At 42.4% G+C, this 256,291-nt stretch overlaps 9 protein-coding genes, 2 long non-coding RNA genes and 4 other non-coding genes across 19 annotated transcripts; 8 read left to right on the top strand and 7 right to left on the bottom strand.

Annotated features, from left to right (window-relative positions):
* The first annotated feature begins 7,867 nt into the window (after positions 1 to 7,867).
* Positions 7,868 to 33,303, top strand: LOC112848006 (uncharacterized). Its single transcript, XM_025910725.1, has 6 exons — positions 7,868 to 8,260; positions 11,254 to 11,316; positions 14,875 to 14,937; positions 15,858 to 15,989; positions 16,093 to 16,167; positions 33,224 to 33,303. The coding sequence occupies exons 1-6, from the start codon at positions 8,056 to 8,058 to the stop codon at positions 33,301 to 33,303; spliced, it is 618 nt and encodes a 205-aa protein (XP_025766510.1). The 5' UTR covers positions 7,868 to 8,055.
* An 11,315-nt stretch (positions 33,304 to 44,618) lies between these two features.
* LOC100698649 (complement C1q tumor necrosis factor-related protein 3) lies at positions 44,619 to 60,325 on the bottom strand. 2 transcript variants are annotated; one of them, XM_003460174.5, is made up of 4 exons: positions 60,058 to 60,306; positions 46,930 to 47,013; positions 45,659 to 45,790; positions 44,619 to 45,555 (listed from the first exon to the last, which is right to left on the bottom strand). In XM_003460174.5, the coding sequence occupies exons 1-4, from the start codon at positions 60,266 to 60,268 to the stop codon at positions 45,278 to 45,280; spliced, it is 705 nt and encodes a 234-aa protein (XP_003460222.2). In that variant the 5' UTR covers positions 60,269 to 60,306; the 3' UTR covers positions 44,619 to 45,277. The 2 variants fall into 2 exon arrangements, with proteins under 2 accessions (XP_003460222.2, XP_025766428.1); XM_025910643.1 differs by lacking the exons at positions 44,619 to 45,555; positions 45,659 to 45,790; positions 46,930 to 47,013 and adding exons at positions 56,370 to 56,982; positions 58,767 to 58,916; positions 59,620 to 59,780 and having other exon boundaries at positions 60,058 to 60,325.
* A 36,063-nt stretch (positions 60,326 to 96,388) lies between these two features.
* On the top strand, positions 96,389 to 101,867 carry LOC109203839 (uncharacterized). Its single transcript, XR_002063495.2, has 2 exons — positions 96,389 to 97,192; positions 100,199 to 101,867. It is a non-coding gene; the product is annotated as an uncharacterized LOC109203839 (long non-coding RNA).
* Positions 101,868 to 114,366: 12,499 nt separating this feature from the next.
* On the bottom strand, positions 114,367 to 128,842 carry LOC100694827 (complement C1q tumor necrosis factor-related protein 3). Its single transcript, XM_005463814.4, has 3 exons — positions 128,312 to 128,842; positions 115,388 to 115,519; positions 114,367 to 115,287 (listed from the first exon to the last, which is right to left on the bottom strand). The coding sequence occupies exons 1-3, from the start codon at positions 128,511 to 128,513 to the stop codon at positions 115,010 to 115,012; spliced, it is 612 nt and encodes a 203-aa protein (XP_005463871.1). The 5' UTR covers positions 128,514 to 128,842; the 3' UTR covers positions 114,367 to 115,009.
* Positions 128,843 to 130,982: 2,140 nt separating this feature from the next.
* On the bottom strand, positions 130,983 to 153,252 carry st6gal1 (ST6 beta-galactosamide alpha-2,6-sialyltranferase 1). The gene is given in 10 exon segments (XM_005463812.4): positions 130,983 to 135,199; positions 137,856 to 138,030; positions 139,692 to 139,793; positions 140,987 to 141,084; positions 142,184 to 142,448; positions 142,661 to 142,869; positions 142,872 to 143,022; positions 143,807 to 144,013; positions 152,309 to 152,393; positions 152,963 to 153,252. Coding segments are annotated over 9 exon segments (1,485 nt in total). The 5' UTR covers positions 152,321 to 152,393; positions 152,963 to 153,252; the 3' UTR covers positions 130,983 to 134,933.
* Positions 143,910 to 146,395, top strand: LOC112847978 (uncharacterized). Its single transcript, XR_003221827.1, has 2 exons — positions 143,910 to 144,033; positions 145,907 to 146,395. It is a non-coding gene; the product is annotated as an uncharacterized LOC112847978 (long non-coding RNA).
* Positions 153,253 to 154,940: 1,688 nt separating the features above from the next.
* trnae-cuc (transfer RNA glutamic acid (anticodon CUC)) lies at positions 154,941 to 155,012 on the bottom strand. Its single transcript has one exon. It is a non-coding gene; the product is annotated as a tRNA-Glu (tRNA).
* A 429-nt stretch (positions 155,013 to 155,441) lies between these two features.
* Positions 155,442 to 155,513, top strand: trnaw-cca (transfer RNA tryptophan (anticodon CCA)). The gene has a single exon. It is a non-coding gene; the product is annotated as a tRNA-Trp (tRNA).
* Positions 155,514 to 156,577: 1,064 nt separating this feature from the next.
* On the bottom strand, positions 156,578 to 166,219 carry ncf1 (neutrophil cytosolic factor 1). The gene is made up of 11 exons (XM_019363632.1): positions 166,113 to 166,219; positions 165,836 to 165,916; positions 165,659 to 165,734; positions 163,923 to 164,091; positions 163,783 to 163,841; positions 163,158 to 163,280; positions 161,158 to 161,265; positions 160,949 to 161,066; positions 160,367 to 160,465; positions 159,485 to 159,660; positions 156,578 to 157,740 (listed from the first exon to the last, which is right to left on the bottom strand). Exons 1-11 carry the CDS (start codon positions 166,182 to 166,184, stop codon positions 157,577 to 157,579), a joined length of 1,245 nt encoding a protein of 414 aa, XP_019219177.1. The 5' UTR covers positions 166,185 to 166,219; the 3' UTR covers positions 156,578 to 157,576.
* Positions 166,220 to 167,617: 1,398 nt separating this feature from the next.
* On the top strand, positions 167,618 to 167,690 carry trnav-cac (transfer RNA valine (anticodon CAC)). The gene has a single exon. It is a non-coding gene; the product is annotated as a tRNA-Val (tRNA).
* A 1,464-nt stretch (positions 167,691 to 169,154) lies between these two features.
* On the bottom strand, positions 169,155 to 169,227 carry trnav-aac (transfer RNA valine (anticodon AAC)). The gene has a single exon. It is a non-coding gene; the product is annotated as a tRNA-Val (tRNA).
* A 17,373-nt stretch (positions 169,228 to 186,600) lies between these two features.
* LOC109203838 (uncharacterized) lies at positions 186,601 to 193,874 on the bottom strand. The gene is made up of 6 exons (XM_019363647.2): positions 192,747 to 193,874; positions 192,517 to 192,579; positions 191,556 to 191,618; positions 190,683 to 190,757; positions 188,445 to 188,576; positions 186,601 to 188,341 (listed from the first exon to the last, which is right to left on the bottom strand). Exons 1-6 carry the CDS (start codon positions 192,952 to 192,954, stop codon positions 188,064 to 188,066), a joined length of 819 nt encoding a protein of 272 aa, XP_019219192.1. The 5' UTR covers positions 192,955 to 193,874; the 3' UTR covers positions 186,601 to 188,063.
* Positions 193,875 to 202,243: 8,369 nt separating this feature from the next.
* On the top strand, positions 202,244 to 208,153 carry LOC100694291 (multimerin-2). The gene is made up of 6 exons (XM_019363644.2): positions 202,244 to 202,740; positions 202,911 to 202,976; positions 203,871 to 203,933; positions 204,732 to 204,806; positions 206,917 to 207,048; positions 207,152 to 208,153. The coding sequence occupies exons 1-6, from the start codon at positions 202,530 to 202,532 to the stop codon at positions 207,427 to 207,429; spliced, it is 825 nt and encodes a 274-aa protein (XP_019219189.1). The 5' UTR covers positions 202,244 to 202,529; the 3' UTR covers positions 207,430 to 208,153.
* Positions 208,154 to 215,488: 7,335 nt separating this feature from the next.
* Positions 215,489 to 234,790, top strand: LOC112847975 (complement C1q tumor necrosis factor-related protein 3). 4 transcript variants are annotated; one of them, XR_003221822.1, is made up of 5 exons: positions 215,489 to 216,273; positions 216,551 to 216,641; positions 229,956 to 230,087; positions 233,596 to 233,791; positions 234,261 to 234,790. XR_003221822.1 is itself a non-coding variant. In XM_025910645.1 (5 exons), the coding sequence occupies exons 1-5, from the start codon at positions 216,123 to 216,125 to the stop codon at positions 234,286 to 234,288; spliced, it is 492 nt and encodes a 163-aa protein (XP_025766430.1). In that variant the 5' UTR covers positions 215,503 to 216,122; the 3' UTR covers positions 234,289 to 234,790. The 4 variants fall into 4 exon arrangements, 2 of the variants coding, with proteins under 2 accessions (XP_025766430.1, XP_025766429.1); XM_025910645.1 differs by having other exon boundaries at positions 215,503 to 216,273; positions 216,551 to 216,622; positions 233,596 to 233,704; XR_003221821.1 differs by having other exon boundaries at positions 215,506 to 216,273; positions 216,551 to 216,622.
* A 3,789-nt stretch (positions 234,791 to 238,579) lies between these two features.
* LOC102079384 (uncharacterized) lies at positions 238,580 to 250,848 on the top strand. Its single transcript, XM_005463810.3, has 2 exons — positions 238,580 to 239,549; positions 247,001 to 250,848. The coding sequence occupies exon 2, from the start codon at positions 247,159 to 247,161 to the stop codon at positions 249,829 to 249,831; it is 2,673 nt and encodes an 890-aa protein (XP_005463867.1). The 5' UTR covers positions 238,580 to 239,549; positions 247,001 to 247,158; the 3' UTR covers positions 249,832 to 250,848.
* The last annotated feature ends 5,443 nt before the right edge of the window (positions 250,849 to 256,291 follow it).

The following is a 256,291-nucleotide window of genomic DNA, read 5'->3' as shown; positions in this document are numbered from 1 at the left end:
CGGTGGCTGCCTCGGGTCTCTCCTCCTCCTGCCTCCCCTTTCTCTCCTCCACCTGCTGGCCTCCACCACTTGCTAATGTTACTGAATCTGTGGAAGCTCCGCCATGGCCAACACCAAACAACTGAGTTATTTTTACACACCGACCAGCATTTGGCCAATCCACCACCTTTCATTGTTTATACTGTTACAAAGAGAAAAAAAAAGTCATCGGGCCACCGGTACGCCCGATGGCCAGTCCAGCTATGGTCATGCCATCAGTTAACCCTTCGCGTGCCAAATGTGGCACTCGTGCCTTGGGTTGCCGACCCCTGGTCTAGACTTATTCAAACGGCACATAAATTTGTACTTAGTTCTTTAGTAATGCACGAAACATTGGGACGTTTCTCGTGAAAAAACATTTGACTTGCAGATGTCCATCTTGGAAGTTTAAGGAAAATTCCTCCTCAGTTGTAGCGACCACAATAAAACTCTTTTTACGATTAAAAGCAAAATCATACTGGGCACCATAACTAGCACAAACACTAACCAGCACTGTAAGGAAACAAAATGACCAAATGCTCAGTGTACATTAAATGATAAACAAGAAGATTACCCAGCATACACCCAGTTTTACATTCATTTAACTTGACAGCTGCTGATAATGGGTCTAAACCACCAGCTTGGAGGCATCCTTTTAATGGCAGGTTGTACTTTTTCAGGTTGAATAGTCACACTGTGGTGGATTTTTGTATGATATGTATAACTATGTAACTATATACTCTATATATCTATGTGCACTGAACATATATATTTTAACTTTCATGTAGAGTCTTAAGCACAAGACATTTTTGCTTCACCGTGGTTTATTAAGTTCGTACAGTAACAGGGCAGTTAATGTAGGGGGAGAGAGGGAGAGTTCTCCTGAATAATTTACTCTCTGGTAACTATCCTTCCCTAATACACACTCAACGTCTTTTTAATGCAGCACAACCAAAACAGTAACATTGTAACAGAGATCCTGAACACATCACAATAAAATATCATACGATATAAACACACACACACACACACTTTGAACCCACACTGAAGTGTTTTTATATATGAGAAACCATGTAACCTATGTATTATATGTTATAAGATTGTGCCACTTGCTGTATAAGATTTAATAATTAGGATTAATGTGCGACCTTTGACCGTGTCATGACCTACTGCGATAAGCCAGAGCAAGGGGTACTCAGAGTCCTGACTGGCCTTTGGCCAAGACCTTGGCCGCTACCTGACCCCAGCAGCTGTGTTGGGCGTGTGGGAAAGTTACCCAGCAGCAGGGGGCGGGGATACTGGTCCCTATATTAGGGGACCAGAGGACACCCCCAGAGCTCTTTTTCCTCCTGCTGCTGCTACCTGTCCGTCTCTGTGTTGCTCTGCTGTCTGTGCTTAAGGCTGTACACCCCGGGGTTTTGCTTTGCTTGCTTTCTGCTATGTAATTTTCTTGCTAAATGTCTGTATGTATTTTTCTTGCTGTTCATATGATTCAGTGTATTAAACTCTGTTCCAAGAATTCTACTCTTTTACAGAGCATCTTTTTGAGTGTCTTGATTTTAATTGGATTTGGATCTCCACATCGTTGGTGGGAGAAGGTTATCAGGATGGCTTCAAAATTTGCGACCACAGCACCATTATTGAAACCAATATCAGATAAATTAAATCTTTCACTCTTTACACTTTTAAGAAGTTTGCTGTAATATTTTCTCCATATTTCAGCAACATTCTTATTGCCAATAACCCCATTAATAGCTGATGGCAATAACACCTTACTACTGTTAGTAAACTTTATTTCTTCCCAAACCCATACACCTTATTGTAGCTGCCGTCATAGGCAACTCTCGCATTTAAGATCATTTTATTGGAGTTAAGGTTGAAACAATTAGTAGTTGAAATATTAAGAAATAATAAATAAACAATAATTCATGTTTAAACATTTATATGTTTAAATGTGTTATTTGTGCTAACTGTGCAATTAGATAGGAACCTTTTCTATATTTCCGTTTGTTGTTGCTAAGAGGGCATTTTTGTTGGCTGACACACTCAGCAAGCTAATTAAGAGACGAGCCACGAGGTTTGCACGTCTACAGAAAGTTGTAAAAGAGTGCCTTTTTGGACCTCCCCACGACGTAAAGATTTTATTCCCTTTGAGTGAGGCCAATGAGGTAAATGTTTTATTTTGTTTATTATCGTTGTATGTAAATACGCTAGTGTTGGGTGATATTTCAGTGCAATTACCGCAGTGTGAAGTGTAATGTGTATTTTATTGATCCTTTTGTTGGAATTTTTCGTCATATATAATCCTTAAGGACTTTATTAAGACTCGAGGGGAGTAACACTTATTGTGCTGAAACTTTGTTGCTATAAAATTTGCCCTCATTATCCGCTCATTACTTTTAATGAAATGGTCAGTGTTCTTAAATTTGGCCATAACAGGTGTGACTGATCGGATTTGACCTGCAGGGCTACTCGGGCTTTTTCATATTAGGGTGAGCAGGAAAGACACTTGGAAATTAAAGCAGCCACATGAACTACATCTGACCTCTGTGTTATCTACTGTAAAACTCAGAGGACCAGAGATGAAGACTTTTCTTTTTATCAGAGAGCCGAACCAGACTTCCTGTATCAGGGTGCTGCAGATCTACAACAACAAACATCAGTCAGTTTGTCAAAGCTCCAGAAGTATGAGGGAATACAGTGTCATCAGTTCCCGTCACTCGTGTTTTCTGTACTCACAAAACTGGACTTTGACTTTTTGCCCAAGGCTAATTGTGCCATTTAGATCGAAAGTTTAAAGTGTTCACAGGGAGCAGTGACAGCCTGATGACTGTGTTGTTAAAATGATCCATTAAATAGACCTGCTATGAGTCTGGACCCGTTAAAGAAGGATCAGTCACAAGGACTTTTTTCCTATAAGCTGGATTAATTTTATGTTAATGGACATTGAAGATTAATAACACTTTGATATGAAGCATTGCAAGGTTAGGGTGAGGTTGTTTTAACAATCTGGATCGAGGTACAGATGAAAACTATCACAACATTTTCTACATGTTACAAACTGTTGCTCTGCAGTCATCCAGCTTCTATATAAAGTACAGTGAGAGGTTTGCTTCAGTGTCTGAGTGTAATCAGCTTCACTTTAAGATCTAAGAAATGGTTCAACACAATAAAAGCTTGTTATCATGTAGCTGAAGATTAAAAAGACTGTTTCTCTCTCACATAGTAAACAGTAGATCACTGTTGTAGATGAGATGGTGAATTTCAAATGTTTGTGTTTGTTTGCAAACACTCTTGGCAAATAAAATTACGTTGAAACCAAGCACACCATTGTTTTTCTTGTGACGTTACCAATAAGTTTGATGTGTCACATGGCCCTCTTCCTATTGAAAAAACAAAAGTTGTATCCAAGATGGCCGACTTCTAAATGGCCACCATGGTCACCACCCATCTTGAGGAGTTTGCCCCCTCACATATACTAATGTGCCACAAACAGGACTTTAATATCACCAACCATTCCCATTTTATTACGGTGTATCCATATAAATGGCCCACCCTGTAGATGACAAAATGCAAGAGAGAAACACAATAGTGTTGAGCTTTTCAAAGCTTCTGACATCTTGGCTTGAGCTGAACTAAACTGTGAGTGTGTTTAAACTTCTACAAAGGAAAGAGGTGTACTTGATTTATAAGAACTTCATGACTGTTAATGCAAAAAGAATCATTTTATCCCAATGATCTTGTGTTCATGAGTGATGGAAGTCAACAATCATAACTGAGATTAACATGTGATCATGTATCCAGTCCTAAGCTGCACTGTGGGCTCTGCATCCTGCAACACTCTGAACATCGTCAGCATCATCCTCATCAGTGTGCATGTGTCTAAATGTCAGTAGGCGTCTGAGAGGTGATGCCTGTGGATAAAGTTTTGGAGCTAGATGCAGCTTGCCTTCTTGGACAGCTGTGTGGCTGCTCCCTCTGTGCACGTCCTGCACCTCGATGCTCAGCAGGATAGAACCACCAAACAGAAATGCATCAGAGCTGGAGGATGGGGACAGACTTGTGTGTGATGAGAACTGCTCAGCAGGTGGACGAAACATGAGACAAAGAAGCTTTGAACCCCAAAGTAAAACTCATTTCTTTTGGAGGAAGAGGATGACCTAGCAGGGAACAAGATTTGGCGATCAGGTGAGTAAAGATTGTGTGTATGTACACTGGTGTGGACAGAAGTCTGTGTGGTGCTTTAGGAGCATTTAGAAAAACTTGTGATCACATCAACCTTAGTTCTTTTACTTTGCCTGTTGATGAAGAGAAACTGACCTGATTTAATGTGGAAGTGTGAAGTGAAGGTAAAACATCTGTGATCAGTGTTGCATGGATGGGTTCTAACAGACATGTTGATGGTTTAGATGAAGTTGTTGAAGTCAGCTCAGATCAAACAGAGAAGAAGTCTAAATAAAGATGTGCAGTTTGTAAAGCTTCTGTCAGGGCTCTGTGTGGGGGCAGGTCGAGATGTGGATCCAAGTGCAGGACTCAGAGACGGAAATGTAACTGAAAACCTCAGCTTTATTGCTGGCACCAAACAAAACAGAAACCAAACATGAAACAAACTGGAACACACAGGCAGGATCTGATGGTACGACACGACACTGAGCACAGGAAAACACAGGGCTAATATACACAGGGTGGTAATCAGGGAATGGGCAACAGGAGGGAGAAATTGGACTACAGTAATGAGACAGGGGAGCAGTAGAACTGAACACACTCACATGAGACAGACCTTCACAATAAAACAGGAAACCACTAAACAAAGATGAAGACTGATAGGCAGACAGAATATAACACATGGAACTTGAACTATGCAAAACATGAGACAATGTAAAAGAATCAAAATACAATCCAAAATTAAACCAAGACACGAGAAACTCAAAATACTGGGTCAAAACTGACCCAGAACTGTGACAGTACCCCCCCTCCAAGGGCTGGCTCCCGACAGCCCAAACAAAAACAACAAAACAGAAAACAAGGAGCATCAGTCCAGATCAGTCCATAAACAAGAAAACAGTCCAACAAAAAACTAGATGCATCACGAGTCCACGAGAGAGTTCAGGGGCTCGACCCGAAGGTAGACAGCGCGGGGCCAAAACAGTTCAGGGGGCTGGCCGTGCGGACAGCAGCGGCGGCAGGGACGCAGGCGAAGCGAATTAGGAGGCTGGCCACGCGGAAGGCAGCGGCGGCGGCAAGAGAGCAGGTCTGGAGGCCGCCCTCGACGCCCAACTAGAGGTCTGGAGGCCGGCCGCGAAGCAGGCAGCGGCGGCGGCGAGAGAGCAGGTCTGGAGGTCTGGAAGGTGGCTGTCAAAGGCGAGGTGGTACAAGCCAAGCTTGAGCTGATGGTGTAGCAACCGCAGGACCGGGCGAGGATGAAGACACCGAGGCAGGACCGACAGTAGCGGAACCTGACGGCAGGTGGATGGTGGATGTGATGTGACTGAGCTAATCCTCCTGAGCCTTCTGAACAGAAAAACTGCTGGACGGGCTCACCTGAGCCTCCAGGGGACACAGGAACGGGTGCCGGCACCAGCTGAACACCAGCCCCTCCCATCCGAGGAACTGAAATGGGTGGAGGGGAACGCTGGGCCCGAGCTACCGTGGGAGCAGGAACAGGAGGAAAGAGAAGCTCAGGAAAGGCCTCAAAATGCACAATATTGCCAACTGGGTCTGGGCATATAGTCTTTGCAGAGTCGGCAACCTCAGAAACATCCAACTGGGACACAGAACAGTCCCTAGGAGGAGCCACAGTCTTAAAAGATTGTAGAGAGGGGCAACAATAGTCCTTAAATGTCCTTGGGGAGGAGACAGCCTCTTCCTTCAGAGAGCCTAAGTTACAGCCTGCAATCTCCGTCCCTACCAACTGCCTGTGCCCTTGCTGAAAAGTACATGGCTGAAAGGCTGGCTTAGAAACATTATCCACCTCCCTTTCAGCTGACTTGAAACAGAACTTGCAGCCTCCGGAAATTTCACAGCAGTCCGAATATTTCTCCCCCCAGATTTACGTAAATTAGTCTTAGTCATTTTAACACTGAGTTTAGATTGTGCAGAATGAAAACAGGTTCTTAAATCCTCAGAGCAGGGGTTCACAGGGTTAACACAGACTCAACTACCTCCAAGTTAGCAGATTTACTTGCATGGCAGGTAGTCTTCAGAGTCTTAGGGGTGGATTTATTGTTTGTTACATTCATGAGTTCAGGAGTAGGATGAGAAAAAAACAGTCTTTGTTGCTCACCACTGCTGATTGTCTAGAGGAAGCGGAGCGATGGCTGCGTGAGGGTAGCTCACTCTGGGAAGAGGGAGGTAAGCCAGACTGCGAATCCTCCTGCAGACCGGACCGAAAGTCTTTCGGTGGGCCGGGCTGGGACGAAGAAGCGGGAAGTTTGTGTAGCTCCGAACATGGAAGCCCCAAAAACAAAGCAAAGGATTGCAGCGGAGTAAGCCCAGTGTCTCCTCCTGCAGGGCCTGAATTCTGAGAGCACCAGAAAACTGAGGAGCTGCTGCCATCGAGAGAGAGCGCTTGTCCCCTCGCATCCCTGACGGAACAGCTGATGGAACGGCGGTAGCCATCGTGGTTTGGAAGCTGTGGGGCCCACCCAGAGCCAAACGAGACCCATCGAAGGGTGACTCGTGTTCCCAGGCACACCTAGCCTCCTGCGTCTCCCTCTCCTTGAGGAAGGTAGAAACTGCGGGTCACCGATACCATACGGAGTCCGCTGGAGCCATTACTGGTCGCGTCGTTCTGTCAGGGCTTTGTGTGCGGGCAGGTTGAGATTTGGATCCAAGTGCAGGACTCAGAGACGGAAATGTAACTGAAAACCTCAGCTTTATTGCTGTCACCAAACAAAACAGAAACCAAACATGAAAACACAAACTGAACCACACAGGCAGGATCTGATAGTACGGCGCAACACCAAGCACAGGAAAACACAGGGCTAATATACACAGGGTGGTAATCAGGGAATGGGCAACAGGAGGGAGACACAGCTGGGAGAAATTGGACTAATGAGACAGGGGAGCAGTAAAACTGAACACACTCACATGAGACACAGACCTTCACAATAAAACAGGAAACAAGAAACCACTAAACAAAGACAAAGACTGATAGGCAGACAGAATATAACACATGGAACTTGAACTATGCAAAACATGAGACACAAACAAAGAGCAAATCCTAAAACATGAATAAACAGAAACCGATACTTCTCATAATGGTCAACAATGTAAAAGAATCAAAATACAAAATTAAACCAAGACACGAGAAACTCAAAATACTGGGTCAAAACTGACCCAGAACTGTGACAGCTGCTGTCCTTGATGATTCATCTGTGACAGTTTGAAGGATGTTCATAACATCATTACTGCTGAGAACTAAAGGAATAAAACAGAGAATCCAACACAGCTCAGAGTGCTGAGTTTGTCTGTTTCTCATTGATAACAGGATGTAGTCCCAGATGTACAGAGGACTGAATTAGTGGAAGTTCATAAAGATCATTTAAATTCTATTATTAGATGTCACGTGATCTCCTTTTAATCTTGTATCTATAAGTCATAAATATTACATAAATAATTAGGTCATTTGTCTCTTTGTTAGCCTGAGGGTTTTTTGTAATTAATTTATTGTTAATCAGTCATGATAATAAATAATCCTAGATATATCTAAAATGATTTTTGTTGATTAATCCATGTTTCCAGTTTAAAGTTTCCTCTGAATAGAAATCCCTTCACGGAGATCATATTTGCTCTCATTTACAATGAACACGTGTTGACCTGATTTCCTCATTGATAGTTAGTTGTTGTTTTCCTTGTAGTCTGTCTTGAAGTCATAAAGATTATATTAGTCACTGATTTACTAGAATTACTTTATGCCCTCAGTTATCATAGGCTTACTGAATCTAATGAAACAGTGACCTCCCCTTTGTACTGTGTAATATAAAAGTCAGTCAGGTTTGCAGATGACACAGATACTGTTGAGTTTTCACTGACAGAATGGAGATCATGGTGTTTTTCTCGCTGTTGCTTCTGGTCTGCTCTGTTTCCACAAATAAGTCAGAGGCAGATAATGAAATTCTTGACCAGCAGATTTCAAACCAACAACCCTGTCCACAGGACATCCATGCTGTGCTCAGAGAGATGGCAGTCTCACTGGCTGAACAGAAAGTGAGGATGGCATTCCTGGAAAAAGAGAATCGAGGTACAGTATCATGTCAGGTCGTGAGAGAGGTAACAGCATCAGGAATAGGGATGGGTATTGATAAGATTTTCACGATTCCGATTCCTTTTTCGATTCTGTTTAACGATTCGATTCTTTATCGATTCTTTTAAAAAAAGGAGAACACTAAGGTCGATTAGCTTAGAACTTTGTTTTATATCTTCTCTTTGAACAAGATAGAAATTTAGGAGTAACATGGCCTTACAAACCCAACAGTGAGATCTTAAGAGATCCACAGCCTACGGCTCTTCAATGGGGTGTCACAGGGTCCCCAGGAAAAAAAATTGTAAATGTAAATTAATAAAATAAATATTCTTCTGTAGCAATAACAAAGTATAACATAAATTATTCTGTAGCAATTACACAAGAATATCCAGTAATGTCCCTGCCTACAATTAAACACATTCACTTACCGAAAATCGGGGCAAATGGGTGCAATCCTTTGACCACAAACTTAGTCACTGCTCGGTGACATTTGTCTATCCTGGCCTGAAAGGAGACGCTACCGGTAGACTGCAGCGAGAACTGCCAGCCAGACTCTGTCTGTCTCATCATGGTCACCTAAATGCACAGTAATGGCAGGTTTTGTAATAAGGCAGATCGTGCTAACATAATATGCACTGTTAGCTGATTATTTACCTGCCGCATTAACGGGAGAGGACGTGCAAACGTTACCGCTGCTGCTGGGTTGAGATTCACGAGTCTGGAGCGGAATTAAAAACACGACATTCATTTAAGGTTATCGCGTGTTTTGTGAGCAAATGCTTTTGCATATTCGTAGTGTTTCCTCCTTTAAATGAAATATCTACTTTGCAAGTATTGCAAGTTGCCCCGTTGTCATCCGTTCTCGTAAAGTATAACCAAACTTTTGAGCGTTTGAGCCGCTTATGCGCCCTGCCAGGTAAATGATGCTCCGCAACGTGGTGACGTCATTCGGGGCGACTGGAATCGATAAGGGAATCGTTTGCAAAAATGGCAAACGATTCCAAGGAATTGAAACAGTGGGAACCGGTTCTCAACAAGAACCGGTTTTCGATACCCATCCCTAATCAGGAAACCTTCATATGATCCACTTTTGTGTTACAGAGATATCAATGTCGCTTGATCAAAATTCAGAATGACAGAAATGAGGAATGAAAAACATTCTTTTAAAGTCTTTTGTAAAGTGTTGTTGGGTTTCTTGAAAGGTTCTTTATAAAGTTATTAGTATTATAATTAATATTAGAAGATTATTACCATGGATGTAAATGGTAGAATGCAACATTTTAAAACAAACATTAGACACAGTTTGTGTGAGAAGTGAAGTAGGAAGTCACTAAAGCAAGTGTAAGCTTCATCAATGATGCTGCTTTACAGTGGAAAATTATGTCTCTGTCACGGCTAATGGAAGGTATGGACTCAGGCGCGGAGCTCTGGGTTGAAGCAGACAGTGCGTTTATTTACAGTACTTGAAATACAGTCTTTAAACAACGTGATATCCAACAATGTCCTTTCTCTCAATTCCCAAAAGTGGTGAAGGTGAGTTTCCCCGTGAAGTCTGTGTGCACTCCTTCCGTGTGAGTTCCTCCTCCCGAAAACACCAGTGAATCCTTTCTCTCCACTCCTCCGTCCCGTACTTCTCCACCTGAGAGACGAGCAAACACAACAGCGGATAAGAAGGCTTTCCTTGCTATGCGGGTTACAAGATCACAAGCACACTTAGCTACCGAGTTCCGAGTACAATCCAGCGTCGACTGCCGTCTGGACACACCGTTAAATACCTTCGCTTTGTGAGGAATAGTGATGTGGCGGTTGCGAACAAAATGGCTCTTAGAGCCGGATCTTTGACGTGAACGACACGAGCCGGCTCCTTATCGCGAGCCGTGTTTTTTTTTTCTTTCTCTCACCCCCCCTCTCTCTCTCTCGCACTTTTTTTTCCTGCTTCACTCCGCACGCAAGCCTTGTGCTTTGCGCTGGGCAGAGGGGGGAGGGGCGGTAGTTACACTCGCAGTAGCACAGGAACAGAGCGGGAGGGAGAGAGAGAGAGACAGAGAGCCAGGGACAACAACGTCACATTAGAAAGGTATAGTAATCATCCACAACTATTTTCAGTTGCAGATGATAAAGGATTCAGAAAGTTTATTCATGCAGGCCCATATGACAGAGAATGTGCATCTTCTTTTAGTTTTCATATTTTAATTAATATTTAATTGTGTTGTGGTTTGCAGTGTTTTGTGTTCATTTTAAATTTGTTTAAAAGGAAAAAGCTGAAAATTTAAATAGTTAAAAGTTGAACTGTGACTAGTTGGTTTTTGTATTATATGATTTATTTATTACATTTTATGTGGAGTGAATAAATAAAAGTGTATTTACGGTGGCCCCTAGAGGCAAAGCACGTACAAACTCCAAAACACGTAAAAACAGAACATTTTTTTTGTGTGTGAAGTTTTCTGTGTCAGCTTGTCATGTTAAGTCTTCCTGTATTTGTCTGTCATGTTTCATGTCCAAGTTTTCTTTGTTTGTGTGTGTTTCCGCTCAGTTAGTGTCAGATCGTCTGTTATCCTCACTACACATTTCATAGGTTTGCCTCATTGTTTCACTGTTTCCTAGTTTACTCAGTGTTCATAGTTTTTTATAGTTTTTTCACTGAGTGTCACAGCCCTTTGTCATAGTCTCCTTAATTTCCCTAGTTTCATGTTTTTCTTGTGCCATCATCTACAATAAAGGCTCGCTTTATTTTTGAAACTTTGTTTGGTCTCACCGTGTCTGCATCTGGGTCTACCTCGTTTTCATACCGGCGTACCCCGCCGTGACAGTCAGTGCTGTTTGAAGTGAGATTTATATTCCCATAAATATTTTTCATCCATGTACAATTTTAGTTGGACAGACTGGTTGTCTGCTGTGCTGTCTTGTGAAACTGAATGTCTTTTAAAAATATTTGTTTTCAGCAATTAATAATGCAGTGAAATAAAAAAAAATATTTTCATTTATTTCAGATCAGGCAGCAAAGCTGGAGAGTCAGAAGATTGAGACTGACCAGCTGAAGCTTCAGTCAAAAGGTATTGTGTGGAAATCTAATGATGTATATATAAATGTTAGAATACTCTTGACATATTCGCATTTATATAAATAAACGTCTGACCTTAAATCGGAAGTTAAATTGACCAGATTAGTATTTATGTGTGAAATTCTTAATGTGAGACACTGAAACTAAAACCTGCTCTGATCAGCTCAACATCATGAGCTGACTGGAATGTGTTACAGTTACAGACAAAGTGTTTGAAGACACAACGCTACTCAGTGTGCTGAGTAGTGCCCATGTTACTGAGCCTACCTCAAAATATGAGCGCGACATCACTGAAGCATATCAGCTCAGACGAATTAGCAAGGTCTGTGTTGGGTGTTGAGGAACTAGAACTGATGAGAAGTGGGCTACTGGACCAAGACATACTTGGAGAGGTTATATACAACACATGTGGGAACTAGGTAACAGATGTTTGTAGCAGCTACACACTGAACTTCAGCATGTAACTGTAGAAGTATTTAGGAGTTATATTTCTTTAATTGTTCACTTAATGGTTGAATATTATTTCACTAGCTGGGACCACATCCTCTGTAACGATGGGCAATGAGGGATGAGGAAGTGTGAAATGGTGCTGCGGTTTTGGGAAGGCCTCGAAGGGGACTGGCGATGGCTCTCGGGCTGGGCAGATCCCCATGTGTTTTGGCTTTTATAGCCTGAGGCCGGAGGGGGCGTGAAGGAGGAGTGGTCCCGCTCCTGAAATTCAGATGATATCTCCACTACTATGGATGTAAATGGTAGAATACACCATTTTAAATATACATTAGACACAGTTTGTGTGAGAAGTGAAGTAGGAAGTCAGTAAAGCAGGCGTAAGCTCCATCGATGCTGCTTCTTTACAGTGGCAAAATGATGTCAGTTCTGCCTAAAGCCAGATTTATAGACCTGCAGATATTTCCATCCATGTACACTTTTACTTGGAAGAAATGTTGAAACATTAAAGATACAAAAAAATAAAGCATGAAAAACGCAGTGACCGCAGTGGACACTTTTCACTGTTTTCAACACTCGGTTTGACTTCAGCTCTTTGTAAGTTATAACTTCGTTCTGCTTCATGGCTCACAGACCAACAACAACACAGGAGTGACCCACAGACCAGTTCTAACACATACTGTGTACACTGCCTCCATCTGACAGCAGAGCTCACTGCATGCAGACGGGCCCCTGGACTGGACAGTGAGCGCGCTCTCTCTGTTCCAACGTAAAATCAGCTGTAACCTCCACCCACACAGTAGATATACGTCAGCAATACGTCGCTGTGCTGTAATCACTGTTTGCTGAAGGATGCTGTTCAATAAATAAAGCAGGAGTTTCAAGTCACTGCAGGATTCCCAAACATCCTGGGAGCAACTGATGCAGCACTTGTACTGTTAAACCCTCCATCTGAAACTGAGCATGTTTTCTGTATCAGGAAGCACAAAAACTCAGTAATCTGCAAATCCACAAACATTATAATCAAAGTTGTGTCAAAATATCCAGGGTCTATTCATGATGTCTTTGTTTCCTGGAATAAAAGACTTGTAGGTAAGTCGAGAGTGTCCTCCTGATGATCAGGATTTAATTGTGATGATCATCCAACTCTGTTGAAGGTGACTGTGCTCATCCTTCCTCCCATGGATCATGACACTGACCACACCACCAGAGCAGCACTAGAGATAAAAACATGTGAATCACTGTGTGCTGTCAGTAAGATTTTCTTTGTTTTGTGTTTTTCTCAAAACAAGAAGCAAAGCTGGAGAGTCAGAAGACCGAGATCGATCAGCTGAAGCTGGGTCAGAAGGGATGATCAGATTTTTGACTAATGTTCAAATTTATTCAGTCCAGGGAATCAATAACCTCGACCACGGTTACCTGTTCAGGTACAAACGACTGTTCAGTCACGGGTGTTTCATCCACAGGACCTCCAACAGTCTCCTTAACTTTGTGTGTCTGAGATCATGTCACCTTTTTTACATTTCTTCAGTGGAGCGCTCTTTCACACCCGCTGCATTCACCCTTTCTAAAACAGACTCACAAACAGCTCTCTGACAGCCAGACTGAATATTCAGATTTTGGAGAACATCATGAAACATTTTCATCGGTCAACTAGGACCTCCAGCTGAGAGTGTATGATCTGTGTTTATACACAGATTCAAATCTGAAAAGTCAGATTTGAATCTAATCTGAACATTTAGTGTAGTGACTTTAATTTACAAGAAAAAACACTTTGAGGAAACTGTTGTTGTGATTTTTGCACTATATCAATAACATTGAAGTGAATGACTCCACTCTACACCAGTACAAAGTTTTATGAGAATCTAAACTTCTTGAGCTGTCGTGTTTACAGACACAAAGAATGACATGCACACAAACACATCCAAAAATATAACCTCCTTTGTGGAGGTAATAAACTGACTGCACCAGTGTTCAGAAAACAGAGCAATCCACCTAAAACTAACCAAACCTGTTAGTGCTGTTTCACCATTACACTCACAGATTGTTTTAGCAAATCTGGGCCTCATTTCTGTGAACATTTGAAGCTGTATTTGTGCTGTAGCACCACCTGCAGACAGAAGCCAGCAACCTCTACTCAACTGTTGGGTAATTATGTGTGTATGAACTATGCTACATAATCAGGACTCAAACCCACACCCCTGTAGCCATTTGGCACATGGGTCACTACAGCTGCATGGTTACAGCCATCATCAATCCTTTGATTGCTTAACTGAGTAAAAAGGTTCTACATGAGTTTGAGTCCATATGGGTGTCATGTTAAATAAGTGAGCAGACAAGTGGTGTGGTTACAGCCATCTTTTACATACAGTCTATGGGCACCCAGCACCAGTAGGAGGTGTGGTCCTGTGGCTCTGCAGTTGTTAGGATGCCTGGGTCGTTGACCCAGGGTTTTTGAGTTTATTATATTATTTATCATTTCTAGTCTTTGGGTTTCTTAGAGTTCTGTCTTATGGTTTATGTCTCTGTGTTCTATAGTTGCTCTGTCTCCCCTGTCGGCTGTATCCCCTTGTTAAGTTTGCGTCTCTGTGTTATGTTTCCTGTTTTACTTTGAAAGTCCGTGTTTCATGTTAGTGTATCTTGTTTTGCTTTCTTTGTCTCGTTAGTCCTGACTTGCCCCAGCTGTGTTTCCCTCCTGTTGCCCATTCCCTGATTGCTCCATCTATGTATTTAAGCCCTGTGTTTCAGTTTGTCATTGTCGTGATCTACCGTTTACTATGCTGTGTGTTTCTGTCTGCTTGCCTGAGTTTATTTTGCACTCTGGAAGTTTGTTACTTTGAGTTCAGCATTAAAGCTGTTTTTGAGTTCACGTCTGTCTCCGTAGTCTGCACTTTGGGTCCTCCTTACCACCACTCCTGCCTGCACACAGCCTTAACCTAACAGCAGTGTGTGAGGTGGAGGATGAGGGGACGTGGAGGAGACCACTGATCAGTGTAGCATGAACAGAATGAGAGTCTGTTAGTTTCTTACTAACAGATAAAAACATGTGAATCACTGTGTGCTGTGATTTCTGAGATTTCTTTTATTTTGCACTTTTTTTCAGAACAAGTAGCAAAGCTGGAAAGTCAGAAAACTGAGATCGACCAGCTGAAGCACGAATTACAAGGTATTGTGTCAGCATCTGATCATTTCTATAGAAACGTTGAAATATCTTACACATTTTCACATTTTTATAAGTAATGTTTGATCCTAAATATTAAATTTACCAGTTTAGTATATATGTTTGAATGTCTTAATGTTAGACACTGAAACTCAAACCTGCTCTGATCAGCTCAACATCACGAGCTGACTGGAATGTGTTACAGTTAAAGACAAAGTGTTTGAAGACACAACGCTACTCAAACTCATTTCTGTGAACATTTGAAGCTGTATTTGTGCTGAGGCGCCACCTGCAGACAGAAACCAACAAACTCTGGAGCCTCAACTTATGTCAGTGATATAATTCTGTCCACAAGGTAGCGCTACTGTGTTTGAATATCTTTACTTCATTCACAGGGGCAACTTTAGTACCAACAATGTTTTTATTTCTTCCACATGATATCTGAGGGGAAAAGAGCGAGTAGAGGATTAGTGTGATTGTTATCTGTGATTAACAGAGGTGTTGTTTACAGGTGTATCCCCACTCTGTGCAGGTCATTAAAGTGAAAGCACTCTTTAAGCTTCAGAACACACATTAAGTTCATTACTGGATCTAATTTACTGAATGACATTAAACTGAGTTCATGTTTGTCTGAAGCACAAACCAAGATGCAACTAAAACACTGAATAACACAGTTTGTTGTCTTGCCAGAAGCTACAAAATAACTTCCTGTCTGATCTAAAGGACGAGTTTGGGATCCTCAAAAATAGATTCAATCAAATTTCAGTTTCCAATCACAGAATCTGATTCCTTCTGTGACAATGAAACACTTTCAGCTGTCAAACATTTCTTTCATTGGAGATTAAAGTTTTTGTCATGGTCACTTTATTGGGAAGAGTCTAACTCTAAAACACAAAGTTTAAAATAATGACATTTGTCTCTCTCAGTCCAACAGGTGGCTTTCTCAGTCGGTCTCCTCGATCAAGGTGGTGGAGTTACTGGACCCTTTGACACAGAGATTACTCTGATCTTCAAACGTGTTGTCACAAACATTGGAAATGCCTACAACAAACACACAGGTAATAACACTGAATGTCACTTCTCAGCTATGTTGATGTCAGGCTGATGTTCCAGATGTTCTAACAGCTGATTTTCCATTTAACAAAAACAAATGTCCCACAGGTATTTTCACTGCACCAGTGAGAGGAGTCTACCACTTTGTCTGGACCATATTTGGATATGGAGACATTGCTGCAGGTGCTTATGTTCAGGAATGGAGAGAAGATTTTTCTTGCATATGAACATCCAGCAACTGGTTTTGTGAGTGCCTCTAATGGAGCCTCACTGCTTCTAGAGGTTGGAGATCAGGTGTTTTTACGTCTATTGGCTGGTAGAAGGATATATGACGAACAAGAAAATTTTAACACCTTCACTGGTCATCTGATTTTCACCATGTGAGAGGTGTGACAGCTCCAACACTTCCTGTTTGGACTGTCCTGAGTGGGTGGAGCTTAGACATGTTTAGAAGTAAAACAGGAAGTAAATCACCTGCTGGAATCAGTTTCTTGCTCTCTCTCTCTCTCTGGTTGGTTCTAGTTTTGTGTTTATTTGTTTCTACTTCTCCTCTGATTCTACTGACTCAGATAATTTACTTCTTCTTCTTATCATTGATTCAAATAAATCCAGTTAAATGCTCAGTGATTCTCTTCTCTTTGTCCTTTCTTTGAGTCGGCTCTTCATAAAGTGCTGCTCCTCCATCAGGTCATGACTATTTTCTATAAGTTAAACTGCATTATTCTTTATTGGCTCCACTGTCCTGTGTTGGTCAGTCTGTTATTTTGGTGACTGCTGGCCCACATGTTTGCTTTTAACTGGAGTCTTTCCTGTTAAGTTGAGCAAAATCCAACAGTTCCTCTTTTTTCTCTTCTTTGATAATCATGCAGGTATTTTTCTTAAACACTTAGTCAGATTAAATTTAACATCTGTTATCATGATAAAAATGTAAACAGCTGATTTAGTTTGATATAAAAATGTGTGTCAGTGCTGTGGAGGAATTTCTAGAAGCTGAAATGTTTCCTTATTTTTCATCTGAGTCCAGATCCAGACACAGATAACTGACTGTAAACTTGCTCCCATTCAATTCTTTAGTTTCAAAATAAAAGCATAATTGAACTAACACTGATTTCTTTGTGTTTCATACATAGAACATTGACATATGAAGTGAGATTAGTGGTTTAGCGAGCTATGTTGAGCTCAAACTCAGAGTTTTTCTGGCTAAATCACCATGGTAACGTCTGCTGAACACATAACTGGTCAGGAGCTGATTATGTTCTGAGCTTTGGCTTAAAATCTTGTGGAAGCTTTATAGTGTTTCTCAGCTGCTTTGGAAATGGTGTCACCACATTTAGAAAATCCTGCAGAATTAGGTGTTCAGAATGAGAGGATCTGTTTGGATGGAGAGAACGTTCAGAGGCCGACGTGATCGATTGGGCTTTCCTGATTATGTTCTGCATGAGAGATACAGATTCTAAGCAGGGACAGAGAGAGTTTGAACAGCCTAGATCTCTTATGAAAGTCTGTGTGTTCAGAGCATGAATTAAAGAAGATGATAGAGGTTAATGGAATATAATACCACACCAGCTTTATTTATAAAGCACTTTAACGTAAAACTGGGTGTATCACCCACGTTTACTGATGATTAATATAATCTAGAGGACATCATACAAAAAAAATAATCACTTTTGAAAAATATGAAACTTCCTCCCGATTTTGAGAAAGTAAATTCACATCAAGGTCAGACTGTGCAGAGCTCAGAACTGTGTATCAGAAACACAGGCTTTGTTTTTGCTGCTCCGACATGTTAAAAGTACTGAGAGTGATAACTTCTATCAGCAGTCACATCATCAATAAACACCAGTGACCCAGTTCCACTGGCAGCCATACACACCAGTGCCATAACACTGACTCTACCATGTTTGACAGATGATGTGGTATACTTCATGTCATGAGCTCTTTCTTTCCTCTTCCCATTATTGTGGTACAAATTCTTTTTCATTTCCTCTGTCCAAATAATTATTTTTTCTGTACTGGAATCAACCTGTATTTCATTGGAATAAACAGGGAACAGGCCTCACCTGCCCATTAAACTGTTGTCCATCAGTCGTCCTATTACTTCTGAGTATCTGAATGTGGGGACTTTAAAAATGGCTGTAATTCCTAAAGATTTAATGCACTAACTTAAAGAGAAGTCAGCACTTCATCACATCTTGATAGTTTGTTTTTTGGGCATGTAAATCTTTCTCACTTTGATTTTGTCATGGTTCGTGAGGCAAACGGTGTGGGAATAGCAGTGAGAGGACCCAAGCACAGACACACTGAGATGAGGTCGGTATAAACAAAAGGTGAGCCTTTAGTATTTAACTGAACAAAAACACTGCAAAGCAAAAGGTGAGAGAGGAACTGAGAGAAACTAACAAAAACGTACACTGGGAAAAGCTGAGCAAAAGAACATGAAGAACATTAAAAACATTACCAAAAACCTGAAATTGGGAACTGGAACATGTAAATCTTTATCACTTTAATTTTCTGTTTTACAGATACTGTCTTCATAAAATCTTTACTAAATTAACCTTAAATCTTTTATTAAATGTCTTATTCCAGACTCATGAAAAGGAAAAATACACATTTAGTTGTTAAGTCTACAAACTGGTGTATATTCAGTGATAATATATAGCTGCAGATTTAAACATTTCCAGTGAATGTACAGGAGCAGCTACATATTTAGTTTTTTTACTGTATTTTATTATGTGTGTTTGTGTGTCTGTTTAAATATTAACTTCCATTCCCTGATAAGCAGCTGCTGGGTGAGATCTGTATGAATGTCCAGGCTATCGGAGAGTACAGCTCACTCCTCTCCACATCAGCAGAGACTGATACTCCTGACAGTCCGGACTCTCACCCACATCTGGTCATGCAGCAACAAGGAAACAACACAGAATATAAAGCAAAACATTATAAAGGGAGACATTTGAAGCTGAAAGATTTGAAACATTGTCAGTTTTCCTGCAGTGCAACTCAGGTCGGAATAAATGACACTCGAGTTTTAATGGTAAGTTGATTTTAAAGGAAAATCAATGTTTACCATGTTGAAGTAATTCTGATGATATTACTAGATGTGTTGTGATACAAGTAAAGAATAAGTTGTGTAAATGTGAACACACGATTGTGTTGAGATGTATGGATCGGCTGCGGTCCACCTGATAAGTTAATACTGGGTAAACTGAGACAATAAACTGTTTTTAAATCTTCACTGGCTGCAGTGAGATACGTGTGCTGAAGATTACTGGACCCGGCGAGGTCCATATGATGAAGTTCTTGGGGAGATAAATGACAGAAACAGTTTCTGAATTTTGAGGAGAATTCTGAAGCACTGAGGTTGAATTTTCTCTGTGCTTGGTGCGCTGTGTGGACTTATATCAGAGTTATAAGTCCAAAGGTTATGACCTGGAGGTCATTCATGGTGTTTAAAGAAGAACAGGAACTAGAAAAGGATATTTAATGTCATATTTTGTGTAAATTGAGGAAAACTCACCACATGTGTTCACCTTTTTTCATTTAAAGGGACACAGACACTAACACACACACACAGTTCTTGGGTGTGAGTTACTTCCTCTTTTAATTTTAAACTGCAACACATGTTCATTGAACTAGAATTTCAGCAGTGAATGAGACAGGATTTAGATTAGGGCTAGTTAAAGATAAAGATGACTTTTATTAGTCCCACAGCTGGGAAATTTGTTTTGGTTACAGCAAAAGTGCAAAGTTATGCAGCAGAAATTAGAAAACACTGGAATGCAATAAGATAAAGTAGAATAGAATAATATATACAATAGAATAAAATAGAATACCAATACTATATACAGCTGAGTAAGAAAATACAAAATACAACTTTGTCAAAGAAAGAATTGCACATATAGCAGTCTTAGTCTTAGTATGAGGGTTCTGGTAAAAGTACTAGTTCTGGTAAAGTAAAAGATTATGCTCAAAGTTTTATGCCCTGGAGGCCAAGAGTCGTGTGTAGAGAAGAACATGACTTAGAAACGGACATTTAAGGTCACATTTTGTCTAAGATGGGGAGAATTGTCCCATATGTGTTTATTTCTCTTCTTTTTAAGAGGACAGACGCACTGAGTGTTGTCTACTTGCTCTTTCTGATTCTAAGCAAGCATGTTTGATAAAATACTCTTAGGAAAGCGTATTTTGAGTGCTTCTAAGTGTGTGAATGTTGTGAGTACTTGATTTGAATGATTCTGTGTGATTTGTACAAAATAATAAATAAGTAATAATAACTCATAGGAGAGTGCGTGAATAGAGGAGGCCTGAGAGAGTGTGTGTGCGTCAAACAGGAAGTCTGATTATAGCTGGGGAGAGACGTTGCAGCATGAAAACAGAGGAATTAGAGACTGAATGTCTTAAGAAAAAGTAATAAAATATATTAATTACATGTTTTAGAAAAAGAGAGACTGAGAAAATAAATACATGAACTAACAATTACATTAATGAATAGAAAACACACATACACAAATTGTTACCGGTGAAATGTTGGGAATAATCAGAAGTGAGATAGCTTAATATACTGATGAAATGAAGAAAGCAGCTTACACTCCTTTGATTTCCAGAGTCAGTGTGTCCCCTCCCCTCATAGCACCCGTGCCCACTTGGCCCCCGTATCAGGCGAGCATGGAAGGCTGGACAGCCCATGAAGGGTAAGATCCCACCTCGAAACCCTGGGACAACCTAAGGCAAGGCGCAGTCACGATTGCTTGAACCTAGGTCCCTAAGTGAGCTTGGACTCACTGGAGGAGACGGGACTTCAAGGGTAAAGCCGCTGGGGCAGAGGGGGAAATGTCATTAACAATGACGAGTGATGAGCCAAAGAGGGGAGACACTCACTGTCTTTCAGGGTGAATTGTTCCCTGAACCTGAAAATCAAGCTCTAACTTCTGGCTGAGGACAAAGAATGTTGTTATTTAAGGAGGGAGATCAAATTTGGGAAAGAGAAAAACTGACTGTTTAAGTGGAACCTTGTGAGGGAGTCTGAAAAAACCACGAAAAGAAACATATACACAATCACACACACAAATAGAAAATGCGTTAACCTTAGAATACAAAAGAGCTCATGAAGATCAGATAGCAGGTTTAGCATAGGAGTCTGTTTATCATGTTGTCCAACTCGCTTAGTGTGTAGTAAGTTTTCAGAAGAGAAAATTTAGAATTTAGTGATGATGGTGTGCAAGTTGTGTGGTGTTTAACCCTAGAACACTATCGCCGGGTGATTTATACCCGAGAAAATACATTTACATGATTTCTCCCTCCTCCAGCTGTAAACGTGTCGAGGAGCATGTGCCTTCACCATGGAAGTCTCAAATGTCCCAGAAATGGGTGGACCAAAGACCAGCTTTCCAGAGTCATTATTTTGTTTTAGGAGGTTTATTTTTCATTTTGTTAGACATGGCACAGTTGAAAGTAAAAGAAGACCACTCTAATTTGTCATGTGTTGTCATATTTTGATATATTTGATTACTTTTCATTGGTTATATTATATCAGGTAAAAATCACCCGGCACTAGTGATCGTGTTACTATTTATTTATTTATTTATTTATTTATTTTTTTTGTCTGTCCCATTTGGTTCTTTAGCCGTCAGAATTGTTGTCTGAAGACCAACAAGGATACCAAATGGATTTATTTTGCCAAATGGATCATCATGGCATTGCCGTATTGGTCCATTTGATCAAACTTAGTTATTTTTATTTATTTTATTTTCAGTTGTTACAGATGGGACAGACATGACTGGGGGATAGGAAAGGGAGAAAGAAAGAGAGGAAGGAAAAGAAAAACAGAAGGGAAAAGGGACAGTGAGAAAGGGCACTTACAAAGACAAAGAGGGAGAAAAAAAAGAGAAAAAAAAAAAAAATCTCCTGGATCACCTGTTGAGAGAAAAGGAGAAGACAAGCAAAAAAAAAAAAAACAAAGCAACATACTAAACACAACACCATCACGTTAATCTAGCTAAGTGTGAACAGCAGTAAATACTAAATATTGAAAGTTGTTGTGCAGCACACAGGACAGACAGCGCACAATGTGCTTTGAAGTAGCAGCTACGAAAAGTGTAGTTTGTCTACGAACAGTGAACACCCGTGTGTACACCTGTGTGGATCAACGCGCTTGTATACAAAAGGTTTCCCCATGTAACGGTCTGCTAGAGGGTGTGGAGGCCCATACCCCCGTCCCCCAGGGCATGAAGCAGGCATGGAGGAGATCCAGGCTCCAGACATCCAGAGGCCCCAGAGTGCGAGAGCCCAAGGAGGACCACCGGAGGGGCATCCGTGCCACCTTCCTGGGAAGGGCTGAGGGATCCCCAGACGAGGGGGTCACCCAGCAGCCACGGAGCAGAAGCCAGAGGGGGCTGCACCGGCGTGCCCGCCGGCTCTGCCGGCAGCCAGCTGTGCCAGAGTGAACCGAGTTGCAGGCCCCGAGGCCGGAGGCCCGAGGGCCCCTTTGCTCCGGAAGAGGCCTGACCGAGCGACAGGCATCAGGCCCCGCCAATTAGCCACCGGGAGTGAGCTGGTGCATACCTGAGCGCCCAGCCCCGGACACCAAGAACCACCAATGCACCAACCCCTGAGGGCATCAGTTACCAGCAGGGAGTGTGGTGAGGGGAGATAGGCCTCCACACTTGGAGGGCCTGGGAGTACCCAGGGAGGTGGAGTCTAAGACCCGACCTGACATATAGACACAGACAAACAGGCACACACAGACATAAACATGCTTTCCCACCCTCATGCACACATATACAAACACTCAGCACTCACCCAACGTAGGGACAGACATACATAGACATGTACACACAATCATACTCCCCAAACATACTCTATGCCCCGGGTCCAGGTGCCCTCGCCCCCAGAGGGGGAAACGGCACCCAGACCCAAGATATGTGACCCTTTCCCCCGGGGTGTAGGTCGTGTTACTATTTATAGCGATAATGTTCTAGGGTTAACGAGATTTTCTGTGTATTGAGCAGGTGAGGTGATGTTAGTTGACCTGAGAGTGTCAGGACCCTGAAGAACTTGTGGCAAAATGTTCTGTGTTTAAGATTGTTGAGGTTGTTGTTGTAGTGATGGGTTACTTCTATCGGTTAGATTTGTGTTGTTTTCTTATTTTAATAGAGGGAGTTTTATCAAACATGCACATGTCGAAGGGGGTCCATCATTTTTGTAACAGTGCACTTAGAAAAACCTGTCAGGTGATTTTGTTTTGTGTTTTGATGAGCTAATAATCAGCTCTCTTCTTCTCATTTTTGTTCTAAGCAGGCCTGCAAAAGAGTGAATAACAGCGCTGACAAAAGTCTCAGGACAACAAAGATAAGGTGACCTTTTCCAGATTACAATGGGCAGAGGAGAAGGCTAAGTCTCTGTCTAAAAGGATTGCCGCGAGCCAATCCAGTCCAAAAGCAGAAAGAACTATTTTCCTAAAAACAAAATAAAACAAATGAATGAGCGCATGTTGCTGAGAGTGAAGACTCTGATTATTTGCGAGGGAGTCCACACTATCAGCAAGACCTGATGTTAATGCATGTGAGTGAATGTGTGTAAATGGATGGTGACTGGACGGACGAGGCAGACCATAGGTTGGACCGACTGGACACTGAGATAAAGACGGGACTAAGGTTAGACACATGACTGATGACTGTTCTGTTTTAAGTTTCCTTTCTTATAACACAGGTCGGATCACAAGTGGGGAAAAACTGAGTATGAAATGTGAAGTTCTGGTTAACACACAGGTTTTTGTTTCTAGGAAGTTCCAAGGATGCAGGCTGGGGATGGAGCCAAGAAAAGATTTGACATAATGATTAATTTGATTTCATTCCTTAAACACAGGTTTGAAGGGCCGGAGCATATATACCTAATATGATAGGACTAACCTTTTTCTTTTAATCTCCTAAGCTCGAGTGAAGGATTTTGAGTTTGTAACACATAAGATGTGTCACAAAAGGGGGGGGGTTACAGGATTTAAGGTTTAATTTGAAAGGGGTTTTAGGATCGTTTTATGACGTTTGGGGTTTTTGATAATTTAGTATAGAAATTGTTTTGTGGTTCTTTTTGATCTGTTTCTATGCTCAGATGGTGATGGTTTATATCTTACCCTGGGCGTGTTTAATAAAACTAAAAGTGTTGCTCACACACATGAAGGGCATGGAGATTAAGTAAAGTTAATATAAAGGACAGAGCCCAGAACATGATATGGTGAAACAACTTTGAATGATTAAAGGAACCTTAGATGAACACAGTAGATTAGTGAGGTGTAGCAGAGAGAGGCTTTTTGTTTTCTATCCTTTACAGGAGAAGATTTCAGGACCACAGCGACCACAGGGGGGCGAGAATCCTGGAAGCCCCAGACCGAACGGAACCAACCAGAGAAAGGAGAAGAACAGAGCACAAAGACACTTAGTTGTTTATATTACAAAGAAGATCAAAAGCTTGTTAGACACAGGTTATAATGGAAGCATAAAAGGGATGAGAGGAACTTTACATAACATAGAAATCCTGCAACAATTCGTAAATTGCCCAAACACAGTGTTCAGACCGGATATGCGCTACCCGTTAAAGGGGGCGAAGAAATCAGGCCTAAGTTTGAAAAATGAAATGGGTTAACTCGATAGAGGATGTTTCCAAAGGTCGAGAAAATAATGTAGGACCTTTTACCAGGAGAAAGCTAATTGTATCTTTTACACTTTATAGTGTGCACTGAGGGAAGTCAGGAATAGTTTAAATTAGGATTGAAAAAATTAAACTAGGTGAAAAGGGGTGTAGCAAGTAGATTTAGGGCAGCTCACAGCCTGGCGTAAACGCAAGGTGCCGTCACACAGCTTAAGTTATTTGTTTGATTTATTTTTATGACAAAATAATAAGGAAACATTGAAAACATACAACCCGTTGAGGAGACAGATAGGGTTGGGGAATTGAAAGGTTTTGTTTGTTTAGCATAATCTCTTTTGTTATATTTTAGCTTTAACAGGGAACATGCCTCTCTGGAGCTTCTCTCCTGATGCTACCCTGCCAAAGACCCTTATCCATAGAGACTATGTCAGCTCCCAAACAGACAACAACAAACCAAACCTAGCAATAAACAACTTAAACATCAATAGTAACAAAGCAAGAACAATACAGAATCCACATCTGAACCGAAGAATAAAACAGTGAAATGTGGATTATTAAATATTAGGTCTCTCACCCCCGGAAGATGATTGAATAAAGAAAGACAGGTACTTATGTATGTCAGCATAAGGTGGAGTCCAACAGAAGCAAGGCACCCTACATGCGCACAGCATGCAGCAGGGGTTGCCAAAATAATGTAGAAAACAGCACATGTAGTGAGAGAACACCCACTAAAAGTTCTGATTACACATAGTGTGGTGGCATATGTGAACTCGCAGGCGTTCACTATGACATCATTAGCACAACAGAGACTGAGTAAAGTTTTAGATGCTCCAAATCTGACATTTCAGAATCAGAATCAGAATCAGAATCGTGTTTATTGGCCAAGTATATGTGCAGACAAATACAAGGAATTTGGTTCCGGTAGATGGTGGCTCTCGAGCACAGCAATGTAAATCTCACACACACACACACACACACACACACACACACACACACACACACACACACACTTATCTATATATACATTACACATGCATACACATACATACACAAAGCTGTGTAAACCAACTATAAATAACTAATCTAAACGTATATACATAAAATACAGAAATGAAATGAGGTGGAATGAATACTACAGAATGTACATAAGGTGCAGTTGCAGTCTGGCAGTGGGAGCAGTGTGACAGTTCAACTGTTTAGAAGGGAGATGGCGAGGGGAAAGAAACTGTTCCTGTGTCGGGTGGTCCTGGTCTGCAGGCTTCTGTACCGTCTGCCAGAGGGCAGCAGATCAAAAAGTCTGTGTCCAGGGTGTGAGGGGTCTGTGATGATTTTCCCTGCCCGTTTCCTGGTTCTTGAGAGGTACAGATCCTGGATGGAGGGCAGGGGGGCGCCGATGATCCTTTCTGCTGCCCGTACAGTCCACTGCAGTCTGCACCTGTCCTGTTTAGTGGCTGCACCATACCAGACTGTGATGGAGGAGCACAGGACAGACTCAATGACTGCAGTGTAGAACTGGATCAGCAGCTCCTGTGGAAGACTGTACTTCCCCAGTTGTCTCAGGAAGTACATCCTCTGCTGGGTCTTTTTGAGGATGGAGTTGATGTTGGTCTCCCACTTCAGATCCTGGGAGATGGTGGTACCCAGGAACTTGAAGATCTCCACAGTCGACACAGGGCTGTCTGATATGGTGAGGGGGGGCAGAGTTGAGGGATGTCTCCTGAAGTCCACTGTCATCTCTACAGTTTTAAGAATGTTCAGCTCCAGATTGTGCTGACTGCACCAGAGTACCAGCCGCTCAACTTCCTGCCGGTATGCAGACTCATCACCATCCTGAATGAGGCCAATGACGGTGGTGTCATCTGCAAACTTTAGGAGTTTTACAGCTGAGTTCTTGGAGGTGCAGTCATTAGTGTAGAGGGAGAACAGTAGTGGTGAGAGGACACATCCTTGAGGGGCACCAATACTGAGGGACCGAGTTTCAGAGGTGATCTCCCCCACCCTCACTTGTTGCTTTCTGTCTGTCAGGAAGCTGGTGATCCACTGACAGGTAGCTGGAGACACGCTGAGCTGGGAGAGTTTGGAAGAGAGAAGTTCAGGCACGATGGTGTTAAAAGCTGAACTAAAGTCCACAAACAGGATCCTGGCATAGGTTCCCGGGCGGTCGAGGTGTTGCAGGATGTAATGCAGCCCCATATTCACTGCATCATCCACCGACCTGTTTGCCCGGTAGGCAAACTGCAGAGGGTCCAGCTGGTGGCCTGTAATGTCCTTCAGATGGGCTAACACCAGTCGTTCGAAGGATTTCATGACCACAGACGTCAAGGCAACAGGTCTGTAGTCATTCAGTCCTGTGATGGTGGGTTTCTTGGGAACAGGGATGATGGTGGAGCGTTTGAAGCAGGAGGGAACTTCACACAGTTCCAGGGATCTGTTGAAGATGTGAGTAAAGATGGGAGCCAGCTGTTCAGCACAGGTCTTGAGGCAGGAGGGTGAGACACCGTCTGGTCCGGGGGCTTTCCTGGGCTTCTGTTTCTGAAATAGTCGGCTCACATCCTCAGTGTGTATTCTGAGTTTCAGGGAGGAGGGAAGGGGGGTGAGAGGTGTGATGGAGGTCGTTGAGTCTGGATTGGAGAGGGTGATGGTCGTCGTTGAGTCTGAAATGGGGAGGGTGGTGGTGGTCGTTGGGTCTGGATTGGGGAGGGTGGGGGTGGTCGTTGGGTCTGGATTGGGGAGGGTGGGGGTGGTCGTTGAGACTGGATTGGGGAGGGGGAGGGGGAGGGGGAGGAATCAATATGGCAGATTTAATGGGATCAGGAGAACCTCATGATTGTACTAAGAAAGTAGAAGTTGAAGGGAAAGTCAGGGAAGATTTAAAAGCAGAACCTATCCCTGGAGCTGAGGATTGGTTCATAGATGGCTGCTGTCATCGTGATGAAGAAGGATCGAAAGCAGGCTATGCTATAGTCTGCAAACAAGGAACTGAATTTGAGCCCACGAGGAACTCCAGCAGTGGAAGGAGCCACGCTGGACTGGTCCTTATGAGGTCGTTGCCAGAACAACTACAGCAGGTCAACTAAAAGGGAAAGGCGATACCTGGTATCATTGGTCGCAGTGTGCACCAGCACATGAGAGTTTGGTAGAGGAAAACTCCTCTACACCCAACACAGGTGGTAACGAGCAGAGGCAAAATAAATACTCTCACCTGTGCAACGGGCCAACCAGTAGTCCACCTGGGAGGCCGAAGAAAGAAGAGGAGCAGCTTAGAAGGTCACCACGCCAGCAGAAAGGAGCGGTGACAAGTTGAGGACTCCACAAAAGCAGGGGAGTTTCATTCCAGGATACAAAGTTTATATAACATGATGCAAACACACGAATCAGAGACACGTAATGAGAAAACTGATTAGAATGTTCCTTACAACTACATGTTTATTGTATGCAATGATATTAACTATGGCTGTGTTGTTTATTGTCTATATTTTGCAGGGCACTCCGGACCACTTGTCTGAACACGGAGGCCAGTCCAGCCCAGCACTTCCTGAGACTGTAGTTGCTAAAACGGGATCGGTAAAAAAGACAAAAGCGCGAGGTGTCAGGTAAAGGTGATGAGTGTCTCAGCATGAATAATGGCATAGAGTTGAATTATGTTAAAGGGTCTACCAGCTCATTCACATTTGATTTGTGTGACGTCATTAAGTGTACAGGAGCTAGTAGTAGCTGGAGAGCGTATGATGTATGGGTCTGCAATGACCCTATGATATGCTTAGGGTAAATTTAGTTGATGCAAAGTCTAAGCCGCTCGCAGAAAGCTTAATCACCATTCTGACTGATCAGATGGTAACTTCGGGAACAGTAGCTCAAAAGGAACAGGAACCAAAAGGGAGAGTACTTCTGACAACAGATTACTTTAGACTGAAGCCTAAGGATTTGATTGAGCGCGCCACGGGTTTCAAGGACAGTAACCTCTGGCTTGATTGGATGGCTCAAAATGCTAGAGAACAACATGTATCTGACTGTGTTGCCTGTGCTTCACCTAGGCCACGTTTGTTTATAGAGCCCGCACCATTGCATTAGAGGATGAGTGGGGCTATGATTGTATGTTACAGTTAACTAGAAGTGCAGTGACTACTGGCAACTGTACTTTGTTGTCCAGACTTTTCCCTGCCGTTTCAAAGCAGACAGCAGTGGGATCATTTATGCCAAAACAAGATAACTACACATGTTTTAAGTTTTCTACAGATAATGAAAAGTACAAGGTGGGAGAGATCGACCCAACTTGGTGTGCTGTCACACTCACGGGACGAACCACCAACAATGTAAGCGACTCTAGCACGATAATTGGAACATGGTCAAGAAGTGGGCTCTATTATCACTGTGGGGAAAATACTCTGTTAGTTCGTGTTCCTATGGGAAGCGTAGGGACATGTGCGATGGTGCGATTGGGAGCTCCGCTCATGCTTATTGGGAATCAGGTAAAGGCTATTCCACAACACAACACACGTACCTTAGCCGCCAGAGGTAAGAGACATATTTTGGCCAAAAGAGGGACCCAGGGTACACATGCATATGACCCTAGGTTAAACTCTCCGACCTGGATAGACTCTATTGGAGTGCCCAGGAGAGTTCCAGATGAGTACAAGCTGGTAAATCCGATAGTGGTAGGATTTGAAAGTGTATTTCTTTGGGTGACACCTAATAAGAATGTTGATCGCATTAACTATGTTCATTGCAATCTGCTGAGACTCTCTAACCTAACCAGGGATGCCATGATGGGGTTCGCAGAACAATTGGGTCCGAGTTTGCTGAGGGGAAATCGAACGGCCCTTAACATGAGAAGGGAGGCGGGTGCGCCATATTCGGAGACATGTGCTGCACTTTTATCCCTAATAATACTGCCCCAGATGGCTCAGTAACCCGAGCTCTGGAGGGCTTGAAAACTTTGTCTAAAACTATGCATGAACACTCAGGTATCGAAAATCTGCTGGCGTCCTGGATGACATCTGTGTTTGGACAATGGAAAGGTGTGGCTATGTCAGTGATGTTTTCTTTGACTGTACTTTTGGGAATACTGGTCATCGCTAGTTGTTGTATCATTCCTTGTGTCAGAGGATTGTTGGTAAAAGTAATGGCGAGGGTTCCTAACCCTGGCTGGGTTGAGGGCATCTACCAGATGAACTTAGAACCCATAGAGTGGGCCAGGGAGTGATACAACATGAAGTGTGGTGACATTCCTTGTTGGAATGTCAAAAGAGGGAATGTTGGGATTTAGAGATTCTTTTATTGCTGCCATATACTCTGCCTTATGATAAATGCATTAATAACATGTTCTACAGTATTATTTTATCAGTAATATTGTTTACAGGGTTCATATTGCATTGAATATGTTTGTCATCACATTCATTCTATTCACAGGTTGAGTTCATTCTATACACAATGCATAACTGTGCTTGTTTAGAGTTGATGTTCTATCCAAGAGGGTTTTAAGCTTCACTGGTGAGAGTGTCCAGGTGATACATGTTGAGGGAAGATGAGAACATAGCAGGTTAATTGCATGCATGCTTACAATACACATAAATCTAGTAGCAGGCCTGAGCGAAGGCCCAAGTGTCTTCTGCTTCTTATTTGAGACCTGCGCCAATTCAGTCTACTTAGTGATTGAGGACGAGGGTCCATTATTAGCCCTTAGAGGCCCTGAAGCTTGACGTTATTACCTTAAAAGGCAAGTGTTATCAAAAAGAGAAGTTATATGTCTGTTCATAGTTATTAGAGATGTACAAGATGTACCCTTGTCTGTAAACAATGACTGGACATAATGTATTTTTGACCTGTATTGACGTGTATGTGGGGGTGTGATCCTCTATGCTATAAAACCAGAACTCAGTGTATTTTTGTCAGAGCAAATAAGCCATATGCTGATGGTTGTTCTCCGTTGTCAATAAACTCATCGTTTGATTGCACTTTTCTGGTGCCTCCGTCGTTTGTTGTCTGGTCTACAGTTGATCGATCTCGCTTCAGTATTCATAGTCTATAAACCCTCTTTAATTCTACTAAATCTTGATCTAAAACCAATACACCTTTATGTCACGCTCACACTTCTAAATAGAGCCCTTTCAGACATCAGGAATCATCCCATACACTGCCTTTTCTCTCAAACTTCCACTTGTTCACTCACTCTACTATGAACCTTTGTAGTGTTATTATTACTTATTTTTTATTATTTTTGTACAAATCACACCCAATCACCCAAAACCTACTACTCACAGCATTCACACAGTTAAAATCACTCAAAATAAGCTTTCATACGAGTATTTCAGACATGCTTTTCATAATCAGAAAGAGCAAGTCAAAGAAGAACAACTGAAACCTCTAATCATTCTCACAGCACACACATAAACTGGAGAAAAAACTAAAACACACCGGCATCAGTAGTAACCTCAAGTTACTACTGAAAGATATATAGTGGTCACTTACTATACATCCACAGTAATGAATTCAAACTCTATTTATACAATTGTAGTGACTATTGTTAGCAACATTTGCAAACAATCTTGATGCATTCTCAATCATCCAGGAAAGTAAATCTCCAAAAGTTGAATCTGTTCATCTGGACGTAGCGTTTTGTGGGAGAAACGTTTCGTCACTCATCCAAGTGACTTCTTCAGTCTCAGCTGACTGCAGGTTTCCCCAAACCTTATAAACAGTACATTTGCATAATGACTGAAACCCACCCACTGAAGGAACAATGGGCTGTGAGGTCAGTTCCTTAATCATAATTATGCAAATTCCCATGACCATTGATCAACAATCACTGACTGTTGGAGGAAATCTCCCAAATAGAAGGCTGCCAAAGTAAAACAGAGACACAGTGAGACAATATAATCAATCACATGTACATGGGGTGAACGTCTCTAATGAGAGTCACACCAGTACTCTTCTTTATTGCAGGTTATATAGGCATGTAGGTTACTCAACAGGGCGGAGGCAGTCTCCGCCTGTTCCCAGAATATAGATTACAAATGTATATCTTGCTAAAGAACATAGATTGCTTAACAGACAAATGCATATCTTGCTAAAACGTTCAGTTCATACTATACTAAACATCTGCTTTCCGTTCCTCTTTACACAGGAACTTGTCTTCACAGGCATATGATAAGCATAGGCAAAGCTTCATGTTTATCAGGGTGAATCGTCATTCAGAGTTTACACAATCACAGGATATCATTCAGAGGTTTACACAGTTACAAGCAAAGCATATTTGAATAACAAACAAAATCTTTTCACACTGACCAAAACCCACTGATCAAAGAACACTGATCAATGGCCATGAGTACCATTCACAGAGAGTTGGGGAATGGCTGCAATCACAGCATTGTAAGATGGTTCCTTCAGTGGGCTGGTTTCAGTCATTATGCAAATGTACTGTTTATAAGGTTTGGGGAAACCTGCAGTCAGCTGAGACTGAAGAAGTCACTTGGATGAGTGACGAAACGTTTCTCCCACAAAACGCTACGTCCAGATGAACAGATTCAACTTTTGGAGATTTGCAAACAATAGTTATAAAGCTCAATAACACTCTAAACCGAAAGCAACAATCTCCATGCGCGTCACCGCTCCTCATTAGCTTGGTAGTGTCCACATATTTAATTCAGCTTCTCAATCTTGTAGCTTCAGCTGTTGTATACAGGGTTTGGCTCATTAGTTGTTAGTATAGGTTTGCTCTTCATCTTAACAAAGTCTCATCTAAGATGACAGGTTTACAAGCAGGTCAAGTGTCTCTATGCACCTGATTAGATTTGGTATTTTCCTTATTTTCTTCATCTCATATATCATTGTACTGAGTTTGAGCAAACCTTAAGCTTGAATCAGACTACTTTTAACAATCATCCACCTCACATCAGAACTGACTGAGGTGCCTCTTCTTATTAATAGTATGTCATTATTAATGTTATCATTGTATTGTTTCTCCTTTTTTATAACAGCAACAGTATATTATAATACACTACTTCACTACTAATATACAATAGTTTATTATTTTATATTTTATTATGTATCCATCACGGGTCTGTGTGAATCTGCAGCTTCACACCTTCCCAAGCTGGAGACATTTGCTTTCCTTGGCTGAACAATAACACAGCCATAATATACCTCATGCATCTCCCTTTCTTATTTGATATATTTTCGTGTGAATCATCTGGTTTCATGCATTCTATTCATTCTAGGCACGGTCGTCATGCCAACTATGTTTCATTGTTAATACCAGTTTACAGGTTGTTATCCTTCCTATTATCAGTTTGAATACCCTAAAGATAAGCTCTAATTTAATTTAACCTTTTGTTTATTCCACTTTATTCCTCTTTCCATGCTTTAAAATATTACAACTCTTGTGTATGCTTTGTTTTCTTTTTAGCATCCTTTTCAGTATTTATTTCTGCTTGGAGGGTTTCTTGTCACGGTCTGGCATGGCGGACCGTGGGGATATGGGGAATGAGGAGGACCCAGTCGCGGTGCTCTGTGTATAAACAGTGCGTTTATTTACAGTGAATGGAATAATGACAATAAATCCCCTGTGATTTCCCCTGACTCCCGTGTCGTGTCTCAGTGCCCTCCGCTCCCGTGTCTCAGCACTCCGCGTGCTGGCTGCTGTCTGGTGCTCCACACTTCTCCTGGGGACACAAATAGAGGCAGCCGTCAGGACACATACAACCGCGGGCATACACACACACTAACTAAACTGGAAAACTAACGTGGAGTCTAACGCAATTATCCCGCGTCGGTGGGAGCTCCAAGACTCTCTTAAGTAGCTCCCCCGACGAGGCCTGATCAGCAGCAGGTGTGTGGCTTCGGGTGTGGTCAATCCCCTAGCAGGGCCACACCCACCAGGCCTGAAGGCGCCTATAAACGAGTGCTCAGACACACAGCCACCCAAACACACACATATGTACAAGCATAGAGAAGGGGAAGCAACACCAAAAATACATAATAATATAACAGGGCCATGACTGCCCAGGGGTCCTGGGTCGCCCAGTCCCAGGACCCTGACATTTCTTTTAATTTAGTCAATGCGGAGGGGCTACATTTTCCCTCCCACGTGGGACATATAGTTTTCTTTTGGATTTCTCCATCTACATGCACTAATTTGTCCGGCGCCTGGACATTTTCTCTAACCACTGCTCGTCAGCAGTGAGTTTTGAAGCTTCGTTACCCATTTTAATCCTTTACAACTACACAACTGCGGCACCTTCTCTGGCACGAGAATCGAGAGAGGTAGTTGACACGGCCTTCTACTTTCAAGCTATTCTTGAAAGCGGTGTCACCTTTACGTGATGAAACACGACCTGTTTCTCTTTTCACCAGTACTTGGGTGGCCAACAGTAAACAAATTAGTGGAATAGTTCAGCCTCCTTATTGTGCTGTAAAATCAACTTATTCCACCAACAAAAATAAAGCAATAAATACCTTTATTCGCGCGCTACCTTTACCCACTACGGGGGAGCTACCAGTCCCAGACGAGCTCTATTTTATTTTAAAATGCTACCAGCCCCTCTCGGGCGAGCCTCCTATGATTTTTCGCAACGTGTTTCAGAGTGTCAATATTCACCTGTTTGCTGATTAATTGCCGGGTTGTCAGGTCCCCCTCATCGACCCCCACCGTCGTGGACCACTTTTAAGAACGCTGGCCAGAACACGAATTTCACGCTTCTGGTCTTTATCCTGTACCTGGACAGGAGCTGTCGACAGACTTCAGCGCGGGCTTCCCACGACATCAGGACTAGATGAGGTTTTCCTGTGGGGTCACACAAAAGTGTTATGTCCCATCCGGCTCGAAGGACCAAGAAATGTCAGGAGTTTTCCTGCAGTGCAACTCAGGTCGGAATAAATGACACTCAGACAGGTTTGCTGGTTTAATGTGCATACGGGTGAGAACTCAGCGGAGACTCGCACCCTGGAACAGTTGTCAGGCTTTATTTATACTTCAAGCATATTTGTGTAGCATGTTGTGAAGAGATTTTTTAGGATTTTGGGATTTTTATTATGTTATGCTTAAAAGTACGTTTCATTATCTAAATGTGTTTGCTCTTTTCAGTATTCAGCTTAAACTCTGCAACTCTGTGCAGACTCCTAAATGGGGAAGTTACACAGGAAGCCTGCAGATCTATTTTCTCTCTTCCTGTATGTGCTCTCTGAATAAAGACTCTTTCTTTTTATTGCACAGTGCGAGTCTCCCTGAGTCTCGACCGTGTACACGTTAAACCTGTCTGAGCGTTTTATTCTGACCTGAGTTGCATAACAGGAAAACTCCTGACATTTCTTGGTCCTTCGAGCCGGATGAGACACAGCATTTTTGTGAGATCCCACAGGAAAGCCTCACCGAGTCCTGACGCCGTGAGAAGCCCACGCTGAAGTCTGTCGACAGCTCCTCTCTAGGTAGAGGATATAAAGTCCAGAGACGTGACATTCGGGTTCTGGCCAGCGTTTTTATAAGTGGTCCACGGCGGTGGGGGTCGATGAGGTAGACCTGAGAGACCGGCAGCAACCAGGTGAATATTAACACTCAGACACCTCGCGTAAAACGTCTAGGCTCGGCTCGCCCAGAGGGGTTGGTAGCATTCCTAAAAGTAAACGCTCGCCTGAAAAAGGGGCTAGAAGCTATTTTAGGGGGATTTCTAAATGTAAACGCTCGCCTGAAAAAGGGGCTAGAAGCTATTTTAGATAAACCTGGTCCATAAGACGTAGTACGCGTTGAAAAGGTATTGTTGTTGTTTTATTTTTGTTGGTGGAATAAGTTGATTTTACAGCACAATAAGGAGGCTGAACTATTCCACTGTTTTGTTTGCTGTTGGCCACCCAAGTACTGGTGAAAAGAGAGAAACAGGTCGTGTTGACACCGCTTTCAAGAATAGCTTGAAAGTAGAAGGCCGTGTCAACTACCTCTCTCGATTCTCGTGCCAGAGAAGGTGCCGCAGTTGTGTAGCTGTAAATCATTAAAATAAAATTAAGAGGATTAAAATGGGTAACTCACTGCTGACGAGCAGTGGTTAGGAAAGAAATGTCCAGGTGCCGGACAAATTAGTGCATATAGATGGAGAAATCCAAAGGAAACTAAATGTCCCACGTGGGAGGGAAAATGCATTGGCTAAATTATAAGAAACCCTCCAAGCAGAAATAAATATTGAAAAGGAAGCTAAAAAGAAAACAAAGAGTACACAAGAGCTGTAATATTTTAAAGCATGGAAAGTGGAATGAAGTGGAATAAACAAAAGGTTAAATTAAGGTTAACTTAAATTAAAGCAAAGCTTATCTAGTGATAAGCATGATAATAGGAGATAATAGGAAGGTTAACAACCTGTAAACTGGTATTAACAATGAAACAAAATTGGGAAGACAACCAAGCTGAATGAATAGAATGCGTGAAACCAGATAATTCACACGAAAATATATCAAATAAAAAAGAGAGATGCATAAGGCATATTAAGGCTGTGTCATTGTTCAACCAAGGAAAATGTCTCCAGCTTGGGAAGGTGTGATTTGCAGATTCACACAGACCCGTGATGGATACATAATAAAATATAAACTAATATACTATTGTATATTAGTAGTAAAGTAGTGAAGTAGTGTATTGTAATATACTATTGCTGTTACAAAAAAGGAAAAACAATACAATGATAACACTAATAATGACATACAGTCAGTTATGATATGAGGTGAATGATTGTTAAAAGTAGTCTGATTCAAGCTCAAGGTTTGCTCAAACTCAGTACAATGATGTGATATGAGATGAAGAAAATAAGGAATTAACTACACTAATCAGGTGCATAGAGACACTTGACCTGCTCGTAAACCTGTCATCTTAGATGAGACTTCGTTAGGATGAAGAGCAAACCTATACTAACAACTAATGAGAAGCTGAATTAAATATGTGGTCACTACCAAGCTAATGAGGAGCGGTGACGCGCATGGAGATGCTGGTTTTGTTCACTACAATTGTATAAATAGAGTTTGAATTCATTACTGTGGATGTACAGTGAGTGACCTCTATATATCTTGAAAAGCATGTCTGAAATACTCGTATGAAAGCCTATTTTGAGTGATTTTAACTGTGTAAATGCTGTGAGTAGTAGGTTTTGAGTGATTGGGTGTGATTTGTACAAAAATAATAAAACATAAGTAATAATAACACTACAAAGGTTCATAGTGGAAGTGGAAGTTTTGAGTTTTGAGAGAAAAGGCAGTGTGTGTGATGATTCCTGATGTCTGAAAGAGCTCAATTTAAAAGTGTGTGTGAAATAAGGTGTTTCGTTTTTAGATCAAGATTTAGTAGAATTAAAGAGGTTTTATAGACTATGAATACAAAGAGAAACAAAAGAGTTCGATTAGTCTGCAGAAACAGGAAATATGTGTGCCTGTGGTGTGTCAAGACAGCCCACAGAGAGAAACAGAACTCTATGAATAGACTCTATGAATAGAATGAATAGACAACACATACTCAAATTGTTATATGTGAAATTATTTCTGGAAAGGGTCAGAGGAGATAATTTGAACTTAGAACTCAGTGATATGATGCATGAATTATTATGGCAATAAACACTTGCAATGAAGAAAGCAGCTTACACTCAATTAATATGAACGCAAAGCCTTGATGCCATAGGCAATTTGTTTTTGTTTTTGTTTGTTTGTTTTGTAAGTTTGGAAAACAAATTTGTGATCATACTTGTGGATCACAGTGACATATAATGATTAGGCACATGATTTAACAATGACGAGTTTTAGAGCTGTGAGCTATGAGCTATAAGCAATGCAAAGTTTTTCCTAACTTAAAAGTTTGAAATATGTAAGATGTATGAATTCTTTGAGAAATAGGAATTGCCTACAATGCCTTAAGTCAAAATGTAGTGTTGCATCTACAAAGAAGAAAGCGGAAGAAGCATTCAGTAACTTGAAGCTGGTTTCAGTGATGTTTTTGTAGACGGTTCAGCCTAGGACGAAACTGTGTAGGCTATGCAGTAACCACAGCAGATAGAGTTGTAGAAGCAAAACCGTTGACATCCTCACACACGCAGGCCAAGATATAAATATATACACTGACAGACAGTATGTTTTTTCAGCTGTGCAACACTTTGAGATCTTCTAAAGACACTATTAGAAGTAATTATATTGCCAAAACGGTTAGCATTTTGTAAATGTGCTGCACACCAGAAAGGCTGCTCAGAGGTCACTAAAGGCAATAACTTGGCAGACCAAAGCCGCAAAAGCAGCAGCACAACAAACTATAGACACATTAATGTCTGACTCCTCAATGCAAATACCACTTGATGTGCTTATAAACGAACAGAAAGCCGCACCAACTAGAGAACAAAAGAAGTGGTTAAAATGTGGAGCACAGCTAGAAAGTGGTTTGATGACTCGTAATAGCAAACCAAAGTCCCTACACATATCAGCAGCATTATTGTCAGCAGGAGGGGGGGTAGGAGTGGTAGATAAAATCTCAGAAATTTGTCGGAACATGCATGATTTGCCAAAAACATAATGCACATAATGCACACCACCTCATCCTTTTCATACAATCCACATGAGTTTTATTGAGCTAAATGAATGCCAAGGCTCAGAATACGCTCTAGTGATCATAGACGTGATCTCAAAATGGCCAGAAATCTATCCAGTAAAAAAGCAGACGCCATCTCAGTAGCAAAATGTTTGTGCAACCATTTTATTTCAATATATGGCATCCCCACTCTGATAAGATCAGACAATGGGACACATATTGTTAATGAAGTAATCAGTAAGGTCTCTGAAGCACTAGGAAATAAAACAGAGACTGAGAAAATGCATGGAAGAAACAGGGAGACCATGGCCTGAGTGTATAGGCCTGGTAAAAATGTGGATGAGACTGACACAAAGTTCTCAGAAACTCACACCTTTTGAAATCATTCAAGTGAACCTATAGATAAACCTATAGATAAGTCAATAAGAGAAACTACACTAGCCGAATGGATGACTAAATTACTTGAAAATAAAGAGATTGTTCTAAACAACTCTCCAGTATCTTGCAGGTTGAAACCAGGTGATCGGATCCTGATCAAAGTACTCCAAAGGAAAAATTGGAGTTCACCAAGGTGGGAAGGTCCACCTACTGCCTGCAAAATAGCAGAAAGACCGTCCTGGATCCATCAAAGCCACTGCAAAAAAGTGAGTGACAACCTAAACGTTTAGACGCCGACACCCCTAACTCCTGTATGGTGATCTATTGGTGGAGGGAGGGCTGATCGGGTATACCCCACCTTCTTCTTCTTGTCAGTAGTCTACTCATCAGAGGTCACAGGTGTGTCTGGTCATCATGAAGACACTCGTCCTCCTAGTGGCTAATGTTGCACTCCTGGTGAGTTTCTTAACACTCACCCGAAAGAAAGAAGATGAACAACGCATGGTATCGATATATACATGACATCACACCCAGAAAAGACTGCTATGTTTGCACCTATATGCCCCCAACGACACAATACGCCCCCTTGTATGCGAAGGGAATGGACATAATTCAAGCAAAGTGTGCCGCAAGCTACGCCAGCCGTGGGCATCAATTCCAGGGAATCGTGGTCAACCATGAGGAACCTCTCCAGATAGGACTACGAAACGGCACATGTGACGAATGGTTCTGGGTTGACCTGAAAGTGAAGCACAGAAGTAAGGCTAAATCATTCCCAGTCTTTCTTGAAAACAATGGGAATTTGAGCCACAGCCTATGCTACCGCCAAGAAAACGGATCCACGCCAATGGGAAACACCACCAACTGCAAAGCAGTACAGACACACGCTCCTGGAGGGCCCGTGAAGAGCAGCAACATCTCAAATGGCACCTTCTGGGTGCAAGGGATGGCCTGGGATATCCTTCCTGGGAATTGGACAGGTCAGTGCGCTCCCATTTTCATATCTGACCACACTTTCAAGATAACCATGGACGCCACGTCAACTTCAACGTCAACAACAAGGAAAAGGCGAAGCACCCCAGACCTCAAGCAGCATGATTCCATATGGGGTTCCGATGTCCCAGGGGAATTTAAATTTTGGACTGAAAGACAAAAGGTTCTGAATGCTTCATGTAAAATCGACGATGAACAGGATCAGGAGATTGATGCTCTGCGCATTGCAGTAATGCAACACAGGGTAGCATTGGACATGATTCTCGCCGAGAAAGGAGAAAGGTGTCCTCTTTAGCAACACATGCTGCACATACATTCCAGATAATGTGCACTCATCGAACATGACTGATGCCCTGAAAACACTCAGACAACTTCGGGATGCACAACAACGAGACTATGCCGCAAACACAGAAGACTGGCTTACGTGGCTTTTAAGCCGCTCTTGGAAGTCCCTGCTGATTAAAGGACTTGTTTTTGTTGGTGTTATAATACTGTTATTGTGTCTTTACACTTCATGTGTCATACCTTGTTTGTCAATTCATGCTTGCATCACCCTGTCACAGGATGAAGAAGGTCATAATGAGATAGACACTTGGATATAACATACTCACGAAACCCACTGTTTTATGATGTCTTGGCTAAAATTGTTACCATAGACTGATACAATAAGCTATGAACTGTACATATACATATGTACAACAGGAGGGAATGTGAAGAGATTTTTTAGGATTTTGGGATTTTTATTTAGGACACATGTCCTTCTCAGAGACGTACAGGAAGAGATAAAATAGAACTGTGCTGTGTGCAGGCTTCCTGTTGAACAGAGCGTAACTTCTCTATTTAAGCTGAATACTAAAAGAGCAAACACATCTAGATAATGAAATGTACTTTTAAGCATAACATAATAAAAATCCTAAAATCCTAATAAAATCCCTTAACAAACATGAAGCTCGAGATACTCATTTGTACAGGAAATACCTCACACAAGGAAACATCCCTCCGTAACTCGGACCTGGGCAGTTTTCACCAAAGATTCACGTGTCTCATCTGAAACATCACCAGTGATGGGAATAACGGCGTTTTAAGTAACAGCGTGACTAACGGCGTTACTTTTTTCAGTAACCAGTAACTCATTACTATTCCTATCGTTACAACGCCGTTACCGTTACTAACAAGAAAATGTGGTGCAGTTGCGTTACTATTTTTCAACAAACAGATGGTTGAAGCTGTGTTCGGCTTACAGCATCTTATATCAGTTGCACAGAAGTAGTTGTCTATGTAAGTAATCTGGGCGCTATTGACCAAGCATCATTTAGGCCGCCTGGACATATTTGGTAATTTTGGTTGCAAAAGGGCTAAAAATCATATTATAAGGGAATTCTTTTGCCCCTTTTTTCAGAATAACCTCAGCTTTCAATATCTGGCAGTCATTTTATATTACTGTATTGTTGTGACAATGAAACAACAAGTGGAAAAAAATAAAAATCGGACTCTGTTTTTTCAGATTTATAGCTAAGTGGAAACTGATATTCAACAGGAACAAAATGTAACACAACATCAACTTTAAATATGAACTATACTAAATATGTACAATAAGGTTTTTGGGCCTAGGTCACTCAGTTTTTTAAATATCCAGGCCTTTTGGGGGCGTTGCCACTTCTCCACACCCGTCACTCTGCTTCGTGAGTCATCAATTCTTACATGTGATTGGACCGTCGCAGCTCGTGCTTCCTAATGATGCACCATAAAGCTTGTTTTCTCGTCTTTTAGTCATCGTTTGAAATGTCTCTCTTGCCCAAATGGTCGAGGAGTTACGCTAGTGCGAAGCGCACCTAAGTCCCCAACCCGGAGTGGGCATTCCACCCTTTTCCGGCTGATAACCATGGCCTGAGATTTGGAGGTGCTGATCCTCATTCCCGACGCTTCACTCTCGGCTGCAAACTGTTCCAGTGCGAGCTTGAGGCCATCACCCGATGAAGCGAACAGAACCACATCATCCGCAAAAAGCAGAGATGAGATTCTGAGACCACCTAGTTGAAAGCCCTCCGCCACTTGGCTGCACCTAGAAATCCTGTCCATAAAAGTTATGAACAGAATCGGTGACAAAGGGCAGCCCTGGCAGAGCCCATCACCCACCGGGAACGAGTCCGACTTATTGCCGGCTATGCGAATTGTGAAGAGTAGAAATATTTTACTGCTATTATTTGCTGCTATTTTTATGATCATTATTACTATTTCATTAATTATAAATATTGATATTGCATTCAGATGTTTAAACATATTGGCACCCAATTAAGCTTTTATTACAGGTCCAAGAAGAACCACTTTAAACTGTTGAGTTGAATCTATAATTCTAAATGCTTTTCAATGCTCCTATAATCTTAAATGTTTCTGTGTAGACTGCAGGGACAGGAAATATACTCTGTGCAAAAGGAGACAGGAAAAGCCATGCTTTGCAAAAGTGAAACTGAAAGCAGAGTCTGAGTGCAAGCTAAGAGCAGGTTATTTTATTATGCATTTATATCTTTGGATTAAGCTTTTAGTAGAGGCTCTTGATTAAAACATTTATTCAACATATTATATATATAGTTCCAGTTAGGTTATTACATGTAAGGATGAGCCTCTGTTCTGGTGAAAGGTCAGAAGTGCAACGGGTGAGTTGAGAGAGCATTTAAGGACGAGACACACATACACACACATAGTTTCATTTGTGTACGTGCTGGCCTTCTGTCTGGTGGAAAGGTTACAAGGTTTAGCTGATGAAGTGAAGGGTGAAATAAAGGGCAGCAGAAGCTGACACACACATACACATATAGGGAGTGCAGCATTATTAGGCAAATGAGTATTTTGTCCACATCATCCTCTTCATGCATGTTGTCTTACTCCAAGCTGTATAGGCTCGAAAGCCTACTACCAATTAAGCATATTAGGTGATGTGCATCTCTGTAATGAGAAGGGGTGTGGTCTAATGACATCAACACCTTATATCAGGTGTGCATAATTATTAGGCAACTTCCTTTCCTTTGGCAAAATGGGTCAAAAGAAGGACTTGACAGGCTCAGAAAAGTCAAAAATAGTGAGCTATCTTGCAGAGGGATGCAGCAGTCTTAAAATTGCAAAGCTTCTGAAGCGTGATCATCGAACAATCAAGCGTTTCATTCAAAATAGTCAACAGGGTCGCAAGAAGCGTGTGGAAAAACCAAGGCGCAAAATAACTGCCCATGAACTGGGAAAAGTCAAGCGTGCAGCTTCCAAGATGCCACTTGCCACCAGTTTGGCCATATTTCAGAGCTGCAACATCACTGGAGTGCCCAAAAGCACAAGGTGTGCAATACTCAGAGACATGGCCAAGGTAAGAAAGGCTGAAAGACGACCACCACTGAACAAGACACACAAGCTGAAACGTCAAGACTGGGCCAAGAAATATCTCAAGACTGATTTTTCTAAGGTTTTATGGACTGATGAAATGAGAGTGAGTCTTGATGGGCCAGATGGATGGGCCCGTGGCTGGATTGGTAAAGGGCAGAGAGCTCCAGTCCGACTCAGACGCCAGCAAGGTGGAGGTGGAGTAGTGGTTTGGGCTGGTATCATCAAAGATGAGCTTGTGGGGCCTTTTCGGGTTGAGGATGGAGTCAAGCTCAACTCCCAGTCCTACTGCCAGTTTCTGGAAGACACCTTCTTCAAGCAGTGGTACAGGAAGAAGTCTGCAACCTTCAAGAAAAACATGATTTTCATGCAGGACAATGCTCCATCACACGCGTCCAAGTACTCCACAGCGTGGCTGGCAAGAAAGGGTATAAAAGAAGAAAAACTAATGACATGGCCTCCTTGTTCACCTGATCTGAACCCCATTGAGAACCTGTGGTCCATCATCAAATGTGAGATTTACAAGGAGGGAAAACAGTACACCTCTCTGAACAGTGTCTGGGAGGCTGTGGTTGCTGCTGCACGCAATGTTGATGGTGAACAGATCAAAACACTGACAGAATCCATGGATGGCAGGCTTTTGAGTGTCCTTGCAAAGAAAGGTGGCTATAGTGGTCGCTGATTTGTTTTTGTTTTGTTTTTGAATGTCAGAAATGTATGTTTGTGAATGTGGAGATGTTATATTGGTTTCACTGGTAAAAATAAATAATTGAAATGGGTATATATTTGTTTTTAAGTTGCCTAATAATTATGCACAGTAATAGTCACCTGCACACACAGATATCCCCCTAAAATAGCTAAAACTAAAAACAAACTAAAAACTACTTCCAAAAACATTCAGCTTTGATATTAATGAGTTTTTTTGGGTTCATTGAGAACATGGTTGTTGTTCAATAATAAAATTATTCCTCAAAAATACAACTTGCCTAATAATTCTGCACTCCCTGTATCTGAGCCAGCAGCAGGCAGCTCCTTCTCCACCTCCTCTCGCCTCACCTGTGTCCTCCTCCTTCCTCTTAAAAAGGATTCTTATTCCCACTGTTGAAATGTTGTTTCAGTGGTGACTGTGCCCGTGATAACAGTGATAAACAGATGCATGAATACACCTGCCCTTTGATAAACAATTCTTTTAAGAGATCCAGGCTGTTCAAACTGTCTCTCTCTCCCCCTCCCTGCTTAGAATCTGTATCTCTCATGCAGAACATCATCAGGAAAGCCCAATCGATCACATCGACCTCTGAACGTTCTCTCCATCCGAACAGATCCTCTCATTCTGAACACCTAAATCTGCAGGATTTTCTAAATGTGGTGACACCATTTCCAAAGCAGCTGAGAAACAGAAGAAGCTTCCACAAGATTTTAAGCCAAAGCTCAGAACATAATCAGCTCCTGACCAGGTTCAGCAGACATTACCATGGTGATTTAGCCAGAAAAACTGAGTTTGAGCTCGAGGTAGCTCACTAAACCACTAATCTCACATCATAGGTCACCCCTCAGGTGTCACTTTACCTGTGATAGTAACTCCCAGCATGTGTAGGTTTGATCTGCGCTATATATGAAACACATATAAAGAAATCAACAGCATTGTTTCAACAATACTTTTATTTTTTGAAACTAAAGAATAGAAAGAAATGAACCCGAGTAAGTTTACAGTCAGTTATCTGTGTCTGGATTTGGATTCAGATGAAAAATAAGGAAACATTTCAGCTTCTAGAAATTCCTCCACAGCACTGACACACATTTTTATATCAAACTAAATCAGCTGTTTACATTTTTATCATGATAGTCAGATTAAGTTTAACATCTGTTAAGTGTTTAAGAAAAATACCTGCATGATTATCAAAGAAGAGAAAAAAGAGGAACTGTTGGATTTTGCTCAACTTAACAGGAAAAACTCCAGTTAAAAGCAAACATGTGGGCCAGCAGTCACCAAAATAACAGACTGACCAACACAGGACAGTGGAGCCAATAAAGAATAATGCAGTTTACCAACTTATAGAAAATAGTCATGACCTAATGCAGGAGCAGCACTTTATGAAGAGCCGACACAAAGAAAGGACAAAGAGAAGAGAATCACTGAGCATTTAAATGGATTTATTTGAATCAAAGATAAGAAGAGGAAGTAAATTATCTGAGTCAGTAGAATCAGAGGAGAAGTAGAAACAAATAAACACAAAACTAGAACCAACCAGAAAGAGAGAGAGAGCAAGAAACTGATTCCAGCAGGTGATTTACTTCCTGTTTTACTACTAAAAATGTCCAAGCTCCACCCACACAGGACAGTCCAAACAGGAAGTGTTGGAGCTGTCACACCTCTCACATGGTGAAAATCAGATGACCACTGAAGGTTGTATGATGGTTTTCACTGTCATATACCCTTGAATTAGCCCAGAGACGCACAGACACCTGATCTCCAACCTCTAGAAGCAGTGAGGCTGCATTAGAGGCGCTCACACCACCAGTTGGTTGATGTTCATATACAATAAAAATGTTCTCTCCATTCCTGAACAACACAACACCTGCAGCAATGTTTCCATGTTCATATAAACTCCAGTCAAAGTGGTAGACTCCTCTCACTGGTGCAGTGAAAATACCTGTGGGACATTTGTTTTTGTTAAATGGAAAATCAGCTGTTAGAACATCTGGAACATCAGCCTGACATCAACATAGCTGAGAAGTGACATTCAGTGATATTACCTGTTTGTGGGTTGTAGGCATTTCCAATGTTTGTGACAACATGTTTGAAGATCAGAGTAATCTGAGTGTTAAAGGGTCCAGTATGTCCATTACCGTGATCCAGCAGAGAGGCTGAGAAAGCCACCTGTTTGACTGAGAGAGAGACAAATGTCATTATTTTAAACTTTGTGTTTTAGAGTTAGACTCTTCCCAATAAAGTGACCATGACAAAAACTTTAATCTCCAATGAAAGAAATGTTTGACAGCTGAAAGTGTTTCATTGTCACAGAAGGAATCAGATTCTGTGATTGGAAACTGAAATTTGATTGAATCTATTTTTGAGGATCCCAAACTCGTCCTTTAGATCAGACAGGAAGTTATTTTGTAGCTTCTGGCAAGACAACAAACTGTGTTACTCAGTGTTTTAGTTGCATCTTGGTTTGTGCTTCAGACAAACATGAACTCAGTTTAATGTCATTCAGTAAATTAGATCCAGTAATGAACTTAATGTGTGTTCTGAAGCTTAAAGCTTAAAGAGTGATGTTGTGCTGATCGAAGAAGTTTTTAGTGTTAGTGTCTTAAATTCAGACATCCAAGCATAAACAATAATCTGGTTTAATTTTGGATTTAAGGTCAAACATTAAGTTAGTGGTGAAGGCTCTACACTACCATGCCGGCCACAGTTGGTGATAACCGCAGAGTGTGCATTGGTTAGAAAGTGCTCCCCATGCTCCTCAAGGCTTAATGCAGACAAAGAATGGTGACACAGTTGACGGGTTTACTGCACTTTAATGCAGCACAAAGAATATGTGCATGCGTGATTCAGAAAAATCTGAAAAAATACAAGATTTTCATTAAAAACTCAGTTATAACAAATCAAGATGCAACAGCATGAGCTAGCTACTATATGTCAACTTACCGGCTATATCCAACGTACAGCTAATGTAGCAGGCTAGCATGACACAACATCCTCCTCACAATAATATACCGCACTTTAAAGTTTGCCATATACTGAAAAGTCGTTTACAGCCTGCACGCCTTAATGAACAGTTGGACGCACACACAGGGACACAAGCAGCAATGTGATGAAGCCCTGAACCAAGAGTCTACAGCATGGCTCAACTGGTTATAACAGCTCCAAGTGCACTAAATACAGTCCGTGACTGCCCCCTTGTGGGCAGGCTGGCAAAAAATCATGTCCCATTACATTTTCAGAACAATTACATAAATGTTAAAAAGTGTCAAATACAGAAATAGTTCCACATTTCCATTTTCAGATTCCCACACAGTACCTTGCAGCTGCTCCTTCAGCTGGTCGATCTCGGTCTTCTGACTCTGTAGTTCAGTTTTCTGGGTCTCCAACTTTGCTTCTTGTTCTGAGAAAAATGTAAAAGAAAAGAAACTCATTGGCAGCACACAGTGATTAATTTGTTTTTATTTGTAAGTAAGAAAGTGACTGTGACTCTCATTCTATTCATGCTACACTGAGTGGTGGTCTCCTCCATGTCCCCTCATCCTCCACCTCACACACTGCAGAGCCACAGGGCCACACCTCCTACAGGTGGCAGGTCCACTCTGTATATCCCTCTCTCCTTCACTTAGGCATGAACCATAGACTGTATGTAAAAGATGGTCACTAAAGGTCACTCAGCTGGCAATTGATATAGTTAAAGACTAGAAGAGTGATCTGGGTTTGAATCTGCCTGTGTGTCATTTCCTGTCTTCTCTCGACTGTTCCTCCGATAAAGAATAAAAATGCCTGAGGGAAACAAAAAAGGTTTAAAAACGAATTCATACACCATATCTATATCTTGGAACTCGTACTTCATTCCTCTTGGGATATTCTCAGCTGAAAAACATTCAAACACCTGTATGATGTAACATCATGTAGTCCACAGACTGAATACTGACACAAACATGTGTTCACTGAAATTTTGATGTCATGTTGAAGAAATGAAACATTGTTCAAATTGTTGCCCCCATGAATGAATTAAATATATTCAACCACATTAATGTTGTTGTTTCAAGTCAAACGAATGCACGGCTGCTTTACCCTGTCTTCTTGTGTCTGTGATACAGCGTACATCCTCTTTAGGTGTAACCATCGATATAACGTCACACACATATAAATATATATGACATTTATACATATACAGTACTGTGCAAAAGTTTTAGGCAGGTGAGGAAAAAATCCTGTAAACAAAGAATGCTTTCAAAAATGGAAGTGTTCATCATTTATTTTCAGCAATCAATAAATGCAGTGAATGAACAAAAGAGAAATCTAAATCAAATCAATATTTGGTGTGACCACTCTTTGACTTCAAAACAGCATCAATTCTTCTAGGAACGCCCGCACACAGTTTTTGAAGGAACTCGGCTGGTAGGTTGTTTCAAACATCTTGGAGAACTAACCACAGATCTTCTGTGGATGTAGGCTTCCTCACATCCTTTTGTCTCTTCATGTAATCCCAGACACACTCGATGATGTTGAGATCATGGCCTCTGTGGTTCTTGTTCTTCTTTAGGCTGAAGATAGTTCTTAATGACTTTGGCTGTGTGTTTGGGGTCATTGTTCTGCTGCAGGATACATTTGGGGCCAATAAACAATCATTTACATTTCTGAAAGCATTCTTTTTTTGCAGCATTTTTTCACACCTGCCTAAAACTTTTGCACAGTACTGTATATGACATTTATACATATGGGTGACATTTTGTGCCAGTTGTCTTTCTGACCATCTTTCTGCATCATCTCTTCAGCGTCCTTGCACTTATTGCTTACGCTAATTTTCTCTCAAAGTTTAAAAGTGTGTTGTAAAGGGGCACCGGAGCAGAGGCAGCGGGTCACTGTTTGCTGAACTTAAAGCAGGGAAGACGGTGTATGGCAGACTTTTCTGTGGAGTTTTGGACCCTGGCTGAAGAGACTGACCTTATTAAACAATGTTGGTGATGAACTCAACACCGAATTAGTAATGAGAGAACTGCCCAAAACCCTGTCGGAAGTGATAACATTATGTGTGAAAGTAGATGAACATATGAGGGCGCGTCACCGAGCCGGCAACTACGGTTCCCAGAGGCCCATGGGACGAGCGCAGACAGCCTCCAGCGGAAGCGGAGATGGCGATCAGGACGCGGATCGCGGCGACAAGCATGAGCAACCAATGCAGATCAGACGCTCCCAAATCTCCCCGGAGGAACGAGCCTGCAGATGGAGGGCCGTCGAGTGCTTTTACTGCGGCCGCAAGGGCCATATCGCCATTGTCCGTCCAGCACGGCCAAAAGATCACGCCCGCCGGTAGAGAGGAGGGTACGGGTGGGCGAGGTCTCCTATTCACATTCTCCTCATGCTAGCTGCTAAAGTGACTGTCCACTCTGTCTCCCACTCCCTTCAGGCGCTGATTGACTCCGGGGTGGAGCAGAGCTTCATGGACGCTTCCCTGGCTCTCAAACTTAAAGTTAACACACAAGCATTGCCCCACTCTTTGCAGGTCACCGCTTTAAATGGTCAGCGTCTTCCCAATATAACTCACATTACTGAACCCGTGTCCCTAACCCTATCTGGTAATCACACTGAAACATTACAGTTTTTTGTTTTTCAAGCTCCTCTCACACCCCTGGGTGTTATCTGATAAAAGATAAAAGCCTTCGGCCATGCATTGATTTCTGGGGTCTCAATAACATCACCATTAAGAATAAATACCCACTGCCACTCTTATTCTCCGCTTCTGAACTCCTGCAGGGGGCGACCATTTTCACTAAGCTCGATCTGCGAAATGCTTACCACTTAGTCAGGATAAGAGAGGGAGACGAGTGGAAAACAGCCTTCAACACGCACCTGGGCCATTTTGAATATCTGGTCATGCCGTTTGGACTAACTAATGCTCCCGCTGTTTTTCAGGGTCTAGTCAATGATATGCTCCGAGACTTCATCAATCGTTTTGTGTTTGTATACCTTGACGACATTCTCATCTTCTCACGCTCTCTCTGATCATGTCAGACAACTCCTGCAACGCCTCCTGGAGAATCGCCTGTTTGTTAAAGGACAGAAATGCGAGTTTCATGTGAGTACTGTGTCATTCTTGGGCTACATCGTTGAACGGGGCCATTTAAGAGCCGATCCTGCTAAAGTACAAGCAGTCTTGGACTGGCCCACTCCACCTAATTGTAAGCAGCTTCAATGGTTCCTGGGCTTCGCCAACTTTTATCGAAGGTTCCTTCGTGACTACAGTAAGATTGCTTTGCCGCTAACCCGTTTAACTTCCCCTAAGGTACCTTTCTGCTGGGATGATCGAGCTCGGGAAGCCTTCACGCAGCTAAAGAAACGTTTTGCTTCGGCTCCCATCCTCAGGCAGCCAGATCTTAGTCGGCAGTTTATTGTGGAGGTGGATGCCTCAGATGTAGGAGTTGGAGCCGTTCTCTCCCAGCAACAAGAGGGTAAGCTCCACCTTTGTGCTTACTTTTCCCGTCGTCTCTCTCCCGCAGAGCAGAACTACGATATCGGGGACCGGGAACTGCTGGCAATCAAACTCACCCTGGAGGAGTGGCGCCACTGGCTAGAGGGCGCAACGGAACCCTTCATAGTATGGACAGACCACAAGAACCTCGAATACATCCGGTCGGCTAAACGGCTAAACGCCCTACACGCCAGGTGGGCCCTGTTCTTTACAAGATTCTGCTTCACTATCACCTACAGGCCCGGTTCTCGGAACGTCAAACCCGATGCTCTTTCCCGCCAATTCACTGCCTCAGATGATCAGACCCATGAGTCTCCTATTCTCCCTCCCACATGTGTGATTGGAGCCCTGTCGTGGGAGATCAAGTCCACCATACGGGAGGCCCAGCAGGCGGAACCGGATCCAGGGACTGGTCCTCCTGGATTACTCTTTGTTCCCACGTCTGTTCGGTCATGAGTGCTACAATGGGCCCACGGGGGCAAACTCACCTGTCACCTGGGCATTCATTGCACCATCACCTTCATTCAACGGTTCGCCTGGTGGCCTACACTTGCCAAGGACGTCCAGGAATACATCGCCGCCTGCCCAACCTGTGCCCAGAATAAAACCGTCAATAAGCCCGCTGCCGGCCTTCTTCATCCCCTACCTACGCCAAGCCGCCCATGGTCCCACATTGCTGTTGACTTCGTCACTGGTCTTCCGCCGTCATCAGGTAACACAGTTATCCTCACTATTGTCGATCGCTTTTCTAAAGCCGCCCACTTTGTTGCTCTCCCCAAGCTCCCTACTGCCCTAGAGACCGCCCGGCTTCTGTCAACCCATGTGTTTCGCCTCCACGGGATCCCAGCGGAAATAGTCTCGGACCGGGGTCCACAGTTCACCTCGCGCGTTTGGAAGGAGTTATGCACCTCCTTAGGGGCCCAGGTCAGTCTCTCGTCAGGTTTTCATCGGTCAGGCAGAACGGGCCAACCAAGAACTCAAGGCAGCTCTCCGCTGCTTGGCATCCACTCATCAAACCACCTGGAGTGAGCAACTGACGTGGGTGGAGTACGCCCACAACAGCCTTACCTCGTCAGCCACAGGCGTCTCTCCATTCTATTGCCTCCCTGGGTATCTATTAAACCCTTGTATGGTGTTCGGGTCTGTGAGACCCATGCCATTTATAGAGGCCGTTGCCCCTTTAGGAAGTATATACCATCAAAACCTGCAAAATATGGTATAAGGATATGTACACTTGATTAGAACTGATTTTATTTTTTTAATAACATTTTATTGACAAAAAACGAGAAGCACATTAATTCATAAATGTGATCGAACAAAGGTAAAAGGAAAAAATTAACCATATTTGCTGTTCACATGGCTTGTAATTGGGATAAAGTAAACATCTGTTGAGTAATTTAACATAAAATTGTTTGATAGTGTTAACTGGAAAGCCAAAACTCTAGCGGGTCCACCAGACCCATGAACACTGCACTGTTAGCCTTTGCAGTAATTTCCATAGCTTAGTACTGCAAAATCAACAGTAAAAAACTCTAAAGGATGTTAGCAGATTAGTACTGTAATTTGCATGTAATTGTGGGAAAATTCCATGAGATTACATTATTTTTACGGTAACTCGCCGTACTCATGGAAACAGCTGTAAAATACAGCAAATGTAACAATTGGTGATGTTACTGAGATTATACTATTACACCATCCGGATTTCTGTTGTTTTCTACTGTAGATCTAAGAGTAATTACTTAAATCCTCATTCAGAGTGTATTACCATAAAATGTGATTCACTGTGGAAGTAGTATAACATATAAACTACAGCATAATTTTTAACTTAAGGAGTAAGTTGCAGCCACACTAAAATTTAATTCCTTGAACTGAATGGAACCTCATATATTAATAAATGTATTTGTTAAGTCAAACAATGTGAAACATTAGTAATACTATTAATTAATAGTATACTTGTAAGGTTAGTATTGTGATAGAGTCGCGTATATTTTAATTATACTCTTGTAGACATTATGACATTATGCTAGTACAATTATGGTGAACAAAAAGTACATCTAAAAGTTAATTTCAAGAATACTGTTATGTACTAAAACGGGGGCCAATATAGTCCCAAGAAGCATTATTAGTATACGTACTAGGTAAGGTGTACTTGGGAAATATAATTGAAGTATACTTATTTTTTGTAGTAATGTTTAAAAATGACTTAATTTAGCAGGGTGTTCCTTTTTTCTCTTCTTATTCTTTCTGGACCTTCATTTGTTTTGTATAAGGTGGTTCTTTTTAAGACACCTCTGCCTAACTACAGTGAACTAACCTAATAATATGCTCTGCACATTATCACAGTTTAGCGCGTTGGGTTGTGTTTTTAAAGCAATTGTTACGTTTTTAAAGCTTTTTAATGCGACAGGTGCGATAGCCGACACCACACCTTCACCTGACGTACAACGTGACGTATGACGCACACGTCGGGTATTCACTTTCAAAACAACAATGGGGATAGAAAATATTGCTCGAGTGGTTAATGCTCCTTTCGCTGGTTGCCAACCACCATTAAATAACAACAAGAAGAAAATATTGATCTGCTTCTCTTAGTTTTGCACGTTTAAGCCGCAATTCACACTCAAACAAAGCTGCAAAGCAGGAGAACAACATGACCATCAACTATTCTGTGCCACAGATCCAGTTCGCTGCAGCACAGAGTGATGATGAGACCGTTAACATGTGCAACTTAGAAGTAGTCAGAGGTAACTGGATGTTCAATCGGGTTAAATGCAAGGTTGATTGGATTATATCTGAAGATCGTATGCTATTCGTGATAACTCTGCTAGACTCCAAATTGCTCGTCCATGCGGGAGTATCCCAAAATTAAATGAAACCACTTAACACTTTTCCCCTAAAACGGACTGACATGGGACACATTAAAGTTGGATCGGAACCAGCTAATCAGTCTGAAGGTAAGTGTTTTTTTCACTTATTCGAGAGAAGTCCGAAATGCGTTCTTATTACTGTTTGTTTTGACTTTTAAGCTACCCTACCAGGATATTTTCATTCAAATGCTAAGACAAAACATCAATATCTATGAATATGGAGACTCAAAAGACTAGTTAGGTAATAGTTGCCGATGGATTTATGAGACTTGATAGAAACTTGGACGTTTGCAACAGGTGAATCGGTGAACTACCGAGGTTGCGCCCAAATGGTTAAAGCTGTTAGCTGGTCAGTGTTTTCAGGTGTGCTTGTACTACCTGTACGGTGCGGAGTGCTGACTAAGTCATGTTAAACCCATTAAAGCGTCGAGCTCAAATATCTTTTCGTTTTTGTGCACTGCTCTCTTGTCGGCACACATTTTCTGTTTATTGAAGCCTTTTGTGAATAATTTTGATCATGTAAAAACTGGGAATTGGTCCCTATTGACAATACTCTTATTTTTTGCATTGCATATGTCATTCAGGAAAGGTAATTGGTCACTGAACTTTTTGCAACTGTGTATTTCTAAATTTTGTGGCTTCAGTGCATGCAAATTTATATTGTTCAGTTTGCATGTTAAAAGCCTGCCAAGCACCCCAAGGCTGATTATGCTTGGTAAGAAGTCATTTATGAAATAGAGCTGATTAGACCATATTATAATTTCTGTTTGGCACAGGAGCTTTTCGTGGACACAGGTATCCAGTCTCTGTTTTGTTAGCTCAAATTTCTGTAATTTCCTTTATAAACCAAGGTTGTTGGACATGTGTCTCAGTGAATCCAGCAAAGTAACAATATCAAATTTCACATTACATATTACTGATCAACATAGTAATCTAGCTACACCAACAGCAAAAATACTGAAGTCAATACTGTAAAGTTTAACAGCAGAACAAACTATAAACTCCAAAATCACCATACAGTTGATTCATCTCCGGTAATTTAACTGGGCTGACTCTTTGTTAGGTGTGTTTAATGGGCAGAATAATTCCCAATTATGTACAATTATAATATGTTAAAACGGACTTATGTACATAAGGCCATTAATAATTAACTGTACATAGCTATTTGCTTTATGACTATCTAGACAGTGTGAAGAAGTGAAGTATTGAAATTATTTTATGTTGCATAATGACAACATGTTGCCCCTATACATTTAAGGACAAAGTTCAATGACCGCCACCTGCTGGATGGTGAGTGCAGAGGGGCGTGTAATTGTTGAGCTGGACAAAGAGAACATCTTTGCTGATGCAATGTCAGTCTTCTTTGGTTCATTCTATGTATTGAACCTGGAATACCAGGAGTCAGCGTGTGCAAGGTTTTTTGTAAGGATAAACCCTGAAGAGGGAACAAAATGTACCTCCAAGGTTGGGACAAGCAGAAAGACTGGGACCACTGTGAAGCGAAAGGTTGTTCACATTAACCTTCATGTCACAACTTTCCTCCAGTGGCTTACTGAATTTGAGTGGAGAACTTCAAATTAGGTAACTGTTTTTGCCATTTTTAGTGAATTTCTTGTATAATTTAAGTGACCAATGTGTTGTTACCTGTGTCTCCACAGATGATCCATGGCCCATGCTTTCTGGACATTTACACAAGACGAACAACAATGAAGACAAGCTCTCTTGCCATCTTGCAAGACGCTGTCTCTGTCCAACAGGTTTTTTGAGTGCAACAGTGTTGATTTTTTTCCCTTCTTTTACCCGTTTGTTAAAAATTATTGCAGCTACTTACACTTTAATTGTCACATGTATTGGCTCACCCTACAAATCAATGAACTCAGTCCACAAAGCAAGATCAGGGTTCAGTGCAGGTCAGTCAAGTTCCTTCACACCACACACGCTCATCCATGTCCTTGTGGACCCTGCTTTGTGCATTGATTTGGTGGTGTGAGCCAGTATTTTGGACAAAGTGTATATAAAGGCAGAAGTGTGGGGCTTGATATTATATTTATTACAATTCAGTTTATTTGTATGGTGCCAACAAAATGAATGCCAAGGCACTTCACATTGTAGGTTTAAGACCCTACAAAATATAACTAAGAAAACCCAACACTTGAGCATATGTTGTCTGCCATGATATGGATATGACATAATATCGTTATTGTTTGTACAACCATCTGAGAAAATAACGGATTACATGGTTTAATAAAAACAAGTGCTTCCTCAATGAAAATATGTTTTCAGTTCTTTTCAGTTTTTGATTTTGGAAATGTGTATTTCTGCAGAGGAAAATCAGAACTGAAATAAAAAGTGGTGTAAAGCACATGAATTATATTTTGTGTGTGTGTGTCTATCTATCTATCCATCCAGTTTTTTTGGAACCCTCCAGTCTCTTACAGTATGTTACTGTTAACTGAAATTACGGTAAATTACGACCTGTTAAACAGTAAATGACCGCCTGTTGGGACACGGTATCCTCTAGCAGAGATGAATATTTTTGGTACTGATGATGCGTGATAACGGTAAGTTACTGGTTAATATATTGCAGTTTATTACCTTGCAGCGGGCTTACAGTGACATACCGTGAATAAACGGTAGTATACCAATTTCTTAATCACAGTATGATGTTACTTTGTTGACGTAATTTACGACATAACGACATAACGGTATCTCACTGGCGACAGTGACGCCAGTGAGATACCGTAAAAAAAAGCTACGGTGCGTTACCATAATTTGTCCAAGAGTATTATACCACACCAGCAAAAAACGGTATCATCCTGCAGAACCGTAAGCTACCGTAACACGGCGTCACGGTATGACGCTGGCAACAGTGACGCCAGTATCTTACCGTAAAGTGGCGATGAAAAGTCTAACAGTGTGGCTGAGTAACAAAAATACGAACACCATACAAGGGTTAAAGAGCACGTAAAGCTTCTTTACGTGCTCTTTAATAGATTTTGTTTCCTTGCATCATTAATTTCTCTGAAGATTGCTCCAATATTCCTGTGATAAAAATATTCAGTCTCATAAGAAAACACATAACCATGAATGTTGGTCATTCCCAGGGCCGTTGCTAGCCATTTGGGTGCCCTAAGCACAAATGCTTTATGGTGCCCCCCCGCCACTGAAAAAAAACAAAAAAACATTAATACTTTTGAATTTCTCAGTGGAATTTGTTTAATTAAATAACAACAAACATGACAGTTAAACAAATAAATAAGGTTAAAGGAGGTTAAAAATACTGTTACAAATAAATACTGAAACAAAAATTGAACATTGGAACAAGAACAAAGAGCCTTGCAATAATGTGTAATTTTTTTATAAAAAATAATATATATAATATAATAGTATTATTATTAATATATTTACAAATAGTTTCACAATAGAATTTAAATAAGAAACTTAAATAAGAAAAATAAGAATTTGAACACAAAAGCCACATTCCTTAAGTAACTATGTTAAACATTTTTACAATTAGTTGTCAGAGTATGCCCTAGAGAGGCACACGCCTGCATTTTCTGGTTGCAAAATCAGCTATAAGGTCATCATATGATAGCTTCTGAGCCACGTCACCATTGATGCTGATAACAGCCAGACCACTTAAACGTTCCTGCCCCATTGATGAACGCAGGTACGTTTTAATGAGTTTGAGCTTTGAAAAGCTTCGCTCAGCAGAGGCAACTGTGACAGGCAGGGTCAGTGCAATACGCAGAGCAATCCACAGATTGGGATATACCTCTTGAAGCTGATTGTCATGTAAAAATGACAGCATTTCCAAAGCAGACGTCTGTGGTGGCAGCTGAGGAAGGTTGATGATTTCCTGCATCATCTCAGGTCCATCAATGTCAGCTACTCCCTTATCTGTCAGTGTCTTCTGTACTTCAGTGCAGTGTTTTTTTAAATCCTCCTTGGACATCCCATTCACTTTGCTGAAATCAAGCAGCACTCCATATTTCTCCTTCACTTGATTCATGGTCTCAAACCTCTCCTGTAGGGACATTAAAGCAGAGTCCACAACACAATTGAAAAATGTGACCTCAAGCTTTTTAAGGGCATCATGGAGGGGCTCATCAACAGCTTCATATGCAAACTGCCTTTTTGTGCTCCTGAGCCTTTTCTCCTTCAACTGTGGTTCTATGTTCAGGGCCTCACAGAGTTCTTTGGCAGCTGACACAGCCTCATCAAACCCAGACTGTCTGTATTTAGAGAGGTTACTTTTGGCAGTGTCAATGAGCCTGACAGCAACATCGAGCTGCATGGAGCTGGACTGTAGTAACTTGTTCACCTGGTTTGTGATTGTAAGAAGTTCACACCACACGATGGAGCAAATCAAAAATCGAAATGAGGCTACTTCCTCAGCAAGCACTTGAGCCTCCACCTTTGCGACTGCATCACTTACAGCTTCTCTGGCCTCCAGGAGAGCATCCCTCACTTCTTTTGTCTGACTCCGGACAGCAGTTACACTTTGAAGCCTGCTTTCCCATCTAACGTCACTCCAAGATTTAAGTGTCAATTTCACATGTTTTGTTAAAATGGCCCATCGCTGGGTGGCACTGGAAAAGAAATTGAACAACTTCTGCAAATACCCAAAGTAGCCAGTTGCATCTGGAGAGGACTTGGCAGCATCAGCTATGACCAGATTCATCGTGTGAGCTCCACAAGGCACAAACAATGCTCTCGGGTTTAATTGTAGCAGTCTGGCCTGAACACCTTGCTTCTTCCCCTTCATGTTGGCCCCATTGTCATAGGCCTGTCCTCGACAGTTTTCAAATGGAATGCCAAGCTCCTTCAACTTGTCAAGGACAACATTGGACAGGTTAAGGCCAGTTGTTTGCTCCACATTTATATAGCCAAGAAAGTATTCTTTAATATCTGGTTGTGCTTGGAAACAAACAATGCGTACTATGACTGACATTTGTTCAGTGTGACTCACATCTGGAGTACAGTCAAGAATGATGGAGAAGTATTTTGCCAACTGGATTTGCTTCACAATGGCGCGGAATGTTTCTGAAGAGATAATCTGAATTAGTTCGTTCTGTGTCTCAGGGCTGAGGTAATGTGTGTGGGAACCTTCATCTTTTATGTTGGCCAAGTGATTTGCCATTACAAGGTCATATGTTGCCATAAGCTCTACTTCCTTCAAGAAGTTGCCATTGTCCGGCTCATAAAGACGGTCAGAAGAGCCCCTAAAAGACAAATTTCTGGAAGCCAGTGAGAGAGTTATTGAGAGTAATCGTTTGAGAATCTCTCGCCACTTTTTCCTTTCTGCCTCTAGTAAGGTCAACTCCTGTTGATCTATTGCCATGCTTTTCTTTAGCCGTGTGTCCAGTTCTCTCCACTTAAGCATGCACTGTATGTGGTCTTGGCTACACTCATGACCCCTCAAACGGATGTTGATGTTCGACCAGTCACTGAAGCCCTCTGTACTCAGCTTTATATCCTTCACACTGAAAAGCTTACATGCAAAGCAGAACACAGCATTGTTCTGCGGTGAGTACACTAACCAGCTCCGGTGAACCTTTTCTCCATTGGGAAGAATTTTGAACTTAAGGCTAGTGTGAAATGCTCTTCCATCAGGCCCCTTTGGAAAATTAAAATCAGAGCTGACATTAAAAGGACCTCTCCGCACAATTTCAACACGATCAGCATCTACAATGTGAGCTGGCCAAAGAGCAGGATCGGTTGAAGGGGGCACACATGTCTCCACAGTGTCACTTTCTGATAGTCTCTCAGTGACAGGACTCTCAGTGGTACTTGTGTATGGAACTGTACCTGAACTGGTGGTTGATGGTTCTTGTTCTTCTTGGCTAGGGATTGTTGCAGGGTCTACAATGGCTGGTGGTTGATGTCCAGGGATGGCACTACTACTGGATGGTTCATCCTGTCCTTGAGATCCTCCTTGAACATATTTAAGCATTGACCCTGCATACAAGAGAAAATATTCAGGGATTTTACAGAAATACAATTTTGAATCTACAGTAGGCCTACGAAAAATTGCATTATAAGACTAATAAATTAAGTAAGTCACTGGTACATTTAAAAATTACTAACTATATTTTACATGTATAGATTTTCATAATGGCAAATGGCAATATAAACATGCTGTACATAATTTGATATAAATGCGCAAGTAGGAAATCTATATTACTGGAAGATATAGGTTTCATATTACACTGTAATATGAAACCTATATCTTATTTATGCCGCATAAATAAGATATGCGTCTTTATAGATATCCTGAAATGCAGCAACATACAAAGTAATCTTGTCTAATCTGATAATAATACTTGACTGCATCACTGACCTATCCCAAAGTTAAGGTTAATCAGTAGCATGCATGACGTTAGCCAGCTAGCAACCTGAGGAGGGAAATGCTAGTCTCACGATTGCTAACGTTATCTGAAAACCGTCAATTGAGTGACCATGATGAGTTGCTTTTAGTAGTCCATTCTATATTCATATCCACAACGTAAACAAACTACCCAACATCAATCATTTGCAACATTTGTTAACACAGTATGAACACTGCTAACAGGAGCTATCACAGAGTTGACGGACATGAGCGTGCAAGCAAGGGCTACAATAATGAACTTTTTTTATTATTATTATTTAAACATTGCCTTACCGGCAAGCGACGCCTGAGTTTCATCACGCTTCCTCTTCTTTCTTTTCTCCGCTCCCGACTCCTGTTGCCGTTTCGAGGCCATGTTCAAACAGGTGTTTACCAATACCGAATTGAGGCATTATAGAACAGACCACTGGGAGTGGGGGGGCACCAGGAGGAGACTGGAGACAGGGCACAAAGCAGATTCACCCCTTTTCTCGGGAAAATTGTTTTATGTTGCTTTTGTATTGTTTAACCATATTAATGCATATGATATTTATAGTATTAATATGGTTTACTTTTTTTTTTTTTTACGACCCTGATTTTTTTGGTGCCCTACCGGCCATTTGGTGCCCTACGCAGTGTGCGTTATGTGCGTTTGCGGAGCTACGGCACTGGTCATTCCTGTTTCTGATGTTCTGGATAATTCTGAAGTCACATTGATGTATGAAACTGTACCTTGATTCTCTCTCTGTAGGACAGTGATCCGCTCATTCTGCACAGCCAATGAGGCGGTCAGCTCTCTCAGCACAGCATGGATGTCCTGTGTATTGGATTGTTGGACTGCAGTCTCAGTCTGATCTGCTGAAACAGAGCAGACCAGAAGCAGAATTGGGAAAAACATGATGATCTTCATTCTGTCAGCAGAAACTTGCTGTATAACTGTCATCTGTTAATCTGAGTGTTTTATAACGAGGGGAAAAGAGGCGTGAATGAGGAGCTTACTGCCCTACATGTCCCCTCATCCTCCACCTCACACACTGCAGAGCCACAGGACCACACCTCCTACAGGTGTTGTTGGTGAATGACTCAATAATTAGACTTTGACTGCATGACTGAACAAACTGGGTCATGTAAAACGAGCAGGAAAGAAGAGACATTCTCCTTTGAATTCTCTGCAGTTGACTGTGTGCAAAGAGTTCATGCATTTTGACCATATTTGGACAGGAGGGCGGAGCTAACACTAGCATGGAGCAGCTAGCTTTGTTAGCGTCCATGACCCACTCTGATGTTTAACAGCATTCTGACTTTTCTGATGCAAAAACCAGGAGTAAAAATATTTACTGGAAGGCTGAAAAGTTGATGCCGTACATCTTTTAGAAGAACTCAGTCACTGAAGACCTTTTCACACAGGAAGCAGATATTTATTTTAAAACAGTCATAAACAGATGAAAGAATTTTTAATGTTGGTTCGATCGTGTCGGCTTCAGCTTCACAAACAGAACAAACGTTTGTTTGTTGAGCTTGTTGAAAGAACCAAAGTACAATTTCACAACACGAAGAACTCCAACACACTGACCTCAGCTCCTCTATGGTTACAGGAAATCAGCTGCATGTATTCCTGACACACACACACACACACACACACACACACACACACACACACACACACACAGGATTTGTGACTTGCAGCTTCACTGTTTTCAGATATTTCAGGCCATCACACACTTGATGAGATCCACTTCAATCTCCTAGATTTTGCCCCTTTGGCCTTCACTATGACTCAGATGTAAAACCCTGACTGTTTGTTAGATATAAATGATGTCACAGCTCTGCAGACTGCCACATGTTTACTGTGTCATTTCTCGTAAGTAGAAATTGTGCACACACATGATTCCCATCACTGTTACACAACCACGGGTCTGTGTGTGCAGGAGTGATGGGCACTGTTTACTCTCTGTCACAAACACAAATCACTCAATAAAAAAGTCAGAAAAAGTGAAATGAATTAATTTTCTCTCTTTTTTAAAATGTTTGCTGAACATTTTAGCTGTGAATTCATAAAGAGAGCAAACATTTGTTTGTCAAGCTTGTTAATGTGATCAAAGTAGAGTTTGAAAACACATCAAGAATAAAAGCCAGAGTACGAGCTAACTTCCTCCCGTCACCCCCAACCAGTTACAGCAGATAGTTTCTCCTCCCTGAGTCACGGGTTTCTTATTATTAGAAGGCAGTGATTCTTGAGATAAGGGACAAAACATGTCCGCCAGATAAAACCCAATTTTGGGGTTAAAATTATGCATACAAGTGTTAACCCAACTGACTAAAAGACAAACCAAGGCAATGTTTATACAACAAAAGTATGATTTTGTATTTTTTATACATATATATTTATTTTAAATGATACAATACATTATCAGTACCTTAAAAATCCATTGTCCAGAAGCAGGTGTGATAATATTAAAATACAGAAAAAAAATTCAAAGTAATGTAAATTTAAACATCATGACGTTTACTTAGGCTCTCATCACTAAGTATTTAAGTCAATACCTTATATAATATCAAAATATGATTACATATTTTTAATTGATTAAAATCGTGTCCAGAGTTTTCGTCAACACCATCTGATTTTTTAAAAAGTACAAAAAAATCAGGAATTATTGTGGGTAGCTCACACTCTGAGGACGTCTTTATCACTTCCTGTTTGATACACATGCCATGAGGTCACTGCTGTGATAAGTTTTTTATTTTGATTTCATTTATTGTATGCAATAAATGAAATAAAAATAAAAAACTTTCTGATAAAACTCTGTGTCACCACCATAGTGCGTCAACACCACAGTCGATGAAATGCAAGATTTAATTAATTTTTTTTGTAAAAGAGCTTCATTTAGGGGTTAGGGTTAGATTGTAGAAGCCATAAGTAACTCGTGAAAAACAAGATGGCTTCTGTCAGAAAAATATGTGTTAGGAGAGACAGTAGGGTGTTTTGTCAACACCATCAGGATTTTTGTCTGACGGTGTTGACCCTTTTTCTAATGGTGCTGACAAATGTCACAAAAGTGTGCTCTTCACCAATTATGTTATTTTTATTAATATTTCAGTCATATTACTTACTGTGTATTTTACTGATATTTCTGCTTTACAGATGTGTCAAATATTATCAAATTCTCCTCATCTTGAATCTCATTGTTTATGTATACATTATTAATCCCATAGGAAAATGCTTAGTCCTCTGCATTTAACCCATTCACTCAGTGATGCAGTGGGCAGCTACCAATCCAGGATAGCCGCTGTTCGTTGGATTTGAACGCCCAACCTTCCGATCATGTGGTGAACACTCCATCTACTGAGCTATCTCTGCCCCGAGAGCTGGTCTTTAAGTGATGATGTATGAAACCTGCTTCTGGGTCCAAACTCCTCTTTGTTTATTAAGCCTGTTGTGCTTTTTTTTTTTTTAACATGTTTTAATGCTTTGTATCGTGTTCTGTTTAATCTGAACAAGCCCCTAAAAATAGTCAGTGATCACTGTTGGCCTAACCATCAGAAACCCTTGCATTAACTTTTAACAAGTGGAAAAAAGTTAGCGTTCATTCTCCAGCTTCACTGTGTTTATCTTATGCTAACATAGCTGTGTCGCTAGCGATCACATAGCACATCATTATATACCAGCTCCAAAAGTCACTGCTGTTTAGTTTTCTGTCTTCATTTATGTTGGAATGTAGGTGGAAACCAGCGAGCGAACTTCTAACTCAGCCACACTGATCATTTTATTAAAGATGAAAGAACTTAGACAGTTTGTAACTCTCAGTGATGCCGCAGAGTTCCTTTGACTTTGGGATCTGCAGCGGAGTTTGGACCTGGAAACAGCTAATGACGTCAGACTTAAAAACCGGATAGTATTTCTATTGCTTAATACATAATTGTGTTGTGAATATTCATCCTTAATCTGTATAAATGCATATGGTTCAGAAAAACTATAGTAATTACAAAATGGTACATTTCAGGCTAGAATTGCAAAGGGGAACCTGTCAGTAGAGGAACGGAAGAGAAGGAACAGGGATGATGAAAAAAGGAGAAAAAAATTAACAGCCAGCCTGAGTTGAAGAAAGAGTTTCTCATAAAGGGAAAGATGGAGAAACAGAGTGAAAGAGGGAAAAATAAAGAACATCAGTGATCTGAAAGAAAGAGAAAAAAAGGCAGAAGAGAAGGTTTTGGAAGCACAGAGAGACAAAAGGAGAGAAAGTACAGCAGGATCTAAACACAACCACAGAGAACTTTAGGAATCAAGGAGGAGCAGGCAGCTACTTGCTGGTGAACTATTAAGATGTAGAACTTGACATGTGCAAAAACAGAATTGTCATGATGTGTCTTTGTAATATTACAAAGGTTGTTAAGGTTTAATGGTCATTTTGAAAGAAATAATATCTTGTTTTCTACTAGTGTGTCACCACCGTCAGCACCTTGTCAACTCCATAATATGGAGTTTTGGTTCATTTTTCTCTTTTGGAGAACCACATATTTTCCTCCCTCATGATCTTCCAATAAAAATATGTAATTTTCTCAATAAATGTGTCATTTGCATCCTGCTAAATATGATTGTTTCGTATACAGATTAAATACAAGCTTCTGAAAATATGTATGACTGTAACTCTAATAATAAAAAGCCAAAAAAATCTTACTTTGAAAAGTGGTATAATTAGTTTGAAAACATATGTGCATAAACAATAGATCAGAGAAGCTGCTCACAGTCAAAATAGCTGAGACAACTTAATTTAAAATATTTATTTTTACATTTCTTTGTGTCTGATGGTGTTGACAAAAACCTTGCACTTCTCCAGGAAAAACATAAATTATTAAAAAAAAGATTAGAAAATTAAAACCTGTTTTGTCCCTAATCTCAGGAATCACTGAAGGGATGTTTTTCCTTTGGGGGTTATATGTTTGTTAATGTTCTCTCTGTATTATTGTAGAGTATTGTAGAGTGTACAGTATAAAGCACCTTGAGGCCCCTGAATTAAGCACCGGTTTGTTTGAAGTCTTGAACAAATAAAACAGGAATCCAGAAAAGTTGACAGCAGGTGACACTAAGGAGGGCGGGACAGACAAAGGGAGAAAGAAGAAGACAGGAAGTAAAGACATGACTCCAACACACACATGTTCACAGACATTACTTATTATGTCATCAAGTCTTCAAAGAAACCACCAAAGCTCTCCTCTGCAGCGCTCTGTTCTTCATACTTTACACTCCATTTAAACCAGAGGAGGACAGCAGGGCTCGACATGCTCTACAGTGTATACAGAATGATCACGGCACACTCACTGAGTACTGTTGAACAGAAGGTCGTAGCTTCAGTATCAGCTTTACATTTCACAGATGAAAAAGAGGAACCAGTGCTGGTCCTCAGGATTTCAGTTGTGACATTTGTTATGAGGAAAGTTTAGAAGAGCTGATGTTTCAGGTTCTGGCCTCACACTTCATGTTGCTGCAAACAGCTTCATGGTTTTAACTGCTGAGATGGATTAATCCTCTCAGATGGCTTCTACCTGCACACCTTTAAAGAAGATAAGGAAAGAAACACCTGCACGCTCCTGCAGACCAGCGTATGATCAGCAAACAGATATATTCTAATAAAGTTCTTTAATCAACAGAAAAATATCAGTTGACATTAAAAACATTGAAACAATAAAGTCTGTGGGTGTAAGAAGTGAGCTGTGAAGCACTTTTCCTTTAAACACTGTGAACAGAACTCACAATCACTCACCTCTCCTCAGCAGGAAGTGGCATCCACAGAAAGCCAAAGGTCACAAAAAGAAAAGAAAACCTCCCAGAAATATGAAGACACACAAAAAAATATATGCAATAAGAACAGAGGACGGAGAAAATGTATCATTTTAATACTGCTGTCATACTGTCTGGATCATAATCCCACAAACATTTGTTATTATGGTTCTTATAGTTGATTTGCAGCTGAACGGGTGTTTGAAACGTTGTCAGAAAAGTCCAGCGAAATAAACCCAGATGTCATATTCAGGAGGAATCATAGGGTTTGATCACCAACAGAAGGCATCAAGCAGCAGCTAAAAAACAACAATCATTACTACAGAGGATCCAGATCCAGGATCTGATCCAGTCATGATCTTTGCATTTACATGTTAATGTCTATGTCTATGTCTATGTATCTATATATCTATGTCCATGTCCATGTTGAAAATGTTTTGGCCCAGAATCATAGCTACAAGATGAGCCTGTAATGTTTGGGAAAAGGAGACTTTTCAGATGCTATGAACTCTTTTTACCAGGATTTTTCTTTTTTAAATAGGTTCTTCTTGTTGGTCTTTTTCTTTTTCTTTTTATTCATTTATGTTATTTACTTTATTACTCGACCTAAGGGGCAGGTTGGTAAAAGAGATGAGAAGCGATAAGGAAAGAGAAAGAGGTGCCTGAGAACCGCCCAGTACCCAGCAGATCCACATCGAGTGCCAAAGAGTCGTAAGCCACCCAGGACCAAAGGCCCCAAGGGAGCAGGTCAGCAAGCAAACCAAAACAGCCTCCATGACCATATCCCACAAGGGCGAAGACTCAGCAAGCCACAGGCCCAGTCATAAACACACACCCACAGACACATACTGGCTCAGACACACAAAGAGAAATTGCACAAAGACACACATCCGCCAAAATCAACTCCACGCTTCAAAGTGCGTATCTGGAGAGAAGGTTTGCCTTTTGAGCAGGCACCCCTTTCTCTTTAGACTCACTCAGACTCATGACCTTTGAAAGTTTGCACAAAATTCACTTTTTGAAGTTTTCTCCAGGGAATTTTCACAAAACTCTCAACTTATTCAGGGAACCAATGCTTCTTTCTGCTCCTGTGTGTCACAGATATTAAACAGGTGAAGGTTTTCTGCGTAAACTATGAAATATTGCATCACATTGTTTGCACCAGAAGAACCAACTTGGCAATCGATGCACATCTGCTGCTGCAGATCACACGCAAAGATCACGCTTTTCAACAATCGTGCGCTCTCTTTCTCTCTCACACACACAGTGCAAGCACCACCTCGTTTGCCCCTCTCTTCTTCTACAAGTCAGGTAGTTAAACTACAGCATGACTTAAAGATGTAGAGGTCTGGATGATCTTTGATATCCTGCTTCTAAATTCAGACAAAAGTGAAGTTATTATAAAATCTTAGAAACGTGGTGCTGAACGAGACCCTGACTTTAGATTGCACAGTTTGAATATTAGCTTTGCTTTAACTTGTGTTTTCATTCTGAGTTTTGGATTCATAGTTTTCTTTGTTAAAGTTCAAGTTTTTCCTGTCCTATGTGTCCCATACCCAGTCTGTGTTTCTGTCAGGTCGCCCATGTTTAGTCATTTTTTTAAATCAAGTTTTATCAAGTTTATGTGTTTTAGTCTCAGTGTTAAAGTTTTATTTCCCACGCCAGTCTGACGTAGTTCAGCTGTTTCTTGTTTTACCCAGCTGTGTTTCCCTAATTAGCTTGTGTGTATTTGTTACGCCCCCAGTCTAGGCGGGTGGAGACGCACATAAAGGTTGGAGGAGAGAGAGACAAATACCCGCCCTGGTTCCCAAGCCAAACATCCAAAACCAGTTGTGAGTAAAAAAAGTGATTTTATTAAAGGTGATGAAGCATAGCTCCAGGGTGAACCCAGGCCAAAACAATAAACAAAACCAACTAAATCCCACCAGAGAAAACTAACTAAACCCTATGAAAGAAATAAAACAAACAAATGACAATACTAACCCTCGCTCCCTAACCCGGAAAACAGGAGAAAACTGTTCCAAAGCAAAAGGCGGCTCACCCCTTCTGCTTCAGCCTATAAGTGCCTAAGCACTAAGTTAACACACTAGGAGCTGCTCTCACCGAACACGCTCACACAAATACACAACAAAAGGTATAAGCTGGAAACCAGGGCCAGGACCGCGTCGGCTGTCAAACCGCTTGCTCGCTTCTCTCTCCCCCTCCCCGGAGCTGTCAGAGCGGCTTTTGAACGTGGGCACGTGTTCCACGGGCCAATCAGCGGCTCGCTACTCTTCATTAGAGGATGGACCTGCAAAGAGTCTAAAACACAGTAGAGAGACAGAACAAGACAGCACACAGTGGTCATATGGCCGCAGCCGTAACAGTATTTAAGTCCTCAGTGTTACGGCCCTGGCAGGGCCTCCTCCTGAAGGTGCCTGTGTGGGTGTGTCCTACAATCCCCTATCTGCCTGAGGTGCCACCTCTTTTCTTTTACACAGCTGACTCTCAGTACTTAAAGGGATTTAAGCCCAGGCAATGGTGAGCTCTGGGCCTGAGTGCCATGTGAGTGGTTACAGCTAGTGAGCTGAGTGTTGGTGGTGTTTGCAGCTAGTGAGCTGTATTTTTGTGGTTTTCAGCTAGTGAGCTGCGTGACCGTGTTTGCAGCTAGTGAGCTGCTCTCTTTTTGACTTACTTTTATTTTATTGACCAACACTTGAGTTTTGTTTGTTTTCTTTAAATGGTGATAGCGGCTTGTCCGTCTGTCAGGAGTTTTCCTGTATTGCAACCCAGGTCGGAATAAAACGCTCAGACAGGTTAACGTGTACACGGTCGAGACTCAGGGAGACTCGCACTGTGCAATAAAAAGAAACCGTCTTTATTCAGAGAGCACATACAGGAAGAGAGAAAATAGAACTGCAGGCTTCCTGTGTAACTTCCCCATTTAGGAGTCTGCACAGAGTTGCAGAGTTTAAGCTGAATACTGAAAAGAGCAAACACATTTAGATAATGAAACGTACTTTTAAGCATAACATAATAAAAATCCCAAAATCCTAAAAAATCTCTTCACATTCCCTCCTGTTGTACATATGTATATGTACATAGCAACCACTAACAGTGTATCAGCCTATGGCCACTTGCAGACATCTTTAGCCAAGACATCATAAAATAGTGGGTTTTGTGAGTATGTTATATCCAAGTGTCTATCTCATTATCACCTTCTTCATTCTGTGACAGGGTGATGTAAGCATGAATTGAAGCAGAATAACAGTATTATAACACCAACAAAAACAAGTCCTTTAATCAGCAGGGACTTCCAAGAGCCGTTTAAAAGCCACGTAAGCCAGTCTTCTGTGTTTGCGGCACAGTCTCGTTGTTGTGCATCCCGAAGATGTCTGAGTGTTTTCAGAGCATCAGTCATGTTCGGTGAGTGCACATTATCTGGAATGTATGTGCAACATGTGTTGTTAAAAAGGACACCTTTCTCCTTTCTCAGCGAGAATCATGTGTTGCATTACTGCAATGCACAGAGCATCAATCTCCTGATCCCATTCGTCGTTGAATTTACATGAAGCATTCAGAACCTTTTGTCTTTCAGTCCAAAATTTAAATTCCTCTGGGACATCGGAACCCCATATGGAATCATGCTGCTTGAGGTCTGGGGTGCCTCGTCTTTTCCTTGTTGTTGACGTTGAAGTTGTCGTGGCGTCCATGGTTATCTTGAGAGTGTGGTCAGATATGAAAATGGGAGCGCACTGACCTGTCCAATTCCCAGGAACGATATCCCAGGCCATCCCTTGCACCCAGAAGGTGCCATTTGAGATGTTGCTGCTCTTTACGGGCCCTCCAGGAGCGTGTGTCTGTACTGCTTTGCAGTTGGTGGTGGTGTTTCCCATCGGCGTGGATCCGTTCTCTTGGCGGTAGCATAGGCTGTGGCTCAAATTCCCATGTTTCCAAGAAAGACTGGGAATGATTTAGCCTTACTGTGCTTCACTTTCAGGTCAACCCAGAACCATTCGTCACATGTGCCATTTCGTAGTCCTATCTGGAGAGGTTCCTCATGGTTGACCACGATTCCCTGGAATTGATGCCCACGGCTGGCGTAGCTTGCGGCACACTTTGCCTGAATTATGTCCATTCCCTTCGCATACAAGGTGGCGTATTGTGTCGTTGGGGGCATATAGGTGCAAACATAGCAGTCTTTTCTGGGTGTGCTATCATGTATATATCGATACCATGCGTTGTTCATCTTCTTTCTTTCGGGTGAGTGTTAAGAAACTCACCAGGAGTGCAACAGTAGCCACTAGGAGGACGAGTGTCTTCATGATGACCAGACACACCTGTGACCTCTGATGAGTAGACTACTGGCAAGAAGAAGAAGGCGGGGTATACCCGATCAGCCCTCCCTCCACCAATAGATCACCATACAGGAGTTAGGGGTGTCGGCGTCTAAACGTATTAGGTCGTCACTCACTTTTTTGCAGTGGCTTTGATGGATCCAGGACGGTCTTTCTGCTATTTTGCAGGCAGTAGGTGGACCTTCCCACCTTGGTGAACTCCAATTTTTCCTTTGGAGTACTTTGATCAGGATCCAATCACCTGGTTTCAACCTGCAAGATACTGGAGAGTTGTTTAGAACAATCTCTTTATTTTCAAGTAATTTCAAGTTGTGAGTTTCTGAGAACTTTGTGTCAGTCTCATCCACATTTTTACCAGGCCTATACACTCAGGCCATGGTCTCCCTGTTTCTTCCATGCATTTTCTCAGTCTCTGTTTTATTTCCTAGTGCTTCAGAGACCTTACTGATTACTTCATTAACAATATGTGTCCCATTGTCTGATCTTATCAGAGTGGGGATGCCATATATTGAAATAAAATGGTTGCACAAACATTTTGCTACTGAGATGGCGTCTGCTTTTTTACTGGATAGATTTCTGGCCATTTTGAGATCACGTCTATGATCACTAGAGCGTATTCTGAGCCTTGGCATTCATTTAGCTCAATAAAACTCATGTGGATTGTATGAAAAGGATGAGGTGGTGTGCATTATGTGCATTATGTTTTTGGCAAATCATGCATGTTCCGACAAATTTCTGAGATTTTATCTACCACTCCTACCCCCCCTCCTGCTGACAATAATGCTGCTGATATGTGTAGGGACTTTGGTTTGCTATTACGAGTCATCAAACCACTTTCTAGCTGTGCTCCACATTTTAACCACTTCTTTTGTTCTCTAGTTGGTGCGGCTTTCTGTTCGTTTATAAGCACATCAAGTGGTATTTGCATTGAGGAGTCAGACATTAATGTGTCTATAGTTTGTTGTGCTTCTGCTTTTGCGGCTTTGGTCTGCCAAGTTATTGCCTTCAGTGACCTTTGAACTGTTTTGGCAATATAATTACTTCTAATAGTGTCTTTAGAAGATCTCAAAGTGTTGCACAGCTGAAAATACATACTGTCTGTCAGTGTATATATTTATATCTTGGCCTGCGTGTGTGAGGATGTCAACGGTTTTGCTTCTACAACTCTATCTGCTGTGGTTACTGCATAGCCTACACAGTTTCGTCCTAGGCTGAACCGTCTACAAAAACATCACTGAAACCAGCTTCAAGTTACTGAATGCTTCTTCCGCTTTCTTCTTTGTAGATGCAACACTACATTTTGACTTAAGGCATTGTAGGCAATTCCTATTTCTCAAAGAATTCATACATCTTACATATTTCAAACTTTTAAGTTAGGAAAAACTTTGCATTGCTTATAGCTCATAGCTCACAGCTCTAAAACTCGTCATTGTTAAATCATGTGCCTAATCATTATATGTCACTGTGATCCACAAGTATGATCACAAATTTGTTTTCCAAACTCTCAAAACAAACAAACAAAACAAAAACAAATTGCCTATGGCATCAAGGCTTTGCGTTCATATTAATTGAGTGTAAGCTGCTTTCTTCATTGCAAGTGTTTATTGCCATAAGGTTTAATTCATGCATCATATCACTGAGTTCTAAATTCAAACTATCTCTTATGGTATGTGTTGTCTATTCATTCTATTCATAGAGTCTATTCATAGAGTTCTGTTTCTCTCTGTGGGCTGTCTTGACACACCACAGGCACACATATTTCCTGTTTCTGCAGACTAATCGAACTCTTTTGTTTTTCTTTGTATTCATAGTCTATAAACCCTCTTTAATTCTACTAAATCTTGATCTAAAAATGATACATCTTTTTTTCACACACACTTTTAAATTGAGCTCTTTCAGACATCAGGAATCATCACCTTTTCTCTCAAACTTCCACTCGTTCACTCACTCTACTATGAACCTTTGTAGTGTTATTATTACTAATTCTTTATTATTTTTGTACAAATCACACCCAATCACTCAAAACCTACTACTCACAGCATTTACACAGTTAAAATCACTCAAAATATGCTTTCATACGAGTATTTCAGACATACTTTTCAAGATATATAGAGGTCACTCACTGTACATCCACAGAATTCAAACTCTATTTATACAATTGTAGTGAGCAAAACCAGCATCTCCATGCGTGTCACCGCTCCTCATTAGCTTGGTAGTGTCCACATATTTAATTCAGCTTCTCATTAGTTGTTAGTATAGGTTTGCTCTTCATCCTAACGAAGTCTCATCTAAGATGACAGGTTTACAAGCAGGTCAAGTGTCTCTATGCACCTGATTAGTGTAGTTAATTCCTTATTTTCTTCATCTCATATATCATTGTACTGAGTTTGAGCAAACCTTGAGCTTGAATCAGACTACTTTTAACAATCATTCACCTCATATCATAACTGACTGTATGTCATTATTAGTGTTATCATTGTATTGTTTTTCCTTTTTTATAACAGCAATAGTATATACACTACTTCACTACTTTACTACTAATATACAATAGTATATTAGTTTATATTTTATTATGTATCCATCACGGGTCTGTGTGAATCTGCAAATCACACCTTCCCAAGCTGGAGACATTTTCCTTGGCTGAACAATGACGCAGCCTTAATATGCCTTATGCATCTCTCTTTTTTATTTGATATATTTTGTGTGAATTATCTGGTTTCACGCATTCTATTCATTCAGCTTGGTTGTCTTCCCAATTTTGCTTCATTGTTAATACCAGTTTACAGGTTGTCAACCTTCCTCTTATCTCCTATTATCATGCTTATCACTAGATAAGCTTTGCTTTAATTTAAGTTAACCTTAATTTAACCTTTTGTTTATTCCACTTCATTCCTCTTTCCATGCTTTAAAATATTACAACTCTTGTGTACTCTTTGTTTTCTTTTTAGCTTCCTTTTCAATATTTATTTCTGCTTGGAGGGTTTCTTATAATTTAGTCAATGCATTTTCCCTCCCACGTGGGACATTTAGTTTTCTTTGGATTTCTCCATCTATATGCACTAATTTGTCTGGCTCCTGGACATTTCTTTTCTAACCACTGCTCATCAGCAGTGAGTTACCCATTTTAATCCTCTTAATTTTTTTTAACACTTTACAACTACACAACTGCGGCACCTTCTCTGGCACGAGAATCGAGAGAGGTAGTTGACACGGCCTTCTACTTTCAAGCTATTCTTGAAAGCGGTGTCAACACGACCTGTTTCTCTCTTTTCACCAGTACTTGGGTGGCCAACAGCAAACAAAACAGTGGAATAGTTCAGCCTCCTTATTGTGCTGTAAAATCAACTTATTCCACCAACAAAAATAAAACAACAACAATACCTTTTCAACGCATACTACGTCTTACGGACCAGGTTTATCTAAAATAGCTTCTAGCCCCTTTTTCAGGCGAGCGTTTACTTTTAGGAATGCCCCCCTAAAATAGCTTCTAGCCCCTTTTTCAGGCGAGCGTTTACTTTTAGGAATGCTACCAACCCCTCTGGGCGAGCCGAGCCTAGACGTTTTACGCGAGGTGTCTGAGTGTTAATATTCACCTGGTTGCTGCCGGTCTCTCAGGTCTACCTCATCGACCCCCACCGCCGTGGACCACTTATAAAAACGCTGGCCAGACCCCGAATGTCACGTCTCTGGACTTTATATCCTCTACCTACAGAGGAGCTGTCGACAGACTTCAGCGTGGGCTTCTCACGGCGTCAGGACTCGGTGAGGCTTTCCTGTGGGATCTCACAAAAATGCTGTGTCTCATCCGGCTCGAAGGACCAAGAAATGTCAGGAGTTTTCCTGTATTGCAACCCAGGTCGGAATAAAACGCTCAGACAGGTTAACGTGTACACGGTCGAGACTCAGGGAGACTCGCACTGTGCAATAAAAAGAAACCGTCTTTATTCAGAGAGCACATACAGGAAGAGAGAAAATAGAACTGCAGGCTTCCTGTGTAACTTCCCCATTTAGGAGTCTGCACAGAGTTGCAGAGTTTAAGCTGAATACTGAAAAGAGCAAACACATTTAGATAATGAAACGTACTTTTAAGCATAACATAATAAAAATCCCAAAATCCTAAAAAATCTCTTCACACCGTCTCTTTTAGTTGAGCTACTTTAATAAAACTCTTTAATTTAACCCTTATGCCTTCTTGTCTCCTTTTCTGACCCGGACACTTTTTGTTACTTCCCCCTCACCGCCTAGACTCCTCAGGGGAACGTAACAGAATTGGGGGCTCGTCTGTCTTCGCTGGAGGGTCCGAGGGACCGCTTCAGCATTCCGTCTTCGCTGGAGGGTCCGAGGGGCCGCTTCAGCCATTCGTCTTCGCTGGAGGTCCAAGGACCTGTCCAGCCTTCATTCGTCTCCGCTGGAGGGTCCGAGGGGCCGCTTCAGCCATTCGTCTTCGCTGGAGGGTCCGAGGGACCGCTTCAGCCTTCCGTCTTCGCTGGAGGGTCCGAGGGGCCGCTTCAGCTATTCGTCTTTGCTGGAGGGTCCGAGGGGCCGCTTCAGCCATTCGTCTCCGCTGGAGGGTCCGAGGGGCCTGTCCAGCCTTCATTCGTCTCCGCTGGAGGGTCCGAGGGGCCTGTCCAGCCTTCATTCGTCTTCGCTGGAGGGTCCGAGGGACCGCTTCAGCATTCCGTCTTCGCTGGAGGGTCCGAGGGGCCGCTTCAGCCATTCGTCTTTGCTGGAGGGTCCAAGGGACCTGTCCAGCCTTCATTCGTCTTCGCTGGAGGGTCCGAGGGGCCTGTCCAGCCTTGATTCGTCTCCGCTGGAGGGTCCGAGGGGCCGCTTTAGCCATTCGTCTTCGCTGGAGGGTCCGAGGGACCGCTTCAGCCATTCGTCTTCGCTGGAGGGGCCCGTCCGGCCTTCGTCGCCACCACCTGCGGCTCCCACGCCGTCGCCTGCAGTGCCACCACCTGCGGCTCCCACGCCGTCGCCTGCAGTGCCACCATCTGTTTCGTCGCCTGCAGTGCCACCATCTGTTTCGTCGCCTGCAGCTTTGCCCTCGCCTGGTCCGGCTTCGGCTTCGGCTTCACCGTCGCCTGGTCCGGCTTCGGCTTCAGCTGCGCCTGACCGGCCTGCTCGTCCTGTCCGGCCTGCTCGTCCTGCACGTCCTGTCCGGCCGCTTTCCAGGCCAATGACTGGGCGTCCTCGCCGTCGTGGACGGCCTCCTGATCTGCTCCGTCGCCGCCGGTGCCTCCCGCCCGCCCGGCCTCCTGACCTGCTCCGTCGCCGCTGGTGCCTCCCGCCCGGCCGGCCTCCTGAACTGCCCAGGTTTGGACTTTGGTGCCGTCAGCCTCCGGGCCGGCCCCCTGAACTTTTTTTTGGAACTGTTGTGTGCCTGGTTTTTTTTGGTTGTTTTCTGGGCTCCAGTGTTTTCTGTTTTTGGTCTCTGGGTTGTGTTTGGTTTGTTTTTTGTTAGAAAGTTAGGTAAGTGGATTGTCTTTTGGTTGGTGTTTATTTTGTGTAGGAAATCATAGGGACCAGTAGGGAGTTTTGTTTGTTATTTTTGGCACTGCTCACTGCTGAAGAAAATAAATGGCTGCTTAGCACTTTTAGAAGATATTGTGGTTTGTGTACTTAGTTGGGTGGTGTGTGAGTGGGCCAACTTCTTGTTGCGTTCATACATGCCTAGACAAAGAACGTAACATCAGTTTCCCTTTGATCTTTGTGTAGCCTGGCTAAATCAACCAGCTCAGAACACACATTATCTTTGGGGTTCCTTTTAATTTGAATTATAAAGTAAGTGTTCAGAAGAAAATAAAAAGGTTGTAAAAATAAGGTAATGAAATTGTTACAGATAGTTCTCATCCAGTAACAGCTTTGTGCACTGGTAACCCACTGCTACTGCAGGTTATTATCCCAACTTTTCAGGGCCTGGAACTGAAAAATGTCTAGCGTCAATTTGTAAATGATAGAAGCCTATTCAGAAACAAAACAAACTTAGCATTGCCAAAGTAACTGTAGTGGCTTCTCCTGCTAAAATACAGAGCAAAGATAAAACAGTTAACAATACGCTTTACCTCTTACACACGGAGATATTATAGTACAGGTGTGAACTCAAATACATACAGTGCATTAATCCAGTCCCTCTTCTCAGGTTTTTTTTTTTTTTTCTTTCCCTCTTTCTTTCTCCCCTTTCTTTCCACCAGTCAAGTCTGTCCCGTATTCAGCAAGTGAAAATAAAATAAACAATAAAAGGTGAATCAGATGGACCATTACGGCAAGGCTGGGATGGTCCATTTGGTAAAGCAAATCCGTTGGGCATCTTTCTTCGCCTTTAGACAATAATTCTGATGGCAAAAGAACCAAACGGGACAGGTTAAAAAAAAAAAGAAAAGAAAAAAAAAAAAGAAAAACACAATACAGATCCCTCTGAGATGAACGGCGAAGTCGGTTGCAGCATCTCCTGGTGCCTTAGCTGCTCCACACTTCGTGCTAAAACAGACCACGCAGCGAAAACACTGTGGTTGAGCAGATGACAGAGCTAAAGACTGAACTAGGGGGGACTGCACAGGAGATTGAACTGCTAAGGACGACTGAACAGGTAAAACAGGCGGCTGAGATGCAGACTGTAGTGATGGTTAGAGTGGATGTAGGACAGGTGGTGGTGTTGGTTCCCCTGCGCCCCCAGAACCCAAGTTAACCAGTTGGACGGGCTCACCAGAGCCTCCAGCGAACACCGACACAGGTGCAGGCCCCTGCTGAACCTCAACCACTCCCACCTGAGGAGTGAGTACAGATGCGGAGGTTAGCTGTGTCCTGGCGGGCCTCAACTCGGGGGTCGGCGCAGGTTTTGGCAGCGACTGGGCAGCTGCTGTCCCCAACCGAGAAGCTGATATGGGTTGTTGGGTTCAAAATATTGGGAAGAAAACACAGGAGGACTGCAAGTAACCACAATGGTCCAAAAGATGAATTCAAGCGATGACTTTAATGAAAATCACACGTGTGGGAGACACACCCTGCAGAACATCAAAGGTGGATCTCTCAAACAATAAACAACATAAAGGTTTTATATGGGCAGATTAATACAACGCCCCTTCATGTCTTAAACAGATACAATATTTGCATACGTCAAATCAAACCCACAAAACCCCAGTTAACTTTTGACCCCTTTTTAAAAGAACATTGGCTTCCATCCTTCTCTCGGTGCAGTCCCCGCACCCACAGTCCCCACAAGACAGTTAGACATCCTGTACTCTTATCAAACCATCACCTACACCCACAAAAACTGCAACCTTAGCAAGCATGCTTACCTTTCACCTAAATAAACTCACTTGTATGTCTGTGTACGTGTGGGTGTGTGTGTATGTCTGTGCATATGTTACCCTTGCCTTGCACCCTATGTGACCTCTCTGCTTATGCAACCAGGCTGAAGCCATCCTATGTGTGATGATCTTGGCTTATATGTAAAATATATAAAAAAGGTATTAAACAAATGTCTCAATCTGATACCACTACTTAAAACTTAATAAAAAGGTATACATGAATAAAATAATAAAAGAACAGAATACAAATGTATTGTAAGCATGTGCAATCCTTCAATAACTCAGGTCATCCTCACAGTAGATTGGCTAATCCTAACCAAAAGTTTATAACCCTCAAGAGACGACTTCTTGAGTCACAACTCCTTTAAGGCACAAATGCAATGTGTAAAATAATCATAGGTGCTCCTGCAATAACAAATTATCATATGATTATACTGGCACCTGTACATAAAGTAAATAAAGTAAATAAAAGTGAACTTAAAATGAATGCAAACTTTAAGGTAATATCAATAAATGCATCAATGCAAATGCTTGTTATATGATTATGATGCGATAACAATATCCAAATAATAAAACTGAAAATAGTAAAATGAACTGATAAAAAATGGCAGGAAAATAACATCTCTTTTCTCCACAATTCCCTCTGATGACCTCTGGAAAAACATCCAGAGGTCACCAACACTGGTTGTCGTGTCACTCCTCGACCCACATGCCTCCTTCCATGTTTGTCAATGGCATCATGGACATTGGAGTCACAGCTCCAGGGTCCACTGCCCTCGTAATCACCTTCTCTATCAAACCTCTGACACAAGGAATGAGACAACAGCCACAAGTGACCAGAATAGCCACTAAAACAGATAAAGAAAGCATGACCGAAATTACTAACCCTTTCCACCGTCCGAACACCGAGGTCATCCAGCCCTCCAGCGGATTCTCAATTCCAGAGTCTTCATGCATAGTTTTAGACAGACTCCTCAGACCCTCCAGAGCTCGGGTGACCGAGCCGTCTGGAGCAGTGTTATTCGGGATGAAAGTACAACACTGATCACCGAACATAGCACAAACCCCGCCTTTTTCGGCCAATAACATGTCCAGCGCCATTCTATTTTGCACTCCCATTAAAGAAGTCGGACCCATTTGCTCAGATAGCCCTTCCACTGCGTCTCTGGTAAGGTTAGAGAGTCTCAGCACATTGTAATGGACGTAATTAATTCTGTCTACATTCTTATTTGGGGTCACTGGAAAGAAAGCAGAAATTATGGGAAGATTTTCAAACCCAGCGGCTATTTGATCAGCAAGTTTATACTCATTCGGGACTCCCCTGGGCACCTTTATGGAATCAATCCAGGTAGGTGAATTCATCCTAGGATCATAAGCATGTGTCCCCTCAGCCCCTCGTTTTACCAAAATGTGTCTTTTGCGCCTCAATGTCAATGTGCGTGTGTTGTGCTGTGGAATAGCCTTTAGCTGGTTACCAATTAACGTGAGTGGTGCTCCTAGTCTCACCATTGCACATGTCCCCACACTTCCCAGAGGAACACGAACCAAGAGAGTTTTTTGCCCACAATAATAATACAACCCACTTCTAGCCCATGTCCCAATTAGAGTGGTCGCATCACTTACATTATTTGTGGTTCTCCCCGTCTGGATAACAGAGCACCAGTTTGGGTCAATTTCTCCCAGCTTATATTTTACTCTATCTGTGGAAAACTTAAAACACGTATAGTTATCTTTTCTGGGCATAAATGGTCCTGCTTTGGTATATTTGTCAATCGGTGGGAATAAACTGGACAACACAGTACAGTTGCCAGTACTCACCGCTCCTCTGGTCATTCGCAACATACAGTCATAGCCCCAGTGGTCTTCTGGATGTAAAGGTGCAGGTTCTGTAAACAAACGCGGCCTAGCAGACGCACAAGCTATACAATTGGACACTTCCTGTTCTCTCGCATTTTGAGCCATCCAATCCAGCCAGATATTGCTGTCACTGAACCCTGTGGCACGTTCGATCAACTCCTGAGGTTTTAATCTGGAATAGTCCACTGACAGGACTCGTCTATCCTTTGGTTCCTGCTCCTCTGATACAGCGTCCAACGACCCGCTTTCCCCTTTTCCTGTAACATTGATAACAGCATTTGGTGAATTGTTAGTCCTGTATGTTCCTGCATCTTCTCGAACGAGTTTTATGGGATTTGCCTTACCAAGAAAGTTAACCTTAATTAACCCCTTTGGATCAGTTCCTACAGTTTCTACACCTAAAACTAAATATACAGGGTTTTTACGACGCCAATTTCCCAATGACAAAGTCAATGGATTTTGAGATGAACTATAATCCCTCTGAAGTCTTAGCTCATTCTCTATCCTACTTCTGGCGGCTCCCAATTTTCTCCCGTGTAACCCCTCACCTGGTTCCAGTTCCGGCACCAGCTTTCATAAGGCCGACTTCCCCTTTCGCAATGTGTGTTTACCGCATAATCCCAACAGACCCACACGTTATAGCCTCTCCAGCCACTGCTTGCTCCCTTACAATTTATAACATCACATAAATCAAACGTAAATGCCGTTGTAGAACCATTAACATAATCTAGTTCTAAGCCACCATATGTGCTGAGACACTCGTCCTTTTTACCTGAGACCTCACGCTTTGTTCTCACCCACGGTTTACTTTCACTACTTGGCGTCTCAGTTGGTGTTGGGCTGGAATGACCTCCTCGTTCAGACAGTTTGCTTGGGGCGGTCTGCAAAAAATAAAGCAAAAAACATATGGCCATGATTAGTATCATGACTGACATCAAACATACCACAGAAAGCAACATCTTAATATCTTTTCTCCCCTCACGAGTTTCTGGTTGTTGTGATGGCATCGTGTCAGGCAAATCTTCTAAGGTTTCTAATTCTTGTAATGGCATTATGTAATGCAACTTTTGTGCTTTAGCATAAGACTTCAACTCTCTCTTCTTGTTACAGTATTTTCTCAGCTTATCAGTTCGTTACCACTCCTTTTTTGTGGCGTGGCGATCTTCTCTTCGGCTGCTCTTCTCTCTTCGGCCTCCCAGGTGGACTACTGGTTGGCCCGTTGCACGGCTGAGAGGATTTATTCTGCCTCTTATTTCCAACCGTGTTAGATGGTGCTTGGCCTTCCCCAGCAAGCCCTCGTCTGCCGCTGCGCACTGCGTCCAGTGGAACCAAGTGTCACCTTTCCCTTTCAACTGGACCGCTGTAGCCGTCCGGGCAGTCACCTCAAACGGACCCGTCCAGCGGGCTCCTTCCACTTTCGCTTAATGACCTTCAGCCAGACAGCCTTCGCATCCGGAACCTCTCCTTTCCCCGTGGGTTTCTCACACGCCACCTGTTTTGTGAAACTGGACACAAGTGCTTTCAACTCATTAAAATATTCAGTGTGAGACCTGTTAGTTTTCCTGGGCTGCTCCACCGGGCCTACTGTCCAGGGTGCCGGAAACTGCCTCCCGGTCAGCAGCTCGTAGGGACTATATCCTGTGGACTGATTAACAGAGCAACGTATGGTCATCAAAGCAATCGGCAGGGCTGCAACCCAACTCAGCCCTGTGTGTGTGCAAATCTTCGCTATCTTATTTTCAGATTTAAGTTCATTCTTTCTACTTTCCCTTGAGATTGAGGATGATACACTGTTCCAAATTTGTGCTGAACACCCAACATTTTCTCCACTTCTGCCAAATCTTGGTTTTTAAAATGAGTTCCATTATCTGATCTAATTCTTTTAGGAAACCCATGTCGAGGAATGTAATGATTGATTAAACACTTAATTACACTCTTCGCGTCCTCCTTCTTTGTTGGCCACGCTTCGGGCCAGCCTGTCAAAGCATCTACACACACCAACAAATACCTGACTCCACCAGGACCTACATCAATCATGTCAGTGTAATCAATAACAATCTCTCTCCTGGGCTCTCAGGCACCTGAAACTTACCTGATTCGGGCTTGACCGTTGGCTTGGGATTGTGTACTCCACAAATTAAACACGTCCTGGCCTTTTCCCTTATCATTTCTCTCAGATCAGGATGCCACCAATGACACAGATTCTTCTCCATCTGTGCCACACCCACGTGGGCCAGCCCATGGGCCTCACTTACCTTCTGTTTCGCCATTTTGGCTGTGAGGACGGGACGCCCGTCTGGCCCCGCCACAAGCCACCGTCCTGACAGGCTCCTTTTCTTTGCCACACCCCCTTTTCCTCCGGTGTGGCCTCCTCCTGAGCCTGTCTCACCTCCTCAATCCTGTTGGTGATCACTTCCTCTTCAGCTATCACTTGATCATTTGTCTTGGTCCTTTGTAGCCGGCTGCTTCCTTTGCGGCTTCATCTGCTTTCTGATTTCCTTTTGCCACCATGCTGGTTCCTTGTGAGTGACCCTTGCATTTTACGATGCTTACCTCATCCGGGTCTCCCAAGCCTTTTCCAGTTCCTCCATTTCCTTTTGGTGGCAAATAGGTGCATTGGTTGCTGTTCTGAATCCTGCTCTTTTCCACTGGGCCAATTCCACATGCGCTGCTCCAAACGCATATGCTGAGTCAGTGTAGATGTTCACTCTCCTGTTCTTGGCCAATCTCAGAGCTGAATTAAGGCTATCATTTCAGCTCTCTGGGCTGACTGCTGTCCCTCAATTCTTCCTGCTTCTTTGACCTGATACTCATTTCCTATCCTGCAGACTACAGCGTACCCTGCCTTCATCCTTCTTCATCTCTGTGGCAACATCCATCTGTGAACCAATCTTCGGCTCCAGGTATGGGTTCCGCCTTCAGGTCTTCTCTGATTTTCTCTTCCACCTGAGCTTTTTTGACGCATCGTATGGTTCTCCTGATCCTATTAAATCTGCCATGTTAATGCCTTCATGAGTGAATGTCAAATTTGGGGCGTCTAAGACTTTGCTCAATCTCTGTTGTGCCAGTGATTCATGTAAACGCCTGTGAATTGACATACGCCACTACACTGTGTGTAGTCAGTATTTTTAAGGGGTGCTCTCTCACTACATGTGCTGTTTTCTGAATGATTTTTGCGACCCCTGCTGCATGTTGTGTGCATGTGGGATGCCTTGCTTCTGTTGGATTTAATTTTATGCTGACATACATGAGCACTTGCCTACTTCCCCCTTTTTTCTGAAACAACACACCATTTACAATGCCATTTGTTTCAGAAACATCCAAATAAAATGGTTCATTGTAATCAGGTGTTGCCAAATCAATAGCTCTAGACAAATCCTGTTTCAGTGAAATGAACGCTGTTTCAGTGTCAGGCGTCCAAGGCAACACTGCCTTAAGATTTCGAACGCCAGCTGTCTTAATAAGATCCCTTAAAGGGGCAGTTTTTCCTGCATAGTTTGGGATAAACTGTCTGCTGTAACCTGTCAAGCCAAGAAAAGAAAGCAATTCCTTTACAGTTCTCGGTTTTGGATGTGTCAGAATTTGGTCTCTGTGTGTGTTCATTAACCCCACTGATTTGTGTGCAATCACCCGGCCCAGGAATGTTACCTCTGGTCGAACTAATTGCAGTTTTTCTTTACTTACTTTGAAGCCACATTCTGCCAGTCTGTTCAACACCACCAGAGAAGCTGCCGTACAAGCCGCTGCTGACTGGGCTGCAATTAAGAGATCATCTACATACTGTATTAATGTACAGCCTTCAGGCAATTGACATGGAGACAAGGCCTCTTTCAGCACCTGATTGAAAATGCCTGGAGACAATGCAAAGCCCTGTGGCAGCCGAGTGTATCTAAACTTTCGGCCTCTGTATGTAAATGAGAAAATGTCTCTGAGTGACTCATGCAATGGGAGACAGAAGAATGCATTTGCTAAATCAATACAGGTGAACCATTTTTGATCCCATTTCAGTGCAGTTAAAGCTGTGTATGGGTTTGGCACAGGCACAGTGTCAGTACGCAGTATGGCATTAATTGCTCTCAAATCATGTGCCATACGGTACTTTCCTGTCCCCTGCTTTTCTACTGGCAAAATAGGTGTGTTCCAATGTGCGTATGATGGCTCTAACACTCCTACCTGCAGCAGCCCTTCAATGGTCTCTGCGATCCCTGCCTCCGCTTCTGGTTTGTGTCTATACTGCGGTCTGTTAATCGGTACATCTGACTTGAGCTGGAACAGAACAGGTGAACAAGTAGCCAGACCAACGTCCGTGGGCCCTTTGGACCACAGACTGTCAGGCAGTTTAGACAATTCAGCAACAGCATCAGGATGATCAGTTCTCTCCCTACCATGTGTTCTGGAAATTTCTTTGTGTTCAAGCACTCCTGTGTTGTCACAGACACAATTGATTCGATATATTTTACATTTTTGTGCATAGGAAACATTAGGAATTTGTGTGGACTGCCACCCAGCGTTATCCAGTGCTCGCTTAACCATCAGTCCCAGATCCCTCGCCTCGTGCCCGTCATGGACCGCTAAGGTAATGTGCGGAGCTGAATCCTCTCCCACATTGTACCAAGGCAGTTGTTCATCAGTTAATTTCACAGCCGCGGCGACACCTTCTGGTCCAATATAAATGTTTTTACAATGCACCTTCCAGGTCTGACCCTCAAGCTCAGACTGGAAATGTTCCCGATAGGTGTCATCATCTTCTCTATCATAGAACAGGGTAACATGGAATGGATCTCGTGGCGGGGAATAGACGGCCAGGCTCATTATCCAGGGTTTCCACAGCACGAATTGTCTCAGAATGTCTTCGTCCACTAACCTGCCCCAGTAAATGTCGGCTTTCGGTTGTTCAGAGTCTTGGACTAGATATTGAGTCTTTGAAAGTGATCCCAGGCACGGGAATTCTTTTCCTCCCGGCAGAGCAACTGTCAGTCCATCTGCAGAACACATATTGTAGCTCCCAGTTTCACAAGCAGATCCCTGCCCATGAGGTTTACAGGCACCTGTGGTGACACCACGTATTGGTGTTTCAAAGTCTGTTTTCCCAGCTTGGTCAATGCTGGATCAGTGAGAGGCAGAGTCATTGGAACACCGGAAAAGCCCACCACATCAACCGTGTGACAGGAGAGTGATGTTCTGTCTGGTGTGGCTTTCAATGTTGAGTAAGTTGCTCCAGTGTCCACCAGAAAGGACAATTCTGTCCCCTCCACGGACATCGACAGCATGGGCTCTGCCATTCCCACACTGTCTGCTCTCTCCGGGTTTTGTCAGAACTGCTTGCCCCCCCAGCCCCAGTCGACTACTGGGTACTGAGCAGCTGGTGCCGCATTTGGGTTTGGTGCCTGATGTACTCCCCTGAAACCACCTCTTCCTCTCGGGGGTCCACGTGCCTGGGGTTGGTAGCCTCCCCTTGATAGCTCGGGGTCGGGTTGGGGCAATTTCGAGCCCAGTGTCCTTGTGCTCCACATCTGAAGCAGCCAGTGGTCCAAACTGCGTTGCTGGGATTCCCTGCACTCTGAGCCCTTTGTCCTCCCCTCCAGGATCCACCACGCCCCCTCTGTGATCCCCCGGTTCCCCAATTCCCTGCAGGTTGGCGCTGCCTTGGTGCCTTAGCGGGCCAGCGGTCATCAGGGTAGAGGTTCGGGTCCAAATCCGGCCAATCAGGCACAGGATCAGGCTGTGGGGTTGCCACCATCATTCTCTTGGTGTTCTCCTTAACTTCTTTCTTTTTCTCTCCCGCTTTATCTCTTGCCTCAATCAACTGTAATTTCACCAGTTGCGCCTGAGCCTCCTCCAGCTCCTTCTTTTGTTTGTTCACACTATCCTGTTCGTGCTGCAAGCGATGGGTCACATGTTGCTCCCACTGCACAGAATCTGCCACGGCAAAATCAGGATTCTTCTCTAGGTCAGCTGTGACTTGTTTGGGCAGTCCAGCTAGAACGGCGGCACGAAACCAAGCTCGATGCTCCCCCTCCTGGCCGGGATGTATGCCTGTTTGCGACAGCCACTGCTCCTTTGCTTTTGCTAAAAACTCTCTGGGGGTATCTTTTGGATCCCAAATAATCTTTGGTATTGCTCCAGTGTTGGGTGCTGGATATTTTTCACGAACTGCCTTTGCTATTTCGTTTTGCACTCTGTAATAGGGAACATCATTAGGGTACTCAGTGGTCTTAGCTATCTCCTCTACATCAGACAGACCTCCGCCCACCATACAACGTCCAGCCAGAGCTCTAAAATCTCCAATGGCCAATTCGTCTCCTTCGGTCAGTGCCGCTAACTTCCTTAACCAACTTGCTCCTCCCTCAGTTATTGGTGGGAGCTGGGAAGCCAGGGCTTCCAAATCTCTGACCTTATATGCACGATAAATTGGCTGTTGTTTAGGTCCAACTATTAGGGGCATAACAGATTTTAGCTTAGACTTCCCTTTCCTATGCTTTCCCTGTCCTCCCTGACCTTCTGAGTGGTCAAACATAGACCTCCTTACTCCTCGTGCTCCTACAGTCTCCTCCTTTGTTGGATTTTTTCCCACCGTTCTGTTCCTCAGGCTGATGACTGGACCTGGGTCAGCTTCAGCTTTTTCTCTCATGTCCTCTTCCTCATCACTCTCTTCTTCTGATGATGTCACACAGGCAGCTCTCTCTACCTTTGACATTTCTCTTGCTGTCTTCTGTCTAACCACATCCAGTGTATGCAAAACCTCCAACAGGCCACGTTCGTCCTCATTCATACACCCGTGCACTTGTCCTTCCCATCGTTCCTTCTTCAGTTTGGCCAGGATCCCTGTCCGGACCGGTGCTTCCCGGGCTGGTGTTGGCAATTCCTTGAATTTGGACAATGTGAGTTCGTCTCCTGGTGATGTCATATCCCCCATTGGAGAGGTCAATTCAGTCTGGTTCTCTGGCCTTGACGGTCCTTCCATCGGGTCTTCTTCCTGGGCCACGTCACCACCAGTCAGCGAATGGTGAGGCGAGGACAAGCCTACATCTGCAGCTGAGGCCATTGTCCCTCCCCCATCCATGGGCTGAGTGTCCACCGCGCTAAACCCTTCTTCAGAGGGAAGACTTGGAATTGTCAGGGGTGCACTCACATATTGCACGTCTGCAACTCCCCCCAGGACACGCCTGTTTGACCCTCAGGGCCACGCACGTGTCCTCCTTCAAAAGTCATCATAGGCATGACATATGGTGGTGGTGGGGCACTGGGTGTCATGTGGCCCAGGGATATAATCTTGGGGTGTGAGATTTGTTAGCTTCTTCTGCCTTTGGAGTCAACTTCTTCATCTGGTCCTCTAGTGTCTTATGTTCTTGTTTCAATTGTTTCAAAGACTCCATAATACTTACCATGTCTTCTGTTTTTCCTGTTACATCCTCCTTTTCTTCCTTCATCCAGGAACATGCTGCATTCCACAAGAACAGCCACTTGCAACATTGCGTGTGTTTTGCCTTTAAGTCCCTAATTTCTCCTTTGGCTTTCCGGTTGACTGAACGCCCCTCTGACTCTTTTTCCAGTTGTTTTATTTTCTGCTCACATCTCTCTCCTTCCGCTTTGAGCACTATATTTAGGACTATTTTATCCTCCAATCCTTTCTGTTGGGAAGCAATAAATTTACTTACCTCCGCTTCCATAGCCTGACACTCTTTTTCCACTGATTTGGATGCTCCAAGAGCAGCCAAACGAATGGCTCTCTTGAGCTGTTCAAGCTGCTGCTTAAGAGGCTTATAGCCCCTTTCTCCACTTGATGTCACACTTGGGCTGTCAGCCATTTCCTAAAACACAGACTTACCTCCCCAAATGACGTCACTCGGCTCCTCCTCCCGGGTTACCTCGCTACGTCTGCCTTTCAGTTTCAGAATCAGTCTCACCGCTTTATCAGCCACTATCTCCTCCTCCACCTGCTCAACAACACACAGTTACCCAACCTGTCAGAAACCATCCCCGAGTTAGCAACATTCGCATTAAATCACACTCCTTTATTTTCCACGGTAATTTCATAAAGACACCAGCACTGTATGTTGTCCTGTGTGCACGATGTGATGTAACTCCATTCACAGAGCATCAAATCAGCACAGACTTGCATCAAGGCGCCATCATCCTACATTAATAATAAATAAATACACACCATGCTCTAGAGAAGAGAGCGACACCCCAATTAAACTCAGGCTCATCTAATTCACAATTACACCCATTCAATCACACCCTTTGAAACAACACTCTGCAAAATCTCCTCCATTTCAAACACACCGCTACATCCACACAATCTCACCCACACACTTTCATCACCCATATTATTCATTTAAAATCACCTCACTCCAGAACGTCACAAGCAATCACACGGCCACCATCATGCCATTATATTAAAATCAGACCCACTATCAACAGCCTCAATCATTGAAAGAAGGAAGTTAGCCGCAGAAGAAGGCGCCCATCCCGGGTCGTCTACATTCCCGGCCAACTCAATCAACCCCTGAAATAAAAAGTAACAACGGCTCAAATAAGCATCTAAGTCCTCCGCCTCTACTTCTTCCCATATTGTCAACTCATATGGGTCATCCTCCATCTCTACATGACACACACAGTTAACCTCCACCAAAGACCCTACCACTCGTGTAATTTCAATCTTACAGGATGCCTCTAACAGCATGGTTGGATTTCTATATAATTTTATCCAGCCTAAAATTTTAAATTAAAATAAAATAATCTTTAAGTTTTCCCTAAGCACAAGTCTAGTTCAACCTCTCACAAAGTTGGTCCTACACTGACCCTAACAAGTCCACTTTATTGTGTGCTCATGGATACTCTTATTACTTTATCACTTTAACAATCTGTCACACTTATTAGTGGCTCATTTTTTGCTTAAAGCGTATGTCTGAACTTGATCACAGAGACCGAGCATCATTCAGCACTTCAAGCTGACAAACTCCTGTTTCTCTGTATCAAGACAGCTCATAAATCTTTACCAATTCTCTCCTGATACTGTCCTATAATTTCCTCTACTTAATTTACCGTACACTATAAGTACAGTTTAAACTAGACTTTAAAATTTCAACTAAATTAGGACGTCCTTTTATCTTTATACACTCATTAATTCACAGTAATCAATTAAAATTGTACACGCTCATATAACCTCAGTTAGGCTACAGTTTGCTTCCCTTAAACACACCACATACTATACTAAAATCAACAGATAACGGGGTTAAGTAATATATTTATAAACTTTTAAGCTTTAAAAGGAAACTTAACTCTCATAGCATCAAACATACATTGCTTAAAACCATACTTTGCTTAAATCAAAAACACTTTCAAACTCACACCACAGTTCCTCATCATTTAATCACAGCAGTGAAACAAAACTTCATTCACTTTCCTATAATAAATAAAACCAGCATTTGATTATAAAGAACATTTGCAAAGCATAATTATACATTCAATAACACGCTGAACAAAAAATAAAACTCCTTTGTGCACTCCACAACAGTCACCTCATTTGCATACACCCGCATCATCTAAAAATAACCTCCAGCGCTGCAGCACGCGCTCAGGCTCACCAGCTGATCACAGACAAAATTCTTTTCTTTTACATTATATTACAATGACGTCCAACAATCACAACCACAAATATCAGGCCTGACATTATCAACACCTAAATAATTTTGACAACTTTAAATTAACCGCCCAGCGGACAAACTTCCCGAGTTTTTTGCAACCAATGTCACCGTTTATCGATCCCGGACCGCGGCCTGATTTCTAAATTCTAACACAATTTAAAAGCGTCACTCAACCCAAGCTTCACCTGAAAGTTTTAAGTTGATACTACACGCCTGAAACCCGGTTTCTCTGACCAAAAAAGCGCAATATACTATCCCGGACAGTAAAAAGTGATTCAATCACTTTAGCGTATTTTGGGATGCCCCGTACCCCACAGATTGCCAAACTGGACTAACCCTATTCATTAATAGGTCAGGGTCAAGCGTCCTTGACCAGGAGAGACCGTCACATCTGAGCTCTGCGCTTCCTAAGACTATTCCCTAGTCCCGTCCTAAGATAATTTAATTACTTTGAAAACATCACATAAAATCACACAAGCAATTATATTGATGTTCAAGCCCGGCTTTATATTCAATTGAGACTTGAATGTCACAAACTTTCACCAATTACCTATTATACTAAATTCATTTTATGCAGTCCAACTGCTTTAAATACACTTATTCTCTTTGACCAGTACTATCATTTTCAACGTTTCATTATCATTACTTCAATTTCAGATTTTTCACCAAAGTCAAAACAGACCTTTACCAGTAATTTCAGTGAGCAGACTTTCAATTTACACAGCCCAATTTGACACACTTTGGTTCATAAGATCAACAGGTGGTGCCTACCTTTTGATGTATGCCGGCTTGTCACTCACTGTCACCACTGACCGATGCCTGAGCGCCTGACACCTCGGACCCCTCTCCGTCCTGTACTTCCCCCCCCCCGGACGAGCCTCCAAATGTTGGGTTCAAAATATTGGGAAGAAAACACAGGAGGAATGCAAGTAACCACAATGGTCCAAAAGATGAATTCAAGCGATGACTTTAATGAAAATCACACGTGTGGGAGACACACCCTGCAGAACATCAAAGGTGGATCTCTCAAACAATAAACAACATAAAGGTTTTATATGGGCAGATTAATACAACGCCCCTTCATGTCTTAAACAGATACAATATTTGCATACGTCAAATCAAACCCACAAAACCCCAGTTAACTTTTGACCCCTTTTTAAAAGAACATTGGCTTCCATCCTTCTCTCGGTGCAGTCCCCGCACCCACAGTCCCCACAAGACAGTTAGACATCCTGTACTCTTATCAAACCATCACCTACACCCACAAAAACTGCAACCTTAGCAAGCATGCTTACCTTTCACCTAAATAAACTCACTTGTATGTCTGTGTACGTGTGGGTGTGTGTGTATGTCTGTGCATATGTTACCCTTGCCTTGCACCCTATGTGACCTCTCTGCTTATGCAACCAGGCTGAAGCCATCCTATGTGTGATGATCTTGGCTTATATGTAAAATATATAAAAAAGGTATTAAACAAATGTCTCAATCTGATACCACTACTTAAAACTTAATAAAAAGGTATACATGAATAAAAATAATAAAAGAACAGAATACAAATGTATTGTAAGCATGTGCAATCCTTCAATAACTCAGGTCATCCTCACAGTAGATTGGCTAATCCTAACCAAAAGTTTATAACCCTCAAGAGACGACTTCTTGAGTCACAACTCCTTTAAGGCACAAATGCAATGTGTAAAATAATCATAGGTGCTCCTGCAATAACAAATTATCATATGATTATACTGGCACCTGTACATAAAGTAAATAAAGTAAATAAAAGTGAACTTAAAATGAATGCAAACTTTAAGGTAATATCAATAAATGCATCAATGCAAATGCTTGTTATATGATTATGATGCGATAACAATATCCAAATAATAAAACTGAAAATAGTAAAATGAACTGATAAAAAATGGCAGGAAAAATAACATCTCTTTTCTCCACAGGGTGCAGGGACCAGCAGAGCCTCAGCTGACCCGGAAACCGGAGCAGGGACCAACTGGGCCAAAGCCCCCCTCACCTGGGAAACTGAGACAGGTGCAGGGGAGGGCTGGACCGCAGCTGTGCTAAGAACTTGGGCATACTGTCTCAGCTGAACTCTGGACACGCACACACATACATATACTGATACTGATAAGCACCGACGCATCACCCTCCCTACCCCGGATCCAACGCCACCTGCAACGCTTACCTCCCCTCTGATGTGGACATCGGGTCAGTTGGAGGCGCAGTCGAAGATTGCATTGGTCCCAGATCAGATATACACACTGGAACTCTTTCCCATGTTGCTTGTCTGTGTTTATTGTGCTATGGTGTGTTGATATCTGTGCATTCCTATAATATCCTTTTGTGTTACACATTTCGATGTTTTTTTCCTCGCTACCTAGCCCACAAGCACACAATGCGGCAACTGCACACTGATGGTATGAATACAAAACACATCTGACTTTTGCTTTCTCTGTGCACAAGGTAGGCCATGTCAGTTTGAGCTCATACTTTTGTCATAGATCCGTAAGCATAGAGGGATCCAAATTTCAAGTACTGGTTTTTATTCACACACATCAAAACAAACACAAGTGTTTATTTCCAAGTATAGGATTATTTGCAATCACCATATTGACTATATGGGTTTCTTGGTCTGCAGTGAACATGCTTCCTCTGCCCCCAGCATCTGGTCGTCTAGCAATTCTGTAAAGTAACAATTTCAGTATTTTTACATCTATGCTATTGTTGTGTTTCTCATTAGCATGGCAGTGCTACAAGTCTTAGTGCAAAGTGACTGTACTAACCAACTGTCATTTCAAAATGTCCTTATGATGCTTGCTACAGTGTAGCGGCTTGAGTTAGGCTGAACCCGTTGGCCAGCTTCCCTCAGCGTCACCCCATGGTTGATTACATGGTCAACTATTGTAGCTCTGATGTCATCAGCAATTCTATTTCTTACTCTTCTTACCCTTCCTCTCCCCCCTCCTCTCCCCCCTCCTCGTCCTACTCTTGCTCCTCCTTGTCCTTGTCGTCCTCTTCATCCTACTTCTTCCCTTCCACGTCCTCTTCCTCGGCCTCCTCTACTTCTCACTCTTCCTGCTCCCTCCATTGTACTCCACACACAGAGCTTACCTGTAGCTTATTCATAGTGCTTAGGCTGATTGCAAAGTGAACTAATTATCTAAAAAAGTTTTCACATGTGACAGTGTGCCAGACAGTTGGCAAAATAGTGTAAATAATGGCCATAAATGTGTATAGTTTTGCTAGGAGTGTGTTGAAAATTTGGTAATTGAGTGTAAGCAGTGAGTTGTGTTTAAAGTTCTGCAAAGTGTGTCTTACAAAATGGCAAACTGAGTGCAAAGCAGTGTTTGTGCTTTTAGTTTTGCAAACTCAGTGAGTGGTTTTGCTATAAGTATTAATAGTTTTAGAAATTGTGCTATAAGAATCACAGTTAGGGTTTAAGCATTCAGAAAAAACTGTAATATGATGGCTTGTGTTAACTGTTGGATACGAAAATACCATTTTTACAAAGGTGTGGAGAGTTAAGCAAGGGTTATTCGCTTTTACAAGAAAACTACAATGTTTTGCTGATTGGGTGAAGAGTTTTCTTATTTGTGTGTAGAGTACCTCCGGCGTCCCCGTGTGCGGCAGCCTATTACAGCAGCTCTGCTTATTCTGAGTTTCTTTCTTTCTTATCTTTTTTTCTTCTCGTAATTCTTATAACTAACGTATTAGTAATTAGACTCTGCAACCATGTTCTACCGTTTTGTGTTAGTTCTGGTTGTTTTTCTTAGTTTTTTTCTACTTTTTTCACCCGTGTCTGGGGACCCAGAGCAGGGATCCTTTGTTTACAGTAAGGATCAGCGGTACTGCCGGCGGACAGACTCGACATTCCCAGCGAGCTGAGGAAGAAAAGACGGGGGTGTTGTGCTGGGAAGGAGCGCTGTCGCCCGAGAAGGAGACGTTGTCGACCATCTCTTCCTTCTGTAATTATTGGAAACGTAAGATCTTTGCCCAATAAGATGGATGAGCTCACGTCGCTAACCTGGTCACAGAGGGAGTACCGGCAATGTAGCATCATGATGCTAACGGAGTCCTGGCTAACACCCCTAACTCCGGACACGAGCGTGACACTACCGGGATTCCAGCTGATGCGAGCGGACAGGACGAGAGACAGCGGTAAGAGGAAAGGAGGGGGACTGACAGTGTTTGTGAATGACAGATGGTGTAACCCTGGGCACATCACTGTGAAAGAACAACTCTGCAGCAGAGACATTGAGCTGTTAGCCGTTAGCATGCATCTGTACTACCTGCCCCGGGAATTCTCGCATGTTATCGCGATAACAGCGTATGTCCCCCCCTCGGCCAACGCGGATGCAGCCTGTGACTCTCTCCACTCAGTGGTCAGCAGACTGCAAACACAATCTCCGAGAGCCCTTCTCATAATATCAGGGGACTTTAATCATGTCTCACTGGACTCCACACTGCCCACCTTCAACCAGTATATGACCTGCCCAACCAGAGACAATAAAACACTGGACTTACTGTATACCAATGCTGAAGAGGCATACAGTTCATCACCTCTCCCTCCACTGGGCAGATCTGATCACAACCTGGTGCACCTTGTCCCTGTGTATGTGCCCTTAGTGCACCGGGAGCCACCAGCCACCCGCACAGTGCAGAGATGGTTGGAGGAGAGCGAGGAGGCTCTTAAGGATTGTTTTGAGTCGACTGTGTGGGAGGTGATCTGTGATGACCACGGAGAGGACATCGACAGCCTTACTACATGCATTACTGACTATATTAATTTCTGTGTGGATAACACCGTACCTACCAGGACTGTACGGTGTTTCTCCAACAACAAACCCTGGATTACCCCAGAAATTAAAGCTGTCCTCAAGCAGAAGAGGAGGGCCTTCAAATCCAAAGACAAAGAGGAGTTGAAAAGGGTGCAGAGAGAGCTGAGGGGACTGATAAGGAATGGGAAGGATAGCTACAGGCAGAAGATGGAGAACCAGCTTCAGGAAAATAACGTTGGTGAAGTCTGGAGAAGCCTCAGAACCATCTCAGGCCACAAACATCAGAACTCTCTGCCTGGGAGGGATGTGAGGTGGGCAAATGAACTGAATCATTTCTTCAACAGATTTGATTCAGCCATGAGGCAGTCTCCAACATCGGCTGCAGACTCACCCACCCCCACTGCTGCTGTTCCACCTCTGACACCTCAGACACTTCACACCTCCTCTATTCACCCTGCTCACTCCTCCCACCCCCAACAACAGCATCCAATACACACTCAACACAAGGCTCCAGCCTGTCTCTCTCAACCACCCAGGTTAGGAGGGAACTGAGGAGGATTAATGGCAAGAAGGCAGCGGGCCCAGATGGCATCAGCTCAAGGGTCGTCAGGTCCTGCGCGGACCAACTGTGTGGGGTGATGGAGCACCTCTTCAGCCTGAGCCTGAGGCTGGGGAGAGTCCCACAGCTCTGGAAAACCTCCTGTGTTGTACCAGTGCCAAAGACTTCACGCCCCAAGGACCTCAACAGCTACAGGCTGGTGGCTCTGACATCCCACCTGATGAAGACCCTGGAGCGGCTGGTCCTGGCTCAGCTTCGGCACCTGGTGAGCTCATCACTGGACCCACTTCAGTTTGCCTACCAACCTGGCATTGGAGCGGATGATGCCATCATCCACCTCCTACATCGTTCCCTCGCTCACCTGGAGACCGCTGGGAGCACTGTGAGAATCATGTTCTTCGATTTCTCCAGTGCCTTCAACACTATTCTTCCCACGGTCCTGAAGGACAAGCTGGAGAACTCAGGAGTGGACCATCACCTCACAGCATGGATACTGGACTACCTCACCGACCGACCACAGTATGTGAGGACTCAGGGCTGTGTGTCGGACAGGGTCATCTGCAGTACGGGGGCCCCACAGGGAGCGGTTCTGGCTCCGTTCCTCTTCACCATCTACACTGCAGACTTCTCCCACAACTCCACCCAGTGCTTCCTGCAGAAGTTCTCTGATGACTCTGCAATAGTCGGCCTCATCACTGATGGGGATGACAGGGAGTACAGAGGACTGATCCAAGACTTTGTGGACTGGTGCCAGCTGAACTACCTCCAGATCAATGCCAGTAAAACCAAGGAGCTGGTGGTAGACTTCCGCAGGCACAAGCATCCTCCACTGCAACCACTGAACATCCAAGGTATGGACATTGAGGCTGTGGACAGCTACAGGTACCTTGGTGTTTATCTGAACAACAAACTGGACTGGACTCATAACTCAGACGCCCTCTACAGGAAAGGGCAGAGCAGGCTGTACCTGCTGCGGAGACTCAGGTCGTTTGGAGTGGAGGGCCCACTCCTGAAGACCTTCTATGACTCTGTGGTGGCCTCAGCCATCTTCTATGGTGTGGTCTGCTGGGGTGGCAGCATCTCTGCCGGGGACAGGAAGAGACTGAACAGGCTGATCCGAAGGGCCAGCTCTGTTCTAGGATGCCCTCTGGACCCAGTGGAGGTGGTGAGTGACAGGAGAATGGCGGCTAAGCTGTCATCCCTGTTGGACAACATCAACTGCTTAGCTACACCATACTGTCACCGTCAATTATTATGCTGCTATTCTTACTGTCATTATATTAATGCTGCTATCCTGTATATATTGTACTTACTATTGTTTGTTTTAATGTACCTTTTATATTTTACATTTATATTTATTATTGTATTTTTGCACCAAGGGAGTGGCACTCCAATTTCGTTGTACCCTGTACAATGACAATAAAGGCTATTCTATTCTATTCTATTCTATTCTATTCCCACCACATGCAGGAGACTGTGACAGCACTGAGCAGCTCCTACAGTGGGAGACTGCGGCACCCACGGTGTGGGACGGAGAGATTTCGCAGGTCTTTCCTCCCCACTGCTGTCAGACTCCACAACAAAGACTTTAACTGATCAAACACACACATCCACACATGTGCAATAATACTAAGTGCAATAATCTTTTCTGGCATCGATGTATTTTTACTCAGTTGTATATAGCATTTGTATTCTATTTTGATCTTATTGTATATTTTATTCTATTTTATTCTACTGTATATAGTATTTTATTTTATTCTATTCTGTACAGTTGTGTACGGTATTTATTCTTATTGTATTCTAATTTTTGCTTCATAACTTTTGCACTGTCCACTTCCTGCTATGACAAAACAAATTTCCAACGTGTGGGACTAATAAAGGTGATCATATCTTATCTTATCTTAGTTTTGCAAAAATAGCCAATAGTTACAAAACATGTGCTCAAGCCATCAGAAAAAACTGTAATACAAAAACCTGTTAAGTACTATTTTTTTTTTTTTTTGTTAATCATGACTTCATTGTTTCAATAGTAACCAAGGGTGCAAAAGTGATGGAAAATCAACATCAGAGTTCAGTGATTTAATATCAGAATCTGACATTGTTTCAACATTAACAGTGTTTTAAAATTTGACGTTGAATCAATGTCAGCGTTCAACATTGATTCAATATCAAACCCTGACGTTGTTTCAATATTAAAAAAGGTGCAAGAGTGACGTTAGGTCAATGTCAGATTTCAACGTTGATTCAATAGAATCACCTGATATTGACTAAACATTGTTTCAATGTCTCCTTGCTATCTGGGTATGTACTACGGCAATGACAAACATTTGCATACTCTGTGTGTCCAGCTTGCGCAGAGAAGCAGGAACGATTTGCTGGGCACTGGGCATTCCAATGTCCTCATCTACCCATACAGTGCCGTGTTTTGCCATGTGGCAAAAGAACTGAACTGAGGGACAGAATATTTATTTTTTCTCTTTTTTATCTTTTTTGATTTTTAATTTTTGCTATTTTTACATGAACAGGCAGAGGAGAGAACATGCAAAGCCGGAGAGATCACACATGTGATCTCTTCTGAGCCACAGCTGGACTGGCCATTGGAGTTCCATATTGAGGTGAAAAGGAAGCGATTTGTCCCATACTTCAGATAGAATTAAAAAATAAACACAAAGCTGGAGTTATTCTGTCCTTGCTGCGCAGTTGCATCTACTGCTCACATTCACTCCCCCTTCCTCTCCTGTTATTACTTCAAACATGAAACTGATCAATGATCAGCTGATCGGCTTTTCTGCCTGTTAAGGGATTTTGTGATTTTATGATGTTTTTCCTTTTTGATACATCTTCCTTTTTAATGTTTCATTTACTCAGTTCTCCTTATAATGCTCCATTTACTCATTTACTCATATGCTCCTGTTAAGAAAGGCTTGGAAAGCACATAGTGTTCACATATCTTTATGTTTTGTCTTTGCTTCTTCTCACACACATACACATAGTGTTCACATATCTTTATGTTTTGTCTTTGCTTCTTCTCACACACATACACATGAGCCCCGCAGTATTCGCTGACTCCTGTGAAAGTCTCTTGCAGACACCCTTGGAAACAGGACCCAACTGGCTTCTGTTTTCCTCGAGATAGACAATACACTCACACACACACACACACACACTGTGTCCTATACATGCCCAGATTGTCTGTTAAAGCCTGAAAAAACAGGGAATGTTGCGATGTATAAATAAAGCTGACTGCAAAGCCTCGGTGTGGGTATCGCCCGATCACTCACCCGTGCGCACGTAGTTCTCTGAACAAAACTCTGACTGTTTCTGTATTCTTTCAATGTTTAAAAATGTCTTGCCACTGACATTTAATTGGTCCTTCGAGCCGGATAGTTTATTGATATTATTGTATCATCTAACTATTCACAGACGGAGCCACCAGATCCTGACGTCGTGACTACCTGCACTGCAACCACCGTTTCTAGCGAAGCGAGGAAAAGCCCAGAGTCGTACATTCGCCTACTGGCCAGTGTCTTATACAGGTCCACGACGCCAGGTTCTCGGTGACGCCGGGAAAAAGAACACAGCGCAACATTGAAGGTGAATATAAAGCAGCCAGAAACACTTTGCGTTGAATAATCGATTTTAGTTTGACACTGCTCAAAGTAGAAGGGTCCTGTGTGGACCGAAAAGGAAAAGGACAGACGTGTCCTATGTAATATGCTCGCCCGTGTAAGACGAAACAACCTGCCCTGTGGGGGCCTGTTTCGCAACATAAGTAAGGGTTGGTAGCCAGTATATCTCACGCTCGCCTGCGTAAGACGGATTAACACGCCCTGGGAGGCTTAATCCGCAGCATAAAAACAAAAGGTTGGTAGCCACGCTCGCCTGTGTAAGACGGATTAACACGCCCTGAGAGGCTCAATCCGCAACAAAAATAAAGGTTGGTAGCCAGAGAAGCGAGAGTGTCAAATAAAAATAGGATTTTCTCTAAGCGCGCTAACTGTTTGCTGAATGTTTGTTGAGGAGTAAGTGCTTCATTGAATAGGAGCTCTAGGCTCCTGCACTACTCCTATTGTTTTCCTGTGAGTACTGGATGGTGAGAAAGAGAAAAGGTTGCGCGTCAACGCGTAAAATTAAGTCCGCCCTGAATTTAGTTCAGGGTAGAAGGCTGACTTAATAACCTCCTCTGACTCTAGTACCAGAACGTCTCACAGTGTGTGCTGGCAGTATTAATAAATAAAAGCAAAACAAGGTGTAATGTTTTAAAGCATGGAAAGAGGAATGAAGTGGAATAAACAAAAGGTTAAATTAAATTAGAGCTTAGTTAATGTATTCAAATTGATAATAGAAGGATAGCAACTGGTAAACTGGTATTAATAATGAAATATAGTTGGCAGGACGACCGTGCCTAGAATGGATAGAATGCATGAAACCAGATAACTCACACAAACACATATTAAATGAAATAGAGAGACGCACAAGGTATATTAAGGTTGTGTCATTGTTCAGCCAAAGAAAGTGTGTGAAAAGGAAAATGTCTCCAGCTTGGGAAAGGGTGAGACTGCAGCTCACCCTCAGCCCTTGGTGGACACAAATAAAATATTGTAATATACTATTGCTGTTATATAAAAAGATAATAACATTAATAATGAAATAATATTAAATATGAAGAGGCACCTCAGTCAGTTGTGATGTGAGGTGGATAATTGTTAAAAGTAATCTGTATCAAGCTTAAGGTTTGCTCAAACTCAGTATAATGATATATGAGATGAAGAAAATACCAAATCTAATCAAGTGCATAGAGACGCTTGACCTGCTTGAAAACCTGTCATCCTAGATGAGACATTGTTGAGATATAGAGCACACCTATACTAACAACTAAACACCCTTTATACAACAGCTAAGGCCACACAATTGTGAAGCTGAATTAAATATATGGTCACTGCTAAGCTGATGAGCAGGTTACACATTTTTTAGAGCAGAGGCTGCATAAGAACACATCAGAGGGAGGGAAACAGAGCTATTAAAGCTCAAACATGAAGCTGTCTGTGGGCTCAGTTTTTCCCCCATGCTTCTGATTTGTCTTTGGCAGCAGCCTTTTTGCATCCTGACTCGCGTGTAAAGCGTTCAAGCCATCAGTAACTTGTTTTTGTTTTGTTTTGTTTTGTTGGGTTGAAAAATGAATAAATCAGTTTCAGTTGTATCAGTTTGATGATGATAAGTCCAGAGCCAGCTGAGAGCTGGGTTGTCTGTTTTTTGTTTGAAATGTAATTTTGTGTTTCTCAGCAAGGAACAACTACAATTTCATTTTCTGTTTTTGAGAAAGGAGAATTTAAAATAATAGTAATAATAATAATAATAATAAAACAAAGAGTGAGTGATGTTTTGTTTAAGTGATGAAGACAGCTAATACTGCAAAATACCGTTTAGTGCATGATCTGCGAGCAATAAATGAAATCATCTTATTTATCTTTAAATAAACTCCAATCATGGAGACCTGAAGTCACATGCTTAGGGCACACCCTCTCAGGTGAAGGCAGAAAGCTACACAAACAAAAGAAGAGAAGCCATACAAAATGCGCCACAGCCACAAAACTAAGCATTCACATTTTTTCTGACTCTTTGTGAGCCTGAGTTATGACCTTGGCTCCCTGTTTTTCTGCCTCCACCAAAGGTGGGGGTGACGCTCCCGTGGCATGTGCTCTGTTCTTTTTACTATCACAAAGGAAAAAGGGAGGCCCCTACTCTCTGAACACAATACTCTTTTCATAACTCAGCGTTATGAAATGTCATGAAACAGTGTAACTCACTCACAGTAAATCAGCAGTATAGGATAATACAAACCTATCTAGTGGATCTGGTGATTTTCACATTCTTTCGATTGGGAGGTGTGATGCAGACTGAAACTAAATACTGATTAAACAAGAAGTATGATGTGGCCTACAGCAGTATCATGATTTGCTCATTTTGTTTACAGGTATAATGTGATATAATCTCACAACTACTACAAGCACATTTGCCTTTCTTAGCACAAGCGAGTGAAGGGCAACTGTTAGAGAAATGCCTTGTTTGAGAAAAAGTTAAAATTAACCTGCCGACAAACGCAATGAAAAAACAGCTTACACTCATGAACACGTGAAGATTTTCCAGCAAGGTTAAAGCAGCAAAAAAATTAATATACACCTGTTGTTAAATGATGAAGTTTATCTATTACTAACAAATAAACCCTCTGGGTTGCAGGACAACAATTAAACTTCAAAAAGAAAATAAAGAGACTGGTATGACCAACCAGTGATTAAACAACAATTTTAGTGGTTAAGAGTCAAATTGTGAGACGGAAGGAAAATTCCTTTTTGTGCTTTTAAACATGATCTTAAGAATTTAAATATCTACCTGTGTTGTCCTGTCAACCTGGTGGGTTATCAGTTGATTACATCGTGAGAGGAAAAAAAAAAGAAAAAAAGGGGAAGGCTGACACAGGGCCTGCCCGGTGTTTCTCCCCTCTCTTTGTATCACAGCCAGCACAACATAATTTTCCTGTTCGTACACTTCTGTTTGTTTTTGTTTTGTTTTGTTTTTTCTTCTCTTTATGTTTAAATACAGGCTGCTTTGCTGGCCCTGAAAGCCGAGGCTGACCTGGACTCCTGCTCTCCCCTGTACCACCTTCGACGTGACCCTGACCAAATGCTGCAGCAGCTGGACTTACAAAAACAATTTCCTGCAAATGTCAACAGGGCTGCAGAAAAGCGATCTTATGCAGCGGAGACGGAGAGCGTTAAAACCAAGGCCCGTTTCACTACACGGGGGAAAATTCCCAGACAGCTTCAGCTGACAGAGCTGTGACGAGACGCCTGCCAAGCCGACAACTTATGACAAGTAAGGCCGAGCAAAAGAATGCTGACCTTAACAATTCTGCATTAACACTGTGCAGGACAGGGATGGACCAACACGGCAGCAAAAAGGGCGTGCCAGAGACAGGAGGAGCAACTGAGGTCGAATGGACAAAACACAGAAGAAGATGCAGTTTTCACCTGCGGTGAGCATGGACACTGGAGAAAAGGACTGTCCCAATTGGGGCCAGAACCAGGACAAACTGAACTTTGAACAGCAGCAATGGTGGCAAGCGGACTGAAAAGGAGGAGGGCAGGACCCCAGGGCACGCTTCAGGCTGTGGTTTACCCAGAACACCAGAACAGGAAAGTGATGAACACACACACATCTACATACACCGATTCAGAATGAAGTGAAACACACACATGAACACATGTGCACTCGTTGATAGAGGGAGAAATGGCACACACACACGCTTATGCAATGAAGAATGCTTTGCTCGCAAATGCTTATGCTGATATGCAAAATGCTGCACACAAACATCCCAATACATAATTTTTATGAGAAGCAATTGATTACTTAAAATGTGTTTTATGTCACCCAGAGGATATTTATGTAGATTTAAGGAACAAGGTCTAAAATTGTCTGGTTATGAAAACAATGTCTGTGCGTGAGGTCTGTTTATGGCTCAAGGTCTTGATTGAATTGTCTATTGTGCTACACACTTCGTAAATGAAGTAATATCAAAAGTCTCTGAAGCACTGGGCTTCAGTATAAAACATCACTTCTCATATCCCCCGCAGAGTACCTATTACAAGTGAACCGATAGACAAATCCATAAGAGAAACAACACTAGCAGAATGGATGACAAAACTGTTAGAAAATAAAGAAATAGTTTTGAACAATCAACTGCCAGATGATTCTCTTCCAGTCTCTTCCAGGTTGAAACCAGGAGATTGGATCCTGATAAAAGTGCTCCAGAGGAAAAAGTGGCATTCCCCGAGGTGGGAAGGACCCTACCAACAGCCTGCAAAATTGCTGAACGACCTTCCGGGATTCATCAGAGCCACTGTAAACAAGTGAGTGACAGCCCATAGACACTGAGACGCCAGCACCCCTGCCTGTTAGTGATCTGGGAGGTGGAGAGAGGGCTGTTTGGGTAAATCCCGCCCTTGTTCTTCTCGCCCCTAGTCTACTCACTCACAGGACCAGGTGTGTTCGGTCATCATGAAGACCCTACTCGTTCTGGTGGCCAGTGTCACAATTCTGTTGGGACTGCTGTCGCTGATTTCAGAAGAAGAAGGACAAGATTGACACATGACGCAATACATCCAGACGACATGACACAAGATCACAACCACCCATGGATGAACAATGCCTGGTACCGTTATGTGTACAACTCCACAAGAGACAGAAACTATTACATCTGTTCGCACATGCCTCTTAATGCAAAACACCTGATAATGTGCATTCCACCAACTTGTCTGACACACTGAACACGCTACGTCAGCTCAGACGAGTACAGCAGCAAGATTACACGCAAAACACAGAGGACTGGCTCACATGGCTGCTTAGCGGGTCATGGAAGTCATTACTCACAAAAGGACTAACATTCGTTGGAATGCTCCTTATGTTACTTTGCTTATTTTCCACATGTGTACTGCCTTGTATTCGGAGTATGATAAGCAAAATGTTTACTGTAAGAGTGCAAGCTTACATTGCATTATCTCAAGTTGAACAAGCTCGAGAAGAGGTACAAGTGGAAGAAGATGATTTTTTAAGCACTAAACTGTGTGAACCCAATAAAGTTGATCATGTACGTTTTCACAAAATGATACTCTAGTTGACAATGCTTCTGCAAGTGACTAGTAGTTGAGGTACATAAATATATATGAACAACAGCAGGGAATGTTAAGGGATTTTGTGATTTTATGATGTTTTTCCTTTTTGATACATCTTCCTTTTTAATGTTTCATTTACTCAGTTCTCCTTATAATGCTCCATTTACTCATTTACTCATATGCTCCTGTTAAGAAAGGCTTGGAAAGCACATAGTGTTCACATATCTTTATGTTTTGTCTTTGCTTCTTCTCACACACATACACATGAGCCCCGCAGTATTCGCTGACTCCTGTGAAAGTCTCTTGCAGACACCCTTGGAAACAGGACCCAACTGGCTTCTGTTTTCCTCGAGATAGACAATACACTCACACACACACACACACACACTGTGTCCTATACATGCCCAGATTGTCTGTTAAAGCCTGAAAAAACAGGGAATGTTGCGATGTATAAATAAAGCTGACTGCAAAGCCTCGGTGTGGGTATCGCCCGATCACTCACCCGTGCGCACGTAGTTCTCTGAACAAAACTCTGACTGTTTCTGTATTCTTTCAATGTTTAAAAATGTCTTGCCACTGACACTGCCGCAAGTCCCGTCTTTCTTGTTTGCTTATCACCCACTTTGCGCTAGAAAGAGGAGAGCAGCGGATAAACAACAGCAGCACGTTTAAGTGTGATAAGCTGTTGTTAGAATGTATTTAATATTACTTTCTAGTATCAGCTGACGTTTGCTGATATCCGTTTGGATATGTGGTGAGAGGGAAACATGAAGATGAAACCAGGAGATGTCCTTACTAAATCATCAGAGCTGAGCAGGTGATGGAGAAACAGGTTTACCTTTTAGGTGACATGAATGAGTTGAAGGGACGTTATGAACTGTTTCTGAGAGACAAATAAGTCTAATATACCCGAGTAAGCTATAGTACTTTTTCCTTTGGGAAGGTACCATCTGTGCAGTCTGCAATTCTGTTGAAGAAAGATGTTGAATCTATTTAATTATTGTAGAAAAATAATTGATTTCTGTGCATTTGTTTTACACTTGTGTAACGCAGGACCAAGGTGCCTGACTGCAGCTTCATAGATAATGACCAATCAGAAGTAGTTTCGACTATGGAGCCTGAGTGTGTGAATAAAACACAGGAAACCAAAATAGAGTTCAAGAAATATATATATTATGTATGTTATGAGAAATATATAGACAGCTGTACAAAAAAATAAAAAAAATATATGCATATATATCACAAACAAAAATAATGTTGACAATACAAAACAGCTTATTAGGTTCCAAAAGGAGGTGGGATGAGGTTTAGTCCAGTATAAGATCACTTTAGTTTCATTGACCTGTGATAGGTCATGTGTCAACAGTTTATTTTAGTCCAGAGGTTCGCAAGTCCTACCGCAATGCAGCGGTGGTCGGGTGGCTCGCCATCCCGCGCTGATCAGGGCTGATCGTGGGGGGGGAAAAAAATCCCTGACCGTTGAGTCGATTGTAAGGTGGTGTAAAGATGAATGAATCGGCCGGGTTATTGCACACTGTCAACTAGTATGTAGTGTATAATTTGTATAATTTGCAGAAAACAGAACTTAACCCATGCAGAAAGGTCTGAACAGTCTTTAACAGAGGCTTACCAGGCTAGATGTACTGCAGCTGATCAGGAGGATTCCTGACGCGGGTTGAGTGCCTCAAGGGTGGCTCTGTTTCAGGACTCAGAGGCTCTGATTCAGTAGGTGAGCGTTGTGACAAATTATTTCTGGATGCGTCTGGAGTAACTTGATCAGAAGATAGACTTTCTTCATCGTGAGAAGTTTCTGCAAGATCAACTGGCTCACGTTCCTCACAAGAACTCTGTCTCCAACATTCAGCTGTGACGCAGTGACATTTTTATCAAATCTGTTTTTGTTACGTTTCATCACCTTTTCTGAGTTTTCGATGGCCAGCCTGTAACTTTCTTCCAGGTGGGACTTTAGTTTTTCCACATATTGTGTGTGGGATGGTGATCCTTCTTTGGCAAAGGGTAGTCCAAAGGCTAAGTCCACCGGTAAGCGAGGTTGGCGGCCAAACATAAGCTCATATGGTGAGAAGCCTGTAACATCATTTCTTGTGCAATTGTATGCATGCACCAGGGGCTTTACGAAATCTTTCCAATGAGATTTCTGTTGAGCTGTCAGTGTTCAGACCGAGATTTGCGTCTCATGCATCTTTCGCAGTGTCTTATTTTATTAACCACATCACTAGTCATCTTAGGCCAATAAAATCGGGAACGGACCAAGTCCAGTGTTCTGTCAATTCCCATGTGACCCATTTGATCATGAAGCTGGTGTAGTACAACTGGTCGATATTCCTTGGGTAGCACTAGCTGGTATGTGAAGTCACTTCCCACTTGTCTCTTCCTGACGAGAAGGGTGTTATGGAGCTACAGTTTATTTACTTCTCCCAGTAATAGAGGTAGATCGGGAAGTTCTTCCCTCAGCAATGGCGGTGGTGACTCTCCTCGCTCAACCTGAGCTATGACATGCCGAATGACAGGGTCAAGGCGTTGTTTGGCTGCAAGGTCAGCTGTTGAGATTTGGGGGAGTACCATGGAGGCGAACTGGATGTCGTCTGTGAAACTGTCAGGCAGACTGTTGACATTGACAGACATGGATAACACCAGAGCAAGATCAGGATCAGTGCTTGAACTGTACACCAGATGACGGTCACAAACTGCTTTGATGGTATGCTGGTCAATAGAAACATAATCTGGTTCATTGAGATGTTGCCGTGCAAATTTCCAGATTCACTCACGTTTTTTCCAAGACAGAGGATCATCAGACAGTTCACCATGAGGTCGGCGAGACAAACCGTCAGCATCTGAGTTCTGCTTTCCTGCTCTGTAGATTAATTTAAAGGTGAAAGTGGACAAAGCTGAAAGCCATCTGTAACCGGTAGCGTCACGTTTTGCTGATGATAAGAGGTATGTTAATGGGTTGCTGTCGGTCACAACTGTAAACTGAGCACCATAAAGATAGTCGTGGAATTTTTCAGTCACCGCCCATTTCAAAGCAAGAAACTCCAATTTGTGGGTGGGATATTTGGACTCACTCCGGGAAAGACCTCTGCTGGCATATGCTACAACTCTGTTTTGTCCATCCTGCTCTTGATACAGCACCGCACCGAGACCTGTGGCACTGGCATCAGTGTGGAGTGTGTATGGTTTTCTGGGATCAGCAAATGCCAGAACTGGGGCAGAAGTAAGTCTGTCAATAATGGACTCAAAAGCTTGTTGACACATTTGCGTCCATCGTCCTCCAAATGGCTCTTTGGGGTTGAGGTAATTCTCTGGCTTTACAGTTGGTCTCAGTTTCTTCTGGGAAGGTGGATACCCAGCAGTGAGATCGTGCAACGGCTTGACAATGGCTGAATATTCCTGGACAAAACGTCTGTAGTATCCGGCAAAACCAAGGAAAGATCTTAATTCCTTCAAGTTTTTCGGCACTGGCCAAGAAGTGAGTGTAGAAATCTTGTCCGGATCAGTTTCAACACCAGCCTGGGACACTACATGGCCCAGATATTTCACAGCTGTCTGGAAGAACATGCATTTCTCAAGTGAAAGCTTCAAGCCAAAATCTTTGAGTCTGGTGAGAACTTTCATCAGCCGAGTTTCATGTTCCTCAAGAGTGGGTGCAAAAACAATGAGATCGTCAATGAAAACCAGGACTTCTTTTAGATTTAATTCTCCCATGCATTTTTCCATCAGCCGTTGGAATGTGCTTGGTGCACTGGTAATCCCCTGTGGCATCCGATTAAACTCCCAGAATCCTAATGGGCAGACAAAGGCAGTCTTTGCTTTATCCTTCTCCTCCATTTCAATTTGGTAGTATCCTGACTTGAGGTCTAACACCGTGAACCACTTGGATCCTGCAAGTGCTGAGAAGGTGTCTTCCAGTTTAGGCAGAGCATAAGCATCTTTGATCGTTTGCAGATTGAGTTTGCGGTAGTCAATACAAAGACGTACACTGCCATTCTTTTTGCACGCAACCACAATTGGAGAGGCAAATGGTGAGTCGGATTCTCTGATAACTCCAGAGTCAAGAAGTTCTTGCAGGTGTTTCCGTACAGCATCAAGATCTTGAGGATGAATTGGTCGTGGTCTTTGCTTGAAAGGGGTTGGATTGGACAATTTAATTTGGTGTTTAACTTTGTCGGTCCTGCCCAAATCCAGATCGTGTTTGGCAAATACTTCAGGAATACTGTTGAGTTTTTGAATAATCCGTTCTTTCCAGTCGGGAGTTATAGGGGAATCTCCAAAGTTATATTGTAGTTGAGACGGAGGTAACGAATCTGTAGACTGGTCTGAATACTGGATGTGTTGCTCTTTGGAAATGACTTCCTGAAAGGCGTTGATTTCTGAAATAATAGCTCGAGCTGGAATGTGGATTTCATGGTCAGACTCATTACTCACTACAACAGACAGAAAACATGGCCAACGTTGAGGTAAGGCCACAAGGCAGGTTTTTACCATGAGTCCACCAGGCAGAGAACTGGAGGTAGGGTGTTCCAGAATAACTGCTTTCTCACCTTGGAATAGCCTTGTGACCATGCATCCCTCAAGGACAGTGGTTTGGCCGGCAGTAATGGTATGTGGTTGGTGTGACAAAGTGGAGGAGCAGTTGTAAAGCTCTCCATTTGTCCCATATGTGTTTACTTTATTTTGCACATTGTACACATTATTCTGTTTCTATGTATTTGCTATGATTTGCTATTTTTCAAGTAACATTGCTTCACTCACTATCCCGGGTTTGTTTGTGTAAGGGTTCTGTTGCCGGAAAATCAAACATTCTGCAAATTAAGACAAATACTAAGTTATGTTTCTTTATATTTTATTATGTTACAGATTAAGTCATTTGTTCATACTTACTTTGTTTGTCTTTTCAGTTTTCATGAGAGTCAGGTGTGGGGAAACGCCCGCCTGGCATTTCCTCATTTTAAAATCCTGATGATGTCACACATGACATTAGCAGGTCAAACTAAGTGGAGGGGTTTCTTTTTCCATAGAGATGCTTCCTTTTGTTTGTGTTAAGGTTTAAAGGAATTTGTTGAATGTTTTTCCTTTTGTTAATACTGCCATTTAGTTGTGTAAATGTGCATATTAGACGTGTGTAGAGGTTTTGTGTTTTTAAATCATTTGTGTAGAGTTTTACATCCCTCAGTTGAGTGAGTGGTACTGGCTGGGCAATTGGAGGGAAATTGATGGCCCTATTTAAAGCCAGTCTCTACCAGATGCAGGAGAGAGGAGAGGTGAGCTGTGTTACCAGAGCCATGTTATGTTGAGTTTTGTTAATTGAATTGATTTGGGGGGAAGTTTTGTTAAGTTACATTATATTAAGTTCACTTTAAATAAATTGCTTACCTTGGAAATCTGAAATGCCTGCCTAGTCTGCTTCCCTACCACCTTCCTTGATGTTCGTGTCTGACTACTTCACAGTTGGTCTGACTTCAAGATTACAGGAGCATAGTGGTCATTCGAATTCTGGACATGGCGACACTGGAGGATTTTATAAACTGCAATGTAACCGGAACCAGTTGGCAGGAATGACTGCTCAGGGTGGGTATCACAGTGTTTGCTGTAAGCAACATCAAGAGTGTTGGTGCCAACAAGTATCATTGGGTATGATTGCTGGACGTCAGGCACGACAAGGGCAAGTGTATCAACATTAATGGATGAACCAAGAAAATCAGCTGGGAACGTCATGTTAATTTCAATGTATCCCAGGTAAGGTACAGCTTGTCCATTTGCTCCTTCTACTTCCAACAGATCATTTAGTGGTTTGATGGGGTGATCTGAAAGATCAGTATTATAGAAGGAATAAGGAATGGTAGTAACCTGAGAGCCAGAATCAAGACGGCAGTTGAAATGGTTGCCCTTGATTTGAATTTGTCCTGTGCTTTTGGTCCCCACAAGCCCTTTTGGCAGCAATGGAAATTTATTGTGGCTTCTGGGACTGTTAGTGCATGCAGCCCCTGTGTGTCCCACCACAGAAGCTGTTTCTAGTTTAAAGATGAAGTATTTTTAGCATCCCATTCTTGCTGTTTTTTCCTTAATTGTTTCTTTTTCTGTTCAACAAGACTGGGGTTTGCTCTGTTGTTGCAGGTGGAAGAAACGTGGCCATTTTCTCCACAGTTAAAACAGTACCATGGCTTGGGTTTGGTATTTGACTGAGGTGAAGAGTGACTGGGCTTGTTTCGTCGTGGCTTAAACTTTGACTCTGAACTTTTTCGAGACAAAAGTTGGGACATTTGCTATTGGAGGGTTTGGAGTTGTTTTTTCATTTCTTTTAGCTTTCATTAGCTGTAGAGTGCCCACAAGAACAAGTGCTTTGGGATTGGATGTTGGCTTTTTGTTTTGATGAACCAATGTATTTTTTCACAAGTGACTCCTTGGCAATTTGTCTGTCTTCTTCTGTCTGTGACGACAACAATAAGTCAGAGAAAGGTGGGGGGTTGTTCTTTTGCTGTTCTAATTGTAATTTGGTTAGTATAGTGTTATCCCAACACCCACGGCAAAACTGCTTCAGCAGATGTTTATCCATGTCAGCAGCTGCAAGTCCTCCTTGCTTCACAACAGTGCTGAGGGTTAGCTGCAGTCTTTGGAGATAAGCAGATGGTCGCTCACCTGGATTTTGAAGACTATTTAAGTATTGAGCGTACAATTCTTCACCATCTTGAACTGTTCCAAAAGCTGAGTCAAGTACACTTAGTATGACTGAAGGCAATGTGTTGGGACATAGACCTTCAACCAATTCAGCAGCAGGTGACAATAGGCTCTCTATAATATGTCTGGTGACGTGTAGAGCTGACAAACTGGGGTCGGCAAGCAGTAGATCAATTTGTGAATGCCATGATTCAAAATCTGCTTTACTACTTGGCTTAGGAATCCTTCCTGAAAAAGCACGGAGACGTAGTGAAGTTGTGGCGCTCATGTCTGGGTTTCGGACCACATGCTCAACAACAACCCTTTGTATTTGTGGTGGATTGAGATCATGGGCTGTGAGTGATACTCTTGGAGTTGGTCCAGTCTGGCTTTGCTGGGGTTGTGCCCCCTGCTGGTCAGTGGAAACCTGTCTGGCAGGAGGTGAAGACGATTGCTGCTGCTCCAGTTCCCTTTCTTCTTCTTCCTCTACTCCATTGTCCTCATTTATTCCATTTTTCCTCCTCATATTCATGTTCACTTTTTCCATCATCATCTGCTCCTGCTTCATGCAAATGTTGACCAATCTGCCTCATGACTGTCTTCAAGACATCCTCAAACTGGTGCCCGCTGCGATCAGCAATTTGTTTGAGCTCCTTGAGGTAGTTGGGAGGAGGACTGCTGCTGTCCTCTGTGGCGGCGTACTCACAGCCCAAAGCTGTGACGCGGAACACAAGGTTGGCAACAGTTTTAGAACAGTAAGTGTATGGCACAAACGGCTCTAGAGTTGTAAACGCAGTGGTATCTACAAACTCAGCGATCAGGTTTTTAAAGAAAGTACTCGCAGGATCATTTACGTAAAAATGACGGTTAAGATTACCATAAGTATGCAAGTAGTCAAGAATTTCGTCATCAGCTTTTGTGTTAGACCAGGGGTGGGCAATCTCAGTCCACGAGGGCCGGTGTCCCTGCAGATTTTAGATCTCACCTTGGGTCAACACACCTGAATCACATGATGAGTTCATTACCAGGCCTCTGGAGAACTTCAGGACATGTTGAGGAGCTAATTTAGCCATTTAAATCAGCTGTGTTGGTTCGAGGATACATCTAAAATCTGCAGGGACACCGGCCCTCGTGGACTGAGATTGCCCACCCCTGTGTTAGACACACCAGAGATCATCACAGACTGTGATATACTGATGCCGGAAAAGGCAACTGAATCCATTTTTGATTTTCAACAAAAACAAAGTAATTAAGAAAAGAAAAATTGTATGTATGACCCCAAAACATTCACACACAAAGGCTCCTGGCTGGCTCGCCACTTGTAACGCGGTAAAGGACCAGGGCGCCTGACTGCAGCTTCATAGATAATGAGCAATCAGAAGTAGTTTCGACTATGGAGCCTGAGTGTGTGAATAAAACACAGGAAACCAAAATAGAGCTCAAGAAATATATATATTATGCATGTTATGAGAAATATATAGACAACTGTACAAAAAAAATAAAAAAATATATGCATATATATCACAAACAAAAATAATGTTGACAATACAAAACAGCTTATTAGGTTCCAAAAGGAGGTGGGATGAGGTTTAGTCCAGTATAAGATCACTTTAGTTTCATTGACCTGTGATAGGTCATGTGTCAACAGTTTATTTTAGTCCAGAGGTTCGCAAGTCTTACCGCAATGCAGCGGTGGTCGGGTGGCTCGCCATCCCGCACTGATCAGGGCTGATCGCGGGGGAAAAAAAAAAAAAAAAACCTGACCGTTGAGTCGATTGTAAGGTGGTGTAAAGATGAATGAATCGGCCGGGTTATTGCACACTGTCAACTAGTATGTAGTGTATAATTTGTCGATATCTGCCAAGTACACCAACCACAGGGACAACAGCAGCCAGGGGAGCAGGGAACATGCAGCTGATTGACCCGGAACTTATACAGGGCTCATTCCCGCCACAATAAAGGGATTGGCAGAAGTGGGGTCAGATGTTACCGTGGTTACACTTGCATTAAATTAAAGTTGATTACATCGATTAAGGGTGGGGGGTGGTTCCCTAATATTTTTGCTGGGAGTTGGCAACCCTATTAGTTAGGTAGGTAAGTACTCTTTAAAATACCAGAATAGGGAGGATGGTGTAGGTTTAAATTTATTAGATTGATCAGTGTTCCTGAACTATGAAATATTTTGGGTGGAGTGTATTTTTTGCAAACAGGTATAACAGAATAGCTTCAGTCTCTTGTTTGTTAAAACTTGAGTATGAACTTATACAAAATGCAGCAAGATATTTATAAAAAACAGTTTTATTGATTACAAAATACGTTATATCGGATTCATATCGGTATCGGCAGATATCCAAATTTATGATATCGGAATCGGTATCTGACATTAAAAAGTGGTATCGTGCCATCTGTACTCATGTCATTGTATTAGCAACTTTTCACTCAGTTTTCACACAATTTTTATAAATAAAACAGACTTGTGTTTCCATATATTGTGAATGTGTGTCTTTCATATTTGCAGGTCAGTCAATGCGTGGGATATTTTGTATAGATACGGCAGGCATTTTGTTGGATTGTAACACAGACTTTATTCCTGCCTTGGATCTGAGCTACTCTGAGTGAACAAATGCAAATGTGCCAGGCCACAAAGATAATGGGTGGTTTGTACAACAAAAGCAGGATCTCAGCAGGGGTGAATAACACCTTGGGACTTGCACCAGAAAATAAAAAAGTCAGTAATTCTAGGAGGTTTTAGGTTCAGGGGATTTACGCAAATTTGCGCAGAGTTAGTAAATCTAGTATTAAATTGCAGGTACCATGAGAAGGAATGACTGAAGGAGATCGTCCACAAGATGGAAGCTGAGGCCAGGAAAGAGGCTTCAGGAGGATCAGTGAGGAGCAGAGATCACCTTCAGCACAGCAGACATACCACAGAGAGCTGTGACACTTGGCTTCCAGGAGATCGTCATGAGATTTTGAACAATGAAATCCAGAAGGAGTGAAAGAGATTCGACGTTGACGTTGAGGAAGACAGCTAGGGCGTACGACTTGCTCTGCCTAAATCTTCAGCGGCACAGGGATGACTGAAGGATGAAGGGAGTGTGCCAAGCTCTAATCGACCTATCCTGTTGAGTCATGGAGGGAGAATATCATAAACAACTGGATCCAATTTCCTTGAATAAAAATTTTCTGCAGAGAGATGAAAGGACAGTGGAGGAGTTGTAAATGCAGATGATTTGCCAGGTGCCTTTGTATCCCTCACAGGAAGGATGCTTGAAGTGAAGAGATTTGGGGTTTGATACATGCCATAAAACGAAAGAGCTGTTGACCAGGCTGAAGCTTTGAAGATAGCTGGAAGCCTCATGGACAAACAACAAAACCAACTGGTGTGTTTGAATGCCTATGTCTGCATACATTTGGACTCTGGCCATATGGACAATGATGGAAACAACTGGAAGAGACATTAATGGAGCACTGCAGAACTCAACCATTCTGCAGGGAGTATATGAATTACACACCGAGAGGAAATACACCACTAAGCTGGATAGCTTGGTTGATGTCTGGGCCTTGGCGGCATATGATTTTGAAAATGTTGATTCCTGTTTTAACTGTTGACATTCATTTGCTGACTTATAGGATGCAGTTTACTGTGTGTGAGATAAATGAGAAATAGGATAACTGCTGACACATGTATTAACTGTGAACTTTTCAGTGATAGAAGGTGAATGACATGAGGAGCTGTGTGTAAATGAAGGCTACACTGAAACTGTCAAACACAAGGGTGCATAAGTGGAAATTTAAGTACATAATGACAAAAAGGGGGGACTGTTAGGTTGAAATAGTTAAATGTTGTCATTGTGTTACCTAAATTTGTAAGTCTTGGCTTAAAACTGTAGGATCAAAGACATTATAAAGGTATATCTTATCTTATCTTATTCTTCTGTTTCTGTTCCCCTCCCCAGCATGTTGAATGGTGAGGGGGGCTATAGTGTAACTGTAGGCACATCCTATGTGAGGGTTCTGCTTTCTTAATTAGTGAGGATGTTTACTTCTTGCCATTTATGACCTCACCTGTGTTTGTGTATGGTGAGACCGTTAGAGGGGTTAAGCCATATACAGGGTGGGGGGAGATGACTCTTTTGTGAGCAGGAAGTCACACAAACGCACCCCCATTCACACACACACACTCACGTGCATATGCATACACATACACACACACGCACATACACACACACGCACATACACACACATACACACTCAATGCCTTAGGGTTTATGACGCACCATAGGGTTTTTTTTTACAATGGGTGTTTGTGTAAACTGTGTGTAACAGAATAAAAGGCTGCAGGGGAAGCTGGTTCTTTGGACTCGTTTGACACCGAGGGCAGAGGACTGCTGTCGTCCGGCTCCTCTTGCTATAGCATGTGAAAATCGATCGCTGCTCTGTCTTGCTTTGTCAACGGGAATAAGTTTCTGAACCAGCGGTGCCTGTGGAAGCACAGACCCAACAGGCTGCTTTGCACATCTCTAGTGTCTGTTGTCTAGTGTAGTCTGGGAAATGATTGGATGATGAGGTGGGTGCAGTTTTCTCTGGGGTGAGGTCGGGTGGACTACCCCAGGTTCTGTGGGGCTGGGCGGTGCTGGTGCTGTGGGACCTCGTACGGATGGGCCTGGGCCTCCCTGCTACTGCGGAGCTGGGGGCGCTCTGCTGTCTCCACCCCAAGGAAAAGGGTAACATCTCCTGGGTCTGCGTGCGGTTTCTGCCTCTGGAGGCGAGGGTACCTAGACCTGGTGTATAAAGTATGTTTGGGGAGTGTGATTGTGTGTACAGTGTCCATTTATGTCTGTATCCACGTTGGGCGAGTGCTGAGTATTTGTATATGTGTGCATGAGGTCAGAAATGCACGTTTGTGTCTGTGTGTGCCTTTTTGTCTGTGTCTATATGTCAGGTCGAGTCTTAGACTCCTCCTCTCTGGGAACATCTCAGGCTCCACAGTATGGAGGCCTATCTACCCTTACCACACTCCCTGCCGGTGGCTGATGCCCTCAGCCGTCAGTGTGTTGGTGGTTCTTGGTGTCCAGTGCTGGGTGCTCAGGTATGTATAGGTATAGGTGTCTTGAAAGGTGCTTTTAAATAAAATGCATTATTATTATTGTTATTGTTATTATTATCATTATTATTATTATTATTATTAGTAGTAGTAGTAGTAGTAGTAGTAGTAGTAGTAGTAGTAGTAAACCACTAATCTCACATCATAGGTCACCCCTCAGGTGTCACTTTACCTGTGATAGTAACTCCCAGCATGTGTAGGTTTGATCTGCGCTATATATGAAACACATATAAAGAAATCAACAGCATTGTTTCAACAATACTTTTATTTTTTGAAACTAAAGAATAGAAAGAAATGAACCCGAGTAAGTTTACAGTCAGTTATCTGTGTCTGGATTTGGATTCAGATGAAAAATAAGGAAACATTTCAGCTTCTAGAAATTCCTCCACAGCACTGACACACATTTTTATATCAAACTAAATCAGCTGTTTACATTTTTATCATGATAGTCAGATTAAGTTTAACATCTGTTAAGTGTTTAAGAAAAATACCTGCATGATTATCAGAGAAGAGAAAAAAGAGGAACTGTTGGATTTTGCTCAACTTAACAGGAAAAACTCCAGTTAAAAGCAAAGATGTGGGCCAGCAGTCACCAAAATAACAGACTGACCAACACAGGACAGTGGAGCCAATAAAAAATAATGCAGTTTATCAACTTATAGAAAATAGTCATGACCTGATGGAGGAGCAGCACTTTATGAAGAGCCGACTCAAAGAAAGGACAAAGAGAAGAGAATCACTGAGCATTTAACTGGATTTATTTGAATCAAAGATAAGAAGAAGAAGTAAATTATCTGCGTCAGTAGAATCAGAGGAGAAGTAGAAACAAATGAACACAAAACTAGAACCAACCAGAAAGAGAGAGAGCAAGAAACTGATTCTAGCAGGTGATTTACTTCCTGTTTTACTTCTAAAAATGGCTAAGCTCCGCCCACACAGGAAGTGTTGGAGCTGTCACACCTCTCACATGGTGAAGATCAGATGACCACTGAAGGTGGTTTGACGATTTTGACTGTCAGCTATCCTTGATTGAGTATAGAGACGTACAGACACCTGATCTCCAGCCTCTAGAAGCAGTGAGGCTGCATTAGAGGCGCTCCCAGCACCAGATCTTGGACGTTCATATGCAAGAGAAATGTGCTCTTCATTCCTGAACAACACAGCACCTACAGGAATTTCTCCATGTCCATATATTGTCCAGAGAAAGTGGTAGACTCCTCTCACTGGTGCAGTGAAAATACCTGTGGGTTTGTTTTTGTTAAATGGAAAATCAGCTGTTAGAACATCTGGAACATCAGCCTGACATCAACATAGCTGAGAAATGACATTCAGTGTTATTACCTGTGTGTTTGTTGTAGGCATTTCCAATGTTTGTGACAACATATTTGAAGATCAGAGTAGTGTGGGCATTAAAGGGTCCAGTATATCCATCACCTTGATCCAGCAGAGAGGCTGAGAAAGCCACCTGTTTGACTGAGAGAGAGAGAAATGTCATTATTTGACATTTTTATGACATTATTTATTTGATACTTTGTGTTTTAGAGTTAGACTCTTCCCAATAAAGTGACCATGACAAAAACTTTAATCTCCAATGAAAGAAATGTTTGACAGCTGAAAACATTTCATTGTCACAGAAGAAATCAAACTTTGTGATTGGAAACTGAAATTTGATTGAATGTATTTTTGAGGATCCCAAACTCGTCCTTTAGATCAGACAGGAAGTTATTTTGTAGCTTCTGCCAAGACAACAAACTGTGTTACTCAGTGTTTTAGTTGCATCTTGGTTTGTGCTTCAGACAAACATGAACTCAGTTTAATGTCATTCAGTAAATTAGATCCAGTAATGAACTTAATGCGTGTTCTGAAGCTTAAAGAGTGCTTTCACTTTAATGACCTGCACAGAGTGGGGATACACCTGTAAACAACACCTCTGTTAATCACAGATAACAATCACAAAAATCCTCTACTCGCTCTCCTGCTCCCACATTATTAGAACTACAAACATGGCTGCAATTATTTATTGCAATTTTTGAGAGTGAATATTTTAGGAATAAGTTTGGACTGGCTGTAGTTTCAAATACTAAACATGTTCCAGAAACATGTTTTATGGTAAATAAATGATCTTTGAGTTTTTTCATGTTTTTAGTTCATGCTGACAGAAACACCACACGCTGCACTATAAAGCTCTTTTTGTGGAAACATTATTTACACTGACCCAATTCAAACATATCTGAGATATTACTGCTTCTATTCATATTCAAATGTCCCCCCATCATGTGTCATGTAACATTATGTAATCCACATACTGTGTCACCAGGTGGTCAGTTAGTTTGAACCGTTGCCCTCAGATATCATGTGGAAGAAATAAAAACATTGTTGGTACTAAAGTTGCCCCTGTGAATGAACGAAGGATATTCAAACACAGTAGCGCCACCTTGTGGACAGATTTATAGCACTGACATATTTTGAGCCTCCAGAGTTTGCTGACTTCTGTCTGCAGGTGGCGCTACAGCACAAATACAGCTTCAAATGTGTGTTTGAGCAGCATTAACACATGTAACACATTCCTGTCAGCTCATAACGTTGAGCTGATCAGAGCAGGTTTTAGTTTCTAACATTAATACATTCAAACATAAATACTGCTCTGGTAAATGCAATTTTGGATTTAAAATCAAGCATTAATTCTAAAATTGTAAAACTTTATCAATTATAGAAAATAACTGTGAGTCTCATTCTGTTCATGCTACACTGAGCGGTGGTCTTCTCCACCTCACACACTGCAGAGCAACAGGACCACACCTCTTACAGGTGCTGGGTGGAGAATGGTTGAAGAAGCAGACTTGTTTGACTGGATCACGGAACAAACTGATTCTCATTTGAACTCTGTGCAGTTAAATTGTGTCATCTTTATCCACACTAGGGGAGATTCTAGGTTCTACCTTGCAGTGCATGTTAGTGACGCTTGTGGTGTCCTCGGGATTCCCATATACTTGTTTGCCATTCACCTAGGGACCATTTTTGAGCCGAGGACAACACAAGAGGGGAATATGCCGTTTACAAATGTAATCAGCCCTTTTCACATTTGCAAACCTCAATTCAATTGGAGAAACATCACAATGTTACTTCCAAAAGCAACCTAATTAGTTGGATGACCTATTGTACTGTCTGAGAGTAATTCAGAGCGAATAATCAGAGATTTCAGTCCTTTAGTTACCAAACCTGAAGCAAAGGCTCAGTCATTGAAAAAGTTAAAGAACCATTTGTGGCAAAGCAGATGAGATGAGAAACACGCCCAGCATTATTTCTCTTAATCACACAGAGACAGTCCACCAAATAATCAAGCACTTAAAGTATTATTCAGTACAGACACTGGAAAACACGCTGCCACTCCACAGTCCTGTACATGAAGCAATCTGGTAGTAGAGTTTTCTTTTATTAAAGTTTTTGACTTCATTTTGACTTGCTGGATCTGGAGCTGTACTGTAAACAAACACCAAAGCCCAATTCAACCAGAATACGAATGGATTTTTTTTTTGCGATTAATATTTTATTGTATTTTTTAGAACACTACAGTCCACTGTAGAGACAGATTACATCACATAGAAAAAAAGCATCAGCATATCAGCAGAACAGTAGAGAACACAAAACCAAAATGAGGGGGGATGAGCAAAACAAGAGATAAACAAAAATAAATAAATAAATAAATAAGTAACGAAAAACAACAACAACAAAAAACAAAAAACCAAAAAAAAACCCCCAAAACAAAAACAAAGACAGCCAGCCTATGACTACGTGGGTCTTACTGCATGTCACACTCTGACCTCCCTGAGTGCGCTTCTTCAGAATTCCAGTGTCTGTCCCACTCTAAGTGCTAGTCTGATCCTTTTATTCTGGACAGATATGGATCCCACTTCAGATGGAAACTCTCCACTTTATTCAGAAGCCTGTATGAAAGTTGTTCTAGTGCAGCGAGTCTCCCTAGTTGAATATGCCATACAGAGACAGGTGGGGTGGAAGGGGCCTTCCACTGGGAGATAATGAGTTTACGCTCCAGCATCAATGCAGTCTGTACCCACTCAGCGGCCTTAGGCGGAGCATTTTTAAGGAGTGATGGGTCCCCCAAAACAAATAGTCTTGGTGAGAAAGGAATATCCCATCATATAGTTAATTTGATAAAGTCATGTATCTCAGTCCAAAAGATTTGGGTTTTAGGACAGCTCCAAATTATATGGGTCAATGTGCCCACCCCAGTCTGACATCTCCAGCATTCAGGGGACCGTATGAGGTTCGCCCTATACAGTCTGTGTGGCGACCAGTAAATTCGGTGTAGTAATTTGAATTGGATTAGCCTCGTTCTAAGTTCCCTGGACACCTTTTTACTATTCTGCAAAATAACCATCGATGTTAAGTTAGACTCTTTTTCTCCAATTGATCTTTCTGAGTTAACTTCAATAATTAATTCTTCCAAACCATCAACGTGTCTTTTAGACCCCATTCCTACAAAACTGCTCAAAGAAGTCCTGCCATTAATTAATGCTTCAATCTTAAATATGATCAACCTATCTCTAATAATCGGCTATGTACCACAGGCCTTCAAGGTGGCTGTAGTTAAACCCTTACTTAAAAAGCCATCTCTAGACCCAGCTGTCTTAGCTAATTATAGGCCAATCTCCAACCTTCCTTTCATATCAAAAATCCTTGAAAGAGTAGTTGTCAAACAGCTAACTGATCATCTGCAGAGGAATGGCTTATTTGAAGCGTTTCAGTCAGGTTTCAGAGCTCAGCACAGCACAGAAACAGCTTTAGTGAAGGTTACAAATGATCTTCTTATGGCCTCTGACAGTGGACTCATCTCTGTGCTTGTCCTGCTAGACCTCAGTGCAGCGTTCGATACTGTTGACCATAATATCCTATTAGAGTGATTAGAACATGCTGTAGGTATTACAGGTACTGCACTGCAGTGGTTTGTATCATATCTATCTAATAGACTCCAATTTGTACATGTAAATGGAGAGTCCTCTTCAGACACTAAGGTCAATTATGGTGTTCCACAGGGTTCAGTGCTAGGACCAATTCTATTTACATTATACATGCTTCCCCTAGGCAGCATCATTAGAAGACATAGCATAAATTTTCACTGCTATGCAGATGACACGCAGCTCTATCTATCCATGAAGCCAGGTATCACAGACCAATTAGTTAAACTGCAGGAATGTCTGAAAGACATAAAGACCTGGATGGCCGCTAACTTTCTGCTTCTTAATTCAGATAAAACTGAGGTTATTGTACTCGGCCCTGAAAATCTTAGAAATATGGTATCTAAGCAGATTCTTACTCTGGATGGCATTACCTTGGCCTCCAGTAACACTGTGAGAAACCTTGGAGTCATTTTTGACCAGGACATGTCCTTCAACGCACATATTAAACAAATATGTAAGACTGCTTTCTTCCATTTGCGCAACATCTCTAAAATTAGAAATATCCTGTCTCAGAGTGATGCTGAAAAACTAGTTCATGCATTTATTACTTCCAGGCTGGACTACTGTAATTCATTATTATCAGGATGTCCTAAAAACTCACTGAAAAGCCTTCAGCTAATCCAAAATGCTGCAGCAAGAGTCCTGACAGGGACTAGAAAGAGAGAGCATATTTCTCCTGTTTTGGCTTCCCTTCATTGGCTTCCTGTTAAATCCAGAATTGAATTCAAAATCCTGCTCCTCACATACAAGGTCTTAAATAATCAGGCCCCATCTTATCTTAATGACCTTGTAGTACCATATCACCCTATTAGAGCACTTCGCTCTTGCACTGCAGGCCTACTTGTTGTTCTTAGAGTATTTAAAAGTAGAATGGGAGGCAGAGCCTTCAGTTTTCAGGCCCCTCTTCTGTGGAACCAACTTCCAGTTTGGATTCGGGAGACAGACACTATCTCTACTTTCAAGATTAGGCTTAAAACTTTCCTTTTTGCTAAAGCATATAGTTAGGGCTGGACCAGGTGACCCTGAATCCTCCCTTAGTTATGCTGCAATAGACGTAGGCTGCCGGGGATTCCCATGATGCATTGAGTTTTTCCCTTCCAGTCACCTTTCTCACTCACTATGTGTTAATAGACCTCTCTGCATCGAATCATATCTGTTATTAATCTCTGTCTCTCTTCCACAGCATGTCTTTCATCCTGTTTTCCTTCTTTCACCCCAACCGGTCGCAGCAGATGGCCGCCCCTCCCTGAGCCTGGTTCTGCCGGAGGTTTCTTCCTGTTAAAAGGGAGTTTTTCCTTCCCACTGTCGCCAAAGTGCTTGCTCATAGGGGGTCATATGATTGTTGGGTTTTTCTCTGTATTTATTATTGTGCTATCTACTGTACAATATAAAGCGCCTTGAGGCGACTTTTGTTGTGATTTGGCGCTATATAAATAAAATTGAATTGAATTGAATTGAATAGTCCATTCCTGATCCGTAAAAACCACACCAAGGTCAGATTCCCAAGCTAACCGGAGGGCGGGAAGCCCTTTACTCGTGCCCTCAACAAGCATTGAGTAGTATTTAGAGACTTCACGACCTACCCCAAAGATTTTTTTGATGTAGCTGAGATATTCAATCGTAGGAGGCGGTGTGGAGGAGGAACCAAAGGTTTTGAGCAATAAGTGCCGGAGCTGCAAGTACCTCCAGAACTGACTCTGTGGCAACTGAAACTGTGCTTTAAGGTCATTGAAGGACTTGAGAATTCTCCCCTGATACAGGTCTCCGAGAACAAGTATCCCTCTCTGAACCCACAGTCTCCAGAAAAACGGAAACTTATTAATGCAAAGTTTGGGATTAAGCCATATGGAGGCCTCAGTATGAAGGTGGGAATTAAAATTTAACAGCAAGGCCACCTTCTTCCAGACCGTCTGTAGGAATGAAAGAATGGGGTGGGTTTGTATATCTGGTGGGAGCTTGGTGGTTAAAATGTGCATCGGAGGGAGTGGTGAGCACAAAGCACTCTCCAGACTAAACCATGGGGGGGCTCGTTCTGGAGGGAGAGCCCAGCGAACCATGTGTCTCAGACTGAAAGCATAATGGTAAAACAGTAAATTTGGGACCCCTAGGCCACCCGACTCCACTGGTTGCTGTAGCTTTTTAAGCTTTATTCTAGGGCACCTGTTATTCCATATGAATTGGTTACATAACCTGTCAAATTGCTGAAAATATTTTGATGGGATTTTTAGCGGGAGTGTTTGTAGTAGGTAATTAAATTTTGGAGTACAATTCATTTTGATGATGTTAACTTTACCCCAAAGGGTGAGAAACAAAGGGGACCATCTAATTATGTCAGTTCTGAACTTGTCCAATAGAGGTTCAAAATTAGCCTGAACTATGTTGTACAACAAACGGGGGAATGTAATGCCCAGGTATTTAATCCCAGTCTGAGGCCAGCTGAAATCCCCTGGCTGGAACAGGGTTTTGGGGCTGTCAGGGGGAGCGCTTCAGACTTTGACCAATTTACTCTATATCCTGATATATTAGAGAACCGGTTAATAATTCTTAAGAGAGCAGGTAGAGAGCGTTCTGGCTGCGATATTAGGACCAGGGCGTCATCAGCATGTAGCATCAATTTGTGATTATCATTATGGACCTGGATACCTGGAAAATCAGGGTCTCTACGTATTGTCGCTGCCAGAGGCTCTAAAGCTAGAGCAAAAAGCAGAGGACTCAGTGGGCAGCCCTGTCTTGTACCTCTGTGGAGGTCGAAGGACTGTGATATAATACGGTTCGTTAGTATTGATGCTCTTGGATTGTTGTAGAGAAGTTTGACCCACCTTATGAATTTTGGGCCAAAGCCAATTGCTTCCATTACAGAAAATAGAAAACGCCACTCTACCCTGTCGAGTGCTTTCTCTGCATCTAGGGAGAGGGCTATAGCTGGAAAAAAGTCCCCTGTAGGGGATTTATTCTGGGTTGCCCACATAATATCAATTAGGCGTCTAACATTATCGGCAGAGCTGCGAGTCCGAATAAAACCAACTTGGTCGGGGTGTATTAAGTAAGTCATGACCTTATCTAATCTGGTTGCTAGTACCTTGGCTAAAATTTTGCAATCGCGATTGATCAAGCTTATTGGTCTGTAACTCTTACAGTCAAGCGGGTCTTTGTTTTTCTTTAAGACAAGGGAAATAAGTGCCTCCGACAGTGTTGGTGGCAGGCTGCCCTTATCCAGGGCCTCCTCAAACATTTGAAGGAGTAAAGGGGAGAGCTCCTCTGCAAAGTTCCTGTAAAATTCTGCTGTGAACCCATCCAACCCAGGGGCCTTGTCGATTGGAAGGTTTTTGATTACCTTTAAGATCTCTTCCTTTGAAATTGGGGCATCCAGGGAGTCCACCTGTGTCTTAGAGAGAGCTGGGAGGTTGAGGGGGGAGAGAAAACTGTTAATTTCCTGAGAGTGTGCTTGTACTTCTGAGGAGTAGAGTTGCATATAGAAATCTCTAAAAGCTTCATTCACTTCAGAGGGTTTTGACACCAGAGTGCCATCCTGTGCTCTAATTGCTGCTATGATAGTCTGAGCTTCTTTTTGTTTAATATATCTTGCAAGCAGTTTGCCAGGTTTATCTCCATCTTCGAAGTATTTCTGCCTAGCCCGAAATAGAGAAAACTCCATTTTCTGAGTCAAAATTGAGTTGAACTCATATTTAAGTCTAGTTAGGTGGGTCAGATTTGCTGAGCTCATGTCTGCCTTAAAAGCGGCTTCAGCTATGGCGATCTTCCTCTCCAGGTCTATCTGCTTGGTCAGAGCAGTTCTTTTCTTATATGAGGCATGCTGGATTATGAACCCTCTAATAAAAGCTTTCAAAGCTTCCCATGCTACACCTGCACTAGGAGCTGTGGAGAGGTTAATTTCTATATAAGAATTGATCTGCTCTCTTAAGGAGTGGAGAAAGTTGGGATCATGTAAAAGGCTTGAGTTTAGCCTCCACCTAGGAGGCTTGAGGGGGTTACCAAATGAGCTCAGATGCAAGAGCACCAAGGCGTGGTCAGAAACATGTATACTAACAATAGAGCAAGACAATGCTGAGGGCATGATAGAATTTGACACAAGAAAATAATCTATTCTTGAGAGAGTGTTGTGGGGGGCAGAATAAAAGGTGTAGTCTCTTGCGGATGGGTTGAATACTCTCCATACGTCAACCAAACCCAAGGTCCTACACATTTTTATAGCGACCGAAGCTGATCTAGAGTGTCGCTGTGAGGGAGTGCTTCGATCCAGTATATCATCCATGACCAAATTGAAGTCCCCTGCTATCAGGATTGGGTAGTCGCCCATATCACTAATTTTGCATTCCAAGTTTCCAAAAAAGATGGGGTCGTCAATGTTTGGTGCATAGATATTGCTTAAAATCATCCTATGGCCTTGAATCTCAGCCAAGAGTAGCAATGTCCGCCCATCTTCGTCCTTAACCACCCGGGTGCATTTAAACTGTAACCGCTTATGAATTAGAATTGCGACACCCCTACTCTGACTGCTGCCACACGAAAAAAATACCTGACCCACCCAATCACGGCAAAGTTTACCTGACTCTTGGGGAGACAAGTGAGTCTCTTGAAGAAAGACAATGTCAGCTTTTTTTGATTTGATAAATGTCATGATTTTCTTTTTTTTGATTGGATGGTTAAGGCCCTTTACATTCCAGGTCATAAAAGTAAGGGCCCTTTGTTGCTTATTCACCGTCATGCAATACGTATCAGACATATAACAGTGGGGTAACTTATTATTAGAACCAGGAGTTCAGTGCTGAGTGGACAATATTTGGAAGGCTGGCTGTAAGAAAAGTGGGGGGGTTTGGGAGTAAATAAAAATAACAATCGATAAACATTCAAACAGATACTTCTGGGGCAACCGAGAACACTAGTTACCCTCAGGTGGGGTATAAGCCCCAAAAAATAAAACATAAACTTTATGGTCCGTGACTCTAACCAGTCGAACAGTCATAAACAGGACCCGTCGCCAGCAGCAGCAGCATATTAAGTCGATGTAATATGAGGAAACCAGTCAATCCGGGACTTAGCTAACTGAACAAACCTCTATGCAGATTGGTTAGAACTGTCCCCTGACAAACTGAAAAGGGCTTCATAACAACTGAATTACCAAAAGAGGAATTTAATAGTCTTAGTGAGCTTCTCTACCAAGCGGATTGGATCGTATTCTCAAAAGTAGCACAACCGAAAAAGTCAAATCAAACTGCGAAGCCCTATAATATTGAGACTGAACAGTTAGGAGGTGCAAAGTATATCGTGTATGGCATGTTAATTAACGCTAGGGCAAAAAGAGAAAAAGGAAAAGGAAAAGAAAAAGGGTAGTGTTTAAATCCAAGCCCTGATTGTAAATAACTCCCTTAAGGTAAAGACAGAATGTAGTCCTGGGCTTTTTTGGGGTCGGTAAACTCACGTCTGCCCTCCATCATTTTCAGCACCAGCACCGCTGGGAACAGTAGGGAGAACTTTATCTTCCTTTCGTGCAGCAGCCGTTTACAGGGATTGAATGCCGCTCGTTTGTCCGTGACAAGTTTGGAGTAGTCAGGGAAGATCATAATGCGGTGGCCGTTCCAGCTCAGCTGTCCCAGCCTCCGCGCAGCTTCCATGACCCGTTCCCTGTCCTGGAATCGCAGAAATCGGGCGATGATGACCCTCGGGGGATGACCGTCAGGTTTGCGTCTCACCAGGCTGCGGTGTGCGCGGTCAATCTCCAGCCCGCCGGGGAAGTCGACCTTCAAGAGTTGTGGGATCGTGTTGCGCACGAAGGCTAGAGCGTCCGAACCCTCGCAGCCCTCTGGAAAGCCGGCAAAGCGCAGATTGTTTCTCCGTCCTCTGTTTTCGAGGTCGTCTAATTTCTGTCGTAGAGCGTTCACTTCGTCACTAGTAGCAGGAGGATTTTCCTTTAGCGCTCTGCTAGCATCCTCAAGGAAATCCAGACGAGACTCAGTGTTGCTTATTCGAGTAGCCATATCCGCTAGCTTAGCCTCCACTGCCCTCGTAGCAGTTTGAATAGCATTCAGCTTGCTCTCTTGTGTCTCGGAGGTTTCCTTAAGTAGCACGTAAATACTTGCAATGTCTTTGGCCATTTGTTCAGTTGTAGCAGTCTGAATAGTATCCAACATTGGAGGTGAGGGCGGGTGCGCCTCGTTAGCTTTCGCCGACGTGTCCTTGCTAGCGCCTTCCTGCCGTCGAAACGTAAGTTTTTGTTGGTGACTCGGCATTTCTGAGCTTTCACGGAGAGTCTTCAAGCTTCCCACTGTCCTGAGGTGATATTTTGTAAGTGTTATGTAGCGTAACGTTCAAAGTCTAATACAAATTAGCTGCCACTGCGACGGAGCTTCCCCATTCAAGCTGCCATCTTGACCGCCTACGTCATCGGACTCCCCGAATGGATTTTTTAAACAAACTCACAAAGTACATCAGCACCTTGGCTGGCAACTCACGATATACAAGCAGACTATTGATCACAATATTAACGTTAGTGAATAATCTCTAGTGATTCAATTACATCAGTTAATGTTTTTAACCTTATTTAGAGAACAAAATTAATAAGCAGACACTTTATAAGTCACAGCGATGTCCCCTCATTATCAGAGCAGTTTTAACTTTTGCTGTATTTCAGTTAAAGTGTGTTTTAAATGTGCATCACTGATTTGGGTCATACACTCACTTTCTGCAGCAGTCTTAGGCTGTTAATGACAAACTAGCATCTGTGTGAGCAACTGTAACATCATGACATCATCAACACTGGACATGAAACCTGTTTTCGTTCTGTAGTGGACTCTCCTTAAAATAAAAGAGAACAATCTAACATTTGAAGATAATACCAGAAAATAATACTAAAATACACTATTATTACTATTAATATGGTTATTTTGTGGGGTGCTCTGTTGAAAACGAGCTAAACTCTCCTATGTCCCACAGTGTGTGAAATCTGTCTCTCCACTCCGTTTCCTTCCCTCCTTAACTCCTTAACTTAGGCATGCACCATAGACTGTATGTAGAAGATGGCCACTAAGATGACCACTTTTGAGCAACCAAACCATATACCGTGAAACCCCGACTTACGAATACCCCATTTAAGTTACGAAGGCACTGAACGGCAATATTTCAGGTTTCAAGCTTGGCCATGATCCTATCTTTCAGGTCAGTTCCTCTCGCACTCAATGATCCTTCTCCTATCACATTTGGTACCCAATCTCGGGTGGGGGTGATTATATCTCCCCCCTGACCTGGCGTCCTGGCTCCCCCTTGCCATAGCATTTATGTTGTACCTCGTCAGTCTCTAGCTGTGAGAGCAGTCCCTTCTTTCGAATGTTGGAACACTGAGCTACTAGTTGTTTCGCCGTCATTGTGGATGTTGGGTATCGAAGCATCTATAGGGCCCTCATCCTATTCATGTAACCCGTTCCGCCAGGGTTACTTGCGTAGCAGCATTCCAACAACGCCCTGTTTTCATCTCTTGCCCACCAGCCCACTTCTCGTCAGGGTGCCCTGGTTCCTCAACATCTGACGCGGACCTTGTTGACCCTAAACCCGTATGTATGTATGTATGTATGTATGTATGTACGTACCTATACGTACATATATGTGTATATATATATATAAAAAAAAAAACAAGCTCGCCCCTGCGGGCGGTTTATCCTTCAAGCTCGGGTCCACTGGGAGCTTGAGGGTCCTGCGCAGTATCTTAGCTGTTCCCAGGACTGCGCTCTTCTGGACAGAGATCTCCGATGTTGTTCACGGGATCTGCTGGAGCCACTCGCCTACCTTGGGAGTCACCGCACCTAGTGCTCCGGTTACCTTCACCCTCCACATCCTCTCGAGCTCTTCTCTGAGCCCTTGGTATTTCTCCAGCTTCTCGTGTTCCTTCTTCCTGATGTTGCTGTCATTTGGAACCGCTACATCGATCACTACAGCCGTCTTCTTCTGTTTGTCTACCACCACTATGTCCGGTTGGTTAGCCACCACCATTTTGTCCGTCTGTATCTGGAAGTCCCACAGGATCTTAGCTCGGTCATTCTCCATCACCCTTGGGGGCATCTCCCATTTTGACCTCGGAACTTCCAGGCCATACTCGGCACAGATGTTTCTGTACACTAAGCCGGCCACTTGGTTATGGCGTTCCATGTATGCCCTGCCAGTTGGAATCTTGCACCCTGCTGTTATGTGCTGGATTGTCTCTGGGGCATCTTTACACAGCCTGCACCTGGGGTCTTGCCTGGTGTGATAGACCCCAGCCTCTATGGATCTTGTACTCAGAGCTTGTTCTTGTGCTGCCATGATTAGTGCCTCTGTGCTGTCTTTCAGTCCAGCTTTGTCCAGCCACTGGTAGGATTTCTGGATATCAGCCACCTCCTCTATCTGCCGGTGGTACATACCGTGCAGGGGCCTGTCCTTCCATGATGGTTCCTCGTCTTCCTCCTCTTTCTTGGGTTTCTGCTGCCTGAGGTATTCACTGAGCACGCTGTCAGTTGGGGCCATCTTCCCAATGTATTCGTATATATACTGACTCTGAAGTACGATTTCACTAACTCTTCTGAACAAAGAACTTCGTTGAAGACCTCCACATTTTGACTTCTTTCACAAAATAAACAATAATTTTTTCCTAATGTGGCTCAAATATCAAAAATCATATTCACAGAATAAAATATCTAAACATCTAACAAGGAAGTTAGTTAATCAGTTACTGAGCCTCCATCTCCAGGGGGCGCTACAACACAAACACAGACTTTAAATGATGGTTAGAATTGTTGTATGAGCAGAAACTGGTGTTTAAGTAAATGTTGAAGTATTTGGTTTGGAAGTGTTTGCCATGAAGAGGAGCCGTGAGCTGTTTCATTATAAACACATTCCAGTCAGTTCCTGATGCTGAGATGAAAACAGACGTTCTGCTATAAAATTTTAAACTGTTTTAAAGTTTTATACTTTTACAATCAAACATGTAAAACAACATATTTTAATATCACACATAATTAGGAGGATATATTTACAGCTCCATGATGGTTTCACTACAATCTCTTTTGACTGCAGCTTCAGCTGATCAGTCTCAGTTTTCTGTCTCCACCTGTTTAAGCTTCTTTCTGTGCTCTTTAAAGCATTTTGTTTCCTTGCATCATTAATTCTCTGAAGATTGCTCCAATATTCCTGTGATAAAAATATTCAGTCTCATAAGAAAACACATAACCATGAATGTTGGTCATTCCTGTTTCTGATGTTCTGGAGGTTTCTGAAGTCACACTGATGTATGAAACTGTACCTTGATTCTCTCTCTGTAGGACAGTGATCCGCTCTGTCAATGAGGCGGTCAGCTCTCTCAGCACAGCATGGGTGTCCTGTGGACAGGATTGTTGGACTGCAGTCTCAGTCTGATCTGCTGAAACAGAGCAGACCAGAAGCAAAAGTGGGAAAAACATGATGATCTTCATTCTGTTACCAGAAACCTGCTGTATAACTGTCATCTGTTAATCTGAGAGTTTTATAACGAGGGGAAAAGAGGCGTGAATGAGGAGGTTACTGCCCCACATGTCCCCTCATCCTCCACCTCACACACTGCAGAGCCACAGGACCACACCTCCTACAGGTGCTGTTGGTGAATGACTCAATAATCAGACTTTGACTGCATGACTGAACAAACTGGGTCATGTAAACAGAGCAGGAATGAAAAGATATTCTCCTTTTAACTTTCTGCAGTTGACTGTGTACACAGAGTTCATGCATATACAGTGGGGTGCAAAAGTTTGTTAATAGTCATTATTTTCCTGTATAAATTGTTTCTGTAAATCCAATAAACTTCATTTCACTTCTCTAATATCACTGAGTGTGTCTCCTATATCATATATTTAACTGACATTATTTATTGTAACAACCAGCAATTTATACAGGAAAATAATGACTATTAACAGGGTTGCCCAAACTTTTGCATCCCACTGTATATTCGGTAGATGCCCAAGACATCTTGAGAAATGTAAATCGCCGCTTGATTCATCCATTTGGTTGACTTGTTTTGGCGCTATACAGGAGTTTCCCCACCGGAAGTAGCATATGCTAATGCGCACAGAGTAGACTGAAACAAATTTTGTGAAACAAATTATTCGAGAGCCACATTTTTAAAGGATAAAATACAGTTTCAAAGCAAATGAATTAATTTTCAAAATATAAAATTCAATTTCAATTTAGTGACAAACATTTTCAAACCAATACATTGAATTTCAAATTAGGCTAATTCAAATTCAGTTTTAAAAAGCATTTATTCAAGTTACAATTCAGATTCAGTCTGAGCAATTCAATTCCAATTTAACTTATTCCAATTCAGTTTCTGATGGCACAGATTTCTGCCCATACAAGATCCCTAGTTCAAAATGTGTTTTGCTCCAGCTTCTTCCATGCTTGTTAAATTTAATTGGTTATTCTGAATTGTGTGTCTGTGTCACCCTGTGATGGCCTGTGTGTACCTGAATCCTATGTGACAGTTTCAGTTATCCACTCTAAGCTGGGAAAGTTAGAAAAACAGAACCATATATTTTCCGCTTTTCCATAACTGGTTCTTGTTTTCTTTTCATTAAAACACAATTGAACTTTAAAAAAAGCCCAACTCCTGTCTGACATATTGCTCCTGTTCATTTGTCTGTAAAACAATTATCTTTTATGAAAGAGGCTTATATTAGAATAGAATAGAATAGAATAGAATAGCTTTTTATTGTCACTGTTACAAGAACAGTGAAAGGCAGTTTGGCATCTCTCCATGTGTGTGGAGTACACAATAGCGTAAGTATTTACACAATGACAAATTTACATTTACACAAGAAAGATATGTACAAGTTATACATACACCTGCAAACATACACGCACATACATACATATATGTATATATATACATATTTGCATCCGTGCAAGCATACACACACATATTTCCACATACACGCTTACATCTATATACATACACATACATGCCATCTAACTAGCAGGTGCATTGAGAGGTGCAGTGTGATCAGTGATTGCACACTGAGTGTGTGGCGGGGGGATGATATTGCACATTGAGTGGGGGTGGGGGGGGGTGCTGTTGGAACTATACTAAATAATGTTATAATAAATACAGTTTAAAGTGGTAAGGGTGTTGTTTGCATTGAAGTATAAACAGAAATACGATTTATAAATAAGGTGTAATGTCCATGAGTGTTGGCAGTGCAGTTATCCTCCAATCAGGGTGGAGGTAGGGCATGTTTGACAGCCTGTGGGTAAATTACATTACAAAAGTGAATTCTTACTGATTTTTAAGGCATTAAAATGACATACTACTGCAATACTGAGGTTAACCACAACACCCGACCATATGCAACACTGTCACTGTTTGATCATTTTGGATTCATTGCACTTCATAAACAAACCACATTTGCCATCAGACAGCGACACACTGTGGCCAGATGGGGTATTACATTGAAAGAGTTGAAGCACATCAGTGGAGTCTGTGTCAAACAAAGATATTAACATTATAATTAACCAAAGTAAAACAAATGTAAAAAACATAGTGCTGTAAGTGTTAAATTTGATATACTTTTGTGTGCTGACACCCCACATCTACAGGTTGCTCTTTTTTCCTTTGATATGAAAATAACTGCACTTATTAATTATTATACTGAATGTAGATTACATACTGAATACTCTACGAGTGAGAATGTGCTCTAAAGGTGGGGTACACCTGATCAGGTCATCTGTTTGATGCAGAGCTAACAGAGAGAGAGAGAGTCATTCGCACTCACCTTCACAGCTAGAATGACCCGTCACACTAACCTGCACTTCTTTGGACTGTGGGAAGCAGCTCGAGTACAAATCTCTGTGGAACCGGAGTCAGACAAATTTAATTCACAAGTCTACAAAATGTCAGCAGACGATTAGACTTGTGGATCTTTTAGGAACAAGTAATAAATATATTTGGAATTTACAGTTTATCATATTTATTTTTTTACAGTTAAACAAACAAAATATTTCAAACAGGAACAGAAGGTAGAGCTGAGAATTAGAAAATATCACAGAAAAAGATCAAATAAATCATCTCAAAGACAGATCAGCTGCATGCTTCTAGAACTCTGCACATTTTTAGTCTGATATTAAGTTACAAGACAGCAAAGAAAAAAAATAAAGAAATTAAATCTAAGTTCACAACATTTAACCAATCCTCTCAGAAACAGAAGAGGAAGAAGGCAAAGCAGAGGAAAAAGTGCATCTGTAAGCTGAAACAACAGAATATCAAAAGGCTTCACATGAACGTACACAGAGACTCGACTGCATAGGGAGGAAATGTTCTCATAGCTTTGCTCTGAAATGCAATGACATCAATTATTCAAGTGTGTGACTTTGACTAAACAATGAGGTCTTGGTAAACATGAAACTGAAGTGACCAGAACACAACAGCGGAGTCATTTTTGTTCTTGACGACTTCGCTCGAGCTCCGAGTCGTTCTGCTTCAGGATTAAATTAGCTGTGTTAGCATGTATCATATTCAAAAAGCACTTATTACACGTTACTAAACTTGTGTGTGTTTTATCTGAAAAAATAAAAATAACAGCATCTAAAAATCTCTAGTGTCTGCATCGTGGCTAATTAAAGCTAGCTGGTGAGATTAAGTTTGCTACAGCTGATTTCCCCACTTTTGCATGTTTCATGTATTCACATATACAATATAACATCGTAATATATGAAATACTACATAAAATTTGAGCTACATCTGATTATATTGGAGAAAAAAATCACCATCAGTTAACCTCGTCCTGATAAATGCTAACTAGCCCAGCTAGTCGTATATTTCAAGGGGATCTATTAGCTTTTCTGTATTTTATGAGATATATATTTATTTGTTTGAATACCTGCACCCCACCTGACCAATCAGACAAGAGTAGGCTGTTAGGGAGGGGGTCTGCATAAAGATTGTGAACCATGCAAAGCTACTATAGCCTATAGCGAGAGTCAAAGAACGAAAATATGAAGCTAGCAAATAACAAGTTTTACAGTGGACTGTGGTTAATATTGAGAAATGAGGAGCTGCGTTAGTGCCATGCGGATATTTTCTCTGTTTTCTCAGAGATTTCTTTTGTTGATGTTTTCTCGTTGTTACAACACTAGTTTAGGGAAAACTGGTTTTAAACATTCATCGCTATTAAGAGATTAAGTCAAAAATCCTCCCGAGGCTGATCTTTACTGTGATAGCACTGAAAACGGAGCAGTCATACAGATGTTACAGTAAAGAAAAGTAAAGAAGAAATTGCCATCAGATCATAGGTAAGATGACTAACTAAGCTAACTGACCACTCAGCAGACTCTCCAGTAGCCTTAAAGCTAGTGAGAACAACTCGGTTTACATACTTAAAATCATTTAATCCAAAAATTTTCTGCACAAAATCCAGCATAAATAGAAACCAGCAGGAGCATAATTAGTGCAAATGACACAAGGAGCATTATATGGATCATAAAACTCTTATAATGCAATATTTTTGTTAAATAAAATACTCAATATTGCATTAAAATTGCTTAAATTAGCTTAAAGACTCAAAGACGTTTTGGACATTTAGTGACTTTTTAAAATGTTATATTGACCAGCAAATTAAATGGAATTGCCCATAAATGTCCTCAAGTGAGAAAGCTCACCTTATATATAAAATAATGAATCAAAACAAACTTATTAACATTTTTGATCATTCTAGAAGGACACAGCGCTACCTACCCCTTGTCTTTTATGCTAGTAGCGTTAGCTGCTTGTTAATAGAAGTTGTGGTAGAAATTGCTCATATGAAATTAATATTTGTAATCTACTGCCTTACTCATACCTGCACTTTATATTTTCATGATTAGCTAAGAAACACAGTACCTAAAGCCTCACATGTTCTGAATCAGTTCTGATTTGTGATTGTACCATTAGCAAAAAACGTTTTTTATAGAAGACATAAATGCCAGTTTTTCAGTGTGTTGCTAGTTTGGCTGGTTGTTTAATTGGAGGGTGTTTGTCTGCAAACAGCAACAATACATGTACTTTATGTGAAACTCTTTTCTAGACTTTCTTAGAAAATGTGTAAGCAGCGGTGTAAGTTTAGGCTCAGTCACACTAACTAACTGTTTTGGTGGAAACTGCCAGACTCACCTACTCTTCGTTTACACAGAGCGAATGATTTCACTGGATTAATTTGGACATTTATTTTTTTTGAATCATGCTCAATTTTTACGATTCAAATCAGCTGATCAGACCAATCAGAACTCTGCTTTTGGCAACAAGCGTTTGTAGCTCAAAGCGTGCACTGTTACTGAATACACAAATAGTAAAATAATACTGTTTTACATCAGACACACAGCTACATGCTGCTCTGGGACAATCAGCCCCGTTAAATGATTTCTCTGCACCCTGAGATGTGGTCCACACTCTGACAACAAGAGCTCAAACTGCCCCACTGACATCCTGAAATATCCACGGTCGTGATAAACTCCTGGATCAGGCCATCACATTCTCCCTGCTGTTGTCTTCTCCTGAGAAGTTTCCATTTCTTGTTTAGAAGCATCAGGAGCAGCTCATCGTGGCTACATGTCGACTTCATTTTTATCACAGTGCATTTTTTCCACAACACGTTACAGGTATACGTTAAACTATAAGTTTGGACTTTGTGTCATTTTTGCCACGTGCTCAGTCTGTCATGGACTGAAGAAACAAGTACTGCAAATAAAATATCAATCAGGTATGTAAAGCCAGTTAGCATGTTCATATAAACCGAGTGGGGCTTTTACGTTAGAGAAAAATCAAATGCTGATATCACAGTAAAGACCCTCCTCCTATAATACTTTCATAATATTTACACTACGTGAGGATTACAAAAACATTACTGGAAATGGCAGGACTCACAAAGGGTGTAAAAAACCTACGAAGTGACTTTTTGGGTTAAGTTAGAAGTAAACTCATCTGCAGGCAGTATTTTCTTCAATAAACAGGTTCAGTGAGGTGTGTAAGCGTCATGTATGTAATCACACAGAGAGCACAGCGGCCTCCTACTGCCTGAGCAAAACTGTCACCAGAACACAAACACACATCACAAGCAGAGACGGTGACGCTGCACCTGTGCATGACTGATATTTATGACCCAGTTTGATAAATTTTGGACTTTTATCTGCTTTTTAACTTCAGGAAGAAATGATTTTGGAACCCTCAAAACAGGCCTGTAGAAAAAGCTAACAGTGATACATCCGTAAAACAGGTTGGCTGTTAGGGAATCTGTCCTGGAATATATTAATATGCACTTTTTGATCAGAGGACATTTTTGATGGTCTGTCAGTCGCTCTACCTGTACTCTCTCCACCTCGTATGAGCTTTATTGGGATAGTTATAGCAGGGGTGGGAAACTCCAGGCCTCGAGGGCCGGTGTCCTGCAGGTTATGTGTCCTTGATCCAAAACAGCTGATCTAAGTGGTTAAATGACCTCATCATGTCTTGAAGTTCTCCAGAGGCCTGGTAATCATTTGAGGTGCGTTGACCCAGGGTGAGATCTAAAACCCGCAGGACACCGGCCCTTGAGGCCTGGAGTTCCCCACCCCTGAGTTAAAGGCAATCACAGAGATTCCTTGAAAACCACCAGAATTACCCTTTAAGGTCAACATGAGCATCACAATTTGGGCAACTGATTGAAAGAAGCATCCAATGATCATGATTTAGACTCGGGAACACGCGTCAATGACCTCACAGGGATGTGTGTACAGCAGCACATGTATGAGCTGATCGGACTCCAGTATGCGTGTTAACAGCATGAAATATTTATAGAGCGCTCCTTGTGGTTCGGTAGTGTGGATGAGGTTTGCATGCGTCGGCTCATCTTCATGCAGGACTCAGATTTGTGCGTTGATGCTTGCAGTCAGCGGTCTCCTCCGGCAGTCTGGCTGCAGTTCAGCTTCCTGAAGCCGGGCAGCGTAACGCGTCCGTTGGTGTAGATGTCGCGGTCGGAGCCCTGGTTCATGCGCTTAACCAGGTTCTTCTCGTACAGCAGCGGGTGGTAGGCGCCCAGCGTGCAGGCGGCGTCGTAGAAACGCTGGTAGTAATGGCAGAGCTCTGTCTTCCTCCGGGACGGCAGGAACTCGTAGACGTGCACCACCTCGCACAGCGACATCATCAGGACGGTGCCTGGACAGGAAGCAGAGGGTATGAGGACACTTTGCAGAGGTTTTCAGACAGTTTGGTGCTTCCTCTGATCACCAACTGTTGTGCTTCTATAAATCAAATAAAATCGAATGACCAGAACCACAAAAGACCAGGAGGACATGAAACCTGACAGAGAATACCCAACTGAGTGAAAACAGTTAAAATGATTTAATTTTAAATACTGGAAACAAAGATGGCTTTCAGACTAAATATATGAAGATATCATTTCTGCCCATGTGGCCCAGCGCTGGTTAGGACTGATCCTCACTTTGGAGCAACTTCTACAAACATAAAGCCTTCATGTGTTCTTCATCCAGCCCACAGCTTTGTTCTCAGTTGTGTAACAAATAGTACAGCACGGCTGCCTACGCACTGTAGGTCTGCCAACATGTTCACGTCCTCCACGGCCCGCACACATGCTGCAGAACCAGAGCATTAGCATAAACAATAACAACCTTCTCATTACATATAATCAGCTCTCTATAACAGATCTACTTCCTGTCTGATGATCCTGGAGGAGAGATGTTTATAATGAACTGAGGCTCTAATATCAGACACCAAAGGAGGCGGAGCTCCAGTTACAAATCAGATCCTGTATTTGTTAAACTCGTGACATGAACGGAAGGCGTTGGAGGAGAGAGAGAAATATGAAAATCAAGAGTCGTGATCGGTTACAAAGAAACCAAACACAGGAAACAAACTGAGACTGAGGGGAAGCTGAACTCGATCAAAACACCACGAGGAACAGACTTTCAAAATGAAACAGGAAGACGACTGACAGAAGAAACAGAGGAGTTTGTATATATGCGTTCAACCTTAACCTCCTAGGACCTGGCGTCCACATATGTGTAGGGATGGGTATCGTTTAGGTTTTATCCGATACCAGTACCAAACCGGTACTTTTAAAACGGTGCCGGTGCTTAAACGGTGCTCAAACCGGTGCTTAATCAATGGAAAAAATACAAACTTTGTCCAAAAACCTCTCACGTTTAGCTGTTTTTCACTTTTTCTTTGGTCATTTTAGCCTTTTTGGCCAGGGTGAGGGGAGCATCTGCCATCAAACAAGAAGACAGCCGCATGTAACTACGGCGGTGTTTGCTAGTTCACCTTACATGCATTAATGTAATAACGTGGTTAGCGTACTTAACGTTAATTACACACGAACAACATGAAGCTACTCACGCAGAGGAGAACGGCTGCTGCTGCCATCATCATCCGTCATCATTTCTGCTACACTGACAGGGCTAGGGGCCAGGACTCTACTCTTCGGGTTTTTGGGGGATGTTGCTAACTCCGGGTCCGATAACAGGCACCACACCCGCAGTAGATGTGCACGGTGTGAGGGCTCACAGCAAGCTATCAAACACGGCGCATTTCTCGGCTTTAAAAAAAAAACGCTATGCATCGCCAGGTGTTTCATCAGATTCAAGGTGTTACCTCCTTTGACAGTATCACAGTATCAGCTTAAAGCACTTGTTGCAGGCTGCTGAGTTTGCATCTTTTGCTGTGAAGTACAGCCAGACTTTTGATCGCTTCGCCTTGGGCATTTTTAATCTGTAGCTCTGCTCTAAAAGAACGTACGTACCTGGACCCGCCTACTATCCTCGGAAACGTAAAATGATTGGCTAGAATCTGAAGTGTATCACATCTCAGGAAAAAAAAAAGCACCGAAATAAAGAAAATGTGCGCTGCTTTTCGGTCTGGTTACTACCGTTTATGTCAGAACCGGTGCCATCATGGCACCGGACACCGGTACCCATCCCCACATATGTGGACATCACATTTTGGGTTATTTAGACCAAAATACTCAATTTTGCTCTACAAGGGTCTGATATCCACTTACGAGGACATTATACTGCTACTGTTCTATCAAAATTTGAAACTAATATCCTCATTTGTGGCTCTCATTTTTCTTAAGAACAAAAATCAGGTAAAAAAAAAAAAAATCTGGTAATTCTTTGTTTTTACATTCATCGGGCCCCAATATGCCCAAATATCAAAGAGAAATTAAAAATGCATGCTGTGGAAGAGCTCGGGTCTTAGGAGGTTAAAGGGACATTTCACCCCTAAAATCAAACTAAATGTTTTTCCTGCAGCCTGCAGAATCGTTTCTATAAATTAAAAGTACCAAAAAAAGAAGCCAAGAAAAAACAAATGTGTGTCAGTTCGTCACATGAAGCTCTAATGACAGCGTCATAAAGAGGGCAAAGTTTCCTGAAGCAGATTTCAGTCGGCGGCAAGGTCACATTGCTGGACACCTCATTATCGCTCCTGCAGAGTTTGCCTGGTGCGCAGACTCTGAGGTGAAGCTGAAGGCGTGAGGCGGATGAACGCCTCATCGATCAGCGAATCAGCCCGGACCAATAAGCAGCTGTCACACAAACGTCCTTTCAGAAGACCGTGATTGGACCAGGAGACTCAACATTTACAGAAAACAAACAACACAACACATGATCGATGCAGCCAATCAGGTCGCAGACACAAACGTCTGATATCTAAACGCACACAGGACTTCATATTAGTGACCTATGAGTTTATATTTTAACGAGTGTCCAGTAAATGTTTTGTTTCAGATTTCTGCCCCATGTGTGTTATGAAGGCAGTTTGTAGCATAACAGGAAGTGAGAGAAAACCATACCGAGCATGCCGGAGGAGGGCGGGTTCTTCTGGATGGGCTCGGCCATGTTGTCCTGTATTCGCTGCCAGATCTGCCACTCAAAGCGAGGATGCAGGATGTAGAAGGGCTGCAGAGGGTGGAGCCTCCTGTACCTCTGGTACTGGGTGAAGATGGGGTAATCAGTCCTGTTGAACCACTGCGGGGGGGCATGCAGGTATAAGTTTTAAATGACACCTCTGACACCTCAAAATAAATTCAGTATCAGCAGCAATCCTGCTGCTTCAGTCTTTGTTTTACTGATGCTTTCCTTTGAATACGTGGTTGAGTTATCAGGGAGACGCTCTGTGCAGGCTGCAGAAAGAGGATGTTAACTAATTAGTGACCGAAGGATGATGTTTTAGAACAGAAAGTGAGCAACCATAACTGAAAACCGGGGAACAAAGACGTGAGAGTAAAACACTGAGAGGAACCGATAAACTCCATAAATACAAACATCACAAAAATACTGAAAACAGCAGCTCAAATAAACCAGAAACTTTACGAGCTCAGACCCTGAGAATCTCACTGGGATCATGACTTTTCTACCACATAAAGGCTGCAGAGATAATGTAGGGGGCGGCGGCTTCGGAGAGGAGAAGAAGGGCCAGGGCCCCCCCGCTGTTCGGGGTGTCCTTCATGTGCAAATCTTTCAGTCCCACTGCTGGACCGAGGCCTAAATGTCAGAGTTGTCCTTTATGCAGCTTCCAGTAACGAAAGCGTCTCCATTTAAAGGGACAACAGACAAAATGCATTCAGCGCAGACCAACTGGGCTGCATAAAGGACCAGCACAAGATAAATGACGTCCACTGGGTTTTAATCGTGCCAGGTTACTCGAGTGGAGTCCAAGAATAAAAACAAAGAGCAGAAGAAATCCTCTGTAGTGGTAGACTTGTCCTCTCCTCTCAGGAAAAACACATGAATTATGCATCAGAGAATCAGCTTCTGAAGCTGGAAAACCAGCAGTTGTGCTGCAGTCGGTGATCAGAGAGTTCCTGCTGGTAACTGGATTTATTGACGACTCGTTCAGTTTCCCTGCAGCGCAGAGTCAGACCCACTCCACGCTCTGTGCATCCACGAGGGGAACATTTCATCATGTCAACCTTTAAACTCCTAAGAAAAGAAGCCAGTGTGCAAGAGCCTCAACCTGCAGTCCCTCAAGTGTCCACTAGAGGTCCCAGCAGTGAGCCAGTCCCCACAGACTCGTGTTAAAATGTTTGACTTTGCTCTCGAGCGAATCTTCCCGTCATAAAGCTTTACATTTTATGTATTAGGGGTGTGGCCTATTAGGCTCAACTTCAGCTAAGTGACCTCCCTGAACTGGACCTCTGGACCGTGTTTGTGCTGTCAGAGCTTTTTTAATGCAACTGATCTGATAATAAATACAGCTGCTGTTAATTCTGCACACAGACCGTCAAAGAAGTTACAGATACAGATGCAGGTATCGACTGTGTGCACAGCAAAGTAAGCTGCATGCTTTATGTTGTATGCTTCACTGTTTTTGCACAAATTTGACATTTTCCAAACAAAATTCTTGCAGCCAGAGACACACCATCATGTTCACCAGTGCACATCTATGTTAGTCTAAAATCCACAAATGTCCAAAGAAACCACAAACTGATTAATACAAGCGCATGCATGAATGTGTGTACACGACAGAGCTGTAGGAGAAAAACTTACTCAGAGAAAAAAATGTGTCTCTTATTTGACAAAAATTCTACATTTAATTTGAACAATTTAACAAAGTTATTAAACACACGCTGGTTGTGACAGAGCTTCAAGCTTAAATCCAAACACAGGACAGTTTTGTGAAACATCACCTTTGTGAGATCAGCAGAGAAGGGGGCGGGGTCCCAGGCCACCAGAACACCTGAGCTGTACAGAGAACTGGACAGGAAGCGGTGGTCATCAGACGCCATCACCTGTAAAGGCGGGAAAAGATTCAGAGAAAAAGCACACTGACACACGTCGCCGAGCGAGCCGCGTCTCACAAGCTTTAATAAATAAAACCTGCTTTCATGACTGTTAAACCTCTTTAAAAATGAAAAGCTGTGAAAACAGAGCAGCTAAATTCTCTGGTTCTACTTATTAAGCCAATTTCACTAAGTAGAGTTTTGACTCTGATGATGATGCAGTATTCAGAAGCATTCTGCAGATCCTCACAGCGAGGTGTTCTCACATAAAAGCATCTAAAAACAGCCACAGGCAGCTCCTCTCCACTAAAACACCCACAGCCCATCTGCAAACTCAGAGTTCGACCTCTTCAGCGCGACCATCGCCTGCAGCGTCGTTACAAACTCAACTTTACTCCAAACTCTGGAGGAGAGCCGAACACTCTCACAGACACTAATCAAAGTGATTTAAATAACAAAGGTGCACGTGTTGTATGGAAAAAGTTATTAAAAAAATAAATAAAAACAATTAACATTATTTCTGTCACATGTGTTTAGTTCCATTAGTGGGTGCTCATATTAGACACGGCCAGGTTTCTAACAATGAGGTCAAAATCAGACTAAACGCTTCGTTTCACACAGTTTTTCTCCTCTTGGATCTCTGTGATGTCACAGAGGGGCCTAACACTAATAAGGAGATCTCAACCAGATCTACTGTTTAAATATTTTGCTTATGAGGGGCAGCCAATCAGAAGATAGTAAGTTAATAAGTGCGACAGAGAAAATTATCGTATAAAACTGGCCGCAGATTAAAAATCAAAGCGCAGATGATCTTTGGATTCTTGTCTTTATTGTTAGTTATTATCACCACGTTTGTCTGTGAAGGTTCTCAGTGGGAGTTTCTCCCCAAGAGGGACAAAGGGGGGTCTTTTACCCCTCTTTGGGGGGATACTCCCACTGGGTTTAAATCTGGGACTCTCCACCATTTGACCCTAGAACTGAAGAAGCTTCTGGGATGAGAGGTGAAACGTCTTCAAGCAACTTAAAGAAGTCCAGACGCTTTTCTTTCCGAGCTCCTTAGACTACGATGACCTGGATGACTGAGAACCTTCAGACATATTTGTGAACACTAAAAATAGACTATCACCACGTTTGTTTTGTTTACAGTGAAGCACTTTCTCTCAGCTCAGCTGTCACCACCTGGTGGCTGTTTCTGTGCCTACCTGTGAGTTGATGAGGCGGATGGTGGTTTTGGACCCGACATCCTTCTCGTACCCGGTGGTGGGCGCAGCGTTGAAGCGCAGCACAGCTTCATGTGAGTCTGAAAAACGAGAAAACGAATTTGGTTAAGAAGAAGTGAAAGTTTGTGATTCACTGAAGTGACGCATTTTCTGTTAATCAACCAAGAACACAAACACACACACACTCTTAATTCAACAGGGTATTTTAAAAGATGATAATAAAGTCAGTTATTAAATAAAGAGCTGACTTCAGCAGGAACACTGGCTGAATTTAAAGCAGTGTGAGGTCACTTAAACTGCTAAACGTGCTTCTTTTCAGCCTATTTTCACACTTACTTTGTGCCTCCTCCACGTTTTCGGACACAAACACCAGAAAAAGAAAACAGCAGCTGACTTGTTCTGTCCCACAGTGGTGGAGTTCAGTCTCAGTTGGACAGTCTGTTCATTCACCCGTTTTCTGCAGCTTGTCCGTGCCGTGTGGGCAGCAGACATTCCTCTTCCTGCCTCCTCTAAGGCAACAGCAAGATGTTCCCAGACTGTCCCGGGGCCTCGAGGGGCCTTTGAAGGGGACACTCCACCCTTTTATGGCTAATGCCAACAGTCTCAGACATGGAGACACATCATCCTCGAACAACAGAGAAATGATCCTGACCACCAAACCTCCACCCACCAGCACGGCAGATGGTTATACAGGCGCTGCACGCAGCTCACACTTCAGTCAGAGCGCCAAGCAAACTGTGTTAAACGGTGTTTAAAGACATGCTGTGTGAGAAACTCTGGAGCTACCAGACTTCTGCAGAAAACAGCTCAAACACGTTCTTCCTCTGTGGTGCAGCAGAGAGCAACTTTAAGGGAAAAAGGGCTTAAAATAGCTCCACATGGACTTCTGGGAGGGCTTTGCAACTTTCACACAGCGGGAATGATTCTGTGTGAGAGCAGCAGGGCTCAGGACTTACAGCAAACCTCGCTTTGGTCACTTTGAACCATGCTGTTTATTTTTTTAACTTTTGTTTCTGTTTCGCGTGCTGCTCACTGCTGATGCTGGGAGCAGAAGAGCAGCTCTGAGGTTCTCGACAGAGAAATATCGTCTCATCCTCTGGACTGTCCAGATGTGAGGGACATTTTTAAATCCCAGACTTTGGGAGTGAAAAGCACCAAATTCACATTTAAATGTCTCACCGATCTCTTTGCCCAGCCCAGAGTAGCGCAGCGACCCCGCCGATGACACCACAGCACAGCTCTTGTAGGGTCCGAGGTCAGAGGTCAGCTGCTGCGGAGGCAGCTGGGTGGCCCAGGGCAGCAAGGAGAAGGGCTGGAGGTCAGGGGTCAAAGTCGCGACCTCTACTTTGTCCTTCAGTTGGCAGAGAAGCTCGGGACCGCTCAGCTTCGGTGTGCCAGAGACGCCGCCGGGGCCCGACAGCTCGACTCCGTATTTGTTCATCGCCTGACAGAAATACCAGGAAACATGGAGAGAGGAGGACGTCAGTCCGATATGAGAGCCTCTGACTGCACTTACAGATCACATCTAATGAATGTTCTTCAGATGTTTTACAGACGGTTTTATTCTTTCAGCTGCCGGCCGCTGAAGTCTAAATATAAAACTGGACTTAGCCTGCATGTAACTTGTAGACGCTGCGTCCCCGGTCCTCGATTCACCTGGTAGTTCTGCACCACCTTCTTCATCCTGGTTCCCAGCATGCTGCTGGACATCTCGTCGTCCCACACCTCTCCCAAAAGCCCATTAGGCCCGAAGAACTCGGCGTCGCTGCCTCTGCCGCTCAGCTCGCCCTTCCGCCGGCCCCCGAACAGGGTCTCCAGCGCTCGCGTGAAGGGGCGCGGCAGCAGCCGGCTAAAAAACCCCGGGGCTCCCGCTGTTTCCGCTTCGATGACGAATCCCTGGCTTCGTGGCTGTGGTTGGATGAGGACAGGATGGGGATCGGACGGCGAGGGTCACCTGGGATGACACCCGGGAGCTTCTGAGGGTCCGTGTACATGGGCTTGGCTCCACCTCGCAGCACCTGTGGGAATCAGCAGCATCAACATTATTGTGGTTCACCACAAATAACTCAAGTCTGTTCGTTTCTTCCCCCTTCAGGAAGTGGTGGAAACTTGCAGGTGGTGCATGACACCAGCTCAAACATCGAGCCTGTAGCTTTCTGTCGCTGGAGCGCAGCTGCTACACCTTAAATATGACGATGGAGAGAACGAAACCTGGACGACTAAACCCTGGTTTTGGCCTTGAGGCCATTTCTGATTGGTTCAGGGAACAGCAGAGCACCAACTGCTTCTCTGTGGTTCTGTGTCAGGTCTTCTAAGGACATGACTTTCAGATACTGTTCAGCTGTAGTTGTTTTTAGGTCTGCTGCGTCTTCTTCTGCGCTCCACTCACTGAGTTTTCCCAGATTTTTTAAGGACACACTGCACACTGTGCTGAATTATGCAAAGATTTCATCTAAAAGCTATTTGGAAATCATCTTGTTGGTGCGAACATAGTATTGCCTTTGAGACTTTTCGATATTTAACCAAAGAAATGAGAACAAATGATGTGTTTTTGTGACGGTCTGCTAATAAAAGTTGTTATTATGTGTAGAAACAACACTTTAAAACATCTGGCTGCTTGGAAGCAAAATATCAAGAAACAAGGGGTGGCTCAAGACTTTTGCACAGTATGCATGCTTGTTTGTTTTCTTGCCAAATTTCATTTTTCACCTTAATTTAAAACTGTGTTTTCCTTGCTGTAGTTTTGCTGTGGGTTGAATAGAAACTATTCAATGAAATGTTTTCGGGTTAAACTTTTCAGACCTTGATGACATTGTGTGCATGAGGCTGCGCGCGGGTTCGTGCCCGGACGCCAAAGATGGCGTCGGTGACGGGCACGCTGTTTTCAGCGCAGATGGCGTAGAGCAGAGCCATGGAGATGCAGAAGAAGGTCATGCAGAGTGCGCCGCGGCGAGCCCGACGCCTCAGACGCCACAGCAGGCTGACTCTGTCCATCGCTGCCCCGGGTATCTGCAAAGACAGAATCAAAGGTTTGTATTACATGTCAAAACCGCCGTGTCTCATCTGGACTCTGTGTTTTTTGTTTGAAGTAGTGGGTCAGCTTATAAAAGACGAGGTGCGGGTGTGCCACATCTCATATTCAGTATCGGGGGAATTCAGTGAGCGTTCATTATAGCAGCTGATGAGAACCCACAGAGCTCAGAGACCAGCTTCCCCTAACGGCTCCATCAGTGCTGTTTAAGAAATTTAAGTCCACACATGAAATTAAGACTCATAATATCAAGATGATGTGTTTTATGACTGTTCAGTTAATCTCTGCTAATCTTCACAGCTGACTGTAGCTGATGCTTTTCTGTCACCTGAGACAATAAAACAAATTTTTAGTGTTCACAAATATGTCTGAAGGTTCTCAGTCATCCAGGTCATCGTAGTCTAAGGAGCTCGGAAAGAAAAGCGTCTGGACTTCTTTAAGTTGCTTGAAGACGTTTCACCTCTCATCCCAGAAGCTTCTTCAGTTCCAGGGTCAAATGGTGGAGAGTCCCAGATTTAAGCCCCGTGGGAGTTTCCCCCCCCAAAGAGGGACAAAGGACCCCCTGATGATCCTCTACCTAATCACATGATCCAAGGTGTGAAAACGAGTGAAAGCGGGTGTGGGACCTAATCAGCCAGGGTTTCGGGTGAGCTCACTGGGAAACCTGGCCCCACCCTATCATGTGATTTCCTGAGGTCAGATGGCCCAGGCTGTGAGTGGGCGTTAAGGCGCCTGGGAAGGATCTCAGAACTGGATTATAGATGGCAGACAGTTGGTGTCGTAAACCATCTTTGAACAGAAGTTTAAAAGTTTAAAACTGCCTGAGCTCATCAGCTGAGTGGAAGAGGACACGGACTCATAACTGGACGACGGCGGATCAAATCTGGTCTCGGGAGCGACTCACGAGTTTAAAATGACAAAAGAACGCAACACACAAAAACAGAGCTACAAATAAAAATGTGGAACAAAACATATGGCTAAAAAACCCAATAAAGGTTGGGAGAAGAAACAAACTGGATGAACATCAAAATCAACCAAAGCACGAGGTGCTAATAAAAAGGTGGTTCACACAGAAGGTCCTTAAAACGATCCAGATACCAAAAAACAAAAAGGATGGTGGAAAGAAATAAGGTCCTAAAGGTCAGTCTTCTAACTGTGCCACAGCCTGATACAGAAGACGTGGAAAACACTTCAGCTTGTCGCAGATCAAAGTGAAATTAATCTGACTGATCAGGTTTTCTTGGCGTGCTCTGAGTTTCCAGCAGCAGATTAGACTATAAAAACATTTACACATCTTCTCACCAAATTATTACATGCATGCTTCAGTCACACTGCAATCCACAGTTTACTCTTGGTTCTTCGTTCTGCACATCACCAGCTCCTGACCAGGTGATGTGTTCAGTGTTAATTACCATGGCGATTTAGCCTCGTAAAGGGAGACTGTTGTGCCACATGAAACCCCGACTGTCAGCTCAGCACAGCTCCTCTTATCCTAACATCTGCAATCACATGAAGCAGGTTATCAACTCGATAAGCCAACCCCCCGTTTATCAGCCTAGCTACGAGCACGCTGACACCACAGAGACAACCATGAGGAAGTCATGCACCTTACAAATGATACATGCATCAGAGAGGAACCGTCAGATTTCAAAATGCTACATTTTTGAAGTGAAGGTTGTAGTGAAGTTTAAAATTCATGACTTAATATGAAGTTGCTCAGGGCAAGCACCACACAGTCAAAGGTGAAGTGAGTGTGCTGAAAGGTGAGTCCTTACAACAGTGTCAGACTCGTCACAGAGTTCTGCGAGCACGCCTCGAGTCACGCCGAAAGTCAACAAGAACAAGCTTGTTTTGTTTGTTTTTTTCTACAGGATGTGTTTGGGGTGTGAACTCTTCATGGCCTTCGCTCAGTAAGACCAGACAGGAGCTGGTTTATTAAGTCTGCTAACATCGAGCTGTGTCCATCTTCCACCTCGATGTGGTTTATTTGTGCAGGCGTGGAGCAAAATGACCACACTGACAGTCCAGAAGTGTAAACGCTGCAACTCTGGGACTGACATTCTGTCACATGATGCCAATAATCAGACTTCACTCTTCTGACCGCTGTCACGCTATCTGAAGTAACACGCCGGCGGTCCGCACAGCTTTAGCGACTCTCGTTAGGAAATGACTTCAGAGCCTCGCTCTCTCCACACGCTGATGTCTGAGCGATGTTCAGGAGTCGAGGGGCTATTTGTCTGATAACTGATTGGTCAGTAGGACATGATTGATCTCTAAGGTAGTACACAACACTCCAGAGCAGCACAAGTTACCATAGCAACGTAACAAGTGAACTGCGTTGGTATGTTAGAATTTATATTTTATCTTTAATACATGTTTACTTCATTATTGTTACACTAATTTTTTTCTTTTTTATTACACAGACAGTGTAACAGAACACTAACACACACACACACACACACACACACACACACACACAGACGACCCCACTTAAGGACGTGTGGGTTTGTGATACCTGCAACAAAACGAGGCCATAAATTATGATGTGTGCTCCCCCCTCTCGTTCTCGGTGATGCTTCCTTTTTCAGAAAGAAGAGGGAGGAAGACGAGTACTGATGAACTACACTTCAAGACTGGACAACATGGAAAAAGGCCAAACTGGATTTGCCCGCTACTGAAAACAAACAGCAATGTTTCAGAAAAACCAAAGTCCTCAGTATTCTGACAGAACCGCACATCACCTATGGCAGCTGGAACGACCTCCAAAGAACATGACTGTGCCGAGGAGGCCGAGGCGAGACACCCGCAGGAGGGCAAACGTTTCAGGCCACAGAGGAGAAGCCTGCCAGATCTTCATCTGAATCAGGCCGAGGAGAGAAGACTGAAAAGAAATCCGCCAAAGAGTCTCAGGATAAAGAGAAGAAGAGAACAAACAAACTGCAGAGCACAGTTTCAACAGTCTGTTCTGGATTTTAGTGACACTAAAGCCAAAACTAAAACTAAACTGAACAAAAAAGTTTGTTTTTTCCATTTTAAATAATTAGTTCAGGTTCCTGCAACTGTGACATTTTTAGCCCCGTGTTTGTTTCTGCTGTTTTGTTGCAACATAAGTGATTCAGTCACTGAACCATATCAGCAATGTTTAAATGGCACCTTATTAGGTTGCAATCCTGTGGTTACACTGTAAAGAAGTGAACTTCAATAGTTGACTAATAAATGATGAATGATATGATAAATGATAATTTCATGTGTGCATTTCATTACAGACGAGCTTTGCTGCAGGGAATGAGTCATTCTGTTAATCAGCCTTTTTATTAGGTCTGAGCGCTCCATACTTCTGTTGAGCTCAATCATTCATATCTCTGCTTTTGCATATTTTGTCAACATGACCGTCTCATCGATGCTGCCAAACTGTTGCTAAACATCATCAGTGACTGCTGTTGCAGTCTTCCTGAGGGTACACTTGAAGTTGTAAGGTCTACACTGTATGATTAAGATAAGAGATAAGATGAGACTTTATTGATCCCACTGCGGGGAACATTTGTTCGTTACCTCAGCTCAGGTAGAGATAGCAGAAGAACAGAAAGGATAAAGTCAAGAAACACAAAATAAATAAGATAATGCACTATATACATGGCAGCATACACAGTATGTGATTATGAATAGAGGGCTGTGGAAATATTCAAGAAATAAAGTATTCTACCACCAATATTAGTATGTAAGTAATAGATATCTATAAGTATAGACATGTACACGCACACACACGTCCATACATGTAAAAGGTGCTTTACGTATAAAATGATTACTTAGCAGGTGTTTGTTATGTTCTGAGCACCATCTGTCTCCACGCCAAAGCAAGATAATTACACACGTCTAACTCATCATAATACCACAGAGGTGGGTGAGGTGGAGCCTGCGTGGTGTAACAAACATTAAGAATGGGTCTAACAGCCCTCAGATACTTTGTTCTTTCAGGGCCGACCTCCTCTGGTTCTGTGGAGGAAAAGACTTTTAGATTTGGTGCCTCAGACGTGGTCAGGAACCTGTACGACGGTAAGATTGGTGCTTCCAGTGACTGTGAGGACGCCAGTCCAACCTCGCTCACGTACCAGTGCAGTTATGATGAGTCCTCAATGTTGATCTTGATTTAATAGAGATTTTGATATAAATTGGTGTTAATGAAGTTCTGAGAGGTTTATCTAATGAACATGTGTTACCTAATTAAACTGCAAACTAATTTAAATCCATCCTGTTGGATGAGCCCTAATAAACTGTGGACCGCATTAATTAAGTTTCCTATAATGTCTAATCGGCTAACTAAATCTGAAAATACCATCGCAGGTCTGTTTTCACGTCACTGAGGGTGACCTAGGAGATGCTCCTGACAGAGAGGGGAGGTGCTCAGTGTTATTATGTGCTGCACTTGGTTCTACATAATAAAACAGCCTTAGATGTTGGAGAACGGTGGAGCACATGGAAAGTGAGGATGAGAGTCGAGTCTGTGTTTACAGCCTGAGTGTGGTCGTTCGGTCTCCTGAGTGAACGAAGAGACACAGATCCGTTTAAAACTCGAACATTTAACTGATTAATAAATCTGAAAGACATTTGTACTTTGAGTTTATGGCGTCTCCCCTTATAAAATAAACCCGACAGACAGCACAGAAAACCCAGGATTAATTCCAGAGTTAGTCAGTGAATAATCCCAAATCCTGCGTCATAGTCCCGCCACTGATACGACACGTCATTCGTTTACAGCGGAGCAGGCCGCCTGCACCGTGTCAACCAATCAAACAAACCACACGGCGACACGTCACAGTTTGTTACTCAGGAAGAGGAGAAAGCTGTGGTTAAGAGAGCGAGAGCGAGTTTAGAGATGTGAGCAACATTTAACGTGTTTGGTGTGTGTAGTTAGCGTGTAGTGTCGTCGTTTTTTGATAATAAATAAATAAATCGATAAATCATTAGGTCGCCCCTGAAGAGCTCAGTGGATGTGAGCCAAATTTGCTAACACGACGCAGCTCCACACCGATGCAAAGTTTTATCACAATTCATTCAAAACTTTTCCACAGACAGAACGACACACCAGTGACACCAAATACATGACCTCCTGGTTTACCACACACACACACAAAATTAGTACAAGTCTACCAACAACACGCTCCAGAGAAGAAAGTGCAGCAAAGACAGAACAGGACATCTAAGTACTGATGCTTACGGCTGTCTGCACAGCTCCACCCAACAACATCTCCTGAAATGATGATTTTTAGTAAACAGATAAAGACCGTCTTACTTTTTTGAAAAGACGTTCCAACACATCTAATCACGAGCTCTTCAGCGCCTCTAATAACGCCGGCAAGTAGAGTGAGACTCAGCAGCACTAAATGCTAGATGCTGATCAGAACATGCGCCGTGACATCCTGTTCAGACCACATGTAACAAAAACCAATCAGATGTGCATCAGTTCCACTGGCCTTCGCATGCAGGAATAAAAGCACACAAAGTGCTTTGATAGTGTCGGGTTAATGCTTTAAATCAGTATTATTATCATTATCAGACTGTTATTAAAATAAATTTTATTTTTGTGTTGACAACTTCTTCCTGTTTTGATAGTCTCAGGGGGCAGGCGATGGCCGGGGGACTGCAGACGGACCAAATTCACTACAGCTGTGTGCAGTAAACTTGTTGCGTTTGAAAGGTTTCTTTCTGTTTGTTAGAGAAATTATTAGAAAAATAAATAAGAAATATAGCATACAAAAAAAAAGGAAATAGCCACAATAGTTACTATACTTAGGACAAAAAGTAAGAAAACCTGCGTTTGGCTGATTATTTGTGTAGCGGTGCTTCTCAGTAATAAATCTTAGACTATTGAAAAGCTGATTTACGTCCTCTGACACGGCGCCTCATTGGTGGGGAGGATGAATTTGTGGGTGGAGCAGCAGAGTTGAGGATGTGCGCGCAGGCAAGCCTTGCCAACCCTTCTGCCAATGACCAGCAGGAGGCGTCTTGGGGCAAGCAGGGCTGTGTCATACATCATCACCCACGATAACCGCAGCTTAAATTTCTATCCATCCATTCTCCTCTGCTTGTCCTTTTCAGGGTCGTGGGGGGGGCGGAGCCTATCCCAGCTGTACACCCTGAGAGGCGGGGTACACCCTGGACAGGTCGCCAGCCTGTGGCAGCGCTGACACATAAGAGTTAATTGGTAACTCTAAATCGCCCATAGGGGTGAATATGGTTGTCTGTCTCTATGTGTTAGCCCTCTCTGTCTGTGGCCACGTCCACACTAATCGTTTTCTCTCCGTTTTGGCCTCCCGTCCACACTGAGAGGGAAAATGCAGCGTTTTGAAAACACTCTCAAAAACACATACATTTGAAGACGGTGCTTTTGCGTCGCAGTGCGGACAGCGAAAACGGAGACTTTCGAAAACGATGACACGTTAGTCATATGATGCAGCCATGTGACCAATTAAACTAAGACAGCGGAGGGCATTATACAGCAGTTGTTTTGTTTGCTCTCAGGTTTGACAGCCCTATTAAAGATTAATATCAGTCTGTACATGCTCCAGATGCTTTTCTTCAAATTCTTTAAGTCTCACTCGCTTTTGCGTTTCATGCATGCGCAGGACTGGAACGTAAGCATTTTCAGCTGTTTCAATGTGGACGCGCAACTCTGTGAAAACGACTGAAAACGCTAGTGTGGACGCGGAGCCAAAAACACTGTTTTACATCTATCCGGGTTAGTGTGGACGTAGCCTTTGTCTGTGCGTACATTTGACTCCTGCTGCTGCTCACACTTTGTTTCAACACGTTCACTTTGAATTATGAAGCGTGTCGTCAGTGGGAGCCGCTCAGCGAGAAACAGCCTTCATTTACTCACACTTAGAAATCAAACTGGAGGTGTCAGTGACACAGCAATAAAACACTGTGCAGTGGGTGCTTTCCCACAAACGTTCATGAAATATTGTGAAATAATTTGGTGATAATAATCTGATGATTTTCCTTATTTGCTCATTTCAGGTTTTATTAAATAAAAAGTTGATGTTTTTAGCATTTGAGGCGTTTTGCATCAGAGTGGCTACGTCCATCTGTAGGTTACCAGCTTATCCAGCCTCCAACATGATCCAGTGAATGAATGAACGGAGGCAGCATCAGTTTAGTGCTGCTGACTGCAAACAGATGTTGTGACAGGGCATCTGATTAAAGATGTTAAGACAAATCCCCCCCCCCACCCCACCCGCCCACACACACACACACACACATCTTTGAGAAGATACTCACTCTGCAGCTGAAACGGCCCTTTAAAGGCACCAGGAAGTCAAGACTCACACAAAATGGCCTCTTCACTCTTCACGAGATGACAAAATCAAGCTGCTCCTCACACAGAGAGCAGAGGTGTGTGTGTGTGTGTGTGTGTGTCATGCAAGGAGATATGAAGCCATAAACTACCCGTGATTAAAAAGGCCGGCGTGTGCGTGTTTTAATCCGTCCACTGAGGGAGGTTGGCAGCGGCGTCACACCACACAGCAGCTGATTGGTCGGCTGCAGTGGGACATTTACGCCTCAGATCACCAGCATCACATCTCCTGAAATCATCACTGAACACAGACACAGCAGTTTAACGCAGCATTCACTGGTTTAACTCTAAATTACCAAAATCCTCATATGTTCCCGGCTGGTTGGAAACAGGGTGTACGGTGAAATTTGGCCTTTTTTAATTAATTTTGTGTATTTGAGCTTTATAAGTACGACAGATCTCCAATGAAATTTGAAGGGCCTAGATCAAGGTCTTAATTCTGGGCCCATCTTCATGTACTTCTACAGTCATAGTTTGAAGGTTACTGTATGTTATTATTATCAGACAAAAGCAGCTGAGTGTGAGAGGCCTGCCGGGGAACTTTTGTACAGTTTGATTGTCGATGGATCGACCCTGCGGACGCAGAAATGGTTTTGCTTTGTGAACAAACACCTTGCTGCTGCGCTGCTTCCTGTTTACTATAACAGCTGCTGTGCCACCCCTGTGATGTTTGTACTGATACTCAGCGCAGCTGAAGCTGTGTGAATGAAACTCGACACCCACAGCATCTGCTGCTGGTACTACTGCTGACTCTGTGAGTCAGCTTCATCACAAAGCACACGTTTCTGAGCCCAGAGAGGCTGAGATTTCAAACGCAGGCTCAGAGAGGACGGTTTTTATATCACTCGGAGGATTCAGAGCAAACACTGCAGATGACCTGGGGGGGGGGGGGGGGGGGGGGGGGGGGTGAGCACGTTACCTTGTAGGCCATGGCTCGTCTTAGTGCGTTGGTCGTACTGATGGTTTGAAACAGGACGCTGCTTTCAGCGCTCACCTCATTGCCACTGTGGAAAGGAATATATACAGTAAATCCAGGGTTCATACACATCGAGTCCACGTTAAACTCTTTCGCAGTTTATCTAAAATAAACACTTAATAAAGAAAACTGGAGCAAACGTGTTAGAGCAAAAATAAATACATTGTAAGCTGCAGTCGTACTAGTTTAGTAAAGAGTCATAATAAATGTGTCTGAGTAAACAAACCCAGACTGTGTTTTTATGATAGCTTCCTGATAAATGTGCAGCACGTTGCTTTGTTCTGTTATCACTGCTGCATTAATGCACTCTGGACTAAAAGGCCTTCAGGAGCACTTTCACTGTCTGCTTCACTCACGATGACACCAGGACAGAAACATGATGCTGCTGTTGGACAGCAAAGATCAGCGTAATAAGGGAAGAAAGGAGGACAAGACATTTAAAAACGTGTGAAAAATAACAGCTTTAATGATGCTGTTGCACAGTAGATACAGTGCACATGATTATTAATGACTGACAGGAATAAAGTAAATACAGTAACACACGCCGGGCATTGGATCAGCACAGACACATCAACAGAGAGAGATGTCTGAGGTGACCTGTATCGGTGATGCTCCTCCGCTCGCCTCCTGCCTCTGATTTGTGGACGCTAAGGCTCCGAGCAGCTTGTTGTTCCCGCCGCCATGTTTCCGGTGATTCGCGGTCCTGCTGTCCGTCCGTCCGGTCCGAGGCCGCTGCCGGTGTCCGCTGGCATGAGCGGAGACCGGGAGCGGTGAGTCCTCTCTCGTTTTAGCCCCTCTCTTTTCTACTGTCTTTCTCTGTGACGGTCACCATGCAGGCTGCTCCTGCTGCTGCATCGAGCAACAAGCTAGCACTGACACGAGCGGCGCATTTCCGGTGAGATTTTCAAAAATAAATAATACATTTAAGTAAATCAATATGGAATTTATATAGCACCTTTTTAGACTTTCACAGAAATAAATAAATAAATAAATTAATTAATTAATATTGCACGTTTAGTAAAACATACATAAAATTGTAGAAAGAAACAAAATCTTAAAATTAACTGTGAGACAGTTTTAAGAAGAGATTTACCAATTTAAGAGATTTACAGAAGTGAGAGAGGATGTACATGACAATACCTCAATTCAAACCTTCTTTGTTTTTTGTGTAAAAGTATTTTGTAACTTCTCCTAATTGTTTTCCTTTTCTTACTTTTCTTTTTGTCACACTTTTTAAGATCATTAAATACATTTTAATATATTTAACACGAAACTAATCCAAGTAAAAACAAATTCGATTTATGTTTTTCTTTATTAAGAGGAAAAATCCAGCCAAGCCTTGTTAAAAGTAATTTTATTGCATTTTTTTGATGATCTAAAACATGTAAGTGAGAGAGATATGCCAAACCCTAAGAAATCAATGAGAAGTTAATATGTTTTCACTTTGTCCCCCTTCAGCATGATGAATGACAATATCTGAAGCTGGTTCTGCAGTTATCGCAGTTATCGCAGTTATCGCACGGGGAAGCTCTTCTTCCCCGTGCTTGCCAAGTGCTGCTTATAAGGGATCATCTGATCATTGTGGTTTTCTCTCTCCGGTGCTGTGGGGTTTAACTTTATTTTTTATCTTGCCTTGAGATGTCTGCTGCATAAATGAAACATCTTTTTCAGTCACATCTTATTTTTCATCACTGATGTCACATGCATACCTAAACATTAGTTTTGGAGGTCATAACGTTCCTCTCCCACAGTGCTGGGATCATAGCTGGACCTCAAGGGTCCAGGCTCCCCAATAAATCAATGTCCCCCTTTAAGCTGAATTCTGCTGATATACAACTGATAACACTCATATCACCAATAATCACTGAGGAGGACACTGATGAGCGCATGCTAGGGTGATCATATTTTGATTTCCATAAAGGATACTTGGACCAGTCATGAAGAACTTTAAAAATACTGTTTGCTTCAAGAAAACTTTAACATATTTAAATGATGCCTTCTCTGTGTGGTTAATGAATTGTGAAATAAAAAATGTCTTTATATGTTTTTACAAGTCGACAAGTGCAAAAGAAGAGGACGGTTGGTCATGCAGACAATTTGCTTCTGCAATCTAAGTTAGATATTTTTACAGTTTTATTGCTGCTGTTATACCATTTTATTTATTGATTCATTGATTTTGTGAATACCAGAGTGACTTGATCCCCCCCCCCCCCCGTCATAATTGGTTACCTATCCAATGCATATGGTGTCCTGCTGACCCTGCTCCTCTGACAGGTGAAAGACGTTTCTAACGTGAAACTGCGTTTTTATTTTGAAGGGAAGTTTTAATCACCTGACTTCCTCTTCTCGCCTTATTAATTCTGAATGACTTGTCGTGCCTTTATGCAGCAAGCCAGAACACGCAATCTCTCTGCAGGGAACATTAAGATGCACCAAAGATGCAACAGCCTGAGAGTATCTTTGCTTTAGTGAGTCTTGTGCTGTGCATACTGACATAAATAACTCTAAAGAATCACTTTTCATTTACAAAAAGTTTGTAAATTTATGCTAAAAAGGCAAAATAATGAAAGAGATGTTCCCTGACCGGGAATCGAACCCGGGCCGCGGCGGTGAGAGCGCCGAATCCTAACCACTAGACCACCAGGGACAGATACGGGTCGCGTTTCACCAGGCACATCCATAGTTGGTACAGTGAGTCCCTATACGTCATATGAGGTGGTTATGTGCAACATAGTAGCTAATATTAATCAACGAGCAGAAGAGCTATTCATTGTCTGTTATATCGGTACACTGACGGCGACATAAGACTAACAATTCCCTTCACTGCTAATAAACTACTTTAGAGCCCTGCTTTTTAAATGTTGCTTAGCCGTTAGCCCTTCGCTAGCGGCTTTCGCTAGCTTTACCTTGCGGGGCGACAGCGATGCGACACATGACGGCGGCTTTATGTCGCTTTTGTTTTGTCGCTACAAATGATGGCAGCACGTGTCTTTTCCTTTGATATTACATCTTAAAAAATAACGTTAGCATGAATGGTGCTTATTCATATGACCATATACCCACTGTCTACACATAGGACCTCGTGGCGCAACGGTAGCGCGTCTGACTCCAGATCAGAAGGTTGCGTGTTCAAATCACGTCGGGGTCATGCTATCTTTTTAATCCATTTTTCCTTCATAATTTTACAGCAAAATTGTTCATTGGTGAATTTGCATTTTTTATATTGTCTACTTTATTACTTAAAGTTTTCTTTATTTTAACCTTTGTGTACTGCACTGAACATGGTTTATTAAGGTGGTACAGTTACAGGGCAGTTAATGTAAGGGGAGAATTTCTCCTGAATAACTTACTCCCCAGCTCCGGTAACTAACCTCTCCCAGTACACACTCAATGTCTTTTATGCAGCACAATCAAAACAGTAACATTGTAATAGAGATCCTGAACACATCACAATACAATATCATACAATATAATCACACACACAGACACACACACACACACACACACTTTGAACCTACACTGAAGTGTTTTTATGTATGAGAATCACCGTGTTAAGCATGTAACGTATGTAGTTATAAGATTGTATATTAGTATATTATAAGAATAAGCCACTTGCTTTGTAAGATTTCATAATTAACATTAATATGCGATGTTTTACCGTGCCATGACCTATTGTGATAAGCCAAAGCCAAAAGCGTAGCCAGAGTCCTGACAGGACCTTGGCTGCTCCCTGACCCCTGCAGCTGTGTTTGGCTGGAGGACAGGTGGGAAAGTTATCCTGCAGCAGGGGGTGGGGATACTGGTCCCTATATATTAGAGGACCAGAGGCAGTCCGTCTCTGTGTTGCTCTGCTGTCTGTGCTTAAGGCTGTACACCTTGGGGGTTTGCTTTGCTTGCTTTCTGCTATGTGTTATCTTGCTATACTTTGTATTTTCTTGCTGTTCATATGATTCAGTGTATTAAGCTCTGTTCCAAGAATTCTACTCTTTTTCAGAGCATCTGTTTGAGTGTCTTGATTTTAACTGGATCTAAAAAAGTTGGATCTCCACATCGTTGGTGGGAGAAGGTTATCAGGATGGCTTTAAAATTTGCAACCACAGATGACTGAATCACCAAAAAATACATAAAGAGTTTCATGTACATAAAGCACATGTCCTGTGCAATGGCTTTTTATTTTTTTTAATAAAAGTAAATTACCCAATGAACACCTCAAACTGTTTTTTATACTTTAATTAAGCAATTTACAAAAAAATAGAGGTATGACAGTCAAAGTCGCGTAACACGTACACTTTAAATAGGACAACAAGCAAATAAAAAGGTGAGGTGATGCTCCACAAATGCAGGTATTTACTCATTCCGAAACCATTTTTCGTGCTGATATTTGGCATAAATTAAAAATAAGTTTACAAATGACAACAAAACAAAGCATTTTTACCCCAGATAACTAATAAAAATGTGCCAAAGACACGATTATTCTTTTATCACCAAAGTTCCAAATCTACATGTTAATGGTGCAGGTGGGTCAGAGTTCCATTACTGCTTATAATCATAATAAAAATTAATGGTGTTATCTTTGAGATTAACGTCTACAACAGACAACCTGCTATTCAGACCTGTTTGTGAGGGGCAGCCAATCAGAAGAAAGCTGGCTTAAAAGAGAAGGAGCTAAAAAAGCTTATGTCAGACAGAGGAGTAACTTAGGAGCTGCGCTCAAGCCCAGTATAAAACAAATAGGCATTATTTTGGACTTGAATCATACAAAGCTGCTCTAGTAGTCCAAAGATATAAAACATGGAGTCTTTAAAAGATAAAGCTCTGAAACAAAATGTACTGCTGCCTAAAGTCAAACCACGTAACTTTACACTCTGTCATTTATTCTGACCGTCCATCTGCTAGAAAATATGGATTATTACGCCACGGAAAATAATTCCCAAAAAACACGTTTTGTCCTAAAAAGTGAGGAAATGTTTGAAAGGCTGAATTAGTGAGGTGTTCACAAACCACTGAATAACTTGCTGACACATGGCTGCTTTTTGGTCTTTCCATGCGTTTGATGGCAGTTACATTTCCAGCCCTTTTATCCACACCTTGTAATATATCTAAAAACTCAAAACATGAACGTCTTCTAAAACTGACCGCTTTTCTCCCATTAATAGGACTCTTGTTAACAAAACAGCTCTCTAAGGATTGCTTCGTTGCATCTTTTTTGTGCTAGCTTGAGGAGCTGGACTGTGACTTGTGGATGCTGACTTTCTTGCGGGTGTTGTCAGTGCAGCGCTCCAAGATGAGCTCTGGGCTGGGTCGGGGAGGGATGACCGGCGCCTCCTTCTTCAGCTCGCTCTCCGAGCTGGAGCCGGACATCTCGGGAATGTTATCTGTGAGACAGAAACAACAACACGAGCGGGTCAGACCGGGATTCGAGGAATAACATTAAAGACCAAGTTCACAATAACTAAAACGGAAGTGTCAGGGTTGTTTGGTTCTAATGGTGTGGTTGAGACTCCTGTGCAGAGGTGGCACAACTTTATCAGACATTCTGTAGTTAAGTAGAAGTACAGATACTGGTGTTAAAAAAATACTCCAGTAAAAGTTGAAATAAGTCTCCTTCACTTTGTTTTGCAGCATGTTTCACAATATGGAAAAAACCTGCAGTGGCGTGAAATAATAACGCGCCTCAAATGTGTAAAAGCAAAAGTTACAAGCCTGTTTCAAAAATGTAGGGAAGAAAAGTAAGAAGTAGTCGGAAGAGAAACTACTCGAGTAAAGTACAGATACCTGAAAATTCTACAGTACAGTAACATAAGTATTTGTACTTCATTACACATCCTTAGTGTATTGGAACTTATTTTTATTACTTGTTAATGATTATAATGTGTTAACCTTCAGCCTTTCGGGTTGTGTCTACTATGCCTGGTGTATTATTGGTTAGTTATGTCACCTGCCTGTTAGTATATTTTATGTGTATTTTGTATTTTATGCTTTATATTTGTATTTATTATTGCTCTTAACTCATTCTGTGAAGCACTTTGGCATGCCTGTGGTTTTTAAATGTGCTATATAAATAAAATTGTATTGTATTGTATTGTATTACTTCCCACCTCTGCTCCTGTCAAATATCGTCCTAATTCCAAATTTGTATCACAAGAACTGTTCATTAATGTATTCCCAAGACTCTTAACACGATGTTTAACCACCACAAATATGTACTCAACCTTTGCCCTGAATTCAAGTCTACCTTTAACCCTAAAACAAGTTTCCAATCCCCAAACAGGCCTTTGAAGGAACCAAAACGCTCTAAGGTTTAATCTGATGGTCAAACTGGTTCTAATAAAGATAGCTGGCCATCTCAGTGGATCATTGGCCTCCTCCTGGGCCTAAACCATTCCAGTATTATCAAATAAGTTTGATCCATATTCAACCTGTCAAAGACTTTTTATGCCTTTTGACCTTCGTATGCAATCGTATATCTGGGCTTGGAGCTGGAAGAAGGTCCCCTTGTAGCTGAGAACTGTAAGTGTTTAATTGTTTTTATGAAGTTTTATCAATTCAGCCATTTAATTCCATTCATTCCTATTCAGTGAGGACTGTCTAGTTAGCGCTCCCTGTTGTGCGTCTAGCTCAGTTGTAACAATCCAACCTTTTTGTTGCAAAATGGGATTATGAGGAAGTCAAAAATTCTCCCAGTTTGGCTCTGGTGTATTTTTATACATCAGATTACCTGAGAGTGATGCAAAGGGGACTAGCACAGACCGCTGTCCTGTTAGAGAAAATTACAAATATGTGGAGAATTCCAGGGTGTGGGAACATTTTCAGTTTGATTTCCATCACGTGGAGCTTGCAGATAGCGTAGGGTTTCCCACATACATCACCCTGTATTAGCTTCGGCCATGCCTCAAAAGCTTTCTGTTTGTGGTAGCATATTTGCTTTGAGCACCTCCAAAATGAATAAACTGCAAAAAAATTGATTTAACAATAAAAAACCCCCAAAACTTGTAGTGTTTTTTTTTTAGACTTTTAAAAAGTAGATGTTCAAACATGTGAACACTACTACATTTATTTTTTTATTTACTTCAGAGCTTTTAAGACTTTTTAAGTCTGTGGTGGACACGTGGTCCTTACCCTGGTTCTTCCTCTCCTTCAGCGGGGACTTTGCTGCATTCTTGGAGTTCCTCTGTGGTTCGCTGAGCCGGCTGCCTTTCTGCTGGAAGTACCGGCGGCTGTTCCGGCGGTAGGTATCCTGGCTGAGCCGCTGGCGAGACTTGTTATGAATGCTCTTGGCGTTTCTGATTGTCGATCTGAGGGAGATAAAGGACAGGTGGAGGGTTTGTTAAGTTTTTGGAACAGCTGCAAGCTGCAAAAAAGGTGAAGTGATAGACTTTGTTTCTTCTTGGGTGGAAAACTGTTAGTAAAAGTTTGGTATTAAATCTGAGGCCCTTGGAAGATTTCTTCCCCTATAACTGGTCCTTGGACTCAAAAGGTTCAACATCCCCTGGATTAATGTATCCCTTATTTTAGGATTTATCCAACCTGTATCCATCGCTGAGATCAAATGTTTAACCTGAATCTCTCAATCGTCTTTGGGAACCCCAGTGTTTTAACCTAACTCATAATGGGCATCTGGGGGTAACTGAAGGCCACCAGTGACATAAGTGACATAAATCTGGGTAGCCTGTTAATTGTAATTACAAAAACCGGTAATATTATCTGTTTTTATTACATAGCTGCTGATTTCCCGTCAGCTGTGGCAGATTAAAAAGCAGAAAAATGACCCCAACACTCAAAAATAACTCCGAGCATTTCCAGGAATTTCTAACTCTATGAGCACATAAGTGGACCATAAAGCAACAAGGAGAAATGAAATCACGTCCTGAGGTTTTTTTCGTAACTCACTTCCCTTTAATCTGATGTTACACAATAAAATGACAGTGTGAGAATGGAGGAGGCAGTGCAGACCCGGCAACAGAAACCAGCTCATTATTTATTTTAATATGAGGCACAGACCTGCGAGGTGGTGGCCTCTGCCCACCCGGGTTCAATCTCTCTCTCTTTCCAGCCTTCGACAGGAACATAGAGGGGAAATATCCAGTCTCGTCTCCTTTCCTGTACAAAACAGCAGTTTAAGAAGAAAGAAGGGTTCAATGAACTTTAGAAATGTGGAATTAGTCCCGAACAACAGCTTTTCTTTAACTTTATAACCCTAAAGTGCAGCATGTTAGAGAAATACACATTAGACAACCTATTTTTTGAGTTGAGCTGAGTGTTAAAAATTTATTTTTTAAAAACTGTGCAGTCTGTATGATGTCATACAGAAAGGGGATATCCCTGATATGTTCATCTCAGGTACACAGCTGCAGTTTTAAGCTGTCTTTTTAGGAACACAAGCTCCAGCTTCTTATACCAAGACCAAGTCATGGTATAAGAAGCTGGAGCTGGAAACAAGCAGAGTGGTTCCAAGTTAAGACTGAGACCGGTGTCGAAGTACAAAAACTCTCTGAATCTGTGTTTTTTATGAATGCAGAGTTTGTGAGATCAAGCGTCTGTTAAATGTACTGAAGGTGCTCTGAAGTGAAGGCCTCGTCGTACCTTACGACCCACCACCCGTCCAGGAGCTTGTGAATGACCTCGACAGTTTCACCGACCTCCAAAGAAATCTCGTCGTCCTGCTCTGCCTTGTAGGCCTGGATGGTGATGTGCTCGTCTCCTGCAGTGACACACAGCATTTTATATGAACATGTGCCTAAAAGAAAGAGTGTCACGACCCACAACTGTGGTATAAAACCAGAGCTTCTTGCCTTCGTAGTTGGGTTCAGCGTCCTCGGCCTCATCCGGTCCATCCAGAGGCTCTAGGTATGACGCGGGAATCCAGCCTCGCTTTGACTCACACTGGCAGAACCACCAACCTGATCACAGCAGGAACATCAAATGTCACTCAGTAAGGCTTGAAACCCGAGACAAACACATAAATTGTTAAGTGTTTACTGAGGTCAGCGTTAAAGTGAGAAGATGGGTTGTTTTCTCATTGGCTTAAGTGTCTGTGAAGGTTCTCAGTCATCCAGGTCATCGTAGTCTAAGGAGCTTGGAAAGAAAAGCGTCTGGACTTCTTTAAGTTGCCTGAAGACGTTTCACCTCTCATCCCAGAAGCTTCTTCAGTTCTAAGGGTCAGTGGCGGAGAGTCCCAGATTTAAACCTAGTGGGAGTTTCCCCCCCAAAGAGGGACAAAGGACCCCCTGATGATCCTCTACCTAATCACATGATCCAAGGTGTGAAAACGGGTGTGGGTCACAATCAGCCAAGGTTTCGGGTGAGCTCATTGTGAAACCTGGCCCCACCCTATCATGTGATTTCCTGAGGTCAGATGGCCCAGGATGTGAGTGGGCGTTAAGGCGTCTGGGAAGGATCTCAAAACTGGATTATAGATGGCAGACAGTTGGTGTCGTAAACCACCGCCTCTGTTCAAAGATGGTCGCTCACAGTGGACATAAATGGCTTCTTTCACTCCTCTTTCAAACCATCTGTCCTCTCTGTCCAAAATGTGAACATTGGCATCCTCGAAAGAGTGACCTTAATTGGCTCATTGGTTTAAAAACAAACCCCCTGGTGGCCATGAGAAAGAATGCACATTTAAGGCACTTCTGCACTGCCTTCACCTTTCAGACCTTCTTTTATATACAGTGTGTGATACTGTGACTGGAAATACTGTTGATTCTGGATCAAAGTGAAGTATGAAGTATGAAACAAGAGCTGAAGTAAAAGTCAGAGTGGTAAAGGTGGTATTTAGATGTCTGTGTAGGTTCTCAGTCATCCAGGTCATGCTAAGGAGTTTGGACTTCTTTAAGTTTCCTGAAGATGTTTCGTCACTCATCCAAGTGACTTCCTGGATGAGTGACGAAACGTTTCTCTCATTGCAAACGCTACGTCCAGATAAACAGAATCAACCTTTTGGGATTTACTTACCTGGATGATTGAGCATGCATCAAGACAGATCACATAAAACTCTACTCAAACCAGTTTGAAGCACCATCAGAGTCTGCTCGGACTTTTGTTTTCTTTTGTTTTACTTCTACATCTGCAAGCTACTTTGCAACCTCTCTCCACCCCAGCTCGTCCTTTTCAGGCAGTGTCACCATAAAACTTGACTAACTCCTGTGTAACACCAACTTCCTGTTTCTCTAGAATTAATTTATCATCACTGAATAGTAAAAAAACCCAACATTCTGTTTATTTGTATCTTTTCATTTTCCCTTAACTAACATAGGGATTTAAAATCTGTACATTTATTATAAACTCTGTACTATGCTGTTTTATGTTTTGTTTTTTACATGCAGACATGTTTGATTGTTGTTGTTTTTTTTACTGATATTAAGAAATAATGTGGCTAACTAATGTATGCGTAATCTCTGTGAGTCAAAAGCTTTCCTCTAATACCATCTATCGAACCGACTTCTTTATATGGTCGTTTACAGCAGAGACAGCACGGCCAGGAAATGATGGCCATGCTATTCATAAGAAATGCCCTTTGCTAGGCTTCCTTTTAAAGAAGAATCACAAGAAAGCATGCAAAGTTTTGGCAGGCCAGAATTAAAATAGATATAAAAACCAGATTTTATGTGTGGTAAAAATTATTAGTCACTGGAGAGGTGGGGCTAGCAAACCAAACAGCAAGTCTTAATTTTCGCCTGATGTGGTTTATAGAAAAAAACAATCATTGGAAAATAAAAATTTCAGGGAAAAGACGAAGGCTATAAGATTCAGAATAACAAATAAACTCTAAAAGATTCAGTTGTTTTTTCACCGTTCTCATTTTTCTCCACGATTTCCACCAGGTCACCGGTGTGCAGAGTGATCTCATACTTGGTCGACTTTTCAAAGTCCGCAATCACTCTGTAGGTGTCCAAGATGATGGGGGCGGAAATCTCTGAGAAGTCAAACACAAGAATCTGTTTTAGTATCATTAAAAAGACCTGCAACGTCTGGATGATGATGTCTTCCAGTTTCTGAACATGTGCCCAGTAACCGTGTGGCCAAAACAAATCCCACCAAACTTTTGTTTTTATTAAAAGATTTGATCAAAGAGCTCAGAGTGTGCAGCTTTTTAAAGTCTGAGCGATTTTATAAACAGAGTTAAAAAGGAAAAAATTGAGGTGGGATCAGGAAATAGACACGTTGGCCTCCATCTCTCCAAGTCTCTTTGCAGCCCACCTTTTCCTCAGCTCCTCCCTTTCAGGGTGTCTGATCTAATCAGTGTCACATCTTTTGTCTGCTCTGTCTTGCTGCTTTCCTTCACCTTTTAGAAGGACATGGCTGCCATCACACCAAATACAACTGCTACTTCTGACCATAGTGGTCCTGAATGAATTATAGAGTGTAACACGTGAATAACAGGATCCCTGAAGGCTGTAAGTTTAAGTGAGTCTTACCAGATGCAACGCCTCTAGCCTGGTCTCTGGACACCAAAAAGGTCTCGGCTCTTTTCAGTCTGAGGAGGAAAGGATCATTTATACATTTGTTCTATGTTTAACTGCTGTAATGTAAACAGAGACGTGCGTGATGTACTGACGTGTTTGGGGCAGGTGGGTTTTCATCCTCTGGTCGGACCTTGAAGAAGTTGGAGAGGTGTTTGCAGCGGGAGATGTGAGGCGGCAGGCTGATGACCTTTTGGCAGTACTCAGCCAGGGTGCTCTTCGTGGTTTCTCTGGACTTCTCACTTTCCCATAACCACCGAGGAGCTGAGGACAGAAACACAGTCTGTGTCTTTGGGGTAATGTTTTCTATAACAACAGGAAACTGTTGTTCAAACATCCACGTTAGGTCCTCTTTTATGCTCAGTAAATGCTACCAACATTTCACTGCTAAACTGATGACACTCAGTTTTATGCAGCTGCAATAACTGATGAAGAGCTTCCTGTTTGGATGATCTACAGTCAGTATAAAAGATGCAGAACCTGTGGCTGCAAAGAGACGTCCGGCCTTGGCCTCAGTCAATGCTTTCTGTAGCAGAGATGTCATCCACCCACCCACCCACCCACCCACCCATCCATCCCTCCATCCTTACAGGGCTACTGCACTATAAAATGTCACCCCCCATGCTGCTGTCCAGGGTGTGCCCCATCTGTCTGACTTAGGTAGGTGGAAAAACATGAGTGGTTGGACCCTATGCTACGAGATATGCCAAGTTCTCAGCTAACGTATCTTTAGGAATCGCCTTCTTAGTGCAAAAATAATATGTTACGCCATCGACCTGTGTTATCTTCTTGAATTTTTCATACATTCGACTAAAGAAACGGGAACAGATGATGTGTTTGGTGACAGACTGCTAGCGCCTAAAGAACCTATTTAAAATTGATTCTTTGCCAAGCTGTCTGTTTTGTGGACACACATCAGCGGTTTATTTAAGTAAGGTGCATTTTTTATGCTTTAATGAACTTGGCTTAAACTGAGTAAGAAAGTAGCCAGTGTTCAAAATGTTGAAAAATCATCAGAAAACCTGGAGAATGGCTTTAAAACTACAAGAAGGTTTGGCTGTTTGGAAGCAAAATATAAAGAAACATTTGCACTGTAAAAAAGATTCACCTACTTTTGCATCTCAAACATGTTATATTTGCAAGATATATTTAAATATATTTATACAGATGCAGTTTTGTCTTCTCCTTCACGTCGCAACACCTGTTTTGTAATTAAAGTTTCATAAGAGGAGTGTGTAAGGTGGCAGTTCTGTTTTCTTTGAAGAGGAACAGAAAATGACAGTGAAAACAAGGACTCACACGTTTCTGTTTAAAATGAAAGGATCCAAACTTCCAAAAATCAGATGGGAAATGCCCTAAAATGTCTCTAAAAGTCTGCACGTCTCACAGCTGCTGTTTTTGCAACTGTGACCAGTAAAAATAACCTGTGTGTTGTGTCACCAGTGCAACACGCTGCTCTGACTCGCTGTATTTTGTTTGGAGAATTAATCACAGTTCTCCCACTTCTTCTTTTTCATAACGTATTTTTTCTCCTGTCTTTAAATTTCACTTTAACTGCTGCTCAAGAGCTGCATTTTGACACCGGCTGATTTCAGCTGTGTTGCGTTTGGGGGGAAAAGGAGAAGTGAGCCTGGCTGCAAGTGTCTGATAATCACAGGTGCTTCCTGAAAGCGGGGGGGGGGGTGTTTACACAGAAGAGATACGACTGGAAATTATTCTTTTAATACTACTCTGTGGTTCCATATGATTACCGGCTGAGGTATTGATTTTGACCTCTGCAGTGTTACATATAAATAACTTACCTACAGTAGGAGAGCTTCCTCTTTCTTACCTGGCAATGAGGGGATGATTCGGTCTCTCTTTTCTATTTGACCGGACTCGATGGGAAACATGTCCTTCAAAGATTTCTGTGATGAAAACAAAATATTTCTGAGCTCTGACGACTGAACTTTATTTTGTCCAAACGTTACTGAGTAGAGGTTTTATTTCGTGGCGCAGATGGACTTACGTGGAAAGTGTGGATTTCAGGATACGTCCTGTAGATGAGCTTCTCTGAGAGGTCGCTCCATTTCACCATCAGCATGTACACCTGCACACATTTAAACGGCATTTAAAGGCACAAACAGAGGAGCTACTTTCACAGTTCATCAGACGTTTAAAGACTCTCGACCCTCAGAATTGAACTCGGTGCTGTTGGTGATGTTAAAAATGCTTCTACACTCGGGGGTTTTAGGAGGATTTTATCTGAGTTTTAGGGCAGCAGAATAAGATGTTTGCAGCCTTACGTAGTGCTGACTCGGGAAGAAGCGCTTCTCGTAGCCCAGCAGCTCCAAATGCCTGACGTAGATGTCCTCCATGCTGAGAAGCAACACACCGGCGGAGTCCAACTGAGCTGAAAGACAACAGACGCGAGGCTTTTATACTGTCTGTGCGCCACGGCAAAGTTTAGTTCCTCTTTGTGAACATTTCAACACAGAGAAAAAGAAAGAAGGAAATGCTGCTGCTTTCACTTCTCGACTGTAATATCATTTTTATGATAATAATAATAACGCCTGTGTTTTACGCTGATAAAACTAAAACAGAGCACAAGTGCTTTCAGATTTACTAAACGCACACAGGTAATTACTGCAAGAGTTTCTCCTTCAGAGAGTTTCTCTTTCAGGAGGGGAGGATTTAAAGGAATGATAGAAACATTCCTTTCCTTTATTTACTTTACATTGTCCGTGGACTCAGAGACGTGTCCCCTCTGCGTCCTCCTGATGTGCTGCCTCGTGGGTTTGGGGGGTTTCTTTTTGGACTTTGCTGTGAATGAATGACAGCGACATGACAAACTCTGATCTCATTTTCAAACGCTGGATGAATTACTGTAAAAGCTGAAGGAGTCACGCTCCAACCTGTTTTAAAGAAATGCTGAAAGTTCAGAGTTTCCCTCGTTTGTTTTTCACCATCATCTAGAAGGGGAAACACAAACTCCAGCAGCTGATTGTGTGGGCTTTCAGGGGGGCTTTGAGCCGAACTTGTGACATGCTGGAGCTCTTGCAACAGGACAGGAGGAACTACCACAAAGAAACACAAACATACACACATGGGTGAAGTCACGTACTCAGCGGCACGTGGGTCTGCTTTGCCCACGCTTTTCTGTTTACATATTAATGAGAAGGTAATAAGTGACTGTGAGATAAGTTTAGATGAATGAGATTATTTTCAGGCTGTTTCATCAGTAATGGGGGTCATATTTGGACACATCCTGCTCCATGTGACACATCCTCAGTCACATTGCTGTCGCTCAGATCAGGCAGGACCAACATCTGAGGGCTGAATCAGCTACACGCGGTATGTTTCTGTGGCTTCGCTTACCCCAACACTGGGGGTCACACAAAGTTGAACCAAGGTGAAAGAGGTGGTGTTGGCATCTGATCAATCAGTTATTGATAAGTGTGCTGGCAGCAGAGCGGCAGATTTCACAGAGGAAGACCAGAATACACTGTGGGTCTGTGGGAGAATCTGATTATTACCATTATATAACATTAAATTAATGTGTTCATTTTTGTTTCTTTCCTCGGTGTGGTTTAATACTCTGAGAATAAAGAATAAATATAAAACGGTGTATAACAATCTATATTCAGCAAATACTCTCACAGCCCATTGGACGTCTTTGGAAAACATGAAGAAGGGCTCGCACTTTGGACTTTAGATGTTAAATTTTACAACTATAGAAATAACTGTGGTTAACTTTGGTTCTTTTTGGTCATACATATTTTTGGCTACGTCACCCAAACTCTCACAACCAGTTTCCGTAGTGTAGTGGTTATCACGTTCGCCTCACACGCGAAAGGTCCCCGGTTCGAAACCGGGCGGAAACAAGTTATTATTCCTTTTCCTTTTTATTCTCGATTTTTTTCTCACATTCATATATATCATAGATATATAGGTCATAAAATACTAAATAGGATGGCCCAACATGTTTCACAAGAAAAACACATCAGTGTGATGTCCAGGAATTACTTTCATTTTGATCACACAGCAAGAAACAGCGCCCCCACAAACACGCGTGTGGCCACAAATATATTACACCGGTACTAGCAACGTTAAAAGTTTGAGTACATAAGCAGCGAGGTAGTATTTATTAAATAAGGTTATACAGTTTCACATTAGTCTTCCTATGACCTTTCATCATCATCATCATCATCATCTTTATTTATGAAGCACTGTAAAACAACCACAGCTGACACAAAGTGCTGCACATTGGAAGTAAATAATAAAATTCCATATGATATAAATAAATGAAAAAAATAAATAAAATTAATTTGTTAGTTAATAATTAATTTAAATACAAGAGAAACTAAGTCTCATTGAGGCCAAAAGACAAATAATAAAAATAGGTTTTAAGACATGTTTTAAAACAGTGAAGAAGCCTCTCTAACGTGGAAGGGCAAGTTATTCCATAACTTAAGAGCCAGGATAATAAAGGCCCTGTCCCCTCTGAGCTTCCTCCTGGATCTCAGTACGTCCAGGAGCAATTCAATTCAATTCAATTCAATTCAATTTTATTTATATAGCGCCAAATCACAACAAAAGTCGCCTCAAGGCGCTTTATATTGTACAGTACAGCTGACCTAAGAGACCGACAGGGTGTGTAGGGATGAAGAAGCTCAGAGAGGTAAGGCGGGGCAAGATTGTTAAAACATTAAAAAACAAACATGAGAATTTTAAAATTAACTCTAAAAGACACAGGCAGCCAGTGCAGTGAGGCCAGGACAGGGTTATATGCTCTCTTTTACGAGAGCAAATAACCATAGCAGTCGTGCAGCGGCATTTTAAACCAGTTGCAGTTACAGTTACAGTAGACGGGAAGAAAGCATAGATCGCTGTTTCAGCGTGCTGCCTAGAAAGAAAAGACTACGCTCTTGTCAGTCGCCTTAAATGATAAAAACTGGACTTCACCACTGCTCTAATTTGGCTGTGCAACTTAAACCAAGGTCAGTAACAACAGGTTTAAAATAAACTTCCAAGGGTACCAAATCAACAGAGGAGGACTCACAGGGACCAACACCTCTGTTTTCTTTTCATTAATATTTAAAAAGTTTAAAGCCAACCAAGCTTTAATGTCATCTCGACATGTCAAGATGAGATCCCATTCTTCTGCTTTATATACAATTATATTATACATAATCTGCCACTACAAATAAATATATTATTATATTGAGTATATCATAATTTTGTCGTCATTTTATAAATATAGCATTTTCACACATCACATAATACAGTATGTTTGTTATACATTTAAAAAGAAAAAGAAAAACGGGAAAAAGCCGTCCAGCAAGAAGTGTTTCCGCCCGGTTTCGAACCGGGGACCTTTCGCGTGTTAGGCGAACGTGATAACCACTACACTACGGAAACGTCGTACTTGAAGTGTTTCTAGCAACACGTCCTATGTCTGCGACTTCATTGAGCGAATAAACGAATCATTCACCCACTCACCCCCTCCCTGCTGGCTCACAGCTTCTTCTTCTTCTTGGTTGGCAACCGATGTTAAGGCGCATTACCGCCCCCTGGCTCACAGCTCAGTGGACATGTAGATGAGAAAATATATATTTGACACATTTAAGGAAAATACTAATAAAATAAAATAAAAATAAATAAAATAAATGTTCCCTTTAGAATTTTGTTTTGCTCTTTTTTGCTCTATAAAATAGTTGTTTTCTTTTACAATCACTCATCTTAGCAGTAGGATTTACATGAAAAGATAAACAAATTAAGTTTGAGTGAAAATGTACATTTTTGCACTCTCTGGTCAACTGACTCAATGACTCAAAAAACCCGATTCACTTTGGTGAGTGACTCATTAAAACTTGATTCAGTAAAAAGAATCGAATTTACCATCACTAGTCGAAAGTGCCACGACTCAAACTCGAAACAGCGCCGAAAGACCATAGTGGCCAAGAATATATTACATCTGTAGTGGTTTAGCACTACTATAGAGAATGAACGGGAAACGGCTTAGGCCCTGTCACTACTAGAGATGGCACGATACCACTTTTTTATGTCCGATACCGATACCGATATCATAAATTTGGATATCTGCCGATACCGATATGAATCCGATATAGTGTGTTTTTTTAATCAATAAAACTGTTTTTTTTAATATCTTGCTGCATTTTGTATAAGTTCATACTCAAGTTTAAATAAACAACAACACTAAAGCTATTCTGTTATACCTGTATGTAAAAAATACACTGCACCCAAAATATTTCATAGTTCAGCAACACTGATCAATCTAATAAACTTAAACCTACTCCATCCTCCCTGTTCTGGTATTTTAAAGAGTACTTAGCAGAAATATTAAGCAACCTAACTAATAGGGTTGCAAATTCCCAGCAAAAAAAAATAGGGAACCACCCCCCACCCTCCACCTCATGATGCTTAATCGATGTAATCAACTTTAATTTGATGCAGGGCGGAAAAAAATGCACAGAAATAAATTATTTTTCAAGAATAATTAAATAGATTCAACATCTTTCTTCAACAGAATTGCAGACTGCACAGATGGTACCTTCCCAAAGGAAAAGTACTATAGCTTACTAGGGTATATTAGACTTAACAGTTACTATATACAGTAATGGACTTCTATACATTTTACATCAGATTAAAACTTTGGGTGTAAGATTCACATAATTATTTATTAAAAGCGAGACATTTTAAATGAGAATAAGAAAGAAAAGTATGTCTTTGTGCCCCCTTTTCCCTGTTCATGCCCTATCGGCCCCTCTGGCTAAACTTTGCTAGATCCGCCCCTGCACAGTTACCAGCCGTCAGCTACGTAGAAAAGGATCCTGGTGTAGAAAGTAATATTAAATAAATTCTAACAACAGCTTATCAAGGTTAAACGTGCTGCTGTTGTTCAGCCGCTGGTTTCCTCTTTCTGGTGCAAAGTGGGCCAAAAATAAAGAAGAGAGACGGACTCACGACAAAAAAGCCGATCAGCTGATCGTTAAGCAGTTTCACGATTGAAGTAGCAACAGGAGAGGGAGAGAGAGAGAGAGAGAGAGGCAGTCGCTCCATATATTGGTTGTTAAGCTTAATGCGGGAATGCTTTACAAACATTCAGAGATGAACTTGCACACTTGCTTTACTTCTCTCTGGGATAACTTCCTCGGAGATTAAATGCTGGTTTGGTAGCGAGGCTACAAATACACACAGCCGCTCTATCACATGACGCATACTGCTGCAACGTGCTACGGTTATGAGCCGAGTTACGCCGTGTCGCAAGTTTTGTGAGCTGCTTTTTTGATATTTAATGGATCGGATTACATTTTTTATTTCTCGCCGATATCCGATCCAGTAATTTAGGTCAGTATCGGACCGATACCGATACGTAATATCGGATCGGTCCATCTCTAGTCACTACTAGGGCTGGGTATCGTCAATGATTGCTAGAATCGATTCGATCCACGATTCAATTCAATTTGATTCGATTCGAATCGGGGAAATTTAGCTTAAGACGGTCAGAAATATTATAATTCAGATCATGCATCAGTACATTTCCATATTTTTGTATCTATAAAAAGAAAGCTGACACTTGTGAGACTTTATCAAAGGTGTAAGCATCACAGCAGATGCCTTTGTGTCAAAGTAGCTGAAGATAAAACACAGAAAAACAAGAAGGTGATTTTCCTGGCCTGGGATTTTATAAAAATATTCTGCAGTAGATCAAAAACTAAAGAAAACCATTAATCAACATATGAACATTACCTGATGCTGCTGAAGTGAAGCAGAGCAAAGTTACAAAGGTTTTATTAGAGACACAGCTAAGAATTTTGCAATTTTGCATAGCTTTAAAAAGTTTAAATTTGTTCAGTAGCCCATTGAACAGCAGAAATGAGGCTTTCTTTTTGGAAGTAAGTAAAAGGAAAAACCAGCGGCCGACAGCGCTGTAAGAACGGTAGACTTGTGCGTAACAAGCAAGCGAATAATGCAGAAAACAGATTTTTAGACGGGAAACTGTTCTTGAAGTACAGAGAGAGAGAGACAACGAGCTGTGCATGAAGTGTGATTTTATCGTGGTGGAAGCAAAACAGCAAAAGTCAGAGGGAATCCATGACGATGTTTATGTGAAGCGCAGTTTGGATCTTCTTTTGCTGCTGGTTCAGTCAATATTGTTTGGAGAGAGATAAAACCTGCAGCTTCAGAATCTAGCGCAATAAGGACGTAAACACAAAGCGCGGACCCGCTGAAACATCAGAATCAGTGAGTTGTCGGCTTTCAGCCCCGACCGTGTCCATGCCGTCGGGTGAGAAAGGCGACGTCTCACTGATTCTGATCCGTTGGTGGGTCTGCGCTTTGTGTTTACGTCTTTGTGGTTTTGAGGTTTAACCTGAGATTCTGGCATTTCAGCCAAAATAAATTTATATTAAAAAATCGATTCTGGATTTTAATGAGTCAATATCATGTTATCCAAGCTAGAATCGATTTTAATCGATAAATCGATAATCAAAACCCACCCCTAGTCACTACCTGATCATACCGGAAACCCGATCGGTACCACGCATGTGCGAAAGGTGTCTACTTGTGGTCGAAGCATTTTACGATAGTTACGACAGTTTACAATAGTCAGAGTATCTGTTAAGATGTTAAGAATAATAAGTATCTGTTAAAATGTTTGCAATAATGAAACATTTCAATATAGTGTAGACAAAACCGAAAAATAAAAATATTGTTACGGATCAGGACTCCCCCATCCTCACTGCGCATGTGCAAAGTCCGACTGTACAAATCGGGTCAACCCTTATTCTTCTGTTTTGTTTAATGGAGGTTTACTCTCCAGTGTACGAGGATACCGCCACCTGCTGACCGAGCTAATGAACCCTATTGTAAACTGAATTAGCGTCATTACAAATGCGTGTAAAATTTGATTTAGTGATAGTTGAGTGTGTTTATGCTTGACTGTGTGGAGAGGATTGTTGGAATAGTGATGATGATGTCCGCTATCACTGTCAATTGTCAGTAAACACTTAATCTGGCTGATGAATCTTCACATGAGATATTACTAAGTCTGTATTATTAAGTCTGTAATTAGACGCCATTCATCTTATTTTACGGCGCTGTTGTTCAATCGGGGGATGCTCTCTGTTGAGCAGAAAAGCATGAATTTCTTTGTATACGGATTATTCATTGTTTAAATGTCCCGGGCAGTCGAAAAAGAGGCAGAGCTGTTGAGAAATGCTAGGAGCTAACTGGGCGCTAACTGTGTCATTTAAATACATAACTGTCGCAATGTTGGCAAAGAGAGGAAGTGACATAAGATTTGCGCATGTGTGGTACGGATCGGGTTTCCGGTACAGATCGGGTAGCGACAGGCCCGTTTAGCTAAACAATCCCAAAATACAAAGACAAAACCGGATATGATACCTTCTCTGGACACATCAGAACAATAGCACAATCACATTGAAACAGCAACAGTAGTCAGATGAGTAAAAAGTATACTGCAATTTGTCCTTATACCACACTCCTCGTTAGTATAGTGGTTAGTATCCCCGCCTGTCGGAGGTTCGATTCCCTGACAGGGAGGCAGCTTTCTTTTTCCTGTCGTCTTCGCTTATGTGCCGAGTCTGCTCTAAAAGAACGTACGTACCTGAGCCCGCCTACTATCGTTGGAAACATAAAATGATTGGCTAGAATCTAAAGTGTATCACAGCTCAGGAAAAAAAAGCACCGAAATGTGCGCTGCTTTTCGGTCTGGTTACTACCGTTTATGTCAGAACCGGTGCCATCATGGCACCGGATACCAGTACCCATCCCTAGTTGTCTGTCTCCATGGTGACACCCCACCAACCCTGAACTGTGTAAGCAGAGGAGAATGGATGGATGGAATAATAGATGGCAATGGAGAGCAACAATTTAAATTTGAAATATTTCATATTCAGAATCTTGACTACAATGCACATGGTGACAAACATGTTTATTTACAATTATCTTCTCTTTTTAAAATTTAGTGTTTCTTTGTTCTTTTTATCCTCTTGTAACCCTGGTAAGATTTACAGCAATCAGGAGTACAGGGTTCTTTGAATGCATCGTAGTTCTTGTCTGATAGTTTAATTTCCGGGCTTGCCCTGAAGGCATCACCTGCAGCTCGGTGTGCGTGAAGGTGTGGTGTAGTGATGGTAAATTTGATTCTTTTTACTGAATCGGGTTTTAATGAGTCACTCACCAAAGTGAATCGGGTTTTTTGAGTCATTTGAGTCACTGAGTCAGTTGACCAGAGAGTGCAAAAAATGTACATTTTCACTCACACTTAATTTGTTTCTCTTTTAATGTAAATCCTACTGCTAAGATGAGTGATTCTTAAAGAAAACAACTATTTTATATAGCAAAAAAGAGCAAAAGAATTTCTAAAGGGAACATTTCTTTTGTTTATTTTTATTTTATTAGTATTTTCCTTACATGTGTCAAATATATATTTTCTCATCTAAATGTCCACTGAGCTGTGAGCCAGGGGGTGGTAGTGCGCCTTAACATTGGTTGCCAACCAAGAAGAAGAAGAAGTAGCTTCGAGCCAGGAGGGAGGGGGTGAGTGAGTGAGTGATTCGTTCGCTCTATGATTCAGCACAGGAGGGAGGGGGTTAGTGAGTCCTGAGTGATTCGCTCGCTCTATGATTCAGCACAGGAGGGAGGGGGTGAGCGAGTCATGAGTTATTCGCTCGCTCTATGATTCAGCACAGGAGGGAGGGGGTTAGTGAGTCCTGAGTGATTTGCTTCCCCTACGATTCAGCGCAGGAAGGGAGGGGGTGAGTAGCTCAAATGTGCTGTTAGCATGTCAGCAGAGCGATGCTACTGTGAACCGAGGAGCTATTGTCTTGATGTGAGCTTCTACTCAGGGTTTTTTCTTCCAGTTCAGAGCAGAAATGTTTTTGTTAAGATACTGGATGTTGTGTTTTTCTTCACAATTTGAATTATAAGCTAGATATATTTCTACTAATGAAATTAGTTTGCTAACAGCAACAGGGATGAGTCAGTGAGTCAGTTGCGCTTGTGAATCATGATTCACGAGTCAGTAAAGTGATTCTCGAGTATTGAACGATTCGTTCATGATTCGCGCATCACTAGTGTGGTGTAGAGGAACAAAGATGGCAAGGAAAAACTCCATGCTGCCACGAAGCACAGTTTTTCCCAGTTGAAAGAGAGAAAAGAGGTTCAATTAACATTTGTGAGAGAGCTGCCGTTAGCGGTGAACCATAGACGGGTACCTACCTCGAAGGAGTTGGAGTGTTTCTTCGAACTTTTTGAACTATTCTGGTGAGTTAGCTTAGCTCACTTAGCACCGCTATTGCAGTTCAATGCACTAAAAAAATAACTAACCAGTCAGAATAGTAGTAAATGTGTTTAATGATGTTTAAGATGTGTTTTCATAGTATTGCGATGTTGTGACAGTTTTGTTTATTATGAGTGTTTAGTGTTTTTTCCTTTCTTGGGCCTGCTAGTTCAGCCGCGGCCAGCTAAGTGGTTATGCGCAGTTCATGTGCTGTAACTGTGCTGTAGCTGTAACTGCGGGTGATGCACAGTAATGCCAGTGTATTTATTTTAATATTTAAAAATAACCAAGGACATTAGGAATAAGGACTTTTAAGGAATATGGACATCTAACATTCTGCATGTTGTGTGCAGACTGGTTTTTTTGTTGAGGAACAATTCCATGTGTGCTGCATAAGGAGCTGCCATCGCAGATCTAGGACACTGTTGCTGCTGTGGAGGCCTTCTGTGTGTCAGGACGCGACTCGTTGATGCCTGACGTACCAGGAGGGCGGTAGGAAAAAAACAAAAGGAAGTCCACCTGAGATACACTTTATCATTTTCTTTTGCTACTTTTTTTCCGCCTGGAACTCAGGTTGTTTTTTGTTCTCAAACCCAAATAGACTGGTAACTAAATGAAACTGATATCATAAAAACTGATGGTTGACAACCAGTAAAAGTCTAGTGGTACCACATTTTCTTTTCTTTTTCCTTTTCTTTGGGGTGTTGAAATATTGTATTTTCTTTCTTGTCTTACATCTGTTTTGATTGTTTCAATTATTCTTGTGATGCATTTGAGATGGTTACTGCATTTGAAGGTATCCCTATGTTGAGGATGAGTAAAGGGAACTGATCCAAAGGAAATATATATATAAAGCAAACTGTGTTTCACAACCCTGTGGTCGTGCGTGTTATGTGGGTTGGAAGTCTTATTGCTCTTACAGAGTTGCTACCGCCAATCTCCTTCCCAAACCTAGATTCAGATATTGTAGACATTGCACTTGGGCGAGCAGTATAGACCATCTCTTTATAGATAGAGGGACACACGTCCAGGTTACACTCTGATTAAAGAACTGCTGTAACATCTGTGTGCAATATTTTTTCATTAATGTTTATTCTAACAAAACTACAAACTAACAAATAGAACAAATCTCTTCTTTGAGTCATGTCAGATGTGAGAAAAATATGTGTAGTTAAAAAAATGAGATAACTAGACAACTATTGCACCGACATGTGTCTGAATTAGTCTGGAACATTTTTGATCTTTACAAACAGCTGTCAGTGATCATGCGCCTGCGTCTGTAATTCTAATAAGTAAGAAGGTCATTACGCCAAGTAAAACTAGGAGATTTAATAGATCATTGCTGAAAAATGAAAATGTGATGAAATATGTGTAAAAAGAGTACTCTTTATATTTAGACTGCCTGCAACATCAGCATCTGTGCCTGGGAAGCAGGAAAAGCTGTGATGAGTAAAATCATTTCTTTCTCATAACATGAAAAGAAGAAACCTTCAAATCCTTAGAAGAAGCCTACAAGTCCTGCCAGGAACAGGAAATACTGAACAAAATACATAAAACAAGACTAGAATTAAATGAAATTATTCAGAAAAACTCAATTCTTAGTACAAAGACTTTTGAAAACTATAAAAAATCCCCTCGATTTCTAGTGTTAAGTAAAGCAGTTTCACCCCGGTTCTTTTTTATTCCTCGGGCCTCCAGAGACTACACCGGACTCAGTAGTCATTTCACAAAACCTTTATTCATCTTCAGTCATGCATGCACCTTCTAGAAGGGAAGATGTGCAAGGCCGGTGTCCCTCTGCAGATCTTCACTTCTTTGTTTGTTACAACCAGTTTTATAGAAGTGACCCCATCATAAAACCCACATGGTGTGTTGTAAACTCTGTGTTTGTGTATGTATGCGTGAGCACGTGAGTGAATGTGTGTGGGCGTACCTGTGTGTATGTGAGTGCACGCACGTGAGTGAATGTGTGTGGGCGTACCTGTGTGTATGTGAGTGCACGCACGTGAGTGAATGTGTGTGGGCGTACCTGTGTGTATGTGAGTGCACGCACGTGAGTGAGTGTGTGTCTCTGTGTATGTGACTTCCTGCCAGTCATAAAGAGGGCCATCTCCCCTCACCCAAGCTACACCAAATTCCTTTACAAAACATACAACACATATTACAAGCACTGAGACCCCCACTCTGCATCCACTGGGCCATTGGCCTCTTGTTGTCTTACTTTTACAGCTACGCATGTGGAGAGTCTCCTGCAAACCTACTTCTAAGCTATGATGACAATTATGAACTTTTATTACATTCAGCGACAAGCATCAACATCAGCTTCCCCCAACTGTAGCTTCCTGTCTCCTTTTATGACAGGCTGACCCCCAGTGTCCATAAATTCCTCTTCCTCTACACAACTACACACACTCTCAGGCCTATCACTAAACCAAACTGAAACACAGACAAATCCTTCCCTATTCCTCTAAACTAGTGCTGGACCCTCTTATCTAAGCAAATTTAACATATTATATTCTGTTAATTGTTTTCTTGTACTCACATAGGACACTGGAGGAAATTCTACCATCTCACACTTCTGTTTAATAGGTTTTCTGTTTGACGTTTATTCAGCTGTGTAAAAACTATAACTTTAATCTCAGCCAAACCGATTTACTCAGGAACAAATAAAACACTGAAAAAAGCCAAACAATAAAATTTTTAAGTTATCTAAGTGACTTATATATCATGTTTAACCTGAGTAGCGAAAGACCGCGGGGGGTTTGAAAATGATGTGCCGGGAGTTTGCTGTTCTCGCCAGCTCTAGTGAGCCTTGAACCCCGGCTAGCTATCGAGCTCGTGGGTAACAGACGTCTCTGAAAACGTTGGAGCACTTTTGCAAATATGGGATGCCTTGATAAATCGAGCAGATAATTGAAGTGTACACAGCTACTTTCTCACCTGAAAATATGTTAAAAGTTAATAAGGGTAAGATATTTTATCAGCATATAAATGATTATATATCTCTAAGCATAGATGATTATATGTTTCTAAGCACAAATGACAATCTTAAAAACATCAACTCTCACAACTGCTAACTCTGGTTCTGTTAATTCTGGTTATGTTAACCCCTGTTTGTTCTGGACCTGTTGATTCAAGCTCCATGAACCTAAGAAACCGTTTTAACACTGCTCTTTCTGAGTCAGCTAAGACTGTTTTGTCAAAAACTGCTCGTCAGGGTAGAAAAAGTTTAAAACCTATTTTTGATTAATCTGTTTTTGCTGAGCGTGCCCTCCTGCCTATCTGTGTTTCTGCACCCAGGGCAGCTTGGACACACCTTTTTCCTACACTCATTACAGTTACTCAGGTAAGGGGGGCTAGGGCCCAGTTGGTACTTGCTTCGGTTTTCAGGCTGGCTGAAGCTCTGTCACCTCCTGCACCCTTACTAGTTCCTTGGGTAGGGACAGCAGACGCCCAGCCGTTGCTGGTGCCTGTTCTGGCTCCTAGGGTAAGGGCTGCCGTGAACCAGCTCCCTCCTGCGCCCATACCTACTCTGCTCCGGTACCCATGTCAGTCCCCAAGGCGAAGCCCACCAGGACACAGCCTGTCTCCTGCACCTGTACCTACTCCTCGGGTGCAAGCGGCTAGTGTCCAGCAGGTGCCTGCACCCATTCCTGTTTCCGCTGGAGGCTTAGGTGAGCCTGTCGAGTCATTCCCCTCGTGTTCTGAAGACTCAGGAGAGTTAGCTCAGCAACTATTACAACCACCATCACTACTATCATTACAAACACCACTGCTACAACCACTACAACCCTCTAGCTTTGTTGTTAGCTCTATTACCAGCTCAGTCATCCATTCTGTCACCTGTTCAGCCTTCTGCTCCGTTACCCATTCAGTTATCAGCTCACTCTCTAGCTCAGCTATCAGTTTTGTCACTAGCTCAGTCCCCTGTTTTGTCACCAGGTCAGTCTTTTGCTCAGCCATCTGTTCAGCCACCGCCTTCATAGACTGAGAGCTCTGCCAGGCTGTCTCAGCTTCCTGTCTCTGCTGAGAGCTCGGGTGAGCCATCTCAGCAGTCTGCAGCAGCCTTCACCGAGGACTCAAGTGAACTCATCTGGGCCACTATGGACTGTGTGTTGCGTCGCCAGAGCTCCAGCACCCGCTCCCAGTCCAGGAGGGACGTACCGCATACCGGTAAGGTGTCGAGGGGGTATACGCCACACTTTGGTGCTGGAGTATGGTGGACTAGGGGCTGCACGCAGACCCTAGTCCACTAAAGTTTAGTTCGCCCCGGAGTATTACTGGAGGCAGATTGGGTGGAGGTGAGGTGTGTGCGTGTGAGTGTCGTTGCTGCAATACCTGGAAGCAGTGCTGCTGCGCACCATTTCAGCAAAACGTGTGGAGCAGGCACTGTTTCAGGTCAAATCCCGTGTCGGTATTCCGAAAAAAATACTAACTGACCAGGGCACATCGTTCATGTCTCGCACACTGAAGGAATTGTATGAATTAAATCTATTCGGACCAGCATCTATCACCCTCAGACTGATGGGTTGGTGGGGCGGCTGAATAAGACTTTAAAGTCCATGATTCATAAGTTCATTCACGAGGATGAACGCAATTGGGACCGTTTTGTCCTAGCAGGCAGGGGGAGGCAACCGCCCTGTTCTCTACATCAGCCGGAAGCTTACGGACAGAGAGACTCACTACAGCACGGTGGAGAAGAAGTGCCTGGCGATCCGGGGGGTGGTCAACTCTCTACGTTACTACCTCCTGGTGCTCCCATCCACCCTCTGTGTGAGGTGTGGTCTTTGGCCTGCTGCAGCGGAGGGTTAACGCAGTGAGGTCAAAGGGCACCAGGGAGGCGGGGAGGAACAGGTGCGATAGACTAATTAGGGGAAACTCTTCTTTTGTCTTTCAGTGAGAAGGAGGGTTAGGAATGACTGAAAGATTAATTGGCTCTGTTTTGAGTTTTGTTCAAAAAAAGAATGACTTCATATAGGGAAAAATATATATCACATATGCAAGACACCCCAATTCAACCAGACCCAGAACTGATCCAGAATTAAAACAGGCCTACAACAGTTCAAAATCAGGGACTTCATGGTGTTGTTGCTCCCAATATTCTCTTAGACAACCTCTGAGGCCGTCACAGAGCAGCTGTATTTGTACTGACATTAGATTACACACAGGTGCACTCTATTTAGTCATTAGCACTCATTAGGCAACGTCTATGGGCAACTGACTGCACTCAGACCAAAGGGGGGCTGAATAGTTACGCACATAATAATTCTCTTCACTCTGCTGACCCATGACAAGAGATTCAACCCCCATTATGAGCACCTTCTACAAAGGCACCATTGAGAGTATCCTCACCAACTGCACCACTGTGTGGTATGACTCCTGCACTGGGTCCTGCAGGGAAAAAATGACAACGGGTAGTGAGAGCAGTGGAGAGATTTGCAGGGACCTCTCTTGCCTCCCTCCCCAGGAGATCTACTGCGCCTGCCTCATCCAGAAGGTCCTCTCCATTACAGGTGACTCCACTCATCCCTTCAACAGCTTCTTCAGTTTGCTGCCATCAGGAAGGATACTGAAGAGCCTCCGGGCCAGAACACACAGAGTGAGAGACAGCTTCGTCCATCAGGCTGTCAGGATGCTGACCATCTCTGAATCGAGGAGGGGGGCCCAAGGGTACATCTTTTGCCATCTTTCAATGCTGTGATTGCAGCCATTCCCCAACTCTCTGTGCATGGTACTCATGGCCATTTGAGAATCTGTGTCTTTGATTAGTAGTCGTTGATCAATGGTCATAAGAATTTGCATACTAACAATCATGGAACTAACCCCCCAGCACAGTGTTCATTCAGTGGTGCTAGTTTCCTTCGCTGTGCAAATGTACTGTTTATAAGGTTGGGGAAACCTGCAGTCAGCTGAGACTGAAGAAGTCACTTGGATGAGTGACGAAACGTTTCTCCAACTGAAAATGTCCAGATGAACAGAATCAACGTTTTGGAATTTACTTACCTGGATGATTGAGCACACATCAAGACATTATTTTATTAATATTTTTGAAATGATAGCAGCACAAACAAAAAATTTTGCAGCACAAATGTAGCACAAACGTTTGATACCACTTTTGTTGGATTTGAAGAAGCTGGGGGGGCAACTTCACTCACATTGGGGAAAAACACTGCCAATGCCCAGACCATGACACATAATACTGAACCTTTATTCTCTTTTTGCAAGAACATGATTTGCACTTTCTGTTCTCTCTCTGAGCACAGCACGGAGGTCCTTTGGACAGGATTGTTGAAGAGCAACTGGCTGGTCATTAATTTCATTACCTGCCTTTGTCTGATTTGTAGAAATGTGTGGAAAAACATGATTGTATTTATTCTGTCTTTGGACAGTGTATGACTGTTGGTGAGGTTTCCTCATAGGTTTCAGTAAAACCATACAGGCCCAGCTGATCTAAATAAGTTCATGACTAATGTAATCTTTATGATTTTGAGATCAAAAGAAAACCAGTAACCAACAGTGAAGTGTGTCAGTGTGTGTTCACCACAACATTGATCAGACACTCAAGCATGTTGTTTAGAAAAACAAAATCATTCATCTGACAAAAGATGTGTACAGACCTTTATGTTGTCTTCTCTCTCTTACAGTGTGATTGTTGTTGTGTCTCTACCCTCTGCAGTGGTTTTGGTTAAATCCAACATCATCAGGTTTCACAGAACGGTTTCCAGAGAAATACACATGCATGACTTCAAATACAATTTCCATATGCCAATGAAATTCATGTTTATCCCACAGGGGGCAGCAGGTGCTCAGATTCTTGAAAGGTCATGCTTTAGTCATAAGTCCATGTATTGTAGTGTATAGCAGTTTTAAATATGATTTAATTGACTAATTTCAATTTGATATTTAACTAAAAATAAATGTAATGTGGAAATTATCATGCAGTAAAATGACAGATAAATAGATTATGATTACAAAACAAAGCTGTAATAATGAATGTATTGTTGATGACCATTAAAGTTGGCTCATGATGTCCTGATGAAATATTGTAATAAGGTGTAAAAATGATATTATATTTTTTAAGGTAAAAACAGAATAAGAACTAAAATCTTTAAATAGAAAATTGGTCAGTTCTGTTTCTATTGGGACAGAGAAAACTGCTCTGCATGCTTGAACACCACAGCACATGAAGATTATCTTTATGATGCTGATTTAACCTCATTAAGCTTTACACTGCACAGTAAAAAGAAGCACAGAGGAGGAGGAGGTGGCAGCTGCCTTTGATTTTGATATTGCTTTGATAACACAAAGCAAAAGTAACTGAAATGTTTTCATGACTGACGTAATCTTTGACTTTCAGATACAAAGCTACAAGGAGAACACGTGACTGTCAACAATTATCAGCTGACACTAAAATAGGTCAGAACATGAAATATTTAAAAAATCTACTTTGAAATAAGAGGAATTTAAATCTCTCTAGTTACATTTCACTAATTCAAAAGAAAAATAATTTTTCTGGAAACCTAAAAGATTAAAATATCTAAACTATCAACAAGTTTGTTTGAAGGCGTCCCTGCGAGACTGCTTGAAGATGTTTTACCCTCACATCACACATGATCCACATTAAATCTGATCAGCCTCACCCTATCCCTAGCATCCTCCTCTGTCAGACTAACCTTCTGCACCTCCTTTTCATATCATCTACATATCATCTTCTTCTTTTGAGAATCAGAATACTTTAATAATCCCTAAATAAATTGCGTAGAAACTAAGCTATAAACTCCAAATATTAAGTAAAGGACAAAGAAATAAGTAAGAAAAACGTTAAACTAAAGAGAAAACGCAGGAGCAGCTGAAACAGGCTGCATGCTGGGCGACACATGCACACTTTACCTCTTCTTCATCATCCTTTGTCTAGCTATCCATCCACTATCCCTCTTCTGCAAACGCTCAAACCTTCTTGGCTTTGCTAACTAACAACTATAACATTTTGTAAAAAGTAGCTTTTGTATTTTGTGGTGACCTTGGGTGGGGTAAGACAGCATACCTATTAACTTGTTTTACTGTCAGTGGAAAATCATTAATGAAAGTTTGCTAGTGTCTCCTTCCAGCCCATCTGAGAGTTACAAAAATACAGTAGGCGTCAAGTCACTCATATCACAACAATAGCACAATGAGGAAGTTACCTTTTTATGGTCTTGTTCACTTTATAGATCACTCACTCAGGTATACAGGTGTCACAGTTCAGTTGTGAGGATTTCCAGAAACAGCCAAGAAACTGTTCTTCCTGCTGCTGCTTCTGATCTGCTCACAAATCAGATGGAGGCAGATAAAGATAGAGATACTGCTAACCAGCACATCGCACTCCAGCAACCCTATCCACAGGACATCCACGCTGTGCTGAGAGAGCTGACCGCCGCATTGGCTGAACAGAGGGTGAAGATTGCATTCCTAGAAAAAGAGAATCAAGGTAAAGTACGGTATTATGTCGGGCAGTGAAAGAAGTAAGATCGTCAAGAAACCAAATGATCCACTGTTGTGTTACTACTGTCACGGGTCAGAAATAATCATTTTTACTCATATTTATTCTAAGTAACAAACATTATTGGTTCTCATTAAAAAAAAAAAAATATATATATATATCTCTATCTCATTACAGAAAGTCATCGTCATAAGGTAAAACAAATAGACAAAAACAAAGTCAGACAACACAGGAATCATTTAAACTCTTGCTCTCTACTTTTCAGACCATGTGACAAAACTGAAAGAACTGGAAAAAAAGGAGATTGAGACTGACAAGAAGGTGGAGCAGCTACAAGGTATTGCATGGAAACACCTGTGAGTGTCACAACAACTATTACATTTCAAAATATCTTTATATGTATCTGACTACAAAGAACTCAACACTGTGATAAACATTACAGCTACAAAGTGTTTTATAAAAGTAAAGCAAAGGTCTTTCTATTCTGGTATTATATATTTTAAACAGCACATGAAATGGTTATTTAGCTATTGACTACATTACAATTTTTTTAAACGTGAAAAAGAACGTGTTTTGACATTTCAAAAAAAACCTGCCAGTCTTGATCAAAAGTTTAAGACCACAAATGGCAGAAAATCATATTTTGCATGGTTGGATCTTAGCAAGGTTCCAAGTAGAGTTTCAACATGCAACAAGAAGAAATGGGAGTGAGTGAAAACATTTTTTGAGCATGCAATTGATTGAAAACAACATTCAAACTGAAACAGGCTGTTTTACAGCTCATTAAAAGTTTAGGACCACATGCCTTTAAAAATCTGTGCAAAAATGTGGATTCATTGTCATTTTCTGTCAGGTAGTCTCACTCTCATGACGTTCTGATGGCAAAAGCAAAAAACGTTCCCTTTTTGACCGTGGTCAGGTTGTTGAACTAGATAAGCAGGGTCTCTCGCAGCGTGCCATCACTGCTAAGTTGGGACGCTGTAAGACAGTTGTTTGGAATTTCTTAAATGATCCTGAGGATTATGGAACAAAAAAGTCAAGTCAAGACCCCCAAATTTCCCCAGCACTGAGCTGGAGGATCGAATTGGCTGTCCATCAAGATACTGGATGATCCTCGACCCAAATTAAGGCCATCATTGGTGCCGACTGCAGCCCCATAACCATCAGACGGCATCTGAGACCAACATCACTCTTTTGGACCGCCCTGCATGTTCCCCTGATCCAAATCCAATTGAGAACTTTTGGAGATGGATGGCAAGGGAAATTTGGACATCAGCTCCAGACAGTAGATGCCCTTCATGTGTCCGTCTTCACCACTTAGAGAAATGTTCCCACTCACCTCATGGAAACGCTGGCATCAAGCATGCTGCAAATAATTTTTGAAGTGATCAATAACAACGGTGGAACTGCTCATTACTGAGTTCATGTTTGGAACTTTGATTTCTGTTTTGGGGGCTTTACAGGTTTTTTTGGAGGTGTGGTCCTAAAGTTTTGATCAGCTGTAAAACAGCCTATTTCAGTTTAACCATTTTTTCATCATCATTAGAACTAAATAATGACATTACATAAGATATAAATGAAAGACAAATAAAATAATTAATTAGTCAGTTAATAACTAATTTAATTACAAGAGAAACTAAGTCTCACTGAGGTCAACAGCCAAAGAATAAAAATGTGTTTTAAGACGTGTTTTAAAAGTGAACAGTGAAGGGGCCTCTCTAACATGCAAGGACAAGTTATTCAATAATTTAGGAGCAATTGTAGAAAAGACCCCGTCTCCTCTGAGCTTCCTCCTGGATCTTGGTTCTTCCAGCAGCAGCTGGTCAGCTGAACTAAGAGACAGACGGGGTGTGTATGGATGAAGAGAGGTAAGGCGGAGCAAGATTGTGAAAGTATTTAAAAACAAACATGAGAATTTTAAAATGATTTCTAAAAGACACAGAGCCAGTGCAGTGAGGCCAGCACAGGGGTTATATACTCTGTTTTAGGAGTTGCTGTTAGCAGTTGTGCAGCTGCATTTTAAACAAGTTGCAGATGTAAGAGCAACAACTGACTGACTCCCACATAGAGTGAGTTACAGTCCAGACAGGAAGAAATAAAAGAATCGATGACTGTTTCAAAGTGCTGCCTAGAAAGAAAAGATTTTGCTCTTGCCAGTCGCCTTAAATGACAAGAACTGAACGTCACCACTGCTCTTATCTGGCTGTCCAATTAAATCACTGTCCAACTTAAAACCAAGGTCAGTAATAGCAGATTTAAAATAAACTTCCAGAAGTCCCAAATCAACAGAGGACTCACAGGGACCATTAGGTCCAAACACCAACACCTCTGGTTTTTTTCCATTCCCGACTGTGGCAGGAAGATGGCGCCTTTGCTCGGCTTGACTTCAACCTGCCTGCGTTGTATTGTATTTTCTGCTATTATATCAGCCCTTTAATATATGGCGCTATGCTGCTGTGATTTATGAGCATTCTTCCTTGCTCTGTCTATGGTCTATGGAGTCTATGGAACGTCTTTATGATGATTGGGACAGTTATAGGAAAACTTTCCCCCGACCATTTGTGTGCTCTTCTATCCCACCGGATTACTTCTTGCTGAGCTCTTCAGAGGAAAAAAACCCTGGATTTTCTGTTTCTCACCGAAACATGGCAGAGGGATGGCGAGTTTATTCCCCTAAACGAACTACGCCCTGCTACTCCTATTTGGGGGGGCCCCGTTTAGGTTGCCGTGGTGGAGGACTTGCTGTCGTCTTTAACACATTCACAGGAGCAACTTTAGTAGCAACAATGTTTTTATTTCTTCCATATTTTATTTCTTATTTCTTCTAATTTATAAAAGATTCAGATACAGATGAAAAATAAGGAAAGAAATTCCTCCACAGCACTGACACACATTTTTATATCAAACTAAATCAGCTGTTTACATTTTTATCATGATAGTCAGATTAAGTTTCACATGTGTTAAGTGTTTAAGAAAAATACCTGCATGATTATCAGAGAAGAGAAAAAAGATGAACTGTTGGATTTTGCTCAACTTAACAGGAAAGACTCCAGTTAAAAGCAAACATGTGGGCCAGCAGTCACCAAAATAACAGACTGACCAACACAGGACAGTGGAGCCAATAAAGAATAATGGAGTTTATCAACTTATAGAAAATAGTCATGACCTGATGGAGGAGCAGCACTTTATGAAGAGCCGACTCAAAGAAAGGACAAAGAGAAGAGAATCACTGAGCATTTACAGTTTTTCTCAGTCGCTTTGGTGCTTTTCTCACGTCACTATTAACATTTGCATAGCAGTTAGTGTATTTCTCAAAACAATTGGTGCAAACTGCAAAACCTAGTGGATAGGTCACTTGCTCAAAATCGATAATCCATTCCTCAAAAGCAAGTAATCATGTCAATGAAACTGCCAGTGTCATCAAAATGAGAAGTTTTGACGCCATCTTGATGAACACGATAGTCAAATGGCTTTGTCATGTTTTCATTATGACAGTTCACAACATTCTCTCAGTGTTTTCCAATGCAAAAAAAGGTCAGAACTCGGCCACACTACCTGAAAATGCGCAAGACAGCCCTATACACTTTTTGTACAGTCATTTACAGTAAAATCTACAGTCAAGTTAGACATTCCTGTAGTTAGGGCAGTGCTTTTAATGTGAAGGCTGTTTGTAATTCTACAATATTGTGCAAAAGAAAAGTACTCTACAGTCACTTATTTAGAATAAACATAAGAAACAGCCTTTTGGTAGAGCTGTGCACAAATGTGAACAGTACAACAGTACATATTGTAACTGAACATATGTAAATCATTCTGGCACATCCAGACATTCCTGTCTGTCTGGCCACATATTTTCATCTACATCACAAGAGATATCATCCCTTGCAATGCAGCGAGAAAAGTATCTCCTGGAGTGGTGAATTCACCCTCTGCATGACTCTGCTGTGATGTCATCACATGCTACATCCATGGCTGCTAGCAGGGCCATTTGCGCATGTGAATGCCGGTCATAGACCTTCCACCAAACCACTGTCTGACCAGATGTGAGTGGTGACAATGGACATTATCCCACACAACAACATACTTGTTGAGTTGGCCTCCACCCCTCTCAATCTCAGGGACAAATGACTAGATGTTGTGGAGGTTGCACTAATGGTTTTGAGAATTTTCATTCTGATCTGAGAAAAGAACCAAAGCGACTGAGATTCACTGAGCATTTAACTGGATTTATTTGAATCAAAGATAAGAAGAAAAAGTAAATTATCTGAGTCAGTAGAATCAGAGGAGAAGTAGAAACAAATAAACACTAAACTAGAACCAACCAGAAAGACAGAGAGAGCAAGCAACTGATTCCAGCAGGTGATTTACTTCCTCTTTTACTTCTAAAAATGTTTAAGCTCTGCCCACACAGGACAGTCCAAAAAAGAAGTGTTGGAGCTGTCACACCTCTCACATGGTGAAAATCAGATGACCACTGAAGGTTGTAAGATGGTTTTCACTGTCATATACCTTTGCAAAGGCCCAGAGACGTACAGACACCTGATCTCCAACCTCTAGAAGCAGTGAGGCTCCATCAGAGGCGCTTGTCCACCCATGTGATTGAGTTTCATATGCAAGAAAAATCTTCTCTTCATTCCTAAATAGATAAGCACCTGCTGCTGTATGGTAATCTCCATATACTCTCCAGTCAAAGTGGTAGGCTCCTCTCACTGGTGCAGTGAAAATACCTGTGGGACATTTGTTTTTGTTAAATGTTAAATCAGCTGTTAGAACATCTGGAACATCAGCCTGACATCAACATAGCTGAGAAGTGACATTCAGTGTTATTACCTGTGTGTTTGTTGTAGGCATTTCCAATATTTGTGACAACATGTTTGAAGATCAGAGTACTCTGAGTGTTAGAGGGTCCAGTATATCCTTCACCTTGATCCAGCAGAGAGGCTGAGAAAGCCACCTGTTTGACTGAGAGAGAGAGAGAAATGTCATTTTAAACTTCCTGTTTTAGAGTTAGACTCTTCCCAATAAAGTGACCAAGACAAAAACTTTAATCTCCAATGAAAGAAATGTTTGACAGCTGAAAGTGTTTCATTGTCACAGAAGAAATCAAACTCTGTGATTGGAAACTGAAATTTAATTGAATCTATTTTTGAGGATCCCAAACTCGTCCTTTAGATCAGACAGGAAGTTATTTTGTAGCTTCTGCCAAGACAACAAACTGTGTTATTCAGTGTTTTAGTTGCATCTTGGTTTGTGCTTCAGACAAACATGAACTCAGTTTAATGTCATTCAGTAAATTAGATCCAGTAATGAACTTAATGTGTGTTCTGAAGCTTAAAGAGTGCTTTCACTTTAATGACCTGCACAGAGTGGGGATACACCTGTAAACAACACCTCTGTTAATCACAGGTAACAATCACACTAATCCTCGCTCTCCTGCTCCCACATTATTAGAACTACAAACATGGCTGCAGTTTTTATTTACTGCAATATCTGAGAGTGAATATTTTACGGTTTGGACTGGCTGTAGTTTCAAATACTAATTTGTGGTGGGGCTTGGACTGTGGTGCCGTGCGAACGCACCTGCACGGCATCCGCAATCACGCCCGCTGTGTAAAAACAAGGGGAATTGGGGTTGTGGTGTGTTGAATGTGTGGCTGGCAGCTTGTGAGGTGTAGCTGCGGTAAATAAAATGGCTCAGAACAACGATCTCTGGACTCGCCATGTCTCATTCACAACACACAAGTAATTTAATTAAATAACTTACTGTTTGGTATTTTCATTTTTTAGTTTACGCTAACAGAAACACCACATGGGCAGTTCTATCGTGACCAGAACACCACACCATGGCTGTACTGAGTCAGTCAGGTGATCTGGATCAGCTCTTACACCTTTTTTGCTTTTCTCTTTTTACTCTTCTTTTCTACTAATATCATAGAATTTTCTACACTGATCAATTTATCCCAGTTTATTCAACATAGCTTTTTTTCCTTCTTGTTACTGTTGCTTATTGTAGGTCAGTCATGATTGGTTCTTGTGTAGGTGTACTGTCTTATTCTCCTTATCAGCTTTCACATATTTTCTCTTATTTTTCTGCACTCAGTTTTATGTATGCTCTGCCTACAGTGATGCAGTTTACCACATAACTATACAACTGCCACACACACACACACACACACACACACACACACACACACACACACACACACACACACACACACACACACAGTTTCAGTGAACACTCCACCAGTTTGTTTAAACATGACCACACTGAGGTTTGTCACATGGAATGTACGTGGAGTTTTAGGCTTAGAATTACAAACTGGTTGAAGGACTTACAGGCAGACAAACAAAAATCATCCATTCAAAACATTCTCTCATTCTGTTGATGGTTTCACACTCATCAGTATTTGACTACTCAATCACTTGAAGTAAATCAGCAGTACTGACTCTAAATTGTAATTCATATATTGTAATCTTAAATTGCTTTTGGGAAGAGTTGTCACCATTAAAATTATGATTCTGCTTAAAATAAACTACACCGATACCTAATAAACCCTGTCTTAAAATCACTAGGCTCCAGAAATTCAAACTTTTATCACTACTTCTGATCCAATAAATTAAAACTTAATTAAACCAAGCTTATTAGACAGCTCTTGGCTGCACCTGGAACAAATTTCTAATCTGCCTTTCATATACTCCAGTATTAAGCATCATGACTTAGTTATCTTAATTAATTCCCATCAGGCTGGGAATTCTTAAAAATAAGAATTCTAAGTCTTCACTTATCCCATGTAAATGAACACCCATTAGGAACAATCCAGGTCATAAAAAGAAAATATGAAATTTTGATCGAGTCATGAGTAACGTGTCATAGTCTAGAACATCTTATGCGAAACTGAAAGTTTATTTCATTTGAAGAACTTGAATTAAATTATGGAATCAGCAAAAGTAATTTTCTTGAATATCAGCAACTGAAAGCCTTCATGTGAAAAATGTGAAATGTGTCTGAAAATGTGTCAAATGTAGAGATATTTCAGCATTTCTATATTTCAGATTTCGACACAGTACCATGTTGCTGCTGGTTCTTCTGGTTGGCCTCAGTCCTCTGGTTCTGCAGTTCAGTCTCCAACTTTCGTGCTTGTCCTGAGAAAAATATAAAATTGTCCCTGAGCACAAACTAAAGATATTTAAACACAGTAACACCACTTCATGGACAGATTCATATCACTATTATAAATTGATGAGCCAAATGTGAGTCAATTATCTGCACCTAACATTTCTACAGAGCAGAACCCACACCTCCAGCGGAGCTTCAACAGCACTCCGAGGGCGAATGGCAACATTGAGTCAGAGAATGGACCCTGTTCTGCGCCATCATTGCTAAAGCCATGGCCCTGGGCTGTGGTCGCAAGGTGGTTGGTGCCTGTCGTGGTGGCAACCCCCGAACCAAATGGTGGACACCGAAGGTGAGGGGATAGCCACCAGGCAGACGGAAGAGTCCTTCCTTCTGGTCCTCAGCCGGAAAATGGTGGAGTGCTCATTCCGGGTCTGGCGCTAGTCCTACCCCAAGTGGAGGAGGAACTCACCCCTTTAAGTATCTTGGGGTCTTGTTCACGAGTGACGGGAGAAAGGATGGGAGATCGACAGACAGATTGTTGCTGCACCTGCAGTGATGCATCCGCTGTACCTGTCCGCTTTGGTGAACACAGAGCTTAGCGCTGGCTTGGCTTAAAAGATAGGGTGAGGAGTTCGGGCCAGCTGAGAGATATTAACTCTCAGCTGGCCTGTAAACGCCTTGGTGTACGGATAAGCTGGAGGAGGTGGGTAGAGATATGGTGGGCTGAGATTCTGTACTTAGGCTGCTACCCCCGCAACCCGGCCCCGAAAAAACGGAAGAAGATGGATGGATGGATGGATGGATGGATGGCTTTCATACAGTACCTTCTGACAGCTGCTTCAGCTGGTTGATCTCCATTTTCTGACTCTCCAGCTTTGCTTCTAGTTCTGAGAAAATACCATAGAAATAAAAAGAAAAATCTCACTGACAGCACACAGTAATTCACAGGTTTTTATCTATAAGTAAGAAAGTAACTGTGGCTCTCATTCTGTTCATGCTACACTGAGCAGTGGTCTCCTCCACGTCCCCACATCCTCCACCTCATCTTTATCCACAGTCTGTGAACTCTGGCTGTCCACTCTGTGTTTTCCTCTCTCCTTCACTTAGGCACAATCCACACACTGTATGTAAAAGATGGCCACTCAAGCTTACCCCAGATCACTGGAAGAGTGATTTGGGTTACATTCTGCCATGTCCCGTGTGTCATTTTCCTGTCTACTCTCTACTGTTCCTCCCCCGATAATGACTAAAAATGCCTGAGGAAAAAAAACAAGATTTGAAGGCTAATTTTTTGGTCTTATGTATATCCAGAACTCAAATATACTTTTGGAGATATTCTCAGCTGAAACATTAAAAAAAATTACCACCTTGTTGCAATATTAATGTTACACAGCTATGTATTCATCCATGAAGAGTTTAAAAAATCTGGATGTCTAACAAGTAAAAAGAGCAACTTATATCTGCAGGTAGAGATATAACACAGACTTTAAATGATGGTTAGAATTGTTGTATCAGCAGAAACTGGTGTTTAAGTAAATGTTGAAGTATTTGGTTTGGAAGTGTTTGCCATGAAGAGGAGCTGCGAGCTGTTTCATTATAAACACATTCCAGTCAGTTCCTGATGTTGAGATGAAAAAAACTGTTTTTTCCTGGTGTAAAATAATAGGATATTTTGAAATAAACATTTTTCATGGGAGTTTTCTTCTTTTTTTCTTTAAAATCAAATGTATGAAAAGACACAATAAAATAAATGTATCATACTCAATGATGGTTTCCACACAGTACCTTTTGACTGTCGCTTCAACTGGTTGATCTCAGTCTTCTGTCGCTTCAGCTTTACTGCTTTTTCTGAAATAAGTGCAAAATGAATTTGTTTCCCTGTACCATGAGTTTCTATGAAGATTATTTTAATATTTCTATACCAAAATATTCAGTTTCACAAGAAAACACATAACCATGAATGTTGGTCATTCCTGTTTCTGATCTTCTGGATATTTCTGAAGTCACACTGGTACCTTGCTCTCTCTGTAGGACAGTGATCCGCTCTGTCTGCAAAGCCAGTGAGATGGTCAGCTCTCTCAGCGCAGCATGGGTGTCCTGTGGACAGGATTGTTGGCCTGCAGTCTCAGTCTGATCTGCTGAAACAGAGCAGACCAGAAGCAAAAGTGGGAGAAACATGATGATCTTCATTCTGTTACCAGAAACCTGCTGTATAACTGTCATCTGTTAATCTGAGAGTTTTATAACGAGGGGAAAAGAGGCGTGAATGAGGAGCTTACTGCCCCACATGTCCCCTCATCCTCCACCTCACATACTGCAGAGCCACAGGACCACACCTCCTACAGGTGCTGTTGGTGAATGATTGAAGAAGCAGACTGCATGAATAAACAAACAGGGTCATGTAAACAGAGCGGGAATGAAGAGATATCATCCCAAAAGTTTGATTCTGTTCATCAGTTCCCAACACTCCTGCGCAAGCAAAGATTATCGAAGCATTTACCATAATCCTAAAAGTGGACTTTGTATGTAAATAAATGTAACATTTTTTTTCATTGAATGTTGGCTTGATCATGTCAGCTGTGACTTCACAGAGCAAAAGAGAGGAAACCTTTGTTTGTCAAGCTTGTTGAACAAAGTACAATTCGATAATGCTCAAAACCTCCAGCACACTGACATCATCTCTATGATTACTGGAAATCAACAGATATATTTAATTTTCTTTGTAAATAACTTCTCATTGCAAAGCCTCTGTCCAGTAAGTGGGCATCACAAACTGTGGGCAAGGAAAACCCACAAAATAAACTCTTGCTTTTTCCCAACAGACCTATTGACTTGTCACAGTAGTGAAAGTACAGGTGGAACTAATGTCACTTCAAAACCAACCACACAAGTGCCAGTGTGTTAGAATATCTCCACCAGACCTTAATCAGTCTGAGTGCTTACTCTTTCATTTATGGCTCACAGGGAGCCCGTCCCGTTCTCGTTAAAGGTTTGTTTACAGCCAGAGCTTATTTAAATGATTTTGCCAATGTTTGACAATTTTACACAAAGGCTCTTTTCCCCCTATTTACTGATTAGTCAGTGTTTTGGGTTCACTTTGAAAGAATTTACTCACCTGACTGTGTAAAAAGTTTTCAGTATGAGTTTCAAATTAGAGATGGACCGATCCGATATTACGTATCGGTCCGATACTGACCTAAATTACTGGATCAGATATCGGCGAGAAATAAAAACTGTAATCCGATCCATTAAATATCAAAAAAACACCTCACAAAACTTGCGACATGGCATAACTCGGCTCATAACCGTAGCATGTCGGATCAGTATGCCTCATGTGATAGAGCGGCTGTGTGTATTTGTAGCCTCGCTACCAAACCAGCATTTCATCTCCGAGGAAGTTATCCCAGAGAGAAGTAAAGCAAGTGTGTAAGTTCATCTCTGAATGTTTGTAAAGCGTTCCAGCGTTAAGCTTAACAACCGATATAATGAGCGACTGCCTCTCCCTCACCTTCCTGCTGCTACTTCAATCATGAAACTGATCAATGATCAGCTGATCGGTTTTTCTGTCGTGAGTCCGTCTCTCTTCTTTGTTTTCGGCTCACTTCGCACCAGAAAGAGGAAACCAGCGGCTGAACAACAGCAGCACGTTTAAGCTTGATAAGCTGTCGTTAGAATTTATTTAATATTACTTTCTACACCAGGATCCTTTTCTACGTAGCTGACGGCTGGTAACTGTGCAGGGGCGGATCTAGCAAAGTGTAGCCAGGGGGGCCGATAGGGCATGAACAGGGAAAAGGGGCACAAAGACATACTTTTCTTTCTTATTCTCATTTAAAATGTCGAGCTTTTAATAAATAATTATCTGAATCTTACACCCAAAGTTTTAATCTGATGTAAAATGTATAGAAGTCCATTACTGTATATAGTAACTGTTAAGTCTAATATACCCTAGTAAGCTATAGTACTTTTTCCTTTGGGAAAGTACCATCTGTGCAGTCTGCAATTCTGTTGAAGAAAGATGTTGAATCTATTTAATTATTCTTGAAAAATAATTTATTTCTGTGCATTTTTTTTTCCACCCTGCATCAAATTAAAGTTGATTACATCGATTAAGCATCATCAGGTGGAGGGTGGGGGGTGGTTCCCTATTTTTTTTTGCTGGGAGTTTGCAACCCTATTAGTTAGGTTGCTTAATATTTCTGCTAAGTACTCTTTAAAATACCAGAATAGGGAGGATGGAGCAGGTTTAGGTTTATTAGATTGATCAGTGTTGCTGAACTATGAAATATTTTGGGTGCAGTGTATTTTTTGCATACAGGTATAACAGAATAGCTTTAGTGTTGTTGTTTATTTAAACCTGAGTATGAACTTATACAAAATGCAGCAAGATATTAAAAAAACAGTTTTATTGATTAAAAAACACTATATTGGATTCATATCGGTATCGGCAGATATCCAAATTTATGATATCGGTATCGGACATAAAAAAGTGGTATCGTGCCATCTCTATTTCAAATGACAAAAAATTCTGATCTACAACGATACCTATAAGATGTGACGTTTTCAATTTCAGTCCCTTAAATGGTTTTAATCTAAAGAAACGTTGATAACAACTCTTTGCCATTTGAGAATAACATGAAGTTGGATTTCTTTGCATTTAATAATGCGAGAAAAGAGGAGACGACCCAGCAACATGGACACTGTGTTCAAGCTGACATTAAGTTACAGCATTTATAGAAATAACAATATGTTTAGTCTGTTTACCAAAATGTCATGATCAGCTGTGACAAAAACCTTCCTCAAGTCATGAAAAAGAGTAGCACAATGTTGTTCACTACTTTAATTGCCAGAGTTATTGTGGTGTGCTGTTGGTTGAATCCTAGCTATATACCAGATGGTTTATAGGTGAGTTTGTGGGGAATGACAATGAACTATAGCCAGCAAAGAGCATCCTGACGCAGGAGTCTTTGTTCTCCAAGCGAGAGAGAGAATAATGTACTACAGCAGTGATCGCGTCTGTGCTAGATACACATATTACAATATATTTAATATCTATCGATTTCAGTAAGACTATTTATCTGAAGATTTAAGCTGCTGCATAAATTGAACATTTACTAATATCTCAAGAGATGGACTAACATACATAAAACACTCTTTCTTTTAAGCAAGAGTACAATTACAGTTACCATGTGCTTGTTTTTAAAACACTATTTTTTTTACTTCTACTTCTGCACAGTTTGTAATAGCAAACTTAATTCTAGGCTGAAGAAAACATTCCAGCGTTTGTTTGATGGGATTGCTAAAGCAGGAAATCCAGTCCATCTGAGTCAGATCTACAAAGAAACGTTGTTTGAAATAAGAGTAAACCAATAAATTTTCAGGTGTATCTTAAAGGTAATAGGCAAGTTGCGATTTCATTTACAAATCATCCATGGTTAAAGATGGTGAAAGTTTATCCGCTGTTGTACAGTAGCACGGTAAATCATTAACAAACCTGCTCCTTAAAAAAATTGCGTCTTCCATTGACGTGTTTCACTGTTAAATAAACTTGGTAGGTTTTTGACTGCTGTTACACTGCAATTACTATAATGTGGTATAATAAATAACCTATAAATAGCTAAATGGCTGCAACTGCTTTCAAAAAAATGCATATATTGTTTTAATGTTATAATGGCAATGGTAATCTTATCAGTGAGACAGTCTGTCTTGATATCTCAATAACATGAGCAATGCCCACTAGTGTATGAAGTAACAAGATAGCTTAAATTGTCACAGCTGGGGCAGCAGGCGTGTGATGTGTGGAAAAGAGGACTCGAATGCAGCACTTATTGAGATGCGAGGATGGTTTATTATGAATGACAGAACACAAAGTGGGGATGGAATAAACAGAACTCAGGATAAACTAAACTGGGAGAAACTAAACTGTAGTATGGCAAACCTGAACACGAAGGGAGGACAGCAGGGAGAGCACACAGTGGATGACATGAAGAATGCTGGGTAGAGAGAGAGATGTGGAGAAACAACGGAGAAACACAGACGACGTGACAACGAATACAAGCAGACACACACTATAAATACACAGAGGGACACTGGGAAATCACACACAGGTGGGAGACACAGCTGGACCTGATTAACCTGACGAGACAGGGAAACACTAACACTAGGGACCAACAGAGGGAGCACAAAACCCAGAAACCCAGCATCCAAAACCCCCAAACACAAACCATCCCTAAACAGTCCACAAATAATAATAAAAAATAAATAATAATAATACAACAAACACAAAATCACTGAGTCTATGGACTCAGGACCATGACATAAATTCAGATGTTGATAATGTGACATCAATGCTTATGTCCTATAACTACTGCACAGTTGGCACAAATTTTGCAGCTATGCAAATAATCACTCAACCATGAATGGTTTTTATTTACAGACAGGAAAGTTTGTAATGTCTGTACAAAAAAGCACTTTTATAGCAAATGTTGTCAATTTTGTCTCTTTAGCTTTCTCCTTCATCTTGCTGTCTATACCCAGCCACAATGTCCAGCAAGACAATAACCTTAATGTCTTTATTTGTATTTGGAATGATTTTTTTTTTTAATATAATTGTTTATATTTAAAAAGAATTCATTCAATGGATGTTCAATGGAACATTAATAGTTCACTGAAGCTGAGGGAATGTGCTGGATCTGCACTAACATGTCCTGAGCAGATACCTGTCCCAGGTACTGATATGAACTTTATCTGTGAACGCACCTGTAGAAGTTTCCTGCAGTAAACTATAAGAAGCAGGTCAAACATCAGGATACCAAAGCTGATTTCTGTATAATTGTTTATCTCCTCCGCAAATCACTACCTTATCAAGGTGGAGGGGTTTGTGTGTCCCAGGGATCCCAGGGGTATGTTGTCTGGGGGCTTTTGTCCCCTGTTAGGGTTTCCCATGGCAAATTGGTCCTGGGTGAGGGACCAGACAAAGAGGGATTCAGAAAACCCCTATGACAAGACCATCGAGGGAAATAGTTCACCCTCCCAGGGATAGGGTTACCGAGGCCCTGCCTTGGAGCCAGGCCCGGGGACCGTGCCCGAGGGCGAACATCTGGTGGCCGGGCCTTAGTCCATGGGGCCCGGCCGCGCACAGCCCGAAAAAAGGGACATGGGACCATGTTCCTGCAGGCCCACCACCCACAGGAGGCACCGTAGGGATCGGGTGCAATGTGAGCTGGGCAGCAGCCAGGAGCGGAGGTCCTGGCCGACCGATCCCCGGCTACCAAGACTAGCAATTGGGTCATGGAATGTCACCTCTCTGGTGGGGAAGGAGCCTGAGTTAGTGCGTGAGGTTGAGAGGTACCGGCTAGACATAGTGGCTTGGGTTGTTATGTCTAGCCAACACATGGCTTGGGCTCTGGAACCAGCCTCCTGGAGAGGGGCTGGACTCTGTCTCAGTCTGGAGTTGCCCCTGGTGAGAGGCGGCGGGCTGGGGTGGTTATCTTGGTATCGCCTCGGCTTGCTGCTGGTATGTTGGGGTTTCTCCAAATAGATGAGAGGGTTTGTTCCCTTCGCCTTCAGGTCAGGGAATGGGTCCTGATCGCCGTCTGCGCTTATGTGCCGAGTGGAGGTTCAGAGTACCCAGGCTTCCCTGGGTGGGGTACTGGAGGGTGCTCCTCCTGGGGACTCTGTTGTCCTACTGGGAGACTTCAATGCTGACGTGGGCAATGACAGTGAGACCTGGAGAGGCGCGATTGGGAGGAACGGCCCCCTGGATCTGAACCCGAGGGGTGTTTTGTTTTTGGACTTCTGTGAAAACCACAGTTTGGCCATAAAGAACACCATTTTTCAAACATAAGAATGTCCAGAAGTGCACATGGCACCAGGACGCTCTAGGCCACAGGTCGATGATCGATTTTGTAATCGTATCGCCAGACCTGGGGCCATATGTTTTGGAAACTCGGGTAAAGAGAGGGGCTGAGCAGTCAACTGATCATCACCTGGTGGTGAGTTGATTGAGGTGGACGGCAGGACGCTGGACATACCTGGCACACCTAAACGTACAGTGAGGGTGCGCTGGGAATGCCTAGCAGAGGTCCCAGTCCTTGAGATCTTCATCACACACCTCCAGCAGAGCTTCAACTGTGGACCATGTTCAGCACCTCCATTGGCAATGCTGCTGCACTGAGCTGCAGCCGCAAGGTGGTTGGTGCCTGTCGTTGTGGTAACTGTGAGGAATTGAGGTGTTATTTTTCTGCCATTTTTATTATTTCATTTTATTAATTCTATTTTTATTATTTTGTTATTGCTATTGCATCATAATTATATAACAAGCATTTGCATTGACGCATTTATTAATAGTGATATTGCATTTAGATGTTTAAATACATTGGCACCCAAGTAAGCTTTATTATAGGTGCAGTTATAACCACTTTAAACTGTTGAGTTGGATTTATAATCTTAAATGTTTATATGCAGACTGCAGTGTGAAAGAGTAACTCTGTGCCAAAATAAGACAGGAAGTTACATGTTTTTGAAGTTACATGCTTTGCAGGAAGTGAAACCAAAACCAGAGTCTGAGTGAAAGCTAGTCTGAGGAGCAGTTTCGATGATGCTGTTATCTTTTATACTTTTATATCTTTTGATTAAGCTTTTAGTAGAGGTTCTTGATGAAAACATTTATTCAGTAGAGTACACATACATAGTTTCGGTTCGGTTATTACATACACGAGAGCGGCTTCTGTCTCTCTGTCTGGGGAGAGGCCAGGAGCTAGTCGGCGAGGTGAAATGGGGTGCGATTGTAACCACACATGTAACCACACACACACACACACACACACACTTAGTTAGAGAGGTTCACTTGTAGGTGAAAGTTTAAGCAGGTGTTGCTAGGGCTGCAGTTTTATGTTGGTGTACGTGACTGTTTGATGAAGAAGCAGGTGCACGAGGCGAGAGCTGAGCGGGCTTGCGGGAAACCACCGGGGAGAAGATGGAAGCCAGTGTTCTTTTAATTGTGTCTCAAGTTGTCAAATAGAACATTTGTGGTTTTGAAGCTGATGTACTGACGCAATGAGGGGGCGTCACAAAATATACTCTGATGCATATAAAATTGTATTTTGAAGTCTGGGCGATGAGACCTGATACTGTCGGCGTACAGTGTTCAGCTCCCACGCTGCGTGTTTCATTAAAATCATCGTCCGACTTTACCTTTTGGACCAGTGTGGTTACTTGCATTCCGCCTGTATTTACTTCCCTATATTTTTGAACCTTAACATAACCCCCGAACCAAATGGCGGACACCAGAAGTGTCTTCCTATTACTTCCTATTATTCCTATTGCTGGACTACTGTAATTCATTATTATCAGGAAGTCCTAAAAACTCCCTGAAAAGCCTTCAGCTAATCCAAAATGCTGCAGCAAGAGTCCTGACAGGGACTAGAAAGAGGGAGCAGATTTCTCCTGTATTGGCTTCCCTTCATCGTCTCCCTGTGAAATCCAGTATTCAAAATCCTGCTCCTCACATACAAGGTCTTAAATAATCAGGCCCCATCTTATCTTAATGACCTTGTAGTACCATATCACCCTATTAGAGCATGTCGCTCTCACCCTGCAGGCTTACTTGTTGTTCCTAGAGTATTTAAAAGTAGAATGGGAGGCAGAGCCTTCAGTTTTCAGGCCCCTCTTCTGTGGAACCAGCTTCCAGTTTGGATTCGGGAGACAGACACTATCTCTACTTTTAAGATTAGGCTTCAAACTTTCCTTTTTGCTAAAGCATATAGTTAGGGCTGGACCAGGTGACCCTGAATCCTCCCTTGCACAAATTGGAGTCTATTAGATAGATATGATACAAACCACTGCAGTGCAGTACCTGTAATACCTACAGCATGTTCTAATCGCTCTAATAGGATATTATGGTCAACAGTATCAAACGGAGCACTGAGGTCTAGCAGGACAAGCACAGAGATGAGTCCACTGTCAGAGGCCATAAGAAGATCATTTGTAACCTTCACTAAAGCTGTTTCTGTGCTGTGATGAGCTCTGAAACCTGACTGAAACGCTTCAAATAAGCCATTCCTCTGCAGATGATCTGTTAGCTGTTTGACAACTACTCTTTCAAGGATGTTTGATATGAAAGGAAGGTTGGAGATTGGCCTATAATTAGCTAAGACTGCTGGGTCTAGAGATGGCTTTTTAAGTAAAGGTTTAACTACAGCCACCTTGAAGGCCTGTGGTACGTAGCCGATTATTAGAGATAGGTTGATCATATTTAAGATCGAAGCATTAATTAATGGCAGGACTTCTTTGAGCAGTTTTGTAGGAATGGGGTCTAAAAGACACGTTGATGGTTTGGAGGAATTAATTATTGAAGTTAACTCAGAAAGATCAATTGGAGAAAAAGAGTCTAACTTAACATCGATGGTACTAAAAGTAGCTGTAGATAATATTACATCTGTGGGATGATTATTGGTAATTTTTTCTCTAATGATAAAAATTTTATTTGTGAAGAAGTTCATGAAGTCATTACTAGTTAACGTTAAAGGGATTGTTGGCTCAGTAGAGCTCTGACTGTTTGTCAGCCTGGCTACAGTGCTGAAGAGAAACCTGGGGTTGTTCTTATTTTCTTCAATCAGTGATGAATAGTAAGATGTTCTGGCTTTGCGGAGGGCTTTCTTATAAAGCAGCAAACTATTTCTCCAGGCTAAATGATGATCCTCTAAATTTGTGACACGCCATTTCTTCTCCAGCTTACGAGTTATCTGCTTTAGGCTACGTGTTTGAGTTATGCTGCAATAGACGTAGGCTGCCGGGGATTCCCATGATGCATTGAGTTTTTCTGTTCCAGTCACCTTTCTCACTTAGGATGTGTTAATAGACCTTTCTGCATTTAGTCGTACCTGTTATTAATCTCTGTCTGTCTTCCAGAGCATGTCTTTATCTCGTCCTTCTCTCACTCCAACCGGTCGCAGCAGATGGCCCCGCCCCTCCCTGAGCCTGGTTCTGCCGGAGATTTCTTCCTGTTAAAAGGGAGTTTTTCCTTCCCACTGTCGCCAAAGTGCTTGCTCATAGGGGGTCATTTGATTAAAACTGAATAAAATTATGAAATTGAATTGGGTCTGGTGGAGATATTCTAACACACTGGCACTTGTGTGGTTGGTTTTGAAGTGACATTAGTTCCACCTGTACTTTCACTACTGTGACAAGTCAATAGGTCTGTTGGGAAAAAGCAAGAGTTTATTTTGTGGGTTTTCCTTGCCCACAGTTTGTGATGCCCACTTACTGGACAGAGGCTTTGCAATGAGAAGTTATTTACAAAGAAAATTAAATATATCTGTTGATTTCCAGTAATCATAGAGATGATGTCAGTGTGCTGGAGGTTTTGAGCATTATCGAATTGTACTTTGTTCAACAAGCTTGACAAACAAAGGTTTCCTCTCTTTTGCTCTGTGAAGTCACAGCTGACATGATCAAGCCAACATTCAATGAAAAAAAATGTTACATTTATTTACATACAAAGTCCACTTTTAGGATTATGGTAAATGCTTCGATAATCTTTGCTTGCGCAGGAGTGTTGGGAACTGATGAACAGAATCAAACTTTTGGGATGATATCTCTTCATTCCCGCTCTGTTTACATGACCCTGTTTGTTTATTCATGCAGTCTGCTTCTTCAATCATTCACCAACAGCACCTGTAGGAGGTGTGGTCCTGTGGCTCTGCAGTGTGTGAGGTGGAGGATGAGGGGACATGTGGGGCAGTAAGCTCCTCATTCACGCCTCTTTTCCCCTCGTTATAAAACTCTCAGATTAACAGATGACAGTTATACAGCAGGTTTCTGGTAACAGAATGAAGATCATCATGTTTTTCCCACTTTTGCTTCTGGTCTGCTCTGTTTCAGCAGATCAGACTGAGACTGCAGGCCAACAATCCTGTCCACAGGACACCCATGCTGCGCTGAGAGAGCTGACCGCCTCATTGGCTGTGCAGAATGAACGGATCACTGTCCTACAGAGAGAGAATCAAGGTACAGTTTCATACATCAATGTGACTTCAGAAATATCCAGAAGATCAGAAACAGGAATGACCAACATTCATGGTTATGTGTTTTCTTATGAGACTCAATATTTTGTTGTAGAAATATTAAAGTAGTCTTCATAGAAACTCATGGTACAGGGAAACAAATTTATTTTGCAGTTCTTTCAAACCAAGGAGCAATAGAGCAACAGACTGAGATCGACCAGCTGAAGCTGCAATCAAAAGGTACTGTGTGGAAACCATCATTGAGTATGATACATTTATTTTATTGTGGCTTTTCATACATTTGATTTTAAAGAAAAAAAAGAAAATCCTATAAAAATGTTTATTTCAAAATATCCTATTATTTTACACCAGGAAAAAACAGTTTTTTTCATCTCAACATCAGGAACTGACTGGAATGTGTTTATAATGAAACAGCTCGCAGCTCCTCTTCATGGCAAACACTTCCAAACCAAATACTTCAACATTTACTTAAACACCAGTTTCTGCTGATACAACAATTCTAACCATCATTTAAAGTCTGTGTTATATCTCTACCTGCAGATATAAGTTGCTCTTTTTACTTGTTAGACATCCAGATTTTTTAAACTCTTCATGGATGAATACATAGCTGTGTAACATTAATATTGCAACAAGGTGGTAATTTTTTTTAATGTTTCAGCTGAGAATATCTCCAAAAGTATATTTGAGTTCTGGATATACATAAGACCAAAAAATTAGCCTTCAAATCTTGTTTTTTTTCCTCAGGCATTTTTAGTCATTATCGGGGGAGGAACAGTAGAGAGTAGACAGGAAAATGACACACGGGACATGGCAGAATGTAACCCAAATCACTCTTCCAGTGATCTGGGGTAAGCTTGAGTGGCCATCTTTTACATACAGTGTGTGGATTGTGCCTAAGTGAAGGAGAGAGGAAAACACAGAGTGGACAGCCAGAGTTCACAGACTGTGGATAAAGATGAGGTGGAGGATGTGGGGACGTGGAGGAGACCACTGCTCAGTGTAGCATGAACAGAATGAGAGCCACAGTTACTTTCTTACTTATAGATAAAAACCTGTGAATTACTGTGTGCTGTCAGTGAGATTTTTCTTTTTATTTCTATGGTATTTTCTCAGAACTAGAAGCAAAGCTGGAGAGTCAGAAAATGGAGATCAACCAGCTGAAGCAGCTGTCAGAAGGTACTGTATGAAAGCCATCCATCCATCCATCCATCCATCCATCTTCTTCCGTTTTTTCGGGGCCGGGTTGCGGGGGTAGCAGCCTAAGTACAGAATCTCAGCCCACCATATCTCTACCCACCTCCTCCAGCTTATCCGTACACCAAGGCGTTTACAGGCCAGCTGAGAGTTAATATCTCTCAGCTGGCCCGAACTCCTCACCCTATCTTTTAAGCCAAGCCAGCGCTAAGCTCTGTGTTCACCAAAGCGGACAGGTACAGCGGATGCATCACTGCAGGTGCAGCAACAATCTGTCTGTCGATCTCCCATCCTTTCTCCCGTCACTCGTGAACAAGACCCCAAGATACTTAAAGGGGTGAGTTCCTCCTCCACTTGGGGTAGGACTAGCGCCAGACCCGGAATGAGCACTCCACCATTTTCCGGCTGAGGACCAGAAGGAAGGACTCTTCCTTCTGCCTGGTGGCTATCCCCTCACCTTCGGTGTCCACCATTTGGTTCGGGGGTTGCCACCACGACAGGCACCAACCACCTTGCGACCACAGCCCAGGGCCATGGCTTTAGCAATGATGGCGCAGAACAGGGTCCATTCTCTGACTCAATGTTGCCATTCGCCCTCGGAGTGCTGTTGAAGCTCCGCTGGAGGTGTGGGTTCTGCTCTGTAGAAATGTTAGGTGCAGATAATTGACTCACATTTGGCTCATCAATTTATAATAGTGATATGAATCTGTCCATGAAGTGGTGTTACTGTGTTTAAATGTCTTTAGTTTGTGCTCAGGGACAATTTTATATTTTTCTCAGGACAAGCACGAAAGTTGGAGACTGAACTGCAGAACCAGAGGACTGAGGCCAACCAGAAGAACCAGCAGCAACATGGTACTGTGTCGAAATCTGAAATATAGAAATGCTGAAATATCTCTACATTTGACACATTTTCAGACACATTTCACATTTTTCACATGAAGGCTTTCAGTTGCTGATATTCAAGAAAATTACTTTTGCTGATTCCATAATTTAATTCAAGTTCTTCAAATGAAATAAACTTTCAGTTTCGCATAAGATGTTCTAGACTATGACACGTTACTCATGACTCGATCAAAATTTCATATTTTCTTTTTATGACCTGGATTGTTCCTAATGGGTGTTCATTTACATGGGATAAGTGAAGACTTAGAATTCTTATTTTTAAGAATTCCCAGCCTGATGGGAATTAATTAAGATAACTAAGTCATGATGCTTAATACTGGAGTATATGAAAGGCAGATTAGAAATTTGTTCCAGGTGCAGCCAAGAGCTGTCTAATAAGCTTGGTTTAATTAAGTTTTAATTTATTGGATCAGAAGTAGTGATAAAAGTTTGAATTTCTGGAGCCTAGTGATTTTAAGACAGGGTTTATTAGGTATCGGTGTAGTTTATTTTAAGCAGAATCATAATTTTAATGGTGACAACTCTTCCCAAAAGCAATTTAAGATTACAATATATGAATTACAATTTAGAGTCAGTACTGCTGATTTACTTCAAGTGATTGAGTAGTCAAATACTGATGAGTGTGAAACCATCAACAGAATGAGAGAATGTTTTGAATGGATGATTTTTGTTTGTCTGCCTGTAAGTCCTTCAACCAGTTTGTAATTCTAAGCCTAAAACTCCACGTACATTCCATGTGACAAACCTCAGTGTGGTCATGTTTAAACAAACTGGTGGAGTGTTCACTGAAACTGTGTGTGTGTGTGTGTGTGTGTGTGTGTGTGTGTGTGTGTGTGTGTGTGTGTGTGTGTGTGTGTGTGTGTGTGGCAGTTGTATAGTTATGTGGTAAACTGCATCACTGTAGGCAGAGCATACATAAAACTGAGTGCAGAAAAATAAGAGAAAATATGTGAAAGCTGATAAGGAGAATAAGACAGTACACCTACACAAGAACCAATCATGACTGACCTACAATAAGCAACAGTAACAAGAAGGAAAAAAAGCTATGTTGAATAAACTGGGATAAATTGATCAGTGTAGAAAATTCTATGATATTAGTAGAAAAGAAGAGTAAAAAGAGAAAAGCAAAAAAGGTGTAAGAGCTGATCCAGATCACCTGACTGACTCAGTACAGCCATGGTGTGGTGTTCTGGTCACGATAGAACTGCCCATGTGGTGTTTCTGTTAGCGTAAACTAAAAAATGAAAATACCAAACAGTAAGTTATTTAATTAAATTACTTGTGTGTTGTGAATGAGACATGGCGAGTCCAGAGATCGTTGTTCTGAGCCATTTTATTTACCGCAGCTACACCTCACAAGCTGCCAGCCACACATTCAACACACCACAACCCCAATTCCCCTTGTTTTTACACAGCGGGCGTGATTGCGGATGCCGTGCAGGTGCGTTCGCACGGCACCACAGTCCAAGCCCCACCACAAATTAGTATTTGAAACTACAGCCAGTCCAAACCGTAAAATATTCACTCTCAGATATTGCAGTAAATAAAAACTGCAGCCATGTTTGTAGTTCTAATAATGTGGGAGCAGGAGAGCGAGGATTAGTGTGATTGTTACCTGTGATTAACAGAGGTGTTGTTTACAGGTGTATCCCCACTCTGTGCAGGTCATTAAAGTGAAAGCACTCTTTAAGCTTCAGAACACGCATTAAGTTCATTACTGGATCTAATTTACTGAATGACATTAAACTGAGTTCATGTTTGTCTGAAGCACAAACCAAGATGCAACTAAAACACTGAATAACACAGTTTGTTGTCTTGGCAGAAGCTACAAAATAACTTCCTGTCTGATCTAAAGGACGAGTTTGGGATCCTCAAAAATAGATTCAATTAAATTTCAGTTTCCAATCACAGAGTTTGATTTCTTCTGTGACAATGAAACACTTTCAGCTGTCAAACATTTCTTTCATTGGAGATTAAAGTTTTTGTCTTGGTCACTTTATTGGGAAGAGTCTAACTCTAAAACAGGAAGTTTAAAATGACATTTCTCTCTCTCTCTCAGTCAAACAGGTGGCTTTCTCAGCCTCTCTGCTGGATCAAGGTGAAGGATATACTGGACCCTTTAATGCCCACACTACTCTGATCTTCAAATATGTTGTCACAAACATTGGAAATGCCTACAACCCATACACAGGTAATAACACTGAATGTCACTTCTCAGCTATGTTGATGTCAGGCTGATGTTCCAGATGTTCTAACAGCTGATTTAACATTTAACAAAAACAAATGTCCCACAGGTATTTTCACTGCACCAGTGAGAGGAGCCTACCACTTTGACTGGAAAGTACTAGGACGTGACAACACAGTAGCAGGTGCTTATCTATTTAGGAATGAAGAGAACATTTTTCTTGCATATGAAAGTCAATCACATGGGTGGACAAGCGCCTCTAATGCAGCCTCACTGCTTCTAGAGGTTGGAGATCAGGTGTCTGTACGTCTCTGGGCTGGTTCAACAATATATGACAATGATAACCATCATACCACCTTCAGTGGTCATCTGATTTTCACCATGTGAGAGGTGTGACAGCTCCAACACTTCTTTTTTGGACTGTCCTGTGTGGGTGGAGCTTAGCCATTAGTTAAACAGGAATTAAATCATTTGCTATAATCAGTTTCTTGCTCTCTCTGTCTCTCTGGTTGGTTCTAGTTTTGTGTTTATCTGTTTCTACTTCTCCTCTGATTCTACTGACTCAGATAATTTACTTCTTATCTTTTATTCAAATAAATCCAGTTAAATGTTCAGTGATTCTCTTCTCTTTGTCCTTTCTTTGAGTCGGCTCTTCATAAAGTGCTGCTCCTCCATCAGGTCATGACTATTTTCTATAAGTTGATAAACTGCATTATTCTTTATTGGCTCCACTGTCCTGTGTTGGTCAGTCTGTTATTTTGGTGACTGCTGGCCCACATCTTTGCTTTTAACTGGAGTCTTTCCTGTTAAGTTGAGCAAAATCCAACAGTTCCTCTTTTTTCTCTTCTTTGATGATCATGCAGGTATTTTTCTTAAACACTTAACACATGTGAAACTTAATCTGACTATCATGATAAAAATGTAAACAGCTGATTTAGTTTGATATAAAAATGTGTGTCAGTGCTGTGGAGGAATTTCTAGAAGCTGAAATGTTTCCTTATTTTTCATCTGAATCTGAATCCAAATCCAGACACAGATAACTGACTGTAAACTTACTCGGGTTCATTTCTTTCTATTCTTTACTTTCAAAATAAAAACATCATTGAACTAACGCTGTTGTTTTCTTTATATATGTTTGGTCACTACCCACAGCTCGTGACCATAGGTGAGGGTAGGGATGCAGATCGACCAGTTAATTGAGACCTTTGCTTATTCACTCAGTTCTCTCTTCACCACAATGGATCGGTATAGTGTCTTTATCACCAACCCTTCTGTTGATCTCAGAGATGAGATACTACCCAAGTGAAAGCCTTGCACCACTTGGCTAGCTAGAAATTGAAAGAAAAGCCTTCCTCTATGGAAGACATGTCAGTGGAAATAGGGAGGTCCTCAAAGTATTCCTTCCACCGCCCGACAATATCTTTAGCCGAAGTCACCAGTGCTCCACTCGCACTATACTCTATACCAGGGGTATAGAGTATAATATACACCTATAGTATAGTATGTATACACAGTATGCATGTGTTGCATCCTGAAAAGGGGCTGAAAAGGGGATAAGTCAATGACAACGCTCAGACACAATGCTTCTCTTTCAGCAGCTTCATTGCGAATGATTCAGAAATATAAACATAAATACAAAAGTATTAAACATCTTAACAACGATGTACAGTCTCTGTTAGTTGCAAAACAATATATCTCAAGACCGTTTTCTTTCCTTTAAGTTACAGATTAAATTTAATGTAAGAATTTACAAAAACAGCTTATGAATCAATAAACAAACTTAGATCATTAAACTTAAATGTACAGAAAATAAACAAAATGTTCATATAAATATACTAATAGGCATTTGTCTCTTCACACAAAATAAACATGTTCTTTGGCCAGATCAAATGCAAAATGCACACAATGCTGTATGTTTCATACACAGTCTGGCACAATAATGCTCCATGCTAGCCACCAACAGAGCGCTTAGCTTAGCTAGCTGCTTATAGCTTATCCTAACAACACAGTTAACACAAATCACCTAAATATTCCTAGTATCCTCTTGGTACATTTGGAAACACGGTCAATACAGCTCAACATACATATTTGTAAAGTTCAAAAGCAGAATTGCTCAATTATTACCTGAAAAGGTGATAAGTCAATGACAACGCTCAGACACGATGCTTCTCTTTCAGCAGCTTCATTGCAAATGAGGCATCGTGGCCAGAGCTCCCCCTTCCGGCAACGGCAGACGTAACGAATCAATCATGATCACTAAATCACATGGATTATTCCCCAGGCTCGACAAGTAGATCACAGATTGAATTTTACACAGGTTATAGTCACATTAAGGATTGTTATCCGGTTGAACAAAGTCATGAACTCTTTTAACTGTTTTAGCCTGTGTTACATTACATCTCTTTGATGGGACTTCTTTTACCCTTGTTTATACATTTACATATTTGAAATAAATTGGATAATAAATAGAGTAACTTTTAACCGAAACTGTTTACTCCATTATGAACTTCAACTAATATTCAATCTATCACACATGTATATATAATACACCTCAAACTCCAGGAGGTGGCAGCTGCCTTTGATTTTGATATTGCTTTGATAACACAAAGCAAAAGTAACTGAAATGTTTTCATGACTGACGTAATCTTTGACTTTCAGATACAAAGCTACAAGGAGAACAAGTGACTGTCAACAATTATCAGCTGACGCTAAAATAGGTCAGGACATGAAATATTTAAAAAATCTACTTTGAAATAAGAGGAATTTAAATCTCTCTAGTTACATTTCACTAATTCAAAAGAAAAATTATTTTTTTGGAAATCTAAATGATTAAAATATCTAAACTATCAACAAGTTTGTTTGAAGGCGTCCCTGCGAGACTGCTAGAAGATGTTTTACCCTCACATCACACATGATCCATATTAAATCTGATCAGTCTGTCTTAATCAACAGCCGAAATATTACAAACATTTGAGGCGTTATTAAACTTCTGTCACGGCGAGTGAGAGGGGCCGTGTGGAAATTAAAGGAGGATCCAAACGCAGGCACTTGTACCGGTGAGAGGGTGGTTTATTAAACACAAAGGAAATGGACAAACAGCAAACGGAGAACTGAACTATACTGGGTAAACTAAACTACGGAGCCTGAACAAGAGCACAAACCTGAACACGAATAGCAGGAGACGGAATGATGGAAGACGGCAGGGAAACACACAGAATGAAACAGGGTGGATACGCAGACGGACTAGCAACAACAATGACTAAAGACGTGACTTAAATACACACAGAGAAACACAGGGAGATTACACACAGGTGGTGGACACAGCTGGGAGTAATTAACAAGACGAGACAGAGGTAAAACTGAACACACTCACATGAGACGCAGACCTTCACAATAAAACAGGAAACAAGAACACTACACAAAGACGCAGACCCGACACTGAGAGACACATGGAAAATGACACATGGAACCTGAACTAAACTAAAAGTGAGATACAACTAAGAACCATTCCTTAAACACAAATAAACAGAAACATGAAACTAATAGACATCATAATCATCACCACAACAAGAGAACAATAAAACAATCCCAGATGCAAAATAAACCAAAGCATAATAAACTCAAAATACTGGGTCCAACGGACCCAGAACCGTGACAGTATCCCCCCTCCAAGGGCTGGCTCCCGACAGCCCTAAACGAAAAACCACAACAAAGCACCAGACCAGGGCGGGTGGAGGGGGTCAAGGACGGAGGGAAAGAAACCAAACAAAAAACAAGGAGCAAGACAGTTCAAAAACACAAGAAAACAGTCCCAAAGCACAGGAAAATACAAAAACCAAAGCTCAACAAGAGTCCATAAACAGTTCAGGAGGTCGACCCGGGGGTCGGCCACACAGGAGCCAAAACAGGTCAGGGGGCCGGCCGTGCGGACGGCAATGGCGGCGACGGGAAAACAGTTCTGGGGCCGACCGTGCACACGGCAATGGCGGCGGTGCAGGCAAAACCCTTCAGGAGGCCGGCCACTTGGAAGGCAGTGGCGGCCACGGGCAAACAGTTCCGGAGGCCGACCGTGCACACGGCAACGGCGGCCACTGAGCAGATCCGGAGGTCGGCTGCAATGCCAGCAGCGGCGACGATCTCCCTCCGGAGGCCGACCTCGACGGCCATGACGCCAACTTAGAGGCCTGGAAAACGGCCGGCAGAGGGGAGGCGGAACAGGACGAGCTGGGTCCCATGACGGTGTAGCAACCGCAGGACCAGACGAGGCAGGGCCAGACGTGGACAAGTCAGGACCAGACGAAGCCGGGCCAGGCGTGGACGAAGGCGTGGACGAAGCCGGGCCAGGCGTGGACGAAGGCGTGGACGAAGCCGGGCCAGGCGTGGACGAAGGCGTGGACGAAGCCGGGCCAGGCGTGGACGAAGGCGTGGACGAAGCCGGGCCAGGCGTGGACGAAGCCGGACCTGGCGAGGACGAAGGCGTGGACGAAGCCGGACCTGGCGAGGACGAAGGCGTGGACGAAGCCGGACCTGGCGAGGACGAAGGCGTGGACGAAGCCGACGAGGCAGGACCAGGCGACGGCTGCGGAACCTGACGGCAGCGAGACGGCTGCGGAACCTGACGGCAGCGAGACGGCTGCGGAACCTGACGGCAGCGAGACGGCTGCGGAACCTGACGGCAGCGAGACGGCTGCAGGCGATGATGCTGCAGGCGTGGATGAAGACACGGGGGCCGGACCTGACGGCAGCGGGACGGCTGCGGAACCTGACGGCAGCGGGATGGCTGCGGAACCTGACGGCAGCGGGACGGCTGCAGGCGTGGATGAAGCTGCGGCTGCAGGCGGAGATGATGAAGCTGCGGCTGCAGGCGAAGATGATGAAGCTGCGGCTGCAGGCGGAGATGATGAAGCTGCGGCTGCAGGCGGAGATGATGAAGCTGCGGCTGCAGGCGGAGATGATGAAGCTGCGGCTGCAGGCGGAGATGATGAAGCTGCGGCTGCAGGCGGAGATGATGATGCTGCAGGCGGAGATGTAGATGTCGCGGGGGATGATTTAGCCGGTGATGGCTGAACAGCCCTCCCCGGACCGCCAGCAGACGAGAGGATGTGCTGTCTGGGTCCTCCAGGACCCTCAGCTAACGAGGTGTGGTGCTGGACGGGCTCCTCGGACCCACCAGCTGACGACACAGGAGGCTGGACGGGCGACTCGGGCCCTTCAGCAGACGACACAGGAGCCTGGACGGGCGACTCCGGCCCACCAGCTGACGACACAGGAGGCTGGACAGGCGACTCGGGCCCTCCAGCAGACGACACAGGAGGCTGAACGGGCCCCTCGGACCCTCCAGCAGACGACACAGGAGGCTGAACGGGCCCCTCGGACCCTCCAGCGGAGACAGGAGGCTGAACGGGCCCCTCGGACCCTCCAGCAGACGTGGCATAAGGCTGGACGGGCTCCTCGGGCCCTCCAGCTGACGACACTTGAGGCTGGCTGGGTTCACCTGAACCCCCAGCTGACGACACTTGAGGCTGGCTGGGTTCCTCCGAACCCCCAGCAGACGACACTTGAGGCTGGCTGGGTTCTCCCGAACCCCCAGCCGACGAGGCAGGATGCTGTCTGGGTTCACCTGAACCCCCAGCAGACGGAACTTGAAGCTGGCTGGGCTCTCCCGAACCCCCAGCTGACGACACTTGAAGCTGGCTGGGCTCCTCCGAACCCCCAGCTGACGACACTTGAGGCTGGCTGGGTTCTCCCGAACCCCCAGCCGACGAGGCAGGATGCTGTCTGGGTTCACCTGAACCCCCAGCAGACGGAACTTGAAGCTGGCTGGGCTCTCCCGAACCCCCAGCTGACGACACTTGAAGCTGGCTGGGCTCCTCCGAACCCCCAGCTGACGAGGCAGGATGCTGTCTGGGTTCACCTGAACCCCCAGCAGACGGAACTTGAAGCTGGCTGGGCTCTCCCGAACCCCCAGCAGACGAAACTTGAAGCTGGCTGGGCTCTCCCGAACCCCCAGCGGACGAAACTTGAAGCTGGCTGGGCTCTCCCGAACCCCCAGCAGACGAAACTTGAGGCTGGACGGGCTCCTCAGGCCCTCCAGCCGACGAGGCAGGATGCTGGCTGGGTTCTCCCAAACCCCCAGCTAACGAAACTTGAGGCTGGACGAGCGACTCGGGCCCTCCAGCGGAAACAGACACTGAGGCAGCAGGTACGCAGACCTCTGCCGGTGTGGACACTGGCTGGAACTGAGCAGCACAGTGGCTAGACTCAGGCAGCAACAGTGGGATGCAGTCCTCAGAGGGCTGAAAGTGTTCCCCAATACACTCAGCAGAGGACGGAGGCGGACGGGTGAAATCACTTGAGCTCTCAGGGGGCGCTGAGAGCCGAGACTGCTCTGGTGAGTTCCCCAGTGAAACTGCTGGCGCTGGCGTCTTGACCTCTAGGGGTCCAGAGTCAGCTGGTGAGTGACACCCAGCCTCTGGGGAGGCCCTAGAGGGAGCAACTGTCTCTGAGGTGACCAGCTTAAGAGAACCAGCAGATGTCGTGGTGAAGTGTGTTCCCTGCTCGTAACGAGACGGTGAGGATGGTGACTGAATGAGTGAGTGAGCAGACAGATGAACAAGTGGCAGCTGAGCTATAGGCAGCGGAGCGACTACAGACTGACCTACAGGTAGCGGAGACGACTGTAGTGAAGGCGTAATAGGTGGTGGAGAGGCCAACAGAACTGAGGGCAGCTGGCCTGCTGACTGAACTGAGGGCAGCTGGCCTGCTGACTGAACTGAGGGCAGCTGGCCTGCTGACTGAACTGAGGGCAGCTGGCCTGCTGACTGAACTGCTAACTGTACTGCTAACTGTGTTACAGACCCCACATTGAATTGTGGTGAAGGTGTGGATGGGGGAATATGGTCAGGAAGCTCTGTTTCAGTGAGGTCTACAGCTTCCCCTGAATTGACCAGTGCAGATGAAAAAGAGTCCCAAACATTTTCATTCTCTAAACTCATAATGCTAAACTCAGTAACTCCAGGCTCAGAAACAGTGTGAACACAGTCATTAACTCTGAACGTAGGCTCAGAAAAGGAAGTCTGAAGCGCAATGGCCATGGGTGAGACAGAAAAATCATTGTTAGCGTCAGAAGGCACACAAAAAATAGCGCCAGAAAACACAGTCACTGAATCTGACGCAGCAGGAAAAGCGTCCCTTTCACTCACCACAGCCGGCTGCTCTGTCATTCTGAACTCCGGCTGTGGGGTGCCGCGCCGGCGGCGTGAACGTCGCTTCCTCCGTGGAGACGGCTCCGACGGGCCGGGTAACTCCTCATCCGGCGGTACGGACGGCACGTCCTCCGTTGAAGCGAGCGGGTGAGCAGTGGCGGCGGGGGGGTGAAGGTGTAGTTCATGGAGAATGAAGTTTTGTATGAGCGGGTGGAGTGAGTCCAATAGCCAGGGATAATCGGACAAAAGCTGTCGTAGCCTGACTTCCAGAACGTAAAGAAACGCTTCACCCTCATGCTCAAGCCACAGGTTGATTATTTTGGTAGCTGAGTCCGTTATGAGCTCTCGAAGCTCCGAGGGTGGGGTGAATGCCGCTGGATCCATATCTGGCTAGTCCGTACTGTCACGGCGAGTGAGAGGGGCCGTGTGGAAATTAAAGGAGGATCCAAACGCAGGCACTTGTACCGGTGAGAGGGTGGTTTATTAAACACAAAGGAAATGGACAAACAGCAAACGGAGAACTGAACTATACTGGGTAAACTAAACTACGGAGCCTGAACAAGAGCACAAACCTGAACACGAATAGCAGGAGACGGAATGATGGAAGACGGCAGGGAAACACACAGAATGAAACAGGGTGGATACGCAGACGGACTAGCAACAACAATGACTAAAGACGTGACTTAAATACACACAGAGAAACACAGGGAGATTACACACAGGTGGTGGACACAGCTGGGAGTAATTAACAAGACGAGACAGAGGTAAAACTGAACACACTCACATGAGACGCAGACCTTCACAATAAAACAGGAAACAAGAACACTACACAAAGACGCAGACCCGACACTGAGAGACACATGGAAAATGACACATGGAACCTGAACTAAACTAAAAGTGAGATACAACTAAGAACCATTCCTTAAACACAAATAAACAGAAACATGAAACTAATAGACATCATAATCATCACCACAACAAGAGAACAATAAAACAATCCCAGATGCAAAATAAACCAAAGCATAATAAACTCAAAATACTGGGTCCAACGGACCCAGAACCGTGACAACTTCTACTTAAACGGGACTACAGTATATCTAGATGTGTTATTGTGAGAACACACTGCATGTATTTCCATTGTTAACCTGCCATAGGCTTAGAAACAGCCTGATAAATAGACCTTTTGGATGCATCCTCACCCTATCCCTAGCCTCCTCCTCTGTCACACTAACCTTCTGCACCTCCTTTTCATATCCTCTACATATCATCATCTTCTTTTGAGAATCAGAATACTTTAATAATCCCTAAAGAAATTGCGTAAAAACAAAGCTATAAACTCCAAATATTAAGTAAAGGACAAAGAAATAAGTAAGAAAAACGTTAAACTAAAGAGAAAACGCAGGAGCAGCTGAAACAGGCTGCATGCTGGGCGACACATGCACACTTTACCTCTTCTTCATCATCCTTTGTCTAGCTATCCATCCACTATCCCTCTTCTGCAAACGCTCAAACCTTCTTGGCTTTGCTAACTAACAACTATAACATTTTGTAAAAAGTAGCTTTTGTATTTTGTGGTGACCTTGGGTGGGGTAAGACAGCATACCTATTAACTTGTTTTACTGTCAGTGGAAAATCATTAATGAAAGTTTGCTAGTGTCTCCTTCCAGCCCATCTGAGAGTTACAAAAATACAGTAGGCGTCAAGTCACTCATATCACAACAATAGCACAATGAGGAAGTTACCTTTTTATGGTCTTGTTCACTTTATAGATCACTCACTCAGGTATACAGGTGTCACAGTTCAGTTGTGAGGATTTCCAGAAACAGCCAAGAAACTGTTCTTCCTGCTGCTGCTTCTGATCTGCTCACAAATCAGATGGAGGCAGATAAAGATAGAGATACTGCTAACCAGCACATCGCACTCCAGCAACCCTATCCACAGGACATCCACGCTGTGCTGAGAGAGCTGACCGCCGCATTGGCTGAACAGAGGGTGAAGATTGCATTCCTAGAAAAAGAGAATCAAGGTAAAGTACGGTATTATGTCGGGCAGTGAAAGAAGTAAGATCGTCAAGAAACCAAATGATCCACTGTTGTGTTACTACTGTCACGGGTCAGAAATAATCATTTTTACTCATATTTATTCTAAGTAACAAACATTATTGGTTCTCATTAAAAAAAAATATATATATATATATATCTCTATCTCATTACAGAAAGTCATCGTCATAAGGTAAAACAAATAGACAAAAACAAAGTCAGACAACACAGGAATCATTTAAACTCTTGCTCTCTACTTTTCAGACCATGTGACAAAACTGAAAGAACTGGAAAAAAAGGAGATTGAGACTGACAAGAAGGTGGAGCAGCTACAAGGTATTGCATGGAAACACCTGTGAGTGTCACAACAACTATTACATTTCAAAATATCTTTATATGTATCTGACTACAAAGAACTCAACACTGTGATAAACATTACAGCTACAAAGTGTTTTATAAAAGTAAAGCAAAGGTCTTTCTATTCTGGTATTATATATTTTAAACAGCACATGAAATGGTTATTTAGCTATTGACTACATTACAATTTTTTTAAACGTGAAAAAGAACGTGTTTTGACATTTCAAAAAAAACCTGCCAGTCTTGATCAAAAGTTTAAGACCACAAATGGCAGAAAATCATATTTTGCATGGTTGGATCTTAGCAAGGTTCCAAGTAGAGTTTCAACATGCAACAAGAAGAAATGGGAGTGAGTGAAAACATTTTTTGAGCATGCAATTGATTGAAAACAACATTCAAACTGAAACAGGCTGTTTTACAGCTCATTAAAAGTTTAGGACCACATGCCTTTAAAAATCTGTGCAAAAATGTGGATTCATTGTCATTTTCTGTCAGGTAGTCTCACTCTCATGACGTTCTGATGGCAAAAGCAAAAAACGTTCCCTTTTTGACCGTGGTCAGGTTGTTGAACTAGATAAGCAGGGTCTCTCGCAGCGTGCCATCACTGCTAAGTTGGGACGCTGTAAGACAGTTGTTTGGAATTTCTTAAATGATCCTGAGGATTATGGAACAAAAAAGTCAAGTCAAGACCCCCAAATTTCCCCAGCACTGAGCTGGAGGATCGAATTGGCTGTCCATCAAGATACTGGATGATCCTCGACCCAAATTAAGGCCATCATTGGTGCCGACTGCAGCCCCATAACCATCAGACGGCATCTGAGACCAACATCACTCTTTTGGACCGCCCTGCATGTTCCCCTGATCCAAATCCAATTGAGAACTTTTGGAGATGGATGGCAAGGGAAATTTGGACATCAGCTCCAGACAGTAGATGCCCTTCATGTGTCCGTCTTCACCACTTAGAGAAATGTTCCCACTCACCTCATGGAAACGCTGGCATCAAGCATGCTGCAAATAATTTTTGAAGTGATCAATAACAACGGTGGAACTGCTCATTACTGAGTTCATGTTTGGAACTTTGATTTCTGTTTTGGGGGCTTTACAGGTTTTTTTGGAGGTGTGGTCCTAAAGTTTTGATCAGCTGTAAAACAGCCTATTTCAGTTTAACCATTTTTTCATCATCATTAGAACTAAATAATGACATTACATAAGATATAAATGAAAGACAAATAAAAGAAAAGTAAAATAATTAATTAGTCAGTTAATAACTAATTTAATTACAAGAGAAACTAAGTCTCACTGAGGTCAAAAGCCAAAGTTTTAAGACGTGTTTTAAAAGTGAACAGTGAAGGGGCCTCTCTAACATGCAAGGACAAGTTATTCAATAATTTAGGAGCAATTGTAGAAAAGACCCCGTGTTGGGTCTGTTCCCACAAACCCCGCTAATTCTAGAGACTTATTCATCATGAATGAAAACAAGACAGTCAGCGATCGATCAATTACTTGCGCAAGGGAGGCCTCATCTGTGTCCAGCACGAAAATGACCCCAAATCCGGCCTCCTCTCGCTGCCTTTTATTTAGAGACAGTTCACACAAAACACAGCAAAGCAACGCCCACATGGTTCTAAGGCATTGTATGTATATGTGTGAACCTTTATATGTAAGTAGGAATGTGTGTGTGTGTGTGTGTGTGTGTGTGTGTGTGAGAGACCTCCTGCTGACCAAAGGGTGGTAAAAGCAGGAAGCTTACAACACAAGAAACAGATCTTTCAGATAGGATGTATCTACAATAAAACCTCCCCCAACACAGAGTGGTTAGAGGTGCTCAGGATCAAAGGAATGGCTTTGATAATACTGCTTAAACTAAGACTGTACAAATTTAAGAAACACAATGGCAACATTCAACAATTAGACCTAACATTTCCCCCCTTTTTGTCATTGTATATACTTAAATTTCAACTTATGCACCCTTTGTTTGGACAGTGTCAGTGTAGATTTCATTCATACACAACTCCTCTTCATTCACCTTCTATCGATGCAAAAGTTCACAGTTAATACATGTAAGCAGTTAACCTGCTTCTCATTCATCTCATACACAGTAAACTACATCCTACACGTAAGCAAATCTGTGTCAACAGTCCAAAAACAGGAATTAATATTTTCAAAAGAAGATGCCACCAAGGACCAGACATTAACCGAGCTCTCCAGCCTTGTGGTGCATCTACTCCTGTCGTGCGATTCATTATGTATTCCTGCAAGTAAACAACTGAATGTAACAGTCAAACAAGAAGAATCAACATTCTCAAAAATCATATGTCACTACAATCCAACTGTATACAGACATAGACATTCAAACACATCAGTTGACTTTATCGTTTGTCCTTGTGGCTCTCAGCTAACTTCAAAGCTGTAGCCTGGTCAACACCCTTCTTTATGACTCCTATCAACCCCCCCAGATCTTTTCACTATAGGCATCCTGTGGGGATTAGAGTCAACTGGTAAATTATCCGCATTTACAACTCTTCTCCTGTCCTGTTGTAACTGCAGCTTTGTAAAGGAAATTGGATCAAGGTGTTTTGATCTTCTTGGCTCACAACCTCAACCAGAGGTCCGTTCTTCGTACCTCGCTAAGTAAGTTAGCTGGATTTGATTGTTGACGATTTCGCGTGATCTTGGATCATTCGGTTCTCCGAAGCTCATCCGGGACTTGCTGTCATAGCAACAGATCCGTAAACGTAAACCTGCTTGGGAGCAGGCTTACTTTATGTAAACAGGATTAGATCGCGGCCACTCAGGTATGTCCCTTCATTCATACGAAAGCAACAGCGATATTTCTCCACTGTTTGTCCATAAATAAATATTATCAATGTAACTAAAGATAATGCAGTATTTGATTCTTTTATTGATTGCATACAGATACATACAGGTCATTTCCTAAAAAAAAGGGAAATGTACTATTAATCATTCTATTTCATGTATTTGATTATTTCAGATGTAATTCATATTTTAGAGTAGTAATAGTAAAACACTTCGTGTAATCAAGATGAGAGACCACGGCTATAAAAGCAAAGGTGGATTTGGGAAGTCTGTTGCAGCCATGTCCTGTCCGTTTGTACGCGAGCAACCCATTGCGGAAGGTGCAAGACTGATAAGGAGAGTTTTCAGAATTCAGCGGATATTGCGGGATAGACAGGATCCTTTAGCTCAGCGCGACAGTGTGCTCATAGAGAGATATCGATTTTCCCGTGAGGGTATTATTTACTTAACACTCTCCCAACTTACTGTGCATGCTTCAGTCACCCCTTGCATGGGAACAGGTAAAAGTGATGGAGTGTTATTCAAACTACACACAAAAAACCCACAATGTCAATAAATGTCATAGTACAAAAAGCCGGGGTGTGACGAGGGGGTGCAGGACCACCACCTGTCTTTATTTGCTCTGCCCTTTTCTTGGTTGCTGTTATAAACAAACAAACAGATTATTTCAGGGTCTCTTTTCAAGAGACTAAAAGCAATATAAGTGATAAATATTACCATTCTGTAGAATATTCTTATATTTCACTTTTACTTGTTCCCATGTTCTAGTGGGTCCTGTTGTGGCTCTAATGTGAAAGAGGATATAATGTAATATAATATAATAAATTACTTACGAGTTTAATTTGTCAGCAACTTTCTGCCAGCCCTCTCTCCTTGCTTTTGCAGCCTTTGCAGTGTTCCCTTGCGTTTTAATTAAACTCTGAAACTCCTGATATCCCTCAATCAAGAGTTCTTGCTCTGCTGCCGAAAAATACTGAGCGCGCTCCTTCGACATCTTCGCCGACCAATCAAAGGGTTGCCGATCAATGTTTCTACTATCGATGCGTAGCCCCTTTTAAGCCACCCAGTGATCTCAGATTACTTCATCCAGCTATACTAATCGTCAACAACAGGTGTGTTCGGAGAACCGGATTAGCGAGCTCAAGGTTGGCGCGATGATTTGATCTTGGATGTGTCATTTGATCTTGGATGTAGTAAGCGAGGTACGAAGAACGGACCCCAGCTTAGAGAAGTGTTCATGATGTAAATGTAGACAAAAGCTTCTCTGTTTGCATCCTTCTTGCAGAGGACACAAAGAATAGGTGACGTTGCTCAGATTTCATGGTAAATCCCCAACTTGGACTAATCCATTGCCCTTCATACACATAGGCAACTGGCCTGCTTCCAGTTCATTTAGCTGTTCAATGTCCTGCAGCAAGTCAGACACTTTGAGTCAGACTATCAGGTCTGTCGTACCAGAGCAGTTCACCTTCCCAGCTACTGGTGAATCAACCGTCCAATCAGGTTCAGAAGTTGAAAAGTTGGCAGTGTTCCAAGTACGTTTACTCCTGGATGTGTTGCTAAGGCAACCAAACAAACTGTCTCGCTCTCAGTGATGCTATATGGCCACAGTCCAGAAGAATGTGTAGCCAGTGGCATCACAAGCATAACCATTGGTCTTGTTCTTTATGTGAGCGGTTGTGTTCACAAACTGCCACCAGTAGTTGTTGAAAACCCCATGCGGGTACTGGGTGTGGTTTGCTCTGTCCCAGTGCGCTCCTGTCATCCCACTCAGGGTCCACAGGCACAAGAAGGCGCACAGCACATTCCCAGCCATTCTGATGAGTACCTGTGGCTCAGTTGGTTTCTTCGCTGGATTGAGACGAGGGGCCCTGGAGGCTTTCCCCCCCCTTTGTACCCGGTCTTCCTGCCACTTACCCCGAGCTGGCCTGGATGTGTGTCACCTTCTTGCAGTGTGCTTGATGTATCCAAGTGTTCCTTCCAGCAACTTCACCGCTGTGGTCGTCATCAGCATCCGATATGGACCTTCCCACCGTGGACTGGACCAGCACTTCCTCTCCATGGCCTTATCAACATCCAATCTCCAGACTTCAGACTCTGCTCCTGCGGAGAAAAAGAATTATCTGGCAGATCATTTGTTCTCAAGACTTCTTTATTTTTAAACATTTTAAGCATCTAATCTGCTAATATGCTCTCTCTTCTGCTCTTCTATCATCACTACAGAAGACTAGAACTCTAAATGCTCTAACATATATAATCTCAAAGAGTCACACCATTCTCTGTTGGAGTAATCCTCATGTACATTCGTATACCTCCTAACTAATTCTATACAGTTTAACCATGTCCTGCGTGTCTCTCTAAGTCTTAGCTTTACTGCTCCATTAGTTCTCTCTACCAACCCTGCACTTGTGGGTGATATGAACAATGATGTTTTAGTGTTATCCCTAGATGTTGTGCCATTAATCTAATCACTTCATTTACAAAATGTGAACCATTATCACTATAAATGGTCGCGGCAATCCCATGTTCCAAATGATATTCTTACATATTGCTTTGGCAACTGAAATGGCATCTGCTTCCCTAGTTGGGACGATTTCTACCCACTTTGAAAAAGGACACACTATCACTAAACAGTACTTATAGTTATTACAGTTGGACAGTTCTATAATCCATGTGAATGATTTGTAATGGGTGACTGGATCTGGGGAATTTCCTTCTCTTAGGTCTCAAATTACCCCGAGAATTGTGCTTGCAACATATCATACACGACCTGCAAAAATTTTTTTTTAAGGGTATTTAATCTTAAAGTATAAACTACTCATTATCTACCTCCTGTTGCGACATGGCAAAGCCCATGGCGCAAAATAGCAGCAGTCTTATACAAATTCTAAGGCAGTATTGGTTTATCACACAGATAACAAACACCATCCTACAAGCTCGCTCCTACTGTAGATCACAACTGTTTCCCTGCAGTAGATGAGTGGCCCTGCATGTCTACCAGTGCATCCCGCATAATAGCCAACGTCTGCTGGCGTTGCACTGCTAAAACGTTAACACCATGTTCTCCTAAAGTTGCCTCTTTCGCAATCTTATCTGCAAAACCATCCCCTAATGCAACTGGATCTTTCCCTCACATGTGTGCTACACATTTACAAACGGCAATTCTACTGGGTAAAAACTCTGCCTCCAGCAGATTTTGCAAGAGTTTGGCATGTTCTACAGGTTTCCCTGTAGAGGCTGTCACACCTCGTCTCACCCACTGCACCACAAAGAAATGTAATGTAGCAAATGCATATTGGCTATCAGTGTATATTGTCACATCTTATTTCTCTGCAGCTTTACACACTTCCGTTAAAGCTAGCATCTCTGCTGCTCAAGCAAATATGAAACATGCTAGTCGTCCTGCACAGATAACTTTCTCACTATCTACTACAGTAAAACCTGTTTCAGTCTGTCCCTCTGCCGTTGTAAAACTCAAACCATCAACAAACTAAACCTTTCCCTCACCAAGTGGCACAGCTATTAAGTCATCCCTCGGCTTACACTCCTCTCTACGTGCTGTCTACACTCATAAGAAGTGCCCTCTTCTTTCGTTGGCAAAAGGTTTGACAGATTCAGAATTGTGCATCACTTTATGGTAATATGTGGTTGTGAGAGTAACAGTAACATTAAAGACAAGTGTCTTGTAGGTGACAGAAATGTAATTTTAGCCTGCAGTAGTAGACATCTACCTCGTGTGGAACTAACAGTGTCAAAAAGGTGAAAAACTATATCCTGAAACATTGTACAGCTTAAGCTGCTGCACATACTGATCTCACGCATGGAGGTAAAGCACAAGCAACTAGAGCTAATCTGTTAGAATAGTAAGTTACTGGCTTCACTTGTGGAAAAAGTGCTGTTAGTTATTTCACAGTCACCTGGCATTTGTGCTGTTCACAGAACCACAAGTCCATCGCTGGACCTCCTCTGCGCTGTCACTTTTTGGAGCTTGGCACGCTCCCTCAGGTTCTCATGATTCAATGTTGCTGAAGATTTTAAAGGCAGAGCACGTCGTACACCTTAGTTGTCTTCCTCAATGTCAACGTCGCAAGTCTTTCATCTCATTTAAGATTTCGCTGTGCAGAGTCTCCTCATGACGATCTCCTAGAAGCTCAGTAGCACAGCTCTCTGTGCTGAAGGTGATCTCCGATCCTCCTGAAGACTCTCTCCAGGCCTCAGCTTCCATCTTGTGGACGATCCTCTCAGTCACTCCTTCTCGTCATGGCACCTCACGACATCTGCAAATTAAAATGACACTCCTCTCGCCACATGGCTTCCACCATGTGTCAACACCCCAATGAGACATGTACAAGAATGTTGCACAGTCTCCCTAAAACAATCTCCAGGGTTTGTCCCTTGGAGCAGCTTCACTCCAACCTGTAACCCTGTGTAAAAACATCAGTCAGCAATTAAATGTTTAGCTTGTCTAACTCTCAGCTCCACCCAGAGCCTGTATCCTGGAAGACAAAGTCTTTAAATCAAACTTCACATTTTCAACCAACTATAGATCAAAAGAGTAATAAAGTATTCAGCATAAAAGACAAATATCATGTGCAGATATTCTCAAATCATTAAATCACTATTATTATCATAATTTGTCCCAAATCATGAACCATCCCAATTTATTCCACAATTTAATCGGTGACTTTCCTTAAGCAATGTCACTCCACTCATTTTATCACTGTGAGCTCAATAGTGGCCAGCTAATGAGCCCCATATTCAACTATTCTGTAACCACTGCACATTTGTTCAATTGTCACTTGTCTGTCTGTGCTGAATCCTTTACAAGCACTCTTAAAGAAAAACAAACATTAGCCAAACACACGGTTCATCCTGGTGGTCAGGTGCCGGCCATCCAGATTCCAGAGATCAAGAAGGTCATAAAGTTAACACTCTGCTGTAAAAAGAAGTAACACTGGTTTCAAACACAGTGTCACACTGTGTTCACTTCTCCCTTGTAACATTCATATTTTCTCCACAACACAGTGTAATTTCATCATCAACACACAGCCTGTAACTACAGTTTTCTTCACACAAAATCTCAGTAATCCTGTGATAGAAAAACATCATTAAGTTGTGTCCTACTATAAATCACATGATCAAATCACATGATTAACCATCTGCTGTGAAAAGAAATGTTAATGTTAGCGCTGCGCATTTGTATACACTCTTTCTCACAGTAATCTCTGTGAGCAACACAAAGTAGTTAATAACACACCCATGGTGAATTCACAGACACAGAGAATTTTAAACTAAAAGGTTAAATTTGCAGAGTTCACATAGTCATGTGACCCAAGTTTCCTCTTGTGGTCTCCTTCTGCTCCTGCAATAGAGACACACACAGAGATACAGCCACACCTTTGTCAGGTGGGGGTTAACTTCACACAATGGTGTTAAGTCAGTCAGTCTTGTCAGCTTTTGTCAGTCAGTCAATTTTTCCACTCATTTTTTATTTGCTGACAGTAGAACCTCTCGTGACGCAATAAGTTTCTACTGCCAGCAATGACGTCATTTCAAAAAAAAGAAAAAAAAGAATTTAGACTGGATTACGTCGCTGAATCCTTTTTGGCAGGGACTTGTTTTCTGATTGTCCCAAATAAGTGACTTTCTCCCAAGCCCATTTTAATTTTTGGAGAAACTCACTTTTGCAACAGTTTTCTCGATGACGAGTCATATAGCGCTTCTGTTCTAATCGTGCATCTCTGCTCAAACAGAGATCATCAACCGAAACTTTCAGTGCACCATGAAAGTAACAAAATAAAAAGAAAGGAAAGCAAATAAAGGAAAGCAAAGGAAAGAAAGGCCTTGTTTAAGTCATGACACGTGTTTTTCATGCCAGGGGGATAAATCGTACCAACCCAATTGGCAGGCTCAACTTAGTAACAAAAGACAAATCAACAGCTAGCTCAATCTCAAACATTCATCCAATCAGATTCTCATCACTGCTTAAAACAACACACACCTCTCTCTCTCTCTCTCTCTCTCTCTCTCTCATAAACAGAAAGTAGCGTTACAGCTGTTTCAGGCTGAGAAACACCAAACACTCTTCGTGCTATCATTCACCACACAACTATGTTATTTCTTTGTCCGCTGGGCAGGTGACCTGCAGAATCACGTCTGCCCCAGCTGGATACCTTTTCACACACACACACACACACCGTGACGTCAGACACACTCACTTCTGCTTAGAGCACAATTTCACTTCATTCGTCAACGATCCACACACCACGTGCTGCCCAATAAAACTTTGCAGTGTATTTCATCCTCTTTCAAGGCAGACTTAAACACCATATGTTTTGTTTTTTCCTGTTGTGTCAGGGATGGATATGTGGTTGCAACGCTTATGTTCACTTTCTTTCCTTTCTGTCTCCTCTCCTGCCTAGTCTGTTTTGGACTCAATGCTGCTCCTAATGCCTCTCCATACTCAGCCTTTAGTCTCTCCTCCACCTCTGCTCTCTCACGCTCTTCTCTGGCTCTTCTTTCTGCTAACATTCTTGCTCTTTCTAATGCTTTTCTAGGTGTTGTTCCACAACTTAGCAACTGCTAACTGCAATTCCTTCCTCTGCTTAGCTGTCCCTGTTTTACCTGCTGCACTTACAGTTATTCTTTCTACAAGCATTTTATACTGAACTTCCACTAATATCCCTTCAAATCCATATTTCTTACACCAACAACTTATATACTGCATGCTGCCCGGTGAAGATTTCTCCATAAATTTTACATCCCCTTCTAAGGCAGCCTTACACATTATTCTCACACAAGACAACAATCAGCCACACTCACGCAGACCACGTCTGGCCCGCACACACACACAACATAGGCCTATCGCTTGCGTCTACACGCACAGCCAGCGCTCTCTGTTGAAAACTCTCAAACGCCCCATATGGCGGAGAATTCAACCGTCGGACACTCTCCAAACGCCCCAAATGGCGGAGATTCCGAACACTCCTCACGGCGGAGTCACCGAACCTAGGTTGTCTCCACGCCCCACACGGCGGAGAAGCCTGCGTCTCTCTCACGCGGCTAGCGCGCTCCCGTACCTGCGATCAACGCAGTGTCACGTAGCCGCTCTCTAAGGCCTTCTGTACTTACTGTTTGTGTTGTTTCCGTTCATGGGAAGAGTCTCTGTATCCCGTCAATCGCCATCCATCCCGAGGGGAGTTCAGACGCAAACTTTCTGGCCTGGTGACAAGCATCAAGGCACCAGGGCTTTCCGTCAATCATCCCAGACGTTGCGGTGGGGTCCTCTCCCTCTCCTCGCGGTGGATGCGATGTGTTAGGATCCGGCTCCGAAGGACCAAATAAATGTTGGGTCTGTTCCCACAAACCCCGCTAATTCTAGAGACGTATTCATCATGAATGAAAACAAGACAGTCAGCGACAGTCGATTACTTGCGCAAGGGACGCCTCATCTGTGTCCAGCACGAAAATGACCCCAAATCCGGCCTCCTCTCGCTGCCTTTTATTGAGAGACAGTTCACACAAAACACAGCAAAGCAACGCCCACATGGTTGTAAGGCATTGTATGTATATGTGTGAACCTTTATATGTAAGTAGGAGAGTGTGTGTGTGTGTGTGTGTGTGTGTGTGTGAGAGACCTCCTGCTGACCAAAGGGTGGTAAAAGCAGGAAGCTTACAACACAAGAAACAGATCTTTCAGATAGGATGTATCTACAATAAAACCTCCCCCAACACAGAGTGGTTAGAGGTGCTCAGGATCAAAGGAATGGCTTTGATAATACTGCTTAAACTAAGACTGTACAAATTTAAGAAACACAATGGCAACATTCAACAATTAGACCTAACACCCCGTCTCCTCTGAGCTTCCTCCTGGATCTTGGTTCTTCCAGCAGCAGCTGGTCAGCTGAACTAAGAGACAGACAGGGTGTGTATGGATGAAGAGAGGTAAGGCGGAGCAAGATTGTGAAAGTATTTAAAAACAAACATGAGAATTTTAAAATGATTTCTAAAAGACACAGAGCCAGTGCAGTGAGGCCAGCACAGGGGTTATATACTCTGTTTTAGGAGTTGCTGTTAGCAGTTGTGCAGCTGCATTTTAAACAAGTTGCAGATGTAAGAGCAACAACTGACTGACTCCCACATAGAGTGAGTTACAGTCCAGACAGGAAGAAATAAAAGAATCGATGACTGTTTCAAAGTGCTGCCTAGAAAGAAAAGATTTTGCTCTTGCCAGTCGCCTTAAATGACAAGAACTGAACGTCACCACTGCTCTTATCTGGCTGTCCAATTAAATCACTGTCCAACTTAAAACCAAGGTCAGTAATAGCAGATTTAAAATAAACTTCCAGAAGTCCCAAATCAACAGAGGACTCACAGGGACCATTAGGTCCAAACACCAACACCTCTGGTTTTTTTCCATTCCCGACTGTGGCAGGAAGATGGCGCCTTTGCTCGGCTTGACTTCAACCTGCCTGCGTTGTATTGTATTTTCTGCTATTATATCAGCCCTTTAATATATGGCGCTATGCTGCTGTGATTTATGAGCATTCTTCCTTGCTCCGCATCGGAGAGTCTATGGAACATCTTTATGATGATTGGGACAGTTATAGGAAAACTTTCCCCCGACCATTTGTGTGCTCTTCTATCCCACCGGATTACTTCTTGCTGAGCTCTTCAGAGGAAAAAAACCCTGGATTTTCTGTTTCTCACCGAAACATGGCAGAGGGATGGCGAGTTTATTCCCCTAAACGAACTACGCCCTGCTACTCCTACTTGGGGGGGCCCCGTTTAGGTCGCCGTGGTGGAGGACTTGCTGTCGTCTTTAATGACTGTTACAAATGCAGAGGTATGCAAACTGAAAACTATTCCTCTTTTGAGTTTCAAACAATTAAGGTGGGCTCTACGAACATCTTTTCTTGTGTTTTAGTCTGTTTTAATATCCCTCCTGGCCCTCTACTGTGTTCTTAAAGGATTTCATGGAATTCTTATCTTCTATTGTCAAGCTGGCGAAGGTTTTAATTCTTTTGGATTTCAATATTCATGTTGCTGATGCCTCATCAAACGCTGCAGCAGAACTTGCATCTATCTGATTCTTTTCACCTTGTCCAACATGTCTCAGGTCCAACCCATTTAAAAGGCCATACCTTGGACCTTATCTTTTCCTTGGGCCTCAATATTGGCAATGTGTTTGTTGAGGATGTACATTCAAATGATCATAATGTGTCTTTTTTTTTAAACTCAATTTTAGCTCTAAACAAACACCTGTGAATGTCACAGGACCGAATGGTCTGTACTAAAAGTGGACTCGGGCGCAACTTTGGAAACGTGGCGAGGACAAAAGTAATAGGACAGAGCTTGACGTGGTGTGGCCTGGGAAACGTGGCTAGGGAAATGTAGAACTAGGGCAAGGGAACGGGGCCTGAGATGCAGACTGGAGCTGGGCAGGTAACAGTCACATTGCAGGAGAAGAAACAGAGTGTTGAGAGGGGGGTGACAAGAATCCAGGGGAGCAGAGTGGCCTGGAAAGGCTGACCTGAGATCCGGGGTCTTCAGAAGGAGTATGATGGCAGGAGGGCAGGCAGGTGAGGCACAGAGTGATTTTGAGAATGATTGCTTGGTATCCAAATCCGAGGGTAGAGTGTGAGCCAAGGGTTTGAAGTAAGATGAAGCCAGAAACTGCAGAACAAGAAAGTCTTGTTAATAAGATAAATCACAGAACTGACAAACTGGTGATGAATGAATGTCAGCGTGTGGCTTAAATCACTCTGGCTTGATTGCCTGCAATTGGCTCCAGGTGGGCAGAAGGAGGTGGCCCTGCCCAGGGGCGGATCTCAGGTAGGTTCAGGAGCCTCACGGAAATTCCAGCCACCCACCGTGGACCATGACAGTGAAGTTACAAACTCAGACACACCATAACTGAGACTACTGCTGAGAGTTTCTCCATTATATTTGACAGTTCTCTACTTTTTACTGGAAATGATGTAAATACTCTTATTCAGTCCTTTAATAGGGAATGCATACCCATTTTAGATCAAGTGGCACCTATTAAAACAAGCTCTGCCTTAAAAGAGAAGACATGCCCTTGGATAAATGAGTCTTAAATCTTAAACCTGAGGATAATATGCCGCAAAACGGAACGACTATGGAAGAAAACCAAACTTGAAGTACACAGGCTCCATCTTCGAGATCTCATGCTCTCCTTAAATGATACGGTGAAAAATGTTAGATCAGAATATTTTTCTAGACTCATATCAAAAAACAAGAGAAATCCCAAGATTCTTTTTGACAAAATCAGTGCTATTGTATCCCCAGATGTGGTACCTTTAGATGTACACTCTAAAGTAGATAGTAATAAACTCCTCAGAATTTTTGTTGATAAGATTAAAGAAACCAATGCTAAAATCTCCCCAAAGCTTTCTTGTTTCTTGCTTTTTGGGGAAGATTCTAACTCTAGAACAGAAAATTTAAAATAATGACATTTGTCTCTCTCTCTCAGTCAAACAGGTGGCTTTCTCAGCCTCTCTGCTGGATCAAGGCCATGGAGACATTGGACCCTTTAACACTCAGATTACTCTGATCTTCAAACATGTTGTCACAAACATTGGAAATGCCTACAACCCACACACAGGTAATAACACTGACACAGCTATGTTGATGTCAGGCTGATGTTCCAGATGTTCTAACAGCTGATTTTCCATTTAACAAAAACAAATGTCCCACAGGTATTTTCACTGCACCAGTAAGAGGAGTCTACCACTTTGACTGGAGCTCATATGGATATGGAAACATTGGTACAGGTGGTGTGTTGTTCAGGAATGGAGAGAACATTTTTCTTGCATATGAACAACAAACATCTGGCGGTGTGAGCGCCTCTAATGGAGCCTCACTGCTTCTAGAGGTTGGAGATCAGGTGTCTGTACGTCTCTGGGCTGGTGCAAGGATACATGACAATCAAAACCATCAAACCACTTTCAGTGGTCATCTGATCTTCACCATGTGAGAGGTGTGACAGCTCCAACATTTCCTGTTTGGACTGTCCTGTGTGGGCAGAGCTTGCGATTTTTAGAAGTAAAACAGGAAGTAAATCACCTGCTGGTTTTGTGTTTATTTGTTTCTGCTTCTCCTCTGATTCCACTGACTCAGATAATTTACTTCTTCTTCTTATCTTTGATTCAAATAAATCCAGTTAAATGTTCAGTGATTCTCTTCTCTTTGTCCTTTCTTTGTGTCGGCTCTTCATAAAGTGCTGCTCCTCCATTAGGTCATGACTATTTTTAATAAGTTGGTAAACTGCATTATTCTTTATTGGCTCCACTGTCCTGTGTTGGTCAGTCTGTTATTTTGGTGACTGCTGGCCCACATCTTTGCTTTTAACTGGAGTCTTTCCTGTTAAGTTGAGCAAAATCCAACAGTTCCTCTTTTTTCTCTTCTTTGATGATCACGCAGGTATTTTTCTTAAACACTTAACAGATGTGAAACTTAATCTGACTATCATGATAAAAATGTAAACAGCTGATTTAGTTTGATATAAAAATGTGTGTCAGTGCTGTGGAGGAATTTCTAGGAGAATTTCTAGGAGCTGAAATGTTTCCTATCTTGTGTATCATGTGTATTTTTTTTTAAATAAAATAGAAGGTTTTATATTTATATATATATATATATATCCATGGATGGACGCCTCTCGCCTCTCACCCCGGCGAGAGGCGGGGTACACCCTGGACAGGTCGCCAGTCTGTCGCAGGGCCAACACACAGGGACAGACAACCATTCACGCCCACATTCACTCACACATACACACCTAGTGACAATTTGGATTATTCAATTAACCTATCCCCTCAAACTGCATGTCTTTGGACGGTGGGAGGAAGCCGGAGTACCCGGAGGGAACCCACGCAAACACGGGGAGAACATGTATATATATATATATATATATATATATATATATATATATATATATATACATATATATATATATATAATATATATATATATGTATATATTATATATATATATATATATATATATATATATAATATATATATATATGTATATATATATGTATATATATATCTAATCTCTTCTCCGATTGGATTGCTAAATTTGTGATTGACATGACATTGGCCAATCAGATGAAAGGAAGAAAAATAGGGTCAAAATTCGTACTTGTAACTTGAAACTTGAGTGCAGAGTTTCACACGTATTTTTTGGCTAAGTCCACACAAAAATCTTTTTTATGTACACACAAATTCTTTTTACACATACAAATCCTGATTTACAATACAAAATATTTATGACCACAATTTGAGCCCATAGAAACCCACTCAATTTTTTTTTAGGATCTGACAGTACAGGCAAACAGCACTATTTATTAGTATGTGCCAATTAAAGAAACACTGAAGTCTCTCTTGAGACAACCCACAATACGGGAACAGTACAAACAGTCAAAACTGCGCCAATCACCAGATACGGTTTTAGAGGATGTCTGAGACGGTCAAAATGTCAAAGATAATACACTTTTACAGCACTATCCATCATCTCTTTCACTCATTCTCTACCAAGATGCATTTGAAGTGGTTAATCCGTTAGGGTCTGGCAAAAAGAAACATAAAATCCTGGCAGTGTACATGACTCTAGATGAGATCTTACCACACAACCGGTCCTCTGTTGATGCAATGCAACTTGTTCTGCTTTGCAGGGACACTGACTTCAAAACGTTTGACCATAACAAAGTTTTTTCCAGTCTTATTGCAGACCTTAAAGATATGGAAGAGACAGGGGTTCTGGTAGAGGATGGAACCATAATGAAGGCAGCTTTGATAGCCATCTTAGGAGACAATCTGGGCTCCCACTGCATAGGTGGTTTCACTGAGAATTTCAGCTGCAGCAAACATTTTTGCAGATACTGCTTAATTGACAGGGAAAGCTTTATCAATGATCCACTATCACTTGGACAAAAGAGAACAGATGATAACTATAAAGACAGTGTTGAGGTCCTCTCTACAAGTGACCACTCGGTTGTGAATGGCATTAAATTTGACTCTGTGTTTAATTCACTGAAGTATTTCCATGTGTGCTCTGGGTTACCTCCATGTTTGGGCCATGATTTATTTGAAGAAGTGGTTTCCAGTGACTTGTCGCTATATATTGATACCCTTGTGTAAGTGGAAGGGCATTTCACATACAACCAGTTAAACAGAGCAATTGTACAGTTCAAACATGTAGGAAGTGATGCTTTAAGTAAGCCAAGTGAGGTGAAAACAGGGCAGAGGCTGGGGGTTTCAGCAGCACAAAACTAATGTCTTCAACGACTACTGCCTCTGTACATTGGTGAAAAGATAAAACATCCTGTGGATAGTGAGGTTTGGCAGTTATGCCTTAAACTTAGAGACATTGTTGATCTTGTATGTGCCCCCAAAATAAGTCACAATGACATTGACATAAAGATACTGATAGAGGACCATATATCTCAGACACAGTAGGTTTCCTGACAAAGCTTTAAAAGCAAAACATCACTATTTGTTACATTATGCAGAGCTTGTCCTTCACTTTGGACCACTCATTCGTTTGTGGACCCTTAGGTTTGAGAGCAAGCACTTGTATTTCAAAGCATGTACAAGAACAGTGCATAACTTTGTCAACTTATGCAAGACTCTGACAGAAGGCATCAGTTACTGCAGTCCTCTCAGTGGGCCAACTGTTTCCACCTACAGTTCAAATCATTGGAGAAACAAGTGATTATAATCATCATCTTTACAACGCTGTCATTCAAGAAGCTGTGGCAAAAGCAGGCTGCACTAATCAGACCACTTTGGATGTGTCAGCAGTTGTCTACAAAGGTACCAAGTATGTCAAAGGCTATGTTTCTATTGTAGATGACACTGATGATGGCTTGGTTTCTGGGAAGATAGCTGTTATGCTTGATTCATACTCAATTCTGAATTGTACTTTGTGCTCGAGTTGCATCACTCAGTACTCCTCATTGACCTTCGACCTCCCTGCTTGCGTTGCCCTACAGAAAGAAGTGTGTGTGTAAATGCTGACGGTCTGATGGATTATTACCCACTACCACTTTATAACATGGCAGGCCTTTTTGTTGTCTCCCTACACCATTCAGTTTCCTCTTGATTCTTTTTCAGGGATGGAAATTGAAGAGGAACTCACAAGCCTCCTGCCGGCACTAGACAGAGAGAAAATAATCTGCATTGTAGAACATCTGATGGACGTTATTGGTGTACAACAAAAAAAGTGATCTTTTGTTTGTGGAGGTGGAAGATCTCAAACCCTTTCTCACACCAATTCAAATACGTAAACTACTTCTTGCATTTAAAGGAGGTTTGTGTAGGTTCTGTACAAATCATATGTCACTGATTAGCTTCTTTTTTCTTCACCATACCATTGTACACATGTACACTGACAGTATAATATTGAAGAGCTTTTTGGGGCTCACATTGACTGGTAGTTAATTAACACAGAAAACATAAAGAAAAGTAGACACTGAATCTTACACCATTAACCTTTTATTGGTAGAGGTAGGACTAAGGGAGGAAATTGTGACAAACTGTAAAACATAGTGTATTTTTCAATGTATTTTTCAACTTTTCAATACAAGACAAGACTTTTCAATACAAGACCTTGAGTTTGCAGTCCCGGGATTGATTCTTTTCATCTTCAGACAAGGTCCCCTAAACTGCCTTTCTGTTACTACTCAATCCTAATTGCAGGGTTCATCTTTTAGTGAGGACATATTTGTTGAAATAGCCATTTAAAGTTGCTTTTCCAATGATCTCTCTTTTTTTTTTAGATGGCAACAGACCAGAGAACCTGAATGACACCATTACTCTGGAGCTTTGCCCTGCTGCATCAGCTGAAACATCAAGCCATCCACCTCACCCCTCCTCCTCCACGTCCACCACTATGTACAACCATTACTCCAGCTCTTGGGTCTCACACTTACAGATTCCTTGGGAAAGATTTCCACTTCGACTGTCGCATGCAATCACAAGAGGAGACAGAGCTCATCCAGAGGACAGGAGAAGTATGGTTAGAATTGTTGTGGAGGCCATGCAAGTTCACTGCAAGAACCCTAAACGTGCATCTTGTGAAGAAGTTGCTAAAATCATTGTAAACAGATACCCTCAAACATTTGCAGATTTTACTGAAAAGATAGAAAGACTGGGTTGTGGACATTATTCACTACCAAGAAGTATCAACTCTAGAGTTAAACATGTTAATCGAGATAATACAACACATAGACTTATTGAGCTTGTAGTACCATATCACCCTATTAGAGCACTTCGCTCTTGCACTGCAGGCCTACTTGTTGTTCCTAGAGTATTTAAAAGTAGAATGGGAGGCAGAGCCTTCAGTTTTCAGGCCCCTCTTCTGTGGAACCAGCTTCCAGTTTGGATTCAGGAGACAGACACTATCTCTACTTTCAAGATTAGGCTTCAAACTTTCCTTTTTGCTAAAGCATATAGTTAGGGCTGGACCAGGTGACCCTGAATCCTCCCTTAGTTATGCTGCAATAGACGTAGGCTGCCGGGGATTCCCATGATGCATTGAGTTTTTCCTTTCCAGTCACCTTTCTCACTCACTATGTGTTAATAGACCTCTCTGCATCGAATCATATCTGTTATTAATCTCTGTCTCTCTTCCACAGCATGTCTTTATCCTGTTTTTCTTCTCTCACCCCAACCAATCGCAGCAGATGGCCCCGCCCCTCCCTGAGCCTGGTTCTGCCGGAGGTTTCTTCCTGTTAAAAGGGAGTTTTTCCTTCCCACTGTCGCCAAAGTGCTTGCTCATAGGGGGTCATATGATTGTTGGGTTTTTCTCTGTATCTATTATTGTAGGATCTACTGTACAATATAAAGCGCCTTGAGGCGACTTTTGTTGTGATGTGGCGCTATATAAATAAAACTGAATTGAATTGAATTGAAATATTTTAAGAAATCCCTCAGTGAGAACATGGTATATCATCCTTAGATGGAAACAACTAGCGTGCTAACTCTTTTCTAAATTCTAACTTTGTTTTAGTTCCTGGATCTTAAATTTAATTGTTACACCTGGTAGAGCAGCAAAACTGAACATTTTATTAAAGACAAACAGTTTTTAACTTTCAGTGATGCTGCAATGTTTGTTTGACTTTGGGCCCTGAAGCGGAGTTTCAACCCGGAATGACATCATTAGCCTGATAAAAACGTTACTCCAAGGAGAAAACTTGTACTTTGGTCACATTTTCATAAACGTGGAAACAGCGCCCCAAGTCACGCTTGTGGTCAGAAATATATTACACCCATAGTGATAAGAACTACCCAGAGAATGGCTGTGTCCCAATCCAGCGACCGCACGCTCCGGAGTACGCATTTTGAGACCTATTACGCCACAGCAACACGACGACGGCGGTCCCGATCCGAATTGTACTCCAGATGCGCCGTCGATTTCCCCAAATTTGAAGCGTGGTCCGGTGTACACTTCGTGGTCCCATATATCCCACAATTCATAGCGCGGTGGTGGGTGTGGATAGTTTTTTGGAAAAAAACAGCGGATGGATGAAGCGGAGTAAGTAGTGAATATTATGTCACTTATTTATGACGGAATGTTTAATAATGACGAACATTAAAACATTACTGTTGGCGACATGTCGGCAAAGTTATGTGACATTAGTGATGTTTGTACTAACTTGGTTTTAAAGCCTTTACTTTAAAATATACGGCCTTCGATAGTCGACCTTAATCCTACAGAGAATGTGATGATTTTATGGATAATTAAAGTCAGTCATATATCCACAAACACAACAAGCTGAAAGTCAGTGATGCTGCTCGGTTTGCAGTCCTGAATATGACGGCACAAGCAGGATTCACTGCACTGTTAATGTTAGCTATGTTATATTGCTGCCTCTGTTCGGTGGTGTCGAGCCAAACGGACTTTAACGTGTGTTTGAACGAGCTGACGGTTCACTCGTTAAGCTGAAAGAAAGATGCTTTAATCACAGGAGTCACACATGTGTCCACTGGACCATCTGGGATCTCTTCTTGTTTAGCACTCGTAATAACACAAACACTAAATCCTCCTTCTCTTGTGCTGTTTTGTAGCAGTGTATACACCTGAGACTGTCACCTGTCTGTCTGTCCTGCACTCTCTCTCTGTTTCTTTCTCTCTGATTGTGGAATAAAAGTATGAACATGTATTTATAAGTTACACTTGTGTTTGAATCCTGCAGCTTATCACACATTTGATTTCCATGTGTGACAACTGCAAGTGTCCAGAGTGAGGACAGACTGAGGGACCCACTGCTGCACATCATCTGTGAGGCTTTGCACCCCTGATGATCCACCAGGACAAACTCAGCAGTGTGTGAGGAAGAGGAGGAGGAAGAGCCAGCAGCAGCTGACAGATGGAGAGAATAGACAGACTGTTCCCTGTTTGTGAAGGACTGCTAGGAAAGTTTAACATAACTAATTGTCTGTCCTGAATCAGTCTTATTAGGTAATGTTCAAATAATGTTATCATCCCAGTGTTTTCAGTGTGGGAGAAAGTACTCAGGGCCTTCAAGTTACACACTATGAAAGGCAGCAACAAGTTTCATATTCAGAAACCTAAAGTATGTATCAGCAGCAGAATGGAGCTAAAAATAAATGTTTGTTTCAGTTCTATGAAGCTTTGAGTATTTTGGATTAGTAGCACTGCTGTGTTTGTTGCATCATATTGCTGTAATTGTTTATATGCTTTATATATTCTGAGGTAAGTTGATCTATAGTGTTACATCATATTCTATAAGGATGTTATGTGTTTGTAGACTTTCTGCCCAGTTTGACCCATTTAGCAGAAGTCAGCCTGTTTAAGGCTCTGATATCTATTCTGTATGACTTAAAGCAGTTATGACATGGTCTGATTTTCTCACCCAATAAAGGAATATTTCATATATCAGTCTGATCTTCATTCTATCAGAAACAGTTATCACAGCTCGTACATTTTCTTTTTATACATGTATGTAAGCATTGAGCCAAATTTAGTAATGCCAACATATTGAAAGAACAATGTTTGTCTCTTATATATAATACATCTGTATATACACTGTCAGAGATACTTGTCTTTGAGTGAAGATTTAAGGTGATAGGAAATATAAATAACTGCTACTTGCATCTTTGACCCAGAGTTCAAGCTCATATATATATATATATATATATATATATATATATAATCTGACAATACATATAATATTGTCCATATTATATTAACATTACCACAGTGAGATGACTTTAGTCTCATGAATAACATTAGCTAATTATTATTTACTAACTAATCTTAAATGACTGTTCAGTACAGAAATGAAGCCCAACAATCATGTTTTACAGTCCTGTGGTCTCAACTAATCAAAGTGATGTCATGACAAAAATGAATGACCAACAAAACATTTTTTCTCCTTCATTTCTGTCAAACAATGCTGTATGAAACGTTTCTCGCAGTTAGTATCATGGTTGCTAGGCAACCTGAACAGCGCGACGAAGGCCAGACTGTCCCATTTTACAAGCCTCTCACTTCCGCACTTCTCGTAGTTCCCAGTACGCGCCGTACTACGAAGCGTGCGGTCGCTGGATTGGGACACAGCCAATGAATAGGAAAAGTTAAGAAAGGCGAGGTTAGCTATTTCTGATATTGTGGTGGGCGGACTACTGAACATGTAAAACAAATTCCTGTATTCCTCCACGTACCGTACATCAGCGGTCCCCAACCCCCAGGTCACCGACCAGAGTCGTTTGGCTGCGAGAGTTGAGGCGCGGGTGTGAAATTCATAGTTTTTCAAGGTTTTTATCGTTAACTCAATCTTTTCCTGTGTTGTAGTTGTGTGTCTTATTTTGAAAGAAATATTGAATATGGAAAGAAATATTTCTCGTTTGGCTCTTGACGAAGGCAAGTCGCACTTTTCTCCCTCTTCCTTATCTTTCCTGCTTGGCTTCTCATGTCCTTGTCTAGTCTCGTCTACTTATACTTTTTTTTCTTTTGCTTGTCCCGTTTGGTTCTTTAGCCGTCAGAATTGTTGTCTGAAGGCCAACAAAGATACCCAACGGATTTACTTTATCAAGTGGATCATCACGGCTTTGCCGTATTGGTCCATTTGATCGATCTTTGTTGTTATTATTATTTATTTAATTTTATTTTTATTTTCAGTTGTTACAGATGGGACAGACATGGCAACAACTCCACCTCATTGTTTCCCTCCTCCATTTGCCCATTGTATTGTACATTTCAATGTTCTTCCAAATTACTACCTGTCTCCGACCTGTCTGTGCTATGTACGTATGGTCGGGGGTCCAATTCCACTGCAGGTGCAAACTTGCATGTGACAAATAAAGGTCTGATTGATTGATATTTACGTGTTACCATAGCGACCAGAGACCCTTAAGGGGCAGAGAGGAGGATGTTACTCTCATTGTTGTTGGCGTATTTCAGGAGGACCCTGCTAATAAAGTTACACAATTACACAGTGAATTCGCGTTTATTATTATATTTACAAAATACCACTGTCTTGGTCGTATCATTTTATTTTGTTGTATTTATCCGTGACACCTTAATGGTCGGTGAAAATATTGTCGGACATTAAACCGGTCCATGCCGCAAAAAAGGTTGGGGGCTGCTGCTGCTGAGAAATAAACACTCGTGCAACCGACCTGACAACGGTAGATCGCATACAAGCTTTTAAAAAGTATGCTCAGGTGACTTGAGCCGCCACACGGTTTCCGTAGAGTAGTGGTTATCACGTTCGCCTAACACGGAAACATTATGTGTTTATTTTATTTCACTTTATTTTTTTCATTTATTTGTCTTCTTGAAGTAACCAAACCATATGCCATGCAGTCGTGTGGTCTTGGCGCGTTGTGGGTAACAAGTGAAACAAATATAAACTGACTGTGTGAAAACTGAATTGTCCGATATGTCCCTGAACGCGACCCGTACTCAGGAAGCACGCATGTGTCGCTGCAGCTGTTGTTTAGCGCCGTGTTGCAGTACGTGCTTTAAAAAAAACTATGCAGCCACAGACTTTCTAACGCTCACCAACCACCGATGTGTTTGTTTTCTGCTTCAGCTGTAGGTAAGTGCTTGTATTTCTGCCCTCGGAGCTTCCGTCCACCCGCCGAGACAACCCACTGTTAGCTTAGCGCGGATGCCGATGTTGGTGTTTCTGCAGCTCCATAAACTCAACAGGAAACTGAGGGAGTTCGCTTTTAGCATAAATCTGTAAAGCTAACCGTTCACCCCTGTCCCCACGACATGCGCAACAATAAGCGAAGAACCTAAGATTTTCAAATACCTGAAATCCGCTGGTTTGGTGCAGAACTGCAGCCTATTGCGGCAAAGAGTAATGCAGCCATTCCAGGTGGAGTCAGTTTAATTTGAAGTCGGAGGATAAATATTGGAGAAAACAATTCAATGAAGAATTCAAGATTAAATCTGTTCGTTCGTTTTAAAAGTTAGACTAGGAAAATCCCATATTCATACGAAAAAGGTCATATTTTAGCAATTTCTTAAAATGATGCATATGCAAGAAAATCTGCAAACAATTGTGGAACCATAATGCACTTTGACCCTTTTTCCTTAATGAGCTTAATGCCATTGTAACAATCATTTCAATGTTTTTAAAGAGGTAAACGTAAGTATACTTAAGAATACTGTTAATACATGTTACTGTTGTTATTAGATGTCAATAAAAACTGAGGGGTTTTGCTTGTATGAAATCTTTATTTGCTTCTTAAAAATATGAGCCACACTCACAGTCGTGACAGAACAACAAAAGGACAACAAACTTGTCCTGTTTGCACATTTTCTTAAATGTGCAAACAGCGCCTTCACAGCACGCTTATGGCCACAATTATGTTACACCCACAGTGATGATAACTACTTCAGAGAATAAATAGGAAAAGCTAAGAAAGATGAGCCGTGAGTCAATGTGGCTGGACTTTGAACGCTTAAAGTATTGGTGGGCGGATTGATCCAAATATCGATGATATTGAAACCTATCATTGTATTGATATTGATCGATACGAGCCTAATTTGACTGATACTTTAGTTTCTGCGGTTTCATCAAAGAGGCAACCTGGCTGTCTGTTTAAGTACCGCTGCAGCACAGAGCAGTCATCTAACTGAAACATGTTGTTTAAAGGAAAACATTTAGTGCAAATGAAAATTCACCAAATATAATATGGCTCAGGTTTGATTGAATATAATTACCCCTTTGTGTTACCTGTGAAAGTAGATGTGCTGCAGACTTAAACATTTTATAATTTATGTCCTGGGTTAGGGCTGTGCGATATGACCAAACTCTCATATCCCGATATTAAGACATCTATCGTCGATATAACGATATAAATTACAAAAATGTAACATTTCCTGTAAATTCTGTGAATCTCGGGCATCTCGACTTGCGTGAAGTGTTTCCAGCTGGGCGTCGTGTACCTGGAGTCGAGTGTTTTAACTGATGCATGGAACTATACATTTTTAGACGTAAGTTGTAACGGCCGCCGTTTTCTTTGTGAGTATTTATTACACAGCGTGCTGCGGGGAAAAGCCTGTTCTAACGTTTGAGTCTAAGGTTTATTTTTTAGCACCTGGCGGCTCTTTTTTGCTTCTCATCCGTTAATACTCTGCATCTTTCACGTGACTCGTTTTATTTTGAAAAGCCTCAACAGGATCTTGAGCTTTATTGTGAAAGGTTTATGTGGAAAATAAACAAGCGGACACGCCGTGGTTTTACCGTCGTTGTTGCTAACGAAAACGCATAAAAAACAAGCGCTTGTCCGTCCGTAGTGTGGTTATATTAAATGTAAGAGAAAGAGAGAACTTTAAGAAATTAATATAGACACTACAGTGACCATCAAAATGATGAAAAAATATTGCCGTAAACAGTTTATTTTGCGACACCACGAAACAAACGATAGCGTAAAATGAAACGATAGACGTTTTTCTATCGTCATCCGATATATATCGTTATATCGAACAGCCCTATCCTGGGTTTTAACTAATTCATCATCCAAAGGAAAAATCCCCCCAAAACACTTAATGGTCATGAAAATTTATTCAGGTCTGGCAATTTGAAAAAATATTAGTATAATTGATACTGGCCCTGTAGTTTCTTGGTATCGGCTCAATACCAAATCTTGCAGTACTGCATACCACTAGTTTAAAATAAATTTCTGTTTCTCAGTGCACTGTGGATTTGAAGTGAACACAGCTCATGTGTGTTTTACTGTTTAAAAGATAAAACTGAGTTCCTGAACACATCTTTTACATCAAATTTCTTTATTCACTGTCTGAGTGACTGAACCACATCTTTAAAGAAGGGCACAGACGGTTTTCTACCCCACCTCACTGACACAGTCCCATGTGAATACTAATAATGCCAGGGTCTTATCACTTGGGGGTTTTTTTATCTGTGGGAAACAACATCCTTGAGGAAATAATTTTAACAGATTATTCATTAAAATACTTTAAAATACAAAACAGTAATCTAAAGTAATATTTTACTCACAGTAAAGAATAATTCAAGATTAAATCTGTTCATTCGTTTTAAAAATTAGACTTCATACTTTGACTGCGTTTTATTTTATTTTGACTTTGCACTTAAACCACTTAGGTGTGGTATATTTTAAACTAATTTTCAAATTCTTTCTGTAGTTTAAGATAAGATAACCTTTATTAGTCCCACACTTGGGAAATTTGTTTTGTTACAGCCGAAAGTGGAAAGTGCAAAGTTATATTGCAAAAATTAGAACACAATAAGAATAATATACTGTACACAACTGTATAGAATACAATAGAATAAAATAATACAATAGGATTAGTTTTAATCCTAACAATAGGATAAAAATAGAATACAATTGCTATATACAACCAAGTAAAAATACAACTTTGTCAGAAAAAGAGTATTGCACTTAGTCTTATTGCACATGTGTGGGTTTGTGTTTTTGTGCTGCAAAAGTCTTTGTTTTGGAGTCTGACAGCAGTGGGGAGGAAAGACCTGCGAAATCTCTCCGTCCCACACCGTGGGTGCCGCAGCCTGTAGGAGCTGCTCAGTGCTGTCACAGTCTCATGCATGGGGTGGGAGATGTTGTCCAACAGGGATGACAGCTTAGCCACCATTCTCCTGTCACTCACCACCTCCACTGGGTCCAGAGGGCATCCTAGAACAGAGCTGGCCCTGCGGATTAGCCTGTTCAGTCTCTTCCTGTCCCCAGCAGAGATGCTGCTGTCCCAGCAGACCACACCGTAAAAGATGGCTGAGGCCACCACAGAGTCATAGAAGGTCTTCAGGAGTGGGCCCTCCACTCCAAACGACCTGAGTCTCTGCAGCAGGTACAGCCTGCTCTGCCCTTTCCTTTAGAGGGCGTCTGAGTTATGAGTCCAGTCCAGTTTGTTGTTCAGATGAACACCAAGATACCTGTAGCTGTCCACAGCCTCAATAACCATACCTTGAATGTTCAGTGGTTGCAGTGGAGGATGTTTGTGCCTGCGGAAGTCTACCACCAGCTCCTTGGTTTTACTGGCGTTGATCTGGAGGTAGTTCTGCTGGCACCAGTCCACTATGGGCTCAAAATGTGGTCATAAATATTTTGTACTTGTAAATCAGTTTTGTATGTGTAAAAAGAATTTGTGCGTGCGTAAAAAAGATTTGTGTGTGGACTTAGCCAAAAAACCCCTGCAAGTTACAAGTACGAATTTTGACCCTATTTTTCTTCCTGTCATCTGATTGGTCAATGTCATGTCAATCACAAATGTAACAATCCAATCAGAGAACAGATGGGTTTGGCTGTCGGAGGGGCACTTTTTTGAACTGCAGGTCCTTGAAGGGTAATACAGTTTGAAGCTGGAGGATCTCTATATAAATATCCGATAGCAGCTAGGTCCGCTAACTTTCAGCAGCTGTTGAAAGGATAAAGTTGTGGTATATCAGTGGTTAGAAATACCATTATTACTTTAGGATTAGTTTAACACAAAGTCAGGGCTGACCCGGGACCATTGCTGTGAGTCACAGTGCGCAGCATAAAAGTCCTTTCACATCGGACGCAGGATGTGCTGCTAATGCTAACTGCTAACTAAAAGCAAAGGATCCAGAATTTGTTGCGCTGGCTGCTGAGCTCTGTGGGTTTTTGCAGCAGCTCTACCTGTACTAGATGCACCTGCTCCTTGTTGTTTCTATCTCTGACTTTATGTCCTCTACAACAGTTTCTGGTTTTTTTGCTAGTTCTTCAAATGTTCAATAAAAACATGTATGCTAATTCATAACGAAGAAAGCTTTGTAATGAAGACTGTCATTTCCAAAACACTGCCCCCCCACCCCCCCACCCCCCGCGGTCCGCAGCGCTGTTGAAAAGGCTGTGGAAGTCCCTGTATAAAGCACATAGACCTGTGACACAAAAATCACCAAACTCGGACGACCACAGACTGTTTTCCTTCGTGGTGATGAAGGAAAACGCTGGGTTGGCATGTAAAAGGGCATTTATTCCCTTCAAGGACCTGCAGTTCAAAAAAGTGCCCCTCCGACAGCCAAACCCATCTGTTCTCTGATTGGATTGTTACATTTGTGATTGACATGACATTGACCAATCAGATGACAGGAAGAAAAATAGGGTCAAAATTCGTACTTGTAACTTGCAGGGGGGTTTTTGGCTAAGTCCACACACAAGTCTTTTTTACACATACAAATCTTTTTTACGCACGCACAAATTCTTTTTACACATACAAATCTTTTTTACACACACACAAATCTTTTTTACACACACACAAATTCTTTTTACACATACAACACTGATTTACAAGTACAAAATATTTATGACCACATTTTGAGCCCATAGTCCACAAAGTCCTGAGTCAGTCCTCTGTACTTCTTGTCGTCCCCATCAGTGATGAGGCCGACTATTGCAGAGTCGTCAGAGAACTTCTGCAGGAAGCACTGGGTGGAGTTGTGGGTTAAGTCTGCAGTGTGGATGGTGAAGAGGAACGGAGCCAGAACCATTCCATGTGGGGCCCCCGTACTGCAGACGACCCTGTCCGACACACAGCCCTGAGTCCTCACATACTGTGGTCGGTCGGTGAGGTAGTCCAGAATCCATGAGGTGAGGTGATGGTCCACTCCAGAGTTCTCCAGCTTGTCTTTGAGGACTGTGGGAAGAATAGTGTTGAAGGCACTGGAGAAATCAAAGAACATGATTCTCACAGTGCTCCCAGCGGTCTCCAGGTGAGAGAAGGAATGATGCACGAGGTGAATGGCGGCATCATCCGCTCCAATGCCAGGCTGGTAGGCAAACTGAAGTGGGTCCAATGATGAGCTCACCAGGCGCCGAAGCTGAGTCAGGACCAGCCGCTCCAGGGTCTTCATCAGGTGAGATGTCAGAGCCACCGGCCTGTAGCTGTTGAGGTCCTTGGGGCGTGAAGTCTTTGGCACTGGTACAACACAGGAGGTTTTCCAGAGCTGTGGGACTCTCCCCAGCCTCAGGCTCAGGTTGAAGAGGTGCTCGATCACCCCACACAGTTGGTCTGCGCAGGACCTGACGACCCTCGAGCTGATGCCATCTGGACCTGCTGCCTTCTTGGCTTTAATCCTCCTCAGTTCCCTCCTAACCTGGGTGGTTGAGAGAGACAGGCTGGAGCCTTGTGTTGAGTGTGTACTGGATGCTGTTGTTGGGGGTGGGGAGGAGTGAGCAGGGTGAATAGAGGAGGTGTGAAGTGTCTGAGGTGTCTGAGGTGGAACAGCAGCAGTGGGGGTGGGTGAGTCTGCAGCCGATGTTGGAGACTGCCTCATGGCTGAATCAAATCTGTTGAAGAAATGATTCAGTTCATTTGCCCACCTCACATCCCTCCCAGGCAGAGAGTTCTGGTGTTTGTGGCCTGAGATGGTTCTGAGGCCTCTCCAGACTTCACCAATGTTATTTTGCTGAAGCTGGTTCTCCATCTTCTGCCTGTGGCTGTCCTTCCTATTCCTTATCAGTCCCCTCAGCTCTCTCTGCACCCTTTTCAACTCCTCTTTGTCTCTGGATTTGAAGGCCCTCCTCTTCTGCTTGAGGACAGCTTTAATTTCTGGGGTAATCCAAGGTTTGTTGTTGGAGAAACACCGTACAGTCCTGGTAGGTACGGTGTTGTCCACACAGAAATTAATATAGTCAGTAATGCATGTAGTAAGGCTGTCGATGTCCTCTCCGTGGTTGTCACAGATCATCTCCCACACAGTCGACTCAAAACAATCCTTAAGAGGCTCCTCGCTCTCCTCCGACCATCTCTGCACTGTGCGGGTGGCTGGTGGCTCCCTGTGCACTAAGGGCTCATACACAGGGACAAGGTGCACCAGGTTGTGATCAGATCTGCCCAGTGGAGGGAGAGGTGATGAACTATATGCCTCTTCAGCATTGGCATACAGTAAGTCCAGTGTTTTATTGTCTCTGGTTGGGCAGGTCACATACTGGGTGAAGGTGGGCAGTGTGGAGTCCAGTGAGACATGATTAAAGTCTCCTGATATTATGAGAAGGGCTCTCGGAGATTGTGTTTGCAGTCTGCTGACCACAGAGTGGAGAGAGTCACAGGCTGCATCCGCGTTGGCCGAGGGGGGGACATACGCTGTTATCGCGATAACATGCGAGAATTCCCGGGACAGGTAGTACAGACGCATGCTAACGGCTAACAGCTCAATGTCTCTGCTGCAGAGTTGTTCTTTTACAGTGATGTGCCCGGGGTTACACCATCTGTCATTCACAAACACTGCCAGTCCCCCTCCTTTCCTCTTACCGCTGTCTCTCGTCCTGTCCGCTCGCAGCAGCTGGAATCCCGGTAGTGTCACGCTCGTGTCCGGAGTTAGCGGTGTTAGCCACAACTCCATTAGCATCATGGTGCTACATTGCCGGTACTCCCTCTGTGACCAGGTTAGCGACGTGAGCTCATCCATTTTATTGGGCAAAGATCTTACATTTCCAATAATTACAGAAGGAAGAGATGGTCGATAACGTCTCCTGCTCGGGCGATGGCCCTCCCTCCCAGCACGAAACCCCCGTCTTTTCTTCCTCAGCTCGCTGGGAATGGCGAGTCTGTCCACCGGCAGCACTGCTGTGGGACGCAGCGCTAACAGCTGATCCCTGCTGCAAACAAAGGATCCCTGCACTGGGTCCCCAGACACGGGTGGAAAAAAACAAAGAAAAACGACCAAGACTAACACAAAACGGTAGAACATGATTGCAGAGTCTAATTGCTAATACGTTAGTTATAAAAATTACGAGGAAAAAAAAGATGAGAAAGAAAGAAACTGAGAATGAGCAGAGCTGCTGTAACAGGCTGCCGCACACGGGGGGCGCTGGAAGTAGCTAAATGAAGCTCCAAAAACTTATTTTTAGATTTTAAATCTGTGTGTTACTCTGTTTTTATTAAGCACGGTTTAACTCTGTTTTACAAGTGCTGAATATTTTTTTAATGCATACATCACATGGATTTTGATGAAATCAGATCCTGCTGCTTTAAGATTTTTCTAAGCCTAACTAATTGAAACTGTTTTGTCTTTACTTGCAGACTGAGAAGATGTGGCAGTGAAGATGATGCCTTCAGATAATATCTTGGTTTTCTCTACAAGAAAGCTGACTAGGAGTCTAGCCAGGTGCCTGAGCAAGGACCAGGGTTTTTGACACAATCTTAGCAGTTTCTAATGACTTTGGGTTTTAAATGTCAATATGGACGGCATTGATGAGAGCTACATCTGGGAGCGCCGCATTGCCCATGGCATTAGGTATCAAAGAGGAGCAGTCCCCTTCCCAGAATCGGTTGATATTGGTCTGGAGTTCAATGCGGCACTTGAAAGGAAGGAGAAGCTGGATCAGAGCCTGCTGACGAATAGTGTTATGCTGGAAATTTGTCAGTTTGCCAAAACGGTGACCAGGTCTGAGAAGTATTTCTTGTTCGAAATGCTGGAGTTCAACTTCGACCTTGGCTTTGACATAAACAATGACAGTCTGTGCTACATCTATGCAGTTCGTGTCCACAACAGAATTAAGCACCTGAAGGAGCAAATAAAGATGAAGCCAAATAGATGGAAAGAAACATTTCAGTTGCCAGATCCAAGTGTTTTAGCCGGGTCCAAAGAAGACGTGTCAGGACGATACTGTCCAAAATGGAACAAAATTGCTGATAGTTCAGTGCTCACTGTCTCCAGCAAGAACTGCCAGTCTTCAGACAACCACGAAGCTGAAACTACCAGAGTTGCTAGCAATAAATACACTGCAAAACAACAAGGAGGAATCCGTTTAAGAAAAACACAGGGCGCTAACCCTTTCTGTGCACAACTTGGTGTGACCCTAGCTATTCGACCAAGTCACGCCCCCAAACAGAAGTTGGACCCGAGTCTGCTCACCAATGGTGTGATGATAGAGATGCTTGATTTTTCCCGAGTGCTGTGTGGAAAACACACTTACATAGTTTATGAACTGGTCAAGCACAACTTTGGTTATGCTTTTAATAAACCTCAGTTCCGAATGTGTCTAAATAGGGTGATAGAGAGAAAATACACCTGTCTGACAGCTGAGGACAAAGACACTTTCAGAAAGGAACTTTTTAAGATCCCAGCTGAGAAGAATAAATTGGAATATAAAGGTAAAAAAAGAAAAACACCTCATGCAGATAACCAAGAACTGGAAGCACAAATTCTGGCCACCAATAAAAGACAAACACGGAAGCAGCAGGCTAGCAAAATGGAGGAGTTGAAGGAGGATGATTTGTCATACATGTGTCCTGTTGAGTTTGAGACAGAATTCCAGTCAGGAACAGAACCTGAACCAGAAAATGTGAAACCTGAAAGTTGTTTGTCAGGAACAGAGGTAGAAATGAACATGCTACAGGATGTAAAGCCAGAAGAGGAAGAAGTCTTCATCTCACCAATGCAGCCTTTGAATAATGGCCACAAATCTTCTTTGTCACCCACACAGGCAAAGGATGCAAGTCAGGAATCATACCGGTGTCTGTTCTCTGAGGGAAGATGTGCAGAAACCTCAAAGCAGAGGCTGTGGCTGAGGCGCGCTGCTCGCACAAAACAGATCCTGACATCGAGCCGAGTGAATGACATGTTCGCCCATTGCAGAGAGATCGGATTAGACTTCAACTTTTGTTCACCAAAACGGAGCTTAGATCTACAACTGTTGAGCAACTGGGTGATGTGGGAGGTTTTCAAGTTTGGAACTGCTTTGTTGAGGAGTGTACGCAGTTTTTTATTTGAAATTCTCTTAAACAACTTTACTCTTACGCTCCAAGATGAGCAACATGAGCGCAATTTCTTAGTTTACATGATGGCAAAACATAAAAATCTTGTGAACCACCCGAAGAGTCAGAATTTGGATTTTCTCTGCAAGCCTTTCAAACTTCCTGAGATTTACCACATGGTTGATGTGACCAGCAGTTTTCAGACTCAACAGGAACTCCAGAGTCAAGGGCAGGAAGGGTTAGATTCATCAGATTCAGCAAAGAGTGAAGAAGCTGAAAAAGAAAAACACCCTTTCTGTAAAAAGTTGGGTCTAAACCTTTGGTCAACCAAAGAACGCCCATCAGACCAGAAGCTTGATTTGACCGTCCTGACAACCGGCGCTGTGCTTGAGATCTTCAGCTTTGTAAAGGAGCTGTGTGGTGAGGCCCGCAATACTGTTAATGACATTCTTGAGCACAATTTTGATCTTGATCTTCAAAGTGGTGAGACTGAGGCTGCGCAGAAGATCCAGAGATGGTACACAACACAGAAAAGCTTGATGAAAAAGCAAAACATGTCACCGAAAATCAACAGGTGGTTAAATATGATCGTCCCGCTGAATGGCAACTTGCAAGAGATTCCACACTCACCAACTGAAGATGGGGACCCAGATCTAGAAGGGGAGCTGGATGGCTTTGGTGGATTTGTCAAATGCTTTGACTACCAGAACTGCAAGGAGATCGGACTGGACCTCGACCCCAGCTCCAAATCAGAAACCAAAACAAAACTTGATTTGCAAGTTCTGACAAGAGGAGTTTTGTTTGAGGTGCACCAATATGTGCAGCAAAACTACAACCGATACGTTCCTGCTCTGTATGAGATTCTGGAGTACAACTTTGATCTGAGCTCTCAGAGCCACCGGAAGGTGGAGTTCGCCTGGTCCATCGCCTCACAGGTCATAGCCATGACTGGCAAAAAACGCAGAAAAGGGGATTACCTGAACAAAGTTTTTGAGCTCCCTTTCGAGGTCTCCAAGTTCCCTGAGTCTTCCCAGGTGGTCTTTAAAGAGGAGCCGGAGGATGACTTTGGCGAGCCGGACCTTAATAATGACAATGATGACGTTGTGTTTGTTCGAAAACTGAAGCCTGTTGATATGGAAGTCGAGATAGAATAAAGTCCTAGCTGCTGTTTGTATTTTAAATGTCAGTTTTCAGGATAGAGCTGCAACTGAATCGCTTTATATCTACTTAAACCAGTTAAATTTACCTTTACCCATTTATATAGAAATGGGGATCCTCTTCCTGTTTCTGTTCAGCGTGTGCCTAAAATCCAGCTTGACCTTAACCCTGGTGGACATAAAGAAGATGAGAGTGATCGATTTTTGTTTTGGTCTATAAAGTGTCAAAAAACAACTCTCGTAATCTTTTTTTTTTCTTTTTTAACTGTTGACATCTTGGATTACTTGTGTTCTAGCAAATGTCTTTTAACTCGAAGAAGAAATACTCGCATTCAATCATGAAGGCCAAATAAATATCTCAGATGTGCTGCAGATGTTTACAGGGGGCAGGAAAAATAAAGATTAAACTTTGTTCTCAAGTTAGTGAATGTTATTGCCCACCAGATCCAGCTGTGTCTCTGGAAGTGGGGTCTTTGCAGTCTCGATTACAACGAAAGACAATAAAGGTTCTAAAATGTGAACGACGTGTTACTGCTGGGCCTCCTCGACTCCACTGTGGTTCAGTGCTGCTTTATTCACAGTAGAGTTCTTTTGCTTATAATTATGTGTGTTATGACTGGAGTGTAACAAAAAAGTTGTGCCACTTTTTTTCTCCAAACAAGGGAGTAGACTATCCACGTTAATGTTAACCGGTAGAAATTCAACCCTCAGTGATGTGAGTTAAAGAGGACAGAATGAATGGTCAAGGCTGCCATATTGGTATTTAATTGTTTTGACTGATTCGTGATGTCAACTCCATCATTTAATAAAATGTGAAAGAAAACATTCCACCTTAAAATTTGGTCAGTGTTCATAATTATTTGTCTCTTGACTTTATGTTAATAGTAAAGATCAAAAGTCGGTGAAATATCTTGTTCTTGTAAAAGTTTACATAAAGTAGCGCATACTGCTGTAGTTTAACATTCATGTTGCTCATATTCTTTATTTACATGAAATAAAGAAAATGAGTTTTGAGCTTTCGAGTCATGACCAGGTATTTTGGCAGATGTTCCAGTTCATATTTAGTTTGTTTTTATATGTGAAGGAAAATCAGAAGTCATAATTTTTAAAGACTTTTCTTGGCAAACCAAATTTATACAAAGATTCACTGTTTTCTAGCTTCTGAAATTCTCTGTATGCTAAATATTGGTTGGTTAGTCTGGTCAGTCCTTAAAAAGTTAGTGGACAAGCAGAAGCTGGGATCTGGGAGATTATCCTAATATTGATGTAAAAACAATAAGGAAATGAATAAATGTAGTTTGAAGTGACTTTTTAAAATCAGGCTGCAGATGATCTGATTGTATTCTGGTGATATTTTATGTTAAATGATGTTTGAAGATTCAGAGTCTGAACCTCGACATTTTTTTTATGTCGTATTTTCTATGTAAATACGTCCATATTTAAACTGTTGGTTTGATCCATATTTTTGCATTCAGTTTTAGTCGTGCCTGATTGTCCCCTGTGAGGTTAGAGCTGAGAGTTTAGCATTGTTTGCTGCATTTGGGTGTACAGGTGAACCTTAGCTTTTACATTAAACGTGACATGCATGGCCCTGGTAAATAAAAGTGGTCCCAACATGCACATTAATGGGACATTGAGTGCTCTTGAAGTTCTGACTGCAGGATTGAAGGTTGCAGCTGCCCAGGATGTTAAACTTAGTGTGAAATCTTTTATTCCTTATTAAATATTGTAAATGTGTTAAGAACACCTGTTTAAAAACTTTGAAACCTGCAGAAACACATGTGGACTTGTCACACATATCATGCTTTTTGGCTTGAGTGTGATGCAATAATTCACAAATGTGCTTCAACTAAACTAATGCAGGTTGCAGTGTGCTGTCACAATAATTACAGGCTTCCAGTGGATTATATAACCAACCCTGCAGATTTGAACTGATGGAGTCAATTTGCATTTTAAGTGATTCAATTCAAAGTGTAAAAATAATCCAATGAGACTAATTGACTTGTAAACTTTCATTAGTATATCTTCACATGATGGGTACATTAATTTTTAGGTTGATCATTACACCATATTTAGTCAAGCTTTTTCAGGGCTTCCCATCATGCACTCTGTCACGGCCCATTTATCCTCTGCAGGCTACAGCTGGGATGCTTTTGGTCTCAAATTAAACAGGTGTCACTCATCAGTTCCTCTGAAAGCCTTCAGGACATTTTATAAAAGAAACAAAGGAGAGGAGATGAAGCTGCAGTGTTTCTGTTCAGTGTCCACTAGATGGAGCCAAAGGCCAGGTTTTTAAATTTGCAATAGAACAACTTTGATATAAAATGATACACTTAGATTAACTGCACAGAAAATGAAGTTTTACATTTGTGATAATACTGGAGAGGTTTTATCTCACTGAAATTTCAGCCGAGTGCAAGAGGCGTAAAACAGAAACTGTCTGTTGAGAGATGAGACGCCATCTTGTAGCCCAAACGTCCACAGAGCAGCCCAGCTCAACCGCCATACATCTCGCTTTGATGAGAGACTGTTGTGTTCATTTCCCGCAGAGCTTGATTCACAGTTCAGAATAATGAACTTTATCTCAATCTGGGCCTTGATTTCATTCGTCCTCTGTGAAGTAAGTGGTTTAGCTTCTCCTCCTTTAAACCAGCTTCTTTTTTCATGAACTGTTGAAAAAAATGCATGAAGAGCCAGTGGGTGGGGCTTCTGTGCCTGAGAGAACCATATTAGGCTTTTCCTCTCTCTGTGACATCAAACAGACAGATACACACACACACACACACATATATATATATACAGGGTGGGCCATTTATATGGATGCACCGTAATAACATGGGAATGGTTGGTGATATTAAAGTCCTGTTTGTGGCACATTAGTATATGTGAGGGGGCAAACTCCCCAAGATGGGTGGTGACCATGGTGGCCATTTAGAAGTCGGCCATCTTGGATGCAACTTTTGTTTTTTCAGTAGGAAGAGGGCCATGTGACACATCAAGCTTATTGGTAATGTCACAAGAAAAACAATGGTGTGCTTGGTTTCGACGTAACTTTATTCTTTCATGAGTTATTTACAAGTTTCTGATCACTTATAAAATGTGTTCAATGTGCTGCCCATTGTGTTGGATTGTCAATGCAACCCTCTTCTCCCACTCTTCACACACTGATAGCAACACCACAGGAGAAATGCCAGCACAGGCATCCAGTATCCGTAGTTTCAGGTGCTGCACATCTCGTATCTTCACACCATAGACAATTGCCTTCAGATGACCCCAAAGATAAAAGTCTAAGGGGGTCAGATCGGGAGACCTTGGGGGCCATTCAACTGGCCCACGAAGACCAATCCACTTTCCAGGAAACTGTTCATTTAGGAATGCTCGGACCTGGCACCCATAATGTGGTGGTGCACCATCTTGCTGGAAAAACTCAGGGAACGTGCCAGCTTCAGTGCATAAAGAGGGAAACACATCATCATGTAGCAATTTCAAATATCCAGTGGCCTTGAGGTTTCCATTGATGAAGAATGGACCCACTATCGTTGTGCCCCATATACCACACCAAACCATCACTTTTGTTGTTCCAACAGTCTTGGAGGGATCCATCCAATGTGGGTTAGTGTCAGACCAATAGCGGTGGTTTTGTTTGTTAACTTCACCATTCACATAAAAGTTTGCCTCATCACTGAATAAAATCTTCTGCGTGATTTGAGGGTCCTGTTCCAATTTTTGTTTTGCCCATTCTGCAAATTCTGTGCGCCGATCTGGGTCATCCTCGTTGAAATGCTGCAGTAGCTGGAGTTTGTAAGGGTGCCATTTGTGAGTAGCTAATATCCGCCGAAGGGATGTTCGACTAATGCCATTCTCCAGTGACATGCGGTGAGTGCTACGCTGTGGGCTCTTGCTGAATGAAGCTAGGACAGCCACTGATGTTTCTTCATTAGTGACAGTTTTCTTGCGTCCACATTTTGGCAAATCCAACACTGAACCAGTTTCACGAAACTTAGCAAGCAGTTTGCTAACTGTAGCATAGGAGATGGGTGGTCTCGTAGGGTGTCTTGCATTGAAATCTGCTGCAATGACCCAGTTACTGCGTTCACCAGATATCAACACAATTTCGATCCGCTCCTCACGTGTTAACCTCTTCGACATGTCAATGGCTGTGAACAAAGAGAAACTTGTAAATAACTCATGAAAGAATAAAGTTACATCGAAACCAAGCACACCATTGTTTTTCTTGTGACATTACCAATAAGTTTGATGTGTCACATGGCCCTCTTCCTATTGAAAAAACAAAAGTTGTATCCAAGATGGCTGACTTCTAAATGGCCACCATGGTCACCACCCATCTTGAGGAGTTTGCCCCCTCACACATACTAATGTGCCACAAACAGGACTTTAATATCACCAACCATTCCTATTTTATTACGGTGTATCCAAATAAATGGCCCACCCGGTATATATATATATTGTGGAGGTAAGCATCAACGACACAGAGCTCTCAGTTCACACTCCTTCTTTATTTGTCTCCAACATCAACTGCACATATCGCGCCACAAAACAGAAGAACACACTTCCTCAACACTGGGTGTGAGTGGAGCCCTCTAGTGGTCCACCACACATGCCCCCCCGAACACCCAGCAGAACTAGTCCAGGACCCGGGGCCTAAGCAAACGGCCGGAACGGCTGAACCGGGGGGTGGGGAACTGACAGAGGGCAACCCAGCCCGGAAGCGAGGCTGGCACTGGCGGTCAGAAAAAGCTGCAGACGACTCGGACTCCGGTGATTGTGGATCACTCCTGGGGGAAAAAACAGAATCCATCAGCCCGGTGGCAGGTGGGCGGCCGCGACGAGGGGCCTGGGCCGGGACCACCTGATCCTCTTGCATAACATGTGCAGGCTTAAGTCTGTCTACAGAGACAACTTCCTGCCGACCGCCAAAGTCCAAAATGAAATGTTTGTTGCCTGGTTTAAGAACCCTGTACGGCCCGTCATATGGTGGACGCAGCGGAGTCCTATGGGCATCGTGCCTGACGAAAACGAAACGAGCAGAGTCCAACGAACTCGGAACAAAAGTGTCAGGCAGGCAGTGGTGCACGGGACCAGGAACAGGAAACGAGCCTTTCGGGGGGCAAAAAGGCAACAAAGAGGGATCAAAACATGGGGGAGGGCTCTCAGGCAAGAATTCCCCGGGGACCCGGAGGGGCTGGCCGAGGACCAGTTCAGCCGGGGAAACCCCGAGGTCTTCTTTAACCGCGCTGCGCAATCCCAGCAAAACCCACGGAAGACGGTCGACCCAGTCGCCACCTGTTAAGGAAGCCCGGAGCGCGGCCTTAAGAGACCGGTGAAACCGTTCGCACATCCCGTTAGCTTGCGGGTGGTATGCTGTGGTGCGGTGGACCTTGACCCCCAGGCCGTCAGCCATAGCAGACCAAAGCTCAGAAACAAACTGTGGGCCCCTGTCCGAGGTAATGTCAGCAGGGGGACCGAAACGGGAAACCCACGTCGACAAAAACGCTCTGGCCACCGTCGCCGCTGTCGTGGACGCCAGTGGCACCACCTCCGGCCACCTGGTTGTGCGGTCCACCACAGTCAAAAGGTGCGTGAAACCCTGTGACTGCGGCAAGGGACCAACCAGGTCCACATGAACGTGATCGAAACGCCGACCGGGGATACGGAAAGGTTCGAGGGGTGCCTGCGTGTGCCGGTGGATTTTTGAGCGCTGGCATGGGACACAGACCGCCGCCCATTCTTTCACCGTCTTGCGAAGGCCCGGCCAAACGAACCTGGCGCTGACCAGCTTGACCGAGGCCCGGACGCCGGGATGAGAGAGGGCATGCACCGAGTCAAAAACACGACGACGCCACGAAAGGGGAACCACCGGGCGGGGCGGCCGGTAGAAACGTCGCAAAGAAGGCGCGGACCGCCGTCCCACACCGGGGTGTCCTCCAGCACGAGGCCCGTTTTCATTGACTGAAGCGCCAGGATGTCCGGGTCAGCATGCTGCTCAGCGGCCATGGCAGCGTAGTCGACGCCGACATACACTGGAGAAACCAACACACGTGACAGACAGTCAGCGACGTGATTGGACTTACCAGCCACGTGCTGAATGTCTGTGGTAAACTCCGAAATGGCCGCCAACTGGCGCTGCTGGCGTGCGCTCCATGGGTCAGAGACCTTGGACATCGCAAACGTCAAAGGTTTGTGGTCAACGTACGCAGTAAAGTTGCGACCCTCGAGGAAAAAACGAAAATGCCGTGTCGCGAGGTGCAGGGCTAGCAACTCCCTGTCAAAAACACTGTACTTGCGTTCGGCATCCCGGAGCGTACGACTGAAAAAGGCGAGCGGTTGCCAGAGACCTGAAACCCGCTGTTCCAACACCCCACCCACTGCCACGTCGGACGCGTCGGTGGTCAACGCGATCTCCGCCGACGGGAGCGGGTGTGCCAGCAGGGCGGCG

The sequence above is a fragment of the Oreochromis niloticus genome, linkage group LG10 (assembly GCF_001858045.2).
Source record: "Oreochromis niloticus isolate F11D_XX linkage group LG10, O_niloticus_UMD_NMBU, whole genome shotgun sequence".
Taxonomy (NCBI): Eukaryota; Metazoa; Chordata; class Actinopteri; order Cichliformes; family Cichlidae; genus Oreochromis; species Oreochromis niloticus.
This window is presented reverse-complemented; position numbering and strand designations above follow the sequence as displayed.

Excerpts from the sequence above, each read along its gene's own strand:
- LOC112847975 (XM_025910644.1), top strand. The coding sequence starts at position 216,123 with ATGGAGGCAGATAAAGATAGAGATACTGCTAACCAGCACATCGCACTC. Across the intron at positions 216,274-216,550 it reads CCTAGAAAAAGAGAATCAAG|ACCATGTGACAAAACTGAAA; the intron begins GTAAAGTACGGT and ends TCTACTTTTCAG. Across the intron at positions 230,088-230,181 it reads TGCCTACAACCCACACACAG|GTATTTTCACTGCACCAGTA; the intron begins GTAATAACACTG and ends AATGTCCCACAG.
- LOC100694827 (XM_005463814.4), bottom strand. The coding sequence starts at position 128,513 with ATGACAGTTATACAGCAGGTTTCTGGTAACAGAATGAAGATCATCATG. Across the intron at positions 115,520-128,311 it reads CCTACAGAGAGAGAATCAAG|TCAAACAGGTGGCTTTCTCA; the intron begins GTACAGTTTCAT and ends TCTCTCTCTCAG. Across the intron at positions 115,288-115,387 it reads TGCCTACAACAAACACACAG|GTATTTTCACTGCACCAGTG; the intron begins GTAATAACACTG and ends ACAAACCCACAG.
- LOC100698649 (XM_003460174.5), bottom strand. The coding sequence starts at position 60,268 with ATGACAGTTATACAGCAAGTTTCTGCTGACAGAATGAAGATCATCATG. Across the intron at positions 45,791-46,929 it reads GCTGAAGGAGCAGCTGCAAG|TCAAACAGGTGGCTTTCTCA; the intron begins GTACTGTGTGGG and ends TCTCTCTCTCAG. Across the intron at positions 45,556-45,658 it reads TGCCTACAACCCACAAACAG|GTATTTTCACTGCACCAGTG; the intron begins GTAATATCACTG and ends AATGTCCCACAG.
- LOC102079384 (XM_005463810.3), top strand. The coding sequence starts at position 247,159 with ATGGACGGCATTGATGAGAGCTACATCTGGGAGCGCCGCATTGCCCAT.
- LOC109203838 (XM_019363647.2), bottom strand. The coding sequence starts at position 192,954 with ATGACAGTTATACAGCAGGTTTCTGGTAACAGAATGAAGATCATCATG. Across the intron at positions 191,619-192,516 it reads GTTGAAGCGACAGTCAAAAG|AACTAGAAGCAAAGCTGGAG; the intron begins GTACTGTGTGGA and ends GTATTTTCTCAG. Across the intron at positions 188,342-188,444 it reads TGCCTACAACAAACACACAG|GTATTTTCACTGCACCAGTG; the intron begins GTAATAACACTG and ends AATGTCCCACAG.
- LOC112848006 (XM_025910725.1), top strand. The coding sequence starts at position 8,056 with ATGGAGATCATGGTGTTTTTCTCGCTGTTGCTTCTGGTCTGCTCTGTT. Across the intron at positions 8,261-11,253 it reads CCTGGAAAAAGAGAATCGAG|ATCAGGCAGCAAAGCTGGAG; the intron begins GTACAGTATCAT and ends CATTTATTTCAG. Across the intron at positions 16,168-33,223 it reads ATATGGAGACATTGCTGCAG|TGCCCTCCGCTCCCGTGTCT; the intron begins GTGCTTATGTTC and ends GTCGTGTCTCAG.
- ncf1 (XM_019363632.1), bottom strand. The coding sequence starts at position 166,184 with ATGGAGGACATCTACGTCAGGCATTTGGAGCTGCTGGGCTACGAGAAG. Across the intron at positions 165,917-166,112 it reads TCTTCCCGAGTCAGCACTAC|GTGTACATGCTGATGGTGAA; the intron begins GTAAGGCTGCAA and ends AAATGTGTGCAG. Across the intron at positions 157,741-159,484 it reads GAAGGAGAGGAAGAACCAGG|ATAACATTCCCGAGATGTCC; the intron begins GTAAGGACCACG and ends TCTGTCTCACAG.
- LOC100694291 (XM_019363644.2), top strand. The coding sequence starts at position 202,530 with ATGACAGTTATACAGCAGGTTTCTGGTAACAGAATGAAGATCATCATG. Across the intron at positions 203,934-204,731 it reads GCTGAAGCAGCTGTCAGAAG|GACAAGCACGAAAGTTGGAG; the intron begins GTACTGTATGAA and ends TATTTTTCTCAG. Across the intron at positions 207,049-207,151 it reads TGCCTACAACCCATACACAG|GTATTTTCACTGCACCAGTG; the intron begins GTAATAACACTG and ends AATGTCCCACAG.